We start from the raw sequence: 288358 nt of genomic DNA, 5'->3' as shown, positions 1-288358 counted from the left end.
TAATAGATAACACTTCAGTGGCAAAGGATGAGTCACCGCATAAACCTATGAGAATAAGGACCCCAGAAAGAATTAAGGCTTTAAAGGTAGACCTGGAGGATGTGAATTTGGCATATGATACATTTTTGTCTATATTTTTATTATATCTCTATAGCAAACATTGTCCTATTAGAAAATGTCAGGGGAAGAAAACTGGTAACAGAAAACCATGGATGACTAAGAGTTTACAAAAGGCATGCAGAAAGAAAAATTTACTATATAAGAAATATTTACTATTACAAACTAGTGAAAGTGAAAAAACATAAACAGTAAGAATATGTTGACCTCTACCTTAAGAAGACAAAAAAGGAGCACTATAATACATTATTAGAAGGAAGTAAAAATAATATCAAGCGACGTGGAATATTATAAATGATCTTATCAATAAAAAATTAATAAAACTGAATTTCCTAGACATTTTGTAAATAAATGTGATGATATAGTGGACAATAAACAAGATGTCACTGAAGAATTTAACAATTATTTTGCTGATGTCGGTAAAAGTCTGGCCAAACAAATTCCAAATTGTGATAAAAATGAAATATGTTTGATCACCTTATTAAGGATAATAAAGATTCATTCTTTTTGGGAGGGATCAACGACGGTGATATGATAGAAACTGTTAGAAAACTTGAAAATAAGAAATCCACTGATATTAATTTTATTGAAACATTCATAATTAAAGAGGTCATTGATTTTACTGTAAAAACTCTGACTTTTATTTGTAATCTATCCTTTCAAAAAGGTGTTTTTCCAAACAGCGTGAAAATAACTAAAATAAAACCAATTTTTAAAAATGGAGACACACATTGTGTTGTTAATGTAGTGTTGTGGTTTTATGCTCTTTTATGAAAGAGGAACCATGCTACGTATTAATTCGGAATATTAATTTTTAATAAATCAATAACCAAATTTTATATTGTTAAGAAGACTCAAAGGTTGTTTTCATCGATAAACTGACGATAATATCTGAGTGTCTGTGTTTCAGTTCAATGAAGAAACCAGTTTGACGATTAAAAGTTTTAATTCTTCAAATTAAACTAATGATTTTGAAAATTGACAAACAGGAAATACAATCAACATTGGCAACTTTGTGGGACAATCTTTAACAGTTGATATGCTGTTCTTGCTCAAATAGACCTTCTGGTGAATTTATGAAGATTGAGAATGTTGTGAGTTGTGAGAGTGATATGATGTGATTATGGATGCGTGTGGGTGCAAAGTGTGGTGAGATGAGGTGAGATGGATGCGTGTGTGCATCTGATTTTGCTTCAGGAAGAAACAGGTGTCTGAGTGAAGTGATGGTTTGGATAAACTTAGGTCTTATCAGAGAACTGCATCAAACGCTAAAAACCGTGCTCTGTCTCACCGAACTCTTGTGGACCCTCTTTCGGATCCGGGCCGTGGAGGATGTTGTGGTTCATCCAGATGACACCGGCGACCAAAAACCTTTCTCTTCTCAAAGCAAACGTGTGCGTCATCAAATGTGTCTGGAGTTTACTGTGGGAAGATGTGTGTGGGTGTGTGTGAATGTTTGTGTGCTTGAGTGTGTGTGAAGGTCAGTAACAAACATTCTCAACACTATTTAAGAATGGATTCATTAAATCTCTTATAATTACCCAAAAGCATAAGAACCATTCATTTGATTAAACACATTTATAATGAGCAAAATGATAATGGTTACTTTAACATTAAAATCAAGAAAAAGAAGTTTAAACTTTATGTTTTGACTTGGTCTGGGTAGAACTCATGGAAACACATCTTCTGGTAGACTGCAGGTGGCTGATGTTATGGTTTCCTCCCAGACTCGCTGGCGTTCAGGTCTTAATCTGTGGGTGAAAGTTCTCAACGACCCAGCTTTGACCCAGCTGAGTCCAGCACCACCATTGTGCCAGAAAACCCATATTTCCTCACGTTACAATAATTATAGGCCAGTGTCCCTACTTCCTCAGTTCTCAAAAATATTAGAAAAATTATTTGCAAAACAGCTGGATCTTTTCATTGAAAAATATGGGTTACTTAGTGAGCACCAATACAGGTTTAGAGCCAAAAGAACATCTACATGTGCAATAATGGAAATGGTAGAAAAATAACAGAGGCCAGGGAAAATGATGAGTATTTTGTTGGGATTTTTATTGATTTGCAAAAAGCATTTGATACTATTGATCACAGTGTATTATTTAAAAAAATGGAGAAGTATGGATTAAGAGGAGTGGCTTATTCATGGTTGAGGAGTTATTTGGAAGCAATATGTAGAAATCAATAGTACAATCTCTAAATTTAGGAAGGTTACTTGTGGTGTTCCCCAGGGATCTGTTCTTGGACAAAAACCTAGTTTACTTTACATTAATGATATTTGTAAGGTCACTAATTTATTGAAATTTGTAATTTTTGCAGATGATACAATTTTATGTTGTTCAGGTAATAATTTACAGAAACTTTTGCCCTTAAAAGAAAAAGAATTGGGAATCCTTAAGACTTGTTTGATATTAATAAACTATCACTCAATTTAAAAAAGACAAAATGTATGATATTTGGTAATCAAAAGGAACTTGACAGGGAAATTAACTTAAAAATATGGAATGTTGAAATTGAAAGGGTGACAGAAATTAAACTTTTGGGTGTGGTTATTGATCAAAACATGAAATGGAGACAGCATGTTTATGACATTAAAGGAAAACTTTCTAAGATTATAGCAATACTGTACAAATCAAGACATGTGTTGAATTATGCAGCGTTACATATCATTTATTGTTCACTCATACTACCTTACATTTCATACTGTGTGGAAGTCTGGGGACTGACCAATCAAACGTTAGTGCAATAAGTCTCTTACAAAAACATGCAATACGTATTATTAATAAGGCAGATTATTTTACACATACACATCCATTGTTTTTAAAATCACATGTTATGAAATTTAATGATTTAGTTTACTATAAAATAATGCAAATAATGTATAAAGCTAAATTAAAGTTACTTCCGCAAAGTATACAAACGTTTTTTTCTTGTGTAGAAACTAAGTATGATTTTAGAGATATTAATAAATTTATTGTTCCTTTGGCAAAAAACGAAGTTAAAAAGAAATGTATATCTGTGGTGGGGGTAAAATTATGGAATAATGCCAGTGTAAATGTAAGAACTTGTGACACATTTTTGTTGTTCAAAAGGATGGTTTTGAAGATAATTTTTGACGGTTACAGTTTATAAGTTGTGTTGTAAATGTAAGAGTACTGTGAACTTATTTGACTAAATGGTGTATATTTCTCTTCTTCTTTTCTATTTTGCTTAAATTGTTCAGATTTGTGTTAAAGGGGTAGATTAATTTGTTAAATTTTTTAAAAAGGTCAGGCATAAATATAAGCATGGTGCTTCGGTCTGAGCCTTTTCGGTCACTTTGAATGTAATGTAATGTGTTATTGATTATATTATTATTATGTTTTGATAGAATAAATGCAAATTAAATTCAATTTAATTTATCATTATCATTAATCCTATATTTCCATTTATATAATCCTAATCCTGCACTCTAATTCCCCTCTGGGATTAATAAAGTATCTTTGAATTAGAGTTATGGGTGTCCGTGAGCTCCTGTGTATCATACTGAGCAGCACCATCACTGCCAGCCCAATGGCTGATGTAACCGCTGGGAAAAAGACATCCAGGCTGAGCAGACAACCAGCAGTAATGGCTTTAATGTGAATTTCGTTTATCCTGAAATCTCGTTTTGGGTTCGCTGACATCCACCACCAGCCCCCACACACAGGACAGGCAGGAGATCATTTGAACCACAAGCTTTTCTCACTGTGCTGAAACCAATCTGAGCTAAGGCCCCAGTCATGCATAAACATGAAACCTCAAAGTCCTGCCACATTTTACGTATTGATACAAGAGCTGTGGAGAAACAAAGTGCCTCTGAGAGTTGACCCTTCCATTCCTCACAGTTCGCCTGCAGCTGCACGTCTCACAGTCACATGGTGGGTTCCGGCATATAGAATGTGTTCTTTTCCCAGACTTTCCTGTAAGTTCCCATTTACATAGGTCAGTTTAGACACACACATCACAACTTATTTGGAAAAATTACAGGCAATTCAAAATAATTCTGAAATTAGGAATTTGACCCTCAATTTCAGAGGGCTCTGAAATGCTGCACTTCCAGTCCATATTCTATTACCAGTCCCACACCACGCCAAACAAAGCCTGAAAGCAGTTGAAAGTGGTTCCGTGTAACTGCAGACATCAAAAGCAGCTTAGCAAGAGTAATTACAGGTATTGATTCACAGCTCCAATTATAGAGAGAAAATCTGACCTGTGCAGAGTTTGCTAGTTTTCTATTAATTCCCCCTCAGTGTTTGCTTTTCCACAATATAAATGATTCATTAAGTAGTCATCTAGCATTGGGTAGCAGCTTCTTTTCATTGTCTCCTTTTGCTTGCTGTGAGAACTGGGCCAAATCTTGCTTTTAACCATCAGCTGAAGACTGAAACATGGAGACAGTACGGAGATAAATGTCTCCAAACATCAATGGACACCTCTTGGTGGTCCAAAATTATTTGCACATTAAACACATTTAAAATGTAAGGCATCAGAGTACGTTTGTATTACTTTAAGTTTCTCTCACTATAATAACTGAAAATATGATCCATATGTTGCTCATGGAGCTCAATTAGCTCCTCACACATCCAGTGGAAATGGTAAATGGTATTTGATATAGCGCCTACCAGAGTCCTGGAACCCCCCACCCCCTTCAAGGTGCTTTACAACACAATCAGTCATTCACACGCTGGTGGAGATGAACTACGATGTAGCCACAGCTGCCCTGAGGCGCACTGACAGAGACGAGGCTGCTGTACACAGGCACCACAGATCCCTCCGACCACCACCAGCAGGCAAGGTGGGTTAAGTGTCCTGCCCAAGGACACAACGACAGAGACAAACTGAGCAGCACTCGAATCTGCAACCTTCCGATTACGGGGCGAGCAACTCACTCCTGTACCACTGTCCAGTGGCGGTTTTACCATTGGGCATAGGTCGGCGGCCGCCTGGGGCCCCCTTATTTTGGGGGGGCCCCTAGCCCTGACTGCTGGCACCCCTCTGTTAATGCCACAATGGACTATTCCTTTAAGACGCCGATGCACAAACAGGAAGTGATTGGTAGTCATTCCAGTCCAATCCAGTTGGTGGCAGTAATGCACCAAATTGTTGTTTGCCAAGTGCCATAAGACCACAAATAAGAAGAGAGTTGGGAGTGTTTGTAACAAACTCGAAGCGGTAGTCAAAACATTAAGCATGAAATGGAGTTGTCCTAGTGGCTCCAATAAGAGAAAGAAGCAGCATGCTTCATAAAAGCTTTTATTTTCACTTCTGAAAGTGACGTCCTTTTTCTATGTAAACATCAAAAGGAAGCAGGAAGGAAAGACAATGGAAAATGTTTAAAGGGAGGAAAACATGGATCAAAAGCACAGGAGCACTGACAGGAAGAAGGAAGCAGAGCAAATATTGAAGCACTCAAAGGGAGAGAAAGACAGGAAAAAAAGGACTAATAAAAAGTGAAAATAACTCATATCAGAAGAGGGGAGAGTGTCGCAGTGTAAGGGGGCCCCATGTCTGTGTTCACCTTGGGCCCCCAAATTACTAAATCCGCCACTGCAACGGTCGCCCACACACACATCCAGTGGAGGGTAATGTGGTCTCTGTCTGAGCTAGGATTGAGGGTAAAACAGTCAGATATAATATCAGTTATTTCGGTGTAGCACACAAGGAGCTTTTGACTTCGTGTATGCCCATCTGGAGAAGGTTCTATTCGATGTTGGATCAGCTGCATATATAAATGTATATTTGTGACAAACAGTTTACACTGTTAACTTTAGGGTGACGTGACCTCCACAAACATATATTCTTAAAACTCACAGCTGCTTCATTATTTATTTACTGATACCAGCTGCTCTCTTGGTCGTACGTGATCCTCTGGTGTCTGCAGCTGGTCTCCTCTGGTGGTGTCATCAGGATCAGGAGCTTCCAGAAGAATGTGCCTTTGAATGACTCTTTCCTCCTCTAAACAGTTATTTGTTATATTAATTAAATAAATCTCTATTTATATATTTCCTGTTTTTGTTCATGTCCATAAATACGTAAACATGCTTGAAATGAAACGAGCTTTTAACAGTGAGGTGCTAGTTTAATTCATCACAATAGAGCTAGTTAAACATGCAATGTGATAATTCAATTAATGTAATTTATAAATATCCATTAAAATATCAAAACTGGAATCAAAATGAGATATTTGGCAGCACAAAAAACTTCTCCAACACACTATTTATTATAATAATTGTAGGCAGACAGGAGACAGAGCTGATGGAGGTTCTCAGTCATCGAAGGATGGCTGAAGGCTTTCCAGGAACAGGAGATGTGGTGTTGTCTCTTCTCTCTCTGTTCTGCCAGATGAGCTGATAGGTTACAGGTGTGTGAGGACATCCTCATGCTGTCATAACCAGATGACAGAGTTATCAGGTGATCAGCCAGGCTAATGATGAGATGCAGAAAGAAAACAAATCCAGGACAGTGTGCATTAATAACAATAATAATAATAATAATAATAATAATAATCTGTGGTGTTGGCCCTGCGATGGACTGTCGACCAGAAGGGGAAGAGACTTATGCCCAGAACACACCAGACGTGGAAGCGCCACGATGTGCTGCAAAGCGCCGTGGAATAATGAGAGCTTCTAATCGGTGCCCTTAGCTGGGCAGCGATCGTTTCAGCGTGAGCTCTAATTTTTTTTGTGAGCTGCATCAATTCTGGCAGGAAGTCAAACCAATGCAGAACAGTCAGGCCGGTAAACTTAACAAAATAAAAGAAAATGTTCAAAATAGAACACCACGATTGATAACTGTGATCATTTTTGTGTATCTAAACAGACTAGAGAGATGAAATGAACACACACACACACACTCCTGCGGAGAAACATAGCATTTCCATAATTTAAAATGCAGTTTTTACAGCAAAAGATGGATTTAATAAATGTGCATACGAACAAATACACAGCAGCAGGATCAGTACAGTTTCCAATATCAACAAACGGGACAAACACACACACAAAGTAAGGGCACGGGGGTGGGGGGTGGGGGGTGGGGGTGCTTGGAAAACAGTAGGCGTGAGCAGATGCGCTTGATGAAATTCTCGCCTGATGTGAACAGAGGAGGAGAGGACAGTGCACGAATTTCGTGAGCGATCTACTTCGTGGCGCTTCGCAGCTGGTGTGAGCCGGGCGTTATGCACCCCTCTGGTTACAGCTAAGGATAAACATTCCGCCTGTGGTTTGGCTTGTGCTAGTTCATTGTGATAACACCAGCGGAGCGGTTTGTTGCACTGAACATGTGCCGTGCGTGAATAATAAATAAGTGTTACTGTTCAACCTCTATATACTGCCCTTAGGAGCCATTTTCAGAAAGCACGCTGTCTCATACCATCTTTACGCTGACGACTGTCAAATCTATTTTTCATTTAAGCCAACTCAATCAACGAAAGTTCTGTCTGATTGTATCCTTGAGGTCAAGCAATGGCTAGCTGACAACTTCCTCCATCTCAATGACTCCAAAACTGACTTAATCGTTTTCAGTCCTAACAGTACCACGGCTACTCATCAACCTGACCTAAACTATCTCTCACCTAATGTATCCTCTGTAATCTCCAACCTTGGAGTAAAAATGGACCAGGCTCTGAAGATGGATGCCCAGGTCAATAACACAGTTAAATCATGTTTTTTCCAACTAAGACGCATCTCGAAACTAAAGCACATCCTGAGTGTCCGTCTTCTGAAATCCGTGGTCCACACTTTCATCACTTCAAGGCTGGATTACTCTAACTCCTGCTTATACGGCATCAGTAAAGCAGCTCTTTCTAGACTTCAGCTGGTCCAGAATTCAGCAGCTAGGTTGCTGACTGGAGCTGACAGAAGACAACACATTTCTCCAATTCTGAAATCTCTCCACTGGTTGCCCGTGCAGTTCAGGATAAACTTCAAAATGATGCTTCTCACTTACAAATCCTTGAACCATCAAGCTCCTCCATATCTGTGTGAACTGGTCCATTACTACAACCCGCCACGTGCTCTCAGGTCTGAAGATAAGCTCCTCCTAGCTGTTCCGAATGCTCGTTTAAAAAGCCGTGGAGAGAGGGCTTTCTCTGTCTGTGCACCCAAGCTGTGGAACGCATTACCACTGCTAGTGAGGCTAGCACCAACAGCTAGCATTTTTAAATCACGCCTGAAAACTCACTACTTCAACCTAGCTTATACCACATAATAATGAACCTCACTGACATCTGCACTGTTTAAAAATTGACTTTAAAATATCAACTTCCGTATTATTGAGGTTCTTTTTTAAAATGTTTTTTGTAATTTTTATTCTCCCTGTGTCTTATTGATTTTTAGCTGTTAGTTTTTGGGAATTTTGTTGTATTTCCTTTTTATATTTTATCTGTGTTCGAAATGTTTGTATAACGCCGGTTTAATTAACCAACATTTTTAGTGTACAGCGCCTTGTTTGGTTGTAATGCCTTGTGAATGCGCTTTATAAATAAAATTGGATTGGAAGTGCCATGTATTTGTTCTATGGTTCTAATTATATGCTAGCCCTGAATGTTGTGTGAAGTTTGTACAGTTAGCTTATGCTGATAGTTTATGCAGTCTTGAGGCACTGTAGTTGCACAAATTGGGTTGACAAAAATGGTGCTGTCCTTAGGGACCCAATTGCCCAAAGTTAGGATGGAGCCTCTCCTTGAGCAGTAGCCTTTGTGTCCACCAGAGGGTGGTGTTTAGTTACTGTTGAGTTGGGTTTTTCTGTTAAAACTTTCTGTGTTATTTAGACCTGAATTGGCTTCATTTTAACAATTGTTTACTCTGATTGTATTTTATGTATTTATTTACAGAACCACGCCCACTGACACATACTCGGATTAAAGGTCATAATGTTTGTGAACATTTTCTGGAATTACAGGAACAACTAATGGCTTTGAATATCTCCATCATATAAGTCACCTGTAGGAATGGGTACCTTTGACATTTGAATCGATCCGGTACTAATTCCCGGTACCTAGGAATCGATACCGGTACTTAACTGTACCAATTTTTGATACTTTTAAGTGTTTATTATTTTAATTCTCTTTTATAATAAAATATATATTTTTCTCAATATATAACCATATTTGATAAATATCACGATAAATAACATACAACTGTTTGTATTTTAACATCGTCCTTGTAGTTTTATAAGCTGATAATTAAACTGAAGCAAACATCTTTACTGTGAACTAAATTTACTGTGTATCTTCATTCCTTTTGCCGTCCTTTTTCTTTGATTTTTCCTACTGGGAAGTTAGAATTTCCGAGGAGAAAGAGAACGCACCATTAGCTGATAACAACGGTGGCAATGGAAGCTAACATACCAAGCTAACGTTATCTTAAACAGTTTATTTAGCTGCTGGAGCAGATTAAAACGATGATGCCTCACACTTAGATCGTTGTCGCTGGTTTCATCTTCACCTAATCACCCGTCGCATTTAGTAAAGTGAAGCCAAACTTTAGAGCGCGTTCATGTTCTTCTAGTCGGAAATTCGGAGTTCCGAGGAGAAAGCGAACGCACCATTAGTGGAACGGAAGCTAACAAATCAAGCTAACGTTATCTTAAACATTTTATTTACCTACCGGAGCAGATTAAGATGAGGATGTCTCACTTAGATCGTTGTCGCTGGTTTCATCATCACCCAGTTACCCATCACATTTAGTGAAGTGGACCCAAGCTTTAGCGTGCGTTCTTTCTACCATGCTGCTCTGTTTACAACTCGCTCGCAGCGACCGACGACATAACGCTCTTGCGCATGCGCAGCTGTCTAGGCAAGTTCTCGTTATGAAGGACGGGTACCAAAACGAGGCACCGTTTGAAATGACGTGAATCGGTGCTCGGTCGGTTCTATGGAATTCGGTCGGTACCTTAAAAAGTACCGAATTCGGTACCCATCCCTACCTGTGCCTTCTTACTGAGGATAGGAATATCCAGCTGTAACTTGCCAGTTTATTATGCTCGCACATGTCCAGTTTATTAGTTTATTTTGCACATCTTTTTTTTATTTTTTACATTTGCTTTTTGTGTCAGTTCAGCATCTTTTGATATTTTCAGTATGAAGAGGCCAACAAACTATGTGTTTTTGGTGTGTCTGCTCAGAAGCTCAACAAAGCCGTCATGTGACCAATACTTGAAGTACTCTGCATGCAGGCTGAGGGTGTGAACTGTCACCTCAACATGTGTAAAAATAGGAATGTCTGTCAGAGGAGTAGATGTGGATTGAGTTTCTTCCCAAATGGCCAATTGGGAGAACACTTCAGCAAGAAGCTGAGGAACAGTGATGACCTGCCAAAAGAGTAACAACACTGATGTCATCAGGGCAGCAGTGGAACAGCTGAAAGGTTTAGCTCTCAGTAAATGGGCAAAAAAACTAGATTTTCTGCAGCTGTGGTTCATGGCAGGTTGACTTGCTGCACAAAAAATCTCAAGGCCCTGAAAGCAGAAACTCATATCGACTCCTAAAGAAACACGTTCTGCTGTGGATTAAGTTGCTCTCCTGGTGGAGTTTCAGATTTGATGGTGCATTCAAGACAGCATGAAGAAAAGAAAAATCTCCAGGGGTCTAACTGGTTCCATAAAGATTAAATCAGCTGAAAAATGTAAACAATCTGGAGACTTCAGTCATGCACACTAACCTCCAGAACGAAACCGACAAATCACGGCCCTAAAGTGCCTTCCACTTAATGATACTCGCTTAAAGAGTGTAAGTCACGGAGCCTAAAGTGAGCTCTCCACCCAGTTATCCTCCAGAGATAAAGTAGTGGTACAAGGTGAAACCTCACAGCATGTTTTTTCTTCTTCTGTCAGTCTATAATACAATACCAAGCACCTCAGAGCCCCGGCTGAATGGAAAATATAACCCTGGAGTCAGAACGGCTTTTCCCCAAAGACCAGGTGACAGCTCCCTCTGTAGGTGTGGAACGCTTTCATGGAGAGAAAACGGTGCATTCCTTATTTGAATAAACCTCTGCATGTCACGCTGAGCAGGAGGAGGTAGGACCCAAAACGCAGAAGCCCAGAATGACTCGAGGCAAGAGCAATGGAAAAAGGTAAAATCCTTTTATTAAGGACGCAACAAAAATCACTTAGATGCAGGAGTCAAATCCAGAAAACTGAAAATCAAGAAGCCAAAAAACAAAAGCTCAATAATGAGCACAAAGACTAGACACATGACGAGGGAACAAAACAACGCTGACTCACAACAATGGACCGACAAACACTGAGGGACAAGACAGGGCTTTTAAACGCAGAGGGAGGTGATCAGAGGAACTGGTGACAGGTGTGAGTGATCTGGAGGGAAGGCAGGTGCATTCAGTAAACTAAATGGGGAAAGAACTAAGCAGGAGAACCTGGAGGAGAACAGGAGGAGGCTGGGGACAGAGGGACACAGAACATGACAGACCCCCCACCCCCGCCAAGGGCGGATTCCAGATGTACAACAAACACAAGGACAAACCACAAACACATAACAAGGACAAACAGAATACCAGAAACCACAGGGCGGGCCAGGGGGGACAAAACACAGACAGGCCGGGACTGCGGGAGTCCGGGTGGCCGGCGACACATGAGGCTGAAGACGTAGACTCTGGAAGAGATGCAGGCGGGGACGTAGATTCTGGAAGGGACGTAGGCGGGGATGAAGACTCTGGAGGGTGAGGAAGGGACGAAGACTCTGGAAGGTGAGGAAGGGACGAAGACTCTGGAAGGTGAGGAAGGGACAAAGACTCTGGAAGGTGAGGAAGGGACGAAGACTCTGGAGGGTGAGGAAGGGACGAAGACTCTGGAGGGTGAGGAAGGGACGAAGACTCTGGAAGGTGAGGAAGGGACGAAGACTCTGGAAGGTGAGGAAGGGACGAAGACTCTGGAAGGTGAGGAAGGGACGAAGACTCTGGAAGGTGAGGAAGGGACGAAGACTCTGGAGGGTGAGGAAGGGACGAAGACTCTGGAGGGTGAGGAAGGGACGAAGACTCTGGAGGGTGTGGAGGGGACGAAGACTCTGGAGGGTGAGGTGGGGACGCAGACTCTGGAGGGGTCAAAGACTCTGGAGGGGATGAAGACTCTGGGGGGGACGAAGACTGAGGAGGGGACAAAGACTCTGGAGACGAAGACGTGGACTCTGCAGGCTGACAGGACGAAGACGTGGACTCTGCAGGCTGACAGGACGAAGACGTGGACTCTACAGACTGACTGGACGAAGCCTCTTGGACAGGCGGAGCTGACTTCACTGGAGGCGGAGCCGCTGCAGGGGAAGCCTCTTGGACAGGTGGGGCTGACACGATTGGAGGGGGGGGGGGCACAGCAGGCGGAGCCTCTTGGACAGGCTGGACCGGAGTCTCTTGGACAGGCTGGACCAGATGTGGTGCGACCTCTGAGACCACCGCTGGAATGGGATGCGGTGCATCTTCTGGGACCACCACCGGAACGGGATGCGAAGCATCCTCTGGGACCACCGCGGGACCTGGATGCGGAGCGCCCTCTGGGGCCACCACCGGAACTGGATGCGGAGTGTCCCCTGGGACCACCACCAGAACTGGATGTGGAGCGTCCTCTGGGACCACCGCGGGGCCTGGATGTGGAGCGGGCGGGTTGTGCTTGGATGGAGGTTGCTGGCGACGGTTACGGCGTCGTCGTTGTGTGGAGGTTGAGACGGCGACAACAGGAGCAGGGGAAGAGGAGAGGAAACCGGATCTGATGGTAGCAGGAGGGTAATGATGACTCGGGGCCGACAGAGTAGCTATGGAAGAGATGACTTGGTGTCCCGGGGGTGTGGAGTCAGAGGCATGAACAGGAGATGAACCAAGGCCAAAGGTCTCCTGCAGATGCCTGGCAAACTCCCAGAAGGACACCGATCGGGATGGACGTACTGAAAGATTGTCCTTGGCCCACACCAGGGCACTACCACCCAAATTAGACACCAGGAGATTTTGTCATGCTCCGAGGAAGCCAGGTCCAGTTAACGAGTGCAGGCTTTGATGTAATTACGGCAAGTCTCTGGGTCTCCACAGTACCTGTAGCGGTGTGATATTGGTGGAGTTCAGGTTTCTGCTGGGTGCAGGTAAGGTCGGTCCATTCTGTCAGCTGAGCAGGAGGAGGTAGGACCCAAAACGCAGAAGCCCAGAATAACTCAAGGCAAGAGCAGTTGAAAAAGGTAAAATCCTTTTATTAAGGACGCAACAAAAATCACTTAGATGCAGGAATCAAATCCAGAAAACTGAAAATCAGGAAGCCAAAAAACAAAAGCTCAATAATGAGCACAAAGACTAGACACATGACGAGGGAACAAAACAACGCTGACTCACAACGATGGACCGACAAACACTGAGGGACAAGACAGGGCTTTTAAACGCAGAGGGAGGTGATCAGAGGAACTGGTGACAGCAAATAAGATCTTATCAGTTGAGTCGAGGCCTGAGGGTTATAGCCACAAAATAAAAATGAAAATATTAATTTGAAACGGTTCTCCAAATTGTGTTTTATTTGTTTTGCTGTCAAGCGCAGCTGTTGATTACTTTATTGCAGTTGTGACTCATCGTGTGGATTTCAAAATGCCCAACCGCTGTATTTCATGTTGGCAAACTCTCAATTGTTACAAAAGTTATTGATTCATTTATTTCATTTATGCACAATATTGAGTGAAAGGGCTGCCAGACCCAATGATTTTGATGTACCCATTTGACTGATGTCCCCTTATCTAGAGTTTGAACAATGATTTTCATTCTACACTTCATATGAAACGATTGTTGGGATGAAATTATAAGGATTGAGATTACCATCTGGAATAGCCAAACGTGTGCAGCACCTCATACTGTGTTTGACCTTCGTCAGGTTCCCTCTGAATCGTTCTTATCGAACTGTATGGTTCATCATTATTTTTCTTGGCTTGAGGCGTGTGATCTTTGTCGTGAATTACTCGATTTGTACCAAATTGGCCCTCATGATTACAGAGATGAACACCTCTCCTGGTACTATCCGTTCCCTTTTCTTTAAGTCATGCTTAATGAAGCTTTCATAGAAAATGGTGGATGAAATTGTTTAAATTCTGGTACTAAAATAATCTGGAGACATCTAAATCCCTTTAGTAAATGTATCTTTTCTGGTTATTACAATCATATTCTGTGGTACCTACAATATGTTTTTAAATCTAAAGTGTTTTTATAACGTTGAACGCTCTACAGTAATGAATAATGAGTTAACATGAATGTTTATTCCTAGGATGATTTATTCCACATCTTCAATTACACCAGATTAGTCACTTTGTTGAATTGTTCATCACTATATTCACACATTAATAATATTATGAATGTTTAACATATTTACTTCACATTAATGTCTGACATTTTTACTTGACATAAAGGGCGATAACCTGTAAACGTTTGAGAAAGGAGTGGTGTCTGAGGTCTTTGATAACTCCCACTTTAACCTGTCAAATTATGATTTGTCCAAATTTATAAACAGTAGTTAATAAAAGAGAGTTCACTTCCTGAACTCGTCAGTTCTGCCATCTGCTCGGCCCGGCCAAGCTGAGCAAGTAAGCGTTGAACCATCCTCCTTTGACCTCAAGGTCAAACCTTTTTTGTAACCCTGCAAAGCTGCATCAGATGCAAACTTCATCTGACCGCCAGCATTCACCCTGAAGGTATCCTAGACCAGCAGTTTAGTATTCGGGGTGGAACTATGTGCCCCAAATACCACAGAAGTCAGTTCCATCGGCAGCCTGTCCGTACAGACCTCTCCGGCACCTGGATCATGGGGAGCCTTCACCACAAGGGTTGGTAGATTCTGCACAACAGGCGTAAAAATGGTGTATTAATTGATAGTTTGTTAAACCATACAGTAAAACTTCTTTTACAACCCAGACCTCACAATTTTCTAAGACACTTCATTAGGTTTTGCTGTCATTTCATTTATTGTCTCAGTTATATTGCCAGTACTTCACAGTGGTACAACTTCACTGTACTACTATAAAGTTGTGTTGTGTATTGTTTTTAATGTTTGTAATTTCTGTGAAGCACTTTGTTAGGTTGTATACTGTTGTATAGAAATAAAGATGCCTTGCCCTTTTCAAATGCATTCTATGAAAACTGGGATTTTCTCTGACACTGTAAAATCAGGATTTTTTGTTATTTAGTTTGAACCCAGAGGTCTCGTCTGAATTTCAGAAAGGTTTCGGAGCATTCCACTCTCTGTTTAATGCAGACAATTCTAAAACATAAAAAATAATAAACTTATAATAAAAATATTGGATGTTATTTTATTTTTGCTGATAATACAGGGTATCCTTTGAGCCCTTAAAAAGTCTTAAAATGTCTTAAATTAGCGTTTCCAAATGTAAGGCCTTAAAAATCCTTAAAAATTACAAATAATCCTTGAATACAGTTTCCAAAGGTCTTAAATGACCAAAGACCCAATAAACAAGATTCTTTTATTGCTATAAAAGTTTTGTGAATTTCTAGTTAGTGTTGAGCATTTTTTATGTATGATATTGGCGTAAGCAGAACTGTACTCATTCACAGACCAGCCAACCTGTATACATTTTGCGTAACCAGTACGCAATTTGGCATCTATTTACGCTGGTACGACTCACTCATCTAAACTAGACAAAAAGCTGCTGATACGTGAGTTGAGTTCTGTGGCAAATATGCACGTGGTGTGGTACTCGTGTCCAGCAACACGACTCAGCGGCGCATCGTAGAAAAGCAGAGAAAAACTATCCTGCCTAACCTTTAGCATAGCACCCCCGCCGCCCTCCTCCCTGCTTCATCCGACCCGCTGCTCCCTCCGGTTCGCCACTCGCTGCTGTTCTGGTAAGGTAAACTGTGTGTGTGTATAAAAGTTTCCATCCAGTGAATGGGGAGATTACAGCGAGAAAAGCAATGGAGTTGCAAAAGTCCGTGAAAAAATGCCGCACAAGTGGTACTCAAAAAATTCTGACAAGGTTGGCAGGTCTGTAGTCAGTTGGTTGTGAAAGGGGGCTATTTTTAGATGAGCACATTAGCTGGTTAAGCTAGTGGGAGCTTGCGTCATGGGGAAGTGCAAGTTTAATGGTAACTGGATGGCTAATCAGGCAATAGCTGAAAATTATAGCTTACATTTAATTTGAAAAAATAGCTTAAAGTTGGTCAAAGTGGCCTTAAACTAGGTCTTAAAAAGTCTTAGATTTGGCTCCCTTAAACCTGCAGATACCCTGTAATAATAATATTAATGGAGGTGTGAATATTGTCATATTGTCAGTGTCTGCATTACTGGTATTATTTGTTACTATTGAAGGTATCCAATGTTATATGCCATGTAACGATGCCACATTGGTTAATCTTGAAATGTGTATTGCTACTGTAAAACTCCGGGTCGGGGGAGAGGTCCTACCTCAAGTGGAGGAGTTTAAGTATCTCGGGGTCTTGTTCACGAGTGAGGGCAGGAGGGATCGGGAGATCGACAGGAGGATTGGTTCGGCGTCTGCAGTGATGCGGACGCTGAGCCGATCTGTCGTGGTGAAGAGGGAGCTGAGCCAGAAAGCCAGGCTCTCGATTTACCGGTCGATCTACGTCCCAATCCTCACCTATGGTCATGAGCTTTGGGTAATGACCGAAAGAACGAGATCGCGGATACAAACGGCCGAAATGAGTTTCCTCCGTAGGGTGGCCGGGCTCAGCCTTAGAGATGGGGTGAGGAGCTCGGACATTCGGGAGGGACTCGGAGTAGAACCGCTGCTCCTCCGGATCGAAAGGAGTCAGTTGAGGTGGTTTGGGCATCTGGCCAGGATGCCTCCTGGACGCCTCCCTGGGGAGGTGTTTCGGGCATGTCCTGCTGGCAGGAGGCCCCCGGGTCGACCCAGGACACGTTGGAGAGGTTACATCTCCAATCTGGTCCGGGAGCGCCTTGGGGTCCTGCCGGAGGAGCTGGTGGAGGTGGCCGGGGAGAGGACGGTCTGGAGCTCCCTAGTTGGGATGCTGCCCCCGCGACCCGGACCCGGATAAGCGGAGGAAGACGACGACGATGGCGACTGTAAAACACATAGCACCTAATTTATGTTTGTCAGATCATTGTAGTGTCTTCACGATGTTGCGCTGCCCACGCTTGTGCCTTTCTACCTGCCATTATTCATTAAATCTGTTTTTTGCCTGATGTGCCTTTTCTGCCTCCTGGTCCAGCTCCACCACACATGGGTCCACCACCGTCCACTGCATCATGACAGAATGATCTGACCATCCTGACCTTGTGGTGAATAACTGCCTGGAGGATTTTATTTATTTATATATTTTTTATGTTCACTGCAGCAGGAGTTTAGTGAGGGTTTCGGCACATCCTAGCTCTTTCCAGGTGGTTGAACCCATTCTCCTCTCCTCTACTGCCAACCCTGTCCTGGTTTTGCCATGCCGGCAGCAGAAGTCCTGGAGATTTGTGGAGTAGAGCCTTTGCACGCCAACATTCTCCGCAGGAGCAGATATGGAAACGAGAAAATAATCTATCCTGTAACTTAACCAAAGTTTCCTCCAAATTTATTATGTTTTTATTCTTTCTTTGACCAAATTAGTTGATTTAGAGCTCTTTTTCATTTACAACAACGATCTGGCCAAGAGGCAGCAGCAACAGACACATAGATAGCTTTACACCAAAAAAAACATCAAATAAAAACATACAAGATAAACATTAAACAGACAGACATAAAGACAAAGTACTGGTCCCAGATGTCATGTTATATATATATTGTATACAATATTGTAGGAAAAAGCAAGAGAACGTCTCACCTAGAGGAAACTCCTCCAGGCTTGGGTTATTTGTGGAGGTAAACATGGCCTGTATTTGATATGGTACCTTCTAGAGTCCTGGAACCCCCCAAGGCGCTTTACAACACAATCAGTCATTCACCCATTCACACACACATTCACACACTGGTGGGGATGAGCTACGATGTAGCCACAGCTGACCTGGGGCGCACTGACAGAGGCGAGGCTGCCGAGCACTGGCGCCACCGGTCCCTCCGACCACCACCAGCAGGCAACGCGGGTTAAGTGTCTTGCCCAAGGACACAACGACAGCGACAGACTGAGTGGGGCTCGAACCTGCAACCTTCCGATTACGGGGCGAGCTCTTAACTCCTGTGCAACATCAACTTTGCAAGTCAGAAGTAGAGTGAAGTTTTCTAAGCAAAATCTCTGAAAAGGAACAGTAGATATTTCAGGGGTTCAGAACCTTTCTAGATGCCTTTCATCTACAACGTATAGAATGTGTGTGAGTTATGTTTGTTGGTACAGATGTGAAATCAACTCATGTAAAATGATCGTGAAACCGTGATTATTTCTCAGACAATAATCGTTCCACCAAAATTCATAATCATTTACAACCCGACTCAGGCAAGGGCCACCAACCCCGCCACCCCACCCCCGACCCCATGGCAGTTCCAGATAATCTGAGTGTTGGATTTCAGTAGCCATCTTTGATGCTGGTCTCTGAGCCGTGTGCCTAGAACACAGCGTTAGTGGAAACTGTGGAGCACTCAGAGATGCACTTGGACACCTGACTCATTCTCCTTCCTGCTCACAGACATCTGCCTCATTTCCTCTAGCTTCCTCTTGTGTCAACTCATGTCGCCACTCTGATTTGCCAGATTAGAATATTGCTCATTAAGCTAACAAAACTATGTTTTCTGTTTAAACATGGGCCCTAACACACATCTTTGATTCCAGTCTGTGAAAATAACCCAAGTTCTTGGGGCTTTTTAGCATGCTCTGTTCTAACTGTGGTTTGAAGCCATAGGCTAGCAAACATTTAGCGTTACTGCCTTTTGAAGTGTGTGAACGCCCTAAATGTAACTTAGGTAAGCTTCGCCTCTCATTAAAATGCCCATGCAACAGCATGCTGTAAAATGTGTCCTCCACTTGTTTGTTTCTACAGATTTGTGTTTAACACTGTGTGTTCTGCATCCATCTGAACAAACAAGTCCCATCTCCACCTGGCCACCAGCAACTAATAACTGTCAGGGAGCCACCACCACCTCCTACACTACTCCCCGGGAACCAGAGAGAGCTGAGGATGGAGATGTTAAAGGCAGATGATCCACTTGGAGCCTCCTGGTGTCAGATCCAGGCCTCCTGCTGGCCACTCTTCTGGCCACTATTTTTAGTCTTGAGTCCAACATGCCAGAGTGAGTCAGAGCCTTAGCCTGAGTCAGGGTCAGAGAGTTGGGGCCAGAGTCAGAGTTGAAGAAACACTCCTCGATGCCAGGTAACTTTATCGACAACAATGAAGCAGTCCTGCAAGCTAAGGCTACTTGCAATAACCACATGGGCTATCAAACATAGCATGATGACGTGCAGACTAAAAACGTATAACATTACAGCAACAGGGCTGCCAACTCTCACCCATAGAGCTCCGGACGTCACGTGACTCTCAGAGAGTAGACGCCATGTTGGCAGGCAACAAAGGTAAACAAAATGAACGGGATCAGCTTGGATTTTACTTCGTCGGAGTTTACTTCACACTTTAAAACCGAAGAAATCGTTTTATATAGTCAGAAATTAAATAGACTAAACATCTCTGACCCTTACCGTGACCCTGGGATACTTTTTAAAAACGCCAGAAGCTGTCGGAGCGGACTTCTTAACGGACCTGGCCGGGGAACGCCTTGGGATTCCCCCGGAAGAGCTGGCCCAGGTGGCTGGGGAGAGGGAAGTCTGGGCCTCTCGACGCTACTGTCCTGCAACCCGACTCCGGATAAGCGGATGAAAATGGATGGATGGATGGACAAATAACAGATTTACATGTAAGAAGTTTAAATAGAGTGCTGTGCTGTTTGAATGTATAAACTGAACACCAAGAGAAATCACTAGTTTGATTGTTTTCCGTGAATAAAATAAATATGTCAGGCAGGAGCGTCTCAGGATCTGTCTGAGATCTGTCTCGGTGAGACAGATAATAGCAATCCAAAGTGCTTTTTATGTGTGATCTGACAACTGATCAACCATTGCTTAAAAATTAAATACAGCTTAGCCGGTTAGTTGCTGTGATCATAAAACACGTAAACGGCAGCACGCAGAAACAAGAGGCAACGTTTTACGTGACGTTTACTTGTTGCTATGAGTAATAAGACAGAAAAAGCCACGCCAAAATAAGTTTAGGAAGCCCACTAAGAATCGTAATAAAAGCATTTAAAATAAATACCATACACAGTTGAGGAAACGTTGGTTTAAGTACCTGATATGAAGCGGTCGCTGCATAAGCGAAAACCTTTACTCTCGGGATCCCACAGCTTCATTTTAGCCCGGTCACTAGCGCGTTTTATTACAATGATCCAACGTTTGCGGCGTTCCGGATCTTGGGGAATCCTGTAGACGGCTCATTCCTTATGTCGTCCGCGTCTGTTCTGCATCCTGGGGCACAACAGGAATCTACCATCTTTCCTGTCTGATTGAGTTTTCTGACAATAACAAATAGTCCAGCTGCGCTTTCCAGATGTGCTTTTGATAATAATCAACTTCATAGCTTAACGCAAACCAAATTCTTTTACATCCAGAACTCAGCTCTCCTAGATACGGAAGTTCTGACTAACATCGCACACACATAGGTTCATACATCATATCTAGTTCCATGCATCACATTAAATGAGGGGGCGGGGGGGTGAACTGTCATGGTCTGCGTCTGCGTCTCCCTCATGTGTCTCCTTGTGTTCTCCATCCCCCTCTAGGATCCCCTTATGTGTCTTCTTGTGTTCCTCGTGTGTCCCCTTGTCTGCAGCCCCTCCAGGTTCTCCCCCCAGGTATCCCCCCCAGGTCCTGTGCTCCCGTTGGTCTCCCCTAGTCACCCCTCTGTAGTTTTTCTATAGGTTCAGCTTTTCATTTAATTGCTCTCTCTTTAGTGTTTCTTTCCCCACCGGTTTTTTAGTTCTCCTCCCTCCTTAGATCATTAGTTATTTATCTTGCTCTTCTAGTCTTTAGGTTTTGTTTTTATTCTTAGGTCATGTTATTTTCCCCTCCTCAGCTCACTTTCCTCTCCCTGATTAGTTAATTGATGTCACCAGGTTTCTCTCCCCACACACCTGCAGCTCATCTCCCACTCATCCTGCCCCGGTGTATTTAACCCTGTCTGTGTCACAGTGTGGTGTTGGTTCATTGTACGTGTCAGCGTTGTTTTGTCCTCCCCCCTCTCAGGTCGCTAGGATTTTTGGCTTCTGCCCTACCAGGTTTTAGTTGGCTCTGCCCTACTAGGAAATGTTGGCTTTGTGCCCCATTTAGTTTTCTTGGACTCATCATCTTAATAGAGATGTCTAATTTTACATCCTCTCCTGCTCCGAGACGTTCTGGGTATCTGCATTTTGGGTCCTACTCCTCCTCCTCCAACCCTCATCGTGACAGCATGAGGCAACTCATGGCTCACCAGAAATAACCTAAACAAAAAGGTCCGAGACTGGCAAGCAATGTGCCAACCCGATGTTAAAATAGGACCTCACAACACGTGAAAAAACACCCGTCCCAAGGAACTTGCAGTTACTAGTTCACGTCAGCAAGGGGCAGAGTCGTGCAACACGGCGTGCATAAAACAACAAAACAAACCAAAACAACTAACCAAGCAACAAAAAACCATAATCCGTGTAAAGAAAATTTAAAATAAACACAAAAAGTGATTTACATCACCTAGGAGTAACAGGAGAAGTTGTGGGAAAAGAACTGTAGCAAAACTTGTAATCCAATGAAATCAAAAAGAATCAACCCATCTGGGAAAAAGGGTGAGCTTGTCAGCATCCTCAAGCTCATATCAAAAAATAATAATATCATAGACTCTATGTGTTCGCTCTCATTATGCCAGAAACTTTCACCTCTAGTGACTTCTTAATTTAATCTCTTCGCGTCTAACACTGGAGTTAACTAGCAACGAAACCAGTCCAAATTGGAAAAATAAAATTTCAACTCCACATAGATCTAGGCCCTGTCCACACGTAGCCGGGGATCTGCCAAAACGTAGATATTTTTCTACGTTTTGGCCTGTCATCCACACGAAAACGGAGTTTTTTCACACGAAAACGGATCTTTTTAAAAACTCCGGCCAAAGTGAAGATCTGCGTTTTCTCCGTTTTGGGTGTCTGCGTGTGGACAGACAAAACCGGAGTTTTAAGGTCCGCAACGTCACTTTCCGCGACAAAAAAATGCTGACATCACGTGTGCGACCCGTGTTTACACTAGCCGACAGCATGGATGCCCTCAGAGCTGCGCTCGCTTTATCAATAGTCCAAGCGCTTTCTGCTTGTTTGTTTTTGCAAGAGGAATTACTGCTGCTTGCGGAAGACCACAGACGAAGGACGAGGTTAAGAAGGGGGGAAGTACTGCCGCCTACAGGTCTGGCATGTCCTTAACAACGTATTTATCCGGGTACGTGTGGACAGAGTTTGTTTTTTTAACGAGGTGGTGTGGATGCAAGTTTTTGGAGGGGCGGATATTCGTTTTTTATAAAAAACCCGCTACGTGTGGACTAGGCCTCAGTACGGTAAGGTTGCTTCAGAGCACATCAACAATATGCAATGTCACTCAACAACGCTGCTCAAATAATGTGTAAAAGTTGTCAACAGGAGATAAATGCTGCTAAATTAAAGCTCCATAAGTGAACTCGGACAACAGAATTATCTAAGGAAAATCAAACTCATCTGGCTCAGATTTAGGGTCAGAGTCGAAGTTCACACTGAAAGCATCACCAGCACGGAGTGAGCAATTTTTACCAAAAAGTGTTCAATATTTCAAGTAAAACAATGAATTACAGAGATTGTTGCTGCTGCATCACCAGGAGTGTAGCAATCTGGATCATGTTAGTGAAAATGCCAGAACACAGCCTGACTGCGCTGTTTTTCTCTAGCATGCTCGTATGTTCATGTTTCACATGCATTTAGCAAACCAAAAGGCTTCATAACAAGCAGCCGCAGCAGAGCATCATAAATTCATGTTTGAAGTCACAGGAGAGCGGCTGCCTTCCAGGAGACGAGCCTGTTTACTCCCAGACCTCAGCTTGATTACTATTCAGAGGCAGCCTCACAATGCTTATTCACTGTGGAAATGTGACCTACATTTTGTCAGGGAAGCTTCGCTTTTGAAGTTTGAAATTAGACCGGGGGAACTTTCATTCTTCCTTTTAGAGGAAAGCGCCTTTTCAAACACTCGATTCTAAATATCAAAGCTTTTGAAGACTCAATTAGCCACATCTCTGCTGCTGTCATAACACTGCTCTAGTCTTAGAATTAATGGAGGGTAGAAGGGTCCCTGGTAAACAGGCAGACACAGTCGCTGAGCAGTTTCTTTTTACTTTAGCGTTGCACATCTGTGAATAACATATCATGAAAACATACAGCAAATCCTGGAGAGGAAGCACAACTCCTCTTCCTCTGGGTCAGTTGGAGCCAGCGCTTTGGGCTGTGTTAATACATCTTATGATGAGCAGATCTGATAGGTAAGTTCAAATTATGTCTGAATGACGGGTTCAGACCGATCACAAACTTCACCACAGCTACTGGTGAGGGCGTTGGCGCATGAATCAGTGGACAATAATTACCTCCTAATGTTTATTAAAACTCGTGAATGAATTAATATCCTACGAAGCTCATCAATGGTATGAAATGTCACTGTGTGTGTGTGGGGGGGGGGGGGGCACTCGCAGCAGTTTGGACTATTCTAATAACACACTCTACATGATTTAACTTTTCCCAGCTTCCTCTCCTCGGCCGTGAGGAAGTGTGTGTCCCACCCACGCTCCTATCATGATGAAATCGCATCATGTTTCATTTGTCTCTCCCCTGAATGGTCATTTAAATTACAGCTGGAGGCAGACTGTACGTGGCGGAAGAATAATATCATATAACCTGAAGTTTGAACAAATCTACTCATAATTTTTCTCCTGAACTCAGCTCAAGGCTACTTTAGTTTCTCCTGCTTTGACAGGAAGTGAGTTTCATCAACCTGCAACAGCACACTGCAACCCCCCACCCCCATGCATGTGATGAAGATGATGCTCTTCATCACAGCAACCTGCTCTTAACCCGGAATGAACCAGAGCAAGCTTCAAACATCCCCTCGGAGTGCATGTACAGCCAACATGGTGACATCACTTTATTCTGAGCACACAGAGGGGGGGGGGCTCAGACCAAAGTCTGATGGCTTACTATCTGCTGCTCTCCAGAGGTTACAGCGTTGTATTACAGCTCGAGTTGTTGATCTCATGGTTCACTATAAGAGCTGCATGGCATTACCTTGTAGCATAAAGGTTGCAGGTTCAAATCCCAGTTCCCCTTGCATGTGTGGATGTGTGTTCAGATAAAGAGAAAGACTCCTGCATTGTGGATCTCTGACTCCTCTATGAGCTGCCTGATGTGTTGAGAAGGACTTCAGCAGCATGAATGAATGAATGAATGAATGTTGTAGCAGTAGCACAAGCACTTCCATCACCGTACACAGCACATGCCCAAAAAGCTATTGCACCTCCCAGACATGTTGGTGTCTGACCCAGGCTTGAACAACAAGCATCAGAACCATTCTGTGAGCAGTCTGCATCAAGTACTTTCAATGATCATTTTAATCATAAGACCTAGACTTATTATGTAGGTGAGTTGCATTTGAAGTGCCTTGAGACGACTCTTGTCGTGACTTGGCACTATATAAATAAACTTGAACTGAATGTTCTCGTTTCAAGAGTGGATCCAATGTTTTATGTGTTTAAAGGACGATTAACGTTGTTTATTAGGAGCTTTATTGAAGCAAGTGCGATGGAAATCAAATGTGTATGGGTGAAATGTGGGACAGGTTTCTAGTCGGTAAATCAATCTGACAGTGATGAACAGAGACGGATGGCAACTGAACTCTGAAGAAGACATAAGCTGTCGAAACGTTTGTTCTGTCTGTTTGCACCTATTAAAGTACTCCGAACCAGTTTGCTCCAGCCATTCTTTCTCCTCTACATTTGATGTCCCACTGGATGACACGCGACGTGCTCTTCTATTACTAGTAGAGATGGGTGGCAACGTTTGTTCTTAGAAACTTTAGAAACCTACTTCAACAACATAGACATAACTCAGCTTCCAAACGGTTTTATCTGAGACGAACTACAGAAAACTCATTTTAAAGAAAAGACAGAGAAGGTAAACAATTGGCTGAATGAAAGTGAACCGTTTTTAAAACAACAACCAAAGTTTTATTCTTTAAAAGTCAGACCTGGACACGAAGCTGAAGTAGGCTTCAGATTCAGGAAATGGCTAAAGGGAAGTAACACCCATTTTCTCTCCACTCCAGCTGTGTTGATTCACCCTTAGCCAGCTTCAACTCCAAAACACTTGAAGTCCTTGACGCCATCGCACCTGAAAAGGTCAAACTCATTTCAGGCAAACAGAAAGCTCCATGGAGGTTCACGAGATCTGTTACTAATCAAAAGCGAGAATGCAGAAAAGCAGAGCGGCGATTCAGGAAAAGTAATCTACCAGATCACTGTCAGACCTTCAGAATGCAGCGGCGTACTTATAACGCAGAGATAAAATAGGCGAGAGAAGCATTTTTCTCAAAAGTCATCAATGACGGTATGAACAATTCTCATGTTCTGGTTGCTACTGTCGAGAGGCTAACTAATCTCCCAGCACAGTTCGCCTGGACTTCATATCTCAGACCAGATGTGATGAGTTTGCATCTTTCTTCAATGAAAACAATCACAAACATTAGATCAGCCCTTCATTCCTCTCCATCAGCGAACACAACCAGACCACTGACACAACCACACAGCAACAGCCTGGCCAGAATTCCAACTTTCACCCTGATTAGTACTAACACACTGAATGACATAGTACAGACCCTCAATTCCTGTTTTCTGGACAGCCTGCCTACAAACTTCTTTACAAATGTTTTTAGCTGCCTGACAGCTGAGGTGCTGGAAATAGTTAACTGCTCTTTAACATCGGGTCTTTTTCCTAAACCACTGAAAACTGCTGCTGTGAAACCTTTCTAAAGAGGAGGAACCTAGATCCCTCAGTGTTGAACAACTACCGACCGATCTTTAATATCCCTCTGATTGGAAAAATCATTAAAAGGTGGAAATGATCCAAATAAACAACTTTTTAGAGTCAAATAACATCATGGACGGTCTTCAGTCAGGTTTTAGACAGCACCACAGCACAGAGGCTGCACTGATCAAGGTACTGAACGACATTCATCTAAACACGGATTCAGGTAAAGCATCTGTCATGATGATGCTTGACCTCAGTGCAGCTTTTGAGACTGTCACCACAACATCCTTCTGGTCATGCTCACAAACTGGGTGGAACTATCGGGCACAGTGCTTGGCTGGTTCCAATCCTATCTCAAAGACAGTGGCTATGTTGTCTCTATTAGGGACTACCAATCAAAGTGCTTCAGTATGACATGTGGGGTCCCCTAAGGCTCAATTCTAGGACCACTAATCTTTAATCTATATATGCTGGCCCACACGGGAGGCAACAAACGACCGCGATCAGCGAAATTCGTCGCTGTTGCTTTTATTACCTGACACACGGGAGGCGACCCGCAGCAGAGGCCAGCGGCAAAGCCGTCTACGCGTTCTGTTCCATGGCGAAATCGAATCTTCCGTTATTTTTATTGGCTGTGTCAGGTTGGAGGAAATTAAGGTTATTTAAGCGGTTCAGAGTGAATAAAGCGGTAGATATGATGTTTCACAAGGTGCTGCTAGAGTTATGTGAAATCTTACTTCTGATTTTACTTTATAAAACAAAAGAGAATGGGTTCGTCCCATATTACAAACCAGGAGAGGGCTACTCTCTGTTTATCAGGACATGCTTCAATTTATCACACGGTTTGGACCTCACATTAAGATGAACACAGTCACAAAAGGAGAAACGGAGTCCATGTTTGCTCGGAGATGTGCGGAGCATCCTGTCCGCTCATTGGTCAGTGAATGAAACCTCCGTTGATTGGTCCTCGTCCGAGCGACAGCAATGAAAAGTTGAAAATATTTAAACTTTCTGGGATCGCGTCGCTGGGTCGCCTGTGCGCGACACGTGCACGAGCGCAAAATTTCACACGCACGTTTTTCGCGTTTCGCTTAGTAGGAGGGAGACCCGCGATTATCGCTTTGTCGCGCATGTCTCATTGAAAATGAATGGAGGAGAGGCGATGTCGCCTCCCGTGTGTCGAGCCCATCAATAATAACATGGCCTATCATAGCTATGCTGATGACACCCAGATATACCTAGCCCTATCACCGAGTGACTGTCGGCCACTGGACTCACTCTGTCAGTCCCTAAAGCAAGTAAACGAGTGGATGCAGGCAAACTTCCTTCAGCTAAACAAAGACAAGACTGAATTATTGTCTTTGGCAACAAGAAGGATAGAATGGATGTTATTGCTCAGCTGGACTCCAGGCAAATAAAGACATAAGAAGACCAAAACCCAGATTAGAAATCTTGGTGTTGTTGACTTTGACCTGAGCTTCTCGGGACATATTAAGGCTATAACTAAATTAGTGTTTTATCATCATCATCAGATATCAAGAGTCAGAGGTCTCATGTCCAGACCAGACTTAGAAAAACTCATTCATGCTTTTATTTCTAGTCGGCCATACTTTTGCAGTGGTCTCCTGACTGATCTTCCAAAAAAAAGCTGTGAAGCAACTGCAGCTTGTTCAGAATGCTGCTGCTGGAGTCTTAACAGGAACTAAGAGAACGGAGCACATCACTCTTGTTCTTAGATCCCTACACTGGTTACCAGTAAACTACAGAATAGATTTCAAAGTGCTCCTACTAGTTTATTAATCATTCAATGGTCTGGGACCAAAAACATGTCCAATCTCATTCCTGTATATAATAATAATAATAATAATAATAATACATTTTATTTCAAGCGCCTTTCAAAGCTCTCAAGGTCACTGTACAGGACAAAATATAACAAGCAAGCAATACAAACAACAAGAAATAAATGCTAAAAGTAATTCCCAAAGGTAGAGTCGGAGCAGTGCGATGGATAATAGACTAAAAAGAGTAGATGGATGGAGGACAGTTACAGTGAGTAAGCCAGGCGGAACATGTGAGTTTTGAGTTGAGACTTGAAGGTTGAGAAGGAGTTTATATTGCAGAGGTCGGGCGGTAGAGTGTTCCAGAGTTTTGGAGCTGAGTGGCTGAAAGCTCTGGCTCCCATAGTACAGAGACGAGTGCGAGGAACGGACAGGGAAGGTGAAGATGATGATCGGAGAGAGCGAGTGGGAGTGACAATGTGGAGGAGATTAGAAAGATATGGGGGAGCGAGATTATGGATGCAGTGGCGGAGCTTGATTGTGCAGCATGTGCGGCCGAACAGGGCGGCAGTCTGCAGGGGGCGGCATTTAATTTCCTTTTTTCTTTTTTTTTTTTTTTCTTTTTTTTTCTAAAATTTTTTTTTAGCATCAACCAATACATAAACAAAACATAGAAATTGCATGTTCTTAATAATTGTGATGATAATAATAATATTTCTGTAATAAAAGCACAACAAAGTGTAACCCATATTAACTACTCCCTGTCACATGACCCACGTCAGCTGATGTGAGGTCCCTCTCCTGATTGGCTCCTTCCAAGTCGCGGCAACCATGAAAGCTGCTCCTGCTGTGGCTGTAAGCTTGTTGCTTGTAGAACGGCGTTGGAAAACAAAGCGTTTTTCTCCCCTCAATTTATTTATACTCTCATTTTACCTCAGCGGTAAGTGTTCTTAACATCTAACAATAACACCCTTTTACTTGTCAGTGACCAGTCGATTGTTTTCGCTATAAAAAATTACCTTGTTCGGTGGAGTTCCCACCGCGAGCAGAACTCCAGTTCAAAAACGCTGTTTTTGAAATACTTTTATTTACTTAAGCACTTTAGTGGGCTTAACTTGAAACCAAGAGCTATCAAATGATTATTGTTATGTGTTGCCTTGAATTCGGCTATGCTGTCTGTCAGACAGTTGTTTTCCTTTATTGTTGTTTTTATATTTGTTTGTAGCATAGATTGAGCTACGTAGCCAAGATGATTAATCATTCACAGGGGGATCTCGCACAGGGCGCCATTTAGGCCAGCTCCGCCTCTGTATGGATGGCTTTAAAGGCATGAAGAAGTATCTTGTAGTCAATTCTGTATTTGACAGGGAGCCAGTGAAGTTGTTGCAGGACAGGGGTGATGTGATCAAAAGTGGAGGTCTTGGTGATTATCCGGGCAGCTGAGTTTTGGACTAACTGTAACTTGTTGAGTGATTTGTTCACACCCAATAGGGCTCTGAGATCCCTTGGAAACAATCGGCTGGTAGAACCTCGGGCCAGAACAAAACATGGCGGAGATGCATTTAGTTACTATGCTGCTCACATATGGAATCAGCTTCCCCTTGACCTCAGATGTGCCCCAACTCTAGTGTTGTTTAAATTAAAAATAAAAACCCTAATGTACTCATCAGCATTTCAACAGCATTGTTTCTTATATTGTGTTATCTCCTTCAACCTGCATTGTAACTGTAATTCTATCTGTGTGTATTTTAATTTGTGTTTTTATCTTGTTTTCATATAATGTCCTGATAACTGTAAAGCACATTGAATAGCCAGTGTTTGAAATGTGATCTATAAAATAAAGCTGCCTTGCCTACTCTGGCTCTTACTACTCTTTTTTTTTTTTTTTTTTTTGTATCTGGCCCACACTGGAACTGGTCCTGTGCAAAAACTACAACACCCACACTCTTCAAGCCTGTACTAAACTATTCTAGGCTAATAGCAGATTATATAAAACATGGTTTGTGATTTATGAAACTTCAGTAAAGCCAGATTCATGCCTGTTTTCTGCATCTATTCAATTCAAGTTTATTTATAAAGCGGCAACATGACAAGAGTCACTTCAAGGCACTTCATATAATAAAGCATTCCAATACAGGTAAAGCATTAAGCCAATCAGAAAAAATATTCCTATACAGGTGCTGGCCAGTAAATTAGAATATCATCAAAAGGTTGAAAATATTTCAGTAATTCCGTTCAAAACGTGAAACTTGTACATTATATTCATGCAATGCACACAGACCAATGTATTTCCGATGTTTATTACGTTTAATTTTGATATTTATAGGTGACAACCAATGAAAACATCAAATCTGGTATCTCAGAAAATTAGAATATTCTAAAGGCCAATGAAAAAATGTTTGTTTCTCTAATGTTGGCCAACTGAAAAGAATGAACATGAAAAGAATGTGCATGTATAGCACTCAATACTTAGTCGGGGCTCCTTTTGCCTCAATAACTGCAGTAATGCGGCGTGGCATGGACTCGATCAGTCTGTGGCACTGCTCAGGTGTTATGAGAGCCCAGGTTGCTCTGATAGTCGTCTTCAGCTCCTCTGCATTGTTGGGTCTAGCGTATTGCATCCTCCGCTTCACAATACCCCATAGATTTTCTATGGGGTTAAGGTCAGGCGAGTTTGCTGGCCAATCAAGGACAGGGATACCATGGTCCTTGAACCAGGTGCTGGTGGTTTTGGCACTGTGTGCAGGTGCCAAGTCCTGTTGAAAGGTGAAGTCTGCATCCCCATAAAGTTGGTCAGCAGCAGGAAGCATGAAGTGCTCTAAAACTTCCTGGTAGACGGCTGCATTGACCCTGGACCTCAGGAAACAGAGTGGGCCAACACCGGCAGATGACATGGCACCCCACACCATCACTGACGGTGGAAACTTTACACTGGACCTCATGCAACGTGGATTCTGTGCTTCTCCGCTCTTCCTCCAGACTCTGGGTCCTTGATTTCCAAAGGAAATGCAGAACTTGCTTTCATCAGAAAACATAACTTTGGACCACTCAGCATCAGTCCAGTCCTTTTTGTCCTTGGCCCAGGCGAGACGCTTCTTGCTCTGTTTCATGTTCAAGAGTGGCTTGACACACGGAATGCGACACCTGAATCCCATGTCTTTCATGAGTCTCCTCGTGGTGGTTCTTGAAGCGCTGACTCCAGCTGCAGTCCACTCTTTGTGGATCTCCCCCACATTTTTGAATGGGTTTGTCGTCACAATTCTCTGCAGGGTGCGGTTATCCCTAGAGCTTGTACACTTTTTTCTACCACATTTTTTCCGTCCCTTCGCCTGTCTGTTAATGTGCTTGGACACAGAGCTCTGCGAACAGCCAGCTTCTTTAGCAATCACCTTTTGTGTCTTGCCCTCCTTGTGCAAGGTGTCAATGATTGTCTTTTGGACAGCTGTTAAGTCAGAAGTCTTCCCCATGATTGTGGTGCCTTCAAAACAAGACTGAGGGACCTTTTAAAGGCCTTTGCAGGTGTTTTGAGTAAATCAGCTGATTAGAGTGGCAGCAGGTGTCTTCTATATTCAGCCTTTTCAGAATATTCTAATTTTTTGAGATACCAAATTTGGAGTTTTCATTAGTTGTCACTTATGAATATCAAATTTAAATGTAATGAACATTGGAAATACATTGGTCTGTGTGCATTGCATGAATATAATGTACAAGTTTCACGTTTTGAATGGAATTACTGAAATATTTTCAACCTTTTGATGATATTCTAATTTACTGGCCAGCACCTGTATAAGGAACCCAGTAAATTGCATCAAGTCACTGACTTAACTTAAACCACACTAAAACTGTCACGTTGAGAGGACTGTTTGGACCCAAAATAAAGATATCCAGGATGACACGAGGCAGGAGTTGATAAAAAGAAACTCCTTTTATTGTAGGATGAGTCCAAAAATAAAATAAATCCAAAAGGCAGGGAGCCAAAATCCAAAAATCAGGAAATGATCAGGAGATCCAAAAACACCAGAGGAACGGGCAGACTAACAGAAATAAATCACGCTGACAAACAATAATGAACCAACAAGACAATGAGAAACAGGCAGGGCTTTATAGACTGGGACATAATGGGAGGCAGATGAGCTGCAGGTGTGTGGGGAGAGAACCAGGTGAAGGCAATAACCAATCAGGGAGGAGGAGCAGGAAGGAGCAGGTGAGGACACCGGACCTGACTGGAGAAGAACACACACACACACACTAAGCTGGGGAAGGACACACACACACACACCGAGCTGGGGACAAAGAGGATGGAGCTACAACTGGAGGGGCTGGGGATGACCTGAAAGGCTACAAACAGAAGGCACATAAATAAGACGCAGACAAAGGACACATGAGGGCGCTAAGAGACACAAAAGGGGAATCTAAAGAGGGATGGAGGACATCAGGAGACACATGGGGAAAGATGCAGACACAGACCATGACAAAAACAGCTGTATTTTCAAAACTACAAGACAGTTTAAACCTGGGCTAGATTATTCTGCACTACTAGCAGAACAATTAAAACCAACTCTGAGATGTGTGAAAGCTTTACATAAAAGGTTATTTAATACATTTTTATGCATGTTGACCAGATTTCATACAACTGTCATTTTTTTCTTTATTGCCTGTTCTTGCATAATTAAACTTTTTGTTATTTACTTCCAATCCAATCCAATTTCATTTACATAGCACATTTAAAAACAGCACGTCAGCTGACCAAAGTACTGCACAGAGTTAAACCTAAAAAGCCATTCAAATTCACATACATACACATTAAAGCACAGATAAAAACTGTCATAAAATAGAAACACCTAAAATCAAAACAAAAGTTTAAAACAGTCAATAAAAACAGAAGACAGTCACAGCATAAAAGACTGATCATTGACCAAAAGCTTAATTAAAGAAATGTGTATTCAGGTTGGATTTAAACTGTGCCAGTGAAGAAGCCTGGCATACCACCAGAGGGAGTGCGTTCCAGAGTCTGGGAGCAGCAAAGGTGAACGCACGCTCCCCACGAGCGTTATACTTCATTGTAAGGACTTTGAGCAGCAGATGATCAGCAGACCTTGGTGGAATCTACTACAGGTTTGAGAACAGCGGGTGTTGTAGTCTTTGCACAGGACCAGTTCCAGTGTGGACCAGATACAAAAATATATAATAATAATAATAATAATAATAATAATAATAATAATAATAATAATAATAATAATAACACATGAATCTGGATTGTTTTTATTTCACAAATAAGAAAAAGGTTTCACAAATAGCAAACTATTTTTTGTGCAATCTGATATTAGTCTAGAATAGTTTAATACAGGTATGAAGAGTGAAAGGTGTTGCTGGGAGTTATTGCCCTTTAGCCATTTCCCGAATCGGAAGCTCACTTCAGTCTCGTAATCTGGACTGGATACCAGACGGGATCGTTTAAATGTTTTCCTACATATTTGTCAGTGACAACGCTGCCGTGCCTCTGAAACACAGTAGGCGTTTAAATAAACGAGTTTGAGACGGAAATGAGAAGTTTGGCCCTGTCGGCTCTCCGTCTGACGTCACTTTGTGTTGACGTGTGGTTTGGAGCTTAGCTAGCTGCTAGTTAGCCCACTCCAATGAGAAAAGGCGGCTCTGCGAGCTGGTTCTCCTGCAGGTAGAGTCATTCGGTGGAAACGATGGCGGCTGACTGGGAGGAGATTCGGCGGCTCGCTGCGGACTTCCAGAGGGCTCAGTTTGCGGACACCGTGCAGAGGTTAGTGCAGTTAGCGCCAGAGCTAGCACGAGCTAACTATTTGTTTGTCAAACTAAACTACAGTAGCAGCTGCGCGCGAGAGAATGAGAACAGAAAGCGGTGAGTTGTGTTTGACATCTCTACAGGCTGTCCGAGAGGAACTGCATTGAGATCATCACCAAGCTGGTGGAGGACAAGAAGCTGGATGTGGTGTTCACTCTGGACGGGAAGGAGTTCGTCACCCCGGCTCAGATCAGCAGGGAAATCCGGGATGAGCTCTACGTCCATGGAGGTGTGATTAAAATGGTCAACATCCAGATATCTGAGTAAAGGAGCATTTGTGGTGAAGATAACACATGCTGTTGTTTTGTTTTATAGGCAGAATCAACATTGTGGAGCTCCAGCAGGTGAGTATACTCAGCCAGGCCCATCCGAACAAGCCAGGATGACGATGATTTGAGTTTATAACTTTATTCTGGTGTCTGATAAAGTCTACCTGGAAAATTTTCATTTCAGATCATCAACGTGGACTGGGTTCATGTTGAAAACAAAGCGAGTGACATTGCAAAGTCAGATAGAGGAGCTCAGCTGGTTCTGGGTCAGCTGATCGATGAGTGAGTATTAGGGTTTCTCTCTCTGGAGTTTACTGGAATAGAGTCAGGAGCTGCTGTTTCTGGGGTAGAGACGAGCTTCGTCACCGTGATCCTTCTGTGGAGAAGATCAGTAGATCTCTGAAGTTCTCCAGTCAGAGTAACTCAGACACATCCATGTTAAAGAAACCACAATCCTATTCCGTCATTATAGTCGCCTAATATTTGTAGGGGTTTTTTTTTTGGCTAGATTTGCATATTTTTGTCCAGGAGCGGACAACACACTTCACCTGCCTGTGCTGGTGGTGGTCAGAGGCTGAATGAAGATAAGACTGAGATCCTCATCTGTGCCCCAGACAAGCTGGTTCCCAAAGTCAGAGACTCTCTTGGTCAGCTTGCTTCTCACACCAAACCTTCCGTCAGGAATCTTGGCGTGACCTTTGACCCAGCTCTCACCCTGGATTCTCATGTCAGTTCTCTTGTTGGCTCTTCCTTCTTCCATCTCAGGAACGTTGCTAAGCTGAGTCCCATTCTGTCCCGCTCTGAACTTGAGACAGTTCTCCACACCTTCATCTCCTCACGCTTAGACTACTGTAACGCTCTTTTCACGTGTCTGAGCAGAACCTCCCTGAACCGTCTACAGGTGGTTCAGAACGCCTGTGCTCGGCTTCTGACCAAGTCCTCCAAACACACCCACATCACCCCGCTTCTCCTCCAGCTTCACTGGCTGCCAGTCAACTTCAGGGTTCATTTCAAGGTCCTGGTTCTGGTCTATAGGGCCTTACATGGACAAGCACCATCTTACATTGGTGATCTTCTTAGTCCCTACACCCCCAGCAGGTCCCTGAGGTCCAGTGATCAAAGCCTACTGGTTGTGCAGCACCAGGCTAAAGGTCAAAGGTGACAGATCATCTGCTGCTGTGGCCCCCAGACTCTGGACCTCTCTCCCCCTGAGCCTGAGATCAGTGGACTCAGTGGTCTCCTTTAAAAAGCAGCTGAAGACTCACTTGTTCAAGCTGGCTTTTGTATGACCTTCTTCACCTCTCTCTCTTTATTCTGCTCTCCCCACCTATTCCACCTTCCTCAGGATCCACTGATTTCCCTCTTCCCTGTTCACTCTCTCTCTTAACATTTTTTAATCACAGTTGTCTATTTTTTGCTCATTTTAAATATATTTTAAACATTTTCTAAATATTTTTTTAATATTTTTACATTTTTTGTTTTTGTGAAGCGCCTCGTGATTTTTATCTCGAGAGGCGCTATAGAAATGATATTTTCTTCTTCTTCTTCTTCACCCCCCTACCCCCAAAGGCAGCTGTGGCCGTGATGTCATTCACCACCAGCATGAATGAATAATCAGTTCTCTGTGAAGCACTTTGGGTCTGGTCCAGAAATAATAATAATAATAAATTAGCTTTATATAGCACTGTATAAGTCTCCCAAAGCACTTTCCATTATTCACACACACACACACACACACACACACACACACACACACACACACACACACACACACACACACACACACACACACCACACACACACATAATAGGTAGAGTGACTTGTGTGTGTGTGTGTGTGTGTGTGTGTGTGTGTGTGTGTGTGTGTGTGTGTGTGTGTGTGTGTGTGTGTGTGTGTGCGCGCTGCAGCTCGTACCTGGAACACCTGGCAGAGGAGGTGAATGACAAGTTACAAGAGGCGGGGTTGATCAGTATAGCAGAACTGTGTAAAAGCTACGACCTCCCGGGTGATTTCCTCACCGAGGTGAGTCTGTCTCCTTGGCGACCGATGCCTCCTCCTCGACTCACACTTGAGCCTCGGTGGATTTCTTCAGGCTCGGCGGCTTCACTCATTAGAAACGAGTGTTTCCTCTCATGTTGCAGGAGCTGTCCAAACGTCTGGGGAAGCTCATCCAGGGGGAAATGGACCAGTACAACCGAGGTGTCATCTTCACTCCAGCGTTTGTGGCCCGTCACAAAGCCAGAATACGAGGCCTTTTCAGTGCAATCACAAGGTAAACACTGGAATCATACGTGCTCTTCATGCAGAGACCCGTGCCAGGTGGGGGTGGGGCTGCAGGTTGAAAACAACGTTTTATTTATTTACCAGTTCAAGTTGCGGTGAGACAAACCAGGCCATTTAAGGCTACTGGTTTATGCTTGGATGCACAGATAAGATGCATAATAATGATCAAATATTAGTTAGACTTTGTAAATTCATGAGGTCAAACAGAAAACTGGTCTGGGATCAGAGCTGCTGTCTGCTTCTGTTCTGTAGGCCCACACCCATCAGCACCATGATTGGAGCCTTTGGATTTCAGGAGCATCTTCTGTACTGTAAGGAGAGACTTGATCTTCTGTTCTGTAGTGAGTGGGTCACCGTGGAAATGATGCTTTCATGTCTCAGCGGTTCTGGAGGAGTTGGTGATCTCTGGACGTCTCAAAGGAAGTGTGGTAGGAGGCCGACAGGACAAAGCCGTGTACATCCCTGATATCTACGCCAGAACACAGAACTCCTGGGTGGACTCCTTCCTCCAGCAAAATGGATATTTAGGTCCAGTTTCATCATTTATATCTGAATCTTCTGTTGCAGTAATATCACCTGACTTATTTAATGTAACTAATGTAGTTACTAGACTAAGGGCAGCGGTGAGTCCAGGTACCGTGTGAAACAAAGATAGAAGAAGAAGAAAAGATCATTTCTATAGCGCCTCTCAAGATAAAAATCACGAGGCGCTTCACAAAAACAAAAAATGTAAAAATATTAAAAAGCATTTAGAAAATGTTGAAAAATATATTTAAAATGAGCAAAAACAGACAATTGGGATTAAAAACTGTTAAGAAAGAGAGAGTGAACAGGAAAGAGGGAAACCAGTGGATCCTGAGGAAGGTGGAATAGGTGGGGAGAGCAGAATAAAGAGAGAGAGGTGAAGAAGGTCATACAAAAGCCAGCTTGAACAAGTGAGTCTTCAGCTGCTTTTTAAAGGAGACCACTGAGTCCACTGATCTCAGGCTCAGGGGGAGAGAGGTCCAGAGTCTGGGGGCCACAGCAGCAGATGATCTGTCACCTTTGACCTTTAGCCTGGTGCTGCACAACCAGTAGGCTTTGGTCACTGGACCTCAGGGACCTGCTGGGGGTGTAGGGACTAACCCCCAAATTCCACTACCTCCGCTCCGGTCCGCTCGCTTCCGAACTCAATGTTTACTGGTACCCGCTCTACAACGGCTCCGCTCCGGTGCGGAGACCTGAGGTGCGCAAATAGGCATGCGCGGGATTTTCGAGATCTTGCGATACAGTCCGAGCAATAAACGTGGAAGTTAGATCCAAACACCCGTTGTGTGGGAGAAGCATCGGCATGAACTGTTTAATCTGCCCATCATTTGTGTTGAGAGATCAGCAGTGTTTGGATCAACAAAGTGTGACTACTTTGATAGTGGAAACTGTATTTATGGCTTACTTTTGTGCATTTAAACTTCAGCCGCCACTGATAGTTGTTAAAAGTTGTTAAACCTGTGCAGATGAAACAAAAAACGCCTTTTGTTTATCGATCTATTGTGAAATAACGGAAGTTGTGCTTGCTCCTTTTCCTGTTGGGCCGTTGTGATTTCTGTCCATTTACTGCGGAGGTGCTCCGGCGTCCGGCGAAAATAGGATCGATTCTATTTTTGCCGGACGCCGGAACAGAGGGCAGCGCACGGCGCCGCACTGCCGGAGCACGGCCGCAGTAGTGGAATTGCTCTGATTGACTACAACGGGACCGATTTTGCTCCGGCGTTCGTGTCGGAGCGGAGGTAGTGGAATTTGGGGGTAAGAAGATCACCAATGTAAGATGGTGCTTGTCCATGTAAGGCCCTATAGACCAGAACCAGGATCTTGAAATGAACCCTGAAGTTGACTGGCAGCCAGTGAAGCTGGAGGAGAAGCGGGGTGATGTGGGTGTGTTTGGAGGACTTGGTCAGAAGCCGAGCACAGGCGTTCTGAACCACCTGTAGACGGTTCAGGGAGGTTCTGCTCAGACACGTGAAAAGAGAGTTACAGTAGTCTAAGCGTGAGGAGATGAAGGTGTGGAGAACTGTCTCAAGTTCAGAGCGGGACAGAATGGGACTCAGCTTAGCAACGTTCCTGAGATGGAAGAAGGAAGAGCCAACAAGAGAACTGACACGAGAATCCAGGGTGAGAGCTGGGTCAAAGGTCACGCCAAGATTCCTGACAGAGGGTTTGGTGTGGGAAGCAAGCTGACCAAGAGAGTCTCTGACTTTGGGAACCAGCTTGTCTGGGGCACAGATGAGGATCTCAGTCTTATCTTCATTCAGCTGTAGAAAGCTCCCACCATCCAGGCTTTGATAGAGTCTAAGCAGGTGTGTAACAGCTGCAGCTTAGACATCTCATGGGGCTGATGAACATCCAGAACCTGTGTTTGAGGGAGCTGTTCCTGGTCTGGAGACTTCTGTGTCCAGGGTGTGAGGGACATGGGTCCTGGGGTATGAAGTCCTGCTGAATACATCCTTTTACAGCATAGACAACGTGCAATTATGGGAATGAAACCAAAACAAACGATCCCTCATCTATATTTCAACTTTAATCTTAGAAGTGGTTTACAGAAGACAGTCATGTCCCCACGGTGTCCCGGTAACTGATCAGGACCTGTCCAGTCTGGTTTCTGATGACTACCCCCCCCCCCCCCCCGATAGCTGACCCATGCTTAGTGAACTCTAGGTGATGCTCTTCTCTCTCTTACAGAGTTCGATGCCTTGCTCAGGCTCGGGATCCCGGACCCGTCGGGCTACATTAGGAAGCGTTTCAAGTCCAGTAAGCTGTTGTTTCTCAGAGCAGCCTGTGTGGGTCAGGCTCTGGTGGACCAGGTGGAGGCCTCTGTGGAGGAAGCTGTCAGCTCTGCCACATGGACAGACCTTCAGGTTATTACAGAAACAACACTTGACCTGTCAGCTGCTCAGCAGCTGAACTGAAACATCTCGACCCGAGCGTGGAGCCAGAAACCAGACAGGTCCTAGATGAGGTTACCACAGCAGCTTTTAGAATCATCTGATCAGCTGATACAACATGTCTGTCTGTATGAAATGTGTAACAAGAACTCACGCCAGAGAAATGTTAACCTTGCTGCTATTGGCTAATTTGAGATCCTTGCGTTAACGACCAGGGGTCTCACTAATGAAACCTGTCTGGAGCAGAAGCAGATCTGGGTGCGACTGGTTTAGGTCTGTCTGCTTCTCCTTGTTTGTTGTTGTGGCTTTTAGCCGATCCTGCCCAGCTGCCTGTCTGTGGAGGACACGGGGATGCTCATCAGCCAGGCCATAAGAAACACGAGTACCCAGTCTTCAGCCAGACTGCTCGGGGGGGCCGTGGTTGTCAGTGAGAAGTTCATCAGTAGCTGTCTGACGTTGTTTGACGAGGCCCTGCAGCAGAAAGCACAAACGGTACTGCAGCGTCCCGTCATCTGTCTGAAAAAGGTTCCTTTAGATCTACAGCTTGTGCTTCTCAGGAGGTGAAAAACAATCCCGTGTTTCTGGTCACCGAAGAGGATCTGAAGCAGGCGTCCATCCTGACGGAGAGCTCGGCTCCCTCCAAGAAGGAGAAAAGAGAAGCCGAGCGCAGGAAGAAGGCTGCAGGTGCGTTTGTCCGCAGACAGAGGTAGCTCCTCGTCACAGCAGCACCCAGACGCCTGAGCGGTCTGCGGGAGGGCTTTCGGTCATGTCTGTGACTCGTCTGACAGAGGGCAGTGGCAGCAAGGCAGGAGGAGGAGGAAGCAACGCCAGAGAGATTCGCATCCGTAAAACCAAGAAGAAAGGGAGAAGGGAGGAGGACAGCGATGAGGACTATGTACCCTCACAGCAAAGTACCTCCCACTCTTATGGGCGCTAACGGAAGGATCTGGTGAGACTACTTTAGTTGTGTTTTACTTTGCAGGTCGTAGCAAACAGGCTGAAAGCCCTTTCATGACCCAGGAGGAGATAGCCTGTGTTCTAGAGAAGAGACTCGGTGACTGTCCTGAGGAGGTCCTCTCTGAGCTGGCAGAACATTTACTCAGGTAACTCCTGACTAGGGCTGCAACAAACGATTATTTGGATAATCGATTAATCGGATGGGGTCTCGACACGATTAATCGATTAATCGGATTACATAGGGACATTTTTAAAAACTGCTAGGGAAACATTATTTCTCTCCTTCCTTCACTTTATTAAACACAACATTATTAGAAAACAGTTCAATAGCAGAAAAACAACATGCCATCACCTAAATTGTCTTATAAGGTGTATAGACAGAGACCCTAAGCTACATCTATCTGTGACCTAAAATGCTTGGTCCAAGTTAAACAGCTTAAAGAGCAAGTCACCTCCTACCAGAGTCTAACTCCACTCCCACTTCATGTTTGAAAAATGCAACACATGCTGTTGCCTGGCAGACCGAGGGGGCGGAGCTGCCTAACCCTAACCCTAACCCTACACACACACAGGCTCACGACAGCATTGTGACATCATAATGTACTAGTTTACATCATAGCATACCTCTTAGCCAATAGCGGTGGCAGATTTAAATTAAAATACAGTGCAGAGTTTTTACCTGACAACGGCACAACACTGCCAGTTTTAGGCAGAATATTTAAATTTTAACTAAGATGCACTGAAGTGCCAAATTATTGACGACACGTGTCTGCAGCACGATTAGACACTCGTTTATTTAGCTTATCAGCAAAAAAGTTTATTTGGGGGTGACTTGCTCTTTAAGGGCAATTCTCATCTGTTTTGTTTGATCTCATCTGTAGACATTTATTATAATTGGGGATGTCAAACAACTAATTTTTTAATGTAATTAAACATAGGCTGTGAATTAATCAAAATTAATCACTATTTCCAAAAATGACTGAAAAAATACCAAATAAAACAAAAATAAATGAATGCCATCCTCCTTGTGATGATGCCCTGGGCAACTGCCATAAAGTCACATCAAGAGATGCTGCTGATCATTCCAATGATCCCAAATAGACTCACATTAGGCCACATGAAAGCAACTGAACCCAAAAATATATTAACCAGTATATAACTGCACTCTCACACAACACGCCTGCAGCAACAGTTAGGACTCCTCCCTCCCTTTTAAAAGCGTTTTCGCTTCTGAGGACATTGTGGTTGTAAAGCCACATGTTAGTAGTCTGGCCCCGGTGTGATCAACCAGTTTCTGCGGGAATGTGACGGCGGAACCGGTTCGCAGCGGCGCGAGTTGTTCCCCCCACCCCCCCGCCTATCTAATAGCGTCGCGCTTACGATTTTATAGACTTTTTTTAACGAGCTTAGAACATGTCTAGCCTGTGTAATAATCAGGGGCTTGGGTGAATCACTTTTGAAAAGTTTTTAACTTACCCGGACACCGAGCTCTCTCCTTCCTCGCTGATGATTCTGACATGCTTGCGTTTAAGATGCTGCATCATCACTGCAGCACTCCAATGCCATGCTAAGTCTGACCTACAAACGTTGCAGGTAACGAATGTCTTCGCCTGATTTAACTGAAAATGCTCCCAAACTTTAGAAGTTTTTACTTTTTTTTGGGTCTCGCTGCTTCTGCCATGTTCCTCTTTCCAAACACCTGCCGGCTCTGCGGTCTGCGCGCAACGGCGGGCGGGAGGGGAGGGGGCTTTTGGAAGAGTTGTGCAACACAACGAATCGATGACGCAATTCGTTGCCAACGCTTTTAGTAATCGATTTTCATCGAATTTATCGATTCGTTGTTGCAGCCCTACTCCTGACCTTCCGGTTCTCCGTTTCCACAGGACACCATTAACACACACTTCCTGTCTCTGCAGACCTCTAACCAAGAACTACCAGGAGGTGCTGAGGACAGTGTTCATGTCCTCCAGCAGCTCAGCATCAGGGGCCAGTAAGAAAAAGAGCATGAAGGACCTGCAGGAGGAGATCACCAACCTCTACAACAACATCCGCCTGTTTGAGAAAGGAACCAAGTTCTTCTCTGGTAAATCACGTGGACTCTGTCCTCAACTCCACACGGCTGCGTTTCCGTTTCCGGAGATTCAGGATAGATTTACAGGAACCTCCCAACGTGCCTCCACCTGACCGGGCCGGCCATTTTCAGGAACCCTCCAAGTCCATTCTCAGGGGAAGGTACTGTAAATAGTCCTGTGTGGTAGCTGGGCAGAACCTCTGGTTAACTCACGCTGATTGGTTGTAACTCAGTAGGAAATGACATCAGCAGACGGTGTCCAAAACAACCGGTAAAATTAGAGGTGCTGGTGAAGCAGAATGGAAGCAAGAGAAGAAACCGCCCCGATCGTGTCTAAACTCTAACTCCGACACCGGAAAACACGGCGGAGTTCCCCCACAGACTTCATTAACGGAGCTTTGTTGACTCAGAGCGCTGTAAAAAACGGCACTTCTTCTGGTCATTGAACGCAGCTGCTTTCATCCTCTGATTGGAATAAATTATGATACACTTGGATAGAGTAAATGCTTTTAATTTTATTAATGATACTGTGAACGCTTTTTGGCGCTGATCAGTGACATCACTCACTGCCAAAGCAGTTGCGTTAGGCTGACGTGTGCAAAGTTCTAAAAGGGCAGGAGCCGCATTCATCAAGCTTGCTTACGCACAAAACGGGGTCTGAAAACTGCGTAAGCAACTTTCCACGCAAACTTTTGGATTTATGAAAGAAAACGTAGCAGAAAAATGTTCACAACTTTAAGGTGACTAAGGACCTGGCTTACACACATGCTGGACATGGAGAGCGCCTGCAGTGCTGCTGCTGAGAAGGATAAAGTTATGAAATCCTGCAGCGTTATCACTTGTACCGCTTCGTTTTCACACAGAACAAGACCTCCCACACGCACACACACACATACACACACACACAGAATACGAAATGCAGAATATCAGCAGGGGGACAGATTGAGACAGAACATCATGCGTGTGTGACGGTGTGTGTCCTGTCACTGTGACCCAATTGATCATGCACCTTGGCTACTTGTACAGGGGAGATCTCCGTTTGGCTGACTTGTTAGTGCGCTTGACTTTCACCTGGGAGTCTGGGGATCAAATCCCAATTGGACCATTTTTTTTATATCCGCCACAGATCTCTCTGAAGAACCCAGCATTGACGGCTTCAGCATCGCTGTGCCACTCCGTGGATTTTCTCTTATTTGTTTTGCAAAAGCACTTCCTTTCATTTCTCCACCTCACCCACAGGTACCTCAACTTCTGCTTGTGTGAAATAGCACTTCCTTGATCTTCCTTGATCTACGGTCGCCATGTCATTGGCGGAGCGCTGCAACAAGCTGGCTTATGTACATGCATGAGGTCCACAAGGCACTTTGCATTGACCATTTATGGCAGTAAGTGGGCGTGGCGAGGGCGGGATGTGACTAAAATGCAGCTGAGAAACATTCTCGTTAGTCTCTGATTTATGAAGCGGAGATTGCGTGCAGCTGTGCGTACTCCATGTTTGATAGATCACTAACCTGCTTGGCGTAAGTACATATTTTTGCTGAGCTTAAGTACGGTTTTAGTAAGGATTCTACGCCATGTTCGATAAATGAGAGGCCTGGTGAGAGGACTGGGACATCCTATCTTCTGGTCAATTTCCCCATCCCAGGAACTACCTGGGAGTTCCGGTAATTGCTGGGTTTCACATGATGCATCTACAGTGTGGACACACCTTCTCCTTCAATGTGTTGTCTTTATTTTCATGGCCATTTACATTGGGAGATTCTCACTGAAGGCATCAAAACTATGAATGAACCCATGAGGAGTTATGTACTTAACCAGAAAAGGTGAAGTAACTGAAAACATGCTTTATATTAAGTTTTCTTCTAAAGAGCCACCCTTTGCTCTGATTACTGCTTTACACACTCCTGGCATTCTCTTGATGAGCTTAGCAAGGTAGTCACCTGAAATGGTTTTCCAACAGTCTTGAAGGAGTTCCCAGAGGTGTTTAGCACTTGTTGGCCCCTTTGTAAATGGTCATGGTCATGAAGATAATGAAAACACATTGAATGAGAAGTTGTGTCCAAACTTCTGGCCTGTACTGTACATCCCAATGCACATGGGGGTCCGCACAAAACCCTGTTTGGTGACTGGGCGTTAAAATGCTGAAGTCTTATGTGGTCTACGGTTATTACAATCACTAATGGGGACAAAGACAAACATATTTTTAGTCCGCCACCAATGACTTATTTAAAAACACGTACTGAAAGAGGACGGCAGAAGTGGATCAGTGATCTACGACTTAAAACAGGAGCTGAAACGGACGATGCTGGAGATTACTGAGTGTTTTATTAAACTGTTGCTTAGAAACGGCCAGAAAAACCACAGCTTAACAGTTTTCACGTGTCCTCACCGCAAATAGCTTTCAGAGTGCCAATGCTGTTCATTGAGCTCCACTGGCTACCGCTAGCAGCACGCATCAAATTCAAAATGCTAACACTAGCATACAAAGTCCGAGATGGTACGGCTCCCATCTACCTGAATCCTCTTGCAAAGGCTTACGTCTCGGCCCGGCCGCTCCGGTCATCACAGGATTGTCGGCTAGCAGTGCCTACACCACGCTCAGGACCATCCAGACTCTTCTCATGCATCGTTCCACAAATGTGGAATGACCTTCCAAGCACTACCAGAACAGGAGCTTCCTTTTCGATTTTCAAGAAACTCCTGAAGACCCTGCTCTTCAGAGAGCATCTTCTAAACTAGCACCTCCCTGCAACCACCCCCCCTCTACTGTCCACTCCTTGTTCCCTCCTCTCCATGATTGATGTCAAGTTGTTGTTGTTGTTGTTGTTAGCCTCAAGGGCAACATGCCGATTATCACTTGTAAGTCGCTTTGGACAAAAGCGTCTGCTAAACACATAAACATGAACATGTTTTTAGCAGTAAGCTTAGTGTAGTGATGTGGCGTTTATACCTTTTTAAAACCAAACAAACCAACCAGCTATTTGGACTTAAAAAGGCATAAAAAGTTAGTTATAAGTAGATCCTAGCTTCATGGTCTCACTGAACTCCTCCCATACCCGAGTTTTTGCCTCTGTGACCACCCGAGCCGCATTCTGCTCGGACTGCCAGTATCCATCAGCTGCCTCTGGAGTCCCACAGGCCAAAAAGACACCCAATAGGACTCTTTCTTCAGCTTGACAGCACCCCTAACTGCCGGTGTCCACCAGCGGGTTCAGGGGGTGCCACCACAACAGGCACCGACAACCCTGCGGCGGCAGCTCCGGTCAGCTGCTTAAACAATAGAAGCACGGAACGTGGCCCACTCGGACTCACTGTCCCGTTTCCCTCGGGACGTGTTCGAAGTTCTGTCGGAGGTAGGAAGTGAAGCTCCTTCTGAAGCTTGGTTTATGCTTGACGCATTCACTTTCCGCTTGGTGATGCAGCTCGTGGATGGAACGCGCTTCACAACTCGCAGCGTTTATGGTTCGTGCGGCTTGTCTCTGCGGTGAGCCAATATTCTCCCAAACTGTAGGGGGCAGCATGGAGCTCTACGGCATGCATCCAACACTACACCATAGTAGAAGTAAAAATGACTGTTTACAACATGGCATTCCAGCATTTTTTAACAGCGTCCTCGTCTTTTCCGTCAGTGCGAGCTATTTCTCTCCAAGAATTATTAACAACATGTTGATCACGGTGATCTCTGAGAGCTGAATCATACAAATGTCTGTATTTACGAACCTCTGCCATACTAGTTCTTGCCAGTCCGCCATGTTTTTCCGCGTCCGACCGTCCGCCTGACAAGACAATTTCCTAGGTGCGCGGTGTGGAAATTTTGGGCCGTGCGGAGGCGCGGTGGAGGGGCGTGGACCACGCGGAAAAGTTGCGTCATTTTAACAACCACGCCGCGTGGTTGTTAAAATGACGCAACTTTTCCGCGCGGAGTCGTGCGCACCTCGCGGACGCGTCAAGCATAAACCAACCTTGACAGGAGGATGTAGATCCTACCTACTCATTGTTAGCATTAGCGATAGCATTATTATCATGAGTTAATGAATTAAAATGGCACTACTTACTCGAGCAAAAACAAGACGATCGTCATTTAAAGCTTCTCCGGACCAATAAAAGGTGACCCAACCTGACACAAAGCAGCTGCAGACTTCCAGACCTGGAAAAGGCTTTCGTTTGGTTTGCAGTGTGATACGAGGAAGGCAGCACGAGGTAGTTTGTTGCTGATCGCTTCAGCGCTGGGTAAATCCTCCACAGTGTATGATAAGCACGACTTTTAAAACTATAGCGGTCATAACCTAAAAGGTGATTTATTTTTTTGGAAGTCAGTGATCCACCTAATGCTGTCAGAAGGTTGTGGTGCAGTCACACACTCATTTGTCTTTACTCAACATGTGCAGATGAGACCCAGGTCCACATCACCAAGCACATCCTGAAGACCGTGTGCACAGATATGACCAACATTCTGGTGAACTTCCTGGCTGCAGACCTGATGATGTCGGTGGAGAATCCCTGCACCATCACCAACGAGGTTCCTGATTCTCCTGCTGGGAGACATGAACACATCTGTGGAGGTACACTGGTCTAACTGGTTTAACATGTTTCAGGTCAGAGTGAAGATCTTGGGGAAACTGTCAGAGGAGACCAAAGGACCTCTCTTGAAGCTGCACAACTCTCTGAGTGGAAAAGTAAGCCGGCTTTCCTGCTGCTGGACTTTTTTCTCCAGAATGGGTTGGGTGGGTGGGCGGGGCTATTGCTTCCTCTGGCAATTAATATTATTACTGCTAATAAATTAAAAATATCATTGAATCGTGTCCTCGTTCACTCAAGGCTCATAAGTTCTAACTAGGATTAATCATGTCTAGAAATCAGGTGTGTGTGTGTGTGTGTGTGTGTGTGTGTGTGTGTGTGTGTGTGTGTGTGTGTGTGTGTGTGTGTGTGTGTGTGTGTGTGTGTGTGTGTGTGTGTGTGTGTGTGTGTGTGTGTGTGTGTGTGTGTGAGACAGGAATCTTTCTCTGATATTTCTGTCTAAGTAGAATTTTTTTCTGTTCCGCTTTCTTTCTTTCAACATGTTAGAATAAATATCATTTATTATAAATCTCCTCTCCTTTTTAAACCACTGAGGTTTACTGGTAAAACTAAAACACCCTCCTTGTTTTTGATTCTAGACCCTGGAAGACTTCCTCTTCAACCTGGAAACGTGTGCTGAGGTCTGCAGCTTCATGCTTAAAAAGGGGGACAAGAAAAAGGAGAGGTAACGATGCAGCTCTCTGCTGATGCATCTACAGAAGCCTGTTCTCATGTGTGTGTGTGTTCCAGACAGGCACAGTTCCTGCACCGCCAGGCTCTGACTGAACAGCTGAAGGAGACCGAGGATCCAGCTCTGGTCCTCCACCTCACCAGCGTGCTGCTCTTCCAGGCCAGCACCCACTGCATGCTGCATGCTCCGGGCCGCTGTGTTCCTCAGATCATCGGCACGCTCACGGGCAAAATACCCACTGTGCGTCTTTCTCACACTCACACACACACACACACACTTGTATTTAAATGCTTGTGTGGACCTCCATTGACTTCCATTCATTTTAGTGACTAAAACCAAGTTTTAGGGTGCGTAGCATTGTGTGAACCAGCGAAATGTCCACCCAGTACAGGTTAAAGTTATCATGTCCACTTAAACACATACCATACCGTATTTATTTATTGAGCACATTTAAAATGGCGTGTCAGCTGAACTAAGTGCTTGAACACTGAGGGCGAATGTAAAAGGGACAGAAGAGCAGTAATCCTATTTTAAAGTGAGCCCTCACAATCAGAATACTCCACAGGCTGATAAACATGAAATCAAGTAGGCAGCCCACATTGCTAGAACATCAACATTTGGTTGCAACAACAGGATTAGAGCAAAAAGTGTTAAAAACAGTAAAAGAAAATAAATACAATTCGAGGACAAAGTCTGCTAGTTAACAATTTCCCATCCGAAAGCCATTCTGAAGAGGTGTGACTTAAAGGAGCTCTCTGGAGTTTTCTACTTTCAGAACTTATGTATGGTTTTTCAGAAATCCATAACATCCCGGGTACACCAGAGGGTTCAGCCTCTTCTGTGGATCTTGGCCCTTTATGGGAGGAAAGTTGTAACTAATCTTGGTGTAAACAGTGATTCAGCGCAGAAATTTGAGGCACAAATTAGCAGTTTTTTTCATCTGACTAGGATAAGCCCCTGCTATCTAGAGTACCTACAGGCTGTTATTCATGGCTTTGTCCTGTCCAGACTCGACTACTTGTGCCTTGTATGCTGGTCTGAGTCAGGGCACGGGTACACACCTCCAGCTTGTTCAAAACTCAGCTGCTAGGTTTTTGACAAGCACTTGATGTCGGGAACATATCACTCTGGTGCTGGCAGAACCTCACTGACATCTGGTTCTTAAGTGATAAAAGCTGTTTAGAACCAGTATTTTTGAGTGGCCCTCAAGAGACATTGGGCATGTCTCCAGTACCAGAACTCCAGTGCTGCACACAGACAGCTGGTGTGATCAGCTCTGGAAAGCGTTGATCACAATTTGCAGATCACGTTTATTTTTCACGGAGATCGGCCGCGGATTCCTCTTCCGGTCGGCATTCTGGGAATCGAGATAAAAAACTTTGAACGATTCTGGGAAAAACTAACAGTTGGAACCGGTTCCAATCGATGCTCGATGCCCAACCCTAACAACAACCCTAAACACTGCTAAACACCCACCAAGGCATTCATGCAGAGGAACAAGTAGAACGTTCTCGAATGGCCATCTCATTCCCCAGACCTGAAATGTATTGAAAATCTGTGGTGTGAGTTAACCAGAGCTGTCCATGTTCAGAAGCCATCAAACCTGAATGAACTAGAGATGTTTTATAAAGACAGATAGTCCAAAATACCTTCATTCAGAATTCAGGCTGTTGTGGATTTTATCAATATGTTTATCAATAACCCATTTCCTATAGTAGAGATGAGACAATGAACAGACAAGTCATACAGTTATAACTGTGGCATGATGCACGAGGCAAAATGCCCAAACATCCGTGTGTGTGTGTGTGTGGGAAGTCAAGAATGTGTGTGTTTGATTGAGTCCATGATCAAAAATTAATAAATATTAATGTTTCCATAACATTCCTTCCTGTTTATCCGAATAGGATAACCAAACAAAAGGAAGCAACAAAACAAAACCAAGTAAGGAAAATAAAAATAAGTCAAATAATGAGGAATATTATCCACTTCCATAACTAGTCACCATTATCTATGAAAGCTACATCAATCACGTCTCAAGGCAAAAAATGATAAGCATCAAAACAAGAAAAATAATAAGTAAGTAATAAACACTACGATCAGATATGAAAGCTTCAGAATCAACACGATGAAGTGCGAACACGGCATGAGGTGCTGCAATCATTTGTCTATTGCGTATCGTAATTTCAATCTTGTTAACTTGTCCAAAGAATCATTCCATACAAAGTGTAATACAAAAATCAGCAAAATAATAAGAACTAATAAGGTAATAAAACGATAAGGCAAACACAACTGACAATAATATCTTACAGCGGTTCACAGAGAGAAGAGAATAGAATCGGCTAAGTCAATACAATTATAACCTTAAAAGCTATTTCATACATATTGAAACAAATTTACTGTCATGCACAATTCTACAATCTTATGGCAGTTCCTGTAAGGAGATTGGGAAGGGTTCGCAAAACCATATAATACACAGAAAACATCTGTACAGTGTATTGAAACATCAGGTGACTTTAGATTAAAGCTCCGAGTTGCAGACGAATCTGTGAAGGAGGAAAAATGAAGGTGTAATATTAATTTACGCAGCTCTAACTATGGCAGAGCTGAGGCAAGCCAGGCGTTCTTCATCAAGGGCGTGTCCATGGACTGAGAGTCCCGGTTGGAGAATAGGTTTGAAAGTCAGAGTCCTCTTCCTTTGATCAGGATGTTTCAGTCTTACGTTGATAAGTGTCTTGAAGTCCAGGTCCGGAACGTAATAACGTAGTTCGGAACATGTTCAACTTCTCAATAGGAAGACTTCAGGGTCCTTCCATGGTGTGTTGAGGCGGTTGTTCAATTGTCAGGGAGCTGATCTTGTCCCCGAAAAGGTCCTACAGGTCCTTGACCGTGAAACCAGTCTGGAGATTTGGGTGCAGGTGCTTGAGGTAGTTGATCCTTTCCCTGCGTCTCTTCTTCGCTGTTTCCTGTTGTAGTTGCGTCCAGGGGGTCTTCAGCCGAGGTGGATGCAGGTTACGTTGTCATGTAGGTGTGTGGTCAGGGAGGAGCCCCAATCCGTTGTTTCAGTTCCAGTTCTAGTACCCCCTCAAATGCTGCTGTCTCAGTTTTTCCATCAGGTGCTGAGAGGCGGCCCAAGTGCAGGGCCATGAGTGCAACCACCAACATCAACGATGTGGTGAACCCAGCAAGCTAGAAGCAGATCTTTCTTATCTTATCTTGATCTTATCTTCACCGGTTTGAGAGATGGCACCCTAGTGGTGGCCCACCCCTTTGTAGCCGGACTTCGTTGCCGCGCTAAAGCGGTTGGTTGGTAAGCTTGCAGTGGGATAGATGAATCCAAAATGGCCTCTCAGCAATCTCCACAGCAGTGGGAGTGATGAGGAGTACTTCGAATGGACCTCTGGCTGCCCCATCTGTTTCGCATCAGCACCTTCATCAAACCCCAATTTCCTGGTTTCATCACCTGTGGCGAAAAAGCACAAGAAAATTCTGGGAGATCACTGTTGATTTTGAATCGTTTTCAGCAACAATCCTTGTCATCTAATATTTAAGGTATTTCCATCCAGGCAGTGTAATAATGTGAGGAAATCTTTATCAGCCTTCCCTCCTCTTGAGGCATGAGGCAACTCAGGGCTCACCAGAAACAAAACATAAACTAAAGGGTCCGATGCGGGCAAGTACTGCGCCAACCTGATGTAAAAATAGGACCTCACATAACATATGAAAAGCACCCCCATCCCAAGGAACTTACAATTACGAGTTCAAGCCATCAAGGGGCAAAGTCGTGTAACACAGTGTGCGTAAAACAACAAAACAACCCAAAACAAACCAACAACTAACAAAAAGCCATTATCCGTGTAAAGAAAATAGAAAATGACTACAACAGTTATTCACATAACCTAGGAGTAACAAGAGAAATTGTAAGAAAAGAACAGTAGCAAAAATTACGCCTTGGTGAGCTTCTTCGGAAGGGGAAGACTGAAATGGGAGGCAACCTGCCGCAGATCGGCTTTGCAGCAACTCTCCAGAAGCCGGCGCGAAGGAGCCGCCACAAATGCGTGCAGGTCAAAGGTTGCCATGCTCCTCCTCTAAGGGATACAAACACACAGTTAATATTTTTACACACACCTAATGTGTCGGGAAAGATGGTAATATATAGATATATCCCGGACGAGCCCCTAGATTATTACGTCCCCGGCTCTAGGAGAGATGAGGAGGGGAGTAATAAAAGTGGTGTGTGGATTTAATAATAAAGAAAGTGCTGTGTCGCTTAAAAAAACAGAATCTTTATTACAAAACGAATATATACAAAGAACCTAAAACCAAATACTATATACACAAAACAAAAGGAGCTATATTTAAAAGGGTGATAACGAAAAGCGCCAACCCAGAAGGGGATGGGGAGGAAACAGAGAATAATATATATATATATATATATATATATATATATATATATATATATATAAATTTCCAAAGGGGAGATCCTAAACTCTAAGTCCAAATGCCGGTCCGAAGTCAAATGACCAAATAGTCAAATCCAAAATCCAAATCCAAAAACCAAGAGCACCAAAGTCTAAATATAACGAGTTTTACCAAAAGAGCGAACGAGGAGAAGAGAATAGCCCAAACTGTTCCCAGTCTGCACTATCCTTGATCTTCTCACTGACTTAGAGCAAGAAAGCAGCTTTTAACAGCTGCCAAGTGATTTCAGTAATTGGTAACAGCTGGTTACCAGGAGACAGGCGAGGCAAAGGCCTCTGGGGCCGTCTTGTGGCCGAAAAGGGGCACGGCACGTAACAATTACATAGACAGTTAACTTAGAAACGAGATAAATTGGCTAACACAAGGTAGAGGTATTTACATAACTTCCATACTGTTAATAACTAGTAGATAACTAGATTCTGCAAACATGCAGTTAGTTTAACATCCTCCTATAGAAGTAACTGATCACAAATCAATGCTACTGAAGTACATGAACACTAAATCAAGGTGTAGGTAACTTCAGTCATAAACGGGGAGATTTGTTTAGAAGATTCATTTGTTAGGAAAGTTTCAAGGTTATAAATGGACTTGGCCCATGGTTCGAGTAATAGTCTTGTCCTTTAAGATGTCTAATGTCATATGAGAACAACATATTGTAAAAGAAAATAACCCATGGAAACTTAAAAACCCATATATCTACAATAGATAGTGTTTTTGAAGATATTGGATAATCTCTAATGATATTGATTTAATGATAGTATTTAAGAATCTGCTTGAGGGAGCGAACCAAGTCATTCATAGATGATAATTTAAGAGGGCACAATCAGCACTCTCTGGTGCAGTGTGGATCGGGTGGCAGATCGAGGCGGGAGCCTTGGCGGTCCGATCCCCGGACAAGGAAACTGGTTATTGGGACATGGAACGTCGCCTCGCTGGTGGGGAAGGAGCAGGAGCTTGTGGCAGAGGTTGAGCGGTACCGGCTAGATATAGTCGGACTCACCTCGACACATAGCATTGGCTCTGGAACCCAAGTCCTTGAGAGGGGTTGGACACTCCTTTGCTGGAGTTGCTCCAGGTGACTGGCGGAGGGCTGGGGTTGGCTTTTTGTTAGCCCCAAGACTCTCTGCCTGTGTGTTGGGGTTTACCCCGGGGGACGAGAGGGTAGCTTCCCTGCGCCTTCGGGTCGGGGAACGGGTCCTGACTGTGCTTATGCCCCAAATTTCAGTTCAGATTACCCACCCCTTTTTGGAGTCCCTGGGACGAGTGCTAGATAGTGCTCCATCAGGGGACTCCATTGTCCTGCTGGGGGCTACATTGGTCATGTGGGCAATGACAGCATGACCTGGAAGGGTGTGATTGGAAGGAACGGCCCGCCTGATCTGAGCTTGAGTGGTGTTTCGTTATTGGACTTCTGTGCAAGCCGCAGTTTGGCCATAACGAACACCATGTTCGAACATAAGGATGCCCATCGGTACACTTGGTACCAGGGCAGCCTAGGTCACAGGTCGACATACTGAAATTAGAAAATGTCACAAAAGGTATGAAAATAAAAAGGGAAAGCAAGAAAGCTAATCAGAAATGTGAAGTGTGTATTAATGGAAAGTTTGCACAAAGTAGAAATACAAATCTAGACGAGAAGGCTAAAGAAGTGCACATTCACCTGGCTGGGCCGATAGAGCCAGCAGGTAAAGATGGATTCAGATTTGCTGTTGTATTCACAGATGACTATTCAGGAGCCATGTTCACTTATTTTCCTAAGGCTAAGAGTGATACTGTTAAACAGGGTATCCGCGGGTCCTTAAAAAGTCTTAAATTGGCTTTTCCAAATTTAAGGCCTTAAAAATCCTTAAAAATGACAAATAATCCTTAAATAGTTTCCAAAGGTCTTAAATTACCAAAGACCCAATAAACAAGATTCTTTTATTTCTATAAAATTTTCGTGAATTTCTAGTTAGTGTTCAGCATTTTTTGTGTATGGTGTTGGCGTAAGCGACACATGCAGTTGGTTGTGAAAGGGGACTATTTTTAGATGAGCACATTAGCTGGTTAAGCTAGTGGGAGCTTACGCCATGGGGAAGTGCAAGTTTAATGGTAACGGGATGGCTAATCCCACGTTCGCGACGTGGTTAGCACCGTTTCCAGGCAATAGCTGGAAATTATAGCTTAAATTTAATTTTAAAAATAGCTTAAATTTGGTCAAAGTGGCCTTAAAAAGTCTTAAATTTGGCTCCCTTAAACCTGCAGATACCCTGGTTAAAGCTACTGAGAGATTCATTGCTGATGTTGCCCCTTATGGAAAAATCAAATGCATAAGATCCGATAATGGGACAGAATTTACATCTTCGGTGTTTCAATCACTGCTCAGCAAGAATGCCATCAGACATGAAACCTCAGCTCCTTACTCACCCCATCAGAATGGGACTGCAGAAAGAGCATGGAGGGCCTTGTTTGAGATGGCAAGATGCATGCTGCGCCAACAGAATCTGTGGGATGTTGTGAAGAGAAAGTTGAGATACACAAGACCCAACACTCTGGATGAGCTTAAGGCCGCTATAGAAGCATCCTGGGCCTCCATAACACCTCAGCAGTGCCACAGGCTGATTGCCTCCATGCCACGCCGCACTGAAGCAGTCATTTCTGCAAAAGGATTCCCGACCAAGTACTGAGTGCATAACTGAACATAATTATTTGAAGGTTGAGTTTTTTTGTATTAAAAACACTTTTCTTTTATTGGTCGGATGAAATATGCTAATTATTTGAGATAGGAATGTTGGGTTTTCATGAGCTGTACGCCAAAATCATCAATATTAGAAACAATAAAAGGCTTGAACTACTTCAGTTGTGTGTAATGAATCTAATATATGAAAGTCTAATGTTTATCAGTACATTACAGACAATAATGAACTTTATCACAATATGCTAATTTTTAGAAGGACCTGTATACCAAGTAGTGATGCTTTGGCAACATTGTGATTTCTTAGTAGATATTCTATTTAGTGAGGGTACTGTCACTGAACTTCTAACAGCTTTCTGCTCTACAGCATGTCCTTCTGAAACTAAATATTTTCATTTATCCAAGGACTTTTTCCTCGGCTAGATAAGAAAATGTGGACTCCCTCCCAAAGCAATCTTATATCTTCAAACATAACCAGTGTGTGCGTAAACATCAGGCTCCGCCTCCGGTTAGAGATGGCACAAGTCGTAATAGGTGTGTGTGTATGTTTGTGTTTCTGCAAATGCTTGACTGGATTGTTGTTTTTAAACTCCGCATGTGTTGGTGTGTGTTTGTCCAGGAGCAGCAGCACCTTCTGTCAGCCTACCAGAGCCTAGTGGTGAAGCAACTCGTGAGTCAGAGTCAGGACCGGAAGGAGGAGCAGGACCAGGAGGAGGCCCAGGGCATCCGCGCACAGCTCAGGACCATGACCCCCCAGGTGAAGGACCTGGTACTCTCCCAGAAGAAGGCATCTGTCTCTGAAGACTGAATGATTAAAACAGGAGGAGGAACTATACAGACGCTCGGTGGATAGTTTTACGATCTTATTGCTGCTCAGTCACTTACTAATCCTGCAGTTTGTTAAAAATTCATGTCAATTTAATAAAGCTGCTGTGTGGGCTAGAAGTTCTGACCTGAACCAGTCTGGATTTCTGTTCAATACTCTGTGCACTTCCATTATTATTATTATGGTAACGTACCAAAGGGGTCAATTTTTATGCGGCATAACGTTTTATACGTGCCAGAAACTGCAAAGTCAGGGCTGCACCAGCTGGAGGATCCAGACGCAGAAATCAACCTCTGCCCACTTATTGTTCCTCAACGCAGACGTAAATAATCTGTCCCAAGGTCTGACGCAGGAGCCAGAGTGCTGAATTCCTCATTAGCTACTGGAAGGTCCTACAGGGTTTTATAAGTAAAATAATCACATGTGATGAATGAACACGATGTTTAAATCAAATGTTTGAATAATCTGCATTTAAATCAACGAGTTTGAAATGAATATTGTTCTTACAATGATCCATTTATATCACAAATCAGCGTGTGTTTGATTTAACAAGCTAATCATTGTTTACACTTATAAACATTACAATAAGATGCATGCTAAGGTCAATATTCACCTCACATTAGTGTTTTGATCATTCTCAAAGTTAAAAACCTTTTGTTTCTGAAGGAGGGCGTGGATTTCTGAGGTAAATACTCAGAAACGTTAAATTCTGATTTGCCAAACTTGGCCAAAAATCATAACACGGTGGTTTCATAAAACAAGGATTACTTCCCGAGTAATTTAGTTTCCAGCTGACTCCCGATTCGGCCAGATTGGGAAAGAAGCCTCTTTTGAAACCATCTCCTTTGACCTCCAGTCAAACCTCTGCAACGCTGCAGCTGATGCCAGACAACCGGCTCTTCTAAGAGCCAAGCAAACATCCACCTTAGACGCAAATAAGCATTCCAGCTTTCAGCCTTCACCTTGAGGGATCGCAGACTGGACGGGTCTTATTGGAACTGTCCACCGGCAGTGACCATCGAACCCCCTGGATCGAACGAGAACCTCCACACCAAGGGTGCGTAGACTTGGCACGACAGATTGCGTCTGATGCCGTTTTTATTAAACAACTCTAGAACCAAACAAGTTCTTGTACACCCAGAGTTCACAATTTCCCTCAGGTTGCTACAACATCTAGCTTCCATCACACCACCTCACATCCACCACACCACATCTCATTATTCGTATCTTGTCATGCATCATTAGTTAATATTCATTTTATAAACTATGTACTGACTGTCTTAATACAAAGTGTGTTTATGGTCCCTAGAGAAGTAAACAACCCTAGAATCTTATTAAACATTCACAGATCAATCAGGTTGATATTCAATATTTATATGGAAAACAGTGGTGTGAAAAACTGCCTCCTTCCTGATTTCTTATTCTTTTGCATGCTTGTCACACAAAATGTTTCTGATCATCAAACACATTTAACCGTTAGTCAAAGATAACACAAGTAAACAAAATGCAGTTTAGAAATGATGTTTTTTATTATTTAGGGAGAGAACAAAGTCCAAACCCACATTGCCCTGTGTGAAACAGTAATTGCTCCCTGAACCTAATAACTGGTTGGGCCTCCCTTAGCAGCAATAGCTGCAATCAAGCGTTTGCGATAACGAGTCTTTTACAGCGCTCTGGAGGAATTTTGGTCCACTCATCTTTGCAGAATTGTTGTAATTCAGCTTTATTTGAGGGTTTTCTTGCATGAACCGCCTTTTTAAGGTCATGCCATAGCATCTCAACAGGATTCAGGTCAGGACTTTGACTAGGCCACTCCAAAGTCTTCATTTTGTTGTTCTTCAGCCATTCAGAGGTGGATTTGCTGGTGTGTTTTGGGTCATTGTCCTGCTGCAGCGCCCAAGATGGCTTCAGCTTTAGTTGACGAACAGATGGTCGGACGTTCTCCTTCAGGATGTTTTGGTAGACGGTAGAATTCATGGTTCCATTTATCACAGCAAGCCTTCCAGTTCCTGAAGCAGCAAAACAACCCCAGATCATCACACTACCACCACCATGTTTTACTGTTGGTATGATGCTCTTTGTCTGAAATGCTGTGTTACTTCTACGCCAGATGTAACGGGACATTTGCCTTCCAAAAAGTTCAACTTTTGTCTCATCAGTCCACGAAGTGTTTTCCCCAAAGTCTTGGCAATCACTGAGATATTTCTTAGCAAAATTTAGACGAGCCCTAATGTTCTTTTTGCTTAACACTGGTTTGTGTCTTGGAAATCTGCCATGCAGGCCATTTTTGCCCAGTCTCTTTCTGATGATGGAGTCGTGAACTTTGACCTTAATTGAGGCAAGTGAGGCTGCAGTTCTTTAGAAGTTGTCCTGGGGTCTTCTGTGACCTCTCGGATGAGTTGTCTCTGCGCTCTTGGGGTAATTTTGGTCGGCCGCCCTCTCCTGGGAAGGTGCACCACTGTTCCATGTTGTTGCCATTTGTGGATAATGGCTCTCACTGTGGTTCGCTGGAGTCCCAAAGCTTTAGAAAAGGCTTTATAACCTTTACCAGACTCATAGATCTCAATGACTTTTGTTCTCATTTGTTCTTGAATTTATTTGGATCTTGGCATGATGTCTAGCTTTTGAGGTGCTTTTGGTCTACTTCTCTGTGTCAGGCAGCTCATATTTAAGTGATTTCTTGATTGAAACAGGTGTGGCAGTAATCAGGCTTGGGGGTGGCTACAGAAATTGAACTCAGGTGTGAAACACCACAGGTGGGTTATTTTTTAACAAGGGGAGCAATTACTTTTTCACACAGGGCAATGCAGGTTTGGATTTTGTTCTCTCCCTAAATAATAAAAACCATCACTTCAAAACTGCATTTTGTTTACTTGTGTTATCTTTGACTAACGGTTAAATGTGTTTGATGATCAGAAACATTTTGTGTGACAAACATGCAAAAGAATAAGAAATCAGGAAGGGGGCAGATAGTTTTTCACACCCCTGTATTCCATCTTAAAGCCCCAGTGTGTGATATTTTCACCAGTTTACTATCATCCTGTGTTTCCAGTTCACAAACTTGTCCTTTTTCACTAATATTTCTCACCAGCATCAATTCTAAACATTCCTCTCAACTTGACATTATATTTTTTTATTTACATAAACTGTGGTCGACGCTCCATGGTCATCCACCATCTTAAAGTACAGTAGCTGTTTAGGGACATACGAGCTCCACGTTATGTGTTTGGACTATGACTGTAACCTGAAAGAACCAGCAGAGGGCAGCAGTGCGCCCTGGAAGCATGGAGTCTGCTAATTCAACTCAGAAATGGAAAAGAATAGCTACACCGTTGCTGTAGTTGTTAGTTTGAATAAAAAACAATTAAATCAAAAGACACATCAAATGTGTCAGTTCGTCATCATGTCCAACAGAAGGAAGGTGCATATGTTCAGACACCCGCCTGCTATTATCTGGACACCAGCCTCCAATTAGTGTCCCTGACTCCCAAACTCACCTCAAGTTGTTCATCCGTCTTTTCCCAGTGCCAGAACTCCCGACCCGGTCCCAACGTGTCCGTTCCAAAGTCCTTCTACTCAAGTCTCCTCTCTTCCTGCAGCCTGCGTCTCTCCCAACACGCTGCAGTGCTCATGCGCTAGCCAGTGGCTAAATCAGCGTTGTTTACTTTATCTTCACAACACTTAACTAACAGTGGTGTAGTTCTCCACGCGTTACAAAGTCGCTCCGACGCAGAGGGCTTCTTCTCAAACATTACCTTTAGAATTTGGTCTCCTTTTGCTGGTGATCCGTGGGAGTTTACGTGCCGCATACACAGCGTCTCCCCGGCTCTGGCCATGGCTAATAGCTTGTGACGCCGATCTCCACCACGCCAGCCGTGACTCACAATTAGCTGGTGGATAAGTCAACATTGTTTACTTGATCTCCAGCATGGTCCCGACTCACCAACACCCCTTCACCAGCCGTGGTTAACGAGCAGCCAGTGATCGCTCCGTACCCGTATAAGCTGGTAGCGGCAGCAAGTTTGTATACATCGAGGCACCATGATCCACGTGAAACGGGTGTTGTGGGAAATTATGTTGCCCTGAAATATTCTGTTTCTCTTAGGCAGGAAAGAGCAAATATTTCCAAACTCACAGAACTTATTGTCCATTATGAGGACTAAACTACCTCCAATAAAAGATGTTAAACTGAGTGAGATTACATCTTTTTACTTTCAAAAATGATAAACAAGCTTGCTAGAAAAGAGTGAACAAGAATACTTTTACTTATCTTTTTTATTAATCACAAGCATAACATTATTATATTACAGTACATAATTTTCCTGTAAAAGTTGATCACAAGTGTTGTGAAAATAGCCAGAAGTGGGATCTCCCGACACGGAGGGACAGAAAATTTCAGGGTAACACAATTTCTCACACCTGACCTCCCGGCTGACGTCGCCCCTCCTCTGTGTGTGAATCGTGACGGCTTCAAGAACAGAGCTAGCTTGCTTCCTTCAGTCATAATTATAAATGCATTTTTAAAGAGGTCAAGTAGCTAGTTTTAAGCTTTGTGTGGGTTAGGCTACACAGGTTGGATATTGATTACACAATCAAACTCATGATTGAGCCACCGTAGCTGCAGTACTTTCTCTGACCTGCGTGGCGCTAGAGTCGCATTTTTTCATCATGATTTCAATGGATTTCACACACGGGGCCTTTAATGGTCATACTTCATAAATTTTAATTACTACATTAATAGTGTTATTATTAATAGAGACTACACATAAATGAAAAACTGAGTGAAAATTAAATTGTGAGCTTTTACTTTATGTTTTAGGACTAAAATGATGGGGAAAACTTTTATGACGTCTTTTTAAACTAAATTTCTTAGCACGACCTGCCTGCTTCACTTACGTCACTGCTTAAGGGCCATCCAAAATTACCGTGGCCCACCCAAAAATGAAAACCTGGCGCCGCGCCTGGTGTGTCCTCATACTCTTGTGCCACACACACACACACACACACACACACACACACACACACACACACACACACACACACACAGCTATTCTGTTCTCCCGTTCCCAACAGACCACAGAACAGCTCCGTGCTACAGACAGAAGTTTACGCAACAGCATCCAGCATGAAAATTAATTGTGCATGCGGGAAAGCCCCCACTGGCTTATTCTTCTCGCAGATAGGAGGAGGCAGGCGTAATTTCAGCCGGTCAATCAGTCCGTAGTGTTGCCTCTGTCCCAGTCAGACCGCTGAGGAGAAGGTCTGACAAAAAGAGTCGCCTCGGCACCGAAAACGCATATCTGACCTGTGTGTGAAAACAAATTCCGGTGCCGTTCGATACCTTTTGTGGCCTTGCCAACGCTAATGTGAAAGTGCCAAAAGTCTCTCCTGGAGATCACAGCCTGCTTCTGTTACTGGGGGCTGAGGAGGCTAAAGCCTGGTTTATGCTTCTCCGTCAGCTCCGCAAGGGACAGACACGCACGGATTGACGGAAGCGTTTTGCTCTTTTACTTCTCCGTCTCCTGGGGAGTGTTGCAAAGCAATTGCCCGGCAGGACAACAGAGGGCGTAGCGCTGTTCTGTGGTATCCTGTCATGTATCGGTCCAAGACAGTGTGTTTATTTTGTGTTTTTTGTGTATATAAGAGACTTTTTAACACGGACATATTTGTCTCTCATTCTCCCACCGCTTCATGCGCTCCCCACCTCTAAACCTACGTTTCCTGTCATTTCCGTCCACAAATAAAACGCTTGCTGCGCATCTTTTCACTCCTCCAGTCACGGGAGAATTAAACGTTCATATATTTAGAGTTTTTTTGTGAGGTATTCTTCAAGCTTCTCCGTGTCTGCCGCTAGTTATCCTCGGCTCTCTTTGCAATGGCGGCGCTGTAAACAACAACGGCGTCCTGACCAATCACAAGCTTGCGTAATCCGTCTCGTTCGACGGATGTTTAAAAAAGTGGGCTCGACTCCGTACGTCCTTGCGTGCCCTACGCAAGGACGGATAATGGCGTTGCATTTCTCCGCACTGACGCAGACGGAGAAGCATAAATCAGGCTTTAAAAGTCTTCATGGAGCAGCTGATAGGTGATGAGATGTATGGCGTCAGATGGGTGCCAAAACCCGTGCACGCAGAATACGTGTGCACGGGTTTTGGCACCCATCTGACGCCACAGATATGCAGCTGCGTCCACACCTCTCTGCTGGCCTCTGGTGCTCGAAGGTAGAACTGCAGAGGACAGATGCCTGGTGCTAGAGAAACCCAGAAGGAGAGCAGACGGCTTCAGGGTTTGTAACAGTCTCCCCCTAAAAAAATTAAGAAAGGAAGTTAAGAATAAAAATTGCTTTCTTAAAGGATAACTAAAACTAATATTTACTTTTCAAAAAACATGGCAAAAGCAAAACTTAGAGTGGATTAAAAGTAATATGGATGAGATTTCCTCTAACTGTCTAGCCAAATCTAGCTAACTAGACCCTGGTCTTCATGCGCATTGCAGGCGGGCAGATCAAGCACATGTGCGTACACACATCCAAACCAGCAAGTAGTGGGGTATTGGCCCCTGCTCTTCCTGGGGTGCTCCCGAGAAGGCGAAAGGTCACCAACACTAGCCAGCTGAATGCAACACTATATAAACAACAAACAAGATATATCCCAAAGAGGACACACCTCTAAAACCTAGCCAGGGAAACTCGCAACACTCGCTCATACAAAATTATAAACCAAAATGTCGTGTTTCCTTCTTAACCATCATGTTAAGGCTCCGCAAATCCACAAGACAAGCCGTCTGTGACAATATTCAGTCTGTTTTACTCAACTCTGTCAGTGCGCCCCAGAGCAGCTGTGGCTACATGGGCTTATAAGCGTATGCTTCTGCCTGCGCCCATTCTTAGCATTGTGTAAGTTGTGTGTTTGCTTGTAAACCTGCAAATGTTTCTTTGTTATATTATATTGTACTGTTGATTTTAATTTCTCATTAAACTTCTCAATCTAGCTCATCACCATCAGTGTGTGAATGTGTGTGTGAATGGATGAATGATACACTGTAGTGTAAAGCACTTTGGAGTCCTTACTCTGAGAGGCGCTATACAAGTGCGGGTCATTTGTCATATTATCAGCTTCTTTCTTGTGGCGTACGTCTAATTCATATTCCTGGAGGATTAAGGCCCACCTCATCTACCACTGGTTCCTGTTAAACATACGAGAAAGAAACACTAGCGGGTTATGATCCATGTGCACAACAAGGGGGTCCCTCTCTGAACCAACATACACATCGAAGTGCTGCGTTGAGAGCAGCAATGCCAAAGACTCCTTTTCAATAGTCAAATAATTCAACTGACAACTAGTAAACTTCTTAGAAGAGTAGGCTACGGGACGGTCAACTCCGGCATTGTCTTCTTGAAGCAGAACACCTACGTTGTTTGTGTCTGCTTCCAGTTTGAAGGGCCTGAACAAAAGTGGAGCTTTCAACACCAGGGCACTGCACAACAACATCTTACAGGCTTCAAAGGCAGTTTGAGCAGCATAAGTCCAGACAAAAGGGACCTTTGGGCTCAATGGATTAGTTAAAGGACAGGCAACTATGGCAAAGTTTTTACAAAAACTCCTTTAATACCCAGTCATCCCTAAATATCTTTTCAGTTCCCTGTGGGTTATCAGGTAGGGAAAACAGATACTGCCTGCACCTTACCCTGCAACATGCGAACACATCCCTGCCCAATGTCGTTTCCCAGATATGCGACAGTGGCTTTCACGAACTCACTCTTGGCCAAGTTGATAGTTAAATGAGCGTCAGAGAGTCACTGAAAAAGACCACACAAGGTGTTAATATGTTCAAGCCAGATAGAGGTATGGATCACAATGTCATCCAGATAGGTGCTGCAGTGTGGCAAAGACCCAGTCACAGTATTCATGAATCTCTGGAATGTGGCTGGTGCGTTTCTCATCCCGGAGGGCATGACAGTGTATTGGAGGAATGTGTCAGGTGTAACACAAGCTGATATTTCTAAAGCAGTGGATGTCAATGGTACCTGCCAGTATCCTTTATATCAATCAATTATTGTGATAAAAGAAGCATCTTCTATACTGTCCACACAGCCATCAACTCGTGGCAGGGGTTACGAATCTGGCACTGTAATGGCATTTACTTTTCTATAATCCGTTGTAAAACGAGGAGTGCCATCTGGCTTCATTTCAACAATACAAGGGGAGCTCCAAGGGCTTCGGCTGGGAAAAGCTAAACCATGTTCCACTAGATGGTCAATGTCTTGTTGTAAAAGGTCATGTTTGTTAGCATTGGCTCAATATGGTTGCTGCTTAATAGGCTTGGCTTGCTGTATGTCCATGTCATGAGCTATCAAATCAGTGCGACAAGGCACATTAGAAAACAAGTTAGGATAGTTGTGAATCAGGTCACTAAGTTCTTTCTTCATCTCATCCTCTAAATGAGAGAGGGTGCTAGGTAACTGTTCCAACACTTGGGAGTTATTTAAACGGGGACTAACACTGTCTGTTAGTCTGGGGTGAATATCTCCCTCGGGTGGATGTGAAGACTGCAGCTGCACACACCGCAGCTTCAGATGGAGTGCCGGACACCTGAGGGGAAGGATATTCAGCCCAGTGTGATTTTGAATTTGACACCCCTGCAATAAGACAATTGACCTCTTGTATGCTAATGTAAAAAACGCATACACCTCCAGCCCCCTCCCTCCGCTCGGCTGTTCAGACCACAATCTCATTTATCTGAATGCTGAACACACTCCTAGGGTGATTAGGGAGCCTCCTCAGGAAACAGTTGTTAAGGTGTGGACTGAGGGAGCAACAGAAAGGCTGAGGGACTGTTTCCAAACCACAGACTGGGAGACGCTCTGCAGCACTCGTGGGGATGACCTTGACAGCCTGATGCACTGTGTCACTGATTATGTGAACTTCTATGTAGAAAACACTGTCCCAATGTGAAGAGTGAGGTGTGTCTCAAAGAATAAACCCTGGTTGACCCCTGAGCTGAAATGCCTGCTGAACGATAAAAAAAAAGCTTTTATGGCTGGTGACAAAGAGGAGCTGATACGGGTCCAGAAGGAGCTCAAATATAAGATCAGATGGGCGGACGACAGCTACAGGAAGAAGCTGGAGAAACAGTTAGGGCAGAACTATGGTCGAGGAGCATGGAGAGGCCTCAGGAACATCACAGGTCACAGTGGGAGGAGTGGTGCCAGTGAGTCTGTTGAAGGGGACCAGAAATGGGCTTCCCCACTCAGCTACAACAGGTACCATAAACATCACCACTCCCCAACCATCTCTACTCAGCCAATCTCCCCCTACCTCTAAATTCCACATCACTGACTACGTTTACATGCAGCCAATATCCGGGTTATGATCGGGTTAAGGTCGGTATTCGGGTTTCTGAGTTGATCAGAATAACCCGTTTACAAGCACAAATAGAAAGAGTTACCTCTAACTTGCATAACCCGATTTAAATGCAGACGTTGGGGTTGCGTCAGGACGTATGGACTACGTCCAGACGCAATATGCCTCATTTCCGGTTCTTCTTGTTCCGGTATCCGTGAAAACAACAACATGTTTCCCAGTTCGGAAGAGATAGCGACCGCGCTTGTTTGCGCTTTAGTTTCCTCGTCACTCCAAAAGTGTGGTGCTGTGCCGCGACTCGCCATGTTGCTCCCAACTTGTTGTTTACTTCCGGTGTTCTGGCGCGTACAAGACGTCTCGCTACTCAAAAGACCAAGATTCCTTGCGAACAGAGCATGTGCAGAACACACGCGTTGATGGGGATATCCCGGTATGCGTTTACACGACCAAACATTCGGGTTAGAAAAGGGTTACCCCAGGTGTAGTAACCGGGTTTTTAAAAACCCGGTTATGAGCATATCCGGGTTTTTGGCGGTGTTTACATGGACCTGCGGAACCGGGTTATTGTGAATTTTCGGGTTTTAAAATGGTTACTGGCTGCATGTAAACGCACTGATTCAACAGTATCCCCCTACTACCAACCCCCCTCAGCACCACTCACTCCCTCACACCCACTTCTCAGTTCGGACCAGGTGAGGAGCTGTCTGAGATGGCTTATGAGCAGGAAGGCTGCAGGTAAAGACTGTGCTGACCAGCTTTGTAAAGTGGTCACGCACATTTTCAACCTGAGCCTTTGTCTGGAGCAGGTCCCCATCCTGTGTGTCCCCACCTCCTGTGTGGTTCCAGTTCCCAAAATATCAGACCACTACAGACCTGTCGCCTTGACCTCCCATCTGATGAACACTATGGAGAGACTCGTCCTCACCCATCTACGTTCAGTGGTGACCTCGGAATTAGACCCAATGCAATTTGCACATAAATCAAACATGGGGGTGGAGGACACACTCATCTGCCTGCAGCACTGGGCTCTGACTCACCTCGAGATGCAAAACAGCACTGAGAATCATGTTCTTTGACTTCTCAAATGCCTTCAACACCATGCAGCCATGTTGCTGCGGCAGAAGATGAAGGGTGCAAGAGTAGACGAACATCTGACTGCATGGTCCATCAACTACCTCACCAACAGGTCACAGTATGAGAGGCTGCACAACTGTACAATTGAGGTGGTTGTGTGCAGTACTGGAGCTCCAAAGGGTACCGTGCTCTCAACCTTTTTTTTTTTCACCTTCTACACCTCAGACTTCACCTACAACACCTGTCACCTCCAGAAGTTCTCGATGACTCAGCCATTGTCGGCTGTGTGTCTGAGGAGAATGACCTGGAGTACAGGTCATCATGGACTGGTGTGAGTGTAACTGCCTTCGCTTGAACACCAGTAAGGAAATGGTGACTGACTTCCAGTGAAACTCTCCTCCTCACTCACCAGTAAACATCCAGGCAGCAGACATTGTGGTGGTGGATACCTTTAAGTACCTGGGTGTTCACTTCAACAGTAAACTGAACTGGTCCAACAACACAGATGCTGTATAAGAAGGGCCAACGCTACCTTCACCTCCTGAGGAGACTGAGGTCCTTCAGAGTTAATTCCAAGCTGCTAAAATCCTTCTATCACTCTGTTGTTGGCTCTTTTATCCACTCTGCTGTGGTCTGTTGGGGTGCAGGCAGCTCTGATCGAGACAGGAAGAGACTGAACAAGCTAGTTCACAAAGTTAGCTTGGCTCTGAGCTGCCCACTGGATTCAGTTGGGAGATGTATGAAAGGAGGATGCTGGGGAAGAGGGACCCCCCCCCACCCCCCACCCACACACACACACACACACACACACACACACACACACACACTGCATTCCACTGTGGGGACCACGGACAGCTCCTTCAGAGGCAGACTGAGACATCCCAGATGTAAAACAGAACGCTACCGTAGGTCGTTCATCCCCTCTGCAGTAAGAGTGTAGACCTCCTCAGTTTAACTGGTACTGGAGTTATCCTGGTACACAATACCACCAACGCAATACTCATTATGTGTTCAGTACTCCTGCAATACCAGATTTACATAGCATGTCTGTGTCCCTTACAGCAGTGATTCACAACCAGGGGTTCGCGAACCCCTAGTGGGCCATGAGCGCATTACAGTTCCGGTTCACGGAAAAATTAATATTTCATCATCCAGATGACAGCATTCGCCCTGGTAGAAAAAATAAATAAATAAAATACATCGTTCTAGGTATGCTTAATGATATATAGTAGATAAATTATCGATTATCTATTTAGGCCAACCGCAACTGTGCATTAATTTTGTCAAGCTGCATTAGCTTTGGATGAGAGGCTGCTGCAGCAGCGCAGAGCGAGTGGATTAAGGAGTACTGAAGACGGGGTAACGTCGTTTATACAGACCCGATGTTAAAATGAGAAACATCCTCAATAAATAATTCTAGCGGCAGTAAAGTCTTATCTGCATGAATGCCGTTCATTTTTTTAACACACGATCAACACACAGGCTTCCAAACTGTCAGACATCTCCCAACTCCATCATTTAGTGTGAACAAATGTCCATCTGCAGCTGTTTCTCTCATTAAAAACGGGATTTTTGTGCAGTTTCTCTCTCCCTGTCATCTCTCTTTCTCTCCCTGTGTGTCTCTCGCTGTGGCACACCGTGGGTCTGGCACATGGAGTCTGGACTCTGCATGAGGATTGTAATAATGGCTTAATAATCAGTTGCACGTTCTACTTAATGGGAACAGGCAACACTTTTGACTAAGGTGTTACTCATGGCACGAGAACACAACTGAAGGGGTCTACGAGTTCAAGAAAGGTTGGGAACCACTGCCTTAAAGTATGCTGCATAGTTCTGGAATCCAAGTTTTAAATGTTTTTATTCATGGTTTTTACTGGTCGAAGGCTACAGTACTAGATTACTGCCTATGTGTATATACTAGATTACTGCCTATGTGTATATACTAGATTACTGCCTATGTGTATGTACTAGATTACTGCCTATGTGTATGTACATGTACCTTTGTTATTATCATTATTTAAATTATTCTCTTAATTGTTGGTGCTGCTGTAAAATGTGAATTTCCCCTCTGTGGGATCAATAAAGTCTATTCTATCTATTCTATTATAGTATTACTGTAAGGCATCTCCAGGGAAAACCTGCCTAATGATAATTCATCTGCAGAACTTTGCAGCTAATGATGACCTGCTCTAATCAGTAGATGATCAAACTGAAACCTTGTAAAATGTCTCTGGCCTGAATGTGATGCTGCTTCTGTGTGAGGATGTAGACGTGATACGGCTCCTCTTCCGGTACCTCAGAACTTTACCATCTGTTCCAGTAGCAGTGTCCATCCTTCTCCACACAAGGGCAGCAAACCACCTCTAGTCAACCTCTACAGCCAACAATCTCTGACCATCCCTACTACAGGTAATTGGGAAAGCAGGTGTCTAGCTCCAGAGGTGGGTTACAGGTGGAGTCCCTGGTCCGTCACGGTGACACACACCCACCTCGACGTATGTAAAAGGACAGGTGCTAACTCCCATCATGGGTGTGTCAACTCTTCCTGGCACTCGAGGAGTACAGATGCTTCTCTTTTCGCTCCCTTATCTTTTTTTCCCAAGGCTCTTTGTCCTGTCTGCCCACAGAGCGCTTCTCTGCATTTCTTCTGAAAAACTATTTTTAACCATGGATTTGATAAACTGGTCATTCAATGCGATCGATAAGATTTTATCAACAATGAGAACGGGGCAGGGGGCTCCCACATGTCCACAGGGGACACACCCGGTGGGATATAAGCTGGATTCCTGGAAGGAGTGGAAGATCGTATGCCTCTTCCAGCTGTCCTTGAGGACATCGAAGACGTGTGGATATTCGGCCTGATGATCACTGGATTTCTCCTGATTGGAGTGGGAGGATATCTGGTTTTCTGGAAATTTGGGTGGACGGGAGCGATTGGAGGGCGACCCGCACCCACGGAAAACACCGTCCGTGTGGAGACCTCACACACTGGGATGTTACTCGAGGTGAATCGTAAGCTGGACAATATTCTAGCTGCGATACCGGTATTAGTGCACAGAATGGATGTCATCTCGGATGGAGTCACCGGACGGTATGGACAAGTTTAAAAACCCAAAATTGGCTTCACTGAAGGACTGGAAATGATCAGTTTAAAGACTGAAGGCAGAGAGGAAAATTATCTCAGCCTGACCCAAACAAAGCCTTGTTATCTGAATCTGGCGCCCTGGTAGCCTTAAGCTGCAAGCATCTAAAACCCCCATGAAGGAATGCAGACAGATGCTGTGACTCCAGGTGGAGGGCAACTCTGAAGTGCCTTTTTTCCCTCCACCTGAACCAATCCTCATGTGACCCTCTTATCTCTATTAAGGTAGCGCAACTCGGGTTGCAAATGACCACAGTCACCAATTCTTGTCATGTGTCTTGCCCATGTATGTCTGACCTCTGAATTGTGTGTACTGAAACTCTAATTTCCTTCTGGTATTAATAAAGTATTGATTGATTGATTTTTTTTGATTGATTGAACCTGTGTGACCATGTAAATATGTCCACACATATATAAACACTGTTCAAACCAGCCTTAAACACATGCTGCTGTAGCTTAGTGAAAACCACAGACCAACATCTGAGCTGGTTTCCAGTTTAAACTCCTGTCAGCCGGATGTGTGACTATGTGCAGGCAGAGGAGGAGGAGAGATGTGCATCTGTGAGGTCATCACACACACGAGCTCAGGCTCCATGTTGCCATGAAAACAAGTCTCTCCTGGTGGAGGCCGGATTGTTTTCTCTTTTTTTTTTTTGGCTTGATCTTGTGAGATTATTTCTAAGATGGAATTTCATCCTAAAAAGAGATATTTTAAAAAACAGACTCCTACTCTCAGAGCATGATTCACTGTTCGTTTAACAGAAATCATACGAGAAACTTTAAACCCACGCTATGGTTTGTGTTTATTCATAGATGAGTAAAGAACTGGTCTTGAGTCAGCGAGACGTAAACATATCCAGATGACTCAAATGTAAAAAGCCAAAGACAAATGCTGAGGGACCTTCAGATGGTCTGGAGATGTAGAGCCAGGAGGCTTCAGCTTATTTATACAGAACCAGTTCGTAACATAAGTCATGTCGGACCTCTCCACAAAGCTACTAAACACCGGACTGAGTTCTGATCTTTATTCCAGTTAGTTAAAAGTTTCTATGAGGAAGGCAGGCAGATGGCATGGCGTCACTGACCCAGGACCTGACCTGGTCAACAAACACGAAATCCTGGAGAGCCTGGAAGAGGCTCAGGAGAAACAACCTGGAGAGGAAGCTGCTGGTGGCGTTCTACCAGGTAACCATGGAGAAGATCCTTCACTGGAGCATATCTGTGGTATGCTGGCTGTTCTGCAGAAAATATCATCAACTGTCTTCTGCACTGCCTAGAATATCTCACCACCTCACGCTGCAGCAGCAGACCACAACACATCATCTAAGATCCCTCCCACCCCAGTCTCTGAACTCCTGCCTACTGCTAGGAGCTACAAGGCCTCAAAAGCAGGAAGCAGGAGGCTGAGGGGCAGCGTCCTCCCCAAGGCGATCAGGAGAATAAACTAAAACTCTCCACTGATGCTGCTGCTGCATCAAAGCCTAACCCAGTTCAGATTTATTTGTATGTGTTTATTTTATATTTACTTTTCCTATATCTGATTTCTTTTACCTTTTACCATCTGAGTGAGTCCATTAGAGAGAGCAGCCACTAAAACACACAAGTGTGTAGGTGGCTCCCAGTCAGTCACAGGTGATAAACCTGAGGCTATTTGCATAAAATCATAATACAACTCACCTTTGTACACGTTGTTCTGATGATTGAGGGAAATGGATGAGAGTGGCTGCTCACAGTAACATCATTTACACGGTAAAAGGCTCCAGCTGCTGGATCTATACTCCAAGGACACAGACGGTCCCAGAGGACAGCACCATCCTCCTCACACAGGACATCTGTGATTGTGAGATGATGAGCTCCAGACCAGTCACCAACATCGTGACACAGCAGATCTGCTCTTTCAGCATTACAGAAACACACAGCTCTCATTTTTAACGTCTAAAATAATAGTAGGAGTGCCAACCTCAGGAAGTGCTTTCTACCACGTCACCGCCCTCTCCTACAGTCGGTGAGGACATTTAGCTCAGTGGAGACTATTTTAGAACACAAGCTGCTTCTCTGTGATGAATTACACATCTGTAAATGGTTGGGAGACAGCCTCTTAGAGTTTCTCTCAGCTGCGTAGCAAACACCACTTCAGCCACCGTCACCAAGCATCCTCCTGAGACATCTGCAACTTCCTGTTGCTTAGTAATATTCTACAGTGCTATGATTAAAGTGAGCTTCAAAGCCGCATACGCACTCATTACTCTCTGCTGGCTGCATAATGAATCCCAGAGAAGGAGATGATTAACAATGCCATCCCTCTTAATCAGCAGTGAGGTGTGGTTCAGACTCTGCTGCTGCTCCTTGCAGATGGCCCAGCCGTCACGGGTCACTCAGGTAACTCCAGCTTTCACTAGTCAGCCATGGGACTAGGAAAATGACCTGCTGAACATCTGCCAACAGATGTGGCTTTTCACAGGGCGCTACAAGCAGCCCTCTCCCTGGGCTGCCACCTTACCGTGGTGGAGGGGCTTGAGTGTCCCAATGATCCTAGGAGCTAAGTTGTCTGAGGCTTTCTGCCTCTGGTAGGGTCACCCATGGCAAACAGGTACTAGGTGAGGGATCAGACAAAGAGCAGCCCGAAGACCTCTTATGATGAATTATATAAATAGAAACCATGTTCCCTCGCCCAGATGTAGTTCACTGCGCCCCCCCCCTGGAGGTGGGGCACGTTGGCGAACGCCTGGTGGCCGGGCTTTCACCCATGGAGCCCAGCCGGGCACAGCCCGAAGAGGAAACGTGGGTCCCCCTTCCCATGGGCTCACCACTCGTGGGAGGGGCTAAAGGAGTCAGGTGCAGTGTGTGGCGGGTGGTAGTCGAGGGCGGGGACCTTGGCGGTCTGATCCTCGGCTACAGAAGCTGGCTCTTGGCACATGGAATGTCACCTCTCTGGTGGGGAAGGAGCCTGAGTTGGTGTGTGAGGTTGAGAGGTTCCGACTAGATATAGTCGGACTCACCTCAACGCATGGCTCTGGCTCTGGAACCAGTTTCCTTGAGAGGGGTTGGACTTTCTACCACTCTGGAGTTGCTCCCTCTGAGAGGCGCCGAGCAGGGGTGGGCATACTAGTTGACCCCCATCTTGGTGCCTGTACGTTGGGGTTTACCCCAGTGAATGAGAGGGTAGCCTCCCTCCGCCTACATGTGGGGGGACGGGTTCTGACTGTGGTCTGTGCTTATGCACCAAACTACAGTTCAGACTACCCAGAGACCTTGGAAGGGATGTTGGAGAGCGCTCCTTCCGGTGACTCCTTCGTTCTGCTGGGGGACTTTAACGCTCACGTGGGAAATGACAGTGAGACCTGGAGAGGTGTGGTTGGGAGGAACGGCCCCCCCGATCTGAATTCGAGTGTTGTTTTGTTATTGGACTTATGTGCCAGTCATGGATTGTCCATAATGAACACCGTGTTCAGACATAAAGGTGTCCATATGTGCTCTTGGCACCAGGATACCTTAGGCGGCAGCTCGATGATCAACTTTGTTGTTGTTTCATCTGACCTGCGGCCGCATGTCTTGGACACTCGGGTGAAGAGAGGGGCGGAGCTGTCAACTGACCACTACCTGGTGGTGAGTTGGCTCAGATGGTGGGGGAGGATGCCGGTCAGACCAGGCAGGCCCAACTGTATCACGAGGGTCTGCTGGGAACATCTGGCAGTCTCCTGTCAAAAGGAGCTTCAATTCCCACCTCCGACAGAACTTCCAAAATGTTCCGGGGGAGGCGGGGACATTGAGTCTGAATGGACCCTGTTCCGTGCCTCCATTGTTGAGGCGGCCAACCGGAGCTGTGGTCGCAGGATCGTCGGTGCCTGCTGTGGTGGCAACCCCCGAACCCGCTGGTGGACACCGGCAGTTAGGGATGCTGTCAAACTGAAGAAAGAGTCCTATCAGGTCTTTGTGGCCTGTGGGACTCCAGAGGCAGCTGACAGGTACCGGAAGTCAAAGTGGAATGCGGCTCAGGTGGTCATCGAGGCAAAAACCCAGGCATTGGTGGAGTTCGGTGAGACCATGGTGCAAGACTTCCGTATGGCTTCGAGGAGATTCTGGTCCAGCATCCGGTGCCTCAGGAAGGGACAGCAGTACGCTACCAACACTATTTATAGTGGGGACGTGTGCTGCTGACCTCTACTCAGGACGTTGTGGATCGGTGGGCAGAATACTTCAAAGACCTCCTCAATCCCACCGACATGTCTTCCAGTGAGGAAGCAGAGTCTGGGGACTTTGGGTTGGCCTCTCAAATCTCTGGTGCTGAGGTCACTGAGGTGGTTAAAAAGCTCCTCTGTGGCAAGGCTCCAGGGGTGGATGAGATCCGCCCAGAGTTCCTTAAGGCTCTGGATGTTGTGGGGCTGTGTTGGCTGACACGGCTCTTCAATATTGCATGGACATCGGGGGCAGTCCCACTGGACTGGCAGACCGGGGTGGTGGTCCCCTTATTTAAAAAGGGGGACCGCAGCGTGTGTTCCAACTACAGGGGGATCACACTCCTGAGCCTTCCTGGTAAGGTCTATTCAGGGGTTCTGGAGAGGAGGGTCCATCGGATTGTTGAACCTCAGATTCAGGAGGAGCAATGTGGTTTTCGTCCTGGCCGTGGAACACTGGACCAGCTCTATACCCTTAGGGGGATCCTGGAGGGTGCGTGGGCATTTGCCCAACCAGTCTACATGTGTTTTGTGGATTTGGAGAAGGCGTTTGACCGGGTCCCTCGGGGGACCCTGTGGGGGGTACTCCTGGGGTACCAGGCCCTCTGATACGGGCTGTTAGGTCCCTGTATGACCGGTGCCAGAGCTTGGTCCGCATTGCCCGCAGTAAGTCGGGCTTGTTCCCAGTGAGAGTTGGACTCCACCAAGGCTGCCCTTTGTCACCGATTCTGTTCATAACCTTTATGGACAGGATTTCTAGGCACAGCCAAGGTGTGGAGGGCATCCGTTTTGGTGGCCTGAGGATCAGGTCTCTGCTCTTTGCAGATGATGTGATCCTGTTGGCTTCATCAGAAAGTGATCTTCAGCTTTCACTGGAGCGGTTCGCGGCCGAGTGTGAAGCAGCTGGGATGACAATCAGCTCCTCTAAATCTGAGACCATGGTCTTGATTCGGAAAAGGGTAGAATGCCTTCTCCGGGTCAGGGATGAGGTCCTGCCCCAAGTGGAGGAGTTTAAGTATCTCGAGGTCTTGTTCACGAGTGAAGGAAAACTGGAGCGTGAGATCGATAGGCGGATTGGTGCTGCATCTGCAGTGATGCGGGTGTTGTACCGGTCTGTCGTGGTGAAGAGAGAGCTGAGTCAGAAGGTGAAGCTCTCAATTTACCGGTCAATCTACGTTCCTACCCTCACCTATGGTCATGAGCTGTGGGTAGTGACCGAAAAAATGAGATTGCGGATACAAGCGGCCAAAATGAGTTTTCTCAGCAGGGTGGCTGGGATCTGGGAAAACCCAGTGCATTTAACTTAACGCTGCATTTTAGAAAATGGGTTGAAATATGACATGTTGGTGGAGCTGGGTTCCAACTATCGGTATGGCCCCGTCCCCGCAGCTCGGCGCATCTCTGATCGCAGCGGCGCTTGTCTGCTGCACGGGCTGCCGGCTCGTGGAGCTCTCGGATGGAAATCAATGTTTTCCACCCGGTTCTCCCCAGCGGCAGCTCTGTGCATCTCAGATCGCAGCGGCGCTTGTCTGCTGCGTGGCTGCCGGCTTGTGGATCTCTCAGGAGACCTCTGTGTTCCACCCGGTTTTACCCAGCAGTCAGCTCGGCGTATCTGTGACTCAGAAGCTCTGGTGTTGTGCACAGTTAACTCTGGTTGTAGCTAGGTTGCTACCTCCGTTAGCTTAGCTCCCACCTCCGCATTAGCTTTGGGTTAGCTTCAGGTTAGCTTGTAGCTAGTTCGACCGGGTGTTGTCAGTTGATCCCAGCCTTACAGCCCCACCCTCAGCTCCACCTCTCTTCCCTTTTGTGGAATTGTCTGGGCTTGACGGAACCTGTGACATGGTCAAAATGGCGGTGGTGGCCACCTCCCATTTTACCTCAAAACACGTGTTAATGGAGCCTATGAAAACCCATTGTCCATATATAAATATATATATGTCGATGCTTACGTGGTCATCAGGGGCAGTTCCTGTGGAGTGGCAGACCGGGATGGTGGTCCCAATCTTTAAGAAGGGTGACTGGAGGGTGTGTTCCAACTATAGGGGGATCACACTCCTGTGCCTCCCTGGAAAGGTCTACTCCAAGGTACTGGAGAGGAGGGTCCGATCGATAGTTGAATCTCAGATTAAGGAGGAGCAATGTGGTTTTCGTCCTGGCCGTGGAACTGTGGACCAGTCTGTGGTATTTGGGGCACATAGTTCCACCCCGAATACAAAACTGCTGGTCTAGGATATGTAACGTGAGGAAATATGGGTTTTCTGTGCAAAAGGTTATACTTTGCCCGGCTGGGTCAAAGCTGGGTTGCTGAGAACTTTCACCCACAGATTAAGACCTGAACGCCAGCGAGTCTGGGAGAAACCATAACATCTGAACACCTGCAGTGCCAGAAGATGTGTTCCCATGGAAGCTAGTCATAATAGAGTCTTACGCTTCCTTTGTTTATTAATGCTAAATAATCATTTTACCATTTTACGCATTATAAATGTGTTTTAATCAAATGAATGATTATTATGCTTTGGGTAATCATAACTATAATGAATCCATACTTAATTAAATAATGTTTGAAGATGTTTTAGTGGTGACCTTCACACACTCAAACACTCGCTCAAACACTCTCACACACACAAACTCTCACAGTAAACTCCAAAACACATTTGCTCTGACGCACACGTTTGCTTTGAGAAGAGAACTGGGTTTGGTAAGTTTTCAGTTCATGATTCAGTTCGAGTTTGACAACGAGAGAGTTCGGACGTGTTGAACACACACACGGGGAAGGGAGCCTGCGGCTCCTGTCCCCCCCCCCCCCCCCCCCCCCACGCTATTCCTGCCAAGCCAGACAGGAATAGCTGAATTGCAACCGCTAACGCAGACTCGTCCAGAGTCTTTGATTTTCTGAGTAATTAAACTTAAGAAAGCGCATCTGCAAACGCTTCATCATCACGTGTACCGAGGTCATCTCTGGACCGGGTCGCAGCACACCTTCGTCTTCTCTGCCAGCCGAGGTGCCCTGGATGAAACATCGTCCTTTGACGTCCCGGGTCTAAAAGAGGGTCCGAATACGGTGAGGCAGTCCACGAGAGATAGCGTTTGATGCATCTTTTCCAACAAAACCTAAGTTTATTCAAACCATCACTTTTCACTCAGACACCTGTTTCTTCCTGAAGCAAAAGCAGATGCACACACGCATTCATCTCACCTTATTCTCAATTTTCACTACATTTTGCACACACGCATCCATAATCACACCACATCACACTCAATCTTCAGCGCATCCAACACAAGGTCTATTTGAGCAAGTTTGCAATATCAACTGTTAAAGATTGTTCAACAAAGTTGCCAATGTTGATTGTTGCTTCCTATGCTTGTCATTTCAAAATCATTAATTTAATTTGAAGAATTAAATCTTTTAACTTTCAAACTTGTCTCTTCATTGAACTGAAACACAGACCCACGGATATTATCGACAGTTTATCGATGAAAACAACCTTTGAGTCTTCTTAAAACTATAAAATATGTAGGATGGTTCCTCTTTCATAAAAGAGCATAAACCATTACTCTACATAATTAAAAGAGCCTAATCAGGTTCACTACAGATACCTTCAGGGTGAATGCTGGCGGTCAGATGAAGTTTGCATCTGATGCAGCTTTGCAGGGTTACAAAAAAGGTTTGACCTTGAGGTCAAAGGAGGATGGTTCAACGCTTACTTGCTCAGCTTGGCCGGGCCGAGCAGATGGCAGAACTGACGAGTTCAGGAAGTGAACTCTCTTTTATTAACTACTGTTTATAAATTTGGACAAATCATAATTTGACAGGTTAAAGTGGGAGATATCAAAGACCTCAGACACCACTCCTTTCTCAAACGTTTAGAGGTTATCGCCCTTTATGTCAAGTAAAAATGTCAGACATTAATGTGAAGTAAATATGTTAAACATTCATAATATTATTAATGTGTGAATATAGTGATGAACAATTCAACAAAGTGACTAATCTGGTGTAATTGAAGATGTGGAATAAATCATCCTAGGAATAAACATTCATGTTAACTCATTATTCATTACTGTAGAGCGTTCAACGTTATAAAAACACTTTAGATTTAAAAACATATTGTAGGTACCACAGAATATGATTGTAATAACCAGAAAAGATACATTTACTAAAGGGATTTAATGTCTTGTGTAATGAAGTCAATAGAGGGTAAATTGGATTAAGTAAATTGCTTTTGAGCTATTTATTACTATTTTCATTACTTGGTGACCAATAGCTGTAATACTCTATTATTAGAGAATATCACCTTGCTTGGTCTTAGGATGATTAATTAGAAGGCTCTGGGATTAGTTTAATTATTAAGGGATCGTCACACTTTGCTTTGATTCAAGAACCAGTCAGTGTTTGCAAACAAATAAGAATTTATTTTACAAACAATTTTAAGCCTTGACAAATGGTTTAAACTATTATTTACTGTGAGTGGATGCAAACTAAGAGATGGGTGTCTGGAACTAGGTGTGAATATAGTCTTTCAGAGTCAAAATCTACGCCTCTCAGAGAGAGGTGAGTTCTGGATAATAAAAGAATTTGGTTTGCATCAGAGCTGTAAGCTGTTCTTCATACAGACGCTATCTCACTGTGTTCTACGTACCCAAGAGGAGTACGGATCCGAAATGTCAGGAGGTTGGAGACCCCGGGTACAGAAGTCCGTAGACCAACTCCTAGTACGACCAGGTCGGTCCAGGATCGCTCCAGGTAACACGGGTGGACTGGATGAAACCAAGCGTCTCAAAACAACTCTGAAGGAGTGTTGCACAATCAGCTTTGTTCTGCACGAAACATCTCTTGCTGTCCTCAGCTTTGCAGGTGCAAAAGCTTAAGGCTTTGACAGTGTGTCAAAATCCTTTGGTAGCTCAGCTAAAGATGGCCAGTCTTAAACCCTCGTTCTGTTGGAGGTTCGAACTTGTCTCTCAGGGTTGAAGCAGAGCGGCTGGTTTTATAGCCCGCTGTTTATTCAATTCAATTCAATTCAAGTTTATTTATATAGCGCCAAATCACGACAAGAGTCGTCTCAAGGCACTTCACATAATAAACATTCCAATTCACAGTTCATTAAGCCAATCAGAAATAATGTTTCCTATATAAGGAACCCAGCAAATTGCATCAAGTCACTGACTAGTGTCAGTGACTATACAGCAATCCTCATACTAAGCAAGCATGCAGCGACAGTGGAGAGGAAAACTCCCTTTTAACAGGAAGAAACCTCCAGAGAATCCTGGCTCAGTATAAGCAGCCATCCTCACACACACACACACACACACACACACACAAAGACAAGTAATGTGTCTATAGTTATATTGTGATGTCTTAGTAAATATTGTATTTGGTGAAAGATAAACTTTATTGTATTTATCCTAGTGGATCTATAATTAAACGGATAAACTAGTAGTAGCACATCAAAAGTCAATGAAAACAAAAAGTTATTATCAGGAGAGAGAGAATGTATTAGTGGTTAGCAGCAGTGTGCTAGTCGATGGCCCCCTCCATGAGGCCACCACAGCTCAGCAGAACGTCATCGCAGCTTCTTCTGGGGAGAAAAACACTTACAGGGAAAACAAAGTTACCAGCTGAAATTGCACAAAATAGTACAGTTAAAGAGCAGATAGTAGAAGAAAGCAGTAGAGTGTGAAAAGTGGTCAGTGTGTCCTCCAGCAGTCTAAGCCTATAGCAGCATAACTACAGAGTTAACTCTGGATAACCTATCCTATTTAGATGTAGGCATGTTGGAGGCAGGGCAAGGGAGAGTCGTCTTTACCGAATGTACACTCCACCTCCCTGTACTCCCCCACTTGTCCAGATTTAGGCTAACATCAGATTTTAACCATAGGCCCTATCAAATAAAAATGTTTTAAGTCTATTCTTAAAAGTAGACAAAGTGTCTGCCTCACGGACTAAAGCTGGGAGCTGGTTCCACAGGAGAGGAGCATGATAACTAAAAGATCTGCCTCCCATCCTAAGTTTAGATATTCTGGGAACCACCAGTAGACCTGCAGTCTGAGAGTGAAGTGCTCGGTTAGGAACATATGGAACAATCAGATTACTGATGTATGATGGAGCTTGATTATTAAGAGCTTTATATGTGAGAAGAAGGATCTTAAAATCTATTCTGAATTTAACAGGTAGCCAATGTAGGGAAGCTAAGACAGGAGAGATATGATCTCTCTTTTTAATTCTCATCAGAACTCTAGCTGCAGCATTTTGGACAAGCTGAAGACTTTTAACTACATTCTGTGGACTTCCTGAGAGTAATGAATTACAGTAATCCAGTCTTGATGTAATAAATGCATGAACTAGTTTTTCAGCATCACTCCTGGAAAGGATGCTTCTAATCTTAGCAATATTCCGAAGGTGGAAAAAGGAAATCCGACAAACTTGTGAAACCTGGGATTTGAATGACATGTCCTGGTCAAAGATAACACCAAGGTTCCTTGCTTTGTTCTCGGAGATTAATGTAATGCCATTAAGGTCAGGCAATTGGCTAAGCAATTTCCTTTTCTGGATTTCTGGTCCAATGATGAGAACTTCCGTCTTGTCTTGATTTAAAAGCAAGAAGTTAAGAGTCATCCAATTTTTTATGTCCTCAAGACAAGCCTGTAATCTACCCAACCGATTAGGTTCATCAGGGTTAATGGATAAATATAACTGAGTATCGTCAGCATAACAGTGGAAGTTTATCCCATGCTGTCTAATGATTTTACCAATTGGGAGCATATATATAGTAAAAAGAATTGGTCCAAGCACTGAACCCTGTGGTACTCCGCAAGTAACCCTGGAGTATGAAGAAGATTTGTCATGTACATTTACAAAATGAAATCTGTCAGACAGGTAGGATTTAAACCAGCCTAACGCTGTTCCTTTGATCCCTACAACATGTTCAAGTCTTTCTAAAAGAACATTGTGATCAACTGTGTCAAAGGCAGCACTGAGATCTAACAAGACTAGAACAGACACAAGATTCTTATCTGAGGCCATAAGAATATCATTTGTAACTGTCACTAATGCAGTTTCAGTGCTGTGATACTCTCTAAAACCAGACTGAAATTCCTCAAACAGAGCATTAGTGTTTAAATGCTCACATACTTGGATGGCCACTATTTTCTCCAGGACTTTGGATAAAAATGGAAGGTTAGATATTATATTGTTTATCTATTACCAAGGTTATCAAGGATTCTCAGAACGCACACTCTGTGATGCAGAGCCGCTGAGTCTGCGAAACAAGGTTAGTTTATGTGTAGTGCTTCTTAATTTAACCTTACTTCTTGTCTGGTGTGAGCGATCTAATCCAGTAAACATACTTAGCATCACTGAACAGATTCGTGAAACATTTCATCATTTATAATTATACATGGCAATATTTAGTGATTATTAATTGTAAGATCTTTTCTTCAAGGATTATTCTGAAATATAAAATGATGACTTATATTATGAAATATTTTTTTCTGGGAATAAAAGTTTACTTTAGGAGTTCTCTCGTGAGGAACCTTGGGGAAAGGAATGCTACTGTCATCTTTCATTATCTGATGAAGCTTCAGCTCAGCTGATGAAGTCATCTGATTGAAGAGCCTGCGTGCAGACGCTCCATCTCCTGTCAGGGTAAAATACAGCAGAACATGTGTAGCCAGGGTTGTTTGCTCTGGCCGTGCATCTGAACTGTTGGATCTCAAAATCAGTCCATTTGGTGACGTTACACTTGTGATGAGGATATTGATGCTGGCCATCTTTTTACCCTCAGCAACATGACCTTGAGAGTTGGACCAGTGTAACCAACATCCATTCCTATAATAAAGCCACATTAGTATGTTTGGTGTGAATCCTCGTGAGGGGAGAGTTGTTGTCAGAGAGCCGTTTGCTGATGCGGATCTTGTGATTCATCTAGAACGTTAGGCTGGATCAGGGACGGGTCTCAAACTGGGTTTTCACTGAAAACCTGTCTACCAAGTGTCCCAGAGGGGCGTTTACACTGGCAATATGCTTTATATATAACAGGTCAGGTGAGAGGCGTTTTACTTCTATATCCTGCCACTGTGACTGTTGCCATGGCAACATATCTGTTTAGTAAATTAGGTCTAAATGCAAGCTGCAAAAGTTTTGTGTCGTGCCAGAGCGCCGGAGGCCACGGCGGTTTTCCTCACCTGGGTCTGAAGGAACAAAAACCCATTCCACAACATTTAGCAACGTAAGAAATGTCCAGGTCTTTATTACATTCAACAGTACACAGAAATTGCACATTTTCACCAGACATAGCAGCATTCAGACCCTAGGCACAATCAAAACATGTAGATACAAACACACATGTGCTGCTGCTGCTTTAACTTAAGCTGGTCATTTACATGCTTGTAGAGATAAGTGACACTAGTAAACACGCCATCTGTTTCCCGCCCAGTGCTGAGTAAACCTTCTCAGAGAAATAAATACAAAATCATCAGATACAATCCTCCCACTGGGATTCTCACCTCTGTGTGCATTTCAGGAGTCAGGAAGGGACCTTCTGGCTTCCTTCTCTCACCAACTTCAGTTAAAGGTCTTTTTGTCCTCCTGACACCTGAGAGGAGAACCAGTGCAGCGCGTCTTTGCTGCAGTCATCGTGTCAGGCTGAGGTCTAGTCTGGAAATGCCTCCTGGGCTGGAAAAGCTGTATTTAACTGCTGAAAACTAATAATTACAGAGTATATTGTTTAATATAGCTAATGTTGGCAAAACAATTAAACTCACTTGGCTTTGATAGGTAGACTTCTACAAACCATAATACAATAAACACAAAGCAAACCTAAAACAGATGATGTCACACCTCCTCAGACCCACTCTGAGCCTTAAAGGCAGCAGTTTGATTAGATGAGATCACCGATGCTTCGGCGCTCCACCCGTTGTTTTTATATACAGCAGGTAAACCCATTGCCCCCCCCCCCCCATCAGCGCAACAAACATGTTCTAGTGAACCATGACTCCATCATGTTGGACAGCGTTGGTACTGTTCCACCTGTCTGGACCAATGACTGTATGAATAAAATGGACAAATCCTACGCGCCGTCACCCGTAGGTTTCTGAAGAGCTAAAGCCAAATGGGCGTATCCCACCACCGCCATCTTGGCTGCGTCACGTGTCTCGTCACTCCTGGAAAATGCTCAAATGAGCTGAGAGCGGGGCTGTGAGGGTGGGGGCAGATGATCGACACCCAGCAAACTCTGAGCCAATGTTGCTACAAGCTAAGCGAGCTAACTCAGTGGAGTGGTTTAACAACTGGTCTCAGGTCACCTGTTTACACCGCTGAACTTGAATCTTCACATTAAGATTTAAGGGTCTAAGGACCCAAAACTGTGTTCTCCTTCCCTTTGGATGGTCCTTTTCTTCCAAACAGTGTCATGTTCAAGTACCTAGTTTGTCTCCATGGTGATTAGTGCTTCCAGCAGCTCTGCATCTGTCCCATAATTTGGCTGAATGAAAACAAAAAATATTTAAACAATGACTGCATTCAAGTTCAGGGCCCTGCCTCCTTCCAGTGACACATTTTAAGGCACAGCAAAGCAATGAAGGCTGTCAAATTCAAATCCTCCTAATGCCCCTTCCTTTCCCTGGTTTTCAAGGAGAGGTCTGGTGTATCCTGACTGGCCCAGGCGCAGGAGAGGATTATGTTCTTAATGGCACAATAAGTAAGAATTTTACAGTGCCTCAACCACGTTGGAAGGAAGATTGTGCTGAAACAGATTTCCGTCCCAGCCGGCAGGGAAGAGGCCAGTTTTTCTTCTTACAGAGTGGCTAAAGAAGGGCGTGGTCTTTGTTTAGTATCTGTGAGATAGCAGGGTCACCTCGTCTGCACCACTCTAAAGCTGCTGCACCAGCATCTGTAATTTGTCACTAACCAGCAAAACGCAGGACCTAAGCCAGTAAATAGGAGCGACCCATAATCATTTCTTGTACCCCAGAGAAGCTACGGTATCTTTTAGTTTTACGCTGATATCGGGTGCAGAAGGCTCGAGGCTAACGTTGAGCTAACAATGCTAACAGTGAATTAGAAACAAATAGTCAGCTTGAAAAATATCTCAAGCTACTTTGTCACTAACCAGCAATTCGCTACTACAGTTTAATGTATTTATCTACTTATCAACTTACTGTGTATGATTTAGAACTTTTTTATCTGGTGGTACGAAAGTTACGTCTGTAACTGAGCTCGTACGGTGGGTCCCTTACTTCTCCCTGTGTTGCCAAGTATGGCAAGTATTGGTATACCATTTTCCATGGTTGCTAAGGCGAAAGGATTGACTTAAGGGTGGAATAAATATGAAAGCTAGACCATTCTCCTTGGTCCACAAACGACTCTGCCTTTGTGGACCAAGTCCTTCAAAGGAAGCAGCCCCTTAATTCGGACACAGCCAAAGATTATTGGGCAGAGAAGGGCAGTAATTAGCCCCTCGGGTAGGCATGTCTTAGTGTCAATAATGTTGTAATAAAATCTCTTATCGATAAGTAAAAATTCTTGGCTTTTTTTCTCAATTCTAAACCCATAAAAGGACTCTAAATCTCTCTTATTCCTGTAGCAACAACCCACTCCGGCCCACATCCGGCCTTCCTGAAGGCAGTGCTACTTCCACCCTGAGTACACAGAAATGAACCAAAGCCACTAATCAGGTCGCATGGGATCAAAACGGACTCTGAACACAGGCTGAGTTTTATTTCCTTCAAACCACAGAGCGATGCTCTCCACATACGTACACAGCGCTTGGTTGGATGCGCCTTTTTGTGTTGCCTGAAAGTTGGGGAAGAAACGTAAAGTATTTGGGCAACAAATCAAGACAGGCATCACGAAACTTTTTGATCCTCCAGTAGTAAATGAGAGGGTTAAAGGCAGACTTGAGGTAGCACAACCACAGGAACCACGTGCTAGTTTGAAAAAAGCTGTCTTTGTGGTAGAAGCCAGCACTGAAGGCAGTGACCAGGCAGTAGGCAGTGAAGGGTGCCCAGCACATTGTAAACACAGAGAAGAGGATGAGGATGGTGGTGAAAGCACGGGTCTTGAAGCTCATGTCTATGTTCATCTGGAAGGGCCTCTGGGCACTCAGCAGACCCAGTTTGCTGGCCTGGCTCAGACACATGCTGTCAGGGTGGCTGTAGATCCGGATGGTGTTATGGCGGATGGTGTTCAGGATCCCCATAAATGTGTAAAGCATGACCAAGAAAGGTATGAAGAAAAAAATCAGCATGAGGATCAACATATAGGTGCGGTACCAAGGGTCAGTGCTGTACCCAAACACACACTGGGGGGCCCTGGGGGGGGTCTGCAGAGGAGGGAAGCCAACAGCCAGTGGAAAGGAGAAAACAAAAGAGAGCCCCCAGGTGACCATGATAAGGAGTTTAGCTCTCTGCGGACTCAGCTTGTCTTGTTTCTGGACAATAATCAGAAAACGATCGATGCTTATTATAAGCAGTATGGCAACGCCTTCTATCACAAAGAACCAAAAAAGCATGGCTGAAATCCGACAGAACACATCTCCAAAGATCCAGCTGGTTGTCATGACGGTAACCAGAGCAAAGGGCATGTTGAGGATGGCCAGCATCATGTCTGTAAACGCCAGACTTGCCAGGAGAATGTTGATGGCAGAACGCATGGCGGACCTCTGGTACACCATTAGGCACACCACCACATTACCTGCTAGGGCCACCAGTAAAATAACAACCATGACTAAGCTGAAGAAGACCTGCAGAGGTAGGCTGACACCTTGCAGGATCTCCGGGGTCTGGGTTGTCGGCAAGACGGGCAGTGGTGGAGACCTGGAGGCCTGGGACACGTTTGCCATGGAAACGTCCTCCATCGTCGAAAAGCCTCTTCAGAAGCCCCGTAAGGCAGTAGTGGCAGGTGGTGCTGTCCCCTGCTCTGGAATGGGAAATGGTGGAGGCAAGAACCATTCTTCTACAATGTGCATCATCACACCCAACATGATGCCATGGATGAAGCGTTGCTTCAGTGCATCACAGGTCAATCTTCACAGACGACATGTCCTAGGACACAAAACAATCAGTCAAGCTGGAGTCCAGTCAAACTGTACGAGTCAGTAAAACGCAGATAAAATAAAAATATAGGGATTCGTCATGATACATTATTGTAGGACCTGATGAAACCAATAAAATTCTGCTTTTACTTTTTTTCCTAAATTCGGTTGATTGATTTTAACTCATTCACTGCCAGCCGTTTCCTGATCACTAACGGCCTTCGCTGCCAGCGTTTCTCACCGTTTTTACTGTTTTTTTTAAGAGTCACAGAACGTTGCGCGCTAGCATGATGTCGACGCCAAAACAACCAAAACAAAGCGGAGACTCACCTCTTACATCAGGAAGAAGCCGCGTGTTTCGAGCGTTATCCGTTCTTTCATAATCTGTTGTCGAATTGTGATCGGCAGACGCTTTTCTGGTTCGCGCCTCACTTTTTTTTACAGGAACGGCCCAAAACGATCTCCTAACACATGGATGTGTTGCTTCCTGATCACGTGACGTGTGACGTATGCGGATGAAGATCGGCTTCAGGGTTGAGATGTTTGTTCTCTCAGCGCAGGGGCTCGTTCCGATGCTCAAGCAGTAAAAAATGCAAATGACGACTTTAGCCGTCATTGGCAGTGAATGAGTTAACATATTAAACAATAACGCAAAAAGAAAAATGATGACAGACTCGTGTCACATCTCAGAGTGAGACAAAGAATAGAACCAAACAATGATATTCATGGTGCAAAATGTACAGGTAAAACACACCGAGACACTGTAATAAAGACAGGTATAACCAGGCTGTGGATTAAAGTGTAGTCCAGGTTGCAGTAGTGAATCCACTCCATAGATATTCCAAGTGTGTTTTGAAATTATCTAAGAAAAGGTTTGATCCATATAGAATATAAATATGAACATTCATGATTGGTCCTTATCACCTACGGCAGTGTCAGTGCATTCTAAGAATAACAAAAATTTCCCCCACATCTTTTAAAAGTGGAGTATTTGATAGTGATGCACCGATATGAAGTTTTTGAGCCGATACCGATATCCAGTATTAAGCTCTCCGTTATGGCCGATAACCGATATTTGCCGATACCGATAAACTGATATTATTTCTTCTAAAATCAGCAGATTTTGTACAGAATGAAAATTACTAAAGCGGAATTTACATTATGGACACACAACACACACATTTACGGTTCTGAGATTATTTAATTCACTGTTCACATGACTAACCAATTACAAATCACCCCCCTCACGCTCTGAAACAGGCAAACAAATAGAGACGATATGGAAAAAATATCGGTTGTTAATATTGACCCAGCTCTGTTTATCAACAGATGAGCAAAGAAATGGATAACATCAGCTGATACCGATATCGATGCCGATATATTGTCCATCCCTAGTATTTGCCTTTAGCCATAAAAGTGAGTTTCTCTAAAGCTAGTGAGCAAGTTCTCAAGTGCAGTCTGGTTCTAAAGCCTCATTACCTCAAATTAGGGAAAACTAGGAATGTGCTGGAATTTCATTTTTTAAATATATGTGCCTTAAACCAGGCTCGAATGGTGTTTTTCATGAATGCAATAGCTGCATTTTTATTAAACCTTTATATATATTGTGCTGAATACATGTATGAATTGTGTGGTTGGGGTGTTTTCTAAATCTACCCAAGACAAGGTCATATTAAAGGGATTCCACACTAGCACCGACTCTTCTCTGCCTAGATAGGTAAGGAGTAGGGCTGCAACAAACGATTATTTGGATCATCGATGAATCAGGTGGGGTCTCGACTCAATTAATCGGATTAAATGCGAAAATTTAAAAACTGCTAGGGAAACATTTTTTTTTCTCTCTTTGTGCTGCCCTTAGTCAGTGAGCAATGTTGCCACCTAGTGGCCAAGGAAGTTAAATACAACTGCTTTGTTTTTATTGGTGCAGCTGAGGCAGCAAATACTGTGTTAAAGCTAATTAACAGTTTAGAGTTATTTTTTAACCACATTTCCCCATGAGTGCTGGAAACATATGCCTGTAAGTATTTAAGAGCATACTTTGTGTTAACTTCTTTCGTGTGAATATTGCATTTTATTTGGGGGCCGTTTTTTTGTAGATGCTAATCGTTAGCATAGAATGTGTGTTCCCATAGACATTAGCCTTAAGCTAGTGGACTTTTTGCTAACACTTGTTATAATTACTTTGAACAGCCTAGCTGTTCAGACGGCTATGTAAGCCTACATCTTGATATTTAGTCATGTATGAAACTTCTAAAAAATGTCATTTACATTTTTTTTAGAGTTTTCATTTGAGAGGCAACAAATAACCGCCTGAACCTTCAAGCGTGCGCCCGTCATTGAAAAACTGTTTATCTGTCTGCCAAACTCTGCCGAGAGGTTCAGGGAGGGCAGAATGGTAAAGAGGCATCCATGCGTTGCTCAGGGAAACTACAGCTCAACTCTGCATCCACACAGCTTTACCATAAGAAGTGAGCCAGCAAACATGGACAATTCAACAGAACTCCAGGAAGGGACTTTGGAAACAAGATCCAGAGTATCTGGTTCTACACGCTCAAGCCATCTTACATCTTCAGCTGCTGCTGCCAGAGCTACGGCAAAAGCAGATGCTGCTCGGATCCGGCTTTCCTTTGCACAGAAAGAAGCTGAAATTTTGAAGCAACAAACTGAACAGCTTGGTTCATCAACCGGATGCCACCAACCGTCAACCGGATGGCATCTGGGAGGACACCAGCAGGATTGATCAACGGTCGGCAGAGACAAGTGGTTCCAGTGACTCAAGTGACCCTGCCTCATCAAGTGGAGAGGCTGCTCGAGGGGGTGCTGCTGCAGGAAGATCGAGGGGATGCAACCCTGGGAAGGTCGAGGGACATGGAGCTGTGGAACAACGTGTGGTTCGTCAGAGGAGGCCCCCCGCTTGGTTCAAGGATTATTGTGTGGATGTTTAGGACTCGAGGGCGAGTCCTTCAGGGCAAGAAGGGGGAGAGTGAAAGACAGAAGACGGGAGTTGCCGGATTCTGAGGGCGGTGTGATTGGACACCGGCCGGTCCTTGTTACGGGTAATGAGGCCGGAGAGAACAAAAGGGTGGCAGATCTACCAAGGTGGTGTGTGTGGTCGACCTGTCATTGTGGCACCAGATCCTGGGGGGAGGGATCGTTCGCAGTCGTTTAGGACTGCCGGCGACGAAGATAGTTGAGCAGGTGGCTGTGTTCCAGCGATAGGAGGGAAGGCGTGACGCCTTCTTTAGGTAGCGAGGGCTGGGAGTAGTTGGGTGCCGAGACCACGCCGACATCTGCCGCCACAGACTCTGGCAGCCGGACCTAAGTTGTGGATTTACCCGCCGTCCTCGCAAGCTGAGCCCCGGGGCGTTGGACGGTGTTGGAAGCTCAGAACCCGGGGAGGAGGGTCGCATCAACTGGGGCAGCTAAGTACCGCTGCTTGTTTAGATATATGCTGATCAGTTGGCTTTTAAAGTGAAGGACTAGTGATTTATTGTTGATTGTGATTGTTTCATTATTGCCGGTGTGAATAAACGCTCTTGTGGATAAGTTGCTGCCTACTGGTGCTGTTTCCGGGTTCTGCCTGGAGGGCAAGATATTCTGCCCGTGCTCCCACTGAAACTTATATTACATACAAACATGTGTTTTAGTGACGTTCACAATTATTTAGTCCCTTCAGCGGTGCTTTAGGAGAGTGTACAGTAGCAATGTGTCGCTCAGAGAAATTAATTATTATTTATCAGCATGAGAAACGTATTTCTATCCATTTCAAACTTTTTTCTAAACTATATTTTTTCACAGGTCCCATCAGTTAATGTAATAATTGTTCCAGGCACGGCGACCAGAGATGCGCTCCAACCCCCCCACTCCGTTTCCCCTCACAGCAATCAGGGGAAAGGTGTGTGTGTGTGTGTGTGTGTGCGTGTGTGTGTGTGTGTGCGTGCGTGTGTGTGTGTGTGTGTGTGTCGTACATGCACATATTGCTGTTTTTAGCAGATCCAGAGCCTGCGGGCAGTGTTTCACTTACATAGCCGTAGCCGTAGCGACCCGCCACGGCTGAAATCCCAGCGCCACTCCTACAAGATCCCATTTTATAATTTATTTATTTTTTGCGCCGTTTCCCGAAGAAGCAGCGGGAACTACTCTGTTGTTGCTTGTGATCACAGCCGGCAGGCAGCAAGGAGGAGGAGGCAGGGCAGGGTGGTTAAAGCTAGGGATGAGTCGGATACTCGTTTCAGACGCGTATCCGGTACGGATAAAGCATTTTTGACGAAAACGAGCACGAAACGAGTAAAACTCGAAAATATCTGTAATCATGCTGAAGAAAAATCCTTATTGGGTAACTGACTGCCTTCACGCTCTGTGATTGGCCAGTCACATGGAGCGCCCGCCCCTCCCTAACACAAAAACTGCAGCCAGAAGCCCAGTCCGAGTCCGGCCCATCCACGCGCGCACACACACACACACACACACACACACACACAAAGACAACAGATATCTTTGCTTGCTTCACTGTTGCTCACGTTTCTTCAGTACTCCCTAGGTTTTCTTCAGCTCGCCTTTTTTTCAGTTGAATATTTAAATTTACGTTTTTCATAACGTACGTGGTGCATTTGACAAGAACTGCTGAAAAAGGCTCGTGCTGCGTCGGTCACTGCCTCTGTTCCGGTCGGGTTTTTTAAATTATTTATCTCTCTCTCTAAAAAGTTGTGTCTGGTTCTAGTACTTCATATTTCCTAGTTCCTACTGCATATTTCCTAGTTCCTACTGCATGAGTTCAGATGACGACTCCAAATCCACGAAACACATGTAGATTGGTTGGGCAAACTTCCTTGCACCCTCCAAAATCCCCTTAAGAGTATAGTGGGCTGCCACAATTAGTCGACTTGTCACAACGACGTCAACAAATGAAGCAGTCGACTATTAATTTAATAGTTGAAGTGTCATTTATTTTATAAACAATTTTCTAATCTTACCTGTTGCGGCACATTCGGCGGTTGCTTCCTGCCTCTCTGCTCGGTCGCCACTTTAGCTCTGAGGCGCATGTGCAGTAGTGGCCATCTAGATCAGCATTCGTCACCGGAGAAAGAAAACATGGTGAGTCAGCAACGTAACTCAAAAGTTTGGGAGCATTCCTCAAAGACAAAAGAAATGCCCATAGAGTGCCAACTCTGCAATTTGAAACTCTCCTTTCACGGAAGCACATCGGCAATGCACAAGCACCTTAAAAAGAAGCACGTCATGGCGGAGAACAAAGAGTCACCTCCGTAAGTTTACCTCTTGTTAGTTGCTAACATAGCTGTAGCAACACCAATTGCGATGGTGATTTTATTGCCGTTAAGACATGTTTGCATGTTACGTATTTTTGCTAATTACAAACGCTAATTATTTATTTCATCCTGTGACATTACAGCGTTAATAAGAGTGCTCCTCTTCAATGGAGGAGTTTGTTACGTGCACATCTCAGCAAGCTAATGTCCTGACCAAGGCCATTGTGAGCATTTTGGTCACGAGACTCCTGTCCACGCTGAGCAATTAACGGATGATCAAGCTGCTCAACCCAGGATACCACGAGAACTACCTACCAGACCGATCCCATTTCAACACCACGATAGAAAAGAAAAGTGAATCTTTAAGGTGTGTTTGTGCGCACGTGGTGCATCTTTGTCTCTGTTTCTCTCTGGACACAAAATAAACATTAGAATATAATGCATTTTATGATAAAATAAAATGGTTGCTGACTGAGCAATCAAGAAACTAATATATTTTAAAGCATGAAACATTTTCTGTTTCTGTGTATTAATCTGGTAAATAAACTAACTTTAATATCTTATCTTTACGATAAAGCAGACCCTCAGAGCTGCCGATGGTCTACAGAGGTGTACTTTGGTGTGTCCTTCCATTTCCTGAGTTAAGACTGGAAGATGAAGCGCTTCATCATTGCCACTAAGCCTCTTGTGAACACAAGTCATCCCCAGGAGTTTGTAAATAGAGGAGGAATCTGCCTGTTTTCCTCTAGTTCGCCCTCTTCTCCGCCTTCACTAACATCTCCGCCAAATACCGAAGACCCGGAACAATGCCCGTCCGCTACTAGATTCCTTTCCTGTGTTGCCCGCCTTCGTCTCCCGGCAACGGACAACAACTTCCGGGGTCAGATGCGCTGCTCCGTGTCTATCGCAGATGTAGAACATCACCGGGAGCGTTTCTCCCTTCATTAAGGAGCTTCTTTCAGACATTAGGAGAGCTGTTTTGGTGGTAGCAGTCTCTCCTCCGTGCTGGTCTGTTTGCTGCTGGGTGTTTTTGGTTTATTTAAACTTGGTAACTTGAACTTAACGTTGGTAAAGCTACTGTTAGCATCTTCGCTAACAGCTTCTTGCGTTTGGATAAGCTGTTACGTTTTGGTTTAGAGTTCATCTTTTTTGTGGTGCAGATCTCCCTTTTATTACATTTAGAGTGTTGTGGGTTTTCGGTTTAGTTTAAAATATCACCTTGAGTTTGGTTTAACCACCCAGTTTAGAGTTTGGACCTTTGGAGATCCTTATTTTGGTCCAGAACCCAGTAATCTTTGCCCAGTGGGACATCCCTAGTTATTTGTACTTTTGTTTTAATTCCACACAGGCAGAGTTAGTTTTATTATTCCCAACCTGTGGATGGAAAGATTTATGTTTTTTTGTAGTTATAAATAAACCTGATCATTGTTTTAACTTTTAAATCCCGTTATTGTCCCTTCCTTTTTGCACACGAGCCAAACTCCCCAGGAAGAGTCGTAACACCACTCGCCTCACGCACATAAGTGACCAGAACAAGCAGCATGGAGAAACTCCATCTTCTACCACCTCTCAGGCAGCAGCCTGCTCTTCCAAGTTGTACACGTCACCAGGACATAACCAACCACAACACAAGAAAAGCAGTGTTATACAAAATGGAAGGCCTGTAGTGTTTATTCTCTTACAGTAACAATTTATTAATGTTTTTGAGGAATTTATTTGAGATTTTCTGGTTTTTGTTAATTGTGCAATAGAAAAATAACCATTAGATTAATTTTCTAAATAGTCATTAGAATAGTCGACTATTCGATAAAATAATCGTCAGAATAATCGTTTAAAAAAGAATCATTTACCCCCAGCCCTATTTTTCTGCTTCCGTACGTTTTTTGGCATTTAACTACTTCCACAATTCTTCAACCATTTACACAATTTTGGTATCAAAACATTCAGCTTGTTCAGCTTATGCCGGCAATGACTTTTGGTATTAAAATATTTTATACTTTTGAGATATTCAGCTTTTTCTGCGATTTTTGGTCCCATTGAAATGAATGGGATTGCTCAATTCCGTGCTGTAGTTCTTTTTTAAAACACAGAGCGGTTTTGTTTACCCGTTTTCCTACATGGGAATAAAACAGGTAAACAAAACCGCTCTGTGTTTTAAAAAAGAACTACAGCATGGAATTAGAGATACGACACAGCAAGAACACACCTAAGGGATTGCACAATTTTCAGCTAAATCCTATCACTTTTTTGAACTCTTACTCCTTTAGATTAACTTTAACCTAGAGACTTCATTCAAGTTTCAACAAACTCACAACAATTTCAGCTATTACTGGTTAAAAAATCTTTTTGATATCTATTACAGTTTTTCTAAAATCACAGGTAGAAGTTGAGGTACGGCTTGAGTTTTTCAGAAAAAAATCTCAAAAATTATAATGGGCAGATATTGGAGCAATGAACCTCCTTTGCTCCATTTCTAGCATTGTCCTGAGAAAACCGTAAGTCCGATTGAAATGAGATGCACGCTGGCTTGCAGCTAACAGATGTACCTTCGTTTTGAGCTATAAATCATGACTGTACTCAAAACATTGTGGTCGTATGGTTCATTTATTTGACAATATTAATAAAAAGAAGTTTCTTCCACTCTAAACTGAAAATGCCACTAACTTTTGACCTTCACATTTTCTGGAAACAATTCTTTGCAACACCCAGACCGTTTGGAGTACCAAAACAAATTAGAACTGAAAAGTAGGAATTTTTGTCAGCTTTTCAGAATGGGTTTCATTTTGTCCTTAAGTGTTACGGTTCTTCCTCTACAAGCCTCTGAAGGAGGAGAGACCCTGATTCTGTCTCATTGAAACCCATGTTAAAGGAACAGAGATTTTCTCCTCCCATCTGCTACAGACAACTAAAATGTTCTCGTCGTAGCTTCTAGACAATTCATGGTAGGCAACAGGGCTGCACAATATATCGAAAAATTATCGTCATTGCGATAACAGGACGTGCGATAGGTCCGTCGCAAAGCACGTCAAAAACGGCGATAAATGTTTGGTTCAACATTTCCATCCGTGTCATACATCAACTTTTTGTAAACCAGCTGTTTTTTACGCTGAAGTATTATTTGACCAATCAAATGTAGCCCATCTGATATGCGGCCAATCAGATGGATCCGTTCACGTAATACACCCGCCCCCTACGTAGATCCTTAGGGTGGAAAGCAACACCCGAACTGAGTTAGTGGCGCCGTTCCCTTGTTCGTCATGCTGGCTCAGAGCAACGAACGCACTTTGTGCTGAGGTTTCTGGAATCAGCTCAGCTTTCAACCGTGAACGTGAGTCCGCTCGGTGTCGTTAATCATTTTTACCGGGCTGACTCCGACACGTGCCGGTGAACCAACCCACCTTCATGTCGCTAGTGTTCCACCGGGTGGTGACGTTAGCCCCAGGCTCCGGTTAGCTTCCAGCTAAAAGGCTACAGCACTCTCCTCCCAGTCCCACCCTGCTAAAGAGGGCCCGGAAAAGTTCCCCCACACATCAAAGTGATTTTTCATTTATGAGCTTTTATAACCTTGTTAATCAGGATAGTTGATTTGCTGCTGCACATAAACTGTCAGTCAGAAGCTCTGCTAGCCGCTTATCTTAGAGGAGCTAGTTCAATTTGTTAGCTTGTTATCAGAATCATAGTTGCAGTTTCATCATCTGAGCTGCTTTTTAAGATCTAGGTAAACTTGTTCAATTTGGGGTTAAAAACAAACGTTTTCACATATGTTCCATGTATTTTTTTTTGCCAGTTCCTCTTCTGAAAGGTAGACAATTGTTTTTCTCTTTCCCTCAGAAAATCTTAATATTCTCCTAGTTTGGCCCAGCACAGTCGTCGTCGTCCGTCCCCCCGCCCCCCCGCGCGACCCTACATGGACAAAGCAGGTTCAGAAAATGGATGGATGGATTTGAAACTTTCATATGAATCAATTTAAAATCCTACAAAAAATTAAAATAAAATGAAATCACGATACAAAGTCTGTCAAATGTTACTACCCCTTTTAGTTTAAAATACAATGCCTAAGGCTATGGATACCAAACAAAACTGGTCATGCCACATTACTATGCTACTAGATCAGCGGCTAAGCTAAAGCCAGCCAGGACACAACCACCCCCAATAACAAAGTCTTACCGGCTGCCTTCCTGCTGCTTTGTTTGACACTTTCCCAGCGCCACAAAGGCTTGCCACAACAGCAGAAAACACTTCACCTTCACAGTATGACTTGCAATCTGTGATCATAATTTATCATTTATCATTTTATATTTTTAAGGAAATGTTATTGCAAAAGCCTAACATTGTTGATTTTAAACTGTAGGTACTAGGTATTAAGTACTAAGTATTAAGTAGAAGTAAGTTTGTGTACTAAACATGAGCATGGAGCAGTGAAAGCTGCATTAACTATCAAACACAGACACAAACAGCAACTCTAACTCACATTTTCTTCTACCTCTAGATGCTTTGCTTACATTTCTAAGTCATCTTCAAAAAGATGTCTCCACTGATGAAGGTAGAGTGAATTTTGTTCTTTCAGCTGTTAACAGTGACCCATATCAGTTTGCTAGCATTAGCCTTTTTTCCAGCATCACTACTAAGAGCAACTCGGACCAATGCAGCTCGGCCCGACCACTGTTACCAAGGGCACCGTTTGGTATTTTCTCTTTACTTTCTCCCCTACTTTTAGTCCCGGCTCATTGAGGTACCTGGCAAGGCTGAGTCGGGCCAGCATCGTGATTCTGGCTGCTGATTTCTAGGGGGCGGAGTCACTGGTTTCTTTGGACTTTGTTACTTCTGCTTAACTGCCTTCAGCCATTTCCTGGTTCAGAGTCGGACAAAAAGCCATAAAACTGAGCAAAATGTCAAGCAACACCACCATTTTCAGCTGAGTTGTATTTCTGTGGAGCACGCTAGTTACCTTACACCGTTTACTGATACCTTCATGTTATTTTGTCTTCTGTTTCTAACAGTGATGTGATTTTATTTATTGTTACACTCTGTAACAGTGTGTTATAATAATACAAACATTCTTCTTTTCCCGACTGTATTGTCAACTCCTGCTCTCATTCATGTGGAAAACGATGAGGAAGAAGAACACTTGGAAGAAACTATCTCCAGCAGTGCCATGGCCTCAAAATTAATGCCAGGATCACACTGTGTGATTTTTGGCCGTCTTTGCCAAATCCCTCGTCCTGAGCAGAATCGTGACCAAAAAAACGGTCAACGTCAGGGTGATTTGCATATATGTGCACCACACTTGAGAATATTTGATATTTAAGCACAAAAGTGGCACGACATGGACATAACTCATAAATCATTCTTCATTCTAGGTTTGATTTTTTCTGCTAAATGCAGCAGCACTTTGTTTATAACCAATTTCAGTTGTGCTTTCTGCTTGTTTGTAGCCATGTGATGGTGGGAGGATTTTTCTAACGTAAACATTACCATACATGCAGTATTATGCAGGATACGTAAACATAAAGGTTGTGCAATCATAAACAGCGTGTCCACGCTGTGGCTCTCTTGTGGGGGGTGGGTTAGGATCGGTTTCAAGGTGAATTTTGACAGAGGGGGTCCTAAGGTTCATACTGCCTGGGGTTCCCCAAATGCCTTAAAACGGCCCTGCCTGAGGGGTAGGAACACCCTGGATGGACCAGGACTGCAGGGTTCTGGTCAGATCTAGGTTGCTTAAAACTGGGCTTGATTTATTCATCATTACTTCTGACTGTATTAATAATATCCACATACGTATGTATGTGACAGCACTCGTGCTCTATCGGGTTCAGCATGTTCCCGGTGGTATTTTACCTGCTTCTCTCACGTGCTGACGCTGAAGCTCACCGGATCCTCCACAAACACCGAACATCCCTCCGTCGCCGGTCTGGACACGGAGATCAAACGGTGCCTTTATGTTTTAAACAATGTCTGCAAGAAACTCCAGGAGCCCGTTAGAGGCGTCGGACTGGTTAGCAGGCTCCGGCCGCTGCCGCCGCCACCTACACACGCGTAAAGGACCGGAGCCGTTCACAGCTAGTTTCCGCCTGCACCTACTTCCGGCAGCTTCTAAAACATAAACACGGCTTCCTCCTGCTCTCTGTTGGTTTCTTTTGTGCAAATGTGAAGCCGGAACCATAGAACCGTCCAGGCAGCATCCCGGAATCGGGAACCACAGCTACTTATGCGGCTCTGAAAACTCAGCCGACAGGAAACACACACCACTTCCGGTTTTTATTTAAAAAAATAAAGGCCAGAAACCTTTATTTTAGCAAACGTTTCCTTTTTTAAGGTTTCCCACGAATTGAGTTTATATAGTATTACTATGGGAGCCTCTACGTGTTTTCACACAAAACCAAAAATAATCTTTGGTGCCTGTTGAAGAAGCACTCTCCTGACATCATGTGTCTTCAAAATTCATGGACACTACATGTTAAATGGCACATATCACACAGGATCAGAAAGTAACTTAGACACTTCCAAAATTTTACTCTGGCAGAAGGGGGCCTAAGTAGATGAGTGTGACTTAAGCTTCCTAGGGTGGAGAATGCTGTACCCCCCATGGTGGGGTCTTTTCTGCTAATTCAGCCTTCTCCACAGCCACATCAGAATATCTGGCAGGTTGGATAAACAATGCAAAAATGAGCTGTTTTGGTTTGGAGAAAAACATGTTCCTACTCATCCACAGATGGCTGATAACTATAACATCTGGTTCGAATCAGAATCAGGGTTTTATTGCCATATGTGCGAGAATCACAACAATAGGAAAGTGCTGCGGTACTTGGTGCAACAAAGGAAGGTAAAAATAAGAGATAGGAAATTATCTCTAAGATGTTTATCTGATTTGATTAAGAAGAATAATCATGATAAAATAATAATATAAAGTGGCAATAATCAGAGAAAGAGCTGCTATATAGAAGACAGTGTAGGTACAGATCAATTCAATTCAAGTTTATTTATATAGCGCCACACACGACTAGAGTCGTCTCAAGGCTCTTCACATAGTAAACTTTCCAATACAGTTCAGATCATTAAGCCAAACAGTAAAAGGTTTTCTATTTACCCAGTAAATTGCATCGAGTCACTGACTAGTGTCAGTGTCTTAACAGCAATCCTCATACTAAGCAAGCATGCAGCGACATTGGAGAGGAAAACTCTCTTTTAACAGGAAGAAACCTCCAGAGGATCCTGGGCGTTGTGCGGGGGAGCCTGCTCATCAGCACCCCAGCAGAAAGGGTCAAACTCTGGTTACCGGTGATGGTTGTACCCAGTGTGCAGCAGTACCGGGACCAGAGTGAATAGGGTGTGTATGGGGAGCATGAGTGGGTGTCCGGCGTGCATTTTTGTAAGTCTTTGGTTGTATGTGTATGTGTGAGCATGAGGGAGGGAGTGTGTGACTGTGTTTGTGTATGACTGTATATGTCAGGTGGGGCCTTTGACTCCTCCCCTCTCCTGGGACTTCTTTTGATGATATAGATCTTCGTCTCCCCTCCCCCTGCCACACCTGGTGTGGGGTGTGGTGCCTTGGTCTGCATGAGTGTTCGTGTCTCCCGGGTCAGGGGGTTTAAGATTTGGCATCTGCTTGATCAATCCTGGTGGCTGCCTGGTGGGGTCTGGGTCCCTGGGCTCTGCTGGGTCCCCGGCGAGGGTGATCGCCCCTGGGCCCCGGGTCGCTGGGTCCCGGGCTCGGCCGGCTAGGGGGTGGGAGGCGGCGGGCGGGCTTGTGGGCTTGCCGCTGATATCTCCCGGGACTCTGCCGGCTGCTGGTTGTGGCCCCCCAGGGCGATCCTCTGTGCCTCTCGAGGGGGGCGGGGGCCTTTCTGGTTGCAGTCTCCTTGGGGTTCCTGCGCTCTGGGGCAGCGCCTGGATCTCTGGGACTTGGAGCTCCCCCCGTCTCCTACGCATCTTTAGGGGGCAGATCTGTGGCCCCTCACACTCTCTGTTGGACGCTCCTATAGAGAAACCTTACATAAACAAGCGCGTGTACACACACAGGTGCTCACATGGTGCTCTCAAAAGTATGGGCTTGGGCACGTTCAACACTTGTCTCAAGGCTGTCGTTGCCACTAAATGCACTGTGATTTATTATCGTGTGATTGTTCAGTTAAACAATACTGATTTTATATTCCATCATCACGTTGACGCAATGATAGCTTTCTCCTGTTGTATTGTTGTGTGTCCCTTCTTTTTCTGCTCTTCTCTTTCTGCAGGTCTAGAAGCAGACTCTTGTTCATTATTGTTTATTTTGTGGAACCCCCCCCCCCCCTCTCTCTCTCTCTCTCTCTCTCTCTCTCTTCCCACCATTTGTCTTTTCCTTTCTCTTTCACCTCTGTCTCCGTGTCTGGTCGGAATTACAAAGCATTCAAAAACAATAACAATAAAGTTTGAAGTATCAGGCGTGACATTAAAAGCAGACGCTTTGATGTTCCACCTGAGAGTAAATCTGTAAGGCTTGTCACCAGCATTCAGACATCAATTCTGCTTGCTTCACAGCCAGACAGGACACGGTTAAAAAAAAAGACGCCTATGGGACACTTTGAAAATTTGGTAATGCCGTTTGGCCTCTCAAACGCCCCAGTGGTTTCCCTGGTTAACGCTATACTGGGTGATTTCATGAACAAGTTTGTAACGGTTTATCTTGATGTTATTTTGATCTTTTCAAGGACCCCTGAGGAACACTCCAGACATGTTTGTGCCGTTCTCCAATGCCTGCTAGAGAATCGTGTCTACGTCAAATCGGAGAAGTGTAAATTCCATGTTCCCTGAGTTAAGTTTTTGGGCTTCGTTCTCAAGAGTGGGAGACTGAGACCTGACCCTGCGAAGGTCCACGCAGTCCGGGACTGGCCTGCACCCAGTACACATGAGCAATTGCAAAGATTTCTGGGCTTTGCCAATTTTTACAGAAGCTTTATCAAGGGTTACAGCCAGACAACCACATCATTGACACAACTAACCTCCGTTAAGAGGCCTTTTGTATGGAACACTGAAGCCGACGTGGCTTTTTTCACCCTGAAAGAAAAGTTTACACAAGCGCCTGTCCTGACCCGTCCTGATCAGTCACAACAATTTACACTCGAGGTAGAGGCCTCTGACACAGGTGTGGGTGCTGTGTTGTCTCAAGTCTAATCGCTCACCGGGACCAGACGGAATAACAAGTAACTTCTACATGCACTTTTGGGACGATTTAAAGTTACTTTTAATTAATTGCATTAATTGAATGTGTCAACCAAATTTGGTTAACTAAATGCTCAGAGGAAAGTGAAAAAAAGATTATTCAGAACACACTGGATAATTGCAAAAATAACTTAAACCATTGGTTACAGAGAGATTAAACGCTGTTTGGCAGAACATTGTTCACCAAGATCGAATCCTTGTTCAGATTAATCTCTCCAGCGTACTCCCTAGCCACCCCACCAAGAATTATGAAAAAAATCAATAAGGCAAACTTTAACTTTATTTGGAAAAACAAACATCATTATATTAGAAACAGGGACATGAGAAAGGACTATGAGGAAGGGGGGTTAAAAGCAATCGATTTTGAAATAATGAATGGAATGTTAAAGATTAATATGCTCCGATCCTTTCTAAAAAATAATGAGATCTGGTTCTTGATACCTTCTCTTATTTTCAGCAAAGTAGGGGAATTGAATTTCTATTAGTGTGTGATTTTGAAATTTCTAAATTACCCATAAAATTATCAAAATTTCATCAACAAGTCGTACTAAATTGGAAGTTGATGTTTAAACATAATTTTAGTCCTCATAACGTTCGTTATTTGTTTCATTCAAAGTGTTTATATATATATATATATATATATATATATATATATATATATATATATATATATATATATATACATATATATATATACAAACAACAAAAAAAAGCATACATAAACATGAACACCAAACAATTTGAATGAAAGGGGGCAGAAGGAAGAAATATCTTTTATTATCTGCCCCTATTCTATTAAAACAAGGTGATTTTCACCATATTTCCACACTGCGCGCACCTTTATCTGACACGGGCAGAATAGAGATGTAGACTGGATCTGGAAAATGTCCACAGAGCAGGATTTTTCCAGTTTCTCATGTTACAGCCTTTCTCAAAAATGTATTAAGTGTTGTATTAAGTGTATTTTTTTTCTTCAAAATTTTACACACTCAAATCCCAGAAGGCGTTTATCTATAGATTCTAGTACATCTTGGACATCCTTACGGGGAGACGAGGCCTCAGGCGGGTCCTGGGGACGGCTCCTCATGGTCCCGGGTGTTTACCTCTCAGCTGATTATTTCGGCGGTCCCATGACAAAAAACTCAAAAACTTTGTCAATAAATGTTTGCAAACTTCCTAAATTTTCTCCACTTACCTCCAGGATGAGTGAGTTATATTTACCAGATTTATTATTTTTGCGTTGTCGGTGAATAAATTAGGCGAACATGAGTCTTAATTGTTTGTGGCAGTTGGTTAACGAGCTGCCATCTGCTTCAAACGCTGCCGCGTGTCCGGTGATTGGCCTTCAGCGCATGCTCAGAACCCGTTTTCAGTACTTTCACTGCTTTGCTAAACAGAATTTTACTGCTGAGGATACCTTTAACTTTTGTCTGGTGCAGAAATGACTGGTCCTGTCCTCTTAAGCCCGGACCACACGGTGTGATTTGCCGCCGTCTTAGCCAGATCCCTCATGAGCATAATCATGCTCGCTTCATAATCGGAAGGTTTCAGGTTCAAGCCCTGCTCAGTTGTCGCTGTCGTTGTGTCCTTGGGCAAGACACTTAACCCACGCTGCCTGCTGGTGGTGGTCGGAGGGACCGGTGGCGCCAGTGCTCGGCAGCCTCGCCTCTGTCGGTGCGTCCCAGGGCAGCTGTGGCTACATTGTAGCTCATCCCCACCAGTGTGTGAATGACTGATTGTGCTGTAAAGCACCTTGGGGGGTTCTAGGACTCTAGAAGGCACTCTATCAAATACAGAGCATTTACCAAAACAATGGAGAATGTGAGGGTGATTTGCAAATTTGTGCTCGTCCAGTCTGACGCTGCTACAGCTTTGTTAGATATCGCAGCGATCTGTGACAGATTGGTACTTCTCTGTACTTCAGTGGGTTATTGTGTGTAAAGGAGGAGGAATGACGAGCAAACAGAATCAGCTGTTGAGCTGGAAGATGGGAAAAGGAGACCCGCAGCCGGAGTCTGACGCTAAAGCAAGGGTTTGACAAACGAAGCTCCTCCTTTGAGGACGGCGAGTTGGGTAGGGAACGGACACTGAAACAGTTTTTATCTTTTCACCTGTTCTGGTTAGCGGTCTGCTTTGGGAGGTGCGCTCATGACGCAGCGTGTCCTGCTGGAGAGACGTGGTGCCGTCTGCCTCACTGAGACCTCTCGCCGTAATGTGTGACATGAACAATCCTTTGCAACGGCCACAAATCACAGGTTTCCCCGGACCTTTCTTCCCGCTGTCGCCTGTGCTGTCCAGAATGGAAGTTTGTGTTTGAGGGATGCTTCAATCTACCCTTTCCTTTATTTAGTGGTTAATTTGACAAATTTGCATTTTATAATGAATCCAGTTTTTATTACGTTTCACTTTTTTATTTAGTCGGAGCCGGACCTGATGTTTGAATGTACAATCTGATGTTATAAAGGAAGCCGCTCCAGAGTGACACAAGAAGCTAAATCACAAACCGTTATTGTGAAGGGGACACACACAGGTTGAAACAGAAGAACCAGAGTGCTCTTCCAGCAGCAATGTAGAAGCTCCAACTAGCTTGTGTTAATACCAGCTTTTCTGAGCCTTCACATAGGTTAGGAACCTTCCATCGTTCCAAATTCCAACAAAACTCACAGGGAACACATGGAAAACCAAGTTCTTCTCCCAAAGCAAAACCCAGAAGTCTAAGAATAAGTGAGCAGGAAGACTCCAGTCCTAAGAAGCCTTAATCTGCCGTGCAGTTCCAGTCTTGGGAGGTATGATCTCCATCCTAAATGGGATGAAAAACTCTAGGAGAGCTCTGGTGTCTTTTAACTCGAGGGAATATTCCTGTGCGACCTTTTCAGGCGTCCAGGTTTGGGGCTGGTGCTGGTGACCTCCAAGGACCTTCAGAGCTTCTGGAAGGCTTAGTTTGCCTTTGGGAACATCTGTGAGCTCCACCAGGCCCAACGCATTTACTGGGAAGTTAACGCGGAGAGGCCTCCGCTCCACTTCCTCACCCACCGTCGCCTCCTTGGATGCCTGAGAGAAGTTCAAACACAAAATCAGAGGATGTTCCTTCATGTGTTTAAAACGCGAGCGTGAAAAGGTTTCGATCAGACCGCCAATGGGAAAGGCTTCGTGTTGGGTTCGCTGAAGCGTTATAAGCCCAACAAATACCCACTCCTTGTTTATTGTAACAGCGAACCCCTTACACTCTGTAAAACCACAGAAGATGTGTATCAGCATCAAATCAAAGATACTTTATTAATCCCAGAGGGATTCTCCCGCTCCTGATAATAACTTTTTGCTTTCCTTGACGTTGGATGTGCTACTACTAGTTTACCCGTTGTGTGTGTAGCGGTCGATACTGTTGTGTGAGGTCTGAAATGTAATGATGGCCAGCAATGGCACACTTCTGGAGCCAAGGCAGCTGACCAGGTGAAACCAGACCCAGCTGGGTCCTCCTTCTGGGCCGAGACAGTGATGGTGAGGGAGTTAATGGAAGCCAGTGGGCGGCTGTTTACTGACTGGTTTACACAGCTGATGATGTCGTGACCGAAAGCTGGTCTGAGGCACAGACCAGAGCTGATCCGGGTCTCTGACCTCTGACTTTAACGGTAACTACCGCAGCGGGGGGGGGGAACAGGTGAGCTCTGACCTCTGTAGAAGCGGGATCTCTGGACTCCACGTACACGGACCTGAGCAGGACCTGCAGGGACTCGCTCTTCTGTTTCACCGACTCCGTCACTGGGACACACAACACACCGTCATCCACCGCCCCTGACCCTGCCCGGTGCCCTCCCCCCGACACTCACCGTCAGGACTGGCCGCGGGAGGAGGAACATTCACCGCATGTCGGGGCGCTACCTTTGGCTTTTCCTTGGAAATTTCCCGAAGCGCCCGATTTTCCAGGTTGACATTTCGCAGCATTCGCCCGACCCGTGCCCCCATGGTGGATGACTTTAAACCACTTCCTGGTCTACGGCGAGCGACGAGGTTCTTTTGACAAAAAAAGTACCGCCGACAGCGCCCTCGCGCGGTTGGAGGACTCTGGGGTATTATGAATAATGAGGTAATAACGATGTGTGCAATACTGGAACCTCTTTTAGTCAGATACCTTCCTTTTGTGTCTTGAAAAAAGAGCTTAAGCTTTATTTGAAAACAATCTCCACCTCGAACAATAACAAAGCCATTAAGACACTAAGTCTCTGCTCAAAATTTCTAATCTTTCCATAATTCATACTCTGCTGCATGTCTCGTATTGTTTCCTGTTTCGATCATCATTCTCATATGTTTCATAATTTGTATGCAGTAACCCCTGGCGTTGAATCTGTTGGTATGTTTTTGTTATGTTTATACTGTTTCCATGTACTTCATAGTGGATATTGAGTCTTTTGTGCATATTGACTGTATTGTTAACGAACCAATATCCTAAATAAAAAATAAATAAATAAATAACCTCTTTTAGTCAGAAATGTCCATATTGTTGGGAACTTGTTTCCTTTTAAAGCTCAGGTCGTTTCAGCTGATGCTTTAATCACACAGAGTGAAGGTTTCCTCCATCGTGGCTGGACCACCAAATACCAAATAGAATATTTACTAAGACATCACAATAGAACTGTAGACACATTATTGTGTGTGTGTGTGTGTGTGTGTGTGTGTGTGTGTGTGTGTGTGTGTGTGTGTGTGTGTGTGTGTGTGTGTGTGTGTGTTCTCCATCCCCAGTGAGTCGTGAAGGATGGCTGCTTATACTGAGCCAGGATTCTCTGGAGGTTTCTTCCTGTTAAAAGGGAGTTTTCCTCTCCACTGTCGCTATATGCTTGCTTAGTATGAGGATTACTGTATAGTCACTGACACTAGTCAGTGACTCGATGCAACCTGCTGGGTTCCTTATATAGGAAACATTATTTCTGATTGGCTTAATGAACTGACCTGAATTGGAATGTTTACTATGTGAAGTGCCTTGAGACGACTCTTGTCGTGATTTGGCGCTATATAAATAAACTTGAATTGAATTGAATTGAATTGTGCTGCTGGTGACATCTTAACTGTTGGGAGTTGGTGGACATGTGACACATCAAAAGAACATCTAACATGTGGGGCAACAGTAGCTCAGGTGGTAGAGCGGGTTGTCTCATGATCAGAGGGTCATGGGTTCGATCCCTTGGGCAAGACACTTCACCCAACTTGCCTGTGTTAGTGGTGGTCAGAGGGGCCGACGGCGCCAAATGGCAGCCTCGCCTCTGTCAGACCTCCCCAGGGCGGCTGTGGCTACAAGTAGCTTACCATCACTAGCAGTGTGTGAATGTGAGAGTGTGTGAAAGCGTCTTTGGGTGTCTAGAAAAGCGCTATATAAGTTCAATGCATTATTATTATTATTATTATTATTATTATTATGTCTCTCTGATGGGCTCGGTCCCAATCCTATCCATCCTTCACTCCCAAAGAGAACCTCAACATCTTGAGCTCCACAACCTCCAATCCTATGATGTCCTCATGGACACTGTCTCTAAACCAAGCAACATGGCTGCTCTTACTAATGGCTTCTACACCTGAAACCTTTTTATCACAAATCACACCTGACACTTCTCTCCACCCTCTGTCCCTACGTCCTTAAAGTCCTCTACCTTCTTTACTCCTACTCCCTGTGACATCACCATTCCACTTGTGTCCCTCTCATTCACACACACCTCTCCAGGTGTCCGTCCACCTGCTAGCTGCTCTAACAGCAGATCACTATAGCGACAGACGTTTTCTTATGTAGTCCTTTAGAAGGCACAGTGAACTGTCTCTGTGTATGAACATGTTTTATAAATAAAACTGCCCTTCATGAACTTCTTCTACTTTACTTCTGCCACCAGTAAGTGTGTGTGTGTGTGTGTGTGTGTGTGTGTGTGTGTGTGTGTGTGTGTGTGTGTGTGTGTGTGTGTGTGTGTGTGTGTAATATTGCTTTTTGTGGTATAAAAACTCTGATATACTTTGGCACCATGGCTCTTCTGACCTGGAACATCACTCCGGGCCATGTCCTCCCCAGTCCTAGGGTCCCTGTTTGTCCACATCACCGTGGTCTTCCTCTGGACTCACTGTTGAAACCACTCAGGTCCTCTAAAAGCACATTTCATTGTGAGGTTCAGGATGCATCTGAACTGGGACCTGCTAGGTGTAAGGTCCTAAACTGGGACGGTTCTATGATCCCAGGTAGGAGTTTGCGGACATGTCCAGCAGATGGCAGGAGGAGTCGACATGATGAAGCTGTTTTGTGGGTTTTGTTTGATCAGAGCTGTTTCACACCAGGCGGTAAACACAGCAGGCCTTTGAAGCGGAGTTCAGTAAACGAGTTAAAAAGCAGACATTGAGGAAGACTGAGCAACACATCTGGAAGGACTCAAGCTCCAAACACACACACACAGCCCCCCCCCCCCCCCCAACAGAGAAGTTGGTGGTGATGGTTCCCAGTAATGCCAGACCGCTCTGCTCAGTGGGAAAGACATGTTTTCTCTCTGAAGAGAACCCTAGTGATGACTTGGTCTGCGGCTGTCAGCGGACCTTGAACTGGAAAAAAATGAGTGTCGGTGTTCTCACTATCCCGGTACTTCCCTTAGGAAAATGTTGCCAGGGTGTGTGTGTATGTGTGTGTGTGTGTGTGTGTGTGTGTGAGAGAGAGATAGAGAGATAGATAGATAGATAGATAGAGAGAGAGAGAGAGAGAGAGAGAGACAGAGAGACAGAGACAGAGAGACAGAGAGAGAGAGAGAGAGAGAGAGAGAGAGAGAGAGAGAGAGAGAGAGAGAGAGAGAGAGAGAGAGAGAGAGAGAGAGAGACAGAGACAGAGAGACAGAGAGAGAGAGACAGAGAGAGAGAGAGAGAGAGAGAGAGAGAGAGAGAGAGAGAGAGAGAGAGAGAGAGAGAGAGAGAGAGAGGCCATGCAATACTGAGAGACATGAAGGTGCTAGAAGGGACCGCCATGTCCGAATAATCCTGTACGGTACGGCAGTGGCATGTAGTGGTATGTAGGGCTTGAATAGTGGGGGTAGTAGTGTTGGGGCATCAGGGATCTAAAATTCACACCAGAATATCTGGTCATGGGATTTCATCAAAATTAACACAACTTTCCTCAAATGAGTATGAATTCAAAACTTGAAATTAATTGGGGGGGGGGGGGGGGGGGGGGGGGGGGGGAGATCACGTGTAACCCCAGCAAACACCTGGCAGTTCCTGAGTTTAACGTAACGTCAGATCACAGCTTAGGCTTTTTGTTGTGAAGTGTCACATGCTCGCAGGGACAACACACCTGTACACGTTTCCTCGTTTTATTTACAAATGTACAAATCAGCCTCAAATACACCGCTCACAGGAATTAAAGGAAAACTTTTTTTATTAGGCCTGGCATGAAATCAGTTAAACCTGTCTGATAATTTCCTGGTTGATTAAGCAGCTGAGGGCATTGTTAATCACGCTCAGCTGTACTGGTGTTCATGGACGTAACGACAGGTGCACTAAAGTGGCAACAATTACAAAACCCTCGAAACAGGACTGGTTTAACATGTAGAGGTCAAGTTTCTTCCTCTTGATCTCTTTCGGCTGGTTTTCCACTCGTGCTAGTTTGGCTCTCTGCTGGCGGTATGCGGCGATGCCTTAACCCTACAGAAGGTGCACAGGTTGTCCAACTTCTCCAGGATGGCACATCCACACGTGCTGCAGCAAGAAGGTTTAATGTGTCTCCCAGCACAATCTCCAGAACATGGAGGAGATTTCAGGAGACTGGCGGTTATTCTGGGAGAGCTGGACAGGGCCGTAGAAGGTCCACAACCCGTCAGCAGGACCGATACCTGCTCCTTTGTGCAAGGCGGAACAGGCTGAGCACTGCTCGTGCCCTACAGAATGACCTCCAGAGGGCCGCTGGTGTGAACGTCTCCACCCAAACAATCAGGAGCAGACTTTATGAAGATGGCCTGAGTGCCCGACGTCCTGTAGTGGGCCCTGTGCTCGCTGCCCAGCACCGTAGAGCTCGACTGGCATTTGTTCAAGAACACTGGAATTGGCAAGTCCGCCACTGGCGCCCTGTACTTTTTACAGACGAGAGCAGGTTCACCCTGAGCACCTGTGATAGGCGTGAAAGAGTCTGGAGAAGACAAGGAGAACGTTATGCTGCCTGCAACGTCGTTCAACGTGACAGGTTTGGTGGCGGGTCAGTGATGGTCTGGGGAGGCGTATCCATGGAGGGACGCACAGACCTCTACTGCCTAGGAAATGGTGCTCTGACTGCCATAAGGTATGGAGATGAAATCCTTGAACCCTTTGTCAGACCCTACGCTGATGCAGCAGGTTCTGGTTTTCTCCTGATGCACGACAACGCCCGGCCTCATGTGGCAAGAGTATGCAGGCAGGACCTGCAGGATGAAGGAATTGAAACAATTGAATGGCCTTCACGATCCCCTGACTTAAACCCAATAGAACATCTGTGGGACATTATGTGTCGGTCCATTAGGGGGCGCCAGTTGCTCCTCAGACTGTACAAGAGCTCAGGGATGCCCTCACACAGATCTGGGAGGAAATGCCACAAGGCACCATCCGTTGTCTCATTAGCAGCATGCCCCGACATTGTCAACCATGCACATAAGCTCGCGGGGGCCTCACAAGACACTGAAAAGCAATTTGAGTTGCAGAAATTAAGTTTTTGAAATAATGGACTAGCCTGCCACGTCTTCATTTCACTCCGATTTTAGGATGTCTACACAACTGAGCCCTCTGTAGGCTGATAACTTTTATTTCCATAAAAAGACTTGGCATCTTTTTGTTCCTAAGACATTGCCCTGTCGTTATTTGTATAGATATCCAACTTCAAATTGAGATGTGATGCATCTAATGTGTTTCTTTAAAGTGTTCCTTTAATTTTTGTGAGCAGTGTATATTTTTAACATGTGAACATTTAAATGTGTCACTATGCCTCTCCTAGTGGACACTTGTGTTGTGATGTCTGAAGTCTGTTGCATATCTGTCTGAGGTGTTTTTTTGCAGAGCAAAGCTACCCTCCTGGTGGAGGGTAACTCTGAAGTGCCTTTTTTCCCTCCACCTGAACCAATCCTCATGTAACCCTCTTATCTCTATTAAGGTAGCATGACTCAGGGTTGCTGATGACCACAGTCACCAATTCTTGTCATGTGTCTTGCCCATGTATGTCTGATCTCTGAATTGTGTGTACTGAAACTCTAATTTCCCTCTGGGATTAATAAAGTATCTTTGATTGATTGATTTGCTTCTAGTCCCCGCAACTAGGCCCAAAACAAGAGGAGACGGCATTTTCGATAGCAGGCCAGAAATTATGGAATGATCTTCCATTATCTGTGTGACTCTCCACGTTATTAGAAGTTTTTAAGAAGGCGCTGAAGACCCATCATTATAATCTGGCTCTTAAATCTGTGTTAACTGATGTTGTTTTGTATTTTTTATTTGGTTTCCTATATTTTCTTTGTTTTTATCTTTTTTAGTTTAGTCTTGTTCAGCACCTTGGTGACATAATACATGTCTGTAAGGTGCTTTTATAAATAGAGGTGATGATGATGATGATGAAGACACTTAATCAACGTTGCCTGCTGGTGGTGGTCAGAGGGACCGGTGGCGCCAGTGCTCGGCAGCCTCGCCTCTGTCAGTGCGCCCCAGAGCAGCTGTGGCTACATCGTAGCTCATCACCACCAGTGTGTGAATGTGTGTGTGAATGGGTGAATGACTGATTGTGTTGTAAAGCGCTTTGAGGGGTTCCAGGACTCTAGAAGGAGCTATATCAAATACAGACCATTTACCATTTACAGGGTGGAACGCTGAGGTGAAATAATAAACACTTTATGACAAAAATGTATGTTTATTCTAGCATCATGGGATAGTCTAAAGTCAGGAGTCAACTAGTCCACTTACCATGTTACCCTGTGTTAGAAAGAATGTTTCATATTGTCAATATTGTTTGCATAATTACAAAATAAAGGAAGAAATTAAGATTATTTCAGTTTAAAATGACAAGAAAACACTGTAAAAAATCAGCTCACATAATTGACTTTAGCTGCTGTCAAATTTTGTCTCCTTTTGTGAAGTTTTCAGGAGGTTTTTCTCGCTTTGTTCACATTCTAACTAAAAACATCAAATTTACTCTCGTAACACAGCTCTGCATCAGTTTTCTTGTAAAAAATGCTGAACAGCTTTTGGAACAGTGGCCTTAATGCTCTACTGTCAGTCCCGGACCAGTGAAGTTCTGCTGCTAACACTGAGTGTGGGAGCAGGAGGAGTAGAGGAACAGCAGGATGAAGCAGTCGATCAGCAGGATGCTGTAGAAACATCTCTGTGTGTGCAGACTCCGACCCCTCTGGAATCGTGTGAGCAGCACGGCCAGCAGGAGGAAGAAAGTTGCGGTGTTCAGGAGGAGGAACATCCTGATGTAGGAGGGCGTACTGGAGACACCGTCGCTCCTTACCGTGGACACGTGAATCTCCTTAAACTTGCGACCCTTGACGATTCCACCCTTTCTGTTTCTGCGGCCGTCAGCGTAATCGATGAAAGCCCATGAATCTGCATTTCCTTCCTCTGGACTGTCCTCATATGTCCTCCTCAAAGTCCTTTGTCTCTCTTTCTTTTCATTCAACTCAATCTGTGCAAAAATGTCTGGAAGACTCTCAGAGAACTTTTCCCCCAAGTTCACTCTCCTCCCCCCTTTACTCTTGCTCTGTCTCTTGGACATGGCAAACATCTTCTCGATGACCTCCTCAGTTTTCTTTTTGTCAGTGAACTGGAGGAGACGCTCCGCAGTTTTACGGAAGCTGGCAGTGTTGAGGACCCGTCCCAGGATGTGCCTCTCCATCTGCTGGAAGACGGGCTTGACATGTTGGAGGTTGTCCTCCACCACATTGACGTATTCTTCTACTTCTTCAGGTGAACTGTTTTCTACATTTGCCGTCCTCTCAAACACCACCTTCTTTTGATCTAGCAGCACCATGGCAAACAGAGGCCTGCTGGTGACCTCTTCAGTCAGCAGGTAGATTGTGTAGGTGTGCTCTTTGGTGGAAAGGTATATACCTACTCTCTGATCATCTCCACGTAAACTGAAGCTCTGTACATCCAAGTCTGGTCCAAAGAAAATATAGGCCACCCTGGTGTGGGGGTACCGCAGAGGCATTGTGACATTCACGTAGTTTGAGCCATTGTAAGGATACCCTCGAGGGTAGGTCCAGTAACCTACCGACCCTTTGTTACTGGAGTTTGTGTCGTCCATCCAGAACATCTTGTATTTGTCCTCCCCATGGGTTATAAATGCTCCATAAACACCATCTACCTCTGTACTCTGGAATGGCAGCTCCGTATTGTGAAAGAAAGAACTCATGGCTCTGGATGGACTGTCTGGATCCAGATGGATGTGGTCCACCAAGAGCAGGAGCTGTGGGTGAAGAAGGAGCAGGTTCCTCTGGAAGTTCTTGACCTTCAGTTCTGAATTATAAGCAGAGTGTGCCTCACCACGGATGAAGACCATTCCATCTTTCTTCATGGCAGCTTCTACTCTGCCTTGAGCATCAGCTGCCGGACCCAGTTTGTACTTGAGCCACTTGGAGTCACAGGCTTCTGTGACCTGTCCAGCCCAAGGCTTAAAGCAGCTTCCTGAGAGGGCTGGCCCAAACATCACCGCGTTGTTCAACAGCGTGTACTTAGGTCCGTATAGTGCCTCAGTGATGAATGGCACACCGTTAGGTGCAAAGGTGAAGGAATTCTGGTCAGGGTGCTCGTGACCAGCATTGAAGTTCCTCCACCCCTTGACCCACTCTTTATACTTGTTCCTGTGAACAATATCAAAGATGGCGCGTCCTCCCAGCTTCCCAGACTTGAAGGACAGAAAGGTGCCATTGATGTCTGCAGGCAAAGCACTGCCATATGTGACCACACCCCAATCCTCGAAAAGGTGGAGCTGAGATGTTCTGAAGTCTGGTGGGGGTTTGGGGATAAGACCAGGATCATACCTGCATCACAATCAGAATAGATGGTTAGATGAAGGAAAATGAAGGGTAAGCCCAAAAAAGATGACCTAAAATCCAATTTATTAGTTTGACCCTTCCGTGTTCCTACTAGGGTCCAATAGATCCCCATTTGTTTTTGAATTTTTGAGGAGTGAGCACCACCTCTCCCCTGCCCCACGGCCCTAAAGGATGAACCACCAACCCTGCTCAACCATCCTCTGTCCTAGACGGGGCGGGTGGGGGTGTGTGTCACTCGAAATGACAGTGGGCGGGTTAGGTAATTCTTTAAGGATGACCCACAGAATTTAGACTCGATTGACTGAGACAAAGCACATGATGCTAAATCAACAAATCATCCTAATGCTTCATATCTTTATGAAAAATAAGCTTCAACAAGCTAGAACTGCATATTTTTCATCACTAATTGAGGAGAATAAGAATAATCCTGAATTTATTTTCAGGACAGTTGCCCAGCTTAGACAGAATCGTAGCTCTGAACCATATACTCCCTTTGCCTTCAGCAGCAACGACTTTATGGGATTCTTCACAGATAAATTGATTCTATTAGAAACTAAATTATTAGCATCCTCCCTAATGCAATTTCTTCTTCCTCAGTAAGTGGGGCAGCATCAGAGGTGACTGTAGAACCTTTTCCCTTTTAACTTTATTTATAAAGCACTTTAAAATCAGCCCTAACTGACCAAAGTGCTGAACATAAAAACATAAAAGCATAAAACAGAATAAAATAGAATACAGTATAAAGGTTAAAGCACACTAAAATAAAACACTAAAAATCAAATAGAAATCCAAAACTTCATACGGTATCGAAAGCCAATTTAAAAAGGTGGGTCTTTAAAGTTGATTTAAAGGTTTCCAGAGAGGAGGCCTTTCTAAGATGTGCCGGCAGAGTTCCATAGTCCGGGAGCAGCAACAGCGAAGCCCCTATCCCCTCTGAGCTTACGCTGCGTCCTTGGAACATCCAAGAGCAACTGGTTAGATGACCTGAGCGACCGAGAGGAGGAGTGAATGTGCAATGGCTCAGAGAGGTAGGGCGGGGCAAGACCGTTTACAGACTTAAAAACAAATAGAAGAAGTTTTAAATGAGCCCTAAAATGGACAGGCAGCCAGTGCAGTGAAGATAAAACAGGAGTGATGTGTTCACTCCTCCCTGTACCAGTTAAAAGCCGAGCAGCAGCATTTTGCACCCGCTGAAGTCGAGACAGTGAGGACTGGCTCAAACCAAAATACAAAGAGTTACAGTAATCCAGACGAGTTGTAATAAAAGCACTGAGGCTGAAGGATCAACAGCAAGAGGTGATTTGAGGGCCCGAATATTATTCACTTTATCCACAAAGAAATTAAAAAATGTTCCACAAGCTTCTGAAGAAGGTTCTGTATCAGACACAAGGCCCGCGGGCCAGATGTGGCCCACCGAGCATTTTTATGTGGCCCGTGAGATAAATATCAAAAATACATTAAAACTGACTCGCTGGCCGATTTTACCTCAAAGACTACAACTCCCATGATGCTTTGAGGCGTTAGTGCGGAGTCGAAGCGCCCCCTCTGTGTTTTCCAACTAACGTCCAGACAGAGCTGATATAACTCCAGCGAGCAGCGACACGCTCAAACCAGCACGACTCTGTGGCTGCTGTCGTGTTTCCTCCCCGACACACACCAACGTGCTCAAGCTGCTCAGACATGTTCATCAGCACAAACCTATGTGAGCACCTGTTGTCATCTAATGTTGTCATTATTATGATGAAGATGAGCAAAACAACAGGAGTCTCCTCCTCAGCTCAGATCAACCCCATGATGCAGGTATCTGGCTGGAACAGGTGAGCATCACAGTAAACCAGTGGAGCAAACTGAGCTTTAAATATGTTGGTTTGATGCTCTTTTTCTGCTCCAAAACATGAAAGTTAACAGGTGAGATGTTGCATTTTCATTTAAGATAAAATGATATTTTTATTTTGTTGTTGGCCCGTGAGAAAAGATTTAACCTACAGTAAACAGGAAGTGGAAAGGCTGCAGATAGATGAATAGAATAGAAAATCCCTTTATTGTTCCTCAGTGGGGAAAGCTAGACGTCACAGCAGCGATGACACGTATTACAGGAGAAAAAAGGAGAATAAAAAATAAGAAAAATGAATAAACAAGAAAACATAAATCCTGAATAGATTTAAAAATGCTGATTATACCACAAGTAATGAATACCACTGATGCCTTTTATTTAAAACTGACTTGCTCGTGTGTAATTTGGTTATTCCACATTCAGTGTTAATGCAGAAATAAGTTTGTTTCCAAATTTAAAGGTTCAAAATTGCATTTTAGTTGATAAAGAAAATGTGCAAATTTGCCGTCACTTTTTCAAAAATATTAAGTTTGGCCCTCGACTCCGTCCCAGAGTCTCATTTCGGCCCCGTGTGAGTTTGAGTTTGACTCCCCTGCCCTAAACCATCACTCTGTGGAGCAGTCCGCGTGGTCTCAACAGTGAGGAATAAAACACGAGGCTTGTGCCGGTTGGACAGAATTATATTGGAAAAGAATTTCCTTTTGGCATTTTTAACTGCTGCCTGAGAGCGAAACCAGCAGTCCTTTAACGTCTGAAAGGAGACCTGCAGCTTGTCCGATTCCCATCTGCGTTCAGCTTTTCTGCACTCCCGCCTGACAGCTCGAGTACCATCGTTTCACCAGGTTCAGTTTTCTCCTGTATGGTTTTTAACGGAGCCACAATATCTAGCATACAGGTGGAATGGAACCAGGAACTGAGTTCTTCTGTGCCAGATACGAGGTCAGGAGAGAAGGTGGTTTGTGTAAAATGAGCTGAAAAACCTGCAGCAGTAAAAGTTAGACTCCAAACACCGGACGAACACAGGCCCATTCCAGAGGTGCTGGTACCCTTGGGCTGAGGCCAGCTGCTTACCAAAGGAATTCTGTGTGCAGAGTGCACCACCGCTGGCCTTTTCCTGCCTGGCCCGGCCCTTCTGTCACCCTGTTCTGATGAATCTGCTCTGCCAGCCAGTTCCCACTGCCGTTACGCAACACGAACCGATCCAGGAACACCAGCTGGCTCTCTGGCCCGTAAAACCAGTTGTAGTTGGAATCTGCGATGGCCACGGTGCGCTGAAATCCTAGTGAGACAGTCAGAGGTGAGAGAGAGGAGGACTTCATGAGAGGCAAAGAGATACACAAAATATCTCCAAACAATCTTTGGATTCTCTGAAAATGTCAACAGCAGGCCCCCTCAAAGAGCTTTCTGCCAAAACATACAGCCCGTTCACAGTTTTGTGATCAATCAATCAATCAATCAATCAATCAAAGCTTTATTTATAAAGCGCCTTCCGCAACCCTGTCAGGAAGCCCAAAGCGCTGAACATGGTACAGTTGTAAGTAATTATACTGAATAAATCAACAATAAAAGAAATTCAAATTACAAAATACAAAATGGAAATTAAAAGATAGATGAAACATTCCGGTAAAATACAAATGTGTGAGACACAATTGGATTGAGTGGATGGATTGAGTGTACCAATGAAAACTGTGGAATGGAGTCAACATAGTAGAGGGCCAAAATCAAACATGTTCTGGAAACGCCAAGCGGAGGAGGTGTGTTTTTAGGTGATTCTTAAAGACTGGCAGAGAAGGGGATGTGTATTCATGCCAGATGAGCCGGTTCTAGTGTTCTACAGGATGTGATCAGAGTCCCACGTGTCAGGCTGGAGCAACAACTCCACCATGAACCAGTGCTAGCACCATCCCCGTGTTGACCAACAGAACCAACAACTGAACGGTTGGGATGTCTGTGCGCTGCCCGCTACCGTAGGGCATGTTTTAGTTTCAGCTCCCTCCTTCCGTGACACGTGAGACTGGAACATGTCCCGGCTGTTGTCCCAGGCCCAGGACAGGCTGTCAGCTGGCCTGCTCACACTTCCTGTTTAACTCTCATGTTACACCCAGCCATCCACCTTCTTCTGTGTTTTCAGAGCTGGGCTGAAGAGAGACCAGCTCCAGCTGCTCCTCGGGGACAATTTGTGTCTATAGGCTCCAATAATAAGTTTTTGTGCCAAAATGGGAGGTGGCCACCACCGCCATTTTGGCCGTGTCACAGGTTCCGTCAAGCCCAGACAATTCCATAAAAGGGAAATGACGTGGAGCTGAGGGTGTGGCTGTAAGGCTGGGATCAAATGACGACACCCGTCGAACTGAAGCGATTTAGCTACAAGCTAACCCAAAGCTAACGCGGAGGTGGGAGCTAAGCTAACGGAGGTAGCAATCTAGCTACAACCGGAGTTAACTGTGCACAACACCAGAGCTTCTGAGTCAGAGATACGCCGGGCTGACCGCTGGGTAAAACCGGGTGGAACACAGAGGTCTCCGAGAGCTCCACAAGCCGGCAGCCGCACAGCAGACAAGCGCCGCTGCGATCTGAGATGCGCAGAGCTGCCGCTGGGGAGAGGGGACCATTTCGATAGTGGGAACCCAGCTCCACCAACATGTTATATTTCAACCCATTTTCTAAAGTGCAGCATTATGTTAAATGCACTGGGTTTTACCCTATTACATTTAAATTTCATGGTTAAACAGTACATGTTAAAATCTAAGCTCAGCTCGGCAGTGACCTAAAATACATAAATATAATTTTACTTACCGAAAAAAATGAAGTGGAGACTCCTTGGACGCTCTATTAGTGCAATTAATGCCACAGCAAGTCATTTTGTCCAACAATTGCACAAATAATATCCAAAAAGAACGCACAAACGCTACAACTAATGATCTAAGCTGAGAGAGTGAAAATCCCGGAGCAGTTTCCAGGCCAGACCGAGGCTCTACTGAGGCCTTTCCACGGAGCTAGCTCTGTGGTCACGTGGGTCTGATGCTCATTAATTATACAGAATTTTAGGCTTTTAATACACTTAAACAGAAGAGTGAGAAAAACATTCACCCCCTCAGAGTTGTCATGAGTGTAAACTAGATCATTTAAACCAAAAACATGTTCTGGTACCAGGCTGTAAACATGTTTATTTCTGCTGTGAAATTGGTATTTTTAACATGGGAGTCAATGAGGATTTGCTCGCTTCTGACACCAGCCCCTAGTGGATGAGGGTGGAACTGCAATTTATTTCATTTCCTGTTTTGCTTCATATCTAGACCCGAATTATGGGGGCTTGGGGAATCCTTGTTTGATGCCCAAATCAACTGGTCAGCTACCTGGGGAAGAGGGTTTAACAGAACTTGAGGATGTGTGTCGGTTACCAGGCAGGATGGTTCTGTACAGGAAGGCAAAGTGTTTCAGCAGCCAGGGGTGGCCGAAGTGGCTGATGGCAAAGTGCCGCTGCACGAGGAACATGTACTGAAACAGAGAGCGGGTGGTGTAGGTCCCGTAGGCCACGCCCTCGTACAGTGAGCCGTCTGTCACATCCTGGAGAAGAACCATTGACTTCTCCATGATAGACAACACCTGCTTGGTCCAAAGGTATGCCTCTTGAAGATAACCTGGAACACAGAAGTTAAATCGCAGAGATTACCAAGAAATACACGTTGATCTAAAGATGGTGGATGAATCTGCAGGGACGTTTCCTCTCTTGAGGAACAGAATCAGTTTAATCAGAATAAAATTCAGCTGCAGAAGGATGATTTATGAATGGATTAGAGGCACGCTGAGGACAGCAATCAGAAACCTTCAGCTTCTCAGCCAGGCTGGGATTTACCAGTTTACCATCTACTAAAGTCATGTTCTGTTACAGGCTGGTTCCTGCCCGTCGGTCAGGTCCACTCCTGTCATAAGCAGAAGGAAAATAAGTGTCCCTTTCCCTTTAGGAGGGACAACCGTCAGGAGAACAGTCATGTTCAAGAGAGACGAAAGATTTTTACATACTTTTAAGATAAAAATCGTGTATAAGAGGCGCTTCACAAGAACAAAAAAAAAATGCATTCAAAAGCAGCATCTGCTCAGACACGTGAAAAGAGAGTTACAGCAGTCTAACCCCTCCTTTCCACCGGAGCCGTCAGCAGCACGCCTCGCTCGCGTAAGCTGCTGCTCGGCCATTCCCACGAGACGCGAAGCAGCAGTCACCGACAGAGCACGAAGTCACACGACTTTAGCAAAATCACGCGTGACTTTGTCAGTAAACACAACAACAGGCAGGAGAAAACAACAAAAATCACGTTAATAATTAGCATAAACTCACCATCTTGCCCCAAAACCGCAGACACGTCACCCCATGCATTATCCTTCTTGACGTTGTCTTCATAAAAACTGTGACTGGGATCAAACAGGATTGGGTGCTTCTCCACTTCAGTAATCAACCTTTCGTCGTCCATTATGGAAAAACAAAGGAGACCGCTAGCTAGGTGATAACTTTTTTTAAAGTAAAGCAACTGGAAGGCAGTACGTTTCTTTATTCTGAAAATCTCTGGAAGCTTCGCTCCGTTTCCGCGTCCGATTTCCTGTCTTTCCTTCCCCAAAAATGTCGAACTTGACCCGTTTCAGAGGCGTCGCGCGTAGAAAACAGAACCGGCGCGTAAAGGCCGCGGCATGCTGCTCCTGAGACGCGGCCGACTCGCGCTGCTGACGGCTCCGGTGGAAAGGAGGGGAGCGGGACCCAGCTTAGCAATGTTCCTGAGATGGAAGAAGGAAGAGCGAACCAGAGAACTGACATGAGAATCCAGGGTGAGAGCTGGGTCAAAGGTCACACCAAGATTGCTGACAGAGGGTTTGGTTCAGACCATCTGAGTCAGAGAGAAGAACCTGAGCTGTCACCCAGGGTTCTCTATGAACAGGTAAAGTAGAATCAGACCCACACCACACAGGCAGCCGTCTCATCCCAGAGCTGTCCTCTGCTGAGACTGGTTTAGTCTTGGGGGCGCTGGTCCATACAGACCAGGTGTTCACCACTAAACATTGACATTTACACAAACCAAGCACAGGGCCAAAACTCAAAACATCACTGGATATTTTCAACGGGTTCTGGTCTTTGTGGAGGAAACAGATCTGTTCTGATGTGCAGTTGCGGTCTGATGGGATCTACCATGTTCATGTTAGGTTACGTCTGAGTTTATCACGTTTTATCTCCAGACTTCACGAGTTCTCCTATCAGAACCACTTATTTGCTGAGCTGTATTTATGATCTCCGGCCACATCTATGTAACGTGACGGAGGAGCTATTCCTCCGAAGGTTGTTTGCCCTCTCTCCACAGATGCCTCTGACACAGTTTTAAGCTGCATGAGACTGCCTCAAGGTCATGCATCTGCTTCTAAAACTGTTTTCCTTCCAGCTCAAGAGAAGATTGAAGAAAGGACTCTTTACTTTTAATAAATCAAAGAACTCTATTTTTAATCAAGCTAATCAAACAAAGTGTTAGTCAATAATATAATGTTGACCAATCTGTGAAATAACAATGTTATGATTAATATGCTTTAATAAGTAATAAAGACAGTGCAGAATTATTAGGCAAATGAGTATTTTGTCCACATCGTCCTCTTCATGCATGTTGTCTTACTCCAAGCTGTATTGGCTTGAAAGCCTACTACCAGTTAAGCATATTAGGTGATGTGCATCTCTGTAATGAGAAGGGGTGTGGTCTAATGACATCAACACCCTATATCAGGTGTGCATAATTATTAGGCCACTTCCTTTCCTTTGGCAAAATGGGTCAAAAGAAGGACTTGACAGGCTCAGAAAAGTCAAAAACAGTGAGATATCTTGCAGAGGGATGCAGCAGTCTTAGCGTGATCATCGAACAATCAAGCGTTTCATTCAAAATGGTCAACAGGGTCGCAAGAAGCGTGTGGACAAACCAAGGCGCTAAATAACTGCCCATGAACTGAGAAAAGTCAAGCGTGCAGCTGCCAAGATGCCACTTGCCACCAGTTTGGCCGTATTTCAGAGCTGCAACATCACTGGAGTGCCCCAAAACAAGCTGAAACGTCAAGACTGATTGTTCTAAGGGTTTATGGACTGATGAAATGAGAGTGAGTCTTGATGGGCCAGATGGACGGGCCCGTGGCTGGACTGGTAAAGGGCAGAGAGGTCCAGTCCAACTCAGACGCCAGCAAGGTGGAGGTGGAGTACTGGTTTGGGCTGGTATCATCAAAGATGAGCTTGTGGGGCCTTTTCGGGTTGAGGATGGAGTCGAGCTCAACTCCCAGTCCTACTGCCAGTTTCTGGAAGACACCTTCTTCAAGCAGTGGTACAGGAAGAAGTCTGCATCCTTCAAGAAAAACATGATGTTCATGCAGGACAACGCTCCATCACACGCGTCCAAGTACTCCACAGCGTGGCTGGCAAGAAAGGGTATAAAAGAAGAAAAACTAATGACATGGCCTCCTCGTCCACCTGATCTGAACCCCATTGAGAACCTGTGGTCCATCATCACATGTGAGATTTACAAGGAGGGGAAACGGTACACCTCTCTGAACCGTGTCTGGGAGGCTGTGGTTGCTGCTGCACGCAATGTTGATGGTGAACAGATCAAAACACTGACAGAGTCCATGGATGGCAGGCTTTTGAGTGTCCTTGCAAAGAAAGGTGGCTATTGTTGGGTATTTTAATTTATCTACTATTGTTCTTATATTACCTCAAAGAAAGTCAGAACACACACACAGAGGGATTAGATTCTTAATTCAGTAAACTGTAACAAACCTTTAAACAGACAACAAACTCTGCAAAGTGTGACACTCTGCAGAGGGTGAGAGAGAATCAGACCATCAAACACAGAAGCCATTTTCCTCTCACAATCAGTTGAAAACTGCAGCGAGTATTTATTGGCACAAACACACCCATCCCTCCCTTGGTCTTAGAATGTACAGGACGAAGGAATTCTTCAGATACTAGATCTACAAGTTTCTTGGTCTGGCAGAAACCCCCTGGTTTGGCCTCAAATAATAGAACAAAATGCCTAAAGCAGAAAGGAGGTGCTGAAACACACACGTAAACAAGTAAGGGTTTTTCCTAACAACATTTCACAAAGGAAAAGATTTCACAACAAAGACGAACAATTAAAAATACCTAACAGCTATACTGGTCGCTGATTTGTTTTTGTATTGTTTTTGAATGTCAGAAATGTATATTTGGGAATGTGGAGATGTTATATTGGTTTCACTGGTAAAAATAAATAATTTAAATGGGTATATATTTGTTTTTGTTAAGTTACCTAATAATTATGCACAGTAATAGTCACCTGCACACACAGATATCCCCCTAAAATAGCTACAACTAAAAACAAACTAAAAACTACTTGCATTAAGCTTTGATATGAATGAGTTTTTGGGTTCATTGGGAACACGGTTGTTGTTCAATAATAAAATTATTCCTCAAAAATACAACTTGCCTAATAATTCTGCACTCCCTGTATGTTTCTATTCAAATAGGGTTTTATGACTTTAATCTAGCTGCACTAGAAATTCTGACTACACGTAATGTAAATGCATGACACAGTGCTTTCACTGAACCAATCAGAACCTTCCTTTCTGAAGCGTGGCATAGTCTCTGTGGTGTTTATAAATCTGCCAACTGTGATTCGACCAGAAATCAAAACATCCAGATTAATAAAACCAGTTCCCACGCCATCTTAGTTCAGTTCTCTACAGTTCTCTGAGTTCTCAAGATCTCACTGGAGTTTATCGCATTCTAAGAGAAGTATCGGACCGGCCACCCGGACTTCCTTTTTTTAAGCAAAGAACCAACAAGCTGGACAAAATCTGTTGCATTTTACCAACCAAGCAACGGTTCCTTTCAGAATAAAAGCTGAACTCACTGACCCTCCGGGTCCATCTGACGCTGTCAACCAACTGTCGCTTTTTACCTGGAGACAATCCAAAGACTAGTCTGTCGTACTGCTGACGCCGTTTCACCGGCTCCAGTGCCAAAGGGGGGTCCGAGGACCTGGCATTCTGGATCTGTACGGAGGTCTCATTTCAAGGGTATGTGTGGAGCGACAAATATGGCGTCTCATGTGTTTATGAAACTCCGATCATAGCTAAAAGCAAAACATCACAACATCACTCAGACTTGCTTCTCCGGATACGAGAGTTCTGATGACATCACTCACACATACACCATCCATCTCACGTCTCATTCACACCAAGATCCATTCATCACTTAAGCCCCCTTCAGACAGGCCATGAAAAACGGAAATGTTCCGGACTCTGTCCGTAAGACCTTTGTGTCTGAATACAAACATCCGGATAACGTTTTCCGTAATTTAACCGGACGACGCCCCTAGTAACAGGTCCGGACTTGTTACGGACAAGGTGGCTGCTTCAGACTGGTGAGGTCGAGTTCTGGACAGGGGGGAGGGGGAGGAGGAGGGGACCGGGGGACGCTGTGGCACCTAGATAGCTCGCTGCTGTAGCATGCGGCGAACCATGGCAGCTCGCCTCCTACGGTACCGTCTAGACGCGCGACGGAGCGCTTCACACCGCTTCAGTGATTCCTTAACCATTGAGCTTCATCATCCAGGTCTCTTATGCGTCTTCGTGTGTGCAGAATTATGCTTAACATAAGTCCGATCAGTGAGAGGAATTCTATCTCTTCATCTGCCATGTTTGACTGAACGGCTTTGTTTGGGTAAATGACGCGTGTGCGCCCGCCGAACTATGTCTCCCCCCCCCCGACATCTGGAACTTTTCCCTGCTGTGTGAAGGCAGCCGAAAGGACAAGCTCCGGTACAAAAGTGGTGTGTCTGAAAACACAGTTCTGGTTAAAAACCAGATTGAATTGTCCACACATATTCCAGAATGTCTGTCTGAAAAGGGTTTTAGAGTTTAGAGTTAGTCTTGTTTAAAATGGTTTAGAAATAAATCTTCTCTTGTCTCTGACTTAATACGAAGTGTTACATAATCCCTGCAATAAAAAGTTCCAATCTTCTGGTTAAAATAACCCAACGGTCCCTAAGGTTGATTTCATTTTTACTATGGAATCTTACGTCTTACGGGTCCTTAATTAGATGTAAATTAACTCTTTTACATCTACATGCTTAGGTTTAAACTCTAACGGTACTTCTTCTTAACCCATAAGCTCTGGAGACTGAGTACATCTCTTTGTCCCTAAAAAAAAATAATCATTTCTATCTGAATAAAACCAGCGTTCACCCTTTTATGACTTGACACAACAGAGGAGTCATGCTCAGGCTGAACAAGACAATAGATGACAGAGTCTGCAGAACAAAGCAGAACTGGTTTATAGAACCATCAACTAGAATGCCTCACGCTGAGGGGCCTGCCTCCTCAGAGGTTGTAAAGAGACTGCTACTGGCACTGGCGAGGAAGATCATAAAATCTGATCAAATCTAGTAATCTGTCACCAACATAAACGATTTTCGTGACCCTCCAGTTATGTGACCTGTTTGTCCACTCTGACCTTTAGTTGGCTCTTCTCCATCATCAGATGTCCTCCAACACCAGTTTACTAACATTTGGTTTAAACTGCCTCCATTAGGTGGGCTCCAGGTACATGTATGTTTGTTGCACAGTCTAATAAAGAGTTAAACAGCAACGCCAATATTTCACAGCTCTCGACAGGTTTCGTGATAGAGTAGGAAAGTTTTAACGTGCAAAAATAACGCAAATAACTGAGCTGCAGCAGGAAATGTGTGAAAGCTGCACATTTTATAATTACCTGGTAGATTCAGGAAAAAGAATATAAAGATTCATTTTAAAAGTAAGATCATTGAAAAACATCCTAAAGTAATCTGAGGTGAGATTTAAAGGTTGGTTTATGCTTGACGTGTCCGCGAGGTTCGCACGGCTCCGCGTGGCAAAATTGCATCATTTTAACAACCACGCCCCTCCACCGCGCCTCCGCACGGACCAAAATTTCCACACCGCGCACCTCGGAAATTTTCTAACCACGCGGACAGTCGAACACGGAAAAACATGGTGGAGTGGCGAGAACTGGTTATGGCAGAGGTTGGTAAATACAGACATTTGTATGATTCAGCTCTCAGAGATCACCGTGATCAACATGTTGTTAATAATTCTTGGAGAGAAATAGCTCGCACTGTCGGAAAAGACGAGGACGCTGTTAAAAATGCTAGAATGCCATGTTGTAAACAACAGTAATTTCTACTTCTACTATGGTGTAGTGTTGGATGCATGTCATAGAGCTCCATGCTGCCCCCTACAGTTTGGGAGAATATTGGCTCACCGCAGAGACGAGCCGCATGAACCATAAACGCTGCGAGTTGTGAAGCGCGTTCCAGCCGCGAGCCGCATCACCAAGCGGAAAGTGAATGCGTCAAGCATAAACCAAGCCTTACCCCGGGTTTCCACGGGAGCCGTCAGCAGCACGTTACTGCAGCAGCACGTCTTGCTGGCGTAAGCTGCTGCTTGGCCCTTCCCACGAGAGGCGAAGCAGCAGGGGAGCAGCTGTCACCGACCGAGCACGAAGTCACACGAGTGACTTCGTCAGTAAACACAACAACAAGCAGGAGAAAACTACAACATGGCTCCAAAATGTTTGTGTTTTATGTTCTGTCCGTTTTATAATCGCCAATACGGACCTGAAAAACAAAGGAGACCGCTAGCTAGGCGATAACTTCTCACGGGGACGCACAGTTAGTAACTTTTTTTTAAAGTAAAGCAACCGGAAGGCAGTACGTTCTTTATTCTGAAAATCTCGGGAGCTTCTCTCCATTTCCGCATCCGATTTCCTGTTTTTCCTTCTCCAAAAATGTCGAACTTGACCCGTTTCAGAGGCGTCGCGCGTAGAAAATAGAACCGGCGCGTAAAGGCCGCGACATGCTGCTCCTGAGACGCGGCCGACTCGCGCTACAGTAACGTGCTGCTGACGGCTCCGGTGGAAAGCCGGGGTTAGACTTACACCTGTAGAGTTCTAGTAGGTGGGGGTGGGTGATACAGCCTCAAAGTAATGTCAAAACTTCTGAAGGAAAAAAGTGCTCATTTTGACATGAAATCTTAATACATTTTCTGTCTTTTCACTAAAAATATTTTAAATTTTAGCTATCAGATATGTTATAGTGTGACTGTTTTCCTGGTCTGGATTCAGCCAGCAGAGACAAAGCTACAGTTAGAACACGGATCTGCAGACACCCACCTTGGGTCATGTACAGCAGACTTCCTGTGAGCAGAGCAACACAGTTGGTGGGCTGATGGTTGTGTAAGTACTGGAAGCCCCAGCCACGAACATAGGACTTCTCATACATCAAACGTGATGCGTTCCCTATCACCTGCAGAAAACGCTCCTGCTGGTTTGGATTCAAGTATTCATACAGGAAGTCATAGGCTGTGGCAAACCCAACCAAGGAATGTGCCAAAGGAACTTCATCCCAGGGTGCGTCTTTGACCAGCCTGCAACACAAGAATGCAAAACAAAATCAAAGTGAGAAATCAGGAACAACGCCATTCTCTATCACCATCATGATGATCATCATCACCTTCATCATGATGATCATCACCATCACCGTCATAGTCACCATCACCATTGTAGCATAAGCAAGCAAAGGTCATTGCACTGCCCAGCCAGCCTCATCAGTGTGCTAAAGGTCACCTGCCTGCTTTCCAAGCCAGAACACACACTCTATTCTGGAGTTCCAGCCACAATGCTAAATGAAAGCCTCTTTAAAAGGACATTATGGAAGTGTGACAGCCAAAACATGTATAGAAATAATAAATGTCTTCTTCATACATTCTCCTGCAATGCCCTGGTCCTGTAGAACGAGCCCTGGCATTTTTACTGTGATTGCCTGTTTTTCTGTAAAATCACAGAAAAAGAGAGATGCTCGGGTCGAGCAGGCTGCTTCATGCGCGTTCACGCTCAGGCATCGCCCGTAGCATTTGCTATCCGTAGCTTTAGCAGCAGAGAGAGAGGCAGTGCCACTTTGTCGCTGTTCCTAACGCCTAGTGACAAAGCTAGCTACATTTCTGAGGACCCTTAGCTACTTTCTGTAGAACTTTCTTCTAGATATTTCCTGCTAATTAGCAACAAAATAGCCGTTTTCACTCAGAACCGTTCTTTGAACGTTGTTTCAGCTGTCATCAAGGATGTAAATGTTACAGATACTAGCGCTTTAGCTCACCTAGTAAAACGTCGGACTCCCTCCCAGGTTTGATTCTGGATGTGAACATATTTTATTTAAAGTTTCTTTTTTACATTAATGGTATATTTTTTTTTACAGTAAGACGCCCACATTTTTATTTGAGACTCGCCGAACGGCATTGAATTCACAGATAAAAAAGATGTGGGTTCAACTTTCATTTTGGAACAATTTTTCAAGCAAGGGAAGGGAATGATCTGAGCATGCAGGAGGACTGACCCATCTTAAACCTTTGTCGGCTGTGCTGAAGAGAAAGCTACAGAACCAAATTATTTAGTTAATTAGCTGCATGTCCTCTGCCCTCCGGGCCACACACACACACAAGGGACTGTCTCAGCTGTTATTTTCGTTAAGGAGTGTGCACGTACAGCATGCGCGCCTCGTGCACGAGCCTACTATTGAAGCTGCAGTTACGCTTTTGGCCTGAGGGGGCGATCGCGAGCATAAAAATTCAAAACTCCATAAAGTCCCTTTAAAGGAGAAAGTGTACATTCATTCTTCACACCTCTGAACACCCCATGGAGGTATTGTATTTTAAGAAATATAGCTTTTCATTCAAATGCCTTGCCTCACTGCTAGTGAGGCTAGCACCAACAGCTAGCATTTTTAAATCACGCCTGAAAACTCACTACTTCAACCTAGCTTATACCACATAATTATGAACCTCACTCACATCTGCACTGTTTAAAAATGGACTCCACAACTATCAACTTCCGTACTATTGAGGTTCTTTTTTAAAATGTTTTTCAAATTTTTATTCTCCCTGTGTCTTATTGATTTTTAGCTGTTATTTTTGGGAATTTTGTTGTATTTCCTTTTTATCTTTTATCTGTGTTCGACATGTTTGTATAACGCCGGTTTAATTAACTAACATTTTTAGTGTACAGCGCCTTGTTTGGTTGTAATGCCTTGTGAATGCGCTTTATAAATAAAATTGGATTGGAAATGTTCAGTATTCTAAATTTAAGCTTTTAATACACTTAAACAGAAGAGTGACAAAAAATTCACCCCCCTCAGAGTTGTCATGAGTGTAAACTAGATCATTTAAACCAAAAACATGTTCTGGTACCAGGCTGTAAACATGTTTATTTCTGCTGTGAAATTGGTATTTTTAACATGGGAGTCAATGAGGATTTGCTCGCTTCTGCTGCCAGCCCCTAGTGGATGAGGGTGGAACTGCAGTTGTTGCCACTTCCTTATTGGCTTCATTTTTACTCCAGAATTACGCGGGCTTGGTGTCGACCCGTAAGGTTTTAATAATAATTTAGTTTTAAAACAATGTGTGTAAATCCTGACTGTGATGGACTCCTACGAGACATTCGTGTTTCGTCGTGGGCGTAATGGTTCCCGTCAGCATACGTCACTCAGACTCAAGCCTGTTAGTCATCTCATGCTTCCACATGAACGTCCAGTTAAATAAAGCATTACGTTAAGGATTTTAAAAGGCGGACATTACGTAGTCCAGTTATTTAGGCTCCTGGTGGAAAGGCAGAGAGGCTGGAGTATAGATGTGAAGTTAATAGAAATTCAAGCCCACCGTGTCCCACAGAGGACTGTCCTCGCGGGACTCTGCTCAGCGACATGATGGAAACACACACTGAACGTATTTGAGCACGGGGTTTGACGATGGCTGAAAGTCCTCTCGGTTCAGTCCGGAGCTGCTCTGTGGGCCTGTGCTAGCAGGAAAGAACCGTTTTAGCTTCACGTTTACAGAAACCAGGAAGTGGAATTTAGAGTCAGCCTGTCTTTCACCTGGACCCAGTCACCGTCTCAGCTCAGGCCCGAAGTATGCAACTCACATCTGAACTTTTCATTTCCTCTCCCTGGGGGAGTGGGGGAGGGCATGCTCAGCAAACAGCTGCTGAACATATTTTCTGGACTACAGACTTATCTGACCCGGTTTTCACCCAGGTTCTGCCCACGGGCAGAGGACGAGTCCCTGCTGGTGCAGAGAGGACAACAGATCTCGTCTACCACGCAGAGAAATGGAAGGACATCTCAACATCACTCACATCTGAAAGAGTAAAAGACAAAAAAAAAATCTACCAACTAGGCTGAGCTGCCATCCTCTCCATGTAGTCCCTGGCCAGGTCCAGGGCCCCGGCCCTGTGAGGGTACAGCAGGCAGAACATGGACAGCACACCCAGATTGTTTCCATAAATCTCATTCCAGCGAGCGCTGAACTCCGCAGGGCTCCAGGGAGGCAGGTACTCCTCCGGGTGCTCCAGCATGGTCTCCCCAGCCTCCCGGATCCTCTGGGCCAGGTCCCGGTGTGTTCCCATGGCAGCAAACTGCAGCTCCTCCACTTCCCCACGGCTGAAGTACAGCATGGGGTGACCCTCATAGTTGCCTCCCATGAAGGGAATTCCTCCACTTGGGTCCAGTTCTGATGTAGGTGCTGGAGTAAGTAGGAGCCACAGAAGACTTATGAAGAACACCGTGGGGGCCCCACGAGTGTGGGTTCTCATCCTCTCATCAGAAACGGGACTGTGGCATTGCAGACGGAGCTCAGCTGTGAGGGAGAAAAGAGGATTAGAGAAAGCCAGGCAGAGTTTTCTTACTAAAACTACATTCCTTGAATAATTAGATGCAGCTGCAGGTCTGACGATGCAAGCTTTCCATACTGATCCTGGAACAAAGGCTGCATGTTGCTAAGACTTCTCCCAGACTCCACGCGTTAGACGACAACTAAACACCGCCAGTCAGAGAAGTGCAGCCAGGCAAGCCAGCCTAGAGGACATCAGCAGTCCAACAGCACTGATTAGGAACTTCAGTCTGGTGGAAAAGCGTTTGGGGGATAATCCCAGAGATGGTTGTAACGTCCCGTTTTCCTCTGGCTTTAATGCTGGACCAGGGCTCCAGCTGGGGCGTCCTGGCATTCCTGCTGCAGCTAATGTGACTTTTGACCCTGTGAGGGGTGACATTCCTCTGAGGCAGAAGACCTGCAGCCAGGATGAAAGCATCAGAAGAACTCTGGACCGATTCGTGTGGGCCAGAGTGATCCATGACAACCCAGCTAGGGAGGAGGGTTGGTGTTCTGATCAAATCAACTCAACTTTATTTATACAACACTTTCATACAAAAAAAATGCAACTCAAAGTGCTTCACAGGTTAAAATGGCCCCATAGATCCCATATTCCCATCCCAGCCCCCCTCCCGCAACCAATTTCCAAGGAACGTACACTCACCCCCCCCCCCCCCACACACACACACACACACACACAAACAACGGAGTAAACAATAGGCTGAGTCCAGATGGGTCAGGTAATGGACGACACACCGATGAGGGTTCGATTCCTGCTCCCGACTCCTAAATTTGTTCCTATGAACCAAATTTATAGCCTGGCAAGCCAGACTAAATAAATGTATTATTTAGTCTGGCCACGCTCCATTGACGGCTCTCGGTTGTGGGGCGGGTTCTACCGTTGTCTTTCAAATGATCTCCGCATTCCACTGGACAATGAATGTGACATACTCTTGTTTCACTCTGTTGCATCATCCCACCCACCAGGCATATAGAGTGCCCTGATTGGCCCACAAAGCGGATAAAGCTCTGTGATTTGTTCACTAAGCAGATAGAGCACTATGATTGGCTCACCATTATGGACCAATCACAGCTCTTTATGTGTTTGAAACCCCTCTAGAGAGCTGTGATTGGCTAGCCAGAGTTCTGGTAGGAGCTGCTGAGGTTCCAATGGAGCATGCCTAGACCAAACTTTGCAAAGCAAGAATTTGGTCTAGTTCACTAGGCTACCAAATTTAGAATGTTCGTACAAATGTTCTGAATCCTTATTGATGAAACACTCGGCGGCCTCTCGTACGCAGGTACCAGGTGCTTGTGTCCGACGCAGCGCAACTGTGCGCCGGAGCAAGGGCTCTCCGACGGGCTCGCAGAGGGTGACAAAGACACGCCCCGATTTTTAAATGGTAAATGGTAAATGGCCTGTATTTGATATAGCTCCTTCTAGAGTCCTGGAACCCCCCAAGGCGCTTTACAACACAATCAGTCATTCACTCATTCACACACTGGTGGGGATAAGCTACGATGTAGCCACAGCTGCCCTGGGGCGCACTGACAGAGGCGAGGCTGCCGAGCACAGGCGCCACCGGTCCCACGACCACCACCAGCAGGCAACGTGGGTTAAGTGTCTTGCCCAAGGACACAACGACAGCGACAGACTGAGCGGGGCTCGAACCTGCAACCTTCCGATTACGGGGCGAGCACTTAACTCCTGTGCCACCGTCGCTCCAACAAACTATCCATCGAAAGCGCAAGCTTGTGATTGGTCTGGACGCCGCTTCCTGCAAATCTGTCAACAGCACCGCCTTTGCCCTATCACAAAGTAAGATGATGTTTAGCAGCAGACAAGGAACTGATAGGGCTGCCACGATTGGTCGACGTGTCATGAACAGTCGACGATTCATTTAATGGTCGACACGTCGTTTATTAAATGAGCATTTTTTAAATCTGGCCTGCTGCGGCGTGCTCGGCGCTTGCTTCCTGCCTCTCTGCTCAACGCACATGCGCACCCGCATCCGTGCTAAAGAGGCGTACCTTGTTGCTATTTCCTGAGGGAAAATTGGAAGATGAAGCTCTTCAACTTTGCCACCATGCCTCTTGTGAACACGTCATTTTTACGCACAATTTATTTTTGGTTTTAGGTGCCTGCCTCCATATGACTGTAGCATTTGTGTTAACAGGTTACAAGTTAATTAAAGCTGTTTGATCTTGTCTTTATTATTAGATGGCGCAGAGCTGATCACACTTCAGACTAGAAGCTAATGATGGTATTGTGAAAGACAGAAGACGGGAGTTGCCGGATTCTGAGGGCGGTGTGATTGGACGCCGGCCGGTCCTTGTTACGGGTAATGAGGCCGGAGAGAACAAAAGGGTGGCAGATCTACCAAGGTGGTGTGTGTGGTCGATCTGTCATTGTGGCACCAGATCCTGGGGGGAGGGATCGTTCGCAGTCGTTTAGGACTGCCGGCGACGAAGATAGTTGAGCAGGTGGCTGTGTTCCAGCGATAGGAGGGAAGGCGTGACGCCTTCTTTAGGTAGCGAGGGCTGGGAGTAGTTGGGTGCCGAGACCACGCCGACATCTGCCGCCGCAGACTCTGGCAGCCGGACCTAAGTTGTGGATTTACCCGCCGTCCTCGCAAGCTGAGCCCCGGGGCGTTGGACGGTGTTGGAAGCTCAGAACCCGGGGAGGGGGTCGCATCAACTGGGACAGCTAAAGCCCCATTCCCACCTGTACCGGGTCGGCCCAGGCCGGGTAGCCCCAGTTGGCCCCGGCCTGGCCCGGTTGATTCCACACATCCTTGCTTAGGTATGCAAGGAATGCAGTCAGAGACACTTTCAGCTTCTGGGTAATCAGCATGATAATGAATTGAGCATGCCTTAAGCCCATGTGGGCTGATTCTACCCACCAATCAGAGGCTTGCTCTAATGGAAGGTGTGAATTTGCTGTCAGCAGTGGGTGTGTTGGCCCTGGTGGGCCTGAAGCAGACCCCCTCGAGAAGAGGGCTGAGAATGAGCCTTGGTTGGCTCGGAAAAATACCAGGCCACCCAGATATGTAAACAACCTACGCTACCCGGCCCGGGCCGACCCGGTACAGGTGGGAATGGGACTTAAGTACCGCTGCTTGTTTAGATTTATGCTGATCAGCTGGCTTTTAGCATGAAGGACTAGTGTTTTATTGTGGATCATGATTGCTTATTGCCGGTGTGAATAAATGCTCTTTTGGATAAGTTGCTGCCTACTGGTGCTGTTTCCGGGTTCTGCCTGGAGGGCAAGGTATTCTGCCCGTGCTCCCACTGAAACTCACACTACAGTATATTAGTGCATCCTGGTGCAATAAGCTAAACCATTATGAATGACACGATTCGTCGACTAATCACCAAAACTGGCGATTGGTTAACCTGGGGCGACGGTGGCACACCCCGTAATCGGAAGGTTGCAGGTTCGAGCCCCGCTCAGTCTGTCACTGACGTTGTGTCCTTGGGCAAGACACTTAACCCCTGTTGCCTGCTGGTGGTGGTCGGAGGGACCGGTGGCGCCAGTGCTCGGCAGCCTCGCCTCTGTCTGTGCGCCCCAGGGCAGCTGTGGCTACATCGTAGCTCATCCCCACCAGTGTGTGAATGTGTGTGTGAATGGGTGAATGACTGATTGTGTTGTAAAGCGCCTTGGGGGGTTCCAGGACTCTAGAGGGCGCTATATCAGATACAGGCCACTTAATAAAATAGTCGTTTGTGGCAGCCCTAGAAGAACGCTTCACGTAAAAACTCTGAAGATATGACCGTTCATTCACCCGTGACTGAAGGGGTACAAAAATATGCAGCAAGCGTTTTATTCGTGGACGAAAAAGACTAGAAACGTGGGTTTAGAGGTGCCAATCGCATGAAGAGGTGGGGGAGAATGAGGGACAACTTTGTCTGTGTTAAAAAGTCTCTGAAATAAATTAAAACAATGTAAGTACACTATTGTGGACCGGATACGTGACTGTAATGGTGGCAGGATAGCTCAGAACAGCGCTACGCCCTCTGCTGTCCTGGCGGGGAATTGTTGTGCAGCTGACGGAGAAGTTTGAGGGCAAAATGTCTGTCAGTGTGTGTGCGTCTGTCCCTCGGGGAGCTGACGGAGATGTGTACGTTAGTCTTAAAGCACAAGGAGCCGGTACAGTTGGATATTCTGTTTAGAATTCAACGTCGTGTCTATGAGGAGACCCGAGGGCTGTAGGAGAACCGAGGGCTGCTGTCTTTTCTGACTTTCACAACCTACGTCTAAAGCTGTGTTTACAGAGATGCTTCCAGTTGTTCCAGGTGTGTCTGGTTTAATGTTTACCTGTAGCAGGTAAGCTGTTTGAATGACCAGACAAGCTAACGGGCTAAACATTATTAGCAGGTTATAGAAGCCATCAGCTCACATGTCTGCTCAGAACTAGTCCCTGTTTCTCCCAACAGCAGCTGTTCATCTTAAGCAGGTCAGATGCTCAGAGTTCAGGTTCTCCACAGAAACAGTCCAGCAGATCCGTCTCATGCTGGACTTTGTCTGATGAAAGCTGTCTGGGAGCACCGGCTGATCACTGATGGCCTCTCCTCAGTCAGCACCAAGGAGTTTCTCCTTTTCACCACAATGATCAGGAAATGAACGTTTTCAGTCTAAAAGTATCCAAGTAAATCCAGATATGGTACAACTTTTCAAAGGTTAGTCAGTTGGGATGTGGTAACCAGGTCTGGCTGCTGGCATGTGGTGACGTCACAGCTCATACGTAGGACTGCAGGTTCTGTAGGTGTCTCCATCTGAGGGGCTCTCTGAAACGGAGGTTGTACACGTCCCCCTGCCCGAGCCCGGGTCCCTGTGAGGCTCTTACCCTGCCTTCACTCCTAAAAACAACAGCTCCCCTTTCTCCCGGTGCTGCTGGTGGAGGGGTGTGCGGAAAGCCTCTCCCCCCATTCCCGGTCCCACTACTGACTCCCATCCACGCACACAGGAAGTCTTGTTTGGTATCGACTCCCTGGAAGGATCTGAAATCACAGGACAGAAACCGGCTCTTTTACCTGTCAGAAGCCTTGTTCAATAACCGGCGCGTTCGTGCCCGCAACTCCCATGTCTCCGTGCGTCTGGCGAGGCTTCAGAGGAGCGATCCGCGGCAGTGGAGAAGTTTAGAGACTGAACAGGGTCGGAGGGGTGGGGGCAGCTGGGCAGACCTCCCCCCTTCCCCCAACCAGAGACCTCCCTCTCCTAATGTAGACCAGCGGTCTGCAAACTGTGGCTCTGGGACCATGAGCGGTCCTCAGACGCTCAGACCCTCCCCCACAGCCTGGCCAGCCTCTGTTCTACACAGATAACTAGTCTGGTTGCTCACAGGCAGAGGCACATGAGGAGCGGGACCAGGGGGGCAGCTAGAGATGTTGGGCCCCATGAAAAAATATCAAGTTGGGCCCCCTGGCGGCTCCTCTATAAGGGGCGCTGTGGCTCCACCTTCCCAGATGCGAAGGGAGAAAAAAATTGAATTAAAAAATATATATATATACTTTATATTGGTGTTTCAGTTTTGCTTGATTGTGTATGTCTACAAGCATTCTTGCTTGTTTCAATGTTCAAATGAACTTGTCAAAATAAAGTAGAGACCTCTGAATTCATTTACATTTGATTGAGACAAAAAGATTGTTTGTTTAATGTCTTCAATTAGAAAAAATGCTGCAAGGTAATGTACTTATGGTTTTCAAAATTATTATTTTTTTATTAAAGTTTGAAACTTTTTTGGGCCCCCTGACAGCCTTGGGCCCTTAGACTCGTCCTAACCTTTCCCCCCTTTGCAGCGCCCCTGAGCGGGAATAGCCAGCTCATATAACCAATCAGAAAAAGGCAGAAATGACCACTGTACCTCGCTACGCTGTAATTTTTGTTTTCAGCTGTAGTCAAAAATGGCATCTGGCGACGGCACAAACATCTTTCTTTAGAAGAAAGGCTTTTAGCGCTTCTACTTGTTGTGGTTTTAAATACGTTCATGTCATTTAGAACAGAGGAAAGAGCCGCAGCGAACTCCGCTTCCGTCGCCATGTTAAAGCTGCTTTCCGGAGTTTTCAGAAATTATGTATGATTTTTCAGAAATCCATAAAAGTGATTATCTCATCATGTACCGTGATAAAATGTAAATGATACGTCTTGTTTTTTTTTTGCTAAGCACGCCCCCTGCCCCGTGGCACTAGGGGGCGCTATAGCTACCCCTGGATTAGTCATTGCACCCCCATAGCACCCCCAAGTAAATATTAGATTTTCTTTTTTTTTTTTTACAATTTAATTTTAACCCTTTGATGCATGAATTATGAAACCTTCAACCATGAATTTTGTAACATTTTTTTTTCGTTCATCTTCAGGTGTGAATGAAACAAATTTCAACAAACATTTTTTGTAAAATGTTATAATTTACAAATAATTTATTACATGTCCACCTCGGTGCAGCGTGCATTCTGAACATGAAATATGTCGGCTTGACTTGCTGAAGTCCAAATGGAGGGGCTCAAAAGCAATAAAGTCTTCAACAGCTGTGCTTAATAGCAAAAACTAATAATAAATAAACATTTTGAGTACCTGTCCACTGTAGTGACCATTACGCATCAAAGGGTTAATTTAACGTGTGGATGTGATAATATTTAACATACAAAACAAAAATAATCAGTAAATGATCATATAGATAGTAAAAACTTAAACCAAAACAGGAAATGGATGTTAACCTTTGACCTCATTTTCCACCTGTGAACGAGTGAAAGTTAGAGCTAGCGGTAAAAAGGATCGGTTTTTGTTGCCCACATTTCCACGGGTTCAGTCAGAAATGAATGAATGTTTGGAAGTGATCTCAGGCCCACAAACACCTACGGATCTGGATGAAGAGAGTCAGCCCTCAACCGCCGCAGCAGTCCAGGGTTTTGCCGCTGGAAATGCTAACACTAACGTTAGCTAACCTTGCAACACTATAGATGGTTTTCTGTGTGGCTGTATGTGTTTATGATTTCATGGAAAAGTCAGCGATTGTTCAAATGTTTATGATGTGTATTAATGATTGTTTCAGGTGTTGTTGAGGTTTTGCGCACGCACTTCCTTCATAGCACCCTAAAAAAAAACAAGACTAGCTCCTTCATAGCACTTGCAGACAAAAATTTCTGGAGCCGCCACTGCATGCAATAGGAAACTGAGCGCTGATCAGAACTAACCAAAAACGTTAGACTACCGCTTAGATGCTTCAAATTTAAGGAATACCTCAGCTGATGCAGAGTTGATTAACTTTTCACAGACAAGTACATCTCTAAAATATAAATATGCGAGAACACAACATGACATGATAATAGTATCGTAAAACAACGTGTTTTAGCTGTTTGCCGGCTACAGAAGGTCATTTATAAACAGAAACGTAAAGTCGCGAGCTTAAACAGAGCAACAGATTTTTTTTGTGTGATATGCTTGTCAGCCACTAGATGGTGCCATCGGATAAAAGCAATACTCCGGAAAGAAGCTTTAATGAGAAACTCAGCATCGTGGTGTGTGACGTAGGCTACTCAGTGCTGATTGGCTCAGTTAGAATCCTCAGAGTTTGGGGTTAGCCTAAGTCTCCCCCCTTTCCGGTCGGCTCACGGGTCCCCAGAAGAACGATAAAATTAATTTAAGTCATCACGGCTAAAAATGCTATTTTCTAATCCGCTTTGCCTTACGCCCTGGATCACACATATGTTGTACTGCAATTTAAGTGGAATGTAATGATGGGTGTTTCCACCACGCCAGTCATGTACTTTGAGATTTATCGACTTGTCAATGTTCGTAAATAGAATGACTACATCAGAACGTTACATGTGTGACGTCACCACATAATCGGCTCTCCCCTACTCTGCTACTTACCAGATGACCAGATTTATGGTGGTTCTTTCCTCCTGTGGGAAGTTTGCTTCACTTACAGCCATTTTCCCTCAGTTTTCTCCGTGTCTGGTTCGATGACGTCACTTTCGTGAAGTGTATTTGTAGTCCTGGACTCTTTTTCACACAAAACCTGAACTAGCGTTTCCCCCCGTTCGAAAATAAGCTCGTTCTGGGTATCAATATGTGTCTTTAAAATTCACGGACATCATGTGTGAAATCCGTGGAACAAAACACGCGGAACTAGAAAATAGCTTTTTTAGCCCCGTTGACTTGCATTCGTTTTGTCGTCCTTCCGGGGACCCGTGGTCCGAACGTAGATGGGCGTGACTTAGGATCTCTATTTGAATAGAAGAGTTCCTAGACCCATTTCTTCCCACATGGAAGCATGGGGCTGGCTGGTCAGGCTAAAAGTTGCAGACAGAAATGATAAAGTAACTAATTTTTAAACATTGCTCACATAAAAAAGCAGGTTAGGTTGCTTGTGATTGGTTGGGTAGGGTGATAAAAGATCTGATCTAGATCTGAGGGGGACACCACTCTGAACTGGAAAGGCTGTAGACCCCTGGTCCTGAAGGTGGATCTGGAGACAAGAGCAGATGATATTGTTCATGATGTTTGACGCCCTGGTTTCCACGATGATAGTCTGCAGAGGTGTGAAAATGACCTCTAAACTTACACTTTGTGAGACTTCTTTAATCCAACTCTTCCTGCTCCGTACAAACACATTATGACAACACATTCCCCGGTAGACAGTCACTGTGTTTCCATAGAAACAAGTAATTCAGAGGAACGCCGACCTTCTGCCCACTCCCACTGGAAACCTAGCTACTCAGTAGCTTGTTACTGATGCTCAGGATCCTGTCTATGATGGGTCAGCCTCTCCGTGTCAGAAGTCATGGTCCTCAGCTAAACAGCTGGATTAATGTCTCCGGGTTAAGAGTGAGCCTCTGCTCAGATGTAATACGCCTGGTGTCTTGTTTCTGAGTGAGGGAGATCTGCAGTGGTAAGGCTGGTTTACTGGCACGACAGCTCAGTCATGACCAAAAGACGGACATTCTGGATCCAAGCAGTTAGCATCAGCGTTCTTCATAGGGTGGTTTGGTTTGGCTCCGCCTCCATTATCCAGGATGTGCTTGGAGTAGAGCTGCTCCTTCTCATCTGATGAGGCTGTTCAGGAAGTCTCCTGGTCCCCTGCCCTGAAGGTTTTCTTGGCCTGTCCCACTGGGAGGAGACCCAAAGAAGATCTAGAACCTTCTGGAAGAACTATACATCCCATCTAGCTGGAGAACATCTGAATACCTCCTACCTGGAGCTGGAGAGTCACTGAGGTGAAGAATGACGTGGCCACCCTCATGGAGCTGGTACCTCTGCAACCCCAGCTCAACGCTGACATTTGCACAACAAACCACAAACCTTTTAAAAATATATCATAGAACACTTTATTTTACCGACAGTGCCTTGACACGAACACACAGAGGAACTTTCCCTGCCTTTTCCAGAATGTGACATCACAAAGGGAATGGACATAGGGCCCATGTACATGTCAGATGAGTCAAATCACACCAGCAATCACGTTGGATGACTCTTCGTCTCCTCAGACTTACGTCTGCCGACTTGGGCAAGCTCAGGTTCACCTTGTTGTCAAGAACAACTTTAGGACATTTAGATTTTTGTAACGTTCACGTCCCGAACGTGGAGCCCAGCTTGGCACTTGGCCAAGAACATTCTATAGTCCGGGTTGTTTCCCTTTGCCACCTTCACACCAGAATAAAAAGCAAGTAAATAAAACGAGGCCCAAAGAAGACAACACCTAAAACAGTTTACATAGGGAGCCAAAGTATCTCCTGGGTCACAAGACTGACAAAAAACAAGAAGACTGTCAGTGAACGGGGCCAAAAGTCATTTCCTGGTTTGTTTTGCCCTACGACATGAAACACACGCTTAAATTTCTACCCATGGTCCGCACGGTCTTATCCCGACTTCACACTGGAGGCATCAGCGACGCAGAACGTTTTACTCACACGCAACGCTCAAGGCAATCCACGCCGGGAGAGTTTTAGCCACGAAGCAGCTTCTACACCGTCCTCCTCCCCAGACTTGCAAGACCTCAAAATCCATTGAGACTTCAAAGGTCACGGTTTGTTTATGCCGTCCACCATTAAACCGAAAAGAAGGGAATCATGTTTGATGTCACATTAGTTGTTCTCCACTGCCGGGATTAAAGCAATGAAAACACACCGCTGCACTTCTGGAACCATTCTGGGAGTAATCACGCCAGTAGGTCACCTGCATTGACATAAGCTACATAGATATAAAATCGCATCACTGCAATGGTCTTTTATTTTGAAATGAACCAGAGGTTTTACACTGAAACCGTGTGTGCTTTCCTGTCTAGCCCTATGTTAACTGTGGAAATTGTCGTGTCCCAGAAGTGGCTCGTGGCCAAAATAAAACACGATCCCATCATCATCAGGGCAGCAGTAGCTCAGGAGGTAGAGCGGGTTGTAATCGGAAGGTTGTAGGTTCAATCCCGGCTCCCACCAGAGAAGGCTGCTGTTGTGTCCTTGGGCAAGAAATTTAACCCACCTTGTCAGCTGATGGTGGACAGAGGGACCGGTAGCGCCTGGGTTCGTCAGTCTCACTTCCACCAGCGTCATAGCGCCCCAGGGCAGCTGTGGCTACCTTGTAGCTCATCATCACCTGTGAGTGAATGTGTGATTATGTTGTGAAGCGCCTTGGGGGGCTGGAGAACCCTAAGAAGGCGCTGTACAAATACAGGCTATCTACCATCTTTAGCAGTGCTGCGAGCTGCCTCTGGGACATGCCTGAAAGTTTCCAGGCTGTGGGTGGTGGGATCAACCCAGCAGACCATAATGGATTCTATTGGAAGCAGCGACGTTCCGTCACGCTGAAGCCTCCGGTGTGAATTGTAGCTTAGACCGTTTTCTCACTCTTGGAAGCTTGTCCATCGGGGGCGCCTCCTTCCCAGATGTGGATGGAAAAACACATAATATCCATCTTAGTCGTGAATACATTTTCATATGAGCCACATCCAACACAATACCAGGAATGGCGCTTGGCCACTGGCCTGCAGGGTAAGGTTTCACTTCTCGTAAAAGTTTATTTGACCATTTCAACAAGATTTTTTTTCAAATTTGCCTATTTATTTACTACTATTGTGGAATTGTGGGCATTTTGCCACCGTTTATTTGAACAAGATGATTATCCTAAACTAGGAAGGGAGATCTATTGGAACATCAGCCCCAACCAGAACTTCCTTCACCCGCGCACACTGCTTTGTTCATCTAAGCTGTGGCCGTCTTTAGGAACCCAGAGGTGCGAGTGGCCATGGCCATCTTCAGACATCTGGATGTGTAGCTGGAGCTTCCAAATCAAAATATAATGACTCATAGACTGAAGAAACACCCCCCGACTACATATGGCTCCATAGAGGATATGAGGAATATTTGCTCCGATTCCAGTGCCGAGCTGTGCTGCACACTCCATACCTGTTCTACCTGCAGATTCCGTGTTTCCATCGTGGAACGATCACTACGCACACAGACGAAATAACCATTCAGATGTCGGTTAAAGCATGTGGATGAAGTACGAGTTTACACAATCACCACAAGCACGCACACAGCACAGGTCAGTTATCTAAAACAGAGAATATTTAGCTTTTATTGTCTCATCCAGTAGAACCAAGAATCAGCTCCACAGGGGCGTAGAAATAATACACACGTCTAAAACGGACCACCTCACAACAAGAGTTGTACAGAAATACACACACACACACACACACACACACACACACACACACACACACTGAATGTGAAAGGGAAGGTCCTCCGGTTCTGTTGATCTGATTCTTGAGGTAAACGCTTCGGGGTGAAGGAGAACCTAAACTGTTCACTCTATTTCAGAGGTTGTGAGGATTTGGGACTGAGATAAATAAATAAATAAATAAATAAATAAATAAAAACAAGAGGAGGTGACCAATTAAACGAGCAGAGGAAACACCATAGTACCATATGCAAGCGCACAGACGTTTATTTCTCGTTATGTCCACTACACTAAACCACAGAACAACTTCCACGTGTAGATGCTATAGAGTTACTGTGGCTCACATTCACATGGCGTCTCTGGACAGGTGGCAGGTGTGCGTGGCTCAGGTGAAGGTGGAGTTGGGTGGAGAACTACAGCCGAACATGGAGGCACATTCCTCTCCTGAGGCAGGTGATTCAGAGAGGACCGGTTATGTGTGTACTTTGACTACAGGTGCTCACTTCGTTTCAGCAGTGAGTCGGGAGGTCTGGGGTAGTAGCCGGTGGTGCTGGGCTTGTCAGGAGAAAACCGCGGGAACTTGTAGTCCAGAGGGAGATCTACACAGTGAGGACAACAGGGACCGGTCATCATTTAATGATTTTGTTATTATGGGTGAGTGAGTGAGTGAGTGAATCTTAAAGGTGCATTATGTAGAAATGAAGTAAAAACGACCTCCTGTGGTACAAAGTGGTTACTGCAACCACTTTGAACAACTCTGGAGCTCTTGCCAGAGTCATCAAATTACAAATGTGGGCGCTGCAGCGTTAGCTCGCAGGAGACACGGCACCCCCACACTCACTGATGGGAAACAGTAGCTACGTCCCTCTTTCCTTTGTTTTAAAACAGGGTATCTGCAGGTTTAAGGGAACCAAATTTAAGACTATTTAAGACCTTTTTAAGGCCACTTTGACCAAATTTAAGCTATTTTTAAAAATAAATTTAAGCTATAATTTCCAGCTATTGCCTGGAACCGGTGCTAACCACGTCGCGAACGTGGGATTAGCCATCCAGTTACCATTAAACTTGCACCTCCCCATGACACAAGCTCCCACTAGCTTAATCAGCTAATGTGCTCATCTAAAAATAGCCCGCATTTACAACCAGCTGAATGTGTACGGTTCCGCTTACGCCGACATCATCAAAAAATGCTGAACACTAGAAATTCATGAAAATTGTATAGAAATAAAAGAATCTTGTTTATTGGGTCTTTGATAATTTAAGACCTTTGGAAACTATTTAAGGATTATTTATCATTTTAAAGGATTTTTAAGGCCTTAAATTTGGAAAAGCAAATTTAAAACTTTTTAAGACTTTTAAGGACCCGCGGATACCCTCTAACAGGAGAAAAAGTGACAATCCAGCAGCCAGCTGGATATGAAATATGTTCCCGTACAACCTTCCTTCCAAAATGACTGAACTCTTGGGATGTTCTCACTTCTTACATACTGCACCTTTAAAATCCAGTCTTGATCAAAAGTTTAAGACCTGTGGATCCTGACAAGGTTCCAGTTGAGCTGGGGTTAGGGTGGGGTTTGGGTTACCCTAACCCCACCCTAACCCCATAGACAACAAGAAGAAACAGGAGCAAGGCTAAATATTTCCTGAGCAGCAATTTAAAGTGAAACAAGCTGTTTTATTGGGTGGTCTTAAACTTTTGGTCAGGACAATTTGAAGGGAAACTATTTTTAGGGATTCTGTTGCCTCCACCCACGTACCTGCTATATGCTCCACACTGGGGATGGCCATGGTGCTGTATGTGTGGATGCAGTGGCAGCACCACGTAAGTTTCTGGTGCTCCTCCTCATCTCCTTCCATTCTGCGCATGTCCACAAAGTAGGAGCCCCACTGGTTGGACCCGGTAGAAGGGGACTTCATGCCTTGACCCTACAGAGACAGTCAACACAAGCAAACACACTATTTCTGTGAGAGGGTTCCCTGCCAGGAAACAGCGGACCTGATTAAAGGAGACGGAATTCTAGGGAATGGAGATGTCAGTCCAGGAATCCAGAGTTTCATCAAAGTTAGTTATGAAACAGGAACCGTGTCCTCTGGATACAGAAAAGCCACCTGGTGAAATTCTGCTGGACCCAAACGCGACGTCAGAAGACCAGCTGTTATCTGTAGGGCCCAGGAGGTTCAAAACCCCCATCCTGAAAGTGCTGATCAGTCCAACACTAGACGTTTACTCTGCTGTTCGGGTCTAGTTGGTAAGTCGTTCTCGGGGGGGGGGGGGGGGGGGGGGGGGGGGGGGACTGGTGCGCCTGTTTGAGCTCAAGAGGATTTAGCTGGAGGACAGGGGGCATTACACAGCAGGATGTGGAGTCTTATTTCCTGATATCTGAACACCTCTCCTCTGATTGGCTAACAGCAACGTTGATGTTTTATCTCTACAGTAAACGCAAGCCTGGAGGAGTTCTGCTGTGTGGTGAAAAAGCTAATACTAATGGTTAGCTTCTGCTACACATCCCTTGCTGTTTCCTGGACGCTAAACCAACAACAGCCTTCCTCATCGTGAGTCCAGATGGGTGAGTCCATCAAGTGACATAGATCCGTCGGGCTTTTCTAACCCTAGAGTTTCACCGAGCTAATGCAGGAGATAGGTGTAGGAGACTATTTTCATGTTCAGCCTGCATGAAACACTCAGAGTGACTGATTATAATCAGAAATAATGACTGTTCTTCAGTTAGGTTGACCTTTAATAATGTTCTTCTACGTTACACCTGGGTGCCCTGGAAACATGACAGCTAGCTGCTAATGACCACAATCCTCTGCACAATAATGCAGCATAAAAGCTGACTGTGGTTTATGTTTATGTGCTTAGCAGACGCTTTTACCCAAAGCGACTTACAATTTATTTTTTTTTTTTAGCCTATAGGGCATGTTGTGATCTGTGGGGGAAACCGGGTACTTTTATAAATAGCTCAGGCACAAAGTGCACTGAAACCTTTTACAACAGAGCATCTCCATGCTAGCTGCATTCACACTAGGCGTTAGCCGCTCGGTGATGGAGGACATGAAGTCTTTCTTCGATGTGAGGTTGTTTAAAAGCTCCCTGCAGCAGGAAACAAAACAAAGATAAATTAAATCATGTGCATCTGTTGCACTGAGAGTCGCTCTAACGTGGCGGAAATGTTCAGCTAGATGAACGCACAAACGAAGCTTTGGGCGGTGATTGGGATCAGCCGCGAACAGTCGGCTATCGGAAGAACAGGAAGTTAGTTTTAGTTATTTGCTGACTTTTTATTGTGAAATCATAACTTCCTGCTGATAAATAACCATTTATTGCAGCGTGAAACAGGAAATGAGAAGAATTTCAACATTTAAAGTTTCCCAACTGGTTTAAATTTTAGATCTTAGAGATAGTTTCTGAAAGATCGATCAGTTACGAAGGAATGGAAAAGTGGTTTGATAGTGTTTTCCTTTCATAAAGAGTGTGAGGGTAGAGTTGGCCAGAGCTGGGGGGTGGGGAGATTGTCTTACCTCAAACTTTCCCCTTTTCTCCTGCGGCTCCACTTGGGCCTCGTTGGACACTGCTGCATCACTTTTTGGAACACCGTCTCCCTCCATTTCCTCTACTACCATCACTGTCTCCCACTTCCCAAAGACGGTGGCAGGAAACACGTCTGACCTCATGCTGTCACCAAAATAAGCCACCTGCAGGGTCAGATGTGCACAAGCAGCATGCTGAGCATCATTCCAGTGCTTTTTCCACCGCACGTCACAGGTAAATGTTTTTACTCGACTACACCAGGCAGAAGCTCCTAACCCTCCCACAGGACGAGCCCCTCTCTTGCCTCGGACACAATCAAGGTCACCGGAGGAGTCAGACAAAAGAAGTGAAGCTTTTTAGTAGCCGTGTCACCTCCCTCCCCCTCAGGAGGCTCTGCTGTGTCCCAGCCCCCCCTCAATCTAAACAAACAGAATTCCTGTTAACAGCCGGTCCTCATCCACCCACGGTTGCTGCGCTGCTTTAGCAGTCCGGGATCACTACAATAAATATTTATGAAGGCCAAAGATTCCAGCATGGAGGCGACTCATCAATCCAACACTCCATCAGCCAGAACCACATTCCTCCTGAAAGAGAAACCTGAGGTCCAGACAGCTAAACCTGTTCAACTGGAAATGAAATGGTGTCTCAACCACACCTAACCTGTGACAAGCAGACAAGTGCAATATTCGGAGTGCAAAACATTTATTTATCTCTGGTTTAATGACAATAAATTATTTCTCAATTGGAATAAAACAAAATTCATGTTTTTTGGTAACAGAAAAACTAATGATTTAGTTACGTTGTCTATTGATGGTTTTTTAATTGATAGAGTAAATGAAGTCAGATTCTTAGGGGTTCTCTTGGACCATAAACTTACTTGGAAATCCCATATAAAATATATAAAACAAAAAATATCCAAAAGTATTGGAATTTTAAACAAAGTCAAAGGTTTTCTAGAAATTTCAACGCTTCAGACATTATATTATTCATTTATCTTACCATACTTAACTTATTGTATTGAGGTTTGGGGCAATACGTATAAAACAAACACTAATCCTTTGTTTCTGTTACAGAAGAAAGTTTTGCGAATTCTATATAAAGCAAATCCAAGAGAACATACAAAAATATTTTGTTCTATCAAAAATTATGAAATTCAAAGACTTAGTTAACTTGAAAATTTTACTAATTATGTTTAAGGTTCGAAGGATCTTTCATGGCGGTTAAAACGAAGAGTCGGAGTACCCGGCCCGGAGGGTTACCGGGGTCCCACCCTGGAGCCAGGCCTGGGGTTGGGGCCCGTGAGCGAGCGCCTGGTGGCCGGGCTTTCGCCCATGGGGCCCGGCCGGGCCCAGCCCGAACCGGATACATGGGCTCGTCCAACTGTGGACCCACCACCCGCAGGAGGAACATGAAGGGTCCGGTGCAATGCGAATCGGGTGGCAGACCAAGGCGGGAGCCTTGGCGGTCCAATCCCCGGACAAGAACACTAGTTTTTGGGACATGGAACGTCACCTCGCTGGCGGGGAAGGAGCCGGAGCTTGTGGCAGAGGTTGAGCGGTACCGGCTAGATATAGTCGGACTCACCTCGACACATTGCATTGGCTCTGGAACCCGAGACCTGGAGAGGGGTTGGACACTCTACTTTGCTGGAGTTGCTCCGGGTGAGAGGCGGAGGGCTGGGGTTGGCTTTTTGTTAGCCCCGAGACTCTCTGCCTGTGTGTTGGGGTTTACCCCGGGGGACAAGAGGGTAGCTTCCTTGCGCCTTCGGGTCGGGGAACGGGTCCTGACTGTTGTTTGTGCTTATGGGCCAAATATCAGTTCAGAGTACCCACCCTTTTTGGAGTCCCTGGGACGAGTGCTAGATAGTGCTCCATCAGGGGACTCCATTGTCCTGCTGGGGGACTTCAATGCTCACGTGGGCAATGACAGCTTGACCTGGAGGGGTGTGATTGGGAGGAACGGCCCACCTAATCTGAACTCGAGCGGTGTTTTGTTATTGGACTTCTGTGCAAGCCGCAGTTTGGCCATAACGAACACCATGTTCGAACATAAGGATGCCCACCGGTACACTTGGTACCAGGGCAGCCTAGGTCACAGGTCGATGATAGATTTTGTAGTCGTATCATCTGACCTGCGGCCGTATGTTTTGGACACCCGAGTGAAGAGAGGGGCGGAGCTGTCAACTGATCACCACCTGGTGGTGAGTTGGATCAGATGGCAAGGGAACATGCCGCGTAGACCTGGAAGACCCAAACGCATAGTGAGGGTCTGCTGGGAACGCCTGGCAGAAGAACCTGTCAAGACAGTCTTCAACTCCCACCTCCGGCAGAGCTTTGACCACGTCCCGAGAGCAGTGGGGGACATTGAGTCCGAGTGGGCCTTGTTCCACTCTGCGATTGTCGAGGCGGCTGTTGCTAGCTGTGGTCGTAAGGTGGCCGGTGCCAGTCGTGGTGGAAACCCCCGTACCCGCTGGTGGACACCAGAGGTTCGGGGAGCCGTCAGGCTGAAGAAGGAGGCCTACAGGGCGTGGCTGGTCTGTGGGTCTCCGGAGGCAGCAGACAGGTACCGGATAGCCAAGCGGGGTGCAGCAGTGGCAGTTGCCGAGGCAAAATCTCGGGCGTGGGAGGAGTTTGGTGAGGCCATGGAGAAAGACTATCGATCGGCTCCAAAGAGGTTCTGGCAAACTGTCCGGCGCCTCAGGAGAGGAAGGCAGCAACTCGCTCACACTGTTTACAGTGGGGATGGGGAGCTGCTGACGTCAACTGAGGCTATAGTCGGACGGTGGAAGGAATACTTTGAGGAGCTCCTCAATCCCACCAATGCGCATTCCGAGGAGGAACCAGAGCTGGGAGGCCTGGGGATGGACTGTCCGATCTCAGGGGCAGAAGTTGCTGAGGTAGTCAAACAACTACACAGCGGCGGAGCCCCGGGGGCAGATGAGATTCGTCCTGGGTATCTCAAGGCTATGGATGTTGTAGGGCTGTCATGGTTGACACGTCTCTACAACATTGCGTGGTCATCGGGGGCAGTTCCTAGGGAGTGGCAGACCGGGGTGGTGGTCCCCATCTTTAAGAAGGGTGACCTGAGGGTGTGTTCCAACTATAGGGGGATCACACTCCTCAGCCTCCCTGGAAAGGTCTACGCCAAGGTACTGGAGAGGAGGGTCCGATCGATAGTTGAATCTCAGATAGAGGAGGAGCAATGTGGTTTTCGTCCTGGCCGTGGAACTGTGGACCAGCTCTATACCCTTGCAAGGGTGATGGAGGGGGCATGGGAGTTTGCCCAACCAATCCACATGTGCTTTGTGGATTTGGAGAAGGCTTATGACCGTGTCCCCAGGGGCACCCTGTGGGGGACGCTCCAGGAGTATGGGGTGGGTGGCTTTCTGTTAAGGGCCATTCAGTCCCTTTACCAGAGGAGCGTGAGTTTGGTCCGCATAGCCAGTAATAAGTCGGACCTGTTCCCAGTGAGGGTTGGACTCCGCCAGGGCTGCCCTTTGTCACCGGTTCTGTTCATCACTTTTATGGACAGAATTTCTAGACGCAGCCGTGGTGTGGAGTGTGTCGAGTTTGGTGGCAGGAGAATCTCGTCTCTGCTTTTTGCGGATGATGTGGTCCTCCTAGCTTCATCCAGCTCTGACCTTCAGCTCTTGCTGGGTAGGTTCGCGGCCGAATGTGAAGCGGCTGGGATGAGGATCAGCACCTCCAAATCTGAGACCATGGTTCTCGACCAGAAAAGGGTGGCTTGCCACCTCCGGGTCGGGGGAGAGGTCCTACCTCAAGTGGAGGAGTTTAAGTATCTCGGGGTCTTGTTCACGAGTGAGGGTAGGAGGGATCGGGAGATCGACAGGCGGATTGGTTCGGCGTCTGCAGTGATGCGGACGCTGAGCCGATCTGTCGTGGGGAAGAGGGAGCTGAGCCAGAAAGCCAGGCTCTCGATTTACCGGTCGATCTACGTCCCAATCCTCACCTATGGTCATGAGCTTTGGGTAATGACCGAAAGAACGAGATCGTGGATACAAGCGGCCGAAATGAGTTTCCTCCGTAGGGTGGCCGGGCTCAGCCTTAGAGATAGGGTGAGGAGCTCGGACATTCGGGAGGGACTCGGAGTAGAACCGCTGCTCCTCCGGATCGAAAGGAGCCAGTTGAGGTGGTTTGGGCATCTGGTCAGGATGCCTCCTGGACGCCTCCCCGGGGAGGTGTTTCGGGCATGTCCTGCCGGCAGAAGGCCCCCGGGTCGACCCAGGACACATTGGAGAGGTTACATCTCCAATCTGGTCCGAGAACGCCTTGGGGTCCTGCCGGAGGAGCTGGTGGACAAGGCCGGGGAGAGGACGGCCTGGAGCTCCCTAGTTGGGATGCTGCCCCCGCGACCCGGACCCGGATAAGCGGAGGAAGACGACGACGACGACGACGATGTTTAAGGTTGACGCTGATGGTGGCGCGTCACTTCCTTCTCCGTTTATCTGCGGGCAGCAGAGGACGTTGTCGCCCTCTACTGCCCGCTCTCCCCTCTCTACCCTCTCCGACGATGCAGTCCCATGCGTGGTCCAGCGTGTAAACTCCGTCGTCCCTGTTCATGGTCCCACATCCACGTCTCCTTATCTCGATTGCATCGTCGGAGAGGGGAGAGCGGGCAGCAGAGGGCGACAACGTCCTCTGCTGCCCGCAGATAAACGGAGAAGGAAGTGACGCGCCACCATCAGCGTCAGCTTGAAGAAGCCGGCAGCCGTCGGCGAAACTGTAGCGTCAATAACAGGTAACACAACCGTTTCTGTGTTTTATAAAAGAACGACAACATGGAATTAGAAATAACGCACAGCAAGAACACACCTAAGATTATAGAGTTTGGGTCATTAGGTTCAACAATCAGCCCCAAATTAATTAGTAAAAAATTTAAAAAAAGCAAATAAATAGTCAAATATTACAGGTGTGATTCTGTGACAGGTGCTTTGAGATTTATTGTTTTCCCCAGTTTGTTTGTTTACTTCATAATTGGAAATTCCAACTTTAGAGTAGAAATAATGAACTTGAACCCCCCCCCGTCAGATTGTTTTTCAAAAATGTTTCCAGTTTCAATATAGCAGCTCCTTGTAATAACAATAGTAGCTGTGGTGGAAACATGTTTATTTTACAAGACGAACCTGTAAGCGTGCATCTAAAATCGATGTTATGGGTGTATTTTCTGAGGTAAAAGGAAAGTACCATGACTTTTGTCCTCCCCGGCATAGACGTTAAAGAATGGACGCCGCACCGACCGCTACTTCCTGCCAGGGTGTTAATGCATGAGCTGAGTGCTCAGGGCTGTCAGGTCTGTTTAGTATGGGTTCCTGCACATGTGGTCATAGGGGGTATGGACAGAGTGGACTCAGTGGCCAAGGCTGCCCTGAAGAGCAGTATAGTGGAAATGGATGTTGTGATGGGCTCCCCGGTGTATTGCTCTGAAATAGGCAGGCAGGGGGCTGTGGCAGGCCTCCTGGGATGGTGAGGTGATGGGTGGTCATGGGTCAGTCCTCACTTATGGGAGAAGGAACTTCTTGGTCCTAACCCGGCTGAGATTGGTCCATTGTGGTCTTCGAGGCAGACTGCTTTTAGTGACAAGGCACCAGGATGGGAAGTGTGTTTGTGGAGAACTTGAAACTGTGAGTCATGTTCTTCTGCACCGTGGGCGGTATGCTTGTGAGAGAAGTGACTATTTTAGGATGCTGGGGGCTACTGGTTTGTCAAAGTTCTGCTAATGGACCTTGTTGGAGGTGGGGACAGGCAGAGAGAGGGGGCTCTGATGAGCTTCCTGCATGGAATTGGGGTTTATGTGAGGCTGTGACGTCATTCAGTTGCGTGTTGGTGCAGCTGTGACGGCAATGCGTCTCTTGGGCGTATAGCCTGCCTAGTCCAAAGAAAAGGAAGACACCTACTCCCTATGGTGGCCACATTGGTGGGGTCAACTTTTAATGAAGTCTATGGTTAACAGGATGTTTTGGCTAGGCTTTAGCTCAGTGGACATCTGGTGCTCACAAACTACAAGAGAACACTGTTCCTAAACACGTTCACACATTCCAGAATTAACACGCTCACTTTACCGTTCGCCAGGCAAAGTACAAGCCAGTTCAGTTCACGTTCACAAATAAATGACACGAAGTTCACGAACAATCGTTCAATTAACGCGTTCGGGCACACAAATGGCCACAGATGTTGTTTGGCGACACTGCTGTCTGTGGGCAATAGAGGGCAATACCGTCCTCTGCTGCTAGGGTATAGAGCCAGCTGGACCCAGAAGTTTCTGCCTACTGCCATTTCTTGAGTCAGTCTGACAAAAAGCCTGAAACTGAGCAAGACGTTCAACATCCCCACCATAGTCGTGCACTACTTTTGCGTCGGGTAAAGATTGCGAGTAACCCCCCTTCCCCCACGGCAAGTGCGCCTGCTAGAGTCGGCAGAGAAAGAAAACATACGGCACTGAAGTGAGCTGCCTTAACCCATGCTGTAACGAGCCGGTAGTGCTGTTGCGTATGCGTTATGGATGCACGTTCCCCCCACCCCACACACAGAAACAAATCTTTAGCCGGGTTTAGTCTCTACATTCATGCAACCGAATGTACTTGTTTTCAGCAGGAACCACTCTGATGTAAATATCATACTCTATAAACCTGCGAGTCTTTACAGGAGCCACATATGGCGCTTACACAATAGCGTCGGCATGGTCGGGGTTTGGTCGGGCTGGGTGGCGTGAGTTCGGTCTTGAACGGGTGGTGTAGTGTTCACTTATAAATCCGAGGGACTTCCCCGAGCCCGTGGGCGGCATTTAATACGCTCAGGGAAGTCCGCGATGTCCTCCATTATAAGGCGGCCATGAGCTGTGTTGCTTTTGGAGACTCTGAACCACATTATTTTATTAATTTGCTGTGTGTGTCCTCATAATCTTGTGCCACACACACACACACACACACACACACACACACACACACACACACACACACACACACACACGCTCCGTGTTACAGACAGAAGTTTACAGCATCCAGCATGAAAATGAATGGCGCGTGCGGGGCAGGGCGGGACGGTTTTGGGGTGAAATGAGACACCTGGCTCTGCTGCTTCCCTTACGGTAGCGCGACTCAGGTTGCGAATGACCACAGTCACCAATTCTTGTCATCTGATCTCAGAACAGTGCGTACTGAAACTCTAATTTCCCTCTGGGATCAATAAGGTTTTGAATTGAATTGAATTGAATCGAGGTGTGTGTTCAGACACACAATCATGTTAGTATTCGGCCAGACAGTTAAACCAGCTCAGACGTGTTCTTGGCAAACAGCTTTCTGCTCAAATGCCTCACTCTTCTGCAGGTCGGCCATCAATGTTTACAGCTGATAGGTGTGTCAGCGTGTTTTATGTCCTGGTATTGAACCAGAAAACAGCATCATCACTAATAATGGAGTTTCTGCTACAGATGTAACTCTTGTCTCATGTTCCTTTAATAAATCCAATCAGTGTAACTGACAGGGTTCAAACATGGACACGTCACATTAATATTCTGTTGTGTCATACTCAACATTTAGCGACAGTGGAGAGGAAAACTCCCTTTTAACAGGAAGAAACCTCCAGAGAATCCTGGCTCAGTATAAGCAGCCATCCTCCACGACTCACTGGGGATGGAGAAGACAGAGCACACACACACACACGCACGCACGCACACACACACACACACCAAGTAGTGTTTCTATGGTTACATAGTGATTTCTTAGTAAATATTCTATTTGATGAGCGATAAACTTTATTGTATTTATCCTAGTGGATCTATAATTAAACAGGTAAACTAGTAGTAGCACATACACATGTTGTATCATATAAAATCATGACAAATATTGGTTTTCTTCTATCCTTTAGAAACTGTATCTACTGTTAATGGAAAGTATTCTTGTTGCAAGAATCTGATTCTGTTTGGGAACTGAAGAGTTTTTAGGACCTGAGAAAGGAAAATTCTGCACTGCCACAGTGAAGACAGCAGATCCAGCTTTCTACTGTTCCACATGTTGGCTGGGAAGATCTGATCAGACAGTTTACTCACATATGTGATTGTTCTGTTATTGAGGCTGTTATGAAATAACACTTTAGTTAATTCTGTTCATCAGCCACAGACTGTCTGTTCAGGAAAAGCATTTAAAGTATCAAAAGAAAATGTTAGGAAATGAACTTTATTTTAAATACATTTAGTTTTTAAACACCTTCTCCTCCCAGTTAAACAGTGGACTCTTAAAGGGACCACCCCAACTAGGTGTCTAATCAGCTGAGTCAAGGGTTTAAACCCGGGCTGTAATCTCCTCTGAATGCCTCCATTCAGCACACCTGCTGTAAGGCTTGTCGGGTGAAAGTGGAGAGAAGTGAAAACTCTGGGAGTCACTCTTGGGCTTGTTTAAAGAAGCTGTAAGTGCAGGTTGACACTAGATTCTGCCCGAGTTCTCCACGTAGCCGGAGAACAGAGAAGCCTTTGAGCCAAGGGGTGGGGGGTAAATGACGACGGGTGACTCAGCCTGTGCAGCTCTGTCAGTCTGATCGGACATATTAGTTTTTATTTGAGATTTAAAGTTTTTTCTGTCTCATGCTAAACTCAGCTAGTTTACTTGTTTAATTCCATAGTCTGACAATAGAAAGTAACCAAGAACAACTTCTATGGCGATTTCTTTAGTCAGAAAGACTGACTGACTATGTCAGTAAAACTGATCAGTGTTACAAAGCTTGAACTGTAAGAAGCAAAAGCAACAGAGGCTTTATAGGAGCTGCATGTAGAGGACAAAACAGATGAAGTAGAAAGGAAGTAAAGGTTTTTCTGATGTTAGACGTGTCTCTCAATGTTTAAAGCTCATGTCACCCATCAGTTCCTCTCTCTTTACGACACACTGGACCCTATTCAATTATACAGGGCAAAGATGCATTCATGCCCCCACCCACCTAGAAAGCCCCACTACCATTCGATAGAGATTACAGCAGTCTGACTGTCCATCATTAGACTATTTGTGTCTTTAACATCAACCATAGGCCATTGATCATTAACTATTAGCCATTGGCTGCTAACCAATAACCATTGGCTGTGAACCATATCTACACTGTACACCATTAACCATTGACTGTAGACCATTAACTATCAACTGTTGACCATTGAATGGTAAATGGCAAATCACCTGCATTTGATATAACACCTTCTAGAGTCCTGGGACCCCCCCCAAGGCGCTTTACAACATAATCAGTCATTCACCTATTCACACACACATTGACCATCATCTGTAGACTATATCTGCTGTACACCAATAACCACCAACTGTACACCAATGACCACCTAATGTGGACCGTTAACTATCTACTGTACACCGTTATCAGGATCAGCTTAGCTGAGGCTTTTATGACATGTTTGTGGTATGCCATCATATATCACAGCACTCATTTGTAAATCTTTAAAAAAATAATCTGTGCAGAAGGTTTTTTGGGGTGAAATCAGACACCTGGCTCTGCTGCTTCCCTTGAGGTGTGTTCAGACACACAATCATGTTAGTATTCGGCCAGACAGTTAAACCAGCTCAGACGTGTTCTTGGCAAACAGCTTTCTGCTCAAATGCCTCACTCTTCTGCAGGTCGGCCATCAATGTTTACAGCTGATAGGTGTGTCAGCGTGCTTTATGTCCTGGTATTGAACCAGAAAACAGCATTGTCACTAATAATGGAGTTTCTGCTACAGATGTAACTCTTGTCTCATGTCCCTTTAATAAATCCAGTCAGAGTGTAACTGACAGGGTTCAAACATGGACACGTCACATTAATATTCTGTTGTATCATATAAAACCATAGCAGACATTGATTTTCTTCTAGGGCAGGGCAAAAAATCGATGTAATCGATGTAATGATTTTGTAGCTTTAAAAGATTTTTATTTTGCAAACTCGAGTTTTTTTTTGCCACTTTAGTTTTTACGTATTTTTTAGCATTTTGTCCTTGTGGGTTACCGTAGTGCGATACGAGCTAGCCCCCTCCCCCATGCAACACAGTCAAAACAAAATGGCAGTGTGTAGCAGAGGACTGTTTCCAAAGAAAGGCACGGTTAATTCAATAATTTGGAACTGGTTAGGTTTTGATGCAGCAGACAAAAAACAGATGAAGCCTTCCTGCAAAATATGTTTAAAGATTGTTGCTACTGGAAGCAGCAGTACAACAAATCTATTCCAGCACCCGAGGAATAAACATCACAAAGAATGGGAGAAGTGCAGCCGACTCCGTAGCGACAACGGCACCTGTAGCACACCTGCTAAAAAGCTAACTACACGCTAAAAAGCTAACTACACTTCTCGAGAGCTTCCCAGACGGTGTGCCTTATGATAAGAACGGGGCGCGATGGAAAGCGATTACAGAGGCGATCACGTTTTATATTGCCACAGGCATGCTGCCGAATTACTCTGTTGAAAAACGAGGCCCACATGCTAAAAATATTAGATGCGAGGTACGTTGTCCCCAGTCGCAAGTATTTCGCCGATGTAGCGCTGCCTCACCTGTACAATACAACTTGGGAAAAGATCCACAGTGAGCTGGAGGAGATGCCGTTTTACTCAGCCACCACAAACCTGTGGTCCAGCCAAACGATGCAGCCATATATGAGTCTGACGGTTCACTAGATTAACACCAGCTGGATTCTGTGCAGCATCTGCCTCCAGACAGCGTACTTTCCAGAGAACCACTCTGCACTGATGACATCATTGCCCATGGTTTAAAACGCTCTCAGCTCCTGGGGACTTTCGGAGGAACGACTCGTCTGCATGACAACTGATAGTGGCACCTAGGGTTGTCACGGTAACCGGTGTAGTGGTAAACCGTGGTAAAAAAGTTGACAATAATAATAACCGTCTTGTTTTAAAAAATATATATTATCAAGGTGGAGTACCGTGGCTGCGGTGTAGGTGCGGTGACCCTTACCAGCCACCGTATCATCTGCTGAAGTTTTCGGCGGCACATGCACACTTTGTTGTTTACAACCAAAACTTTCTTGAAGCTAAAGCTGAAATAATGGCCAAAGGAGGAGACGGCAGCGCTCAGGACATTTATTATCCCTCAAAGAAGACAAAGTGGGAAGTACGGGCATCTTTAGGATATGTGAAGAATGCCGAGGGACAGCTGATGGATGACGGCTATCCTGTTTGCAGCATGTGCAGAAAAAGTGTCTGTGAAAGGCAGCAATGCTTCAAATCTCATGACACATCTGCGTGACCATCACCCACAACTCTACAGTCAATGCAAGGCAAGCTAACGTTAGCGCTTTAGCTAAAATTCGTGATCCGAGGATTTGGGTTGAGGGAGAATGCAACGAGTCGCTATATAAAGCAGCCGCAGCGCCGCTACCTGCATATAAACCGTGTCGCGGACACCGCCATGTTGAAATGACGCTATGCATTACGGGGCTCCCAGGGGCAGATAAGAGTTGGTCTCTCTCCGAGAATAATTATGAATTTAACAACGATTACTGCCTGATGACATTTTCCCACATCTGCAAAGCTCACTGGAAGGACACAAACAAAAGGACAATATTTTCCTGATATAGGGTTTATTACTCAAGTAAGGGTAAAAAAGTATCTGATTAGAAGGCTACTTGAGTACTGAGTATCATCTGATCTAATATTTTTAAAATGATGACGTCAAACAGACAAAAAATAAGAAGTTATGGGCAAATATAGGTATTTTAAAGACTAAAGGGGAAAAAATGTAAACAAACAACATAATTACAAAAGAACACATTTTAGGCAAAATTTAGACACAAACTGAGGACAATATTTCCTGACATACAGGGTTTATTTAGTTGTCTGAAAATGTAACACATTTAAAAAAAACACCGCGATAATACTGAAAACCGTGGTAATTTTGGTCACAATAACCGTGAGGTTAAATTTTCACACCGTGACAACTGATAGTGGCACCAACATCATAAAAGCTCTTAAAGACAACAACTGGCCCAGCTTGCAGTGTTTTGGCCACAAACTCCACAACGTTATAGATAAGAGTTGATGTAAAAATAAATAGGTACACATAATTACACATTGTAAAGTATTATTCAATTCAATTCAATTCAATTCAATTCAGAAATACTTTATTAATCCCAGAGGGAAACTGATTGCTGTAGTAGCTCAGAATAATAATAATAATCAAGTCATCAAAGAGTTATTGTATATTACAATGGCTGTTGGCAGGAAGGATCTCCAGTAGCGGTCAGTGTTGCAGCCAAACTGAAGAAGCCTCTGACTGAAGACACTCTTCCGTTGTCGGACAGTCTTGTGAAGAGAATGCTCAGGGTTGTCCACCTTTTCTTGATTCTCTGGAGAATCCTTCTTTGCATGATCTCCTCCAGCGGTTCCACAGTCGTCCCCAGAACAGAACCAGCCTTTTTTATTAGGCTGTTGAGCCTTTTCAGGTCCCTGCTTCTGATGCTACTACCCCAACAGACGATGGCTGAAGAGATTACACTCTCAACAACAGACTTGTAGAAGATCTGCAGCATCTTGCTACAGACATTGAAGGACCTAAGCGTCCTCAAGAAGTGCAGTCTGCTGTGTCCCTTCTTGTAAACAGCTTCGCTGTTCTTTCTCCAGTCCAGTCTGTTGTCCAGGTGAACTCCAAGGTGTTTGTATTCCTCGACCACCTCCACTTCTTCTCCCATGATGGAAACAGTGTTTGACTCCACCCTGTTTCTTCTGAAGTCTAAAATCATCTCCTTTGTTTGGTTCACGTTCAAGGTCAGATGATTTGTTTCCACACCATGCCACAAAGCGCTCCACCAGCTCTCTGTACTCAGCTTCCTGTCCATCTCTGATACACCCGACAACTGCAGAGTCATCTGAGTATTTCTGTAGATGACAGGTCTCTGACTTGTACTGGAAGTCTGAGGTGTACAGGGTGAAAAGGAATGGTGAGAGTACAGTCCCCTGTGGTGCTCCAATGTTACTGACCGCCTGGTTTGATGTGTAGTTCTTCAGCCTCACAAACTGTGGTCTGTTTGTCAGGTAGTCTTTAATCCAGGCGATAGTTGAGGCCCCCACCTGTGTCTTCTGGAGTTTCTGGCAAAGAACATCAGGCTGGATTGTGTTAAATGCACTGGAGAAATCAAAGAACATGACCCTCACAGTGCTGCCTGCTTTGTCCAGATGACAGTGGATTGGTTGAAGCAGCTGGATGATGGCATCTTCAACTCCAACTCCATGGCGATAAGCAAACTGCAGCGGGTCCTGATATGTTCTAGTTTGCTTATTCAGGTGGACCAACAGGAGTCTCTCCAGGACCTTCATGATGTGGGATGTCAGGGCAACCGGTCTGTAGTCGTCATTGACTGATGGGCGAGTTTTCTTTGGAACTGGAACAAGGCAGGATGTCTTCCACAGGACTGGAACCTTCTCCTGGGCCAGGCTGAGGTTGAAGAGGTGCTGCAGAATCCCACAGAGCTGCTCTGCATAGGCCTTCAGTGCCCTGGGGCTGAAGGGTGAATTATTGGCTCATTAATTTAATAGCCTCAACATGGTATATAATTCAACTGGTTTACAGTACACACACAGGCTGGAATATATAAATAAACCTGACTTTTCCTCAAGCTGCATTTACTATAGTATTAAACTGTGTTACGGCTATTAAACATGTGGTCAAAGTACTGAACAATTTGTCAAAACTCTCATAATCAAACAGTCTAAGCTTGGAAAGACAAGAAATATTACTAAATAAATATCTTTTTACAGTTATTACAGAGAGTGGTGTGAAGGACCCATTGATTGATCGGGCCATAAGGGTCTGCAAAACAGCTGCATCAGCCTTCTCTTACAGCAGGAAAAAAAGGCGAGACATGACAGAGGTGTAGGCTGAACTTGGACTTCCCCAGCATCTGTTGATCTCAGAATCCCCAACACGTTGGAGGTTTCGCAAAAAGATGATTGAGCGCTTTCTTGAGCAAGAGAAGGCAACAGCTCGCATCCTGGGTGCGGACAAGAAAACGTGTCATCTTGTTCCCATGTGGCAACTTTTAGAAGTATTAGAAGCCACCAACAAAGCCGTGAAACCTCTCCAGGACTTCACTGATTCATTGTCAGGGGAATCATATGTCACTGTGTCATGCATCAAACCAGTGCTGCATTAGTTTAAAACAAGTCTCCTCCTGCCAGAGGAGGAAGATTTGGAGCTAACAAAAACAATCAAGGCCAACATCAAACATTACCTCGAACATAAATACTGTGATTTGGAGAAAGAGGAACTTTTGGACATGGCTACACTTTTAGACCCGAGGTTCCATTCAACCTACATTGATGCAAGCAAACTGGAAGTCATCAAAAAAGAGCCGTGTCTGAGATCTCTGCTCTCTGCAACTCTACCACAGAGGAAGCTGGTCCCTCAGCTGTTCAAGAGAACTCCCCACCAAAAAAATAAGATTCTGGGCGCCAGTGCACCATCCACCATGCCACACCCACAATCAGAGAAAACAAAAATTGAGACCGAGCTTGCAACATATTTGCTTATTTCAGACATAGAGCCAGACACAAATCCTCTTGAATGGTGGAAGCTGCATTAGCCAGACTTTCCAAGGCTAAGCTTATTGGCTAAAAAATATCTTTCTATTTCAGCCACTAGTGCCCCCTCAGAAAGGGTATTTAGTGCCACTAGTGTCGCCTCAGAAAGGGTATTTAGTGCCACTAGTGTCGCCTCAGAAAGGGTATTTAGTGCCACTAGTGCCCCCTCAGAAAGGGTATTTAGTGTCACTAGTGCCCCCTCAGAAAGGGTATTTAGTGCCACTAGTGTCGCCTCAGAAAGGGTATTTAGTGCCACTAGTGCCCCCTCAGAAAGGGTATTTAGTGTCACTAGTGCCCCCTCAGAAAGGGTATTTAGTGTCACTACTGCCCCCTCAGAAAGGGTATTTAGTGTCACTAGTGCCCCCTCAGAAAGGGTATTTAGTGCCACTAGTGTCGCCTCAGAAAGGGTATTTAGTGCCACTAGTGCCCCCTCAGAAAGGGTATTTAGTGCCACTAGTGTCGCCTCAGAAAGGGTATTTAGTGCCACTAGTGCCCCCTCAGAAAGGGTATTTAGTGTCACTACTGCCCCCTCAGAAAGGGTATTTAGTGTCACTACTGCCCCCTCAGAAAGGGTATTTAGTGTCACTAGTGCCCCATCAGAAAGGGTATTTAGTGCCACTAGTGCCCCCTCAGAAAGGGTATTTAGTGCCACCAGTGCCCCCTCAGAAAGGGTATTTAGTGCCACTAGTGCCCCCTCAGAAAGGGTATTTAGTGTGGGTGGGGGAATAGTTACCTGCAACCGGGCCAGCCTCAAGCCAGAGGTTGTGGACAGGCTCAAAAAACGTATAGAATGAGCACGTACAATGTTTCAGAGATCTAATGAGCATATTTTAGATAAAGGTCTACAGTTTTTTACTCTTTGAGTAGGCTATATGTCTGCCGTAGGCTTGTTTTATTTTTTAGATTGACACTATGCTGAGAAGAGCTTTTTTTTTGTTAATTACAAAGGTATATGTTACAAATTATGTAGTCATCTGATTTCTTAAAAAGAAAATGTAAGCTACTGTTGTCATGTTCTGTGTCCCTCTGTCCCCAGCCTCCTCCTGTTCTCCTCCAGGTTCTCCTGCTTAGTTCTTTCCCCATTTAGTTTATTGAATGCACCTGCCTTCCCTCCAGATCACTCACACCTGTCACCTGTTCCTCTGATCACCTCCCTGTGTGTTTAAAAACCTGTCTTGTCCCTCAGTGTTTGCCGGTCCATTGTTTGTCAGCGTTTTGTCTCTTGAAATTTCTCCAGGTTCGTGCTCATAAGTGAGCTTCTGTTTGTTTCTTGGTCATTCGGTGTTTCTTGAGATTACGCTTGGTTTTGCGCCTTTGGATTTTTGTTCATCCTGCTTTAATAAAAGGAATTTATTTTCTTAAACTGTGTGAAGTTGTTGTTGCACTCTTGCTTAAACCTGGGTTAAAACTTGAAATTGTTGAATGATAGAGCCTCATTTACTTTTACTTTGAGATTGTTCTACGCATTTTAAATCTTGAAGACAATCACAGCAATAAAGTTGTGCTTTTGACAAAATCTGATGTCTGCAGCAATTTTTTAAGTGCATTCAAAAAAATCGAATCAAAACTTGAATTTTTCTTTTAAAAGTCTGAGATTTTTTATTTGGCAAAATCGCCCAGTCCCATTTTCTTCTATCCGTTTGAAACTGTATCTACTGTTAATGGAAATGTCACGTTGCGGGGATGGTTAGGACCCAAAATGCAGATACCCCAGGATGACAAGAGGCAGGAGATGATGTAAAGTAAAATCCTTTATTTGCAGGAGGAACAAAAATAAATCCAAAAGTCCTGAGATCCAGGACACCGCAAGCTTAACATGGAGCACAAAACCTGAGACTTAAACAAAAGCTCACCTAGAGCACAAAGTCTGGGGACGAGACAAAAAGCTCTCACAGAGCACCAAAACAACGCTGACAAACAACAATGGACCGACACAACACAGAGGCAAGACGGGGCTTATATAGACTGGGAGGAGCAATTAGGGAACAGGAAGCAGGTGTGTGGAGTGAGGCTGGAGGGAAGGCAGGTGACAACAATTATCTGAATGGGGAAGAGAACAAGTGGAGGGCAGATAAACCTAAAACTATAAAACACAAAACTAAACCTAAAGACTGAGGGAAGGACTCTCTCTCTCTCACACACACACACACACACACACACACACACACACACACACACACACACACACACACACACACACACACACACACACTGAGCTGGGGAATGACACACACACACCAAGCTGGGGACAAAGAGGCTGGAGCTACAACTGGAGGGGCTGGGGATGACTGAATGAACACCGGACCTGAGGGGAATGATCTGAAGGGCTACAAACAAAAGACACATAAATGAGACGCAGACAAAGGACACATGACGGCGCTATGAGACACAAAAGGGGAATCTAGAGAGGGATGGAGAACATCAGGACGCAGACACAGACCATGACAGGAAAGTATTCTTGTTGCAAGAATCTGATTCTGTTTGGGAACTGAAGAGTTTTTAGGACCTGAGGAAAGGAAAATTCTCCACTGCCACAGTGAAGACAGCAGATTCAACTTTCTACTGTTCCACATGTTGGCTGGGAAGATCTGATCAGGCAGTTTACTCACATATTTGATTGTTCTGTTGATGAGGCTGTTATGAAGTAACACTTTAGACCAACTAATTAATTCAGTTCATCAGCCACAGACTCAAACGATGGTGGATTGGGTAGCAGACCAATGCAAGAGCTTTGGCGGTGCAATCCCGAACAAGAAAAATGGTGTCTGGGACGTGGAACGTAACCTCTCTGGCGGGGAAGGAGCTGGAGCTTGAGGAATAGGTTGAGCGGTAGCGGCTAGATATAGTTGGACTCACCTCGACACATAGCATTGGCTCTGGAACCAGAGTCCTGGAGAGCAGTTGGACACTCTTCTTTGCTAGAGTTGATCCAGGTGAGAGGTGGAGAGCTGGGGTGGGCTTTTGCCAGCCCCAAGACTCACTGCCTGTATGTTGGGGTTTACTCCAAGGGACGAGAGGGTAGCTTCCCTGCGCCTTTGGTTTGGGGAATGGGTCCTGACTGTTGTTTGTGCTTATGCACAAAATAGCAGTTCAGAGTACCCATCCTTTTTGGAGTCCCTAGGACAAGTGCTAGATGGTGCTCGGACTGGGGACTCCAATGTATTGCTGGAGGACTTCAATGCTCCCGTGGGCGATGACAGCATGACTTAGAGGGGTGTGACTGGAAGGAGCGGCCCGCCCACTCTGAACCAGAAGAGTGTTTTATTATTAAACTTCTGCGAAAGCCGCAGTTTGGCCATAACAAACGCCATGTATGAACATTCAATTCAATAATACTTTATTAATCCCAGAGGGAAACTGATTGCTGTAGTAGCTCAGAATAATAATAATAATCAAGTCATCAAAGAGTTGTTGTATATTACAATGGCTGTTGGCAGGAAGGATCTCCAGTAGCGGTCAGTGTTGCAGCCAAACTGAAGAAGCCTCTGACTGAAGACACTCTTCCGTTGTCGGACAGTCTTGTGAAGAGAATGCTCAGGGTTGTCCATCATTTTCTTGATTCTCTGGAGAATCCTTCTTTGCATTATCTCCTCCAGCGGTTCTGAAACTGCCGAAACTCTGGCTGAGTCCTTGAAAGGGCTTGGAGCTCCTCCATCTTGTTGGCCAGTGATCTCACATTGCCCATTATGATTGATGGAAGAGATGGTTTGAATTTCCTCTTTCTCTGACTCCGTTTAGCTCCCGCTCTGCACCCACGCTTCTTGCGTTTTAGCTCATTTGGGATTTGTGGTTCAGCCTTTCCAATGTTAATCAGCTACTCCCTATTGTAAACCAGCTTGTTGCCATGGTTACGCATCATAACAAATGCTCAAAAAGTGAAAAAAGCTAAAAAAAATAGCAGTAAAAATCCTCCAAACTTCACAGCACCAGAAACAGAAAAGGAAACAGAAATTACATAAAATATACCCAGACATTGATCCATTATGCGATCAATGTGGACAATCTCCCGCAATATTGGGACATATGTTTTGGAATTGCCCTAAAATATCAAAATACTGGATTAATATAAATAACTACCTGTCCAAAGTTTTGAGAAAACCTATTCAGCTGAACTCAATGACAGCTGTATTGGGAGTGGTAGACCATGAAATAACAGTGAGTAAAAAAGAAAATTCTGTAGTTTGTTAGCATGTCTTTTAGCTCACAGGCTAATTTTATTAAACTAGAAACAGAAGGCAGCTCCCTCATGTGCGCACGCAATAAATGAGGTTCTGAAATACCTTCAACTAGAAAAAAATTAGACTCACACTGAAAGGCCAAGAACACATGTTCAACATGTTCTGGCATCACTTTATAGATTTAACAAAAATACCCCCCCCCCCCCCCCCAAATACCTGCACATAAATTAGTTGTGGATTCCCCAAAATCTGCATTTAAAATGTTCAAATCCTCGAGATCTCGTGCTGCCAGAAATGTCACAGTTACCCAGCAAGTTAGGACCCAGGAACTTTTCAACAACTGATCGTCGTACTTTGTCGCCCACACTCGGCCCTAAGCGCAACCCACGACAGTTGTAAGAAATAACCTGCACTGACATTTAAAACAATAAGATCATGCGTTACTCACAGGAGGTTTCAGCTCAACAGCCGGCATGGCTGCATTCGAGCCCACAGCACCAGCTCTTCTTGGCTCATAGAGATCCGGGCAGTACATTTCTGCAACTTCCTCACAGTCAGCAGGCACTTTAAACGAGGCAAATCTGGTGTTTATAGTCTTGATGCTCTGACAGCTGACCTCACGGCCATGTTTTTCTTTTAAATAAGCTGATAAAGTTTTCGCATCTATCACAAGGATCAAATCGAGTGGCAAACACACTCACCCGTTTAGACTTGACTGTTTTGATGCCGACCTTTCTTTACAACTTAACTCCACTCCATTGAGGGTTTTGGCTCTCCCGCCTTCTCATGGCCACAAGCGCCAGGCGCTCCATCATTCAGTCCCACACAGTCTAAACCCCACAGCCTTCAAACATCCATCCACAGGTCCCAACCTAGCCAGCTGCACCGCTCCAAGGTCAGCTTCATCTCCACCAGTGATGCAGACCTCCAGTCCTCCCGACTGCTTCAGTTGTTCACTCCTCTCTTACCTCTTCATTGAGGCCCCTGGGTGCTCCAGCCTGGTTACTCGTCTATCCATATCCACCATAACCTCCTGCGAGCCCTGAGTAGTGCCAGCTTGCACCTGCATAATCTGCTTCATAGCGCAAACCTCAGCATGCAGCTGCTCAGTTCTCCCAGGTAGGCTGGAGACATCCATATTGTTAAATGCAATCGTTGTAACTCATCCAGGTAGTGAGAGACAAATCTAGGCATGTTCTCAACACATTCGTTCATTGCCCTAAGGCAGCGATTTATGTTGTTCACGTCTCTTTGAGGACCTTTATGAGCCAAACATCTCAGTGATTTTGGACAAAGCTCAAACAGGAATTGCTTTCATAACTCGATCCACTCACAGTCAAATTTGTTTGTGGCAAGAAAAACAACCTCCTCTTGACTCATGGTTCAAATTTTCACCACTAGAAAGTTGAGCAGTTCATCTTCCACTATAATTTTGTCACCAGTATTTCTATAAACCTCCGGTTTCAATCGTGGTTGTTTGAACTCTGAGTCCTTTGTGATCAGGTGCTCCTCACAAGAACCCAGGTGAACCACACCTGTATGTATCTCCCTATCAATGATTCAATGAATCAGCAAAGAAGAAAGAAATGTTTTTACGTTTGTCCCCTCAGCTCAAACTGTTTATAAATTTGTTTGTTTATCACATTGAGCCTGTACATTATGTAAAATATCTTCAGCTTTAACATTTTTGAGAAATTTTGTGTTGCATTGTTTGGAAAGATAACGATAACACATCATAATTACTTGATAGGTTTTGTACTTTTTAAAATAAGTTTTGAGTGTGAAACGAATGTTAAACATTACTAAAATGGCATTACATCATTTTTAGAAGTATTTTTATTTAAAGATTTCTCAGTTTGTAAGTCAGTTTGGAAATAGTAGATAAGCCCCTGGTCTAATGCGCCACCTGGCTTGGGAAACCTGTACTCAAATACTTGCTTTTAGTCATTATTTAGGTGAACTACTGCATTGAAATCTGGGGAACAACATATTAAACTTACACAAATTCCATTTACATCTTACAGAAAAAAGCAATAAGAATAATCACAAGGAGCAACTACAGAGATCCGTCCAATCCATTATTTATAAAATTAAAAACACTAAAATTCTATGATCTGGTGGACTACAATGTTTTAAAATGTATGTATAATGCAAACAAAAGGAACGTACCTGCAGGATTAATCAAAAGATTTACAAAAAGAGATGGCAAATATGATTTAAAAGGACATGAATTATTTAACATACCTAGACATCAGATACTCGTAAAGGAACATTGTGTGTCCATATATGGAGTTAAAATGTGGAATAAATTAAATACTGAAATCAAGAATGCAAAAACAATATTGACTTTCAAAAAAGAGATAAAAATGAAATGATTAACTTATATAGATCCGTTACATAAATGTGTGAGGGAAGGGGAGTTGGGGGGATGAAAAAAAATGGAAACAAGGCTATGTATTCATTTGTGTATATATGTATGTATATATGAGTATATATGTATGTATAGAGGTCTATAACTTTATGCGTCTCTCTGTGTAACTCGTTTTCTCTTTTTTTTCTCGATTCATGGGTTGAGATTGTGTGGGCCAACCAGTCCAGGAACTATATTGTTCAATATATATGTATATATATATATATATATATATATATATATATATATATATATATATATATATATATATATATATATATATATATATATATATATATATTCAAGAATCATGATTGTTTCATTTGCATTAATGTTATTTTAGTTAAAAGGGGCAGATAACATAAGTTTTTCTTCTTTCTGTCCCCTTTTTCCTTTTGCCGTGTAGCAATTTTTTTCTGTATTTTTATTTTAATGCCAATAAATGAAAAATGAAATAAAATAATAATACGAGCTTCATAGAGCCTGAAGAACTGGGGAATTGTTACAAAAAGACAGCTTCAGGTGGCTGGTGTACCTTAGGCTCTGGTTTCCCTGTCATGGTCTTGAGAAGCTCGTGGAGGTGGGGCCAGTTGCCCTGGGAGTACCAGCCGGGCTTGTCCAGGGATGGCAGACCCTCACTCTCCTCCACGTCATTCACTGGCAGTGCACAAACACAAAAAGGTAACCACAGTTAGATTTAAATGAAAACCACTGCTGTTGAACCCAAGTGTTCTCCACTCACCCACAAACCCACAGGCCTTAGGCTGATTTCTTAGAAAAATCCACAGAGACTCAAAAACTCCAAGGCTAGGAGCTGCCTGATGAAACCGGTAACATCATCAACAAACCTGGTAGAAAATTCAACTGCTATTGGAATACATCCTTTTAAGTCAGGGACTAATACATCTTCTTGTTAAGTTTCCTGAATTCCAACAAGACCCCGAGACTCACAGGAACTCTCACACACCTTTTCTTTCATGGTTTCTACTTCACCTATGGTGACTGTTGCAGGCCACGTCAGAAATGATTTACAGATGTGAACACAATTGTTGGTACCCTTTGGTCGATGAAAGAAAAGCCCACAAAGGCCACAGAAATGTCTTAAATCTGACAAAAGTAACAATAAATAAAAAAATTACATGAAATTTGGCCTATCAGACATTGCTTTTCAACCCTGCTTCAACAGAATTATTAAAAAAATAAAAATAAACTCATGGAACAGGCCTGGACAAAAAAAATGGTACCCCTGACGTAAGATTGTGTTGCACAACCTTTTGAGGCAGTCGCTGCAATCAAACCATTCCGGTCCCTCGTGATGAGACTTCTGCACCCATCAGCAGGTATTTTGGCCCACTCCCCTTGAGCAAACTGCTCTAGTCGTCTCAGGTTAGAAGGGCTCCTTTTCCAAACAGCATGTGTCGGCTCTTTCCAAATATATAGATCAGGGATCATAAGCCACTCCCAGTTCAATTCAATTTATTTATAAAGCGCCAAATCACATCAAGACTCATCTCAAGGTACTTCACACAGTAAACATTCCAATACAGGTCAGGTCATTAAGCCAACCAGAAAAGTTTCCTATATAAGGAACCCAGCAGGTTGCATCGAGTCACTGAGTACGTTTACATGCAGCCAATATCCGGGTTATGATCGGGTTAAGGTCGGTGTTCGGGTTTCTGAGTTGATCAGAATAACCCGTTTACAAGCATAAATAGAAAGAGTTACCTCTAACTTGCATAACCCGATGTAAACACGGACGTTGGGGTAGCGTCAGGACGTGTGGACTACGTCCAGACGCAATATGCGTCATTTCCGGTTCTTCTTGTTCCGGTATCCGTGAAAACAACAACATGTTTCCCAGTTCGGAAGAGATAGCGACCGCGTTTGTTTGCGCTTTAGTTTCCTCGTCACTCCAAAAGTGTGGTGCTGTGCCGCGACTCGCCATGTTGCTCCCAACTTGTTGTTTACTTCCGGAGTTCTGGCGCGTACAAGACGTCTCGCTACTCAAAAGACCAAGATTCCTTGCGAACAGAGCATGCACAGAACACACGCTTTGATGGGGATATCCCGATATGCGTTTACACGACCAAACATTCGGGTTAGAAAAGGGTTACCCCAGGTGTAGTAACCGGGTTTTTAAAAACCCGGGTATGAGCATATCCGGGTTTTTGGCTGTGTTTACATGGACCTGCGGAACCGGGTTATTGTGAATATTCGGGTTTTAAAAGGGTTACTGGCTGCATGTAAACCCACTGACTGGCCACATCGGCCTGGTCCGGTCCAAGCTGGGTGGCGTTGGGTCCGGCTCCCTCACAAGTAGGGTTTGTTCACCAACTTCTCAGGATCGTGGAAATTTGTGCACCATGATGTCCCTTAAATTAAACAAAGGTGGCCGTGAGCAGTGTTGCTTTTTGAGACTCTCACTTTGATATTGCATCCTGTTCTGCTGTGTGTGTCCTCGCATGGGGGAAGCTCAAGCCTCGGTAGCGCCGTGTGTGTGTGTGTGCGCGCTCCTCACAGCACACAGAGAAAAAGAGACAGAGTCGGCTTCAGTCGGACGCGATATCTACTCCACGTCATCCAGAATGATAATGAATAGCGCATGTGGGAAGCCCCAGCTGGTTGATTCTACCCACTAATCGGAGGCTCTCCCTAATGGTAGGTGTGAATTTGAGCTGGCCAATCAGTTGGTAGTGGGTGTGTTGGGCCACTTGAACACAAAGTGGACCGTCTTGGGAAGAGGTCTGAAGTAACAAAATAAATAGATAAAAAAACAGGCTACCCAGATATGAACACTTTATATCATACCTGGGTAGAGTAGAGCCGGCCCTGATGTGAAAGTAGCTATCTTCATCTGCTTGTCCAGTGTTAGGCCAGCTCCTCCGGGGGAATCTAAAGGTGATTGCTGGCTAGCCAAGACACATATGACGCTTACACATTAGCGTCGGCACAGTCGGGGTTTGGTCGGGCTGGATGGCGTGGGTTCGGTCTCGAACGGGCGGTGTAGTGTTCACATGTAAATCTGAGGAAATTCTCCGGAATGCGGAAATCCCCGAGCCTGTGGGCGGCGTTTAATACGCACAGGAAAGTCCGCTCCATAAGGTCAGCAAAAAGGGTCATGAGCTGTGTTGCTTTTGGAGACGCTGAACCACATTATTTTATTAATTTGCTGTGTGTGTCCTCATAACCTTGTGCCACACACACACTGATTTCTCCCTTGAGCAGCGGTCTGCTTGCCAGGACAAGAGCTCCGATGCGGAGTACAGGTGCATGCACGCACGCACACACACACACACACGCGCGCGCGCGCGCACACACACACACGCAGCTATTCTCTTCTCCCGTTCACACACTTAACGGCACCTCTGTGCTACAGACAGACGTTTACTCAACAGCTTCCAGCACGAAAATGAATCGCGCATGCGGGAAACCTCCCACTGGCTCATTCTTCTCGCAGATCGGAGGCGGTAGGTGTAATTTCATCCAGCCAATCAGTCCGTAGTGTCGCCTCGGTCCCAGTCTGACTGCTGGAGAGAAGGTCTGGGAAAAAGTGTTGCCTCGGCATCAAAAACGCAAATCTGACCTGTGTGTGAAACCAAATTCTGGTGCCGTTTGATACCTTTTGGGGCCGTGCCGACGCTAATGTGTGAGGGCCAATAGTTCCTCCAGCGTATTCTGGGTCTTCCTTTAGGTCTCCTCCTGGTTGGACGTGCCCAGAAAACCTCACCAGGGAGGTTTCTGGGAATCTGGAATCATTCTAATCAAATGCTCGAGCCACCTCAGCTGGGTCCTCTTGATGTGGAAGAGCAACGAATCTACTCCAAGACCCTCCCGGACGATCGAGCATTTCACCTATCTCTAAGCCCAGACACGCTGCAGAGAAAACTCATTTCGGCTGCTTGTATCCACAATCTTGTTCTTTCCGTCACTAACAAAAGCTTGTGACCATAGATGAGGGTTGGATTGTAGATTGCTCGGTAAATCGAGAGCCACAACAGACCGGTACAATGCCTGTATTACAGTAGATGCAACACCAATCCGCCAATTGATCTCACACCCCATCGTTCCCTCACTCATGAACAAGACCCTGAGATTCTTAATCTCTTGAACCCGACGGACCTGAAGATACCCGAAGAAACGGTAAAAAACATCACCTTTCACCGGGTACATCGCCTTGGAGCTAAAAGAGAAGACAGCAGAAGACCTCGTCCCATCGTGGCTAAATTTAAACATTTTAAGTAGAGGGATCTTGTTAAAAGCCACGGAAGAGAGCTCAAAGGAAAATACTTCAGCGTAAATGACCAGTTCCCTAAGGAAATCCTGGACCAGCGCCAAGTCCTCCTTCGAAGTCCCAGGACAACATACTGCTGTTTCTTATCTTTCTGAGGTCTATACACTTAAAACTAGCAGCATAGCTGACATTTTAACACTAGTCAGAAGGCAGGAACCACCCTCTCCTCCTTCGCTGCTCTCTCATTGGCTGAGAGTTTTCAATCATCTTCTGCCTAAAAGGAAATGTGCACCCACACATATGGTACATCAATTCAACCTGCTTCGTCCCAGGAGTCTTGTATTAACTTGATGTTGTCTTCTGCGTTACCATGGCAACGTGTTTAGCAACAACATTTAACAACATTTTAGACACAACTGTATCAACATACTTTAATATAGAAATGTTATTCAAAGACTCCTGTCATCTGTTACCATGGCAACACAAGGAACTACAAATCACTTTAATCAAGTCTCATAGGAATGAATATTAAAAAGCTGAATATTGAGCCATTAACAGACTCCTGTTTTTGATCTTTTTGAACTGTTTGTACTTAAAACTAGAAACAAGTTAAATTTGATTGACCGTCAGAAGGTGGGAAAGTGCCCCGCTCCCTCCCAGCTCCCTGATTGGTTGAGAGAGGTCAATCATCTTCTGGCTAAATGGACTTACACACCCACACATGTGAGACATCAAATCGATCGGCTTGGCCTAAGGAATCCATCCACATATAAATCCATACATGCTTCCATCCATCCATCCATCCAATAAACCATCTAACATCCATCCAACAATCCATCCGTCATTTCATCCATCCATCCATCCATCCATCCATCCATCCATCCATCCAATAAACCATCTAACATCCATCCAACAATCCATCCGTCATTTCATCCATCCATCCATCCATCCCATATCAAGTCTGAACATATGTTAATCTATCAGTTTCAGATATCAGCAAATGTTTCTAAATTCACAGTTCAGCCAATTGTAAAAATGTACCCGTTAAACTATTCTCATTCAAATGCCAGCTGTTTAACGTTTCAACTTTTGTTTTTAATAAATGTTCAAAGATTAAAGTTTTCTGCTGTTTAGCATTTTTTTATCCATTCTTCACCTATATTCTGAGCTTTATTACACTTGTTGGGGATTTTTGCTTCTAAATCTTTAAATACATTCAGCTCATTTTGACAGTTTAGCTTAGTTTCAGCTTCACTTCAGCTATTAAGCAGATTCAGCTAACAGTTTAAGCTATCCAGCATTCAAACAGCATTTCTGCAAGAAATGCAATGTATGTAGTTTAAACTGGATTATTGCTAACCTGTACATAATAGATATGTCGCCATTACATATTTAGCAGTGGAAATTAAACATTATTAGCATTTATAGTAGCTTACTACTGAACATGTTAATGAAATACATTTAATTTACTAATCATAGTTTAACTATGCATATATGTAGGTGATAGCATGTTGTTTTGCTATTGAACTGTTTTCTAACCATTTCTGATATTAAATAAAGTAAAGGAAGGAGATTAAAATGTTTCCCTGGCAGTGTTTAATTAAGTAATTAAGTTAATGACATTGTGAGATATGTGGGGTCTTTTTAATCTGTAAAGCACTTTGAGTTACATTTTTGTGTTAAAAGCGCTTTATAAATAAAGTTTGATTTGATTTAAAATTTCCTGTTTAATCTGGTTAATCGAGTTTAGACCCCATCCGATTCATCAATGATCCAAATAAGAATTTGTTGCAGCCCTAGTCAAGTGTTATATGCAAATCTGCTGCTTGCACTGCATTACACAGAGGAACAGAGTACTGTTGATGAAGTACAAATGAATGTTAGAGTAATAGATTACTTCTCACCAAGGGTCCTAAAGGGTCTCTGATGGGGCACACAGGAGAAGAACCCAGGCTTCAGGGCGTTTGTGATGATGATATCAAACAGCTCCTCAAAGTCCTTCCTGGAACAAGGAACAGGAAGTCAGAGACGGTGTAGCTAGAGTCCAGGACTGCATCCTGACATGGTCCAATAACCCGCTGGGACGATGGAGAACAGGAGCAGAACGACAAGCACATGCAGCTATTTGGAAGGAACCCTTTCACTAGAAAACAGCTTTCTCCCAGTCTGCAGTCATGAGGATCTGAATGGACACCTCCAGTACCAGCCCTGTGCAGGAACCATGCAGCCCCACAGACCAGTCAGCCTCTGCATGCCCAGTACACCTACAGTAATAGAAACACCAAACAAAAACATTCCAGTATGACTGAGAAGTTACACCGTTACCAACCAGCTGATTGATGTGCTCTGATCCTAAACTACAGTTAGCTCTTCTCCAGAAGGGCACGGATTTAAAACCAGACTAAGTTACAGCAGCTGTTGCTAGGCTGCTCTGTCCCCTGTTGGTCATTCTCACAGCTCTCGGTCAGTCCTGGTGTCGAACACCAGATGAGAGGAATGGGTTCAATTCAAGCTCGATGGGAACAGAGTTGGACTGTTAGCTTGAGTTTAGTGAGTTTTATCCTAAAGTTTCTTGTTTCTTCTGTTCAGCGTTGCTCTCTCAGCACCTCATTGATGTTTTTCTGTGTGAACATCTGATGCATTTGAGCACAGAGCTTCATGTGTTCACACCAAAGGAGAAGGATGAGAGTTGCCAGTTCTCCAGAACCTGTAGAGCAGAACTAGAGGAGAAGACTAAATCTCAACCCCTCAAGTTTAGTGTTGTACTGAAAATGGAGCCAAAATGTCCAATCTGAGCCATCAGGGTTATTAAGGTGTCTGCCTACGGCTGCACAATATATCGTAAATATATCGTTATCGCAATATCAGCATGCACAATATGCATATCGCAAAGAACAGATAAATATCGCAATGAATGGTCAGCTCAAATGTTTGCTACACGTAATGCATTCTGTCAATCAAATGGAAGCATGATGTTTTTTTAACAAATCAAATAGAGCTCTTCACCCATTTGGCCAAATGGGTGGGTTGTTCTCATAGGTTAGACACCCGCCCCCGAGGCGGACAGCACTTAATTTTGATGGTTAGCAAACACCTGAGTTAGCTTTGTTATGCTTTTCCCGGGATCCACTGATCACCTTTTCTTGTTCATTTTCTTTTTCCCTTTCCTCACATCTTTTGCTTTTCTCATTTTAATGATTTTTTGCATTTCTTTGTTTTTGATTATTTTTGTTGCTGAGTTAAGTTTTTATTTATCGCAAGTAATATCGTCATCACAACCAAGGCCGGATTAACCATACGGGCAACTGGGCAATTGCTCAGGGGCCCACGAACTCTAAGGGCCCAGGCCCAGGGCAGCAAGTGTCATGTTGAGGGGATGGTTAGGACCAAGAATGCAGATCACCCAGACGACAAGAGGCAGGAGTTGATACAAAGTAAAAATCCTTTTATTGCAGGGTGAAACAAAAATAAATCCAAAGGCAGCGAGCCAAAAATCCAAAAGTCCTGGAACTCAGGACACTGAAAGCTCATTTGGAGCACAAAACCTGAGACTTTGAACAAAAGCTCACCTAGAGCACAAAAGTCTGGGGATGAGACAAAAGGCTCACACAGAGCACCAAAACAACGCTGACATATAACAATGGACTGACAAGACACCGAGACAAGACAGGGCTTATATACACTGGGAGGATGAGAGGGAGATGAATTGCAGGTGTGTGGGGAGAGAGAGACCAGGTGAACACTATAACTTAATCAGGGAGGAGGGAGAAAAACACTGGTGGGAAAAACACACTAAACCATGAAAGGCTGTAACAAAGGAAAATGACCTAAGAGAAAAAACCAAAAGACTAGAAGGCATGAACCATAAGGGGAAGCTGACACTAACAGAAAACACTACAGAAAGAAAACTACAGGGGCGTGGCTAAGGGGGGGCCAAGAGAGCACAGGACCTGGGAGAGGGATGTCTGAGGAGGGAAACCTAGAGGGCTGAAGATCTAGGGGCAAATGGGGAACACCAGGAGACACATGAGGAAGATGCAAACATGACACATGAGGGTGCTAGAAGACACAAAAGGAGCACCTAGAGACGAATGGAGGGCACAAGGAGACACATAGACACAGACCATGACAGTACCCCCCCCCCCCCCCCCCCCCCCCCAAGGGCGGATACCAGACGCCCAAGACGAGAACAAGACAAAACCACAAAAGAAAAAAACAAAAAAGGACACAAAAAACACAGGGAGGGAGAGGAGGGACCAAACAAAAAACAACCCACAAGGGCGGGCGAGGAGGGAACAGGAGACTCTGAGGGGCCGGAGACGGGGAGCCAGGAGCCGGGAACAGGAAACTCTGGGGGGCCGGCGACGGGGATCCAGGAGCCGGGAACAGGAAACTCTAGGGATCGGGGGCTTTGGAGGAGGAGGAGGAGGAAGGGACTTCAGAGGACGTGGAAGGGTCTCTGGAGACAGGGACTCTGGAGACACTGGCGACAGGAACACTGGGGACTCTGGAGACACTGGCGACTGGAACACTGGGGACTCTGGAGACTGGAACTCTTGAGACGGGGACTCGGGAGACTGGAACTCGGGAGATGGGGCCGTCGACTTCGAGACTGGAGGTGTCGACTCTGCGACTGGAGGCGTCGAACTGGGCAGATCCTCTTGGACTGGCTGGGCCGGGGGCGGAGCCTCTTGGACTGGCTGGGCCGGAACCTTATGGACGGGCTGGAACGGATGCGGAGTGTCCTCTGGGATCACCGCTGAAGCAGGATGCGGAGCGTTCTCCGGTACCACCGCTGAAGCAGGATGTGATGCGTCCTCCGGGACCACCACCAAAGCAGAATGCGATGCATCCTCCGGGACCACCGCTGGAGCAGGATGTGATGAGTCCTCCGGGACCACCGCTCAAGCAGGTTGCGATGCGTCCTCCGGGACCACCGCTGAAGCAGGATGCGATGCGTCCTCCGAGAACACCGCTGAAGCAGGATGCAGAGCATCCTCTGGGACCACCGCTGTAGCAGGATGTGATGAGTCCTCCGGGACCACCGCTGGAGCAGGATGTGATGAGTCCTCCGGGACCACCGCTGGAGCAGGACGCGATGCGTCCTCCGGGACCACCGCTCAAGCAGGTTGCGATGCGTCCTCCGAGAACACCGCTGAAGCAGGATGCAGAGCATCCTCTGGGACCACCGCTGAAGCAGGATGCGATGCGTCCTCCGGGACCACCGCTGAAGCAGGATGTGATGCGTCCTCCGGAACCACCGCTAAAGCAGGATGAGATGCGCACTCCGAGACCACCGCTGGAGCAGGGTGTGATGCGTCCTCCGGGACCACCGCCGAAGCAGGTGTGTGACGTCTAGGGTGAGTGCGTCCCCTCGGAGGTGCGGGGATGGCATCTGACAAAGTTCAGATCACCTTCAAAACTCTGTCACACACCCAGGGCCGTTTCAAAACATTTTGGGGGCCAAGGCAATATGCCTATGACTTTGAACGTCATTTCAGAGCGGTTGAGAGTCAGTCTCATGCAGACTGACCAATAAAGAGAGGGCCTCAAGTTAAGACCCTCTCCTCATTGGTCAGTCCACACGAGGTGGGTCAAAGGTTACCCTGAGCACGTTACGTGATGTTAGGCATTCAAGTATTGAGTATATTTACTGCATATTACAGTAAAATATTTGGTATGTGACCATATTATGGTGATCCTTGGGTCGTGATGATGGGGCCCTTTAATATTGTTGCCCAGGGTACAACAAAGTGTTAATCTGGCCCTGATCGCAATATTAATCATTATCGAATATCATAGGTTCTCCTTATATCGTGCAGCCCAATGAGCAAACTCACCCCAGGATGTATTCACAGACCAGCCTGCAGTAGTCGCTGTGGGAGCTGGTGATGAGAAGCAAAACCTTCCCAGCATTCTTCATGCTGCGTAGCCAGGTCTTGACAGAGTCAGAGCAGGGCTGCAGGTAGCGACCCGGACTCTTCTTCACACTGGGGAAGTACGTTCCTGCATCCTCTGCAACAAAAACACCAATAGGAAAACCAACGTGCACACAAACACGGAATATGCTGCCTTTATATTTACACAACAGCCACCGTTCTACAGCCTGTCACCAATAAAATGGCAGCTTGTTTTCATTTATTAGGTTTTTTATTTGAATATTATTTTCAAACTCAAGTTAAGTAAGATGAGTCTCTGCAACATTGTGTGGTCATTGGTGGCAGTTCCTGTGGAGTGGCAGACCGGGGTGGTGGTCCCCATCTTTAAGAAGGCTGACCTGAGGGTGTGTTCCAACTATAGGGGATCACACTCCACAGCCTCCCTGGAAAGGTCTACTCCAAGGTACTGGAGAGGAGGGTCCGATCGATAGTTGAATCTCAGATTGAAGAGGAGCAATGTGATTTTCGTCCTGGCCGTGGAACTGTGGACCAGCTCTACACCCTTGCAAGGGTGATGGAGGGGGCATGGGAGTTTGCCCAACCAATCCACATGTGCTTTGTGGATTTGGAGAAGGCTTATGACCGTGTCCCCAGGGGCACCCTGTGGGGGACGCTCCAGGAGTATGGGGTGGGTGGCTTTCTGTTAAGGGCCATTCAGTCCCTTTACCAGAGGAGCGTGAGTTTGGTCCGCATAGCCGGTAGTAAGTCGTACCTGTTCCCGGTGAGGGTTGGACTCCACCAGGGCTGCCCTTTATCACCAGCTCTGTTCATTATGTTTATGTTTATGTGCTTAGCAGACGCTTTTACCCAAAGCGACTTACAATTTTTCTTTTTTTACCTATAGGGCATGTTGTGATCTGTGGGGGAAACCGGAGTACCCGGAGAAAACCCACGCATGCATGGGGAGAACACGCAACTCCACGCAGAAAGGCCGCAGCCGAGTTTCGAACCTGCGACCTTCATGTTGCGAAGCAACAGTGCTAACCACTACATCACCATGCAGCCTTTATGGACAGAATCTCTAGGTGCAGCCATGGTGTGGAGTGTGTCGAGTTTGGTGGCAGGAGAATCTCGTCTCTGCTTTTTGCGGATGATGTGGTCCTCCTAGCTTCATCCAGCTCTGACCTTCAGGTCTTGCTGGGTAGGTTAGCGGCCGAGTGTTAAGAGGCTGGGATGAGGATCAGCACCTCCAAATCTGAGACCATGGTTCTCGACCAGAAAAGGGTGGCTTGCCACCTCCGGGTCGGGAGAGAGGTCCTACCTCAAGTGGAGGAGTTTAAGTATCACGGGGTCTTGTTCACGAGTGAGGGTAGGAGGGATCGGGAGATCAACAGGTGGACTGGTTCAGCGTCTGCAGTGATGCGGACGCTGAGCCGATCTGTCGTGGTGAAGAGGGAGCTGAGCCAGAAAGCCAGGCTCTCGATTTACCGGTCGATCTACGTCCCAATCCTCACCTATGGTCATGAGCTTTGGGTAATGACCGAAAGAACGAGATCGCGGATACAAGCGGCCGAAATGAGTCTCCTCTGTAGGGTGGCCGGGCTCAGCCTTTGAGATAGGGTGAGGAGCTCGGACATTCAGGAGGGACTCGGAGTAGAACCGCTGCTCCTCCGGATCAAAAGGAGTCAGTTGAGGTGGTTTGGGCATCTGGTCAGGATGCCTCCTGGACGCCACCCCAGGGAGGTGTTTCGGGCATGTCCTGCCGGCAGGAGGCCCCCGGGTCGACCCAGGACACGTTGGAGAGGTTACATCTCCAATCTGGTCCGGGAACGCCTTGGGGTCCTGCCAGAGGAGCTGGTGGAGGTGGCCGGGGAGAGGACGGTCTGGAGCTCCCTAGTTGGGATGCTGCCCCCACGACCCGGACCTGGATAAGCAGAGGAAGACGACGACGACGAGTCTACTGTGGGACCTTCTCTGTGTGTGTGTGTGTTTGTGTGTCTGTGTGTAGGTGTGTGTACCTGTGTGTGTATGCACATGTGTTTGTGTGTGCCTGCGTGCATGTGTGTATGCACACAGGTGTGTGTGTGCGTGTCTGTGTGCAGGTGTGTGTGTGTTTGTGTTTGTGTTTGTGTGTTTACGTGTGTGTGTATGTGTATGCACACCGGCATGCGTATGTGTGTGTACGTGTATGCACACCGGCATATGTGTGTGTGTGTGTGTGTGTACGTGTGTGTGTACGTGTATGCACACCGGCATATGTGTGTGTGTGTGTGTGTGTACGTGTGTGTGTATGTGTATGCACACCGGCATGCGTGTGTGTGTGTGTATGCACACCGGCATGCGTGTGTGTGTGTGTGTGTGTGTGTATGTGTATGCACACCGGCATGCGTGTGTGTGTGTGTGTGTGTGTACGTGTGTGTGTATGTGTATGCACACCGGCATGCGTGTGTGTGTGTGTGTGTGTATGTGTACGTGTGTGTGTATGTGTATGCACACCAGCATATGTGTGTACGTGTGTGTCTATGTGTATGCACACCGGCATGCGTGTGTGTGTGTGTGTGTGTGTACGTGTGTGTGTATGTGTATGCACACCAGCATATGTGTGTACGTGTGTGTCTATGTGTATGCACACCGGCATGCGTGTGTGTGTGTGTGTGTGTGTACGTGTGTGTGTATGTGTATGCACACCGGCATGCGTGTGTGTGTGTGTGTGTGTGTACGTGTGTGTGTATGTGTATGCACACCAGCATATGTGTGTACGTGTGTGTGTATGTGTATGCACACCGGCATGCGTGTGTGTGTGTGTATGCACACCGGCATATGTGTGTTTGTGTGTGTGGGTGTATGTGTATGCACACCCGCATGTGTGTGTGTGTGTGTACGTGTGTGTGTGAACGTGTGTGTGTGTGTGAACGTGTGTGTGTTTATGTGTATGCATACCGGCATGTGTGTGTTAGTGTGTGTGTGTGCGTGTGTGCTTGTGTGTGTGTGTGTGTGTGTGTGTACGTGTGTGTATATGTGTATGCACACCGGCATGTGTGTGTTTGTGTGTGTGTGTGTTTGTGTGTGCGTGTGTGCTTGTGTGTGTGTGTGAAACCATCACCTTTTCTAGACACAAACTATTTCTTCACATTCTATGTTCACAATGAGATAAAAATAATAAATAAAAAATCATCTCTAAACCGTAAAAATCTGAACTCCAGAAGCCAGACGTAATTTCCGTCTGAAACAGCAACTCTACCCAGGTGGTGCGTGTGAGAGCCTGAGTGGAGGGTAACACATGGCTCACACTGCCCTCTACTGGCCATCACAGGACAAAATATTACTGTTCAGCAATAGATGCTCCAACTGGCAGATGGCGACAAACTCAAGGTTTCACGTTAGGAGCTTAAGTTCTCAAACTTAACACATCCAGACGTAAACATCTGACAGAATCCCACTGTAGACCATTAGAGAGTCACTTAAACAGAAGCAGCAACTGAACAATGTCTGACTTCTGCTCGAGTTCACTGAGTCCTCTGCAAACTGGTTCTGCACCATTTCCAAAGCTGGAGGTCAGCCGAGGGTTAAATACCTCCATATCACAGCTAGTAACCCCCCCCCCCCCCCCCCCACACACACACACACACAAATTCTGTAGGACTCCACCTTTAGCTAGAAAACAACTTTAAAGTCCACGCGAGCCACAAAAATATCTTTCTGTACTGCTCAAAAACATGCCTCATATTGGGGAGAATTTGATTATAAATATGATAAATGCGTTACATCTATAGCCAGCTGGAGAAATAATAATCAACCATGCTCCAAAGACGAGGCTTGCACAAAATCCCTGAGTGACAACAACGGCCCCCAGGTACAGCCGGACAATGAAACAATAGCAACATATCAGGGAATATCTTTCAGACAAATGAGAACAGATCGACAAAAACTTTGATATTAAGATTTCATGTCAAGTGTACCAGGCTGGACCAATCAGTGGCTGGAATAGAGCCACACAGAGCACAGAAGCAGCCAGACATGCACATTTGTTGTTTGTGTGGCCGTAACCCCTTAAGCCAGGCGTACACTGTGCGACTTTTTCACTTTTTGAGCCGATTTTCCAGTCGTGCGAGAATCCACGACATCGGGGCGAGTTTTGCGCCGAGCGGTCGTGTAGTGTACAGGGGGTTACGAGAGGCGATTAACACCACGTGACCAGCTGCCGATCAGCAGTCGTGAGGTCGCACGGACTTCTGGCGTGTTTAATATTTTGCTCGTCCCTCGTGAGGGTATCACACTGTTGAAGCGGCGCTGCGAGCAGCTGCGACCCAAAAAGTATCAGAACCGCTCACGGCGCATGTGCAATCATTCATCAACGCCTCTCGCTCGCTATTTCCCTAATAACACACGCTGTTCGTTTTTGTTTCTACACGTTTTTTTTACTCACAAAGATTGTCAAGAAAGCGTGTTTGTCGTGTTCATGTCAAATTAAACTGATCACAAAACACAGATTTACTTTCTTTATTTCGTTTTCCTCATCCAACCCCCATAAATCCCCGTGTGTCCTCCTGCAGCACTCCCGAAGGACAACAGGCAAGACAAAAAAAGTCTAACGTGTTGAGTAAAAACGGCTATTTTTAGCATATTTTTAGGGCCGACGTGTTGCTACCAGACGTACAGTGTGAGCAGTCAGGTCGCATCCGAGAACTGGGTCGTGCAGTGTGAGCACACGACTCGTGAGATCTGCCCTGCGAGGAAGTCGTACAGTTTGAGTTGAAGCTGAGTGCTACGATTGAAAAAGTCGCACAGTGTACGCCCGGCTTTACTTTAGGTCGCAGGCAGGACATCGCTTGAAAAAAGTGTCCCGTAAGCGCCCAGAAACACTTGCTGTTTGACAACGCGAATCCGTGTTTAAAATGGCTGCCACGCGTTACTTGCGTTGTTTGTGCGCGTCCCTTGAAATTAACGCAACACGTTGGGACGCTTCCAATATATGAGTAACCAGTAGGTGGAGTTAAATGGTAAATGGCCTGTATTTGATATAGCGCCTTCTTGAGTCCTGGAACCCCCCAAGAAACTTTACAGCACAATCAGTCATTCACCCATTCACACCCTGGTGGTGATGAGCTACACTGTAGCCACAGCTGCCCTGGGGTGCACTGACAGAGGCAAGTCTGCCATACACAAGCACCACCGGTCCCTCCGACCACCACCAGCAGGCAATGTTGGTTAAGTGTATTGCCCAAGGACACAACAGCAGTGACAAACTGAGTGGGACTCGAACCTGCAACCTTTAGATTATGGGGTGATCAGCTGGTTTCATTTAGCTCCTGTGCCACCGTTGCCCCCGTTTGAGTTGACAAAAGTAGTGAAACACACTCACCACGGTGACTCCATCTCTGGTTTAGAGTTCTTTCATAAAATCTACAATACAGCTGACGTCTCTTTAACTCAAAACTAACCAGTTACCGATCTCTTCTATTGATTCCACAAACCCACAAACCCGCCTCTCTGTCCAGTCTGAGTGGTCTAGTGTGCTCCCTTGTGGAACACCCCAGTACTACGTGCAGTGCAGTGCTGTGCAGCAGCAAGTAGGTGAACGACAACGCAGCCTGCTGCCTGCACCAACGCGGGGTCAAACAACAAGCATATCACGGTCCTAGGAGGACAGATGACACAGCAAATTACATCATTGACTAAAAGGACTGGAAACATTAAGTCATGTAGCATATTCGTGGTTTTAAAGTCAGATGACAAACAGAGTAGCTGCAAATGATGTTGAACCAATCTTCCGTCAAAGCTGGGGAAAACTACAAAATGTGTTCAAGCACCTGAACCTGCTGGAGCAGAAAGGTGTAGAACTTTACGAGTTATTATTCTTTTCTGTTTTCCTCTAATGCTATTACAGATTTTATTTGAAATAAATCTCTTATTTATCCAAAATAGTTGTATAATATTTTATGACATGTTCAGCTTTTAAAAATTAATGCTTAAAATAATTTAAAAAAAATTTACACCTCACTTAAAGCAGGGATCAACAACCTGGTGTCACGATCTGGAGAGAGCTGAGCATGCGTCCAGCGCAGCCACGGAGAGTGCTATTTTGGTCGGCACAAATGCGGGAGCTGGGGAGAGATTCCCACTGATTTGCTAAGGAGCAAGGATGAGTGAGGAGCTCGAGGAGAGAACGTTGAGGTGTCAATGACTGAGCATCTGATTGGTGAGTGGGAGATGATTAAGTAGGCTGATGAGATGAGTGGTAACAGGTGTGAGTGATGTGAGGGAGGAGGCGCTGCTACCTGACATCTGGTGCCTGCTGGCACCAAGGTGCCCCCTGAAGCACTATAAGATGCCCTTTGGAGGCTTCCGGTTTCGGTTCTGGTGGGAATGGCATCTTAGCAGGGGAGCTCTTGACTGAAACCTATCAAAACTGCCCCAAAGCGAAAACTTAAACTAGCTAAGTGCAATCTAAGATAATAAGGGGGCATAAATGACGTCCAGAAAAAACAAAAGGGCTAAGAAGTCAACTGCTGAACGAGCCGAAGATGGCGACTCGCAGCTAGCAGACGAAGCTAACGCTAGCTACCCCGGGGTTAGCCGAAGCTACTCTCCCACTCCGAGTGGGGAGGGTCACGGGACTGAAGATGAGGAGGACCCGGTCAGCTTGAAGCTGATATTGAAAGAACTGAGAGGCGTTGGCAAGGAGGTGAAAGAAATTCGCAGACACGAAATTGCAACCATTGGAAATAAGAGGCGAGTTGGATAAAGCTAACGCGCGGCTCAACGAGGTGGAAACCAGGGTCTCTGAACATGAAGATAAGCTCCAAAACACAGACGAGATTATGGCCGAGATATTAACAATGCAAGAAAGGCTTCAAGCTAAACTGACCTCGCTGGAGGCCTACTCAAGGAGGGAGTCGCTCAGGCTATACGGCGTACTGGAGGGGGCAGAAACGGGAGCTCCATCTATGGCCCATTTTGTGGAGAAGCTGCTTCGGGAGAACCTCGGCATCTCTCCTTCAACAGCGCTACAGATTCAGAGAGCACACTGAGGGCTTTCACCACCACCTCTGGATGGTTCCCAACCCAGATCGATCCTGGTAAAATTCTTATGTTTTACTATTAAAGAAGAAGTGTTGAGGCTGGCCTGGCAGAAGAAAGGTTTCATGCTGAATTCTAACAAGATCAGCCTTAACCACGACTACCCCCCTGAGATCATGGCTATGAGGAGGGAATATGCGGAGACTCGAAAGCTCTTAAAGGAGAAGAATCTTCGGTTCAGGACCCTGTACCCAGCGCGGCTTAAGGTGTTTTTGAAGGAGCGAAAACCTATAACACAGTGGAGGAGGCAACGGTGGACCTGGCGAGTCGGGGTCTGCCCGTGAAGGTGATTCCCCCCCCCAGGGAATCCCAGAGAAAAACTGCAAAGGTGTGTGCTGTGGCATGGAGTTGGAGGTCGACGCCCGCGACAGAACCGAGGGGTCCCAGACTACATAGAGAAGCTGCAAGTATACAGGCGAGGAAGGGAAATGACTTGTTACTGGACAATATGGTGAATTATAATTTATGTCGAGCTAGGTTGGGTGAGGTGTCCCTTTGCTATGAGCGCTGTTATGATGGAAGGCCCCCTAACTCTGGGAGTAAAAAGGGGTTTCCCTTCAAACTTTGAGGGCGACAGTGGAAGAGATCCGCCGTTGGAAGTCAGCCCAGGAGCTTTTAAGCTCCAGTTGTGTTCAATTGTTGATACTTGTTTTCTTTGTAAGGGGGCTTGCCTACTGCTATTGAGTATATGCTGTGTGTTGGGTTAATATGTTTTAATGAGTCAGTAAAAGTTATTTCTTTCAATGTTAATGGGGTTTTGAATATGATCAAGATGAGTAAAATATTGTCTAAATTAAGGAAAGAGAAGGCCCAAATCGCTTTACTTCAGGAGACACGCATGAACCAAACAGACCATTTAAGATTGAAAAGAAAGGGTCTTAAATACGTATTCTCTTCTTCCATCAAAACTAAACACAAGAGGGGTGTGGCTACAGTTATCTCTGGTTCTCTGGTTCAGGTGGAGGGAAAAAAAGGCACTTCAGAGTTAACCTCCACCGGGAGGGCAGCTTTGCTCTGCAAAAAAACACCTCAGATATGCAACAGACTTCAGACAACACAACATAAGTGTCCACTAGGTGGAGTGGTGGGTTGGGACTATCCCAGCTTCAGTTCCTGCAGCCATGAAGCAGCGCATGTCACCTCAGTGTGGATAGGGGGAGAAGCATTGAGGGTTGGAGGGTTACAGTGACCCTGGAACGTTTCAGCGGCCTTCCTGCAGTCCCGACCAGGCTGGGATAGGAGACAGAGTTGAGTTGCCATAGCGACTGTACATTCCAAATATCTTCTGAGGGGGGAGTTTTCGTTGTAGCCTTGCAGGCTCAAGGACGCCAGACTCCGATTAGAAATTGTTTTGGGGCCAGGCAGAGATAATTTCCTCTCTGTCTTACAGTTTGTTGGTCTACTCTTTGAAATGCTCAAAAGTTAGCAGCCCTGGCAGCGAGCTGAAACCTGGGCCGGATCCAGTGTGCAATGGCGCGCAACAGGCCCCGGCAGGTGATGGCTGTGTGTGTTTAATTCCCTGCAGGGCAGGTGAGCTGAAACCTGGGTCGGATCCAGCCCGCAGCTGCACGCCACAGGCTCCAGCAGGTGATGGCTGTGTGTTTTAGTTCCCTGCGGGTCAGGGGAGCTCACTCCTGGGCCAGATCAGGTGCGTAACGGAACGCTACAGGCTCCAGCAGGTGATGGCTGTGTTTTTAATTCCCAGCGGGGCATGGGAGCTCATTCCTGGTCTGGAGCTGGCCCGCAGCAGCGCGGTGTAGCCTACATAAGTTGGTACATAAGTCGCTCTGGATTATAAGTCGCAGGACCGGCCAGACAATGAAAAAAAGTGCGACTTATAGTCCGGAAAGTATGGTAGTTATTAGTATTTGAGATAAATTAGCAGGCTAAATACATTTCGTATATTTCTAAAACGTAATACTTGTTTGTATCTTGTACAGCCAAGTAGCCTTTATTCTGGACTCAGTACTATTCACCAAAAGAGACATTATACAGATGAAGTAAGCACAAGATAACTTACTGGAAGAAACTAAATTATCATGAGAACCAGAACAAGAGAGCCTGATAACAGTCATGTGAAAATAATAATTAAAAAGTATGTTTGTATAATAGAAATAAACATATATTAGAATTAGTGTAACTCACTGTGATCCAAACAATAAATCAGCCATAGCTGATTAGCAATCATGACATGAGGTCTGGGAGTTTTTAAGTTTCATTCTTTTATGACATTTTTTTTCTGAGATCTGTTAAAAGGTCACCATGGCAGCCTGTGTGTCTTCAACGTCGGCTACACAAAGCAGCAAGTGTAAGTACCAAGTACCTGTCTTGACCACTTCATGTATGGTTTTGTACTTTAAACAGCTAGGCCAAACCTGTTATTTTTTCTCCATAGCCATTTGGATCATTGGAGACAGCTACGTGAGGCGTGGTGCCCAGAGAGCTGCAGAGACCCTCGGAGACTACCTTGGCCTCCCTGACGTCCGTGTCTCCTGGTTTGGTTGGGGCGGACTGAGGTGGAAAGACCTTCTCCCCTTCTTTTTCCACTCCCTGTGAGGAAGAGCAGCTCCTGATGTCCTTCTCATCCACTGGAGCGGCAATGACATGGGGGTGGTCAGCAGGGTGAAGCTGGTCAACATGATGGAGGACCTGCACCGGCTTCACCTACACCCTCATATGATGATCATCATGTCATCGATCACCCAAAGGTGTAGATGGAGGGCAGGTGTAAAACCTGCTAAAACTGTTAAGGCCAGGAGGTTTGTCAACAGTGTTATGGCTACACTTATTTCTAGCTTAAATGGTGCCGTTGTTGTGCATCCTTACATCAGACATGACAGTCCAGGGACATTTTTGTCAGACAAAGTTCATTTCACAAATAGGGGAAACAATATATATATATATTTAAACTAATATTGCCGATTGTCTTAAAGGCCATCTCCAAAAGCAGTGAAAGACTTCCAGGTGGAAGTCTCACTGCTTTTGGAGATGGCCTTTAGGACAGATTTATTTTCAGGCAAACAGGATAAACATATCCCTGACTGTTATAGCTAATGATGTAATTTATCTATAGCCATAACACTGTTGACAACTCTGTTCTTCCTTCACAACCCAATGTTCCACTTACGCTGCAGCTCTCTGGGCCCCTTTTATTATTATAACTTTTTTTTAAATGTACCAATACTTTGTGTCCTGTTATTTTATAAAATGTGATGTAAAAAAATTAATGTTTTTGCTCAATTACTGGAATTTCTTTGGTTAAGACAAAAAATCATTTATGCCAAGTTGTTTCTACAACAGGCCCATTTTGAGTCCAACAGTTTCTTAGCAGCCAATTGAAATGTGTTCTTCACTAACTTTACTTGGTTTAAAAATCTTACTAAAATAAACCTTAGAGGCTGCCGTATTGCAAAACCCATTCATGCTCGTTATGTAAATATTAGCTTTGTAGATATTTGTAGATACTTTTTACAGATAGATATTTGTGTGCTAAAAAAACCCATACACTTAAATAATTTGTCATTCTTTATTGAAAAACAACAAAATACAGGTATACAGAAAGTGTGGGAAAATGATAATGTGAAAGTATTGCTCTTTAAATGTAATACTATTTATCTTTAAAAAGAAAAAAAAACTCTAAAAATGTCCTGTACAGCAACATGACAGACGAATGGTGGTCTGTCTGTCAGAATGTGCTGAACAGACTAGCTCTATCAAGAGGAGCCTTTGTGTACGAGTTTGTTATTGTAATATTGGTTTGGGTTATGTATCGCCACATACGCATGTAAATGCTGAACCAATCTGGAATAAAGAGGGTTGAAAAGGACAAACAAGTAAATAAGAGAGAAATATAAAAACAACTAGGAAACCAACATAAAAACCAGCAACCAGCTGCTGCACCTGTAAAGACACATTTGTAAGAATCATCAAGAAAACGTGGGATGAACAACTATAAACATGTAAACCATGAACAACAAACATCAACAAGCATGTGTTTATGCGTGTGCTGGGATGTGAAGTGTTAGACCTCCAAGGATCAGGTGCATTCTAGAACCGCCCCAGGCACCAGGAAACCAGCAGCCGGCACAGAGCACAGAACCAACTCAGACCACCTCGCAGACAGCTGAGCACCTTGCTACAGAGAACTCAGCAAGGCCACATCCAGAACCGGGCTGACACGGGTCATGGGCCACAGGACACAGGAATCACACAGCAACTCCACCTGAAACAGAATCATTAAAATTAGAATCAAATACAACAGTTGTTCAATATGACATAACTGTCATGATTATGAGACAGACTAAACAGACTTTTAGCCAGACTGGAAAAATGTTGCCATTTAAGCCTGATTTATGCTTCTCCGTCTGCGTCAGTGCGGAGACACGCAACGCCATTATCCGTCCTTGCGTAGGGCACGCAAGTACGTACGGAGTCGAGCCCACTTTTTTAAACATCCGTCGAACGAGACGGATTACGCAAGCTTGTGATTGGTCAGGACGCCGCTGTTGTTTACAGCGCCGCCATTGCAAAGAGAGCCGAGTTTAACTAGCGGCAGACACTAGAAAAAACTCTAAAAATATGAATGTTTAATTCTCCCGTGACTGGAGGAGTGAAAAGATGCGCAGCAAGCGTTTTATTTGTGGACGGAAATGACAGGAAACGTGGGTTTAGAGGTGGGGAGCGCATGAAGCGGTGGGAGAATGAGAGACAAATATGTCCGTGTTAAAAGTCTCTTATATACACAAAAAACACAATATAAACACACGATCTTGGACCGATACATGACAGGATACCACAGAACAGCGCTACACCCTCTGCTGGCCTGCAAGGCAATTGCTTTGCAACACTCTCCAGGAGACGAAGAAGTATGAGAGCAAAACGCTTCCGTCAATCCGTGCGTGTCTGTCCCTTGCGGAGCTGACGGAGAAGCATCAACCAGGCTTTAGCCAAAGGTGGACAGTTGAGTTCTCTAGCATAGTCATAAGCCTTAGGAGAGTAGAAATGCAGTGTAGCTGCAAATTGCTTCAAGTTTTCAGAAAAAGATCTTTTCTTCTGATTGATTTTCTGAAACAACTCTTTTGGAACACCATCCAAACCATCAAGAAGAGAGGCACATTCAGTTGATATTAGAAGTGTCTTCTGAAGAAGTTTGGTGACACTTTTCAAAGAAGAAATTCTTTCCTTCAGTCTCTTTGTCTGCTGGGATTGCAATCTAAGCTTTTTCTGAACTATGCGTACCTTTTCATTTGCTGACAGAACTCTCCTTTTAAGCGTTTTGGGAGACTCTGTGATCTGATAGCAATGGTCACTCAGGATGCTGTTTGGCTGTAATGGCACAGTGTTAAACCGGCCAGAGTCTGAGTCATTCTGGTGTTGAACACTGTGACCAAAAAGAGCAGTATCACACTAATGCTTGCAGAGGAATGTCATCATGTGTTACATTTTGAGTAACAAAGACCTCTTGAGGTGAGTCTTCACACATCATTATACTGCTCAGATCAACAGCAACTTTTATGGCGCTGTCTTCCCCTGCATCTACATCTGCAACCTTCTCAAATCTATTTACAAAACCAATGGGGTTGTCACTTACCTTGTCATTCCTACTTACCTGTACTTTCCTTCTGGGAAGATGTTTTTTGACCTTAAAGGAAGAGAAGATTGTAGGTACAGCTGTGTCCTTCAGGCAAAGTCTCCCCTTAAATAAAAATAAAATAAAATAAAGATACACACACACACACACACACACACACACACACACACACACACACACACACACACATCAGACAAGGTCAATTTCTGTATCTCAAAAACCCACTGGTCCATCAGAGCACTGTGTGTGTGTGTGTGTGCATGTGTGCGCGTGCGTGCTTGCTTGCTTGCGTGCATGTATGTGTGTGTGTGTGTGTGTGGGTGAAAGCCATGTGGAGAGTGTTTGTTATTTATAAAGCATATGTTGTTAGATTTTATCCAGACTTTGAAAATACATATTTTAATTACAGTTTGATTTATTTGACACCAGAAGAATGTTTATTATTTTGTTAATTTCTCCTTAAATGCCTAACGTTTTAGTTTAAAATGAATATTTTTCATTCATCCCAATACATAAAGTTACACATTATAGACTGACAAAAAATTAATTTGTTTGTCAGAATAAATAACCATAGAATTAGATGGAAATTAATAACGTGATTGTTTCCCATCTAAACAGCCCCGGTCACAGTCAGTTCAAGGGAGGGGGACATTTTTTCTTGTTACACAGCAATGTAACGTCGGTATATTATACAGCTAATGCTTCAATTGTTTCAATCTTAACCAAAATATGAAGTAATGTGTTTGTACCCTGGAGTCCGTGGTGAAGTGATGACTCTCAAAGTGCACAAGCGGGAGTGTGAACTGGGAGTCCTGCACTCTCTTCTTTGGTTGCTTACCCAAAGGTCAAGCCTCTCTGGATCACCTAGAGGAAAACTTCATACAAAGAACTACTTAAGCATATGGGTTTAAAATGCTTAATAGCTTATCCTGGCCTGTAGTAAAAGGTCTAAAATCAGGATAAAGAGTAATACAAAATGCATACTTTATAAAAACAATATAAAATGAACCACTTGAGTCTATCGCCTTATTGAATAGGATATAAGCCTTTTAATAATCAATTTTATTAACTAATTTCCATTTTATTAAACTGCACTAGTTCTCATGAGAACAGGGCACCCGGTTGCAACTCTTTGTGGACAAATTAGATATTTAGTAGCTTCCCACCACCACTATTTTACAAATACGCAAAAAATAAAAAGAGCGAGTTTATCTGATGGCATACAGACTTCTGGAGACTAACATCAAGCACTATCCACCAACTCACCCAGCTGCAGTATTTATGTGGTCAGGTTTCTCTCTGAGTCAGAGAGCTCCACAAGCGGTCAGCCCGCGCAGCAGACTGGTGCCGCATGCGCCGGGCTGACCGCTGGGGAGAACCGGGTGGAAAAATGGAACGCAGAAGTGTCCCTCCGAGAGCTCCACCAACATGTCATATTTCAACCCATTTTTATGTTAAATGCACTGGGTTTTACACCCATCGACGTATACCCTGTTAATTATTTTACCGTATTACATCTAAATTTCATGGTTAAACAGTACACATTAAAATGGTAGTTAGCTAGCTACTTTGAAAAGCTCAGCTAGTACAAAAGCGGCAGTGACCTAAAATACATAAATATAATTTTACTTACTGAAGTGGAGACTCCTTGGACGCTCTATTAGTGCAATCAATGCCACAGCAAGTCATTTTGTTCAACAATTGCACAAAAAATATCCAAAAAAGAATACACAAACGCTACAACTAATGATCTAAGTTGAGAGACTGAAAATGACGGAGCAGTTTCCAAGCCAGACCGAGGCTCTACTGAGGCCTTTCCACGGAGCTAGCTCTGTGGTCACGTGGGTCTGATGCTCATTAATTATACAGAATTTTAGGCTTTTAATACACTTAGAAGAGTGAGAAAAAAATCACCCCCCTCAGAGTTGTCATGAGTGTAAACTAGATCATTTAAACCAAAAACATGTTCTGGTACCAGGCTGTAAACATGTTTATTTCTGCTGTGAAATTGGTATTTTTAACATGGGAGTCAATGAGGATTTGCTCGCTTCTGACACCAGCCCCTAGTGGATGAGGGTGGAACTGCATTTTATTTCACTTCCGTGTTGGCCTCAATTTCTGACCTGCATTGTGGGGGCTTGGTGTGTGTGTGTGTATACAGTGTGCTTGGCTGTGAATGTAGGCCCGCCATGCCCCGAGGGCCTGTGGCCAGGCACAACGCCAGTCGGGCTGGGCGCCGGACCTGGACAACCGCCCAGTTTCAGTGACAGAACCTCAACAGGCAGCAGCTAAACCTCTGTCACACATCAAAACTGCCCAACAGGATACACAAATCAACAGTTGCTGTGTGAATTAGAGTCGGGCATGAGCGAGTATCACAAGCAGCCAGACCAGCAGAGATGAGGGGGCCGAGGGCTGAGGTACGTTAATTTCCCCCTCTGAGAGCAAAGCAGCAGGGTGGGAAAAAGCTAGAAAAGCAAACAATGATAAAAAAAAGAACAAGACTTCGCATTTTTTCATTACACATAATGAGCATAAATCTGACTGTAAGGCTCCCTGGCTGAGTGTTTACGGCGAAGCTATAATCTTCAGAGCTGTACGGTGATTTCCAGCACCTGTCTGAACCACGTGGAACTTGCTGGCTGAGCCTTTGTGTCTGTGGACTTTCCAATTTTAGCAGAAAAACCTCACTGTGCTGCATCATGTTCCTCCCTCCTCGTGCACACATGCTTTATCTGACAATAGAAACACGTAAAAATATGGGAGGGATGTCAACATGCTGTCAAAGAGACGATCCCTCCAGTTCATCTCCTACTCAGTCAACATGTAGTGTGTAAGAGCCAACGGGAGTCCATTAGCTGCACACTAAATACTCATTTTCAGAACAAGAACAGTTGTGGTCAGAAGTTTACATACACTTGTAAAAAATATAATATAATGGCTCTACTGAGTGTCCCGTTATTTCTAAAACTCTGATTTTTCTCTGATAGAGTGATTGGAACAGATACTTCTTTGTCACAAAAAACATTCATGAAGTTTGGTTCTTTAATGTCTTTATTATGGGTTAACAGAGAAAGAAGTTAAGAGGCCATGCTATGAAGCTCAGTTCACTGACACGTTTCTAAGTCACCAAAATTGCTAGTTCATGTTGCTGTATGTATATTTGTGACCCAGCAAATGTGATCACTTTTCTCTGTTAACCCATAATAAAGACATTAAAGAACCAAACTTCATGAATGTTTTTTGTGACAAAGAAGTATCTGTTCCAATCACTCTATCAGAGAAAAATCAGAGTTTTAGAAATAACGGGACACTCAGTAGAGCCATTATATTATATTTTTTACAAGTGTATGTAAACTTCTGACCACAACTGTATGGTTGTTGACCGTGGATAAACTCTGTTGGTTTAAATCCACTGGGATAGAAAATAAGAAACTATAAATAAACTAAAACAGGAAACAGAAACTTTAATTTAAAAAAGTGGTGCACCCGTTGACTTCTTGAATGCCAGGATATTAATGCAACACTAAAGAGCTTTTAACACTTTAGCTATCAAACTGGTTTAAGAGGTTCTTGAGCCATAAACCTGAGTAAATTCACATTGGACAGCAACCTGCTGGCCTGAAAGTGCAATTACCAGTTTAATTGTTTGGGTAGGAACACTTGTAGGAGGCATCTACCTTCTTAACGGGTATAGATATTTGCTGTGCCCGTAGCTAATATAGAGGCTAGCAGTTAGCTATTTCCATTCATCAACCAACAATAAAAGGTACAAGAAGAAGAATTTTGTGTTTGTAGTTGGCTTCATGGCGGGCCATGGAAGTAAGGCAGCAGTGTCTTTGGAGGCGAACCAAAGAACTAAAACCAGATCAGCGTGGCCTTTGCTAGTTTGAGGGAGCTAAATGAAGCGCCAAATAACAGACTGATAGTGACCAGGCTTTGTTGCTGCTGGACTTGTAATAATATTTTTTGTCAAAAAGTGTGTATATTTTTACTTTATGGTTTATTTATTATCAGCTGGCTTGTATTCCCTACATTGGCTACCTGTTACATTCAGAATAGATTTTAAGATCCTTCTTCTCACATATAAAGCTCTTAATAATCAAGCTCCATCATACATCAGTGATCTGACTGTTCCATATGTTCCTAACCGAGCACTTCGCTCTCAGACTGCAGGTCTACTGGTGGTTCCCAGAATATCTAAAAATAGGATAGGAGGCAGATCTTTTAGTTATCAGGCTCCTCTCCTGTGGAACCAGCCCCCAGCTTTAGTCCGTGAGGCAGACACCTTGTCTAATTTGAAGAATAGGCTTAAAACATGTTTATATGATAGCGTATATGGTTAAAATCTGATATTAGCCTAGATCTGGACAAGTGGGGGAGTAGAGGGAGGTGGAGTGTACAGTCGGTAAAGACGACTCTCCCTTGCCCTGCCTCCAACATGCCTCCATCTAAATAGGATAGATTATCCAGAGTTAACTCTGTAGTTATGCTGCTATAGGCTTAGACTGCTGGAGGACACACTGACCACTTTCCACACTCTACTGCTTTCTTCTACAATCTGCTCTTTAACTGTATTACTTTCTGCTATTTCAGCTGTTAACTTTATTTTCTAAGTGTTTTTCTCCCCAGAAGAAGCGACAATGATGTTCTGCTGAGCTGTGGTGGCCTCATGGAGGGGGCCATCGACTAGCACACTGCTGCTAACCACTAATACATTCTCCCTCTCCTGATAATAACATTTTGCTTTCCTTGACTTTGGATGTGCTACTGCTAGTTTATCTGTTTAACAATAGATTCACTAGGATAAATACAATAAAGTTTATCTCTCACCAAATAGAATATTTACTAAGAAATCACAATAGAACTATAGACACATTACTTGTCTGTGTGTGTGCGTGCGTGCGTGCGTGTGTGTGTGTGTGTGTGTGTGTGTGTGTGTGTGTGTGTGTGTGTCTGTCTGCTCTGTCTTCTCGATCCCCAGTGAGTCGTGGAGGATGGCTGCTTATACTGAGCCAGGATTCTCTGAAGGTTTCTTCCTGTTAAAAGGGAGTTTTCCTCTCCACTGTCGCTGCATGCTTGCTTAGTATGAGGATTGCTGTATAGTCACTGACACTAGTCAGTGACTTGATGTAATTTGCTGGGTTCCTTATATAGGAAACATTATTTCTGATTGGCTTAATGACCTGACCTGAATCGGAATGTTTATTATGTGAAGTGCCTTGAGACGACTCTTGTCGTGATTTGGCGCTTTATAAATACAATTGAAATAAAAATTAAATTAGCATTAGCTCAGTAACTAACTTGAAGGTGTGCCTATCGCTGAATCGTGGCAGCGGAAGAAACGGGGCTTTGCGGCTCATAACATGAACTTTTCATTGGGAAAGTAAGAAAATTTCACGCAGAAAAAGACATTCCTTTTCCGGTTTTGTCGATACTCTGTCCTTCTTCCATCTTATTTTCACTACTAATCACAGAAGAACCTGCTGGGCCTCTCACGCATGATACTAGCATACACATTTCATGTTTAAACGAAAATCTACTTTCTGGAGTTTTTTACCACGTGAAATTTCCTCATGAAAAATACCCCAACCCCCTTTTTTCTGTATTTTCCTGTCTAAGCTGAAAATTATCAGACTCTAAGCATATCTCCAGCATATCTTGGCAACCTTTTGCATAGGCATGCCCCCTCGCGGGCCCTTCGCTCAGCCGGCAGGGAGCTGTTGATCGTTCCACGCACTATGTGCAGGTCACGGGGGGACCGTGCGTTCTCGGTGTTGGCGCCTGCACTTTGGAACCAGTTGCCTTTGGTGGTGCGTCAGTCACCCTCATTGGGGGTTTTTTTAAGACTCGCCTTAAGACCCATTTTTTTGTCAAGGCATTTCAGGATTAGCAAATTTTACCCGGTTTCGATGCCCCGGCCTCTTAATCTTTTTCAGGATTTTATTTTTTGCTTTTACTCTCCTCTTTTAATTGATTTTATGCTGGTTTTACGATTGTTATATTTTATTCTGATGGTTTTATGTTTTTATTGTGTTGTGTTCAGCACCTTGGGCGGCTGCATTGGTCGCAGAAGGGCTTTATAAATAAATGAAATTAAATAAATGAAATGAAAGACTTGTAGACACGAGGATGGGAACTGAGTGCATCATCAGGCATTTCTCTACCCCCTGAAGCTAGTCCTGGATCTCAACTGTGCTTTGTTTTTCACACAGTTTCAAGGACTTTAAGCTTTATGGTAAATCTACAGAACAAGCTAGCTGGTCACAGAACACTCATCCTTCCCCTCGTGTCTTCCCTGAATTTGCGACGACCAGAACCTGAAACCCACATTGCCAGAGCATACGAGAGCGTGTTAAACACCAGTCACTGTTTTCTAGGTCCAAATGTCTTTTGTTGTCCGTGACTTCAACGGTGTTTTTCTTTTTGGGACTCTGGTTAGGGTTTGTCCTAAAATTGAACTGTTTCTCCTTCTCTGATATTACTGAGCAGAGAACCTCTTAAACAATTGGTGTTCTGTACGTTGAGTGGAGGACCCAGGGGAGTGCAGCAGTTTGCTGAGACCGACAACCGGATGGTCCAGTGACTGCTTTCAGTTCGAAGCGTGTTATTGGCGGAGTTTTAGACAAATGCGAGAACCACTTTAAATATTATTATTATTTTTTATTTCTAGAGTATATTTGTACTATGTTAGAATGTAGGAGGCATGAAAAAAAATTACAGTTATAATATGGAAATCAAGCACTTTCCATACCTTGAAAACACGTTATTGATATTCAAGCATTTTCAAGGACTTCAAGCACCCATTTGAACACTGTTTATTGTGTGTTGATAATATCTCGACAAAGACGACACCGTGTTACTAAAAAACAGAGAAATCTGTTCTAGCTGACTGTGTTCCTTCATTGTAATGATGCGTTGGTGAGAACAATGGCAGCAGTGGAGGAAGAGGGACAGTGGTTTTGGGACACCCGTGAGCAGATCCATGTGGGGGACAGTGACGCCAGACGCATTCACACTCCCCTCACAGCTAACGCGAAGGACGGTGCAATGTGTCATTATACTTAACCAGAACTATATTTAGTCAAAGCTATCTTAAGAAAACTGGGAGGATTCATACTTCAAGGTCTGAGCTCAAGATGCTCATCTTAAAATACCTTTAATGGGTTCATGATTATCCCAAAATAAACAAAAAATAGCTGATTCACTATTGTCCCTCCAAGTTTTATTTCTGAGTCTAATTTTTTAGCTAAATTGCCCTTAAAATGAGATCAATTAACTATAATCATGGCTGCACTTTGCCAAGTCTCTGAAAAATGAAAAGAAATCAAAATGTGTAAAAGCCTGAACCAGTCCTGGCAGGTGAGTTAGGATCCCAGAGGATTTACGACACAAGCAGTGCTGACTGATCTTGTACGCCGTCTCCACTGTTGGGACTGAAAGGTCATGCTGGGAATCAGACAAAAAGCAACATGCCACATCTCGTTTCCAGCTGAAATTCAATCATTACTTGATTTGCAGCCAAATACATTCGGGTCAAAAGGTTATTTGAACCCTGCTGATTGTGTAAGTTGCCCACTAACAAATAAATTATTACTGTATAGCTTCTATAATAGTTTTCTTTCAACAGTGACACATCATAAAATAATTAAAAATCAAAATAAAACATATTTAAAAATATATTCATTCAGTTTTTCATGAATGGAAGGTAGGCCTGGACATTAATTCAATAATAATAATAATAATAATAATTCAATAATGACATGTATCTATTGATAGACATGTAGTGCGATAAATCTGGTCGATTAAAACTAAAAAGAAGTAGGGATGTCCCGATCAGTTTTTTGCCCTCGAGTCCGAGTTATTTGATTTTGAGAATCTGCCGATACAGAGTCCCTCCTGTCCCCCCCAAAATTATGTCCATGAGTGGGATAAATGTACCTACTTTTTATTTTTTTAAGAACTTTGTTTTGTTTTCTTGGTTTTTATTTTCCTGTCTTCCTGTCCTGTGTCTAAGATATGATATGATACTGATATAAGTTCATCAAGAGAGGTCCTCTCAGACAGAAGTGGTGATGATGTAATGTGATTTTTTTTTAATGGAGCAGTGAATATTAATGAATGTACACAAAAGGTTGTTACGAGAGGATTTAGCAAAATACTAATTTCCAGCCAGGGTTCTATGAAATAAACCCAAGAGCAACACACGCTAACAACAGCATGCTAACACAGTGCAGACATGAGTATGTTTCTGTCCTGCAGTGTTGTAGTTTTTAACAATGTCTGCTTAAACCACAGAGTATTTATTGTGTTGTTCATGAGATTAGCAACAGAAGCAGGCAGTAAAAAGGTCATTAACTCAAAATAAATAGGCTGTGGCTGAAGCTGCTCAGTTAAACCCAAACTAAGCGGTTCAGGACCTGCCACTGTTGCTCTCGGAGGCTAAGAAAACTCAAAGGAAAAGTTTTTCTTTTTGTGTTTAAACTCCTTATGTTGACATATGTGCACAGCGTCTATAAAGCTCAGGGATAGGTAGCTTATCAGATGCAATAATTCAAACAAGAAGCTGCAAATGATGTTCTCGTGTGATCGGACGCAGAGGAAAAGTCCACCACAGTGGAAAAGCTGCTTGTTTTTTAACACTACAGAATGTGCTTTAACTGTTATTGTTGCATGCAAAACACACATTTAGCTTATCTGAAATGAAATCTGGCCAGATCAAAGCCGTACCAGTGCTCCATCGTTGTTCAGACATAACAGTGTACATCCCCACCCTAGCTAGTGACGTCCTCCAGCGGAGCACATGTATACATTCTTTGTGAAACTGTTTGAGAACGAACGCAGAGCCCAGCAGGGTAAAACTGGCCCTTGGAGTTCACGTGTGGATTCATGGTGTTTACATCAGGGGTGGAGTTAAATGTTGACTTTCCTCAACAAACATGTGCAAATAAACATATGTCTAATTACACTTTGTCCCTTACCCTAACCCTCCAACACACTGATGAAGCAGAATGCGGGTCTCACAGGGAACTGCAAGTGTAACTGCTCTAAAGTTTTAGAGAATTAATTTGATAAAATAACAAATTAATCTTTAAAACTTTTGCGATTTGTTGTAATTATCCATCTGTCATTAGAGTGGCACAGATCAGCACGAACCTGGAGCTTTTACTGGTACAGATGGTTTTATCCAAACTGGTTAAATTGGTTCTAAACATCATCAAACACAAACTAATGAAATACTGATTAGATCATCATGCATCCAACCATCATCAATTCATCCATCCATCCACCAACACATCAATCATCTATTCATCCATCTACCCACCTATCATCCATCCATCCATCAACACACCAATATTCTCTTCATTCATCCATCCATCCACCAACACACCAATCATCTATTCATCCATCCACCCACCAATCATCCATCCATCCATCCACCAACACACCAAACATCTATTCATCCATCTACCCACCAATCATCCATCCATCCATCCACCAACACACCAATCATCTATTCATCCATCTACCCACCTATCATCCATCCATCCATCCATCCACCAACACACCAATCATCTATTCATCCATCTACCCACCTATCATCCATCCATCCATCAACACACCAATCATCTATTCATCCATCCACCCACCAATCATCCATCCATCCATCCACCAACACACCAATCATCTATTCATCCATCCACCCACCAATCATCCATCCATCCATCCATCCACCAACACACCAATCATCTATTCATCCATCCACCCACCAATCATCCATCCATCCATCCACCAACACACCAATCATCTATTCATCCATCCACCCACCAATCATCCATCCATCCATCCACCAACACACCAATCATCTATTCATCCATCTACCCACCAATCATCCATCCATCCATCCACCAACACACCAATCATCTATTCATCCATCTACCCACCTATCATCCATCCATCCATCCACCAACACACCAATCATCTATTCATCCATCTACCCACCTATCATCCATCCATCCATCCACCAACACACCAATCATCTATTCATCCATCTACCCACCTATCATCCATCCATCCATCCACCAACACACCAATCATCTATTCATCCATCTACCCACCTATCATCCATCCATCCATCCATCCACCAACACACCAATCATCTATTCATCCATCTACCCACCTATCATCCATCCATCCATCAACACACCAATCATCTATTCATCCATCCACCCACCAATCATCCATCCATCCATCCACCAACACACCAATCATCTATTCATCCATCCACCCACCAATCATCCATCCATCCATCCATCCACCAACACACCAATCATCTATTCATCCATCCACCCACCAATCATCCATCCATCCATCCACCAACACACCAATCATCTATTCATCCATCCACCCACCAATCATCCATCCATCCATCCACCAACACACCAATCATCTATTCATCCATCTATCCACCAATCATCCATCCATCCATCCACCAACACACCAATCATCTATTCATCCATCTACCCACCTATCATCCATCCATCCATCCACCAACACACCAATCATCTATTCATCCATCTACCCACCTATCATCCATCCATCCATCCACCAACACACCAATCATCTATTCATCCATCTACCCACCTATCATCCATCCATCCATCCACCAACACACCAATCATCTATTCATCCATCTACCCACCTATCATCCATCCATCCATCCATCAACACACCAATATTCTCTTCATTCATCCATCCATCCATCCACCAACACACCAATCATCTATTCATCCATCTACCCACCTATCGTCCATCCATCCATCCATCAACACACCAATATTCTCTTCATTCATCCATCCATCCACCAACACACCAATCATCTATTCATCCATCCACCCACCAATCATCCATCCATCCATCCACCAACACACCAATCATCTATTCATCCATCCACCCACCAATCATCCATCCATCCATCCACCAACACACCAATCATCTATTCATCCATCCACCCACCAATCATCCATCCATCCATCCACCAACACACCAATCATCTATTCATCCATCTACCCACCTATCATCCATCCATCCATCAACACACCAATATTCTCTTCATTCATCCATCCATCCACCAACACACCAATCATCTATTCATCCATCCACCCACCAATCATCCATCCATCCATCCACCAACACACCAATCATCTATTCATCCATCCACCCACCAATCATCCATCCATCCATCCATCCACCAACACACCAATCATCTATTCATCCATCTACCCACCTATCATCCATCCATCCATCAACACACCAATATTCTCTTCATTCATCCATCCATCCACCCACCAATCATCCATCCATCCATCCATCCACCAACACACCAACCATCTATTCATCCATCTACCCACCTATCATCCATCCATCCATCAACACACCAATGTTCTCTTCATTCATCCATCCATCCACCCACCAATCGTCCATCCATCAACACATCAATCATCTATTCATCCATCTACACAACCTATCATCCATCCATCCACCCACCAATCATCCATCCATCCATCCACCAACACACCAATCATCTATTCATCCATCTACCCACCTATCATCCATCCATCCATCAACACACCAATATTCTCTTCATTCATCCATCCATCCACCCACCAATCATCCATCCATCCATCCACCAACACACCAATCATCTATTCATCCATCTACCCACCTATCATCCATCCATTCATCAACACACCAATATTCTCTTCATTCATCCATCCATCCACCAACACACCAATCATCTATTCATCCATCCACCCACCAATCATCCATCCATCCATCCACCAACACACCAATCATCTATTCATCCATCCACCCACCAATCATCCATCCATCCATCCACCAACACACCAATCATCTATTCATCCATCCACCCACCAATCATCCATCCATCCATCCACCAACACACCAATCATCTATTCATCCATCTACCCACCTATCATCCATCCATCCATCAACACACCAATATTCTCTTCATTCATCCATCCATCCACCAACACACCAATCATCTATTCATCCATCCACCCACCAATCATCCATCCATCCATCCACCAACACACCAATCATCTATTCATCCATCCACCCACCAATCATCCATCCATCCATCCACCAACACACCAATCATCTATTCATCCATCCACCCACCAATCATCCATCCACCAACACACCAATCATCTATTCATCCATCTACCCACCTATCATCCATCCATCAACACACCAATATTCTCTTCATTCATCCATCCATCCACCCACCAATCATCCATCCATCCATCCATCCACCAACACACCAACCATCTATTCATCCATCTACCCACCTATCATCCATCCATCCATCAACACACCAATGTTCTCTTCATTCATCCATCCATCCACCCACCAATCATCCATCCATCAACACATCAATCATCTATTCATCCATCTACCCAACCTATCATCCATCCATCCATCAACACACCAATATTCTCTTCATTCATCCATCCATCCACCCACCAATCATCCATCCATCCATCCACCAACACACCAATCATCTATTCATCCATCTACCCACCTATCATCCATCCATCCATCAACACACCAATATTCTCTTCATTCATCCATCCATCCACCCACCAATCATCCATCCATCCATCCACCAACACACCAATCATCTATTCATCCATCTACCCACCTATCATCCATCCATTCATCAACACACCAATATTCTCTTCATTCATCCATCCATCCACCAACACACCAATCATCTATTCATCCATCCACCCACCAATCATCCATCCATCCATCCACCCACACACCAATCATCTATTCATCCATCCACCCACCAATCATCCATCCATCCATCCACCAACACACCAATCATCTATTCATCCATCCACCCACCAATCATCCATCCATCCATCCACCAACACACCAATCATCTATTCATCCATCTACCCACCTATCATCCATCCATCCATCAACACACCAATATTCTCTTCATTCATCCATCCATCCACCAACACACCAATCATCTATTCATCCATCCACCCACCAATCATCCATCCATCCATCCACCAACACACCAATCATCTATTCATCCATCCACCCACCAATCATCCATCCATCCATCCACCAACACACCAAACATCTATTCATCCATCCACCCACCAATCATCCATCCATCCATCCACCAACACACCAATCATCTATTCATCCATCTACCCACCTATCATCCATCCATCAACACACCAATATTCTCTTCATTCATCCATCCATCCACCCACCAATCATCCATCCATCCATCCATCCACCAACACACCAACCATCTATTCATCCATCTACCCACCTATCATCCATCCATCAACACACCAATGTTCTCTTCATTCATCCATCCATCCACCCACCAATCATCCATCCATCAACACATCAATCATCTATTCATCCATCTACCCAACCTATCATCCATCCATCCATCAACACACCAATATTCTCTTCATTCATCCATCCATCCACCCACCAATCATCCATCCATCCACCAACACACCAATCATCTATTCATCCATCTACCCACCTATCATCCATCCATCCATCAACACACCAATATTCTCTTCATTCATCCATCCATCCACCCACCAATCATCCATCCATCCATCCATCCACCAACACACCAATCATCTATTCATCCATCTACCCACCTATCATCCATCCATCCATCAACACACCAATGTTCTCTTCATTCATCCATCCATCCACCCACCAATCATCCATCCATCCATCCACCAACACATCAATCATCTATTCATCCATCTACCCACCTATCATCCATCCATCCATCAACACACCAATATTCTCTTCATTCATCCATCCATCCACCAACACACCAATCATCTATTCATCCATCTACCCACCTATCATCCATCCATCCATCAACACACCAATATTCTCTTCATTCATCCATCCATCCACCCACCAATCATCCTTCCATCCATCCACCAACACATCAATCATCTATTCATCCATCTACCCACCTATCATCCATCCATCCATCAACACACCAATATTCTCTTCATTCATCCATCCATCCACCAACACACCAATCATCTATTCATCCATCTACCCACCTATCATCCATCCATCCATCAACACACCGATATTCTCTTCATTCATCCATCCATCCACCCACCATCATCCATCCATCCATCCATCCATCCACCAACACACCAATCATCTATTCATCCATCTACCCACCTATCATCCATCCATCCATCCATGAGCACACCAATATTCTATTCATTCATCCATCTATCCACCCATCAATCATCCATCCATCCACTAACACACCAATCATCTATTCATTCATCCAATCATCCAATATATGGAATATATGAAATATGTATATGAAAATTATTAAAGCTGAATTTTCGTTATTATCCAGTACACACAACACACACATTCATGTCAGCAGGGTTTTGGAGATAGATTTGTTTTCAATAATCCCCTCACAAAACGTTTTCTAAAAGGTGTCAGAAGGAACAGACCTGTGTCCCACCCGCTATTCCCCCAGTGGGACCTAACGGTGGTTCTGCGTGGCTTATCTGAAGCCCCATTTGAACCCTTGGACCAGGTCTCACTCAAGTTCCTGTCACTCAAAACTGCCTTGCTGCTGGCGCTGGCATCAGTCAAGAGAGTGAGCGACCTAACCGCCCTCTCAGTGGCTCCCGCATGCCTCAGGATCCGGGAAGATGGCGGGTCCGCTGTTTTATGCCCCAACCCAGCCTTTGTGCCCAAAAACATTAATACTTCCTTCAAATCCAGGTCAATTTCATTGGCCGGACTTTTTCCTCCTCCCCGTAATTCTGATGAGGAGGCGGCTTACCACCTTCTCTGCCCGATGGAAGACATTTGTCAGGCTGCTTCAAGGGCTTCACCCTGTTATTATTTACGAGATGTGTCTTCAGGATCCATCACTCGTTCAGTGCTTGGACCTCAGCAGGCTGAGTGAAAGCATTATGGCACCACGTCAGCCCTACCTGAATGAATTTAATCCTCTTGTGGATGATAATTTTTAGTGGGGGCCCCACTCTTCTCTCTGGCTGCCTCAGCCTTTTAAGCCCTGGGCTGAGGCTGAGCGACCCTCACTAAAAGGAGACATGTTTGGTGTGTCCATTGGTTGAGCTAACCAGTGTGGCGTAAACCCATCCAGCTGTGCATTATTCCAATAGCAGCTAGCTTAAGGGCTAAGACTAGACGAAATAGAACGTTGGTTACGTATTGTAACCCCAGATTCTATGAGTCTAGTCGCAGCCCTTAAGCCACTGGCCCCACTGGTTCTGTTAGGACCAAGAGCCATCGGAGGCGAACAGTGGTGTCGCTCCACTTATATACCCACAGGGGTGCCCACCATTGGTGGGCGTACATTTAAGCTCTTCATGATTGGCTGATGCTGAGATCATCCTTCCAATAGCAGCTAGCTTAAGGGCTGCGACTAGACTCAGAATCTGGGGTTACAATACATAACCAACGTTCTGAGTGGTAGAATCATCTCTTAATATGTCACGATATTTGCTACAGGAGCATTAACAAAAGCTGTTGTATTTTTAATCCAGTCAGCTAACAGGAATCAGTCTGTTTAACTACTGGTTCAGATCTGTATGCAGGTCTGTAGTTGGCTTTTAGAGCCACATCCCTGCTACAATGTTTATTGTTTTGCAAAGCCTGTGATGTGGGCAAATTTATACCCCAAAGACTTCCAATTAACTCAACTTGCCATTTTCCCAACTTCTTCAGTCAAGCAGCTTGTGGCATGTGACTTCAATGTCTATTTAAAATCTTTATGAGGCTGCAAAAACATGGATACAGTTTCTATGTCAACATACAAGTGGCATTTGTACATGCTCACTCGCTGACAAGCCCAGTGAGGAGAGTAATACAACTTTAACATGAGGATCACCACATAGGAAATGGGTACCTAGTAAAAAAAATAAAAATAAAAAAACAGGTAACCAAATGATAGATTTACCAACAAAAAAAAACACTGAAATGAAAGTCTAAGGTGGATGAGGAGTCAAATGACAAATCTTTGTTGTTGTTAGTGTTAAAAAGAAGCTACACACCCAGTAATCTGCCTGGCTGTCAGACAAAAGTCGCTCAGAGCACCAACACTGAGGAGTTAGCTGGGAAATTCAGCAGAGAACACTGAAGTGAGCAAGTGGTCAAAGACGTGGTGGATTTGATGAGAGTATTCTGGTATTTTTGCAGTTTAATGCCATGTTTGAAGTGAAACTGCTCCCCTTATTTTTCTTATTTTGGACTTGTTGGATTACCATAAACAGCAGTGCACATGACCTTTCATCAAGGCTGTCCCTGTTTCACCGAGCATCATTGACGTTTTTTTCACCTGACTCTAAACTACCGGCTGATCCAGGTGTTTAACCATTCAAAAGTTAAATGACACAACTGCCCCCCCCCCCCCCCCCCCAATATATTTGGTAAAGTGTGAAACATTCACCAACGACCCAAAAGCATGGGTTTGTTTTGGTTTTCGTTTGTGATGTTAGGAATAAATGGGTTTATTGATTCTTGTGTAACATTATTGTTGAGGAAGGTTGAGACGACATGACCATCCATCCTGCACACATAAAAGATTTTCCCAACCAGAACCTTCTTATTGGGAAGTGGCAACAATAACCAACACACTGAAACTGCTCTTAAGTATGTGAATTATACACTCAACAAAAATATAAACGCAACACCTCTGTTTCTGCTCCGATTTTTAATATATCGTGTTATCGTATGTGAAGTAAGTGGACTTCCACCGTTTGGAATGATTACATCAAAAACGCACACGTCTTAGCAACCACCTTCGCTTCAATTTAAGATACCGGGGCGAAAACATCACACCCACAAGCCTACAGCTGAAAACACCGATCCGGACCAAGACAGCACAGAACATAATGGAAAGAGCACAGAGAGCACCGCTCAAAGAAAGGATAAGAAACGTCGCAACCAAACAGAAGCAAGTGGAAAACGAACTGGAAAGAAGACACCTGGACTTAAAATGGAATTACAAACTTGATAAACAAACGGAGGAACTAATTAAAGGACACATGATGGAAATACAGGAAAAAGAGTTCATAAAAGTAAAAGAAAGGCCCATAAAGAAGTTAAACAAACTCATCAACAAGAAAAAGAGAGAAGAAATACAAGATAACACCGCACAAAGCTCATAGGTATTTAACACTTCAGAATACGAACTAACAGAAGCAGAAGAAAAAAGGTTCAAACTTCGCAGTAACACCAAAGAAAATACCATGTGATGAATTTATTGTAGCAACAGAACTAGCATGTCAACAGATCACAGATGAGGGAAAGAAAGCAGAACTCAGAAATAACGTAGTTGGGAGATTTAAAAACAGCCAAATTCAACACAGCAATATTACAAAAGAAGAACAGTCAGCCATGACAGCTTTATCCAAAAATGAACAGATAATTATTCTACCGGCAGACAAAGGAAGAACTACAGTAGTTATGGACAGAGAAAAATATAAACAACAGATGAAACAGATGCTAGAAGACAAAAATACATACAAAATACTTTAAAAGACCCAACAGAAAACATTAAGAAAAATATGAAATAAATTACTGAAGCCACTACAAGAAAAAGGCAAAATAACAGAAAAAATGTACAAACACTGGATTCCCACAGCAAACACAACACCAAGAATATATGGAACACCAAAAATACATAAACAAAACACCCCACTTAGACCAATAGTTGACAGCATAGGTACACCAACATACAACATGGCAAAAGATCTCAGCAGAATCATCAGCCCGTTATTAGGAAACACAGACCAACACTGCAAAAACAGCATAGAACTGGCAAAAGAACTAAAGGAGATTACTATAGAAGACGACGACATACTCATCTCACATGACGTCACATCTCTGTTCACAAAAACACCAACCCAAAAAACCATAGACATAGTAGTTAACAGAATCAGACAGGACAAGACTTTACACAAAAGAACAAACCTCACAGCAGACGACATAGCACAACTGATAGGACTGGTAGCTAACTCCACTTACTTCACATACGACGACACAATATACAAACAACTGGAAGGCTTCGCCATGGGTAACCCGTTATCAGCCACCCTGTGCCAGTTTTTCATGGAAGACCTGGAACAAAAAGCCATAGCCACCGCCCCCCCAAACTGCAAAATAAAACTATGGAAACGCTACGTAGACGACATACTGGAAATCATACCAAAAGGTCAAACAGAAACACTAACACAACACTTAAACAACATTGACGACACGGGCAACATAAAATTCACTTATGAGTTAGAAACAGAAGGCAGCATAGCATTTATGGACATGAAAATCACCAGACAGACCGACGGGACCCTAAACATAAACACATACAGGAAACCAACACACACAGACCAATATCTATTATGGACATCAGAACACCCCACCATACACAAAATGTCAGTAATCAGAACATTATATCACCGAGCAAACATGATAACAGAAGAGAGAGACCGAAAACAAGAGGACAAACACATACAACACGCTTTAAAGACCTGCAGATACCCGACATGGGCAATAAACAAAGGAAAACAACAAACAACAACAGAAAGAAAAGAACAACCTAAGCAAAGAACCAGAAACCCAGAAAGACAAGAACCAAAACCAGTGATAACCCTACCATACATCAGAGGCATAACAGAAAAAATAAGAGCAACAATGAAAAAACACAACATAAACACACCAACAAAACCATACACAACAGTTAGAAACAGATTAGTACACCCAAAAGACAAAATATCAGCTGGACAAAAATGTGGAGTCGTTTACGAAATCCCATGCAAACTCTGCAATAAAACATACGTAGGAGAAACCGGACGCCAACTCAATACACGAACAATAGAACACAGAAAGGAGTGTGAGAAAGAAGCAAGTCGAAGACACACAAGAGCAGCAAAACAAGAAGCAGAAAGCACAATAAAAAAAGTCAGCCGTAACAGATCATTGCTTAAGAGAAAACCATATAATGGACTGGGACAGCACACGGATCATAACCACCGAACAACAAAAATACAAAAGATGGATAAAAGAAGCTATAGAGATAAGGAGACGTGGACGTGGGACCATGAACAGGGACGATGGGGTTTACTCGTTGGATCGCACATGGGACTGCATCGTCGGAGAGGGGAGAGCGGGCAGTAGAGGGCGACAACGTCCTCAGCTGCCCGCGGATAAACGAAGGAAGTGACGCCACCATCAGCATCAGCCTGATGATGTTTGCAGCCGCAAACGAAACGTTGCAGCTAAATAAACCTTTTCCGTTTTAAAAACAACTGAAAGATGGAATTTGATACTAAACACAGCAAGAATACACCAAAGATGGTTTCCACCTGTTCCTCTCCCTATTTAAACCCCAGCTCTGTAGTCACTCAGTGCGAGATCGTCTGCCGTAGAGCTCCATGCTGCCCCCTACAGTTTGGGAGAATATTGGCTCACCGCAGAGACAAGCCGCATGAACCATAAACGCTGCGAGTTGTGAAGCGCGTTCCATCCGCGAGCCGCATCACCAAGCGGAAAGTAAATGCGTCAAGCATAAACCAAGCTTTACTCTCCTGCTTGACCTTCACCTGGACTGATCTCCTCTGCTCTCCCCCGCGCTCCTGCTGGACTCTGTACAGAAACGGATCCTCATTGTCCCGTTTCCCTTCTCCTTCAAAATAAAGACAAATAATTCACCTTCCACTGTGGTCTGGGTCTTGTTTTGGGTCCTACATCGTACCTAAATCCTTACAGTTTTTGTTAAGTGCCTTGTGAATTTTATCTTAAAAGGCCCTTTATAAAATATTGTTTTCTTTCTTTCTTTGTTGTTGTGTAACAGGATAATGCCAATACAACTTAGACTAAGGAGTTATACACTCGTACTGCAGAGGGGATGAAATATCCACGGTAGCATTCTGTTTTACTACGTATGTACACAGATAGTATAACTCTGTCATTTATCATTTTAGCAGCTGGGAATTCACTCCAAAGGACCTCAGCCTCCTTCTTATACAGCATCTGTGTTGTTGGACCAACTCAGTTTGCTGTTGAGGTGAACACCCAGGTACTTAAAGGAATCCACCACCTCAATGTCTGCTCCCTGGATGTTTACTGGTGAGTGAGGAGGAGCTTCTCACTGGAAGTCAGTCACCATTTTTTTTGTTTTACTTGCAGTGGGCCGGTATGCACCGGTAAGTTTAAATTTCAGCGTAACGGGACGTTTTTCTAGGGTACGGAGAGTACCGGTAGAGTTTCTGCTCATTTATTAGTTGAAATCTCTGAGATTTCTGAAAAGAAATATCTGTCTGTCTTCTAGTAACCGGCCAGCAAAAGCCCCCAACAGCGGTGCCCCTCCTAATAATAGATGTGCTTCTTTTTGCGCAAGAGGATGCATTCTCTCCAAATGTGCCAAGGATGCACTTCAGTGTCATGACTCCCGCTGTGCAAAAAGCACTACCATCAAAAGTCAAGGGAGGAAAAAAGAGACGAGTTATTCGACAAATGCACGTTTCCCGCACGCAGCACCTCACCAACCAGTGGTTAAATGTGCCGACAGGTCCATGGCTGAGGAGGAGAGATGGCATCCAAACAGAAATAAAGATCCGGAGTACAACAAAATGTCAAGAGGAGTGAGGAGAGAGATAGTGGGAATGACGTAGGCAATGTAGGCATAAATGTCTCAGCTGCTGCTAATCACGTGACAGAAGAGAGGATAATTCTGTCTGGATGTGGACGGGAGATTCAGCTTTACAGCAGCTCTGATGATGATTTATTAAATGCAGGGCCGGTGCTAGCCTTTTGGGTGCCCTAAGCACAAATGCCATCACACCCACCCTTCATGAAAAACGATCTATGCAACAGTATGTGTCAGTGCATCTCTCTTAATTTCCAAAATGGCTTTTTTTATTGTAATTTTAAGTTGAACTAAAATGATAAATTGAAATCTTAATAAAACATCAAACTAATTTTGCCTCAACACCACCACACAATTAAAGAAAGAAAATAAGTTAAAAATAATATTACCACCACTATTATAATCAAAAAACAAACTATGAAATGATTGAGACAAAGGGACATTTTTTAACAGTATAAGCATATCTGTTTCATCCTATGTGCAACTTATGCTGCTGCATAGGGCCCCCAAGCCACTAGGGGCCCCCAAAGCTGCTGCGGTTGTGCCAATAGCAACACAAACTGGCTTTAATACTTTACCATAACTCTTCAACAGTTTGCGCAATCAACAGATTCTGAAAGCTGAGACGATGCACTTTCCAGTGGTATACAATACATTACGGTTATGTTACGCAAGTCCCTGCCCGAGAACCAGGAAATAAACAGTCTGCCATGTGCCCTGCTCATAGGGGAGTGGAGGAATTGTATGTACTAAGGTTACATATAAATTTATATGCTTTATTTCATGCTTCAAATTAACATTTCATTCTAATTCATCTGTATTTTCCCACTGCATATTAGTATAAACTGTATTTCTCTAAAATTAACACGATTGTACTCTGAGCACGCTAAAAAAAGAAACCTATGCTATACTCACCCTGCCATGCAGGTACAGTTGGCTGTGAAGACGTAGTTCTCTGGTTTGTTTACTACGACCCAAGCCTCGTCCATAGCAGTCTTGTGTCCTTGTCTTTGGCTAGGAAGGACTTCTGCCTTCAAGACGCAAAACTCAGAGTCTATGTGGTGATATTTTACTTTCTGTACGTGGCCACAGACAACATAGTTGTATGCATCTAACAATTTGTATGCCCGTAGCTTCTCACGTGTGTACTTACTGGGCCTCTCCACTAAAAACGTATATACAGGTGCTGGCCAGTAAATTAGAATATCATCAAAAGGTTGAAAATATTTCAGTAATTCCATTCAAAACGTGAAACTTGTACATTATATTCATGCAATGCACACAGACCAATGTATTTCCGATGTTTATTACGTTTAATTTTGATATTTATAGGTGACAACCAATGAAAACATCAAATCTGGTATCTCAGAAAATTAGAATATTCTAAAGGCCAATGAAAAAATGTTTGTTTCTCTAATGTTGGCCAACTGAAAAGAATGAACATGAAAAGAATGTGCATGTATAGCACTCAATACTTAGTCGGGGCTCCTTTTGCCTCAATAACTGCAGTAATGCGGCGTGGCATGGACTCGATCAGTCTGTGGCACTGCTCAGGTGTTATGAGAGCCCAGGTTGCTCTGATAGTCGTCTTCAGCTCCTCTGCATTGTTGGGTCTAGCGTATTGCATCCTCCGCTTCACAATACCCCATAGATTTTCTATGGGGTTAAGGTCAGGCGAGTTTGCTGGCCAATCAAGGACAGGGATACCATGGTCCTTGAACCAGGTGCTGGTGGTTTTGGCACTGTGTGCAGGTGCCAAGTCCTGTTGAAAGGTGAAGTCTGCATCCCCATAAAGTTGGTCAGCAGCAGGAAGCATGAAGTGCTCTAAAACTTCCTGGTAGACGGCTGCATTGACCCTGGACCTCAGGAAACAGAGTGGGCCAACACCGGCAGATGACATGGCACCCCACACCATCACTGACGGTGGAAACTTTACACTGGACCTCATGCAACGTGGATTCTGTGCTTCTCCGCTCTTCCTCCAGACTCTGGGTCCTTGATTTCCAAAGGAAATGCAGAACTTGCTTTCATCAGAAAACATAACTTTGGACCACTCAGCATCAGTCCAGTCCTTTTTGTCCTTGGCCCAGGCGAGACGCTTCTTGCGCTGTTTCATGTTCAAGAGTGGCTTGACACACGGAATGCGACACCTGAATCCCATGTCTTTCATGAGTCTCCTCGTGGTGGTTCTTGAAGCGCTGACTCCAGCTGCAGTCCACTCTTTGTGGATCTCCCCCACATTTTTGAATGGGTTTGTCGTCACAATTCTCTGCAGGGTGCGGTTATCCCTAGAGCTTGTACACTTTTTTCTACCACATTTTTTCCGTCCCTTCGCCTGTCTGTTAATGTGCTTGGACACAGAGCTCTGCGAACAGCCAGCTTCTTTAGCAATCACCTTTTGTGTCTTGCCCTCCTTGTGTAAGGTGTCAATGATTGTCTTTTGGACAGCTGTTAAGTCAGAAGTCTTCCCCATGATTGTGGTGCCTTCAAAACAAGACTGAGGGACCTTTTAAAGGCCTTTGCAGGTGTTTTGAGTAAATCAGCTGATTAGAGTGGCAGCAGGTGTCTTCTATATTCAGCCTTTTCAGAATATTCTAATTTTTTGAGATACCAAATTTGGAGTTTTCATTAGTTGTCACTTATGAATATCAAATTTAAATGTAATGAACATTGGAAATACATTGGTCTGTGTGCATTGCATGAATATAATGTACAAGTTTCACGTTTTGAATGGAATTACTGAAATATTTTCAACCTTTTGATGATATTCTAATTTACTGGCCAGCACCTGTATATCGGGCCACTGGATATCCGGCCACGCACCTACATCTTCCACCCATTCCGTAATGCCACAGGGATCCGGGAGTCTGTTGCCATTCGTTAAAGTGACTTTAATAATATAACATTCAGGATTTGCCGGTGATAACCCCGCAGCGTAGCTTGATAAAGCCTGACACAACGCCATTCTCTGTTGCCAAGCTGCACGTGCATTCTCGCTGACGTCATATTGTTTACAAACAGTAAAAGGGTCTATTTGTTTAGAAAATAAATTTCCTATCTTTTATAAACCTGAGACTGTCTGAACTGAGACGAAGTGAGTTTGATTCATTGAAAAAGCAAAGAATCCTAGAATCTTCTGATTAAACACACAAAGACCAAGCAGGTTGATATTCTATATTTATATAGAGTATCACAGCTTATTGGTCATAAGTAGAGGTAATACATTAAGCTTAGTTAAAAGCACAACATTTACCCCTCTACAACTGATTTATTATCGTGTGATTGTTCAGGAACACAATGTTGATTTTATATTTCCTCAGCAGGTTGATGCAGCGATAGCTTGATCTGGTTGTATTGTTGTGTGTCCCTTTGTTTGTTTTTCTCTTTCTGCAGGTCTAGAAGCAGACTCTTGATCATCATTGATTGTTTACCCCCCCCCCCCTCCCGTCTCTTCCTTTCTCTTTCACCTCTGTCTCTGTGTCTGGTCGGAATTATAAAGCATCCAAAGAACAATAACAATAAAGTTGTAAGTATTTTTAAAGCAGCAGCTTTGATGCTCCACCTGAGAGTAAATCTGTAAGGCTTGTCACCAGCATTAATTCTGTTTGCTTCACAGCCAGACAGGACAGGGGAAAATAAATAAAAGAAATAAAAATGAACTGAAAACTAAAAACTAGAATGAATGAAAGGATTTCCACTGCTGCTTTGATTCATCTGTTCTCAATATTTCAGAAGTCACATCTACACAGCTGTCCACCTGATCATGACCCCTACATAGTGAAGAATTAAAAAGAAGAAATGATGTTTAAAAGGAAAGAACGTCCGAAGAACTCAGCTGATTCCATCGTAGCTGTGGCTGTAGCTTTAATCCGAGTTTGACTTTAAACACGTTGCTTTTCCTTGGTATTTCTGAACGCGTTCTAAAAGACAGCGATAACTCTTCAACATCTCTGCCTGTGATATCTGCAGGGTCTGTCAACTGTTGTTGTTCTTTCCGTTTTTGTCTGTGTCCACCATAATTACTCTGAGCCCTGCGTAATTTGGACAGCACTTGGTGTGTCTTCCAGATCAACACACATATATTACGAGGAGCTGTTTAAGACATCGGGTTTGGCCAGTAACACCTTTTGTTACCACTAACACCACCTCCAGAGTGAGTTGGCAGTGAGCTGGACAATACTCTGAATCCCAGAGACAGAGAGGACACAGTGCTGTGCTAAAGTTTTAGGCGGGTGAAAAAAATGCTTTCAGAAAAATATAAAAATAATTTTTTTTTATCAGTTTACAAAATGCTAAGAGAGTTACCTTCCCAAAAAATTCACGTTTGAAACGAGATTTCTATTTATAAAAATTCTGAATCAATCTACTTTTATGTAAACTGCTGTAATATGCCACACACACACACACACACACACACACACACACACACACACACACACACACACACACACATTCTAGTCTACACTCTTTTGTTACTAAGAGTATTGACTGTGAATCGATTTGAATCGAATCATCACCCCATGAATTGGAATTGAATTGTACCGTGAGTTTTTGTAAGATTCACACTAGGGCTGCTCAATTAATCGAATTTTAATCACGATTACGATCTGAGTTTTGAACGATTATAAAAAACAAAACAAGCCGATTATTTGCTCCTCCCACTTGCGCTGCCCTGAGTTACAAATGAAGCGCCCCTCCCACAGTGTTGCCAACTTAGCAACTTTGACGCTATTTCTAGCAGCTTTTCAGACCCCCTTCTTGACTTTTTAAATCTTAAAAGTACCTAGCGAACACCTCAGAAACATCTCTGGTAACCCTTAGCTACTTTCTGGATAACTGTCGTCGACATTTCCTGCAGGTTAGCTAAACACTCCGCCTGCGCTCCGGACCGTTCTTCAGGACATTAGGAAAGGGAATGATGCAGTGATGTGTCAGTCGCTAAAGAAACGGCTCTCGGAGCCGGCTCCCTGTTGGAGTAACCAGAGTGAGTGGCACACAACGTACCTGTGGACTCCTGGGCGGCTAAAAACGGCTAAATGTGCGCGTGCGGCGTGCTAAACACACGTGCAGCTTGCCCCTGATTGCTGTGAGACCGGGTTGGGGGTGGGGGGTGCAGCTGTGGTTGGGACAATTATTACATTAACTGATGGATCTGTAAATAAATAGTTTATAAATAAGGTAGAAATAAGTTCCTCACGCTGATAACTAATAACTAATCTCTCTGAGGACACGGTGCTAGTGCACGCTCCTACAGCACCTTGACACGACTCAATAGATGTTATGCAACATTTTGTGAATATCAATTCATTTGCATTTATTTGTTATAAATGCCACTGTATAATTCTTGCTGTCAGTATTTGCAAGATATTGGTATTTGGGTCTGTACTGGTTAGACTTACATGAGTTAAACCAAGGTCTACAGCCCTTGGGTCATAAACTATGAGCTATAAGTATATTGGTCTTTTTATACTGGGAATCAGGAGTTATTTTAGTGATCATCTTGTTTATTTATTTATTTTCGTCCTGATTGTGCCCTGAGCAATTTTATGACTGAATAAAAACAAATAAAATCAACATAAATTGAAAAATCGTCCTAAATAATCGAGATCTCAATTTCAGTCACAATAATCGTGATTATTATCTTTGCCATAATCGAGCAGCCCTAATTCACACCCCTACCAAACCTCCAGCCAAAGTCATTCAGAACCATCTTCAGCGTATAGAACAAGAAGTCCTGGAAGTGATGAACTGGCCCCCCCAGAGCCCTGATCCCAACATCATGGCACATGTCTGGATCACATGAAGTGACTGAAGGATGTGAGGGAGCCAACAACCACAGAAGATCTGTGGTTGTTGGCTGGACTTGACCTCTTGATGCTGCAGAAGAGCAGCTGGTCACTGCTCACAGTACAGCACACAACAGTAGCTCAGGTGGTAGAGCGGGTTGCCTCATGATCGGAGGGTCATGGGTTCGATTCCATCTCCCGCCAGGGGTATCCTGCTGTTGTGTCCTTGGGCAAGACACTTCACCCAACTTGCCTGTGTTAGTGGTGGTCAGAGGGGCCGACGGCGCCAAATGGCAGCCTCGCCTCTGTCAGGCCTCCCCAGGGCGGCTGTGGCTACAAGTAGCTTACCATCACTAGCAGTGTGTGAACGTGAGAGTGTGTGAAAGCGTCTTTGGGTGTCTTGAAAAGCGCTATATAAGTTCAATGCACTATTATTATTATTATTATATCAGTATAATGATATGGCACGGCCCTGCATATGTGTACTCTGTGTCACAGCATTAGCTGAAGTACTTCAGGAGACTCGCCAAAAGCCTCTAGTCTACGAGTCCATGCAACTCGGTACATTTTTACCTTTCACCAAACTCATGAAGAACAAAAGGAGCTGGAAACTCCTACAGGAGCAGAGACCACCACATCTCACTGTACAAGCCCCTGATTTACAGGTGCAACGGGAGGAACGGCAGGACTGAACTAACTCTCTGATTAAGATAATTAGATTAAAAGAAACTCATTACCTGCTCCTAACATAAATCCCAAAATGAGAACAACTCCTTTAGATTTAAATCCGCTCCCACATGGATTCTGCTTTTCCATAGTTTCAGACTGACTACAGAAAAGTCCAGAGAAGCTTTAGAGTTGCTATTCTGAAAAACACCCAGGCTCAGGTTGGTCAACTTGCACCCATGATTTTTCCCTATAATTGCAGGCAGGAGGTCCAGCTTCAGTCCTTTCATTCATAAAGCTCTACACGCCGTTTAGTGGTAGCTTTGGTTTATTAGAGCATTAAATCAGAGCCACTGTCACTTCCCAACTCAAACACTATCTTCAGCTCCTGTTTTCCACTCTTCCTGCCTATTGCTCATCAACCAGAGTTTTTTCACCATTCTCGCTCTCAGGCTTCAGAATATCCTTAATTTTTTGGCACCAAATGAAGGCAAAGCCATTCCGAGACAGGAAAAACCCAAACAAGGTGAAACAAAACTGTAAAATCTGTTTACAAACTACAAACCTGCAAAAAAAAAAAAACAACTCAAGACTGAATGAATCAGTGTTTGACTGCTATGAGAGGTGGGGCTGTTTTCGGTTTCCAGTCATTCAGCATGCATGAGCATGATGGATGATCTAAAACACATCATCTGCTGCATCACCTCTGATGATCAAAAGTCTTCTGCCAATGTTCATGTTTTTAAGTCAAGACTCAAGACCCACCTTTTTAGGTTAGCTTTTATCTAAATATTTACTAGTTTTATTTCTCGTTTTACATGATTATATTTTACTTGCTTTGCATGTTCTATATGATTATACTTTAGCACAGTTTTATTATTTAAATTATTATTTTACTGTTTATATCATTTTATTTATTACTTATTTTCTAATTTTTGTCATTTATATTAGCTCTTTTGTTACATTTTTACTCATTTTAATCCAGTGTTTCCTCTGTGGGGGCCCTCTGCCCCGGGAGCGGTGGTCGACTGTAGCTTCCTGGGCGCTCTATAGGTGGGGGTCTATGCTCCCCCTCCACTGAGCGCCCTGACTTAGTGTGGAAGACCTGATGCTGCTGGGGCAGACGGCTCCTCTGATGGCGTTTCCTTGCGTGACCATACTTGGCTCATCTGGACTCAGCCTAAAATAATTTTTACTTGTGTGTGTGTGTGAGTCTGTGTGTGTGTGAGTGATTGCATATGTTTGTTAATGTTTTTAACCTGTTATGGGAATCTGGGGTCATTTTGTAAAGCACTTTGAATCACACTTTGTTTGAAAAGCGCTTTAGAAATAAAATTTGATTGATTGATTGATTGATTGAATATTTCAGCAGATCTAACTGCATCCTCATATGAACTCCATTAAAAGACATGGTCCCATCAGCTCACACAATCAACCTCCCCATTAAGGCTGGACAAATATGCAGTATTAACATCGATAAATGGGTTGTGCAGAAAAAAGTGAATATTTCCCGACTTTGGCTTGAGAACGCCTTGGGATCGTATCGGTGGAGCTGCTGAAGGCTGCTGGGGACGAATGAACCTGTCAGCTGGGGGAGCAACCCCGTAAGCACCAGTGAAAACCAACCCCCTGGGTGATGATGAGCAGGCTCCGCCGCCCAACGCTGAGCAAAGCAACCCACCACCCCAGACCCCAGCCAGACGGCCAGCTCCCCCTCCTAGCCTCCAGCCCCGGGAAGCCAAGCGACAACAGAGGTGTGCTAAGACCCCTAGTCTCCCTCTGCCAAATCTCTGTTTACATGGACACTAACTGAAATTATCCAATCGTGTCGTGAGTTTATATGCATCAAGTATTCAATCAGATTAAATAGGTTGAGCACGCGCAGTCCCCCCCCCCCCCCCCCAAAAAAAAATTTGTAAACAAACATTAAACAAAATGTAAAAACAGAAAAAACAACTGTTCCTGCTTTCCTGATTCATTTATTCAATAAAATGTTTTTATTTTGCTCATAGATTTATTTTTTGTTGCATTTTACTGTTGATGATATTAAAAAAGGGAGGGTTATCCTTGTTCTGCCTCTTGCTCAGCTGATCAGCGTGACATGACGGTTGAACGGAGCGGGGGTGGGGGGTTCAGACTCATGTTATTACTGAGCTTTGTTGTGGCTGATTATTAATAAAATGTGACAATCAGCTGAAACTTTTGAGAAAATTTGGTTCAAACTAAATAACAGGAGATGTTCAGAGAGTTTGGAAGCTGAGTTCATCAAGAGTTAATAAACAAATCTCATCTCATCTCATCTCATCTAGATAGTCGCCCGGAACATTTAACAGAGGATGTTTTTCTACTCAACATCAGCCTCCTTCAACTCAAACCGGGTCTGTTTAACCGAAGTAACCCGGTCTTCTTTACGAACCCGTCTCATCCACCGGCTGCAGAAACAGCTGCTGCGTTCATAGAAACGGGGATCCGTGCTGCAAACCCACAGTGAATCTGCGTGTTTCCAGTACAGACTTGAAGACGTTTGTCGAATGATTTGTGCAATAATCAGATTTTTATTTTACTTCCACAAAATGCAAGTTCTGGATTAGAAAGTACTGAAACGGGACGGCTTGCCATCAACTTTAAAAGCCGACACTCGTCATTTATTTAAGTCAGGCAGTCTAAATGAAGGCCGGGAGGCTTGTTAGCTGTGGCACACATGTGCAGAGGCCATTATTTTACTCCAACAACCCAAATGGCTGTGTACATGCACGCCAATCGGAATGATGATCGGACAAAACCACCTCTCTCAGTTGGATTGAAATTTAATTCCGATAGGGCCAAATCGCATCAAAATATTCCGACTGACATGTTTACATGCAGGATGTTTGATTTGATTGGGTGTTCGATCCGATTAACTGTGCGCATGTACAATCCTGACAAATCCTGGGATTGAACCAGCAACCCAGCAGTTACAGGGTAAGCACCTAACCCCTGAGGCACATGACAAGCTGGTTCCCAAAGCCAGAGACTCTTGGTCAGTTTGCTTCTCACACCAAACCCTCTGTCAGGAATACTGGAATGACCTTTGACCCGGCTCTCATCCTGGATTATCATGTTGCATTTTTAATTATTATGAAAACATTTCTTAAAATTCACCTCCAAATCTGAGACCACGGTTCTCGACCGGAAAAGGGTGGCTTGCCACCTCCGGGTCGGGGGAGAGGTCCTACCTCAAGTGGAGGAGTTTAAGTATCTCGGGGTCTTGTTCACGAGTGAGGGTAGGAGGGATCGGGAGATCGACAGGCGGATTGGTTCGGCGTCTGCAGTGATGCGGACGCTGAGCCGATCTGTCGTGGTGAAGAGGGAGCTGAGCCAGAAAGCCAGGCTCTCGATTTACCGGTCGATCTACGTCCCAATCCTCACCTATGGTCATGAGCTTTGGGTAATGACCGAAAGAACGAGATCGCGGATACAAGCGGCCGAAATGAGTTTCCTCCGTAGGGTGGCCGGGCTCAGCCTTAGAGATGGGGTGAGGAGCTCGGACATTCGGGAGGGACTCGGAGTAGAACCGCTGCTCCTCCGGATCGAAAGGAGCCAGTTGAGGTGGTTTGGGCATCTGGTCAGGATGCCTCCTGGACGCCTCCCTGGGGAGGTGTTTCGGGCACGTCCTGCCGGCAGGAGGCCCCCGGGTCGACCCAGGACACGTTGGAGAGGTTACATCTCCAATCTGCTCCGGGAACGCCTTGGGGTCCTGCCGGAGGAGCTGGTGGAGGTGGCCTGGGAGAGGACGGTCTGGAGCTCCCTAGTTGGGATGCTGCCCCCGCGACCCGGACCCGGATAAGCGGAGGAAGACGACGACGACATTTCTTAAAATTATTTTTTTGATCATTTTTTTGTTCTTGTGAAGCACCTTGTGATTTTTATCTTCACTATTTAAAAAACACTGATGCTTCTTTATTGCTCCACTGAACAGAACCGTGTTTAATCTTTTGAATAGAGCACAGGCGTGAACTAGACTTCCTCAGAAACATTCAGACAAACATTCCAGATGAGGGTGAAAGTAGCAGCTGGCACCATTAGTTAATTAAAAGGAGCATTAAGTCGAGTCTGGAGGAACCAGCAGTGTGTTTGGATGTTTTAAGAGTAAAACTATTGTTACAGCAGACCCTCCCCAGCAATACCACCCCCCACCCAAACACCCAACCTTCAGGACTCCACAGCAATTGGTCTAAAAAGGCCTTCTGCACTCTTCATTTCCCTCCTAATTACATGTTTATGCTTTTTGCCATGCAGAGCGTGCACTTACCCAAAAACAGTTCGTATATCTAAGTAGCCGTTTCGATTAAACCTCATGACAGCCAGATTTAGACACGCAGGTAATAATTCTGACACACCAAAAGAGGCAGAAAAAAGTCCCGTGGAAATAAAGAGCAGCCATTGCTTCATTGTGGTGAAAACCACTTTCATGGTTTAGATGCAGTGGCGTATCTGCCACTGAGAAAGTTGTTAAATGTGGACTACACTCCCACACAACTCTCTCATTTCATGTAGAGAGTCAGGGATGCCCACGGCCCAGAGAGGGCTCTGCTGTGGCCGCCGGGATGGGGCAGCTTTAACTGGTTTGGTCAGGAGGAGGAAAAGGCTGTTCCAGAGCCTGGTAAGAAAGCTGGGATGTGGCTGAGAATACCTAAAGTCCTTTCATCTGAACACTAACCTGCAATACAACACACACACATGGTCATCATAACACTAACCATCTCAGTGTAACTCACGCTCATCTAGACTTTTATACAGGTTGTTAGTCAAGATTTTTTCTGCACTACTGGGGCTGCATGGTGGTGCAGTGGTTAGCACTGTTGCTTCGCAGCACGAAGGCTGCAGGTTTGAAACTCGGCTGCGGCCTTTCTGCGTGGAGTTGTGTGTTCTCCCCGTGCATGCGTGGGTTTCCTCCGGGTACTCCGGTTCCCCCCACAGATCACAACATGCCCTATAGGTTATAAATTGTAAGTCGCTTTGGATAAAAGCGAGGAACAGAAAATGAAATAATTATTTTAATGTTTAGAGCAGCAGGAACTCCGAGAGGCTGCAGGCAGGGGGAGGGGGGAGGGCTGAAGCAGAAACTACCGTTGTTAAAAGAAATGTGTTTAACTTTGAAAATGTGAGCGCAATTTTAATTGTCAAAAAAAAAAACTCCAGCGAACCAACCGACCCCCCTCCTCCCCCCCGCTTCAGGTGTATGACGTCATCAACGACTAGTCAAAGTCCACTCGATTTTCATTACTTGACAGTCGACTTTAATAAAAATTAAGTCATGCAGCCCCTAATATCCATCATTCCATTCATATCTTGTCAAGTATAATCATTAGTTTAGGGAAGAGAAATAAATTCATTTTTATAAACTATATACTTGACTCTGTCTGAATTAATATGAAGTGTGTTTATGGTCCCTGAATAAGTAAACTAGAGTCTTCTGATTAAGCATTCAAAGATCAACCAGGTTGATATTTCATATTTATATGGAAACATCCCATCTTATTGATCATTTTTAATAAATACAGTCAGGTCCATAAATATTGGGACATGGACACAATGCTAACATTTTTGGCTCTATACACCACCACAACGGACATCAAATGAAACTAACTGCAGACGGTCAGCTTTTATTTGAGGTTTTTACATCCAAATCAGGTGAACGGTAGCCTGGCAAGCCAGACTAAATAAATGTATTATTTAGTCTGGCCACGCTCCATTGACGGCTCTCGGTTGTGGGGCAGGTTCTACCGTTGTCTTTCAAATGATCTCTGCATTCCACTGGACAATGAATGTGACGTACTCTTGTTTCACTCTGTTGCATCATCCCACCCACCAGGCATATAGAGTGCCCTGATTGGCCCACAAAGCGGATAAAGCTCTGTGATTTGTTCACTAAGCAGATAGAGCACTATGATTGGCCCACCATTATGGACCAATCACAGCTCTTTATGTGTTTGAAACCCCTCTAGAGAGCTGTGATTGGCCAGCCAGAGTCCTGGTAGGAGCTGCGGAGGTTCCAATGGGACGTGCCTAGACCAAACTTTGCAAAGCAAGAATTTGGTCTAGTTCACTAGGCTAGGTGAACGGTGTAGGAATTACAGCAGTTTGCACATGTGCCTCCCACTTGTTAAGGGACCGGGCTGTCTCGGCTTTACGGCAAAACGTTTTAGTCTAGAAGGAAGAGGGTAGCAGAGACACTCAATCACAGTTTCCTAGCTGAAACCACGCGCCTGCTAGCTTCAAGCCGTTTGTAACAAAACAATGCTGTGAATTTGCCGCAACGCTGCACATCAGGAAGAAGAAGAAGAAAAGGTCATTTCTACAGCGCCTCTCAAGATAAAAATCACGAGGCGCTTCACAAAAACAAAAAAATGTAAAAATAAAAAAAAATTCTTCAGCGTCAGCCTGAAGAAGCCGGCAGCCGTCGGCGAAACTGTAGCTACAAACAGGTAAACAAAACTGTTTCTGTGTTTAAAAAAGAACGAAAGAATGGAAATAAAAAAAATTATTTGGAAAATTATTTAAAATATATTTAAAATTAGCAAAAAAATAGACAATTATGATTTAAAAATGTAAAGAAAGAGAGAGAGTGAATAGGAAGGAGGCAAATCAGTGGATCCTGAGGAAGGTGGAATAGGTGGGGAGAGCAGAACAAGGAGGGTGATGAAGGTCACACCAAAGCCAGCCTGAACAAGTGAGTCTTCAGCTGCTTTTTAAAGGAGACCACTGAGTCCACTGATCTCAGGCTCGGGTGGGGGTCCACAGTCTGGGGGCCACAGCAGCAAATGATCGGTCACCTTTGACCTTTAGCCTGGTGCTGCACAACCAGTAGGCTTTGGTCTCTGGACCTTAGGGAGCCTTAGATCATTTCTAGGTGGTCAGACCATGTCGGTAATGTTGCACAATCGTCCTTTATATAAAAGATTAGATGACAGCGGCATAAAGGACGTATGTGGTGTCTCTGCGCTGCCGTAGTCTTCCTTTTACCTTGGACATAACTTGCTTTATATTGCGATTGAAGCCGCGATCGTCATGTTTTTTTTACAACAAGCTGCTCCTGAAGGTGTCTGACCCCTACAGTCCCTTTGCAGTCTCTGGTGATCGGAGATCCAGCTCTAATGGAGAAAAGCCCCAGGAGCGCTGCAGCGCACCGGCTTGCTGTCTCAGCTGACTTGGTTCAAAAAGCAAAACTTACCACCTGTGTTTACTTTCATTTGCGATTTAGTTGCTGGCCGGAGCTAGGCAGCAACTCCCCATTTCATCATGACACCACAGTTGTGCCAATGTGCAATTCCCCATTAAAAATAGATAATTACTGCAAAATTACCACCACGCGAGGCTGAACGAATGGCGCAAAAATCGTGCAACGCCATGCCAGTATGGCGCGTTTATAAGACACACCGTTGTCGTAATATTATGCCAGTTTGCCGGCATGGTGTGTCTTGTAAAAAAAGGCTTCAATTAGCCTTTAGCTGGTGCGTTCGCAGCCCGGCTCTCTGCTATATTTTTGGAGAGTGACGACACAAGTGATGCAGCCAAGATGGCGGTGGCGGGAACCGCCCATTAGGCTTCCATTTAGCAACTCAGAAACCGAAGCGTGATGTGACACAGGCTTCATCCATCTTACCTACACAGTCCATGGTGAATAGGTGATGAAAACTGAGAGCTGAGTTTTTTAAAAGTTTAATAAAAAAACATAAATTCGTGTTTAATTATCTTTGTCTGAGTGTGGATCAAACTTCTTATTTCAAAGTTTATGTGTGTGTGTGTGTGTGTGTGTGTGTGTGTACTTGTTTTTATATGTTTAAGTGGACACAATTTAGCCTCAACCTGTGTGTACACATCCACATCGGGGATGGGTTAGTAATAGATCAGCATTGGTTAGGGTTAGAGTATGGGTAGTGTAGTCACTAAAATGAATGGAAGTCAATGGCGGTCCAAACTATACATGCAATTGTGTCTGCGTGTGTTTGTGAGATGTTCTGGTTGACGTACACAGGCTAGATAACAGGTGATGGGCAGGGTGGACGACGTCCATCTCCTGAGTTTTAAAGCCCAAAATTCACCAGTTGGTTTTTTCAGGTTATAAATTTGTTTTATTTAATATCACTGCAGAGGTCGACTTTGTGTCCAAGGTGCTTTTATTACCGACTCCATTTCTTTTTCAGTGTTTAATATATAATTGTATTTTCATCAGAATAAGTTATGAGTCAAACTGCTGGTTGTTCCTGACAGGGTCATGCAGCTCATCATCCCAACACCACAATCCTGCCTCCTGGTGTCCAAAAGCTGCAGGGAACGTCCCGTAAACCTTCACCTGGGTTTCCAAATGAAAGAAATCCCTAACAAACAGACCGGCAGCAGCAGGGCAGCCTTAACAATGGTGAAATTTAAAACTGCACATCAAAGCAGTCGTGTGACAGAAATAGTGTGCACAGAGTGGAACTGACTCAGATCCTGAAATTACAGTTTTACGTGTCAGAATTAAAACAACTTGACTAAACTCAGCATGCCAGACGGGGCCTTTCCACGTCGAAGCCCGAATAATAAAACTAAAGAGTCATCAGTCAAAAAGGCACATGAAGTTTGACTTAATGGAGAAAGTTTCTGATGAGAGTAAGCGGACTCCCCTCCCTGCTGCTTCACACACAAAGAGAAGCAGGCAGGGGAGGATGGGGGAGGACCATCACCCTGGAATGACAGGCCTCTTTAGGACAAGGCACCCATCATTAAGGATGACATCATCTCAGGGAGGGCCTTCTACATGAGGTAAATCCTCCAGGATGCTGGAGAGCAGCTAGTATAAAAAGCTTGAGCCCGGTGCTCCGGGAAGCAGCAGCTGCCACTCACTCCGGCAGTCCGACTCCAAACACAGGATATAAACGCGAGCAGGACAGCAGCCCTCCCTGGAGCATAAACCTGCGCGGTGAGTCTGTGATGGTAAACACAAGGACAAGTGCTGGTCCTCATCATGGCTCTGTGTGTGTGTGTGTGTGTGTGTGTGTGTGTGTGTGCGTGTGTGTGTGTGCGTGTGTGTGTGCGTGCGTGCGTGCGTGCGTGCGTGTGTGTGTGTGTGTGTGTGTGTGTGTGTGTGTGTGTGTGTGTGTGTGTGTGTGTGTGTGTGCGTGTGTGTGTGTGTGTGTGTGTGTGTGTGTGTGTGTGTGTGTGTGTGTGTGTGCGTGCGTGCGTGCGTGCGTGCGTGCGTGTGTGTGTGTGTGCGTGCGTGCGTGCGTGCGTGTGAACTACCTGACAGCAGCAGATGTAACTGTGCTAGGATTGACTTATGCGTGCGAGCTGGATTTCGTTGCCTGTTGACAGCTTCAGTTTGTTTCTTCTGGACAACATTTGAATGAAAAGGAAGCAAAGCAGCAAGGAACAGATCAGCCAGAGCTACAGCACAGAATAAGGGAGCTTGCTGAGTGACGCTCAGGTCCTTTACTGCTGATCGTCTCTGAAACGAGAACACAAGCAAAAACCTGCCTACGATTCTTAATGATGTCCGGGATTTCCTTTCATTTGCAGGTTTAGCTTCACAAGATGGACTTGAGGGTAACGAGCCTTCTTTTTGTCCTCCTGGCTCTGGCCGAGGCAACTCCTGAGAGGTACCATGCTCCACGAGTGACCAAGGTTCCCTACCCGGTGAAGAGCCATGGTGAGTCTCACACTGTTAGTCTGGGATAGCGGCCGTGACGAGGGCAGGGCGGTTTGAATCCTCTTCAGACAGAACAAACTGATCGTTACAGCGAGATGGAGACTGAAGCTGCAGCACTCACATTCAGGTTTTCATTGAAAGCAAAGTCAGAGAGCTGCTAACACAGACGAGGACCAGTAAACAGCAGAGATGTTGATGCTTCACATTCTCAGGGTTTAAAAACTTCTGAAGACGTCTGGTCAAGTCGAAACGTACAGATAACACTAAAACAGGCAGAAGGCCTAAACAACAGGTCAACCGGGTCAACCGGGTCAGTAGAAGGGAGGAAAATCCCACACGTCATGTGGTCACTGCATCAGCACGCATCTAAAACACACACACACACACACACACACACACACACACACACACACACACACACACACACACACACACACACACACACACACACACACACACACACACACACACACACACACACACACACACACACACACACACACACACACACACACACACACACTGTGGGCTCTTGTTGGTAAATGAGGGCTGTTGAGCACCGCCCTCCGTCATTAGCCACCATCTAGCAGCTCAGCTGCACGTGTGTGTGTGTGTGTGTGTGTGTGTGTGTGTGTGTGGGTGTGTGTGTGTGTGTGTGTGTGTGTGTGTGTGTGCGTGTGTACCCGTGCAGCAGCTCATAATTTGACTGACTTTGACTGATGTGGTTTTGCTGCCCTGTATGAATGTAAAATTGCAAATAAAACAATGAGAGCTCAAATTTGACAGATTTCCAAAACAGAAGCTGCGAGCACGTTGCCGACACACCCTTCCCAACAGCTTTGTGGTTTCCACATCACATCGAGCCATCAGAGACTAAAGAAAACATCTAAAGCAGCAGAAACAGACCCACAACGTCTAACTTGCTAACTGCAATAGGTTCAGAAGCGTCTGTAGAAAAGACAAGAGAGTAAGCAACAACCTGCGGGAAAACGACTACTTAAACTGTGCTGCCAGACGTTTTTACTGATGTGGGCTCTGCACAGAGGAGGTCGGTGTTCACGGGGCTGGAGAAGCTCACCTTCAAGGTCAGCATCACCACCTCGACTTTGTGAAGTTCCTGATAGCCTAGAGGTCAACTTCTGACCCAGACAATCCCATTTGGGATTAAGGCTGATTATGTGGCTCAATCAGAGTTGTTCTCCTCTTCCACCATCAGACACTTTAAATAGAGAAACCTGTTTTGTCCGCCAAGATTAAGAGTTCTTCTCCCCTTCATAATAATTCTGATTTATTAATAAAGACCAAGAGTTGTTCTAAAGGATTGTTGTGCCTCGCCCAGAAGCGCACGCCTCTAGGATATCTAATGAGTCCGTTTTAAACCTTTCGGGCTGTTAGAAAACAAGCTTCATATGGATATGGATGAGCTAAGCTGTATTACAGAACTTCAAATGTATTTACTACCCAATGAAATAATATCTCACTAGTAACTAGATACTCCAACAATAAAATAACGTTTGTGGGACACACACAACAACTGGATTTCACCTTTGACTATAAGTCACACGTTAGTTGTGCTGCATCAGTCTCCAAACCTCTTAATGCAACAGACTAACAACAGTTCCTTAAAAACTATTAAAAACCTATTTGAGGACAATAACCGTGACGTAGCGGAACACCCGGAGAGGTCAAGTCTAGAGTCCACACATTAATGAAGATGATCTAGACCAGTGGACCTGTTTTCCATGAGGACTCCCTTTTCTTCTGTCCAAGACGAGCCAGCCCCCCCAGCCCCGACTCTTACCCACATACACGCATCAAGTGATTCATTACTAACTTTAAACAGCCATGCAGAGTTATAACTTAGTTAGTCTATTGGGAGTGTTATTGGGATTTAACTCATTTAATTTTTACAAATATGTTTGTAACCTCATGATCTCAGCACAGACAAAATTGAGGGGACCCCTTGGGGGGGTCACAGACCCCAGATTGGGAACCACTAATCTAGACCAGTAGTTCTGCAACCCACTATTCTGTCTGTGCTGTGGTTGTAAGATTACCAAACTTATATATGTGTAAAAAAAAAATACATTCATAAAAACCCAACAGCACACCCGGTAGCGTGATCAAATTTGTAATCACTTTTAACGTGAGTGGGCAGGTTGGAGTTGGGGGTCCTGGCTTGAACACAAGAAAGGTGAAAAAAGGTTGGGAACCACTACTCTAGACAAAATGGACATGAATCTAGAGATTACCTAACACGTCAACAATCCTGAATAGGTTACTGACACCCCCACCTGCCTAATCCACGCTTAGAGGGTCAGCGGCAGTTTTAGTCTGATTTTAGTTAAGAAACACAAACTGGCTCTAGTCAAGCAACTTCTCAAGTTTTCCTTGATTTTGGTTTGTGAACTTCAGTTTCTGAAACAAACATCAAAGTAGTTTACATTTAGTCTCTGTGTGACATAGCTGTATTTCTATTGAAATAGCTAACTGACATAGTCACATGCTTTGTTTTTGTACTATCTAGCTGTTGCAGGAGCACCAGGTGAGCCAGGTCTTCCAGGTGAGCCAGGACCCATGGGGCCACCAGGACCTCCGGGAGAAAGAGGTGTTGGACACACAGGACCACGAGGCCCACCAGGGCCTCCTGGGGCCCCAGGCCACTCTCAAGCGGGTAAACCTGGTACCCCAGGAGCACCAGGAAAACCAGGTAACCCTGGCATTCCTGGTGACAAAGGTGCAACTGGTGCAACCGGACAAATGGGACCAAGAGGTGCACCTGGTACACCTGGAACCCCTGGACCTGCTGGGCTTTCAGCTACTGGAAAACCTGGACCAGCTGGGATCGCTGGTGCAATGGGTCCAAGGGGTGAGCCTGGTTTGAAGGGGCACCCTGGCATCCCTGGTCTTCCAGGGCCCGCAGGAGAAAGAGGCATTGGTGTACCTGGAGTCCAGGGACCACCAGGTCCAACTGGACCAATGGGCCCAACGGGTATGCCAGGCAAATCTGGAATTGGCACTCCTGGTGCCACTGGTTATCCAGGAGAACCTGGAAAACCGGGCATGCCAGGAAGAGATGGAGCACCTGGGCCAAAGGGATTGCCAGGCCCTAAGGGTCACACTGGACCACCAGGTGTAGGATCTTCAGGGAAGCCAGGTCAGAACGGTACGCCAGGTATGCCTGGACCTATGGGGCCTAAGGGTCCACAGGGTCCAGCTGGTCAGCCAGGTTCCCCTGGTATGCCAGGTGTTGGTAAAACAGGTGAGGCTGGAATTCCAGGAAGCAGAGGTGCTCCCGGCACTCCGGGAACCACTGGTCAAAAAGGAGAACCAGGCCCAACTGGATTTACTGGTCACCCAGGTGCTCCGGGTCCAATTGGCCCAGCTGGTCCACAGGGTGCAAGAGGATTTCAGGGTGAGTCAGGTCCAGTGGGACCCAAAGGTGACATTGGTATGGTAGGTGCACCAGGTCCAAGAGGAGCCAAAGGTGAGCAGGGAGCTCAGGGTTTCACTGGAAAACCAGGTATCCCTGGGGCAGTAGGTCCTTCAGGAATTCCAGGTCATAATGGTGCTCAGGGTCCAAAGGGTTCTCAGGGTCATGCTGGTCCTCCAGGTCTCCCTGGTTCAAATGGTGCACCTGGACTAAAAGGACATACAGGCCCCGCAGGAGCACCAGGAAAAAGTGGTGAACCTGGTAGGCCAGGACCAGTGGGACCAGTTGGACCACCTGGTCCAACAGGTCCAGCTGGACTTAAGGGTCATCCAGGGCACCCAGGTCCACCTGGTCCAGCTGGTCTGACGGCCAAGGGAGTTTCTGGGCCTCAGGGTCCTCCTGGACTTCCAGGTGAGAGAGGCCAGGATGGTCTCCCTGGTGCGGCTGGTCCTCCTGGTCCACCTGGTCCACCAGGAGAAGTAGTCTACCACCATGACAAGAGCATGCCAATCAAATCCCATGAAGTTATGATGCCTCATGAAATGATGAAGGCTCCCATGTCTGCCTTTAGTGCTGTGCTGACCGTGGCCTACCCCCCTGCTGGAAGCCCCATTCAGTTCAACCAGGTTGTTTACAACGGAGAGCAACACTATGATCCCCACAGTGGTGTCTTCACCTGTCAGGTCCCAGGCCTTTACTTCTTCAGCTTTCACATGCATGTCAATGGTGCCAATGCACTGGTGGCACTCTACAAGAACGAGGAGCCGGTTGTTTTCACCTATGATGAGTACAACAAGGGTTTCCTGGACCAGATGTCTGGCAGTGCTGTTCTCATGCTGCATCCTGGTGACAGAGTGTATGTGCAGGTTCCTGATGAGGAGAGCAATGGTATATTTGCTGCAGACAACGTTCATTGTATTTTCTCTGGGTTCTTAATTGCATCAACGTGATTTTTAAAAAATCCCCTTAAAGAAAAAGATCGGTTTAAGAGTTTCAGGTTAAGATAGTGAATTGGTTCAGAGTCTGACAAGTTAAACTGCCTCATTAAAGTTTAAACGATCTCTATTTGCTAAACGATAAGAAAGGATTCACTTACAGGAGATCCGTTCAATTTAAGGTTTCCATGTTCCAGCCGACTTCGGTCCCCTATTCACCATGCGTCAAAGAAATTTTCCAAAAAGTTAGAATGATTTTGGAAGATATTTTAAGTGGTGCTTTACAATTGCCTGGTATCTTTACAGTGCATTTTTGTTTGTCTTTGTTAATGTTTGTTGTTTAAAACGTTCTCTGTCATTTACATAGTAAACTATGAAAAACCTTTGTAATATATGTCATTAAAGATCAGCACATTCTCACAAGCACTTTGACCTCCAAAAGAACACAGGAAGAGAAATTCAGACTGCTTTTAAAAACTATGTCCCGTTGGATGTGTTAAGTTATAAACCACTTACTGATCAAAACATGGAATAAAAGTTTGACTTTGAAAAAAGTGTTTGTTGGGTTTTTGATTTAAATCAACCAAGACAAGTGCATGTCTGAAACAAAACGCATACCTTTAAAAGCAGACGTGTTGTAATTGTGGTCGATTGCAGAAACGATGTCCTTCCAAAAGTCAGAGTTCACCTCGTTTCCTCGCTGGTCACAGAGAAAAAACAGTTCATTTGGAATAAACCCACTGTAACTGTAAACCCTCACAGGGCTGCAGTCACCTTGTGCAACATGTCCACAACTTTTCCACACAGCAGAACACCCGGCAGGTCAAAGTAATTGTCATAGAAATAGTATTTTGCTGCAAGAAAGAAAGAAAAAAACTTCTATAAAATGCAATTAAATATAGCACCATGAACATTAAAGAATATAAAAGTCACCAGACAAACTGATCTGGGATCAGGAGTAAAAATCCCACCAGATCTTGTAAAGGAGGTGTTCAGACTGTAGAAGTGCTGCCACTCTTTTTTTGGACCATAATGCTTTATGATCTCATCCGTGCTGAGGTCACTGGTTCCGTGTGAGGCGCTAATCAGGCAAAGAGTAAAACTTTTAAAGCTTCTTTAAAAGGCAGAAATCCTAAAAACTGTTTAATGAAGGGAGAGCGTACCGTAGAACGGTTCCATCTTCAGCCAGCTTCACAAGGTTCCCGTCTTCTAGATCCACCACCAACCCCTTAAAACTAAAGAAAAATGTCAGCGTGAAAAACCAAACCACAAAAGTCCACATGAGTTATTTAACCTGCTTTCCGTGCTGGATCACAAACAGTACAAACACCTGGACTACAGCACAACAGGATAGATTATACTGGAATATGAGAACATCAGAAAACTTAAATTTTGGGTTCAGGGATGGTCGAAGAGCCAGAGAAAGTTAAGAATGAACCCCACCCAAGGAACAAGCTGTATTAATTGTGTAAAAAAGGAAAGAACTAGAGGCCGACTGATTTTCTATATCGGCCAATGGCCGAAAATAATTTTTAAAAGCCGATAAAATTTTTAAATAAAAATCAGGCACCTGCATGAAGAACTGCCGCCACTTCTAGACCAGGGTATCTGCAGGTTTAAGGGAGCCAAATTTAAGACTTTTTAAGACCTTTTTAAGGCCACTTTGACCAAATTTAAGAAATTTTTAAAATTACATTTAAGCTACAATTTCCAGCTACTGCCTGGAACCGGTGCTAACCACGTCACGAACATGGGATTAACCATCCAGCTACCATTAAACTTGCACTTCCCCATGGCACAAGCTCCCGCTAGCTTAACCAGCTAATGTGCTCATCTAAAACTAGTCCCCTTTCACAACCAACTGAATGTGTACGGTTCCGCTTACACCAACATCGTACACAAAAAATGCTGAACACTAACTAGAAATTCACTAAATTTTTATAGAAATAAAAGAATCTTGTTTATTGGGTCTTTGGTTATTTAAGACCTTCGGAAACTGTATTTAAGGATTATTTGTCATTTTTAAGGATTTTTAAGGCCTTAAATTTGGAAAAGCAAATTTAAGACTTTTTAAGGACCCGCAGACACCCTGTAGACTGAAGAAAGGATTCGAAGGACCCCAACACACTGTTTCTTTAATGTTTTGAGTTTGTTTATATTTTAAGTTCAACAAATAACAAGATATTTATTGACTTATTTAATTTGTATTGCATAATTGCACACAGTGAGCGTTCAGCTGTCTTTCACAATGTATTTCAATGTGTTGCTAAAACGTATGTATATATATATATATGTATACAGTTGTGGTCAGAAGTTTACATACACTTGTAAAAAATATAATATAATGGCTCTACTGAGTGTCCCGTTATTTCTAAAACTCTGATTTTTCTCTGATAGAGTGATTGGAACAGATACTTCTTTGTCACAAAAAACATTCATGAAGTTTGGTTCTTTAATGTCTTTATTATGGGTTAACAGAGAAAAGTGATCACATTTGCTGGGTCACAAATATACATACAGCAGTGCTAATATTTGGTTACATGTCCCTTAGCCATTTTCACTTCAATTAGGCACTTTTGGTAGCCATCCACAAGCTTCTGGCAAGCTTCTGGTTGAATCTTTGACCACTCCTCTTGACAGAATTGGTGAAGTTCAGTTAAATTTGATGGCTTTCTGACATGGACTTGTTTCTTCAGCACTGTCCACATGTTTTCAATGGGGTTTAAGTCAGGACTTTGGGAAGGCCATTCTAAAACCCTTATTCTAGCCTGATTTAGCCATTCCTTTACCACTTTTGATGTGTGTTTGGGGTCATTGTCCTGTTGGAACACCCAACTGCGCCCAAGACCCAACCTTCGTGCTGATGATTTTAGGTTATGTTGAAGAATGTGAAGGTAATCCTCCTTCTTCATTATCCCATTTACTCTCTGTAAAGCACCAGTTCCATTGGCAGCAAAACAGCCCCACAGCATAATATTCCCACCACCATGCTTGACTGTAGGCATGGTGTTCTTGGGGTTAAAGGCCTCACCTTTTCTCCTCCAAACATATTGCTGGGCATTGTGGCCAAAAAGCTTGATTTTTGTTTCGTCTGACCACAGAACTTTCCTCCAGAAGGTCTTATCTTTGTCCATGTGATCAGCAGCAAACTTCAGTCGAGCCTTAAGGTGCCGCTTTTGGAGCAAGGGCTTCCTTCTTGCACGGCAGCCTCTCAGTCCATGGAGATGCAAAACACGTTTGACTGTGGACAATGACACCTGTGTTCCAGCAGCTTCTAATTCTTGGCAGATCTGCTTTTTGGTGATTCTTGGTTCACTCTTTACCCTCCTGACCAATTTTCTCTCAGCAGCAGGTGATAGCTTGTGTTTTCTTCCTGATCTTGGCAGTGATGAAACAGTGCCATGCACCTTATACTTACAAACAATTGTTTTCACTGTTGCTCTTGGGACCTGCAGCTGCTTTGAAACGGCCCCAAGTGACTTTCCTGACTTGTTCAAGTCAATAATTCGCTTTTTCAGATCCATGCTGAGCTCCTTTGACTTTCCCATTGTAGCGTTTGTGGGCGCTTGTATCCAATGAGCCCTATTTACCTGGCCTAAGAGAAGTCACCCGCTGTAGTCACTCATAATCACTCACAAGAAGTTAAGAGGCCATGCTATGAAGCTCAGTTCACTGACACGTTTCTAAGTCACCTAAATTGCTAGATCATGTTGCTGTATGTAAACTTGTGACCCAGCAAATGTGATCACTTTTCTCTGTTAACCCATAATAAAGACATTAAAGAACCAAACTTCATGAATGTTTTTTGTGACAAAGAAGTATCTGTTCCAATCACTCTATCAGAGAAAAATCAGAGTTTTAGAAATAACGGGACACTCAGTAGAGCCATTATATTATATTTTTTACAAGTGTATGTAAACTTCTGACCACAACTGTATATGTATGTATGTATATATACTATTTAGGGCTGTCGCGGTTGAGGAATTCCTCCTGCGGTGATTCAGGGTGGCTTAATATTGCGGTGTGCGATATTATTGCAGCCCTTTTTTTATTGCAGTACTATCTTAACATAATGTTTACACATTTAAAAAAGGTTAAAAATTGCCGTGCCTTCTTTAATAACACTTTACTGAATGCAGATCAAAGGGCAGTAACAACACAGATCGCAGTAACGTTTGTTTCTCCGACAGTCGGAGTCCGACTGAACTTAAAAACAACAAAATTCAGGAGAAGGTTAAACTTTTAAATGCAAATTTGGCTGCAGCATCTAACAAATAAGAAACAAGTCCCCATTTTGTTTAGTTGTTTAAAATCAAGCATAAAAAATTACATGTACCGGGCGCGCACGCGCCGGGGGGGGGCACTATCATTTCACTTTCACACACGAATGACGGTGATTTATAGCTCGGTCACGTCCTTGTTACCCACAAGGAAAACCAGCATGTTAACCATATACGGGTTGAGAGAGGATCTGAGAGGGGTGGCAACATTTCCAGCAACACTGAAAACCCTCTCGGATGGTGCGCTCGTTGCACTAACACACACGTACCTGCGTGCGACTCTGGCGAGCAAAGGGAATCTTTCCCGGTTGTTGCTCCACCATGTCAGGGGGGTTTCTTTAGGGTGGATGCATTCCTCCTGCAGGTAGCGAGTGAGCTCCAGCTCGGCTCAAACTCTCTTCGGGACGGTTGCAGAAGCAGTGCTTGTCCGGGACTTCAGCAGGTCTCCGAGCGTTTATTATTATTTTTTTGCCGCTGGTGGCAGCTCTGTCTCGGCCAAGGACTCTGGCTGCGCAGCAGCTGACGTACTGAAAACCAAAGTGCTCCCAAAGGAGCGAAGTAACGTTTCGTTTTGATACCAGTGCAGCCGTCCTTCTCAACATGCATCATTGAGTTGAATCACGTTCAGTAATCGCGGTGGCCCATGATGCAGCGCGGTGGGCTTCTTCATATTGCGATATTTCATTTTTGCGGTTACCGCGACAGCCCTAATACTATTTACTGCCACCCACACTGTTTATGCAGTCCACTTCCGCCGTCCGTCATGGCGCACGCCAGAGAGCACGTCGTCACAAGCAAAGGGGTCAATATCAGTCGGCCTCTAGAAAGAATGTTTAGTAAAAATAATAAAAAGCGTGAATCCAGACAAGCTAATCGGTTCAGTTCAGATGTGACACGTGTTTCTTAGAATTCCTGGGTGAGTGTTGCGGCATGAGAGGGTACCACCCTGGGGTAGACTTACCAGAAGTCCCAACTAGCAGGAGTCAGGTTCAGAAGGTCTTTGTCGTATCCTTTATGCTCCACCAGATATCTAGCAAAGCTCTCGTAGATCAGCTGTCAAGACAAATATATATAAAGTCACAAATTAACAGAAACAACAGAGCCATGAGTGTAAACATCTGCCACTAAGTTTTAACAGCTGGTAATGCTTGGTATAAACAATATAAGATATAACTGGCATGATTTCTGTCAACAATACAGAATTATTTACTACAGCTAACTACTACTAATTATTTACTACAGCTAACCAGGTGCCCTTGCTGATGACGTCATTGAGGAACGCGACAGTTTAGAGTTTCAACATGGCAGCGAGAGCACTCCCGCTGTCGCATGAATGTTGTCAATCTGCGTCAGCTCTGGAGGAACAGCAGCAGCTACTGCAGAGCAGAGAGTGTGGATGAAGACGTGCTTGTAAAGAACACAGGGTTACATTGGTTATAAGGACCTGGTTTGGGTTTAAGAAGTCGGATGTTGAGCAGAAAAACATCCTCAGTAAAATATGCTGGGTGGGAGTAAAGTCGTATCAGCGTTAACAGTTTGGCAACACCGAACTTTTTTGGGGGGGGGGGGAACACATGAAAAGTAATAAAAAAAATTAATCAGGAAAGCAGAAAGTAACGTTGTTTGTGTTTTTACATTTTTCACTTTAGTTGAGAGAATGTTGTGTTTTCTTCACATTTAGCTTGTATTTTATTTAAAATATCATCATCTTTGTTAATTCTATGACCATTTTTTTGTTTAGAAAAAGAACCATAATGTAAAAATAATTTGAGATATTTTGTATTTATTTAAAAAAGTGTTGAATGTAATTTAAATGTAATTTATACTAATAATCTATACTGAAATGCAGTCTATACTTTTTAGAATTATTTGTTCTACAGTTCATCAGATTGTTTTTACAAGAGAGGCACCGAAGCTAAAATTCTTGGCTTAAACGGAAAACCGAAACACTGGAATAAATAATGTCAATTAGAATCATAGCATTTGTGGCTACGGTGTGTACTAACCTCACTAAAATCGAGACATTGCAAAAAAGCAATTACAAAACCATGAAACTATTAATTTAGCACTGACATAACAAACATGCACAATATGACAATATAAATTAAAATTCAAAATAAAATGCACCTGGGCTGCCACCTTACCGTGGTGGAGGGGTTTGAGTGTCCCAATGATACTAGGAGCTAAGTTGTCTGAGGCTTTCTGCCTCTGGTAGGGTCACCCATGGCAAACAGGTCCTAGGTGAGGGATCAGACAAAGAGCAGCCCGAAGACCTCTTATGATGAATTATATAAATGGAAACCGTGTTCCCTCGCCCAAAGTGGGTCACCGGGGCCCACCTCTGGAGCCAGGCCTGGAGGTGGGGCACGTTGGCGAGTGCCTGGTGGCCAGGCTTTCACCCATGGAGCCCGGCCGGGCACAGCCCGAAGAGGAAACATGGGTCCCCCTTCCCATGGGTTCACGACTCGTGGGAGGGGCCAAAGGAGTCAGGTGCAGTGTGTGATGGGTGGTAGTCGAGGGCGGGGACCTTGGCGGTCTGATCCTCGGCTACAGAAGCTGGCTCTTGGCACATGGAATGTCACATCTCTGGTGGGGAAGGAGCCTGAGTTGGTGTGTGAGGTTGAGAGGTTCCGACTAGATATAGTCGGACTCACCTCAACGCATGGCTCTGGTTCTGGAACCAGTTTCCTTGAGAGGGGTTGGACTTTCTACCACTCTGCAGTTGCTCTCACTGAGAGGCGCCGAGCAGGGGTGGGCATACTAGTTGCCCCCATCTTTGTGCCTGTATGTTGGGGTTTACCCCAGTGAATGAGAGGGTAGCCTCCCTCTGTCTACATGTGGGGGGACGGGTTCTGACTGTGGTCTGTGCTTATGCACCAAACTACAGTTCAGACTACCCACCCTTTTTGGAGACCTTGGAGGGGGTGCTGGAAAGCGCTCCTTCTGGTGACTCCCTCGTTCTGCTGGGGGACTTTAACGCTCACGTGGGCAACGACAGTGAGACCTGGAGAGGTGTGGTTGGGAGGAACAGCCCCCCTGATCTGAATTCGAGTGGTGTGTTGTTATTGGACTTCTGTGCCAGTCATGGATTGTCCATAATGAACACCATGTTCAGACATAAAGGTGTCCACATGTGCTCTTGGCACCAGGATACCTTAGGCCGCAGCTCGATGATCGACTTTGTTGTTGTTTCATCTGACCTGCAGCCACATGTCTTGGACACTCGGGTGAAGAGAGGGGCGGAGCTGTCAACTGACCACTACCTGGTGGTGAGTTGGCTCAGATGGTGGGGGAGGATGCCGGTCAGACCAGGCAGGCCCAAACACATCGCGAGGGTCTGCTGGGAACGTCTGGCAGAGTCTCCTGTCAGAAGGAGCTTCAATTCCCACCTCCGACAGAACTTCCAAAATGTTCCGGGGGAGGCGGGGGATATTGAGTCTGAATGGACCCTGTTCCGTGCCTCTATTGTTGAGGCGGCAGACCGGAGCTGTGGTCGCAGGATTGTCGGTGCCTGGCGTAGTGGCAATCCCCGAACCCGCTGGTGGACACCGGCAGTTAGGGACGCTGTCAAGCTGACGAAAGAGTCCTATCAGGTCTTTTCGGCCTGTGGGACTCCAGAGGCAGCTGACGGATACCGGCAGTCCAAGCGGAACGTGGCTCGGGTGGTCGCCAAGGCAAAAACCCGGGCATGGGAGGAGTTCGGTGAGACCATGGAGCAAAACTTCCATACGGCTCCGGGGAGATTTTGGTCCACCATCCGGCGCCTGAGGAGGGGAGAGCAGTGCGCTACCAACACTATCTATAGTGGGGACGGTGTGCTGCTGACCTCTACTCAAGACGTTGTAGATCGGTGGGCAGAATACTTCGAAGACCTCCTCAATCCTACCGAAACGTCTTCCAGTGAGGAAGCAGAGTCTGGGGACTTTGGGTAGGCCTCTCAAATCTCTGGTGCTGAGGTCACTGAGGTGGTTAAAAAGCTCCTCTTTGGCAAGGCTCCAGGGGTGGATGAGATCCGCCCAGAGTTCCTTAAGGCTCTGGATGTTGTGGGGCTGTGTTGGCTGACGTGGCTCTGCAATATTGCGTGGACTTCGGGGGCAGTCCCACTGGACTGGCAGACTGGGGTGGTGGTCCCCTTATTTAAAAAGGGGGACTGCAGCGTGTGTTCCAACTACAGGGGGATCACACTCCTGAGCCTTCCTGGTAAGGTCTATTTAGGGGTTCTGGAGAGGAGGGTCCATCGGATTGTTGAACCTCAGATTCAGGAGGAACAATGTGGTTTTCGTCCTGGCCGTGGAACACTGGACCAGCTCTATAGCCTTAGGGGGATCCTGGAGGGTGCGTGGGCATTTGCCCAACCAGTCTACATGTGTTTTGTGGATTTAGAGAAGGCGTTTGACCACGTCCCTCGGGGGGCCCTGTGGGGGGTACTCCGGGAGTATGGGATACCAGGCCCTCTAATACAGGCTTAGGTCCCTGTATGACTGGTGTCAGAGCTTGGTCCGCATCACCGGCAGTAAGTTGGGCTCATACCTAGTGAGAGTTGGGCTCCGCCAAGGCTGCCCTTTGTCACGGATTCTGTTCATAACCTTTATGGACAGGATTTCTAGGCGCAGCCAAGGTGTGGAGGGCATCCGTTTTGGTGGCCTGAGGATCAGGTCTCTGCTTTTTGCAGATGATGTGGTCCTGTTGGCTTCATCAGAATGTGATCTTCAGCTTTCGCTGGAGCGGTTCACAGCCGAGAGTGAAGCAGCTGGGATGAGAATCAGCTCCTCTAAATCTGAGACCATGGTCTTGAGTCAGAAAAGGGTAGAATGCCTTCTCCGGGTCAGGGATGAGGTCCTGCCCCAAGTGGAGGAATTTAAGTATCTCGGGGTCTTGTTCACGAGTGAGGGAAAACTGGAGCGTGAGATCGATAGGCGGATTGGTGCTGCATCTGCAGTGATGCGGACGTTGTACCGGTCTGTCGTGGTGAAGAGAGAGCTGAGTCAGAAGGCGAAGCTCTCGATTTACCGGTCGATCTACGTTCCTACCCTCACCTATGGTCATGAGCTTTGGGTAGTAACCGAAAGAACAAGATTGCGGATACAAGCGGCCAAAATGAGTTTTCTCCGAAGAGTGGCTGGGCTCTCTCTTAAGAGATAGGGTGAGAAGTTTGGTCATTCGGGAGGGGCTCAGAGTTGACCCGCTGCTCCTCCACATCGAGAGGAGCCAGTTGAGGTGGCTCGGGCAACTGGTCAGGATGCCTGCTGGATGCCTCCCTGGTGAGGTTTTCCGGGCACATCCAACCGGGAGGAGACCTAAAGGTAGACCCAGGACACAGTGGAGGGACTATGTCTCTCACCTGGCCAGGGAATACCTTGGGATTCCCCCGGAGGAGCTGACCCAAGTGGCTGGGGAGAGGGAAGTCTGGGCCTCTCACCTTAGGCTACTGCCCCCGCGACCCGACTCCGGACAGGCAGATAAAAATGGATGGATGGATTCATATTTTCTTATTTTTACAGAACGGATCATTAAATACATTTGAACATTTAAGTCTTTTGAACAGATTATTAAACATTGGAGCATAATAAAATAATTAAATAACTTAAAGGAATTTTATGTCATTGGCATTCTATTTGTCTATCTTTCTGTCCAGGAGAGAGAATAGCCGGTCTGTTCTCTCCCTGGCCTCCCTCAGATACTGCATGTACTCTCTGAGGAGGGCATGGAATGGGTCATCCTTGGTCTTTCTCCTTCCCTTTCTCTTCTCTCTTACGCCTTTGTCAGTCTCTCTGTCATCTTTTTCCTGTGTCCTGCACTTCTTGCCTTCTGTGCCTCTCCTCCTCAGCAGCATTGCTTGGACCGGCTTCACCCACTTGGATTGAAGCAATAAGGCAGCCCTAAAGCCTCATCCATGAGGGAAAAGAAGGGCAAAGTTGCTGCTGTTGGCCCTCCATTCTCTGTCCCCTGACCTGTCTTGGGACACTTGCAATCCTAAAGTAGAAACAAATCTATCAGACACTTTTGTTATGCTTAGGTGTAAAGTGTGTTTCTCATGTAATCAAACAATACAGACTTTCATTGTTGTAATCATTCTAAATCCTCTGATGACCATAGGTGAGGGTAGGAACGTAGATCTGCCGGTAAATAGAGAGCTTCGCCTTCTGACTCAGCTCTCTTCACCACGACAGACCGGTACAATGCCCGCATCACTGCAGATGCAGCACCAATCCACCTATCGATCTCACGCTCCAGTTTTCCGTCACTCGTGAACAAGACCCAGCGACATTTAAACTCCTCCACTTGGGGAAGGACCTCATCCCTGACCCGGAGAAGGCATTCTACCCTTTTCTGAATCAAGACCATGGTCTCAGATTTAGAGGAGCTGACTCAAGGTTGTTTTTATTTTTCTCTTTTACTTACTTGTTTGTCCTCTATCAACCCTCTTTATTCCAGATTGGTTCAGCACTTACATGCTGATGTGGCGTTACATAACCCAAACCAATATTACAATAACAAACTCGTACACAAAAGGCTCCTCTTGATAGAGCTAGTCTGTTCAGCACATTCTGACAGACAGACCACCATTCGTCTGTCATGTTGCTGTACAGGACATTTTTAGAGTTTTTCTTTTTAAAGATAAATAGTATTACAATTAAAGAGCAATACTTTCACATTATCATTTTCCCACACTTTCTGTATACCTGTATTTTGTTGTTTTTCCATAATGACAAATGATTTAAGTTGTTACGTCCCTGACATGAGATGGTAAAATGTGAAGGATGGGGATAACATAAAAATTGCGATAGTGGATTTAAAATGGGTTTAATTGTGATAAACTGTTGTAAAAACAAATGTAAACAGATGGCGAGCATTATTAAGATAATGCTAAACAAAAATACTCTCAAAAAGGTTAACATTAAAAGAGCAGTTACCAACATTAAAAACACCTGGTTAAAACGTATTAAAAGTTTCACCAAAACAGAAGGTGTTTCTAAATCCACAAAGTTGATAAAAGTTCTAAAACAATTCATTGACATAAAACACCTGGTTAAAACTTATGTTAAAAGTTTTACCGGAACAGGTGTTTTAAAAACGAAGTCAATAAAATTGTATCACAGAGTTAACCTTTAACACGATCCCTCTGGATCACTCAAGAGTTTAACTATAAAAGTTAAAACTCTTCAACCCAAAGGGGTTGAAAACAAAATGAGGCCTGGAGAACAGCAGAACCCCTGCACTGCTGCCTCCCAGACTGCTGAAGCCACAGCCTTTTTATCCTAGGTGTGGCTCATCAGGAGGATTCAGCTCAGCTGTGCTCCTCAGCAGCCTGGGAGAGAGGAGGAGGAGGGGCGGTGTCCAGTCAATCACCAGAGCTGGGTGATCGTGGCTGCTTTTTGCCCTCTTCAGGCTGGCAGCCGTGACATAAGTTCATGTTTTTTTTAGCACACAAATATCTATCTGTAAAAAATATCTACAAATATCTACAAAGCTAATATTTACATAACAAGTATGATTGGGTTTTGCAATACGGCAGCCTCTAAGGTTTATTAAGTTAGTAAAGAACACATTTCTATTGGCTGCTAAGAAACTGTTGGACTTAAAATGGGCCTGTTGTAGAAACAACTAGGTATAAATGATTCTTCCTTTTTGTCTTAACCAAAGAAATTCCAGTAATTGAGCAAAAACATTTATTTTTTTACATCACATTTTATAAAATAACAGGACACAAAGTGTCGGTACAGGAGGATGTGATGTAAGGATGCACAACGGCACCATTGAAGCTAGAAATAAATATAGCCATAACACTGTTAACAAACCTGGCCTTCTCAATTTTAGCAGGTTTTACACCTGCCCTCCATCTACACCTTTGGGTGATCGATGACATGATGATCATCATATGAGGGTGTAGAAGGTGAAGTTGGTGCAGGTCCTCCGTCATGTTGACCAGCTTCACACTGCTGACCGCCCCCATGTCATTGCCGCCACAGTGGATGAGAAGGACATCAGGAGCTGCTCCTCCTCACAGGGAGTGGAGAAAGAAGGGGAGAAGGTCTTTCCACCTCAGTCCGCCCCAACCGAACCAGGAGACACGGATGTCAGGGAGGCCAAGGTAGTCTCCGAGGGTCTCTGCAGCTCTCTGGGCACCACGCCTCACGTAGCTGTCTCCAATGATCCAAATGGCTATGGATAAAAAATAACAGGTTTGGCCTAGCTGTTTAAAGTACAAAACCATACATGAAGTGGTCAAGACAGGTACTTGGTACGTACACTTGCTGCGTTGTGTTGCCGACGTTGAAGACACACAGGCTGCCATGGTGACCTTTTAACAGATCTCAGAAAAAAAATGTAATAAAAGAATGAAACTTAAAAACTCCCAGACCTCATTTCATGATTGCTAATCAGCTATGGCTGATTTATTGTTTGGATCACAGTGAGTTACACTAATTCTAATATATGTTTATTTCTATTATACAAACATACTTTTTAATTATTATTTTCACATGACTGTTATCAGGCTCTCTTGTTCTGGTTCTCATGATAATTCAGTTTCTTCCAGTAAGTTATCTTGTGCTTACTTCATCTGTATAATGTCTCTTTTGGTGAATAGTACTGAGTCCAGAATAAAGGCTACTTGGCTGTACAAGATACAAACAAGTATTACGTTTTAGAAATATATGAAATGTATTTAGCCTGCTAATTTATCTCAAATACTAATAACTACCATATTTTCCAGACTATAAGTCACACTTTTTTTCATTGTCTGGCCGGTCCTGCGACTTATACTCTGGAACGACTTATATACCAAATTATGTAGGCTATACCGCGCTGCTGCGGGCCGGCTCCGGACCAGGAATGAGCTCCCCTGTCCCGCTGGGAGGGTTTCAAACACCGCCATCCTCTACTGGAGACCGTGGCGCGCTGTTGCGCCCGCGTTGTTTATTCTGTTATTGTTACCGGTACTTGTCTTGCAATGTGAAATGCTTGGTCTCAGATTTTGTAAGAAAAATAATAAAATTTCACCCCAAAATGTGACTTATGTGCGACTTATATGTTTTTTCTTCATTATACTTTTTATGGCTGGTGCGACTTATAGTCCGGAAAATACGGTACCTTAAAAATATTGAAAACTTGCTCAAAGGAAAATATATTTTCATTAAGGAAATAACTTGTAAACTTACCGATTTAATACTTTTTTATTCACAGAAAGATAGTTTTCATGAAAAAGTGCCGCAAACCTCCACACAAACTCCGTGTGAGCTTCAGGTCGCTGGTGTTCCACAGAGTTAGCTCCGGTTGTAGCTAGGTAGCTACCTCCATTAGCTTAGCTCCCACATCCGCGTTAGCTGTGGATTAGCTTCAGGTTAGCTTGTAGCTAGTTCGACCTGGTGTCGTCGGTTGATCCCAGCCTTACAGCCCCACCCTCAGCTCCACCTCTCTTCCCTTTTGTGGAATTGTCTGGGCTTGACGGAACCTGTGACACGGTCAAAATGGCGGTGGTAGCCACCTCCCATTTCTCTTCCAAAACGTGTTATTGGGTTCTATGGAAACCAATTGTCCACATATGTATATGTCGATGGTTTTACCTGACACTCCCTGTCACAAATGCAAGTGGTGAGAGATCATTCTCTAAGCCTAAAATAGTGAAGAACAGACTCAGATCCACAGTGGGACGAGAAAGACTGAATAGTGTAACTCTAATGTCCACTGAGAGTGATATTGCGAGAAGGCTGGACTTCAGTGATCTTGTAGAGGAAAAGTAAGCATGTTTTCAAAATGCTGATGGGTTTTAAAAACTCTGACAAATGAGTGAAAGAGCTTGGTTGTGCTCAAAGCAAAAGATGGATCAGGCAGTCTTCTATCTTATGGGCCATTCCCATCTGTACCGGGTCGGCCCGGGCCGGGTAGCGTAGGTTGTTTACATATCTGGGTGGCCTGGTATTTTTCCGGGCCAACCAAGGCTCATTCTCAGCCCTCTTCTCGAGGGGGTCTGCTTCAGGCCCACCAGGGCCAACACGCCCACTGCTGACAGCAAATTCACACCTTCCATTAGAGCAAGCCTCTGATTGGTGGGTAGAATCAGCCCACATGGGCTTAAGGCAAGGATGTGTGGAGTCAACCGGGCCAGGCTGGGGCCGACTGGGGCTACCCGGCCCGGGCCGACCCGGTACAGATGGGAATGGCCCATTAGTGGCAGATAAGTACGCTTTTGCCTTTTGTTTATTTTTGCTTAAGTAATTTGACGGCAAAAGCAGAATTTGAACTGTAATAAAATGTAAAATGTGTAAATGACTACCTAATGTTAGATTATTGATTCACAGCTTTCAGAAGCCAAAGTTGAAATACCATTTTTTCTATAAAATGCAAATCTATTCATTCAAGGATATTTGTAGTGTGTGTGTGTGTGTGTGTGTGTGTGTGTGTGTGTGTGTGTGTGTGTGTGTGTGCAACAATTTTGAAAAAAGGGGCCACCTAAATTGACTGAAGCCCATGGGCCCACATCCTCCTAAATCCGGCCCTGCCATACATGGGAGATGTGACATCATTTGTCCAAAATCTGAAGTGTTTGGCGTGGATATTAAGAATGTTACCATGGATATCTGGAATATTAAAATGTACTTGAAACAACAGATTTGTGGATATCTGGAATACATATCCAATCTGTTAAAATGGTTCATTAAGTTCTAAGTCAGTCACCTGCTGCTATTCTATCAACAAGAATAAAATAAACACGCAATCAAAATGTCATTGGAAGTGTCTATTTTTAAAGTTTTAGTATTTTCTGCAGCTGGAGGTTTGTGGTGAATAAATAGTTACTGAGTAGTAGTTAAGGTTTTACCACTGTAGGTGCAACCTGTGTAAATGCACCAGAATGCAGGACATGACATCTACACCCATCCAGTCACTGAAATGAATGGAAATCAGTCCTCACAACAAATGCTAGACGAGGGGGGTGCGCGTGCGTGTGACCACACAGCACAGCTGCAGTGACCGTGACTCCTGGTGTGACAGGATTTGTCAATTCACACTCAGACCGCACGGACATTCGGCGTTTCCCGCGAGCGGTTACCTGAACCACTGCAGCGCTGCGTGCATTGCTTTACCCGCACATCAACCGCAGCCATCCGCTACTCATTATGTCGGCAGAAACATAAGGGTGACAGCCACGCGCGGCGGCGGCTACAGCAGGTGACCCACGCGCCACCGTGCACGAGAGCAGAGGGGCACGCGCCCAGGATAACTCACCCTGGAGGTCTCCTTCAGATGGTAGCGGCACAGCGTGTGGTCCAGGTCAAAGCCGATGACGTCGCAGTTGGACAGGCTGAAGTAGTCGCTCATGGTAGCGGGGGTTGTGTGGAAGGAAGCTTCGTGAGGTGAAGGGGAGCGCGCGCGACCAGGAACCGGCGCGCGGCAGCAACGACAGTGACAGCCAGCGGGGGCGGGACCGAGCTCCGTCGCCGCTCCGCTCGACCTTCTTGGTAAAAGGTGAAAACGCACCGACCCCTTCCCCGCTAACCCGAGCGGTTCGCTGCAGCCGAGCGGTCAACCTGAACAAGTTTCCCAGTTATGAGCAGAAGTTAAACTCGTGTGTGCCACAAGATGGCGACAGAGGCCAGCTGGAGCAGCACTTCCGGTTAACACCGTAACTCTAAAAAAAAGTGCGCCTGGCCGGTTTAGGGGCCAGGTCTGGCCAGGTGATGTCTGAATCCTCAGTGTGATCAGATACCTGTTCAGTCACCTGATGAGTCAAAACACCTGCGCTTCATGTTAGATTGTAACGGCCAGTGGAAGAGCTGTCATGGCTGGACTGTTAAAAACGTTTGTTACCAACAAACACTCAGGAGAAGAGCCCAACCATTAGTTTTTAAATATAATTATCACAGGAGATACAATAAAAAAGATAATAAAAGCAGGTTTGGGGCTAATACAATAAATTACAGACACATGAAAACTTTTTATAACATACAAACGTTTAAGCCCAGTTATTATTGCCCTAAGCAGGGTTATTTATTTAGTTAATTTGTTTGCTTGTTCAGTCATTTATGTAACTTTATCTCCTGTTGTTAACGGTGACATTCTATAGAGTAGCAAATGTAACAAAAAAGAGGGACATTTTTAACTGGAACATGACAAAGTAATTACTGAATTTGGTCACAAGAGGGCGCATTACACCACAGAATCGGCTTCTTTACAGCGTGCAAACACTAACTTTCTTCAAAGTAAATGATATTAAAATAACACCCATCCATGGTAATGAACCCTCTATCTCAATAGAACTATCAAAACAAATTATATGGACAAATAAAGGTATATTGGCCAACATCAAAGTATTGCTTTGTGCAATGGATTTCACATATGATGTCCGTGAATTTTAAAGAAGCACTTTGATACCAAGAACGCACTTATTTTCGAACAGGGGGAAATGCTATTTTAGGTTAAGTGTGAAAATAAGTCCAGGAGTACAAATGTGCTTCACGAAAGTGAAATCATCGAACCAGAAGCAGAGAAAAACAGAGGGAAAATGGCTGTAAATTCAGCAAACTTCAAATCCTTCCTTCAGGGGGAAAGGACCACCATAAATCTGGGCATTTGGTAAGTAACAGCTACGCTAGAGGAGAGAGGAGAGGACATAGGCTAATCTCAAAGTACGTGACTGGCGTGGTCGAAACACCCATCATTAGTTTTCATTTAAATTGCAGTACAACATATGTGTGGTCCAGGGCGTGAGGCAAAGTGGATTAGAAAATAGCTCTTTTATTTTTTCGTTAGGGGCTCTTTAGCCGACCAGAAAGGGAGGAGACTTAGGCTCTCTATGGTGATCTTTCCTCTGAAGTAAAAGTTAAACCTGCAGTTTGCAGTCTGGTTATAACGAGACAGCTATTACTTTAGACCATTTCAGATGTTTTATAGGGCTGACGGATTGATACACTGTCCCCATTTGTATGTTGGCAGGCATTAACATCTGTGTGAGCTAAGCTACGTTAGCCATTACAAGCTATTGTGAACATAGGTGTGAATAGAGAATAGTGTTTGTGCTCTGTAAGATGAATAGAATGAATGATTTAGTTGCATCGCCAGACTTGCATTTGAATTTGATCAGATTACATCAAGGGCAAAAATGCTGCTTAGCATTGTGGTTTTGCTAGGTTAGCTTACAGCCTCTTTAAAATCCACCAAATAAAAATGGTTTTAAATAATTTAGAAACGTCATTGCACAACTCTGTTGGCATGCCTGTCAACATGTAGTTGGTTTGTATGGGATTAGATTTGTGCCAATAAGATCAAGAAAAACTTTTTCTTTTGAAACAATTTTTTTTCTCAATGTCTTAATATTTGTTTGATCTTCAAAGTGTTTTTCTTGATCCTACTGGCACAAATCTAATCCGATATGCTAGACCGACCTGCAGATAAAAATATTGTCAATTGTACTACAGAATGTCTAGATTTCTAGGCTAAAATTCTACAGTGAAGAACTAAAATATTACACGTCGGCAATCAGTTATATTGATTTATACTAACAACTGGACATTGCAGTGTGTGCAAATTACTGGATGTCTTTATAAATACAATCATACCTTAACGTCAACTGTTGCACACCTGGTATCGCATCATCCATCCTCAGCCTTCGTGTACAGTCATTAACAATGTTTCTGCACCTGGAAATGAAAATCCTCCGGGACATTCCCTCTCTTTCAATCACGAAACTTTAACGTTTGATTATCTTCTGTTTAATGGTGGGTAGCATCTAACTTCCAGGTGCATCTGCGCCATCTACAGTGCTGGAGTATGGTTCAGAACGTAAGAGATAAAACAAAACAACTAAATTATCTATAACCATCCACTTTGTTTCAAAAATTTTATTACAAGTTTCAACGTCCTAACTTCTCAACTCAACCAATTATTTACAAACCTCCATCTCCACATTCCTTCCAGATGTTTTCAAGTTTTATCAGAATATTCTAATCAATAGAGAAACGGTGTAACATGTTATTTGCTATCTGTTCTGCACTCACACAAACCAGGCGGGTGCTTTCAAATGTGTACTGAGTCCAGTCTGACCCATTCTTACCCGTGATATTATCTTTTGATCTTTACTATTCAGACTTACATTATTTCATTTCCCTTCTTTGTTCTGATTTTCAAAAAGATTCCATCTCCTCTGTTTTGTCTAACACTGATGTTCCCATTTCAACATGATCTGTGAATTAATAATAGTTTTATTTTCATATAAAGAGAATTGCATGTCTGTAATTGACCTCTGCTTTAATTACTTCTTTGCATAATAGTCCACCATCTGATTTCCCTCCACCACTGTATGTGTCAGAGCACAATGAAATCTTACCTATAGATGTTTTTTTTCAGTCTGGACAAGGATTATTATACAGTATGTTATTGAATACATGTGGTCTGCTTCTTGTAGACATCGACTTAACTGAGTATAAAGCAAAGAAAGAATCTGAACATTATTCCCTTTTTAATTTTTTGTTCAAGCCACGGTAGACCGATAGAATTTTCCACCGTATATCCCGATATCATAATCTGGCTTTCTTTCCCTTGAAAAAATTCCTAACTGTGGTACAACTAAAGAAAAACATGTTTTTCCCTGTTTTTATTTCTTGTGATCCATCTGAACGCACAAATGAATCATGAGCTGTTTCAAACCTGTCTTCAGTGATTTTCTCCCAATTATGTTGTCAACAGGTACTGGTGTATAAGTCTGCCCCATTCTCTCTCGAGCCAATACGGAGAGGCTGATGCATGCTTTAATCACCAGTAGGACAGAGTGTGTGTGTGTGTGTGTGTGTGTGTGTGTGTGTGTGTGTGTGTGTCCCGGAGTATGAGTGTTGTGAAGGGGTTTTTATTAAAATTCTGGGGATGAGAGTTCAAGAAGCCAATCAGCGCCGAGTAGCGTACGTCACACACCATAACGCAGAGTTTGTCGAACATGGCGACTGAACCGAAGTTCGCTGCGGCTCTTTCCTCTGTTTTAAATGACGTGGACACGTCTTTAAAAACACAAGCAGAAGCGCCAAAAGCATTTCTTCTAAAAAAAAAAAAAAAAAGTTGTTTGCACTGTCGCCAGACGCCATTTTTGACTACAGCTAAAAAACTACAGCGTCGCGCGATACAGTCGACATTTCCGTCTTTTTTCTGATTGATTATTTTTAAGCTGGCTAGTCCCGCCCCTCAAGTGCCTCTCTGCCTGTGAGTTACCAGACTCTTTCTCTGTGCAGAATTAAACAGAGGACGAGTCTGGCAGGCCAGGCTAGATGTCACCAGCGTCGTGGGGAGTCTTTGTTTACTTTATTGAAAACTGCTAAATAACTTTTTTTGGAAGAAAAGGTCTCGTCACTGAACTTTTGCAGCTCGTGGATTAGTAAAATTTCTGGACAAGATAAGATGGTGCATTTTTTGGCATTATATTTACAATCATAGACATGACTACAACCACTAGTGCCAGTATGTACGGTAACTTTGGCGTGGCACCAGACTGCCATTTTGCCGCGATGCTGTTATATTAAAAGAACCCTTGGTTAATGGTTTTAATAAATAATTGTTTTTAATTCTTCAACTAGATGCCCTGGAAGCCATCAGTGGAGAAGGAGTCCATTTTTGAAGTTCTCTGCAATTCCAGAAACGCCAGTGTCCACAATGGAAAAATAGTAACCCCAGCTGACACTGATCAGAGCTGAGTCAGCAGCCACAACACAAGATGTCTGCAAAATCCCTGCTAAGTTTAACAGCTCTGGAACTCAGTAATCAGGACAATGATAGTGAGCGTTTTTCGGACCCAGATTTAAGATGCTGGTCGCATTTCTCCAAGGGAAAATTACAGTCAGGAATTTCTGCTGGAAATATTTGTTGAGGAATGGGTTCAATTTATTCCTGAAAAAGTCAAGTACAAAGACAAGCGTTCTCATCTGAAAAAAGGGAATACGCAATTTAGAAGCCTGGCACTTGGACTCATATTGTTAGTTAAAAAATGGTATTAACATTATTGAGCTGATATAATGTCTTGACTGTTAAACATCTGGTGTTTTTTAAACGTAGCTTCATCCATTTATTTTACTCTGTTGAGATCAGGCTCCTGCAGGTCTTACAGGGAGGACTAGGTTTTAGGAGGAAGACCTAGCCTTGGAACGACCTCTTATCAGTAAAACTCCCTTGATAAAGTCCAGACAGCTTTGTTGATTTAGAGTGCACCTGGAGAAAGCTTAGTCTCCCTTTTTACAGCTTCCCGCCTGAGGGTCTAGTGTGTGCATCAATCTTTTGTGTGTGTGCTTAATAAATGCTTTCGGAGGACTGTCTGATGAGGGTGAACTGGCAACCGTTGTGTGGTGTGTATCTTTTCCTCTCCACTTTGCAAAGTCTAAATTGATTGTTTATGAACTGGTACTGGTGTTGATCGACTGATTACTATAACCCCCTGTGCTTTGAACTTTCCCTAAGGTAATCCTGGATTGATAAAATTACCCAACACATATCATAAATTATGACATTTGGAAGACGATCAAAAACACATGCACATTTGTCTTCCTAAGAGCAAAGGTCTACCCAACTGTGTGCAACAATTACATAGACATAAAAGGCCACTGTAAGAAGTGTAATGGCCATATTGAACTGTTTTGTTGTTCAAGGGTTGATGTTGCTGTTGTAGAGAAATAGAGTGATGTAACAACCTAGAGTTGTATTTTAATATACTGTAAGTAGATCACTTGTTATAATCAGAAGATGGACTGTTTTTATCATCAGGGAGTTTAATTAAACACTCTGTATTGACTTTGAGACAAGAAAAGAGAGAGAGTTGGGATCGTTTAAGAATCTTTAATTTCTTAATCATAAATTCTTAACAATCTACCAGGACTAACTCTGAGATGGATGAAAATGGATTTGGATGTTGTGTTGGTGCGTGTGTGTGTGTTTTGTTCAGGATCTTTAGGCTGACGGAGCGTATCTGGTTGTTATGACTACGGACCACGAGGCTTCGGAAGCTGAGGACATGAGTAGCTATTTTGCCGTGTACGTACCCTGTGGAGTCTCCCAGGTAGATCAGGAAATGCCAGGTCCTAGGACCTGGAGCTGTTTGAAGCAGCGGTCACAGCACGTCAAAGCCCGTCTGAAGGGTCGACCCCGGTACCATCAGCAGCGTCAGCTAGTGGTGCTCTTATTTTGAAGGGATGTCGTCTTGTTGGTAAACAACGGAACTCTCCAGTAGCTTCACAGTTCTCAGTTAAAGAAGAAAGCACATCTGGCCAGGCTGTACTTCTCTTTTGATGACGGTGGAACCCCGTAGGACTTCCAACTGAACAGAACTGAAGTCAAAATGGAAGTGAGCTTAAAATGGCATTGCCTTATTTTATATCTCTGAATTGTTGATAAGTTTTAGTAAAGCGGATTGGACACTTTAATTCAAAAGCCAGATTCTCTTGCGGCAGCCGAAAGCTCTGATTGGTTGGAACAATGTGTCATGCGTTTCTATGGAGATGAGGGTCAGTCTGTCTGTGCAGTAGTCCTGTTTTCATTAAACACATAAATCATGACATCTTTATTCCACAGATCATTCACTTGATTATTATTGATCAACATATGTTTCGAATAGCTTTAATCACAAATTAAGTACTTTGATTATTGAAAAGCGTTCTTCTCCTTCTGGCGCTTCTCCTGGAATGTAAACAGTCTGAGGAACACCCGACCTTGGCGTTTTCTACACGGGTGTTACTGTGTACAGGGGCAGCTGTGTGGAGCTGAAAATAATGAACTTCATAACGTTACACTGTATCAGGATGATTTGCCAGTGGGACCGTCTAAAAAGAACCACACAGTAGCAAAGACTTCTTTGTCAGGTCAATAGCACAGCTTTTGCAGTCACAATGCTTAGACCATGCCAAAATGCGCTTGCATGCCATCACCGTAGTGGTCCTCAGTGAGGCAAAAGGTCAAGACAGTTCTGGGGCCGCTCTTCATCAGAATCAGAAGTGGGTAAAAAAATATCTGAACGCCCAGATTGCAGAAGACTCCATTTCTGAAGAAGAGTCAGAAGACACAAAGACAGAGGATCCATGTGAGGAGATCCAGAGTGACCTACGACAGTGGGTAACACGGATATGTGAAGAGAGCCGGTGTCGGTACAGGATCGGCTCGGGTGCAAGATTGGCTCGGGGTCCTTCGACTGCTGATGACGTCAAAGTACGGCAAACCCACTCGGACAAAATACACTACACATCTTTATACTGTTGGAAAGAATTTAGCAGTTACGTTATTAAAATAATGTTTAAGATGTAAGTTTGTGTTTATAATGGCATTTGTAAAATAAAACACTATATTGTATTCATAATGTTGAACTCCTCTTTGAGCACATCCCTTGAAGGATCATAGGTATTAGCAACACCTGTGAAATTGTATTTGCAGGAAAGAAGTGTGTCCCGTTTATTTATTTTTTCTTGAATACGCTTTATTGACAGAGCACAAAATACAAGTACAAAGAAATAACAAGCACAATGTCAGGGGTTTCTATGGGAAAACAAAACAGTCCAACAAAGAATCACATGATATTGAACAGGGAACATAAGTTTATGGTTTTGACAGCTTTCAAATTTTGAGAATGTTGTATGGTTTTTATATATTGTCTGGTTTCATTTAAAAAGCACTGAAAGGATGGTTTTGCATTAGAAAATTTCGACCTATGTATATGAAATTTAGCTAATAATATCAATAAATTAATCAAATAAAATTCGTTTGCCCTGTGCTTGGGGTACTGAAAGAAACCAAACAATATTTCCTCATAACAAAGCTAGAACTCAGAAAAGATTAAGGAAACAACAAAAAAGCAAAATTCTTGCCAGAAAAGATTTGTGTATGAGCATGACCAAAATAAATGAGAAATATCTTCCTTCACACAGTTACAAAATGTACAGTTAACATCAATTTCCTTCTTATAACGTATAGTGTGTGTCCCGTTTATTGAAGTATTTTGTGTTTAGAGTTTTTGACGTCTTGTCCATGCGTAGTTCAGGTACGCTCATAGCTGCTAGCCAAAACTCTGGAGTTAAAAGTTTTCTGGCTTTACTAAAATACCTGTCTGTACTTATTTGATTGATGGTAGTGTTACTTTCTATTAGACTCCAAATGTAATCATTTGGCACGTTTCTAATTCATAATTTGTAAGAATGTAATCGGTGATATTAGCATTAGCATTCCTATGGGTTTTTCCACGTATATTAGCATTGCGCTAACCACTCGCTGCCAAACTGCAGCCTTTGCGATTAGAAAATCTCCTTTTGTCACATCGCAATTTAATTGCACATGCAGTTAATCGTTCAGCCCTAATATACATGCAGCTCTATGCTAAAAGTGTATTTTCAAAGAGGTAATGATGGATTTCTTTCTAAAAGTTGTCCATCTTTCCAACAGAAACATTTGCCTGGACCAACGTAACGTGATAACAACGTAACGTGATAACAACGTAACGTGATAACAACGTAACGTGATAACAACGTAACGTGATAACAACGTAACGTGATAACAACGTAACGTGATTACGTAATTCTGTAAGGTTCATGTTCAGCCAATCAACTACTTTGACGTCATCGGCAGTCGACGGACCCCGAGCCGATCTTGCACCCGGGCACATCTTGTACCGACACCGGTCACTTGCTGCAGCTGATGGGGTTCGAGATAATATTCACTTCCTCCCAGAAATTATTCCACATATAATAAGACTGGCTAGTTACTTACCACTCTGGGCAGGAATAATGGTCCCTCTCTTCCACAGCACCAGCATCACAGCAAGCTCCATCTACCACTGTTGAAGCCCAGTTCAAAAGCGTCAAACATGACAACTTGCCTGTTAGAGTTGATCGCTTCATTGCTCGCCATCCTTCCTTCATTGAAGGAAAGATGCAAATTTGTTCTGCAAAAGAACAAAATAAAGATGAGGCTACAATGAGCCCAGAGGCAGCAACAGAAGACAACACATCCTCCATGACTACCCTCAGAGCAGAAGACGACATAAAAATGGAAACTCAACCTTTGATGGAATCTGGTGGTGCCACAAACATTCCTCCAACAGATGAAGAGGCGGTTGAAAACTGGAGGGGCCTTGCAGTTCCACCCAAAACCGTTGGAGGACTTCCTACCTCTCCCCTTGTCCTGAATGGCTCCATGCAGATCCCTCTTTTACTGCAAAAAGAGTGAAGGTGGGATTATTAAAAAACATATAGCCTGTTAGGCTTGGGACATCAACCGTCTCTGCACTGAATACCTGTGCATTTGATGCATTCTGGCAGTGCTTGTGTTGTGCTTTCTGTGACAGCCCTGCATTTCAAAATGCTGTTAGGAAGGACTGCAAAAACCCAGCCTTACAGCTGGTCAAAGCCATTGCCACAGAAGGTGTGAGCCAACAGACATACTCACAGAGGGCAGAGCTGCTTAGTTCAATGTTTGAAGCAGTCCAGTTGAGGTCCGGTGCCCTCCAAATTGTTGCACAGTGCAACCTCTCTGCAGTAAATTCAAAGACAATGAGGAATGTATCAAGCATTTATGTCACAAAACAAGTGCTTCTCACAGGACTGCCATCTCAGCAAAGGAATAACAAGGGAATAGCCACTTGTTTTTCCTGCCTCATCTATCCTGAAGAATTCTGGCATGGCTCTGCTTGGCAACGCTGTGGAAGGAGGACTCAGACTTCCGGAGTCTCCCTGCCTTAGGCCGATCAGAGGAGGAGACAGCAGATCAGGAAAGATGTTCTGCACAGGGAAAGTTACCCTCAGGCACAGTATTGAAGACACTGCATGAATCGACATGGACCTGGCAAACCAAATGGAATTTCCCTCCAATCTAGTTATCCAAGGGAAGACCTTCACTTTTAGGGCAGTCATTGCTTTCCGTGAAAGCTTGACCAAGGACGGTCTGGGGCATTAACACTGCGTACTGCAGGTGAGATCCATGTGTGTGGGAGCTCTATGATGACCTGGCAAAAAACAATGTCAGCAGCATCTGAAAAAGCTAAATTACGACCGCCTGCTGTGTTATACACAGTGGAGTGAGCATTGTGATATACTGTCATTGTTGTACTGTCGTACTCGTGGGGACCGGGCTTTCTCAGTACTAGCACCGTCACTATGGAACCAGTTGCCACCCTCAGTTAGGCTGTCCCCATCTCTGCCAGTCTTCAAGAGCCGCATAAAAACACACCTCCTCCGCTTGGCATTCCCTGAATGTATTTGATTTAGGCCGTCATTTATGTTGATTTTATCTCACAGTCTTCATTGGTTCAATTTTTCCCTTGTTTTACACATTTGTATTCTACTAGAATGTTTCACCTTTTTTGTAATTTGTAATCTGTAATTTGAATTGCTTTTATTTTCGGATTTATTCACTTTGACTTTGTACTGTACCATGTTCAGCGCCTTGGGCTTCCTGACAGGGTTGCGGAAGGCGCTTTATAAATAAAGCTTTGATTGATTGATTGATTGATTGTTATTTGGGTTCATTAGTTACATGTTCAATTTGGCTAATTAAAGCATTTCAGTTTCTCAAATAAAAATTTGTGTTTCACTCTTCTCATTTTTGTAAGTATCCAGGGATCTACGGCCTACTGTACGGCCCAGAGACCTTCCCGACCAACATGTGCACATCCCGTTTTGGAATGGACCGACTTTGCTGATCTGCCCCAAGGATGTTTTCTGGTCTAAAGGTGCGAAATAAATAAGCCCTCCATGTCACAATAAGCCCATTGCAATCCATCCTGCACATGAGCAGAGCTGTAAAAGGTAGTGTAGCTTCTTAAGTTGCAGACTAAAAATACTGTTGAGATAAGTGGAGGCTTCAGTCTGGACCTGATTGTTTTTTGTTTTTGTTTTTTTTTGTTTAGTGCTTTGAGAGAACTCAAGTTGTGAACAAATGCTAAATAAATCAACTGAATTAAGTGATGAGTAAGCTAATTCTTGTTTCTGGTTAGACCGGTTTATTAGTCCATGTAAACAAATGACACATCTGGGTCAACACAGCCCACCACTGGTATGGTAAAGTGTGTCCACATCTGGGTAGCCTGTGTGTGCTTTCTGTGCTCCAGTGTTCATTTTTACTGACTTCCTGTCCTGGTAGTCTGAACTTACCCAACACACCCACTGTCAACTGATTGGCCAGCTGAAATTCATGCCTACCATTAAGGGGGGGGCCTTCAATTGGTGGGTAGAATCAACAAGCAGGGGCTTCCCGCATGCGCGAGTCAGTCTGGACACTGGGAAGTAAACTCCAACCGACTGCAGTTGGGAGCTGCCACACCAGCCCAAAGACAGACTGCTGTTAACCGCACACACAGCACTCACTGTGAGGAGCACAACCTGCAGTCTAAGGTCCTGTCCACACGTAGCCGGGGATCTGCCAAAACGTAGATATTTTTTTACGTTTTGGCCTGTCGTCCACACGAAAACGGAGTTTTTTCACACGAAAACGGATCTTTTTAAGAAATCCGGCCAAAGTGAAGATCTGCGTTTTCTCCGTTTTGGGTGTCTGCGTGTGGACAGACAAAACCGGAGTTTTAAGGTCCGCAACGTCACTTTCCGCGACAAAAAATTGCTGACATCACGTGTGCGACCTGTGTTTACACTAGCCGACAGCATGGAAGCCCTCAGAGCTGCGCTCGCTTTATCAATTGTCCAAGCGCTTTTTGCTTGTTTGTTTTTGCAAGCGGAATTACTGCTCCTTGTGGAAGACCACAGACGAAGGACGAGGTTAAGAACGGGGGAAGTACTGCCGCCTACAGGTCTGGCATGTCCTTAACAACGTATTTATCCGGGTACGTGTGGACAGAGTTTTTTTTCTAAAACGAGATGGTGTGGATGCAAGTTTTTGGAGGGGTGGATATTCGTTTTTTAAAAACCCCGGCTACGTGTGGACTAGGCCTTAGACACATGGCCACCTCGACTTGTGCCAGATGGCAGGCCCCTTTCAAAAAATTTCTCACCTTTTTCACCTTTGAGTTGCTTTCATGTCTACTTCAGTGTTAATACCAGTTGTTTGGTTAGTAATGTTTGGGTTTATATACGAGCAATGCTCAACTAGCATCGAGGTGAGCTATAGCTACCTGGCTTCTCACCATGTTGCCATAATCTTGGCAGGCCTCTTTCATATTTTCTTCAGAAATTTTCTAGGTCTAAATAATCTTCAAGACTGTAAAATATTTTTAGTTTAAACAGTTCCATTGCAACCATCATTGGCAAGGACTTTGGCCAGTCTTTTCTCCATGAACCCCGTGAGTATCTTGCTAGTGTCTGCCTGGATGTCCCTGCAGGTGGCTTCGATGGCCTCCCAGAGCTCATGCATGGAGGTGAACTGCTTACTTCCAACGTACTTTCCGTTTGACAATGCTCCAGAAGTTTTCAATAAGGTTTAAATCAGGTGAGTTTTTGCCCCAGATTCCAACCTCGGGCAGCCAAGATGCTATGTTCCTGGCTGCATGAGATAGACATTGTTGTGGATGAAAATTATTTTCTGGTAGAAATTTGCATTTTTACTTTGGTACTAAGGTGACTCTTAACTCATTCACTGCAAATGACGACTAAAGTCGTCATTTGCATTTTTTTTTACTGTTTGAGCATCGGAACGAGCCCCCGCGCTGAGAGAACAAGCATCTCAGCCCTGAAGCCGATCTTCATCCGCATACGTCAGATCACATGATCAGGAAGCAACACATCCATGTGTTTGGAGATCGTTTTGGGCCGTTCCTGTAAGAAAAGTGAGGCGCGAACCGGAAAAGCGTCTGCCGATCACAATTCGACAACGGATTATGAAAGAACGGATAACGCTCGAAACACACGGCTTCTTCCTGATGTAAGAGGTGAGTCTCCTCTTTGTTTTGGTTGTTTTGGCATAGACATCATGCTAGCACGCAACGTTCTGTGACTCTTAAAAAAAACAGTAAAAACGGTGAGAAACGCTGGCAGCGAATGAGTTAAGAAACTCAACATGCATGTCAGTTGTCATTTCCACACCTTCTGGTACTCAGGTCCCAGCAACTCACCATGGAGGATTCTAGCCCAGAAATATCATGCCTCCTCCACCACCCTGTTGATGCCTCGTCCTTGTGGGGACAGGCAGGCCGTCCAGCAGCCACACACGGCTCCGACCATCCGGACCATCCAGCACTGCACGGCACTTATCCATGAAGAAGACTATGGAGAAGTCAGCATTCGTGTAATCAGTAGCCCACTGCAGACATTTCTGCTTCTGATATTTGAAGAGTGGAGGCTGGATGGGTGGTTTCCTCCAACGTCCCAGCATCCACAGAATCCAACACCTCGATGTCCAACAGACCAGTGGGACAGAAACCTGGTGAAGGACCTGCCTGCTGCTGGACAGACCCATCTCAGCAGCTCGATTTCTGCCCTGGAAAGGCACCTCACTCCGCCTTTATCAGACCGGGAACGCTTGTGCTGTGAATCAGACACAAATCTGGTCACTGTCTGGTGGGAACGCTGCAGTCATTGAGCAATTTTACGTGTGGTCATACCTTGGCCAAGGCACTCCACAATTTCACTTTTCTGTGGCAGTAAGGTCATTTTTCCTCATTTTGTGAAGCAAATGTTTGGCTAAGATCCTGACACACCCTGCTCAAGTCCTCTGCCTTTAATGAGGCACACCTGGCCCAGCTAATCAACATGTGCAGCACCTTAAAGAGACAGGAAATCCAGACAGTGTCACCTGGATTCGTTTTATGGATTAAGTTGGCTCCAAAGTGGTTCCTGGTAATATTTCAGACTAATAATTTGGAAAACAGTGTCGGGCTGCTCCAGTGTTCCACAGCCAGGACAAACATTGCTCCTCCTGATAATAATCATATTATTTTGATAACAGAGGTGTATTTGCTTTCATATCAGTATCGGCAGATATCTAAATTAAGTTATTGGATCAGAAATAAAAAGATGTGGATCAGTGCATCCCTAGTTCAGAGTGCACTCAGCCACTTTGGCGCAAAGCTACGGTCCCAGGCGGGCGACTTCGGCTGATCAAAAGTTATCCAGCAGTTCTTATGGGAGAGGTACCTTCGTCACCTCTTCAGGGGGTCTGTCAGATCATTTATTTGATCCCCATCATGTTTCTGTCCTGTACAGAAGGCCAGTGTGTTTGTTCTTCACACAATCAGCCTAGATACAGTGATATCCTAAATGAACACAACGTGAGAATCATGGGTAAGATTGGTGATGCAGGCAAAACTTGACACATTTCCATGGATCAACAACTATTTAAGATTATGTCAGCAGAGGCTCGGTTACTATAAATTAGTTCATCTATATAAAATCAACTTAAATTTGCAGATACCGACTCGGTCTTTCTCCATCTTATTTACTTATCAAACTAATAGCTATTAGATTTGCGAGTTTTTCCCGTACACCTTTTCTCTGGGGAAAAAAGAACTGGACATCCAACTGGACTGCAACTAGAGGCGGACCGAACCCTGCAGACATTAAACCAGCAACCAAACGACAATCTAAAGGGAAATATTTTCAAACTGAAGATGAAACTACATTTTGTCCCAGTTACACGATTAGATACGAATAACTTAACTCCTACTCTCAGGAATCCTGTGAAACTCGTGACCCACTGGGATCCCAAAAAAATGTCCGCGTCTAATACACAACAGGCTCAATAGTTGATACTAAATTTCCTCACACTTTAAGTGTTTACTCTGCTACAGAGGATGGCTCTTTCAAAGCTGCAGAAGTATTTAATTCCAGCCTGGATGGCCGGTATCCAGCATGTTTTAGTTCCAACACTCCTGATTTCAGTCAGCAGGTGATTAACAGGTTTCTGCAGAGCCTGATGAGCTGCTGAACAGGCGATTCAACCAGTGAATCTAGTGTGTTGGAGCAGATTAACTACTAAAACATGCTGGATACCAGCCTTCCAGGACCAGAATTTTATACCCGTGCTCTATGGGAAAACGTAACGCAGTGATGCATGAAATCTATCGCACTAGAAACAAAATATCGCCAACGTAGAAGTTTACTTCAGGCTGCGTCTTCCGTCACTTTGCCCTGAGGAACTTGAGGCATTATCAGCAGACATTCTTGATATTCGTTAAGTGTTTCTGATAAACCAATACTGTAATGACTCAAGTAGAAGTAGTCAGATTGGTAATCAGCAGAAAAAATTCTGACGTCACAATTTTCTGTTAGTTTGATTAAAACACTGAATAATAACATTACAGCTAAATGATAATAAATAGAAATCATTTTAATTGTCATTTGATAGTTAAAATACATTAAGACATTGGTGAAAACAAATCGATTACAACGTACAAGTAAACTGTGAAGCAGATCGAACTGGCTCAGTTGGTGTGTCAGAAAGCTGAGCTACAGCCTTCAGACCCTAACCCAGCAGTGGTGCAAAAGCACAAAGGTGTGTATGTGTGTGTGTTCTGAGGCTTAATACAAACATACCAGGGTAACACGGTGTCTCCTGGTAAAAAGAAGTGTACCCAAATTTAAAATCGGTAAATATACAGAGCACTAACGCAACAGATGTTTTTATTGTTTTCACATGTTAAAATATAACTTTTAGACAAACTAAAACAATTCTTTTATAAACTAAAGTGTTGTGAGTTTGCTGGTGGCTCCATGACAAAGAGAGGAATGGCAAACTGAGCTGCTAGGTGAATCTTGCTCAACTCGTCTCAGGTGGTATTTACGAGAGAATGTGTTGTGTGGCTGGAGCCAACAGAACCGGCAGAAGCAGCTCCTTCGGAGTTTAGTTTAGTTCATACCTGTACACTGCACATTCAGGTGTTAAAATGTGTAAAGCTCCCTGCTTGTTACAGAATCAATGGTCTAACTTATTACAGATTTTGATTTTCTGAGTTTCTTTCAGTCTTTTGTTTAGTAAAAACAAAGTTTTTGTTCTAGTATTGAGATGAGTCGTCATAGGCAGTCGTGTCCAGGTCAAAGAAATCTTCCAGTTGCCACTGCAGTGTCTCAAATGTGGGCCGGTCTGATTCATTTTCCTTCCAACACTTTAACATGATGTCATGCAAGACCTTTGGGCATTTAGGTGGACATGCCATCCTGTGGCCCTTGCTTAACCACTGGACTGCCTGGATGTTTGACATGCCTAGAAGAATAAGAGGACATTAATGTTGGTCCAACAGGAGGGCATTGTTGACCATGAAAAGGAAGTAAAATCTCACCTGGATAAGGCATCTGACCAAATGTCATGATCTCATACAACAAAATCCCAAAAGACCAAACATCAGATTTGATGGTGTATCTGTTGCCATTGATTGCCTCGGGAGCAGTCCACTTTACAGGGAATTTGGTTCCTTCTTTAGGTTCATACACACAATCTTCATCTTCATATTCATTCTCTTTCTAAAAACAAAAGTTTATGTAAAGACATTTACATTTATGTTAAGATTTCATCACACTAAGAAAAAACCTAAAATCCAATTTCAGGTGTTGAACCTACCATAAAAACTCTGGCAAGGCCAAAGTCAGCCACCTTGCAGATGTTATTCTCTCCAACAAGGACATTCCTGGCTGCCAGGTCTCTGTGAATGTAGTTCTGGGATTCCAAGTAAGCCATGCCTGATGCCACCTGAGCAGACATCTCTATTTGATCAGAGATGCGTAAAGAAGTGCCCTTATCCTCTGTAACGCAGGTAGAAATACATGTAGTCAGTCAGGGAGGTTGGCAAGACTAAACAAATTCCTAAAACCAAACAGATAGAAAATGATGGATCTGGTGGATGGGTTTTTCCACGTTTAGAATGTCTATACATAAATTTGATATTGGTCTGTAATTATTCAGAACTGCTGGACCACACGATAATAAATCACAGTGCATTTAGTGCCAACCACAGCCTTAAGACGTGTTGAAAATGACCAAGTCCATACTTATGAGAGCACCATATGAGCACCTGTGTGTGTACACGCGCTTGTATATGTAAGGTTTCTCTATAGGAGCATTCTATAGAGAGTGTGAGGGGCCACAGATCTGCCCCCCAAAGATGTGAAGGAGATGGAGGGAGCTCCAAGTCCCAGGGATCCAGGAGCTGTCCACTCCCTCACGCTCACGCATACACATACTTCTGAAAATGTTTTGGTGAAGCCTCAAACATGTCAAATTCTGATTTGCCAAACTTGTCAAAATTTATAAACAATGAGTTCAATAAAACAAGAATTACTTCCCGATTAATTCAGTTTCTAACGGACTCACGATTCAGTCAAATCGGGTAAGAAGCCTTTTTGAATCCATCTCCTTTGATCTCCAGTAAAAGCCTCTCTGCGATGCTGTGATTACAGACGCAGCAGCGCTCTTAAGAGCTACGTCACACCTCAGACATCCAACCTGCAGACCCCGGGTTGCATCTCATGGCCGGTGAAGCAGAACTCAGAGGAAGCTACTAGTGGTTTCGATGTCTGGTGACCTTACCACTCGGATCGTACTCCTCCAGACCGCCAGGAGCAACTCATACCAAGGGTATCATAGCCTGGCACCAGATGAGTTTAATAAACAACTGTAGTTTATAAACAACAAATTCTTTTACAATCCAGACTTCACAAACTCTCCCAGATACAAAGAACGGTTTTGCTAAAACGTCTAGCTTCCATTAGCCTACAACATTTCACACATCACATTAAATCACTTCATATCCATTACATCACATCTCATTATTCATATCTTGTCATGTATAATCATTGGTTTAGGAAAAATAATTAAATTCATTTCTATAAACTATACTTAACTCTTAAATTAATATGAAGTGTGTTTATGATCCCTGAATAAGCAAAGAAACCTAGAATCTTCTGATAAAACATTCAAAGATAATCAGGTTGATATTTTAGATTTATATGGAATTATCACATCTTATTGGTCATTTTTTTAAATATTTAGTATATTTAGGGGGGTGTAGCGCTGAGTTTGCTGGGGGGCCGGTGAGGCCTTGACGTCGTTAGGAGGAATGCAGACCCACGAATTACTCAAGCCCTGAGTGGAGAGAGATTCGGTGAGACAAGTTTGTTGTTTTTTGTCGCTTTGTCTTGTGGTACCGAGATAAAATCCTAGGTGACCAGGGGTTAAATTCGGGTTTTGAGCGTTTTGCCAGAAAATATAAACGCAAACAGATTCCTGGAATGCTGTTTTGGTAGAGAATGGACCGGGGTGATAACTGAGGGGTGGCCTAAGTGAAAGGTGGCCTGGCTTTTGAGCGTTTAGCGTCTAATACAAACCCAACTTTAGTTGTCATTCTTAGCTGTGTGGTCAGAGAGAAAGATAAACAGATTCCGGGAATACTGCATTGGCTTGGTTTTTTGAGCGTTTTTGCCAAAATATAAACGCAACCCTGGTGTGATAACTAAGAGGTTAAATTGGTTTTTGGAACAGGATCCATGTAGTACTGTGCAGTAGGTCCATGGGTGTGAAATTAGCCTTGAATAGAAACGTTGTTCTGGTTATCTTGTTGTTGTTGTTTGTTGTATTAGATGTTGTTTGCTTAAATCGTTGCTTGGATAAATGACAGAGTATGGAAAGCTTTGTACATGTGGTATCAATGTTTGGGGGAAAAAAGAACTCACAAAATACCTTTTGAGTAAATATGGATGAAAGTGTAGATCGAGTATATGTGGAAAGGATCTGAAAGTTATCAGAGAATTGATGGAAGACGTGTTTTTGATAACTGCTGACGTGTCACAAATGTATTATGCTGCGAGGGAGAAACAGAGCGGTGGAGGAAAAAAAGGGTTGAAATGTGAGACAGAGGAGGCAAGGCCTGCCTGAAAATCAAAACATCCGCAGCTGTGCTCTGAGCTAATAAGGTCTCATCAATTGAGGCCTGAAGGTTATAACTAGAAAATGAAAATGGAAAATATAATTTGAACGGCTTCTCAAAATTGTAATTTACTTATTTGTTGTGTCCACTGAGGTGAACATGTAATAAATTATTTGCAAATTATTAGGCGTTACAAACAATATTTGTTGAAATTCGTTTCATTCACACACAAAGATGAAGGAGAATAATTGTTAAATAACTGAGGTTGAAGGTTTCATAATTCGTGCGTTAAAAGGTTGGACACGACCAATATTTAATTTCTGGTATCTGGTGATTAAAATAATTTGAACTATAAACTGTGTCACGTTTAGTGGCTGAAAGGGAAAGGGTTTTAGTGAAATCCCTCAATTTGAGAAATTTACTGTCCATCAGTACTTGGTAGTAAAATAAGTGCCCAAATAAAAAAAGGAAAAGCTAAGAGTGTATGTTTGGTCAAACAGTAATCCCAGACATATTTAAACTAATGACTATTGTCAGATTGCATTTTATCTCCTTATTTTGTTTTAAAATCTTCACCTCTGACGTTTAAAACCAAGACAAGGGAGTTCGGCTGATGACCATCACACCCGGGTGGACATGAACTGGTGTGCAGTACCTGCTGAATTCAAAACTGCATTTTGAACACTTTAAAAATATCATTAGTCATCAACTGAATGTTTCTGGCGTCTGTCAAAATGTAGAAACTTGTTCAGATCTCCGATTAGCGGACACTGATCCGAACAATGGGAGAAATTGTCTGGAAGCAAAATTAAAACGAGACAGCAGATTCAAGCTGTTGTAGGGAATTTACATTTATAAAGTTTAAATTGGTTCAATTCTCACAGCTTGGGAACTTTTAAAATGCTTTGACACAGAATTTCCCGTTCCTCTGTGCCTGGGTTAAAACTGCAAGGTCGTTTCAGAAAGACATACATATTGTAACAGACAATATTCTATCAGCCAAGAGGCTGAAGCATAATTAAGGAAGGTATTGGGAAATAATTGCTGAATGAAAATATCAACCAAAGAAAAGTAAATGCTTTCAATTAAAAACTGAGTTTGCACACTTGAAAATACAGTGGGGAAAAAAGTATTTAGTCAGCCACCGATTGTGCAAGTTCTCCCTCTTAAGCCTGGTTTATGCTTCTCCGTCAGCTCCGCAAGGGACAGACACGCACGGATTGATGGAAGCGTTTTGCTCTCATACTTCTCCGTCTCCTGGGGAGTGTTGCAAAGCAATTTCCCGGCAGGACAACAGAGGGCGTAGCGCTGTTCTGTGGTATCCTGTCATGTATCGGTCCAAGATCGTGTGTTTATATTGTGTTTTTGTGTTTATAAGAGACTTTTAACACGGACATATTAGTCTCTCATTCTCCCACCGCTTCATGCGCTCCCCACCTCTAAACCCACGTTTCCTGTCATTTCCGTACACAAATAAAACGCTTGCTGCGCATCTTTTCACTCCTCCAGTCACGGGAGGATGAAACGTTCATATTTTTAGAGTTTTGTCGCGAGGTATTCTTCAAACTTCTCCGTGTCTGCCGCTAGTTATCCTCGGATCTCTTTGCAATGGCGGCGCTGTAAACAACAGCGGCATCCTGACCAATCACAAGCTTGCGTAATCCGTCTCGTTCGACGGATGTTTGAAAAGTGGGCTCGACTCCGTACGTACTTGCATGCCCGCCGGAGCCCTACGCAAGGACGGATAATGGCGTTGCGTGTCTCTGCACTGACGCAGACGGAGAAGCATAAATAAGGCTTTAAAATGATGACAGAGGTCAGTAATTTACATCATAGGTACACTTCAACTGTAAGAGACAGAATGTGAAAAAAAATCCATGAATTCACATGGCAGGATTTTTAAAGAATTTATTTGTAAATCAGGGTGGAAAATAAGTATTTGGTCACTTCAAACAAAGAAAATCTCTGGCTCTCACAGACCTGTAACGTCTTCTTTAAGAAGCTGTTCTGTCCTCCACTCGTTACCTGTATTAATGGCACCTGTTTGAACTCATTATCTGTATAAAAGGCACCTGTCCACAGCCTCAAACAGTCAGACTCCAAACTCCACTATGGCCAAGACCAAAGGGCTTTCGAAGGACACCAGGAAAAGAATTGTAGACCTGCACCAGACTGGGAAGAGTGAATCTACAATAGGCAAGCAGCTTGGTGTGAAAAAATCAACTGTGGGAGCAATTATCAGTAAATGGAAGACATACAAGACCACTGATAATCTCCCTCGATCTGGGGCTCCACGCAAGATCTCATCCCGTGGGGTCAAAATGATCATGAGAACGGTGAGCAAGAATCCCAGAACCACACGGGGGGACCTGGTGAATGACCTGCAGAGAGCTGGGACCACAGTAACAAAGGTCACCATCAGTAACACACTACAACGGCAGGGAATCAAATCCTGCAGTGCCAGACGTGTTCCGCTGCTGAAGCCAGTGCATGTCCAGGCCCGTCTGAAGTTTGCCAGAGAACACATGGATGATACAGCAGAGGATTGGGAGAATGTCATGTGGTCAGATGAAACCAAAGTAGAACTTTTTGGTATGAACTCAACTCGTCGTGTTTGAAGGAAGAAGAATACTGAGTTGCATCCCAAGAACACCATACCTACTGTGAAGCATGGGGGTGGGAACATCATGCTTTGGGGCTGTTTTTCTGCTAAGGGGACAGGACGACTGATCCGTGTTAAGGACAGAATGAATGGGGCCATGTATCGTGAGATTCTGAGCCAAAACCTCCTTCCATCAGTGAGAGCTTTGAAGATGAAACGTGGCTGGGTCTTCCAACACGACAATGATCCCAAACACACCGCCCGGGCAACAAAGGAGTGGCTCCGTAAGAAGCATTTGAAAGTCCTGGAGTGGCCTAGCCAGTCTCCAGACCTCAACCCCATAGAAAATCTGTGGAGGGAGTTGAAAGTCCGTGTTGCTCGGCGACAGCCCCAAAACATCACTGCTCTCGAGAAGATCTGCATGGAGGAATGGGCCAAAATACCAGCTACTGTGTGTGCAAACCTGGTAAAGACCTATAGTAATCGTTTGACCTCTGTTATTGCCAACAAAGGTTATGTTACAAAGTATTGAGTTGAATTTTTGTTATTGACCAAATACTTATTTTCCACCCTGATTTACAAATAAATTCTTTAAAAATCCTGCCATGTGAATTAATGGATTTTTTTTCACATTCTGTCTCTCACAGTTGAAGTGTACCTATGATGTAAATTACTGACCTCTGTCATCATTTTAAGTGGGAGAACTTGCACAATCGGTGGCTGACTAAATACTTTTTTGCCTCACTGTAAGTGTGGAGCAGTTGGACAGCTGATCTAAGGTTCTCGGTCCTCTCTGGAATGTAAACATTAGCCCATGTTTTGGGATCGGCTGAGATTGGCTAATGTTGACACAGCAGTTCAACCTTGTAGACTTTAGAATCTGCAGAAATAAAGTTATGTGGTTTCTAGCTGAAATACTTAATTGGTTAAATTTACAAAATTACAAGCTAGGAACCGGATCACGAAACAAGAACCAACAAATTGGTGCCCAAAACCCGGCTGTACAGGAATGATCGGACAGCTGCCACAAAAGTTTTTTCACACAATCTCACAGTCTGTTAAAGACACCAGATTGTGGGATCCTTTGAGCACTGAGTGGTTTGGTGATTCAAAGGCCCCATGTGTGAAATCTATTGAAATCATAATGAAAAAATGTGTCTCTTTAGCGCCACATAGTTCAGAGAACCGATACGTTGGGACCAGATCAGGACTTGCTGGCGTCCAGCTAATAAGGGGTGGGGATCTGAACAAATGCAGCTTCCTTGTGTTGGACTTGATGTCAAACTGTCCAATTTTATGTGTCTTTTGATTTAAGTACAGCAACAATGTAGCTATTTTTAGTTGAATTAGCAGACTTCATGATGCCAGGACGCACTGCTGCCCTCTGCTGGTTCTTTCAGGTTACAGTCATAGTCCAAACGGGTAACGTGGAGCTCGTATGTCCCTTAACAGCTTCTGTATTGTAAGATGGTGGATGACCATGGAGCCTCGACCACAGTTTAGCCATTTAAAAATGTATAATTTCAAGTTGCGAGGAATATTTAGAATTGATGTTGGTGAGAAATATTAGTGAAAAAGGACAAGTTTGTGAACTGGAAACACAGGATTTGATCGTAAGCTGGTAAAAATATCACACACTGTGGTTTTAAGTAGAGAGGCAGCACAGCACTCTGCAGATTTTTAAGAGAACCTTAAATGTTTTTTGAAATTGTTAATCTTTCTAGGTTTACAGTTTTTACTGACATCTCTTTTGAGGAGGGTTTGTCTCAGAGTAATAATGGCCGAGTTACAGGAAATGTTTACAGAAACACTAGAGGCACTTCTGGAAAAAAATTAAACGTAGACTGGAGTACACACATACCACTGATGAACGAGAACCTCATTTAATGGCATTTGGAGAATGGTGTGAATAGTTGCAGACAGAAGGAATTTTGGAGATTTAGAGAGCCCCCCGCCATCGAAGGCGAATAATATATCTTGAAACTGAGCAACCGACTTGCCTTGGCTCAGAAAAATACACGAAAGCAGGAATTTCAAGTAGAAGCAAATTGAAGAATGGACATACCTTTGAGGATAACCTGAAACGAACTAGATTTTTCTTTAATAATTGTTTCCCTGATACAGATGCAAAGCAAGCGGAAGAGGGAGAAGGGGGGAATGACCACATCTGCTTCTTGGTTTTTGGAAAAGCAAGAGCGAGAAGATGGGGATGCTTGTATAAAAAAAACTTGCCCACGGATAAAAATAAAGAGGCTGACAGTGCTAAGTCAGAGCAAGAGCAGGACACCAAGTTTTATCATGACCTATCGTATCCAACTACATTGTCCCCTCATGATCCCTTGATCAGACCTTTAAGGACTGGGAGGAGATGGGTATAAAGTCTTTTAGAAATGTATTTATCAATGACAACCCGGCCTCCTTTGATCAGCTTTCAAATAAATTTAGGATCCCTAGAACACATTTTTTCAGATACCTGCACATTCAGCATTTTCTCAAAGGTCAGAAAACCAGATTTCACTTTGGCTCCTCAGAGTTCTATAATAGATGCCATTCTTTGTTTGCAGCCTAAAGGTTGGTTTATGCTTGACGCGTCCGCGAGGTCCGCACGGCTCCGCACTGAAAAGTTGCGTCATTTTAACATCCACGCCCCTCCACCGCGCCTCCGCACGGCCCAGAATTTCTGCAACGAGCACCTCGGAAAATTTCTAACCACGCGGACAGTCGGACGCGGAAAAACATGGCGGACCTGCAAGAACTAGTATGGCAGAGGTTCGTAAATACAGACATTTGTATGATTCAGCTCTCAGAGATCACCGTGATCAACATGTTGTTAATAATTCTTGGAGAGAAATAGCTCGCACTGTCGGAAAAGACGAGGACGCTGTTAAAAATGCTGGAATGCCATGTTGTAAACAGTAATTTCTACTTCTACTATGGTGTAGTGTTGGATGCATGCCGTAGAGCTCCATGCTGCCCCCTACAGTTTGGGAGAATATTGGCTCACCGCAGAGACAAGCCGCATGAACCATAAACGCTGCGAGTTGTGAAGCGCGTTCCATCCGCGAGCCGCATCACCAAGCGGAAAGTAAATGCGTCAAGCATAAACCAAGCTTTAAGAGGTCCGATCTAGAAAATCTACAACAAGTTGATGAATTTAAAACATCTACAGCTAAGATCAGGGCAGCCTGGGAGCAAGACCTGAAACTAAAACTACCAGACAACACTTGGGACTCAATCCTGGAGCTTGTTAACTCTACTTCAATATGCTCCTGATATTCTCTATTACAGTTTAAGGTGGCCCATTGGGCCCACATGCCTCAGACCAAATGGATCTGTATATATATTCAGATTTTAACTCCCAATGCGACTAATGCAGAAAAGGTGCTGCTCAGATGGAGGGGTGTTGCCCTGCCAACCCATGCTAAGTGGGTGGTGGATGTGATGTCTTGTTTGAACCTGGAAAAGATTAGATACTCCATCCAAAACCAAGAGGGGAGATTTGAGAAGGTTTGGGGACTCCTTGTTGGCCACTTTTCTCTCCCCCATGACCCTACTTGCATTGACCTACTTTCATCTCTTTAATCTCCTTTTCCCCATAACTTAGCACTAATGTAATTGAAGGGGGGACTTGGCAACCAGCTGTACAATAATATAAACTTCTTACATTATTGAGGATTCACTACCAGTGTCAGTGTATACTTGCCCCTTTTTTTCCTTCTTTTGCCAGTAATGCCCTCAGATTAAGTCACATTTTTTTAATTATTTCTTTATTCATTTAGATCTTTTGTTTTTTATGTTGTCTTTGTTATCTAAGGGGTGTTTTTTTATTTTATTTTACAAATACTCCACAAGGAACTTATGCTTACCAATACTTTTTGTATTTCACATTGTTTAAATCTGCTCTGTATACGGTTAATCCCCACTATCTGAAACGTCAATAAAAAGATTTGTGATAAAAAAAATAGAAAATAAATATGATCAACTATTGTAAAGGCAAAAAAAAAGGGAAAAAAATTAAAGAAAAAAACCTTTTTTGATTAGTTGACTTACTGAAATTTGCCCCCGAAGTCGCTGCCGGCTTCTGTTCTGCGATCCTTTTGAAAATACTGCGGTGTATTCTGGGTACTCTTTGACCAAGGCTAGGTTACAAGACACCTCCTGTGTATCCTTGCTCAGGTACAACATCAGATTTAAGTCTACAAAAATAAACCTTCCCCATTTTTTTTCTTTTTAAAACCACATTTACATTGCTAATAGGTCCTATTGTTCAGTTCTGCAACACTATTGGCTGTTAAAATGTGTAAATAGGCCCGTTTATCTGGCCTCCTAGAACAACATGTGAAAGGTTAAAAAAAGATTTTGCAGTTGTTTTCTAAATTTGGGTTTCTGGGGGTTAACGGCTAACAAACGGAGAAGACACGCCTCGGTAGAACATGAACATTGGAATACGTCTTGATGGCTCCTGATGACGTATCTCCTAGGCAACCGGGGCGAAGCCAAGACATCAAGGCAAGGTTCCTTGGCATTGTGAAACACCCTAAAACTAAAATGCCCACCAAACACACTGGCTGTCACAATGACATTGTGAACCTGTGTGTGTGTGTATCTAACGGCTCTGCCCTCTTGATCTGCCAGGCAACAGCATTCGTTTAAGTTTTGAAACAGGAAGTGGAGTAATACTCTGGTAAGGAGTGACTTGCTCTTTAAAGATTTTTAGGGGACAGAACATCAGAAGGAGATCCAGATGGCTTCAGCTGAGCGACCAACTTTTGATGAGCTGAGATTTGGACAGTCTTAATATTGTCAGCGTGGCCCGGGGCGGCACTGGGAGCACAGAAACAAGAGCAGAATCCACAATAGCAGTCAAATAGTCACGACTAGGAATGAGACTATATTCTAGAAAGTTTTCATAAATAAGCACACAACTTAGATCTGTAGCTCATGATTAAAACCATCCACTCCAATTGTGCGTGTGTGTGTGTGTGTGTGTGTGTGTGTGTGTCCGCCCCAGTGTTGCCAGATCCAAAATCCCACAATATCGTACAGAGAGGCCTAAATTATCGTTTTTCAGTACAAATTATCGTACATTATAAATTTGATAATAACGTTCTATAAACAACTTCTCACTCCAATATAATATAACAAAGAAGGTGTTTTATATAACCTTACAGTTTCTCGCGAGAGTAGGCCCTATCGATGTGATTGGGCTATTTATTGTACAGATCCAGAGTCAGTTTTTGTAATAGACACAATAGCATAAACCTGTAAGCACTGAGGTGAAATCTGACTTCAGAACAGTTTAAAATTATGTAATTGACTTGGGAAAGCCACAGCAAAAGACGGTGTTACTAGATGCAATGTGAAATTATCGTACATTTGAGGGTTTTTGAAACTATCGATCATACATCGTACAGAGCCCAAAATTATGGTACAAATACGATAATTATCGTACATCTGGCAACACTGGTCCGCCCCGTCTGTTGGTTTTGTGTGTAGAGAGTGGCGGGTGCTCTGTGTGACTGACCAATCACAAAGCTTGAAGACAGTCAGTTACCCAATGAGGATTCTACTTCAGCACGATTACAGATATTCACGGGTTTTACGCTCATACTCGTCAAAAATGTTTCATCAATACCAGATACTCGACTGACGCAAGTATCCAGCTCAACCCTAGTCATGACTTTGTCAATGAAAGGATGGAGGAAGTCATTGCAGTTCTTACTATTGGGGCAAAGTATCCAAAAAATGCAGTACTGAATTCACTACCTTAAAAAGCGCGCGTGGATCATAAAGAGTTTGCTGCCACAAAATGAGCACAGAATTTATTCGTGGCTTGCCTAAAAACTTCCTGGTAGTTGAACAGTGACTGTAAATCATGAGACTTGGAGTCTGCCCCGTTTCCATTTCCTTTCTGCCCTCCCGCAGGCCCGAGTATCACAGAGACAAGATTCTGCCCTGCACCTTGGTTTTCTGATCTTAAGAGGTGAAATCTCATCTACAATATTAATCAAACCAGTTCATTGTTGCAACCTCAGTTAAATGCTTCGTGATCGTTAGATGAGAAGTGTGCCCGTCTTACTTTGAAGATAGTCCAGCAGGCTGCCGTTCTTCATCAGCTCGGTGATTATGTAGATGGGTTCCTCGGTAGTGCAGACGGCGTACAGCTGGATCAGCTTCGGGTGACGCAGCTTCTTCATCAGCTGAGCCTCTCTAAGGAAGTCTGAGGTGTCCATTGTTCCTGGAGCAACGTTTACAGAACCAGTCAAGCTAGCTACATGGTTGAAAGGGTCAACAGGCACGCCTCCTGCTGCTCATGCATCATGTTAAAAAAAAAATCAGCAAGTAATGCATGAGTTCACAATAGAATAACATTTTCATATATAAAATAGATTCTTAAATCATGCAAAAATCAGCTATTGCAAACATGTATTTGGTGTGAGTTGTTCATTAGAAACCGCAACAGTTCCTGCAGACTTTCTAGGAGATGTTGTAGAGTCACAGCAGACACCCGGTTGATCTCCTGCTCACTCTTATGAACAAGGCTGGTATACTCTTCCACTTGAGGTAGGACCTCTCCTCTGACCCTGAAGAGACAATCCACCCTTTTCCATTTGAGAACCATGGCCTTGGAATCCGGGATGCTTATCCTCATCTCAGCTGCTTCACACTTGCCTCCAAACCTCCTTAGCTTGAGCTAAAGTTCATAGTCTGATGAAGCCAAGAAGACCACATGGTAAAATGTTGAAGTCTATTTGTGCTGCAACTTCTCTACTTTTACAATCTCCCAAACATTCACTGATGAGCTGATGGTAATAAGCCTCATCGAAGCCACAGTTGCCCTGGGGCACACCTATGGAAGTAATGCTGCAGTACACAGGCACCACCAGTCCCTCTGACTACAACCAGCAGTGTCATGCCCAAGGGCACAACTGTGATAAACATTGCAACTCCGTAAAAACTTGATGTATTTGAAACTTGTTAAGTACTTATGCTTCATTATGTCACATCAACAACTGACCAAAGGACTTAAAAACACTGAAGTTCTTCTATATGAAATCCAATAGGCTCAAAACCTTGGCCATAGCAGCAGAAGAGAGTCCATGTTCATCAGCTCAGCACCCTCCAGGACCCAGCGCTCCTATTTATACGTCATTTTCGATGTTTAAATCTTGAGCAGCAAGTTGATGCTATGGTCCAAGCATCCCAGCGATGGGGCCAGGTCTGGATATGCAAGCAAGCGAGATGTTAACTTAAGGAAAATCCAACAAGTTATCCTTCTGGTGGGGTTTGAAACCAAGGGGTCACCTCCAAATCCAGACCTGCTCCCGCCAAGGAAGTGCAAAGTCAGACTGCCGTGAAGAATGAACACACACACACAAACACACACACGCACGCTCGCTCACTTGCAAGAACCACACAGCAGTCAGTAGCCCGCCGTCAATTTGCCGCAACGCCGTGGCGGCATCAGGGACCCTAAAGGTCGTTTACAAGATCAGACCGTGGCGGTAATGTGGCGCAATCGTGGCAATTTTATAAAAGATTAGGTGATGGCGGCATAAAGGGGCATGGGGGCGGTCTCTAAGCTGCCGCAGACTTCCGTTTATCTTGGACATAACTTGCTTTTTATTGCGATTGAAGCCGTGATCGTTAAGTTTTTTTTTAACAAGCAGCTCCTGAAGGTGTCTGTCCCCATCAGTCCCGGTGCAGTCTCTGGTGATCCGAGCTTCAGATCTAACAGAGGCTCGTGGAGTGCTGCGGCGCTCCAGTCAGCTGATTTTATTCAAAAACCAAACCTTATTGCCCGTGTTTACTTTCATTTTCAATTCATTTGCCAGCCGGAGCTCAGCGACAACTCCCCACGTCATCATGGCATCTGCCTCTGTTGCGCCAGGGCGCATACGACAGACCATTACCACAATATTACTACCAAGTGTTACGGCCGCCGCCGTTTTGGAGCCCCGACGTGGAACGAATGCAGCAAAATTCGCGCAACGCCACGCCAGCACGGCGCGTTTATAGACATACCCTTGCGGTAATATTATGCCGATTTGCCGGCATGGTGTGTCTTGTAAAAAGGGCAAGTGAGAGCAGGAAACAATACCAGTCTTCAAATGCAGTACTGCTAATGGCAGCCTTTGTTTAAAAGTTTATGACACCACAGTTATCTCCACGCATATTTTTAAACGCCCATGTGATTTCCACATTTCTAAAGCTGGATTTATACTTCTCCGTCAGCTCCAAGAGGGAGAGACATGCACGGACGGACGGAGACATTTGGCTCTCATACTTCTCCGTCTCCTGGAGAGTGTTGCAAAGCCATTCCCGGCCAGGACCACAGAGGGCGTAGCACTGTTCTGTGGTATCCTGTCATGTATCGGTCCAAGATAGTGTGTTTATATTGTGTTTTTTGTATATAAGAGACTTTAACAGACAAATTTGTCCCTCATTCTCCTCCACCTCTTCATGCGCTCGCCACCTCTAAACCCACGTTTCCTGTCATTTCCGTCCACAAATAAAACGCTTTCTGTGCATCTTTTCACTCCTCCAGTCACGGGTGAATTAAACGTTCATGTTTTTAGAGTTTTTTGCAAAGTTTTCTTCAAGCTTCTCCGTGTCTGCCGCTAGTTATCCTCGGCTCTCTATGTTTTTGAGGGCACAATTGCGGCGGTGTAGACGACAGCGGCGCCCTGACCAATCACAAGCTTGCGTTCTTCGTCTCGACGGACGGATGTTTAGAAAAGAGAACTAGACTCTGTCCGTCCTTGCGAATAATGGCGTTGCGTGTCTCCGCACTGACGCAGATGCAGAAGCATGACCCAGGCTTTACGCGACTGAGCAGACATCACCAAGCTCGGACTGGGCCGACCCAGATGTGAATGCACCGTTACATGGTACATAGCGTGACATCAGTGAGTTTGCAACTTTCACTGTCCTTGTTGTAAAGTATGTTCCCAATTTCCTGTTGTCAGTCACACTAAGGCCGTCCCCTACTGACCAACAGACTGCTGCAGCACCTCTGTCGCAGCCAATCACATTTGAACTTCCCGCTGAAGTTAACCTGACAGAAAAGGTTTCTTTTCTTTATTCCATCATGAGCAGACATTTGACAAGATTCACTTCCTGTCAGTTCCTTATTCACATCACCTCTACTTAACCCCATTTTAAACAAAAATGTTATTGCAGAACACATCTGAACTAAGCCAACTGCTTAGAAAGAGCAACTCCACCTGTAAGTTATGTCAGACATTGACTTGGAACAAAGTCTTTTAAAGACACCAATTAATCCAAAAAATATTTTCTTTACACATCCTTTGCATCACTGGATTATCATAATCTGATTATTATTGTGTACCAGGTTTGAGGGTCTTCACGGCTACTGATGTGGTGCCATTCCACAGTCCTTGATAGACTTCCCCAAACTGTCCAGTTCCCAACTTCTTCGATAGTTGGATAGACTTGCGGTCAATCTCCCAAATGTCAACTGTGTTGTAGGACAGACCATAAGTCTCTGGAGCCATTATCTGCCCCTGCATAAACCAAATGCATAAAGTAATGTTGATAACACACCAACAACCTGAAACAATACAAAGGTTTAATGCAGGTTTACCTTTTTGCATGGCTCAGTGAGACGCACACAGAGTCCTTCAGCTTGTCTAGAGTAATATTCAACTAACTCCTTTAGTGTTGGAAATGACTTGAGCTTTGATATGTAGTAGTGACCATTGTCCAGTTTAGGTATCTTGTAATGCTTCACCGTCCCTTGGTCCAACACTGAAAGAGAACAGAAATGCTTCTAAATTATCCGATAAAATATTACTGCACTTAATGGTGAAACGTCTGTTTTGACAGTTACATGAGCATCGGTGCCTTGCTCCATGTCAAATCGTAAGGACAGAGGTTGCAGTTTTACAGACTTGGATCAGGATTGGACGGTTTATGGGTGGATTTATTTTTGGCATCTATCTGATTGATCCCGGTGGCTGCCTGGTGGGATCTGAGGCCTAGTCCACACGTAGCCGGGTTTTTAAAAAAACGAATATCCGCCCCTCCAAAAACTTGCATCCACACCACCTCGTTTAAAAAAAAAAAAAAACTCTCCACACGTACCCGGATAAATACGTTGTTAAGGACATGCCAGACCTGTAGGCGGCAGTACTTCCCCGTTCTTAACCTCGTCCTTCGTCTGTGGTCTTCCTCTAGGAGCAGTAATTCCGCTTGCAGACACAAACAAGCAAAAAGCGCTTGGACAATTGATGGATCGGGTAGTGACAGAGCGCAGCTCTGAGGGCGTCCATGCTGAAGGCTAGTGTAAACACAGGTCGCACACGTGATGTCAGCATTTGTTTGTCGCGGAAAGTGACATTGCGGACCTTAAAACTCCGGTTTTGTCTGTCCACACGCAGACACCCAAAACGGAGAAAACGCAGATCTTCACTTTGGCCGGAGTTTTTAAAAAGATCCGTTTTTGTGTGGATGACAGGCCAAAACGTAGAAAAATATCTACGTTTTGGCAGATCCCCGGCTACGTTTGGACAGGGCCTGAGTCTCTGGGCTCTGTTGAGTACCCGGCGGGGCCCCGGGTAGCTGGGTTCCGGGCTCGGCCGGCTTGGGAGTGAGAGGCTGCAGGCGGGCCTGTGGGTTTGCCGCTGTCATCTCCAGGGGCTCTGCCGGCTGCTGGTTGACTACAGCGTTACGCGGTACAGTCTGCATTTCCATCTTTTTTTCTGATTGGTTATTTTTGAGCTGCCAAGTCCCACCCCTCAAGTGCCTCTCTACCTGCAAGTGCCCAGACTCTCTGAGCAGGATTAAGCAGAGGACGAGTCTGGCAGGCCAGGCTATTCTTTCAGCTCTGTCTCTGGACGGAATTAAAATGCATCCAAAAAAAATAACAATAAAGTTTTAAGCATCAGGCGTGACATTAAAGCAGAAGCTGTTATGCTCCACCTGAGAGTAAATCTGTAAGGCTTGTCACCAGCATTCAGACATCAATTCTGTTTGCTCCACAACCAGACAGGCCATGAGGAAAATAAATAAATAAATAAAGCTTGCTGATGACACTTCTCCACGTTAAAAAGTCAACGTGCTTCTTCCAGTGCTGCTTCTCAAACGTTCATGTATGAAGTTCTCCCTAGGCTGGTAATCCGTGAAGAAATCACTCCATATTGGTGTGCCCCAAGCTTAGGCCCCACAGCCCGTTCCTGTGTGTGTGCCCAACTGCCCTCTGTCCAGGAAGCAGGACCAGGAAAAATGCAGTGAACATTGTCCAAAACCCCACACATCCTGCTTCTACTCTCCTCATTCTCCTTCCATCTGGCAGGCGCTATAGATCGCTGCACACAAAAACTACCAGACACAAGAAAAGCTCAATTCCCTCTGCCACTCTCCTGAATCGGTCCATTATTTTCACTGTTCTTTTTAATACATCTTTTTACTGCAAACATTTTTATGTTTTAGAGAGCTAACATCTACCAAAGCCAAATTCCTTGTTAATGAAATTTTACTTGGCCAATAAATCTGAAATTTGAATTTGAGCAGGTAGCGTGCACCCGAGTATGAAGCTCAGCACTGCCCCCATCAGTAAGGCGGGGTACTGCCTGCCCCCCCTTTCATTTTATCTGCATTTATGGCTGCTCAGAAAGACTAGTAAAACATGTATGTTGGCGATAAATAAAGAGATAGTGGGTATGCACCAGCTTCCCGTTTCAGCTAGTGTGCAGCGCTGCGCAGTGAGAACGGAAGCAGTGCTCATCTCCGCCTCCCTTCGTGCTTCCGTTTATTCAGTTAACATGTAAATATGACTATATTGAAATCATACAGAAACTAGTGTATAGACCAGTCAGCAGACAAATCGATTTTCTATAATAGCATTTTTAGTATTTTACACCGAACAAAAAATATAAACGCGACACTTTAGTTTTTGCTCTCATTTTTCATGAGCTAAACTCAATCAGAAACTTTTTCTACATACACAAAACACCCATGACTCAAATATTGTTCTGAAATCTGTCTACGTGTGTTACTGAGCACTTTTCCTTTACCAAGATCATCCATCCCACCTCACAGGTGTGGCATTTCAAAGGGCTGATTAGGCAGCATGAATAATGTACAGGTGTGCCTTAGATTGCCCACAATAAAAGGCCACCCTGAAATGTGCAGTTTGATCAAACAGCGCAATGCCACAGATGTCACAACCTTTGAGGGAGTGGGCGATTGGCATGCTGACTGCAGGAATGTCGACCAGAGCTGTTGCCCGTAAAATGAATGTTCATTTCTCTACCATAAGTCATCTCCAAAGGTGTTTCAGAGAATTAGGCAGTACATCCAACTGGCCTCAGAACCACAGAACACATGTGACCACACCAGCCCAGGACATTCACATCCAGCATGTTCATCTCCAGGATTGCCTGAGACCAGCCACCTGGATAGCTGCAGAGACGATTGGTTAGCATAACCAGAGAATTTCTGCACAAGCTGTCAGAAGCCATCTCAGGGAAGCTCATCTACATGCTCATCGTCCTCATCGAAGTCTGGACCTGATTGTAGTCCATTGTCATAACTGATTTGAGTGGGCAAACACTCACATTCAATGGTGTTTGGCATGTTGGAGAGGTATTCTGTTCACAGACGAGTCCCTGTTTTCACTGTTTAGAGCAGATGGCAGACTGCATGTGTGGGTGAGCGGTTTGCTGATGTCAACGTTGTGGAACGAGTAGCCCATGGTGGCGGTGGGGTACTGGTACGGGCAGACATATGTTATGGACCACATTTTATTGATGGCCTTTTGAATGCACAGAAGTACCATGACAAGATCCTGAGGTACACCGTTATGTCATCCATTCATCCACCTTCATCCACCGCCAGCACCTCATGTTGCAGCATGATAACAAACGGCCCCATTTTACAAGGATCTGTACACATTTCTGGAAGCTAAAAACATCCCAGTTCTTGCATGGCCAGCATACTCACCAGACATGTCACCCATTTGGGATGCTCTGGATCAGTGTATACGACAACGTGTTCCAGTTCCTGCCAATATTAAGCTACTTCTCATAGCTATTGAGGAGTGGACCAACATCCCATAGGACACAATCAACAACCGGATCAACTCTATGCGACGGAGATGTGTTGCTCTGCATGGGGCAAACGGTGGCCACATCAGTTATTGGTTTTCTGCCCCACCACCCCCCATAAAGCAAAACCGAGCACATTTCAGAGTGGCCTTTTGTTGTGGGCAGTCTAAGGCACACCTGTACATTATTCATGCTGTCTAATCAGCTCCTTGATATGCCAAACCTGTGAGGTGGGATGGATTATCTTGGTAAAGGAAAAGTGCTCACTAGCACGCATCTAGACAGATTTCAGAACAATAATTGTGTCATGGGTCGTTTGTGTATAGAGACAAATTTTCAGATGTTTGAGTTCAACTCATGAAAAATGGGAGCAAAACCAAAAATGTTGCATTCATATATTTGTTCAGTGTACTTCACGATGGCAGTGACTTCCCTGCCTTCTCTGACTGCATCAATGCTGGGGGTCACAGGAACCAGACTGGTGGACTCGATCTGTTAACAGTTGCCGCTTCCTTTGCTCACCTGAGAGAGAGAGCTCTCCTTTCCGACCTTCGGAGTTTCTGATGAGGAAAGCACCAGACTGGTTCCACTTAGCCAACAGCATCTTCTCTGCATCCAGCCTTTTGGTGTCCGAAAAATACCACCTGCATTTCAAAATTCATTCATTTAATGTAATGTGGTTTAAAGAAATACAAGGAGAAAAAAAATGCACCAGCAACCAGAATAAAACACCTTATGCAGCTTTATGCAGCAGTTTAACAGCCAACCATTTAGTCCCCAAGTGTTTAACACACAGCATCTTTTAATACGGAAGAAAATCCGATTAAAATCATTCAAGCCAAGTTTGCTCAAAAGCCTCACAAACCAGGCGACTATGGATTTTGAACTCCAGTTTGTTCCATGAGCGGGGGGATTTCAGAAAGCGAGATCAGAACATCAGGGATCTCCTGATAAATACCTGCTTGACAACGCGCTCTCCTTCTCTCCCAGTTGGGCCAGCTCCACGAAAGATTCTCAGGTTGATTCAATCCCCTCTTACCCCCAAATTCCACTACCTCCGCTCCGCTCCGACACGAACGCCGGAACAAAATCGGTCCCGTTGTAGTCAATCAGAGCAATTCCACTACTGCGGCCGTGCTCCGGCAGTGCGGCGCCGTGCGCTGCCCTCTGTTCCGGCGTCCGGCAAAAATAGAATCGATCCTATTTTCGCCGGACGCCGGAGCACCTCCGCAGTAAATGGACAGAAATAACAACTGCCCAACAGGAAAAGGAGCAAGCACAACTTCCGTTTTTCACAATAAATCGATAAACAAAAGGCGTTTTTTGTTTCATATGCACAGGTTTAACAACTTTTAACAACTATCAATGGCGGCTGAAGTTTAAATGCACAAAAGTAAGCCATAAATACAGTTTCCACTATCAAAGTAGTCACACTTTGTTGATCCAAACACTGCTGATCTCTCAACACACATGATGGGCAGATTCAACAGTTCATGCCGATGCTTCTCCCACACAACGGGTGTTTGGATCTAACTTCCGCGTTTATTGCTCGGACTGTATCGCAAGATCTCTAATATCCCGCGCATGCTTGTTTGCGCACCTCAGGTCTCCGCACCGGAGCGGAGCCGTTGTAGAGCGGAAGCGAGCGGCTGCAGAAGGCGGGGGCGGACCGCAGCGGAGGTAGTGGAATTTGGGGGTAATCCATGCAAGGTGGGGCAAGCTAGGACAATGTGTGTCCAAAGGCAGCCCCTGTTAATCAATGCTAGATAAATGAGAATAGAAGGACAGAGCCTCGATCTTCATTCAGACGGAGTAATAATTAATTGTTCATTCATGCCTATGAGGACTACAAAGATATCAGAACTAAATAATAAGAGCATGAGCCATTTGATTGAAGCTGTGAAGCCGGCGCTATTGAGTCAGAACGCGCAGCGTTTACATGTTTCCATGGGTATGCTTCAGCCCGTTTTTCCGCATATTTTATTCAAGTTCATCATTTGTGTCGTTTTCATGTTCGGTTCCAGAGTCTGGATGTTTGGACACTGAAGGACTTTGTTTTCGCTGAGCAGCAGTGAGTTTTAAGACTATACGTTTGTGGAGGTCATGTGACCCTAAAGTTAGCTCTGGAAACTGCATGTTAATTACATGGGTCCATCCCAGACAAAAGTTAATAATTATACATATTAAAAATGCTGAAATCAGGAGCATCAGTGGAATTAAATGCTCGTAGCTTCTAGGGGCTGCACGACTTAATTTTCATTAAAGTCGACTGTCAAGTAATCAAAATAGAGTTGACTTTGACTAGTGGTTGATGACGTCATACACCTGAAGCGCCGCGGGGGGGGGGGGGGGGGGGGGGGGTCGCTGGAGTTTGACAATTAAAATTGCGCCCACATTTTCAAAGTTAAACACATCTTTTAACAGCGGTAGTTTCTGCATCTATACTGCTCCACTTCAGCTCGCTCCCCCCTCCCCATGCGCAGTGCACCTGCAGCCTCTCGGAGTTCCTGCTGCTCTAAACATTAAAATAATTATTTCATTTTCTGTTCCTCACTTCTGATTACCTTCAATGGTGTCTGTTTGTTGCAACCAGCAGGTACAAAAACTAACTTGTTTTTATTTGACTATTTTTCTGTCCTGCCTGTTTATTATCTTCCTGCATCTCCTCTCAGTCCTAAAGAGAAACTGCTACCTGGGTTCATATATATTCACCTCATGAGTTACCTTTGAACTGCAGTTCTAAAAGATCTACCGACCGCAAAAACAGCGGAGTGCGCGCTGCTCGCCGACCGCATCAGTGAGGTGAAGTTATTGGAGGACAAAACAGGTGATGCGCCCCGCTACACAGCAGGGAAACGCATCAGGCACAAATAAAAGACAGAAAACATCAAAGGAAATGAGCCGACATGAACGATCGCGTGTTAAATTAGTTTTTGAGGTGGCGACACCTGATTTGATGTTACTGTGGCCGTGCTCAGGACGCAGACGTCTCGAGCGCGTCAACGTTCAGAGCTTTGCATGCGCAAGCTGGTTAAGGTTAGGATGGGGGTGAGGGGAAGGTTAAATTGCAAGAGGGTAAAGGTCACAATTTGGTTAAATGTCTGTTTTACGGCGGGCGTCAGTACCGACGCTCTGGCACAGCGCGTTGCCTCCTGATGCACAGCTCGTCACCTGCTGTCTTTTCCGAGGACTGCATCTTGTCGCTCATTATCACGTGACAGCGACTAGTCGCTGAAAGGCATAAAAAGTCACTACAGAGCAGTGAAGTCGACTAGTCGACTAGTTCATACAACCCCTACTAGCTGCAAATGAAGATCAAATACAACATTTTTAAGGTAATCCTTCTCACATATAAAGCTCTTAATAATCAAGCTCCATCATACATCAGTGACCTGATTGTTCCACAGTTCCTAACCGAGCACTTCGCTCTCAGACTGCCGGTTTCCTGGTGGTTCCCAGAATATCCAAAAAAATAGGATGGGAGGCAGATCCTTTAGCTATCAGGCTCCTCTCTTGTGGAACCAACTCTCAGCTTTAGCCCATTAGACAGACACCTCATCTATTTGTAAGAATAGGCTTAAAACTTTGCTCTTTAACTGTATTATTTCCTGCTATTTCAGCTGTTAACTTTATTTTCTCTCTAAGTGTTTTTCTCCCCAGAAGAAGCTACAACGATGTTCTGCTGAGCTGTGGTGGCCTCATGGAGGGGGCCATCAGCTAGCACACTGCTGCTAACCACTTAAACATTCTCCCTCTCCTGATAATAACTTTTTACTCTCTTTGACATTGAATGTGCTACTACTAGTTTACCCGTTTAATTATAGATTCACTAGGATAAATACAATAAAGTTTATCTCTCACCAAATCACAATGTAACCATAGACACATTACTTTGTGTGTGTGTGTGTGTGTGTGTGTGTGTGTGTGTGTGTGTGTGTGTGTGTGTGTGTGTGTGTGTGTGTGTGTGTGTGTGTGTGTGTGTGTGTGTGTGTGTCTGCTCTGTCTTCTCCATCCCCAGTGAGTCGTGGAGGATGGCTGCTTATACTGAGCCAGGATTCTCTGGAGGTTTCTTCTTGTTAAAAGGGAGTTTTCCTCTCCACTGTCGCTGCATGCTTGCTTAGTATGAGGATTGCTGTACAGACCGACACTAGTCAGTGACTTGATGTAATTTGCTGGGTTCCTTATATAGGAAACTTTTTTCTGATTGGCTTAATGAACTGACCTGTACTAGAAAGTTTACTGTGTGAAGCGCCTTGAGACGACTCTTGGCGTGATTTGGCGCTATAAAAATAAACTTGAATTGAACAAATGTTAAGATGTAAATCCAATTAGAACTGAATTTTACAAATTTAAACTCCACATTTATTAATAATTTAGCCATCTAGAACAAAGCAGCAGCTGCTGCTACCACTGTGGGCCAGCGGGGTCGCTAATTCACCACCTCGTAGCTGCCAGCCACCTACAAGAAAAATGTGACATCACTTGCCTCATCCAATCATTTAAAAAAGCATCAGTAAGCCTAGCTGCAAGCCAATCGTGTTACCATGGTGACTGGGAGGGCTTTCATCATAAAACTGATTTAGGGGGGAGTTAAACCGGAATTCTCAAAAGAAAGCCTGGTTTGGGGAAAATCTCGCTTTCTGGAATACCCCCCAGGTCTATGCCATGATAAAGAGCTGGCTGATGCTTTCAGTGTGTGTGTGTGTGTGTGTGTGTGTGTGTGTGTGTGTGTGTGTGTGTGTGTGTGTGTGTGTGTGTTTTAAACAAAAACATGCATCTGAAGTCTAAAAATACTCAGCCTGCTGTTTTGGAGCAGGGGTTCCCAAAATGTTGTCTTTGATAAGGTGGTGTGGTCAACAAGATTTCATTAGAAAAAATTACATTTATAAAATCCCAATAACACACCCTGCAGTATAATCAGAACTCCAGCCCTGTTCTAGAGCACTGTGTGTGATATTTGGAGCCAGATGCCCTGAGTTTCTGTGGGATGATGGCTTTTCTTTCATCAGCTGAAGATGGACACCGCCAAGCTGCAGCATGCTCCGTTTGGGCCAAACACCCGTTAAATCAGGCCGTTTGACATCATTCTAGGCTGTACACTGCTTATTTTGCTTTTCAGACTAAATCAAGTCCAAACGTCACACATGTTGAAGCTGCACCTTGGTGCTGCCGAGTCGTTCCTTGAGCTTGTCCAACCGGTCTGTTCCTCAACTCTTCTAAATCATGCCACGAATATTTAAAGAAATTCTCGTTTCTAACAAGTCAGGAAAAACCACACAACAGCTGACTAGACAAGTTTCCGTGACCACCCCGGAAGGACACATTCCTCACCTTTGGACTTTATGAGGTTACAACAATCAAACCATAATGCAATAAAAGAATAAACACGCTTGTGAGAAGCTGGTCACCTGAGGTCGTTTACAGAAAAGGTTTTTCCTGGAAACTCAACACGAGTTTCTTCTCTATAGTTTTGGTAATGTGGTCCAGGAATGTGCGCGCGCGCGCTCCTGCTGAGTAAATATTACTTCCTGGTTTAGGATTAACTCAGCTGATAAAACATTATCCGGTCAGAAGGAGGAGAGGTTTCTCGTAATCACACTTGATAGGACTTGTACTGCTGCCAGAAATAAAGTCTGTTATAGATCCGAACAGAACCGAAGTTCGTGTTCGTCCCAACATGACACCAGCGACAGAAAACCTTAAACATGGTTCAGCAGGAAGTGGGTTTATTATGAGGACTGCAGCTGACCAGTTTCATAAACACTCCTGGAACTGACAAAGTTTCCGGTACTCACGGTTCTGCATCGAGGCTCTCCACCGGAGCCACGTAGTTGGCCGGGATGTATCCCTGCTGGGAGGCGGAGACCCCGGTCAGGGCGCGAGCCACCCACCACTCACCGGGACTCTTATCCACCACCTCCAAATGGTCTCCGGCGTTAAAGCTCAGGTCCTGCTCGGTACGAGCGGAGTAATCATACAGGGCTACGTAGACCTCCCCACCGGGCTTCACCGGAGCCGGGGGGTCCGGTAACGGCCTGCTGGGGTACTTGGGCTCGCGCTCCTCTGAAGCAGAGAGGTTCTTAATAACCGTCCCATCTTTCTCTGATCTCTCCTCGTCCTCGGATGGTTTCCACTTCTTACAGCAGCACGATGCGATGCTGTGTAAGCACGAAGAAAGCATCTTCCGCATCTCCACGATTTCTGCTCCCGAATCCCAGTCAGAAGACACGCGGACACACACCTGCCAGGTAAACTCCTCTCACGCGCTCACGCGAGTCATGGGTTCATCTAAAGGGCTCCTCTTCAGCTCACAGCTGGACAACTCAGCTGTTCGCAAGTCAGAGTGACTCAAGTGAACTCAGGTGGAAATCACCTGCACCTGCTGAGGAATGGGGAGCGGCTGATGACGTCACTAGCTTGTCACCTGTCTCTTTCTCCAAAGATTTTAGCGCCTCACAAGGTATGCAGCTTGTAAATAAGTAATTTCTATTTATTCAGCACTCATCGCAGAACGAGATCCACAAAGTGCTTCAAAAAAATCAACAAAACAAAACAAAAGTCATTAAATAAAACTGATTAAAAAAAACAAAAAAGCAAATATCACGATTTTCCCAATTGGGAGCATGTATATAGTAAAAAGAATTGGTCCAAGCACTGAACCCTGTGGTACTCCAAAAGTGACCCTGGAGTATGAAGACGATTTGTCATGTACGTTTACAAAATGAAATCTGTCAGACAGGTAGGATTTAAACCAGCCTAGCGCTGTTCCTTTGATCCCTACAACATGTTCAAGTCTTTCTAAAAGAACATTGTGATCAACTGTGTCAAAGGCAGCACTGAGATCTAACAAGACTAGAACAGACACAAGATTCTTATCTGAGGCCATGAGAATATCATTTGTAACTCTCACTAATGCAGTTTCAGTGCTGTGATACTAAAGATAAATAAACTAATGACCTAAAGAGTTACAGACTGAATACACTGAGGGGCAGGAGGATAATAAGAATACCTAATCAAAATGAATGACACAATAAGGAGGGGAAACATGAAGAGGCATAGAAGACAGGAGCTCCACCTTCAGAGACTTCGACAAGAAACGTGACAGTGCCCCCCCCCCCCCCCCTCCAAGGGCGGATACCAGATGCCCAAGGACCAAGCCCCCACAATGCGGCTCCTAAATTGAATCAAACCCGGAAGTACCATAAATTGCAGTTCCACCCTCATCCACTAGGGGCTGGTGTCAGAAGCGAGCAAATCCTCATTGACTCCCATGTTAAAAATACCAATTTCACAGCAGAAATAAACATGTTTACAGCCTGGTACCTAAACATGTTTTTGGTTTAAATGATCTAGTTTACACTCATGACAACTCTGAGGGGGGTGAATTTTTTCTCACTCTTCTGTTTAAGTGTATTAAAAGCCTAAAATTCTGTATAATTAATGAGCATCAGACCCACGTGACCACAGAGCTAGCTCCGTGGAAAGGCCTCAGTAGAGCCTCGGTCTGGCTTGGAAACTGCTCCAGGACTTTGAGTCTCTGTGTTTGTGTATTCTTTTTTGGATATTTTTTGTGCAATTGTTGAACAAAATGACTTGCTGTGGCATTAATTGCACTAATAGAGCGTCCAAGGAGTCTCCACTTCATTTTTTTTCTGTAAGTAAAATTATATTTATGTATTTTAGGTCACTGCCGAGCTGAGCTTAGATTTGAACATGTACTGTTTAACCATGAAATTTAACTGGTGTAAAGCCAATCTCCAATTCCAGCATTGCAGTCAAGCCAGCCTCCAGTTTGTTTTCTGTTCCCCGTCTATTCAAGTTATTACGGGAATGGATGTGGAAACTGGATTTCAAAATAAAATTCAACTTTGAATGAATTATCAGATATTTTAAGAACATAATAACAAATAATTTAGGCTTGTTCACTATTAGCGCCCTGTCAATATCAAGGCAATCTTTTTTTGGATTTCAAAGTAAAAGCCCTGTGAATTTTCATTTTTGAACTACTCTTTCAATGACTTCAGAATGCTCTTAAAAGCAAAAGTCATATTTCCAAAGAGTAGTTGCATTTTGTATCAACACTATCCAACCACAGCAATTAGAAATTGCCCATATTTGACCGACTCTTTTAACGAATTCAAAATGCTCTAAAATAGAAAGTTGCTGTTTCCACAGGGTAATTCCACTTTAGATCAACAGTATACAACCCCACATCTATGACACATTTAGATGCCAAGCTGTCACCAAACCCGGCAAGTCTAGTCCAATAATGAACCCCTAGGTTTTCCCTCCTCATTGTCAAAGGGTACTCACCTGTTTCAACCAGCAAAGCTGTAATTGATGTAGATCTAAAAGCTCCGCAACAGATTCTTAGGGCCTTAAACTGCACATAATCCAATTTACACAACACAGATTTAGAAGCTTTCCCAAAAAACACACATCCACAATCCAAAACGGGCCTAATCAGGGCCCTATAGATCAACTGTATAGTACTCCTCTCCGCTCCCCAGCTGCTACCTGATAAACTCCTCATGACATTAATTACCTTTTCACATTTGCTAACTAACCGTTCTATGTGTGTTGTCCAGAACAATTTCTCGTCCAACCACAAACCCAAAAACTTAAAAAACGTTAACTTTTTCAATCACAGAGCCATAAATATGAACATTCATAGACGGGATTTTCCTTTTTAAGCCAAAGATCATAAATTTACTTTTTACTATAGACAACTTGAATCCCGTTATTTGCCCACTGCACCATTTGATCTAAAGCTTTCCGAGTCTGAGAAAACCAATGCTTAAAATTCCTCCCACTTCTCCAGATGGCACCATCATCAGCAAGTAGAGATTTTCCAAACCTTTCATCAACTTTCTCAAAAATAGTATGAATCATTACATTAAACAAAACTGGACTTAAAACTGCCCCTTGCGGAGTACCGTTTTCTACTACCGCAGGTTCTGACAAAACATTCCCTACACTCACCTGAATCGATCCATCATTAAGAAAACTTTTAATCCAACGAAACATCCTACCATGAACTCCAGCATCATACAACTTAAGAAGTAAACCCTCTCTCCACATACTATCATAAGCCTTTTCAATATCTAAAAACACTGCAACAGCAGCTTTATCATAGCTCTCCTGATATCTCTGTCTAAAACTACTGAATCCATCGTACTTCTCCCCCCTCTAAATCCATTCTGATAATTAACAAAAAACCCACTCTTTTCTAAAAGTATACCAGTCTATGAGTCACCATCCTCTCCATCACCTTACACAGCACAGATGTCAAAGCTATAGAGCTCCGGACACCACGTGACTCTCAGTTAGTGGACGCCATTTTGGCATGCAAAAAAGGTAAACAAACATGGATGTAACCATGAACATGAACGGGATCCGCTTGGATTTTACTTCGTCTGAGTTTACTTCACACTTTAAAACAGAAGAAATCGTTTTATATAGTCAGAAATTAAATAGACTAAACATCTTCGACCCTTACCGTGCCCCTGGGATACTTTTTAAAAACGCCAGAAGCTGTCGGAGCGGACTTCTTACCGGCACAACACCGGACCTGACCGGGGAACCCCTTGGGATTCCCCCGGCCGGAGGAGCTGGGGAGGGGTCTGGGACTCTCGACTCTACTGCCCGCTCCGACGCCAAAAGCTGTCGGAGCGGACTTCTTCCCGGCACAACACCGGACCTGGCCGGGGGAACCCCTTGGGATTTACCCGGAGGAGCTGGCTCTGGCGGCTGGGGAGAGGGAAGTCACGCTACTGCCCCCACAACCCGACTCCGGATACGCGGATGAAAATGGATGGATGGATGGACAAATAACAGATTTACACGTAAGTAGTCTCGGTGAGACAGATAATAGCAATCCAAAGTGCTTTTTATGTGTGATCTGACAATTGATCAACCATTGCTTAAAAATTAAATACAGCTTAGCCGGTTAATTGCTGTGATCATAAAACACGTAAACGGCAGCACGCAGAACTCACGAGGCAACGTTTTACGTGACGTTTACTTGTTG

General features: G+C 44.5%; 7 protein-coding genes across 10 annotated transcripts; 2 read left to right on the top strand and 5 right to left on the bottom strand.

The window, feature by feature from the left end:
- Positions 1–33455: 33455 nt before the first annotated feature.
- On the top strand, positions 33456–55569 carry ufl1 (UFM1-specific ligase 1). The gene is made up of 19 exons (XM_015976207.2): positions 33456–33670; positions 33796–33941; positions 34028–34056; positions 34166–34263; positions 35889–36003; positions 36123–36253; positions 36517–36575; positions 36646–36792; positions 38980–39155; positions 39495–39674; positions 39740–39866; positions 39971–40093; positions 40165–40285; positions 42056–42222; positions 46599–46729; positions 46806–46886; positions 47367–47452; positions 47518–47698; positions 55231–55569. The coding sequence occupies exons 1-19, from the start codon at positions 33594–33596 to the stop codon at positions 55417–55419; spliced, it is 2364 nt and encodes a 787-aa protein (XP_015831693.1). The 5' UTR covers positions 33456–33593; the 3' UTR covers positions 55420–55569.
- A 25834-nt stretch (positions 55570–81403) lies between these two features.
- gpr63 (G protein-coupled receptor 63) lies at positions 81404–96724 on the bottom strand. Of its 3 annotated transcripts, XM_070549759.1 has the most exons (5): positions 96322–96724; positions 95220–95332; positions 94651–94748; positions 90190–90274; positions 81404–85226 (listed from the first exon to the last, which is right to left on the bottom strand). In XM_070549759.1, exon 5 carries the CDS (start codon positions 85037–85039, stop codon positions 83909–83911), a length of 1131 nt encoding a protein of 376 aa, XP_070405860.1. In that variant the 5' UTR covers positions 85040–85226; positions 90190–90274; positions 94651–94748; positions 95220–95332; positions 96322–96724; the 3' UTR covers positions 81404–83908. The 3 variants fall into 3 exon arrangements, with proteins under 3 accessions (XP_070405860.1, XP_070405859.1, XP_015831695.1); XM_070549758.1 differs by having other exon boundaries at positions 94651–95332; XM_015976209.3 differs by lacking the exons at positions 94651–94748; positions 95220–95332.
- A 5334-nt stretch (positions 96725–102058) lies between these two features.
- On the bottom strand, positions 102059–103785 carry ndufaf4 (NADH:ubiquinone oxidoreductase complex assembly factor 4). Its single transcript, XM_015976211.3, has 3 exons — positions 103509–103785; positions 103352–103440; positions 102059–102732 (listed from the first exon to the last, which is right to left on the bottom strand). The coding sequence occupies exons 1-3, from the start codon at positions 103642–103644 to the stop codon at positions 102427–102429; spliced, it is 531 nt and encodes a 176-aa protein (XP_015831697.1). The 5' UTR covers positions 103645–103785; the 3' UTR covers positions 102059–102426.
- A 5747-nt stretch (positions 103786–109532) lies between these two features.
- On the bottom strand, positions 109533–133475 carry dse (dermatan sulfate epimerase). 2 transcript variants are annotated; one of them, XM_070549755.1, is made up of 7 exons: positions 133297–133475; positions 127785–128250; positions 124739–124992; positions 116937–117176; positions 114607–114814; positions 111190–111686; positions 110757–111112 (listed from the first exon to the last, which is right to left on the bottom strand). In XM_070549755.1, exons 2-7 carry the CDS (start codon positions 128204–128206, stop codon positions 110928–110930), a joined length of 1806 nt encoding a protein of 601 aa, XP_070405856.1. In that variant the 5' UTR covers positions 128207–128250; positions 133297–133475; the 3' UTR covers positions 110757–110927. The 2 variants fall into 2 exon arrangements, with proteins under 2 accessions (XP_015831696.1, XP_070405856.1); XM_015976210.3 differs by having other exon boundaries at positions 109533–111686; positions 133297–133470.
- Positions 133476–140175: 6700 nt separating this feature from the next.
- nt5dc1 (5'-nucleotidase domain containing 1) lies at positions 140176–244573 on the bottom strand. The gene is made up of 12 exons (XM_070549756.1): positions 244137–244573; positions 233872–233963; positions 229794–229865; positions 229602–229711; positions 229405–229484; positions 229249–229330; positions 174695–174869; positions 170759–170856; positions 165159–165280; positions 143456–143629; positions 141691–141859; positions 140176–140532 (listed from the first exon to the last, which is right to left on the bottom strand). Exons 1-12 carry the CDS (start codon positions 244227–244229, stop codon positions 140423–140425), a joined length of 1377 nt encoding a protein of 458 aa, XP_070405857.1. The 5' UTR covers positions 244230–244573; the 3' UTR covers positions 140176–140422.
- Positions 223289–229184, top strand: col10a1b (collagen, type X, alpha 1b). The gene is made up of 3 exons (XM_054733581.2): positions 223289–223536; positions 224133–224262; positions 226790–229184. The coding sequence occupies exons 2-3, from the start codon at positions 224148–224150 to the stop codon at positions 228643–228645; spliced, it is 1971 nt and encodes a 656-aa protein (XP_054589556.1). The 5' UTR covers positions 223289–223536; positions 224133–224147; the 3' UTR covers positions 228646–229184.
- Positions 244574–259106: 14533 nt separating the features above from the next.
- Positions 259107–284672, bottom strand: frk (fyn-related Src family tyrosine kinase). Its single transcript, XM_015958252.3, has 8 exons — positions 284124–284672; positions 278851–278972; positions 274866–275029; positions 274611–274785; positions 271338–271496; positions 260355–260536; positions 260077–260257; positions 259107–260000 (listed from the first exon to the last, which is right to left on the bottom strand). Exons 1-8 carry the CDS (start codon positions 284516–284518, stop codon positions 259792–259794), a joined length of 1587 nt encoding a protein of 528 aa, XP_015813738.1. The 5' UTR covers positions 284519–284672; the 3' UTR covers positions 259107–259791.
- Positions 284673–288358: the final 3686 nt, after the last annotated feature.

This window comes from Nothobranchius furzeri, chromosome 3 (assembly GCF_043380555.1).
Source record: "Nothobranchius furzeri strain GRZ-AD chromosome 3, NfurGRZ-RIMD1, whole genome shotgun sequence".
Classification (NCBI taxonomy): Eukaryota; Metazoa; Chordata; class Actinopteri; order Cyprinodontiformes; family Nothobranchiidae; genus Nothobranchius; species Nothobranchius furzeri.
This window is presented reverse-complemented; position numbering and strand designations above follow the sequence as displayed.

Excerpts from the sequence above, each read along its gene's own strand:
- gpr63 (XM_070549758.1), bottom strand. The coding sequence starts at position 85,039 with ATGGAGGACGTTTCCATGGCAAACGTGTCCCAGGCCTCCAGGTCTCCA.
- nt5dc1 (XM_070549756.1), bottom strand. The coding sequence starts at position 244,229 with ATGAGCGACTACTTCAGCCTGTCCAACTGCGACGTCATCGGCTTTGAC. Across the intron at positions 229,866-233,871 it reads CCTGCTAGTTGGGACTTCTG|TTTTAAGGGGTTGGTGGTGG; the intron begins GTAAGTCTACCC and ends ATTTTTCTTTAG. Across the intron at positions 165,281-170,758 it reads GAGACCCTTTAGGACCCTTG|TGAATGACGTGGAGGAGAGT; the intron begins GTGAGAAGTAAT and ends GTGCACTGCCAG.
- frk (XM_015958252.3), bottom strand. The coding sequence starts at position 284,518 with ATGCGGAAGATGCTTTCTTCGTGCTTACACAGCATCGCATCGTGCTGC. Across the intron at positions 278,973-284,123 it reads GAGAGCCTCGATGCAGAACC|GTGGTATTTTTCGGACACCA; the intron begins GTGAGTACCGGA and ends TTTGAAATGCAG. Across the intron at positions 275,030-278,850 it reads AGGAGAGCTCTCTCTCTCAG|TGTTGGACCAAGGGACGGTG; the intron begins GTGAGCAAAGGA and ends GTTCTCTTTCAG.
- col10a1b (XM_054733581.2), top strand. The coding sequence starts at position 224,148 with ATGGACTTGAGGGTAACGAGCCTTCTTTTTGTCCTCCTGGCTCTGGCC. Across the intron at positions 224,263-226,789 it reads CTACCCGGTGAAGAGCCATG|CTGTTGCAGGAGCACCAGGT; the intron begins GTGAGTCTCACA and ends TGTACTATCTAG.
- ufl1 (XM_015976207.2), top strand. The coding sequence starts at position 33,594 with ATGGCGGCTGACTGGGAGGAGATTCGGCGGCTCGCTGCGGACTTCCAG. Across the intron at positions 33,671-33,795 it reads TTTGCGGACACCGTGCAGAG|GCTGTCCGAGAGGAACTGCA; the intron begins GTTAGTGCAGTT and ends ACATCTCTACAG. Across the intron at positions 46,887-47,366 it reads ACAACTCTCTGAGTGGAAAA|ACCCTGGAAGACTTCCTCTT; the intron begins GTAAGCCGGCTT and ends TTTTGATTCTAG.
- ndufaf4 (XM_015976211.3), bottom strand. The coding sequence starts at position 103,644 with ATGGGGGCACGGGTCGGGCGAATGCTGCGAAATGTCAACCTGGAAAAT. Across the intron at positions 103,441-103,508 it reads TCCCGCGGCCAGTCCTGACG|TGACGGAGTCGGTGAAACAG; the intron begins GTGAGTGTCGGG and ends TGTGTGTCCCAG. Across the intron at positions 102,733-103,351 it reads GAGATCCCGCTTCTACAGAG|GCATCCAAGGAGGCGACGGT; the intron begins GTCAGAGCTCAC and ends AACTTCTCTCAG.
- dse (XM_015976210.3), bottom strand. The coding sequence starts at position 128,206 with ATGAGAACCCACACTCGTGGGGCCCCCACGGTGTTCTTCATAAGTCTT. Across the intron at positions 114,815-116,936 it reads GTACAGAACCATCCTGCCTG|GATTTCAGCGCACCGTGGCC; the intron begins GTAACCGACACA and ends CTGTCTCACTAG. Across the intron at positions 111,687-114,606 it reads CTGCACACAGAATTCCTTTG|GTATGATCCTGGTCTTATCC; the intron begins GTAAGCAGCTGG and ends ATTGTGATGCAG.